At 46.4% G+C, this 247,776-nt stretch overlaps 1 protein-coding gene across 1 annotated transcript; it reads left to right on the top strand.

Moving 5' to 3' along the window:
* The first annotated feature begins 75,144 nt into the window (after positions 1–75,144).
* On the top strand, positions 75,145–223,789 carry SLCO3A1 (solute carrier organic anion transporter family member 3A1). Its single transcript, XM_063142660.1, has 12 exons — positions 75,145–75,167; positions 91,915–92,212; positions 92,576–92,764; positions 128,856–129,321; positions 194,065–194,163; positions 197,862–198,128; positions 205,405–205,569; positions 207,653–207,851; positions 208,791–208,929; positions 216,809–216,984; positions 221,868–221,932; positions 222,697–223,789. The coding sequence occupies exons 1-12, from the start codon at positions 75,145–75,147 to the stop codon at positions 223,074–223,076; spliced, it is 2,466 nt and encodes an 821-aa protein (XP_062998730.1). The 3' UTR covers positions 223,077–223,789.
* The last annotated feature ends 23,987 nt before the right edge of the window (positions 223,790–247,776 follow it).

The following is a 247,776-nucleotide window of genomic DNA, read 5'->3' as shown; positions in this document are numbered from 1 at the left end:
TCACATGTAGAACATCTCCATTTCAATCCCTGCCATCTCCAACTAAAGAATCTCTGGTAGCAAGACTGGGGAAGACTTTCATGGTATAGATCTCTGTGAGCTGCTACCAAGCAGGGGTGGGGGACCTGTGGCCCATCACATTCAGTTGAACTTTCACTCCCACCAGTCCCATCAGCATGGCCAATGTTCAGGGATTACTGGAGTTGTAGTTTAGCAACTTCTGGAAGGTCATAGGTTCCTCATGCTTGGCGTTGGCCATTGGTCTTCAACTGGTGCATTGGGACCTGCTGCGGAGTTGCAGCCTGATAGCAGCAGCACTAACACAACACAAATAATCTAGTTTTCAAAAAAATCACAAGTCGGTCCCCCAAATGCGTGGTTGGGTAAAAGGTGGGTCCCAGGACTGAAACAGTTGAAAAGATAAACAATATCAGACTAGAAGGACCAATAATCTGTGACAGTATAAGGCACCCTTCTCCAGCTGGATGACCTCTGCCAACCAGGATTTGACTTGTATGGAGGGAGCCTGTTTGGGTAAGTCTGGTATAAGACACCTTCATAAGTTCACAAGGCCTTCTGCTTGTCTGCCAGTGGCCCATTGCACATGTCTCTGTGTTGCTGTGTGCACTGATGTTGTGAAGCTTCATTCCATGGTGTCTTCCCAGCATGGAATAAAACCTTACAACATCTGTGCACGCACTGTGAAGATCAAGGTCAGCAGGGCCAGCCCCTACCATTAGGTAGAGTGAAGCAGTTGCCTCAGGTGGCAGGTGCTGAGAGATGGCAGCAACGTGTTGGAGGAGAGACCTGTGTACCATGTGATGTGCTGTGTGGATCTGAAGATAGCCAGGTGCCTTCAGGTGGAGTGGAGGATGCCGTCCCCTCACCGATATTGAAGGAAGATTCCTGGGCCGCCCTGAAGGTCAGCAATGAAGAGATATGCGTCGCTGTGCAGGCCTTTTCCTATACCGTGGAAGAAGATTACAAATGGGATTTACTTGGCTGCATAGAGAGAGCTCCTTGCCTTGCTTCAGTGTCCCTCTCACTTTCTGTGAAGCGTCTGTTGAAGCACCTGTATCCAATGCCACCTGGATCTAGTCTGTTCAGGCTGACCTAGATCAGAATGGTTTGTGCAGTGGGAGCTACTATCTGCAAATTCACCCAGTGAATAGCTTTCCCTCAAATAAAAAGACCGCGAGCAAATGTCAGTGCAATCCTATCCCCTTGCCCTTCTTTCTCTGTGTTTTATTTTAGGCATGTCTAAGCCTTTATGCATTGTATGTCTCGTAAATAATATCCACTGTGGTGGTTTTGATAGGAATGTCTGACTGAGATGTTCTTTTGAGCAGATTCTGTCTGCAAAATGGCCTGTTGTTCCACGCCAATACTTTGATTTCATTTCCTTGACTTTTAAAGGGGGGGGGTTCATGTTGCTTTTGCTTCAGCCTGGTCCAATTGTCACTGGATAATGGAACTCTGATGGACTTTGCTCAGAATTAAATGTTGGAGGGGGGGAAGCATCTGCTTGTGTACGCGGGTGTGAAACCTGCTGGAGGATTCATAGAATCATAGAATCATAGAATAGCAGAGTTGGAAGGGCCTACAAGGCCATCTAGTCCAACCCCCTGCTCAATGCAGGAATCCACCCTAAAGCATCCCCGACAGATGCTTGTCCAGCTGCCTCTTGAAGGCCTCTAGTGTGGGAGAGCCCACAGCCTCCCTAGCTAACTGATTCCATTGTCGTACTGCTCTAACAGTCAGGAAGTTTTTCCTGATGTCCAGCCGGAATCTGGCTTCCTTTAACTTGAGCCCGTTATTCCGTGTCCTGCACTCTGGGAGGATCGAGAAGAGATCCTGGCCCTCCTCTGTGGGACAACCTTTTAAGTAGTTGAAGAGTGCTCTCATGTCAAGAGGAACTGCCAATTCCTCTTGGCAGTTCTGTTTCCCAGAAAATCTGGCTGCCAATTCAAATTCGAGTAGCTTCTGGTTGCAGATCAGTTGATCCAATATCATCCGTTTCGCACGTTCAGTAAAGGTATTGAGTGCTTTTGCATTCATGGCTGTGTTACATCAGGGGTGCAGAATTTCAGGCCCTGGGGCCAGATCCATCACACCTAGGGTCTAGATCCGGCCCTCCTGGGTTGTCCACATACCCATCCTCACTTTCTTTCAACCATGGATCATGTGCTGGTTTTCTGGATGTTGTGCAGTCGTTGTGCCCAACCACATTCTAAAACACTGAAATGCCTCTCCAAAGGCTAATTACTGGCAGTAAGATCTTTAAGATGAAATTAGCTGGTGTTTTTGGCTCCATCCCCTGCCTTTGGCCCTGCCCATCATTTGAATGCAGCCCCTGCTATGCATACAGGAGGTCTCAGGTTCAGTCTCCGGCATCTCCAGGTAGTTCTGGAGCTACCCCGAAGAGCTGTTGACAGTCAGTGTAAATGCACCTTCCCCAACCTGGTGAGTTCCAGATGTTCTGGACTACAGCATCCAGCATTCCTCATCTTTGGTCATGCTGGCTAGGGCTGATGGGATTTGAACTCCAAAACACCCGGAGAACACGAGGTCAGGGAAGGCTGGTACAGATACTGCTGAGCTAGATGGACCAAGGGTCTGACCTGATGCAAAATAATATCTTATGAAAAGGGAAGACTGGCCATCTGTTCTGGGGAAGGGCCAGAGCTCAGTGGCAGAGCACCTGCTTTCCATGCAAGAAGTCCTGGGTTCAATCCCTGGCATCTCCAGGTAGGGCTGGGAAAGGATCCTGTCTTAGAGCCACTGCCATTCCATGCATACAATATTGAGCTTGACGGACTGACTGGCCTGACTCCATAGATGGCAGCTTCTAGGGAGGCCGTGGGCTCTCCCACACTAGAGGCCTTCAAGAGGCAGCTGGACAACCATCTGTCAGGGATGCTTTAGGGTGGATTCCTGCATTGAGCAGGGGGTTGGACTCGATGGCCCTGTAGGCCCCTTCCAACTCTGCTATTCTATGATTCTACGATGATCCCAACGTGAATGCAGCACAGTGCACCTGACTCTTCATGAAGCTGCCGAGTGTTCTCATTGCACCAACGCAGTGCGCCGAATTGACCTTGCCAACCACAAGGGGGCATCTGCTGCACATGGAATGATGTTGAAATGCTGGGTTGAATACAAGCCATGCACTGAGCACAAGCAACAGTCAAAAGATGATAATCTCTCCGTCTTGTTTGGCCCTAGCATGAGGGTGGAGAATCTGCGGCCCACCGAGTGTCCTTGGACTACCATCATCCATGACCGTTGGCTGGGGGTTGATGGAATTTGGAGTGCAACAATATTTGGAAGGGCCCAGATCCACCCCCACCCCTGCCTTTGCACCTGGCATTCAAAGGCGTACTGCTTCTAGCCATTCAGTAGGTCCAGAGGATGTTCCTCGGCTTTGAGAAAGGTACTGTAAGAAAGTGAGGCCGGGGGCTGGCTGCCAAAGGTCTCCCTGCCTCAAAAGCAGGAAGGGTCCTGCCATCCTTTCTAGCCCAAGACCTAGCCCAGCTTTCTCCAAACTGAGACCCACCAGATCTTTTGGACCACAAAGTCCAGCATTCTTGACCACTGGCCATGCTGGCAGGGGCTGATGGGAGCTGAAGTCCAAAACATCTGGAGCGCAGCAGGGTGGGAAGGCTGCTCCTGTCTTTGTTCTCCTCACTTCTGGTGGCCAGCTGGATGCCTCTGAGAAGGAAACTCCCAACCAAGGCAGAAAGAAAATAAGCAAGGGAAATTGCCAACAAATCAGTTGAGTTCTGGTCCACGTTCCTGCATACACCCATTCCACCTCAGTTCCGTGTGGGATTTCATTTCTTTTTAAAAAAGCACAAACATTGCATATGAATAGTATTTAAATATGTATTTTAGTGCATTTTCTCACAAAATGCAGACGTCTACATGTATTTTTTTCAAAATGCATGCGCTTGTAAAGATAATTCCAAAGCATGCATTAAAAACAAAACAAAAAACCAGAAGCCTATTTGGCTCGGATTTAGGAGCTGAGAACTTTGCATGGCAAAATTTGGAGAAGCGCAAAATCGAAAGGGTAATTAGATCCCGATCCACACATTAGTCAGGGGAGGGGGGCAGGGCCGGCGCTGCCATAGAGACCAGTCAGGTGGATGCCTAGAGCGCCAAGGTAAGGGGGGCACCGAACGCTGCGCCCGGAAGTCGCCCTCCCACTCCCAGAGCTGCTCTAGCCGAGCGAGGGCAGCTACCGGGCATGCCGTTCCGAAGACGCCCTTCCGCCCCCGCCCCCCCGCGTCCCTGGCTTGGCTTCAGCTGGGCACCCACGCAGGCGAAGCCAAGCCGGGATGCTGGGGGTGGTGGTGGACGGCTCCACGTTCTGACGTCCAGCACACACCGGACGTCAGAACGTGGAACCGTCCGTCCGCCCGCCACCCCCCCCACCCCCCAGCGTCCCGCCTAGCCGAAGTCAAGCCGGGACGCTGGGGTGGGGTGTGCGGGGCAGACAGCTCCACATTCTGATGTCCAGAACGCCTGGAGCCGCCCTTCCAGTCTAGCAGAGCGCCCGCCCCAGTCGACAGCCCCACCTGTCACCTCGGGTTGCACTTCTGGGTACATCATGCAAGGTGAGGGGGCGAGGGAAAGGTAACGCAGCCTCCATCCCCGCCTGTTTCCGCCTACCTGGGGTGGGGGTGGGGGAGTATGTGGGGGTACGCTGGGGGCGGGGTGGGGTGGGGTGAAAGTAGCTCACCTTGCCCAGGGCGCAAAATAGCCTGGCACCGGCCCGGGGGGGGGATGACTGAAGAAAGGGCAGCTGAAATGACCAAAGGGCAGGAGCTGCTCCCCTGTGAAGAAAGGTGACGGTGTCTGGGGCCTTCGAGTTTAGAAACAAAGGTGAGTTTTTCAGGGGTCGGGGTGGGCGGGTGTCCATGATAGAGGGATGCAAAATCAGGCAGGGTGTGGCAAAAGTGAGATCAAGAGGCATTTTCCTCCCTTGCTCACAATACTAGAAGAGGGTGGCAGAAGCAGGGCCTCAGACCCAGGGGCCACATCAGGACCAACAAGAGTTCCACTTTGGCACCTTGGGGTTCCCAAGAAAGCCACGCCCCCCACTCCTCCTGGCCCCTCCCCTTCCCACTAGCCAACCAATCGTTTTGTGGCTTCCTGCCTTTTGTACGGATTTCCCCCTATTCTTCCCACTGCAATGCCTTTCCTAAGGCTGAGCGACTGGCAATAAGAGCTCGAAGCTCAAAGTTGCTGGTATTTTGGGCTCTGCCCCTTTTGCCATGGCTACGCCCACCACCGGAATGCTTACCCTTGACAGCTTCTTTGAAATGGAATTCAGGCCTCGAGGTGAAAGAGGTTTAATATCCTTGTTGTAGAACCTGGGACCATCCAGTGAAGCTGAATGGTGGGAGATCCAGCACAGCTCTAATTATGTTATTGTGAGGTCAGTTAGTATCCCCGTATGCAAAGATCAGGTTCTTCAAGTATCCCTGCAGAAGCCCTTCCTGTTGTTGCTGCCAAGTAACTGGTACTCAACGGTAGGGCATCCATATGGAAAGGAGGACAGGGCTGCTGTATCTTTACCAGTTGTATGGAAAAGGGGATTTCAGCAGGTGTCATTTGTATGCATGCAGCACCTGCTGAAATTCCCTCTTCATCACAACAGTTAAAGCTGCAGGAGCTATACTAGATTGACCAGGTACAAAAGAGGGCAGGGCTCCTGCAAATGACACCTGCTGAAATTCCCTCTTCATCACAACAGTTAAAGGGTATTTGTTGTGAGGATAAAATGGAGAGGAGGAGTATTATGTATGCTGCCTTGAGTTCCTTGGAGGAAAAAAGGTGGGTTATAAATGTAATAAATAAATAAAGGGTGCATTAGGCAAATAGCAGACAAAAATGCAGAGGAATTTTCATGCAAATTCACAAAATAAATGAATTCCCAAACTGATGTAGAGATAGGACAGAGCAAACTTAAGATTAGAAAAATGAGGGGCTGAGAGAAACTGAAATTTATGGGCTTGTCCATCCTTCGTGGAATATGAGAAATTAGATGAGTTCTGGTGGTGATGTCACATGGATTACAGCTTAATCTAAAATCCAAAGAAGCTTTTTGTGTAGCAAAGCCAGGAGTGAGCAAGGGAGGATGAGGGCCGGACCAGAAAAAGGGAGGCCTGTCAGAGAAGTCACCATGACTGCAGGCTGCAAAGCCCAATTTCAGTCCAAGGGCATCACAATGAAATGTAGCAGGCACCTCTGAGTCAAGAAGTAAAGCGAGGGTATCATGATACACGGCTAATCACCCGCTATTGAGCTTTCATGCCTGGTTTATTATTGGGAATAATTCTTAGCACTGGGCATAACTCTCATCCTCCGGGAAATAGCAAAGCCCTCCAAATAAGAGAGCATCTTAAATCATAGCAAACTTTAATTTAAATTGCAAGCACCGAGTGAGATTCATAATAACCTGGCTCTGTTCATCACAAGACAAATCCTGATCACTGCGCTAAGTACTGAGTGATATCCGTTTCTGCAATCCCATTTTCCCTTTGTCTAGCTCTGTAACTGATAAGTGCACTGGAGGTAAAACAACAGCAACCAAAAATGACAACTTTGCTGTTGATAGCTTTACAGCTACTCCTTCCAAGTAGGGCTGTGCTCCGCTCCGTTTCGGGTTGTAGAAGCGAGAGCGGAAAGACCTGATTCGCCTCCGCCAAAGACGGATCCGAATCGGGTCGGGGGAGCTGCATCAGGAGCTCCGAACGCAGGTAAGTGGGGGAGAAGGGGGGCTCACTTGCCACCGCCACAGTTTGTGCGGCAATGGCAGCGGAGCCAGGTAAGGGGGCAGGGGAAGGGGGGCTGACTTGTGTCCGTCGCGGTCCAGCGCCAGCTTCAACTGAGGCCCAGGCCTGGGCCTCAGTTGAAGCTGGCGCTGGACTGCGACGGAGGCAGGTAAGTGGGGGGGAGGGAGGCTCACCTGGCTCTGCCGCCGCAGTCCATGTGGTGACGACGGCGGAGCCAGGGGAAGGGGAGGGGGCTTATTTGCCCCCCATTTTGTCCCCCCTTCCCCACTTACCTGCCTCTGCTGCCCGCCGTGGAGGCAAGTAAGTAGGGAACGGGGGGCAAAATCTCAATCTGCCCCTCTGGATCCCACTCCGTGGAGTGGAGCAGGGGAGGGTCGGATCAATACGAAGCAGTTCGGGAGGTCCGTGCACAGCAATACTTCCATGGAGCTTCTATAAGGCCCTGATACTCTTTGTCATGAACACACAGCACCAGCGAGTGTGTGAACAAGTGCTTAGGTGCACTGCTGGACAGGGCCGGGCAAAGCTGGTAGTAGGCCCGGGCCAGATGGGGAATGTAGGCCCCATTTCAAACTGCTCATTAAGTATTTTTAATCAGCTCTAAATCCATATGAGCTAGAATGATTTATAAAAAAGGTAATGGCAAGCACTGTTATTCAAGATGTATATAAGACATCACTTCTTCACATTCAGAAATGCTTTAAGTTTACATGCTTTTCTTTGGGCAAATTCATCATCAACAACAGAAAAATCTAGTCCCAGAGGGACTCGGAGTAGGTTCCCTCAAATTCGTAGGCCCATGCCAACTGGCCCCCCTGCCCCCCCCCCGCCCAGCCCTGCTGCTGGACGAAGGATGGATGGACGGAACCATAAATTTTGGTCCTGCTACCACCACCAGACTTCTTTCCATGATTGCGGGCAGTCGGGTCAGGGGCAGGGAGGCAGCAGCAACAGTGGCACTAAGTGGAATTCCCAGTATGGCTCCAAATCTGAATTCATTTTGGCTCTGTATCCAAATTCTGAGCCAAAGCGGGCCTATTCGGACCGTACCATTCTGTTCCCGAAGCAGGGTGGGATTGGGCCAAAGAAGATTGGGATTGAGCTGAAGCATTTTGGAGCACTTTGATCTGATCTGGACAGTCACCCCACCCAACTGTGTGAGCCCCCTGCCCCTTACCTGGGCGTATTGGAAGCCATTTACACCTGTATTCATGCCATTCACGCCTGTAACATTGCATTCATGATGGGCGTACATCATGGCTGGAGCCCCGGAGCTCTTGTGATATTTTGCCTTAGATATTTTGTGGTAGGACTTGTATAAGGCAGCTCCTTATGTTCCTTCCATCCTAGTGTGGTTAGTGTCCGGAGAGCCAGTGTAGGAAGAGAGGAATTAGGGAGGAAGAGAGGATTACATTCAAGTCAGGAAGGCAGACATGAAGTGGACTGCTTCACTATGGACCTTAATTATCTCCGTTTGATGGGAATGCATCTCTGGTTGTCTTGTTCTGCTCCGGATTTCATTAGTCCTTTGGAGATGTCAGATGATTTGGTAGAAAGACCAGTGTAATGACTGCTAGGTTGTTCATAGTCTATACACTATGGGAACTAGGTTCTCTCCAGATTTATACCCATTCCAGAACCAGGCCAGAAAAGGAAGCGGTGAGAAAAATATTTTACAGCTCAATTCCCAGACCAATGGCAATACCCTAAGAGATTGGGATGTTTCCTCACTTTCTTCCCAAAATGTGGGGATGGATTGTTTCAACCTAATGCTGTAAAAGAACATAAGGGCTGCCTTCTTGGATCTAAACAAGATCCATCTGGCCAGCCTTTGGAAACATGAAGATGATGCTCTTGCCAATTATTTGTCCCCAATATATGGACTTCAGAGTGAGATTGTCTTGGTGGATGGAGAGTCTTTCTAGTGATCGTGGCTTGGCATTAATTAATGAACCAGAATTTCATCGTGAGCATGCCAGAAGAACGAGGCCCTGCCGTGAGATTTGGTAGCATGCCCTACCAAGGAGATCTGAAAACCTTGGACACATATTCCCAATTCCTACAACCTATCCTAGAATATACATATGTACCTATATGTACACAATGTTATACCTACGTACTGGGGAGTAAGCCAAAATAAACTCAATGAGACTGAAGACAATAAGAAGAGCTCTACTGGATGTTTGGTCCAACTTCCTGTTTCCCATGGGGCCAATGACCAACCATATGTCTCTAGGACGCCCACAAGCCTCCTCCTGCTCATGTTCCCTAGCAACTGGTATCCAGAAGGATGCTGTCTCTGATATTGGAAGTAGAATATAGCCATTGCGACTAGTCTTAGTACTAGTAGTACTTAATACTTCTAAGTAGACATCTATAATAAGATTGCAATGTGAATCAAGAAACTTGAGTGTGAACCAGATGCAAATCCTTGTGTGTCTGAATGCATCCATATTACATTGCTTCCAATGGGATCGGCTATCCCTGCCTCCATATTTTGGCATGACTACAGTTGGGTTGCAGAGTAGCAAACCTGCAAATCTGGGTTGTCAAGGTAAACAGCATTTTGCCAGTCAAGTAAGGATAATTGGCAGTATTTGCATGAATTGCACGCATCTTGTCAGGAAATGGCCTAAATGGCACTTTCCAACTCTATGATCCTATGAAATAAGTACTACATCTTTTAAATACAATACAGACAGGGCCATTAGATCACATACTTCCTGAAGTTATGAACAGATTAATATTCTACATTTTTAAAAGTATGTGCAACAGTACCTCTAGAACATTTAGGCATCTAATCTATCTTTCTTTCTTTCTTTCTTTCTTTCTTTCTTTCTTTCTTTCTTTCTTTTCCTTCCTTCCTTCCTTCCTTCCCTTGATCTCCCCTTGTCTCCTTTCCAAAGGTAATTATATATTTCTATGATGATTCAGTACATATTGGCCATTCTTTATGCTTGTTGGGCTACAAAAAAAGAATCACTTAAGAAATTGGTTCGAAACTGGGGCTTTACAAAAGCAGTGCTCCAAGCCAAAGGACAATAAATGAGCAATGGATGTTTACTGTAATGGTTGCTGAAAGGCTAATATGTTTAAATCACTAATTTATTGCCACTGCGACTGGCCATGGGTTTGGGTGCCAGGGTTTTATTAGTTCTGCAGTCAGTGCATTTTCTTGAGTCTCCCAGTCCATTTTGTCAATGTCCCAGGCTCAATCCGTTAAAGTGGATGTGGTGTGCGTAGGCCAAAGCAGATGGACCGGCCAATGTATTGCTGCTTAGATAACTGGAGCTGGACAACCATCTGTCAGGGATGCTTTAGGGTGGATTCCTGCATTGAGCAGGGGGTTGGACTCGATGGCCTTGTAGGCTTCCAACTCTGCTGTTCTATGATTCCATGCCTCCCCTCAATCTTCTCTTCTCAAGGTTAAACATTCCCGGTTGTTTCAGTCTCTCCTCATAGGGCTTTGTTTCCAGCATTACCATGGTGGGAAGAGAATGATTTGATACGGGGTGTAGATCTGGCCCAGGTGACCCCATTCCTCCCCTGTCAGCTGTCCAGGTGCTAACAGTGAATGGGAAACTTCAAGGCCCCTCCTGCCTTATGTTTCTTTACGTTTCTGCTGGTGACTCTAGAGGAATCCAGACCTACAGTACTATAAACCTTGAAATCCTGAAGAAGCATAATTCGTAAGCTCCGAGCCAGCTTGGAGGACTGGAGTGGAAAATATGGGAGCTGTTTTTCTCCATCTGCATCTGAGACTAAATGAACTGGAAATGTGTCTGGTTGAATCTTGGGGCGGGGGGGGGGGGAAGCAACAGGGAGGGGGAGAGAAGCAGCAGCCAGAAAATCTTTGTCTCTTTGCGCATCAAGCTCATCAATGGGTCTTTGATCTTTCTGCTCTCTGCTCTGTGGCTGGATCACAAAAGGCCGGCATAAAGATTGGCAAAGACTTTTTTCCTCCGGGGAGGGGGGGGGCTGGATTGTGCAATCTGGTGAGCAAAGATGGGGCTTGAACTGGAAGAGCCCCCTGCATCGTTAAATAAATCCAGCAGGCGATTTGAATGAATTGACACCCCCCCAACCCGCATTGCCTTAACGCATTCAACTGGATCCTGAGCAGGTGGTATTTGTTTTCCCCTGTAGTAATGCATAAGAGGAGCAAAGGAAAGCCGTTTAATTTCCCCCGCCCCCCTACCCCTTGTCAGAAAGGTTTAGTCCTCTCTCATGCATGCTTAGCTTGCAGCTTCCAGACTGCAAAGAGTTTTGCTTGAGGCCAGCGCTTGACCTTTAAATTGATGTGGAAAGTGTTAAATGCTCACTTACATTATTCCTTCTGCTGCTGCATGGGTATTGCATCCGCTCTTGCTTGCTGTTTGACGGATGTCTCCAACGCAAACGTCTCACCTGTGTCAGTCTTAAAAACCCTTCCCCCGTTTTACTTCCTGCGATGCACCCAATATGATGAATACAGGCCAAACTTCACCCCTTTGAAGCTGGTACTACAGGATCAAGCTGTCAAGGTTTTCCCAGAGGCTGCCTCTACATGCCATAAAGCCCAGGCTGGCTGTGCTGTGGCGCTTCATTGATTATATGACACAGCAGCCACCTCAAAGCCATTGTGGGGCTTTTCTTCAAAACTCCCAAGAAAACAAGGCAGGGACTTGCCCCTACTTTTTTCCTGGAGCAAGGCGAGTACGGCATATCTGCTATGTAGCCTCACTCCGACATCAGTGGGGCAGTAAATCTGCTCCAGGTCAGAAGCACCATGGAGAGCTCCTTTAGAGTTTTGACTGCTTCTGACTGCAACCTGGAGCAGATTCAGTGCCCCACTGACATCAGAGCCACCAGCCTCACTGCTTGCCCTTGAGCCTCAGAGTTTAAGGGGGGAGGTGGTCTAATGGAAGCACTACCCAACTTTAATTTCCTTGGGAGCTGAGAGAGAGAGAGAGAGAGAGAAAGAATGCACACTGGAGACATATGACATTTTTGAAAGATTTGCTTTATTTGCAAACATGCAAGAAAAGTGTAAGCAGAGACAAATGCTGAAGGTACTCCTACAGTGCAGGGGATCCACCAATCCACATCAGATCCCGAGAGAGAGAGAGAGAGCTCCTGGATCCCCAAGGTGCCTTCAGCCAACTTTCGCTGTGCTTTCTTTCTCCCTGGGTGCTTGCAAAATGGACGCCTCCAAGTGCTACCCATCAAAAGATAACTATTGTCTTTTCTTCCTGGATGGATTATTTTTTGTGCAAAAGAAACAAGATGGAAGAAGAGGTGGGAAAACATGTGTGTGGGGGGGGGGGACATGTTTACAAGTGGATGATACTGGTGTCTGGATCCCCTGTAAAATTCTGTGTTTGAGGCCTGGGTATTGCAGGATAAAAGCCTTGGCTGGAAACACCCTTCTCTCTGCTTCTTCCAATCTGCTATTTTTCACATACCCAAACCTTTTATCTCCCCTTAGATGGACACGTGTGTCACTTTCTCCAAGCTCTGAAAGATTTCTCCCAATCACGAAACCATTTCCTAATCCACCGAAGAACCAGCATCTATTCACCAGGAATCTGCGATAACCATGTCCGGTTTTCATATGGCCACCGTTAAAAAGAACATTTTGCCAGGCTTTCGCACAGCTCCTCATCAGGGATAACTTTCTGGTGCATTGCACCTGTGGCCTTTAGATACAAAATGCCAAGGAGAACAATATTTTAAATGCTATTTTTGTTTTCCTCCGTACCTTGTTGTTTTCTTGCCTTCCAGGGACTCCATTTCTGGAGTTCAATCTCAGTTTTTCAGTTCGGTGCCACTTCTGTGAGCTTGGAGATTAAATTTCGTGTGATAAAAAAAAAAAAAGTCATCCATGTGCGATTAACCTATCTAGCTCACACCTTGCAGTCGGCTCCTGCCGCATTTTAACACCACCTGCTGAAAATGCTTGGCAGAGCTTTGAATTATACAAACGTAAGACTAAGTGTAGCTCTTCTGTTCACACTCCCCAGTTCTAGAGTGCTGCTTAAAACTGAACATGTATTTTAGTTGAGAGAAGCTTGTTTACAAGCAAGCATTCAGTTGGCAAAGATTAGTGCTGTGCCCCAAAAATTCTGCCACATTATTTTGCCATTCTCGTTAAATTTAATCGAAAAGGAGTTGTCTTTAAAAAGCAATTCAAAAGAGAAGAAAATTTCGGAGAAATTCTCATCGGTTTGGTCCTTGAGCTTACCTTTGGTGTCCTGTCGCCATGGGCACTCGTAGCTCTGCTCCTATCCCCTCTATCCCCTCACTCATGCATAGTGAATCCCCCTCTGAAATTTGCATGCACTCTCCCTCACACACCCCAATCGGATGGTTCTGTCTGCTTCCTGCGGACACCACACTGATTGGCTGAGCAGGGCTGTCCATCATCCGTCTGGCAGGGATTCAACCCTGCCTGTTTGGCACAGAGGGAATTAATTGCTATTAAAGCTTGAGCATTGAAGTTCGTAAAACTGTCAAAATTTTCCACATGTCTACACTGCTCAAGCTTCAGTTTAAAACAAAAATGATCAAAATTGGTCTGGTAGACCTGGAGTAATACGCCTTACACTACAACAGTGATTCTTAACCTTTTTTGAGTCACGGACCCCTTTGGAAGCCTGGTGAAAGCTATGGACCCCCTCCCTATAAAAATGCACAGAAGCACATAAACACAACTTTGCATGCAATGAATACATTTTATTTTATTGAAAATTGATTGCTTCATGCAGTGTACGACATACACAAAGTATGAATAAAGTGAACAAGCTCAACAAAAAAACATGTTTCTCACTCTTTTTCATGCAAAAATTAATGGCCACTCCATACAAAAATGAAATACCGTCATCATGTGCAAATTAAACAAAACAAAACTTTAATTCTGCTCAAAAGTTCATTTCAATGAGAAGGTGGTTGTTTGCCTTGAATAAGAAGATGAAACTATGGAGTGGTCTTTGACAAGGTAACACGCATGCCACCTTTGACATCCAATCAATTTCGACTTTTCATTTTGATAGAAACAAGTGCTGGACTGGGAACAGTGTTGCATTCCAGCTCATGTCCGGTCATTGTCCCTTCCTGGAACTGTATTTAAAGATACAGCATTTTAAATTTAAAAAATCAACTCCAGTGATTCCCTTAATATAGCGAATATAATTTTTTATTTGACTTTCACGGACCCCCTGAAGCCAGGTTAAGAACCCCTGCACTACGATATATAAAATTATTATTCTACTTTTTCTACCAGGAAGTGGGAGAAGCACTTATGGGAATTTCTACTCCTGGTAACAAAATAATTTGACTGGCCTTTGACTGCGGTACAGCATGACCTCCTGTTTTGCCTCTGGCTGTAAAATATCCCGTTCCAGCACTGTCAGGGAGAGGCCAAGTTCTTTGTATTTATAGCAAGTCACTCCAAAAGTTTCACAACTGCCTTCCAATGGAATGAACCAATGACCCTGTTCAGACGAAATACTAAGCCCTGGTGGTTAAGCATTTTGAGCTAAACATTATAGCTTAACATGTCGTGTGAACCATTCCTAACCATAGTAGCTACATAACCATGGTTTAAACACGCTCACTAACCATTTGCTCCAAAAGGCTTAGCAGCCTAAGCATGTTGTCTGAACAGGGTCAGCGTTGCTTGCATGTTGCTTGCATTTCCCTCTGTCACAAAGGCCTTCGTTAGATGGGGCTTTATCCCGGGGCGAACCCTGGGATCATCCCTGTGTGTCCACATGACGCACAGCGGATCCTGGGATCAGGTAGGGGTCATCCCTCCCTTGCCCCAGGATAGAGCCCTACACTTTGGGCCCAGTTTTTCTGCGGTCCCGGGCTGAGCCCATGACCACGGAACATGTGGCCCCAGCTCTGCGCAATTCCTCACGCGGAGCCAGGAGCGCTGTGCCCATCGGGGGTAGAGTGGGGGGAGCGGGGAAATTAAATTATTTTTTTAAAAAACTTACCTTTTGGCACTCGTGTGCTCCTGTTGCTTTAAAAGAATTGGTGAGCATGACGCCTCTCCTCCTGTGGTCGTCACACCTCACATGTTAACAGAGGAGGGATCTCACGGTAATCACATCGCGGGATGTGGAATTTTATTCCTCTGTCGTGGAATAAAAGGTAGGGGGGATTCCACACGTCGTACTGAGGGCGCTTCCATGCGCCCCCAGTGTGACGCCAAAGCGATCGTGTAACTTGCCTGTTCGAAGAGACGAGGAAGAGGCGTCCTTGCCGCCGCCACCCCACCTCCCTCCTCGCCGGCTGGGTCGGAGAGCTCGGCCGAAGAAGGCGGGGCTCTCCACCCCGCCTTCTTCCGCCGAGCTCTCCGACCCGGCCGGCGAGGAGGGAGGTGGGTGGTGGCGGCGGCGGCGGCGGCAAGGACGCCTCTTCCTCGTCTCTTTGCCAGGCAAGTACACGATCGCTTTGGGGGCGCACTGGGGGCGCATGGAAGCGCCCTCAGTACGACGTGTAGAATCCCCCTAGGTCTAACTAAGGCCAAAGACAGCTCCACGTCAGGCCTTAGTACATGTGGCCCCTGTTTGCTTCACAGGCCAAATGGAGTGGGTCCATCTGTTCCTTCAGACTTTCACTGTACCCTATTTTCTTGTTCTCTCTATCCAGGCCCAATTTGCACAACCACACAGGAGCAAGAGGGGGATACAGATCCACCTCCTCACTCTGGTCATGGACTGCATAATTAGAGAGGCAGGGTTTCCAAGGAGGAGGCTCACCAGGGCCAGGTGGCTCTGTGAGTCAGCCGTGGCCCCCCTGCACGGTTGTTTGCCTTGGCAAGTGCCCAGAGACACCACCCTCTGAACCCAGAACCAGAAACTGCTCTGAATTTGACAAGGCTTCATTTCACGTGCCCCCGCCCCAACACAACCAGCTCTGTCCAAGTTGATTTTTCATTCTATGATCAAACCAGTAATCTGTTGCATTTTAACAGCCAGAGAACAATTTGTTACAAAGCTTCATTTCCTGGGCACAAACGCCAAGCGATTTTGCGTGTGGCTTCAATTCAATGCTTAATTAAAACACACATACATACGCACACACACTTTTCAATTCCACATTTCCCAAACTTGCCTCCTTTGCTTTTGGGTTAAGGTTTTTGGGCTGAACCTCCACCCCGCAAATTAAAGCTGAATTTGTTTCCTCTGTTCTAGCTGGGACATGTAAATTCAGAGTGCTTTCCAGTGTTGAGACTGAACATGGGAAAATAGCCTTCGAATGTGCATGTATTGTTCCTCGTTGATTTGGAAGTTGTGTTTCTCTTCCTTGCAAGGAGAGGATTCAGCAGACTGTTCATAGGCAGGGCAGGGCTTTTTTAAAAGAGCATGCCATACCTAGGGTGGCCAGGTCTACTGCATTATAGAGGACAGTGGTCTATTGGAAGGTGTCTTCTGTTCCATTTGACTCCTCCAAGCACTGGTCTAGTCCCTTTTTTTTTCTTTCTGGAGCCTGGAGGAGCCACTTCTCCAAACGCCATCCAAGTGGGAATCTACACTGATGTTATTCTAATGTTTTGAATGGGTTACTGTGATGCATAGCGTCACGTGACCCTGGGTCTCCAACGTTGTAAATGAGTCGTACTTACAGGTTCTATTTCTTAGTTCCAGCGTGGCTACAGATTCACGTGCCTCGTCCTACCGGTAATTCTCCTCTCCCTTTCTCAGAGCTGCTGGGTTTGCTCCGCCCACTTCCTGTTCTCCTTCCTTAGCCCCGTTTGCTATCTTATCTGCTACAGCAGATAAATCACACCAGCGTTATACTGTGCAATCACTGACAATTGCATGCAAAGGACTCAGAAGTTTTCCACCTTAGAATCTGCTTTGATTGTGAAGTAGTCCCATGCATCCATCCTTAATTGTGCTCCTTTTGCAAAAGATTCGCCCGAGCCGCTGCTGTGGGTGCAGGAGCAGGATTTTAAACAAATGCTTACATCTGCGTAAGCTTTATAGATAAAGACACCAAAATTGGCAAAGTAATTTAAATACCAAATTTGAATCAAATTGGGTCAGCGGTTGATTTTTTATGATTTTTTTTTAACATTTCCCCCCTCTTTGCAAAGGAGCTGAGGAGCGCTCAAAGGATCGCTGTAGCTCCGTGCAGGAAAATTAACAAGGGGCTCTGCTCCCAGTCCAAAACGGGGCTGCACCCATCCAAACCCTGACCAGACCCAGCCCAGCTTAGCTTCAGCAAAGTGGCTGGCTCCTATGCATTCAGGCAATTCCCTGGGACTTGTGTTAAGATGTTTTGGGAGGGAGTGAGTTTGTGTGTGCTTATGACTATTGCCCTGCACTGCTGGCTAGGAATGAGGCAGGCAGTGGGCGGAGCAAACCCAGCAGCTCTCACAGAAGAGGGAGAACAACGGAAGGATTGAACCATGTGCCCTGAAGTTCCGTTGCAGCGAAACGTAAGTCACGCTAGTGTGTCCCGTGATACAGAGAACCGATACAGAGAACCATGTTAGAAAGGGACACTAGCAACCTTATAAGTCTAGTGTAGATCCGGCCCAAGACGGGTGTCTTATTTGCACGCTGTGATCCACCCCAACTGGGATGACATGCAGCTGGCAATGGGACTTGGCCAGCCCTTGGGGGAATAGCTCCTGCAAGCACTGGCTGAATTAGGCAGCAAGTGGCATGTGAAAAGGAAGAACTCAGCCAAGTTGGGTGCTTCCTTTGTGCACTGCTTGCCTCCCCAGTCTGGAGGATCTGCGGCGTGCAAAAGGGCTCTGCTGACATTTGGAGTAGTAGTGACTCATCCAGCGCCAGCAAAGTCGGGTGCCTCCTTTGCGTGCTGCATGCTGGCCCGCTTGGAGTGTTGAGCAGTCCACAGAAGGAAGAAACTCAGCCAAGGGAAGAGACTTGGAGGCAAGAGATGAAGGCAAGAGTCTTGGAGGAACTCCTCCAAGTGCCACCGGAGTCCTTTTCCCTGTGCAGAAAAGATAAAATGCAGAGAAAGATCAAATCTGTGGGGATGGTGTTAAGGGAGTGGGCAGAGTCCAGAAGAGGAGTAGGGTCTGCAGAGGTTCCTTTGTAGGCCAGATTGGGCACCTCTGAGATCTAAATTCAGCTCATGGGCCAGAGGTTCCCCTTGCTTTCCCATTATTTACTATTTATTTAAAGTATTTATAAATCACTTTGCTGCCAGCCAGGACCCCCAAATGGATGAATGTACAATTCCTCCCCTCTGCCTGTGATCTACCCAGCTCTTGTAGATGGTAAACTCCTCATCTTATCATTACGTTGGTTGGTATCGTGTACATACATTAGCTTGTGTCACTCATTGCATTGTTATTTTCATTGTATATATAACACACACATATTCATTAAGCAAAAACCTACGGTTTACAAAAGGATGTTAAAGCTCTAGAGCTTTCAACCAAGCACCAAAAAGGAGGGAAATTGGGAGTTAAAGGTTTGCAAGTCTTAACACTGCATTCTCCCTAAGGAGGCAGAAAGTGCCAGTGAAATTCTCATTCTCCAAAGCAGATAAATCATGGGGACAGGATAGAGAATATGATATGGAGAAGTGACTGTGGGGTTGTGGAAAACTGATGATGAACAACTTAGTGTTGGAGTCCTGAATTAGGACTGGTTTTTTGTGATTTCCATATCTTTGTACAAGCCTGTAAAACCTGGAAGAAACTGAAGACTCAGCATCAGTCAATCAGCTTAAAGGTCAAGTTTGCAGGTGGACTTTATTGAATTATTGGGATGATGCAAAAGTCTAATTGTCTTGCCATTGCCAATTAGTGGTTTTATCATTTGTTCAGGGAAGTGTATATAAAGAGAGTTTTGGAGCTTTGTAACCAGATTAAAATATTCCCTCTCTACTGCTGTGAGCCCTGCTGTAATCTGTATGACCAAGTGTGTGAGTATGTTGTTGTAAATTTGTATTGCCATAAACTGTGTTATTTTCTATCAGTAAAATACTTTATTTTTGTACCAAACAAAACAGACTCTGTCTTGAAGTTAATTTGGTCTTTGCTGACTTTCATAGTTAAGACCCGCTGCTATTCTGCTAGTTCACTGGTATAGTGAACAAAAGGGTTTATAAATACTATATAAACCTCAAGAGGTTATGGGCCCAGTAACAGTCTGGACATAATTCTAGTTCTTAACAGAGAAACAGTAGGACCTGATAAGACAGAGAAGCCATGCGTTGACTAATTGCCCTGGAGCGTTGCTTTTTCTAAAGAACGTTGGGATTTAGACAAAGGAAGAGGCTTTTTTGTAAAGCTTTTTGTCTTGCAAAGTCACACGCTGTCTGATAGAAGGCTATTTTTGAATTTGAAAAGGGATTCTGAGGTTGTTAAGCCGGTCAGTTCCCAAAAAGGAAATTCAAATAACAAAAGGGTTGAAAAAACAACCAATTAGCAGTTATGGCACTTCAAATAGGAATGAATACACAAATGGAACAACTCACAGACACAAATTATATTACTTGGTCATTTAAGATTGAAATGAGTTTAAGAAACCAAGGGCTGTGGGAAGTAGTTACAGACCCACCCGGTGAAGATTTAAGTGCAGCTGATTTGAGAGAGTGGAATCGAAATGCAGAGAAAGCTAAAACCCACATAATCCTCTGTATGAGGAATGATCAGCTATTCTATGTTAATAGAGAGGATGCTGTTCATGTGATCTGGACAAAATTGCGTGAAGTATATGTAAGAGATACAGCAGGTTCTCGAATAAATTTAACACGCAGAATGTATAGGACGATGCTAAAAGAATCTGGAGATATTGGCAAACATTTGCAGGAGCTGAGAGAAATATTCCAAAGTTTAGCATCGGCTGGCTTGACTCTTTCAGAGGAAATGAAGTCTTATATTATTTTGTCTAGCTTACCAACGTCTTGGGACGTGTTGGTGACTACCCTAGAGGGAGTGACTGTCCGTAATTTAACCCTGAATTATGTGTGCGGAAAATTATTAGAAGAACAACAGAAAAGACATTCCAAGAGAGAAGCCGTGAGCTCAAACGGCAAGGCAGACTCATTTCAACAATGGTCTGGTTCTGAAGGGGTTAAGACCGGGACTGTGAAAAAGGAGGAGACTGAATCTGCTTATTCAGTTTCTAAAAAGCACAAGCCACAAAAAACAATTGTTTGCTGGCAGTGTGGCAAAATTGGACATAAGAAGATTGACTGTAAAGTGAGATTACAACCTGAGAAAGTTTCTGAGCATCGCTGGAAAAATGCTTCTTGTTCAAAGAAGTCAGCACAGCTCGTTACAGCCGGAGTGAGCAAGATGTCGAAGGAGGAAGGAAACGGAAGCTCAGCTATCTGGCTGATAGACTCAGCTTGTAATTCCGTTATTTCTACTAGAATGGAAAGCTTCCTGGACTTCAGAGTCACGTCTAACAGATTTATTTTCCTTGCTGACGGCTCAAAGCAGGAAGTGAAGGGAGAAGGAATTTGCCATATTCCTGTCCTTAACGAAAGCTTTGCTAATGCTATTTTTGTTCCCAACTTAAGTCATTCTCTTTTAGGTGTGTCAAATCTAATGGAGAAAAAGTTCTCTGTCTCCTTTGAGGAGGGGAAATGTTTTATTTCCAGGCATGGAGAACTGAAGGGGACTGCCAGTTTAAAAAACGGTTTGTTTTTCCTGGACAAGAGCCAAGGTGGAGAGGAAGATATTTCTTCAAGTTCTATGACTTACAAAAACATTTCTCCCCATGACAATTGCCTACATTTATTCCATAGGAGATTTGGACATCCTTGTTTTAGATCTCTGGGCAAAACTCTCAAGATTGCTGAAGACGTGAGAGTAAAAAATTGCCAGAATTACCTTGACTGTTCCGTTTGTAAGTTGGCAAAATCACGTGTAGCCAATATTCCACGTGTAAGAGACTGGAGACATAAGGACATTCTTGGTCTAGTACATTTAGATCTGACTGGTCCTTTCCCAGAGAGTTATGGGAAAGCTAAATATGCCCTGGTCATTTTAGATGACAAAACACGTTATTCATGGGTATATTTGTTAAAGCAAAAGTCTCAGTGTCTAGCCAAAGTAAAGGAATGGGTTAAAAAGGTGGAGAGATCTTTGCAAAGGCAAATACAGAACTTCTGTTCGGATCGGGGGGGGGCGAGTTTAGAAGTCTAGAGTTTGCTGATTTTTGCAGAAAGCATGGGATTTCTCATAAGTTTACAGATCCCATGGCGTCTTGGCAAGCTGGGAATGTGGAGCAGCGGATTGGCGTGCTGAAAACGAAAATGGAATGCTTAATGAAGGATGCCAAAGCAGATCCCAAGCTTTGGGGTGAAGCTTTTATGGCTGCAAACTATCTGTGCAACAGAACGTGGTCTTCAGCCATTAACAATATTCCTTTTTTCTTAATTTTTGGCAAAAATCCTAGTTTAAAACACATCAGAATCTGGGGATCCTATGCAATTGTGAATATTCCTTTAGCTCAAAGGAGACAGCTAGGACCCAGGGGAGTCAAAATGATGTTTGTTGGTTATGAAAATGGTAGTTGGAGGTTTTTGCACAAAGGAGGAAGAATTGTTGTCTCAAAATCTGCTTCCTTTGCTGAGCAGAATTGGGAATCGGTACATGATAATCCGTCAGTTTTACTAGATTTAGATTCTTCTAGCAGGCAAACGCCTGTAGCAACTCAGACCGAGCCAGAAGACAGAGAGCAACAAGAGCAAGAGGAGGAGGAGGAGGAGGTGCAGATCCCCCGTAGGTCTCAAAGACAAAACAAAGGCGTGCCTCCCCATAGGCTTGGAATACATGCTTGAAATATGAGCTGTGAGCCTAATTCTTAGTCTTCGAGTCAACGAGGTTTTTGGAGAAGAAGTTTTTGCCTCCGGGACAGAAGTATTTAACTTGCCACTGAGGAGAAGTTTTTAACAGCAAGCCGCTTGTAAACAGAGTTTCTTAGAAACTAGTCGCCAAGGAATTTAGTCAGGATAGGGAGGGACTTTAACGTCATTTTCTCTACTGTGAAATCATATGCTTTACTCTTTGTGCTTATTCTATGTAGTAAAACAAATTCAGCCTGGAGTGTCTAAGGGAATCTTAAGGTATCTCGAACCTTGGAGCACTGGAGAAATTTTTCTGCAGAGGTCAGATGAGAATTTTTGTGCTATTTTGATTCAAATTGGCATTGGCTGTGCAAATGATAGAAAAGCAACGTTGGAATGTTGATGTTTGGAAGTAAGCCAAAATCATGGAAGTTCCAAGAAGCAAGAGTTGTGTGGCGATTTACAAAAAGGCTAAGTATGGTGCTGGTGAGTGGTAAAGTTACTTGACTGATCCAGCAATAAAGGACTTTAAGGTCCCAGTGGTGAAGCCAGTGACTGTTAAAGTTTAAAACACATAGTCTACTGTGAGTCCCAGAATAATTTGGCAGACGTCTTTACAAAACCGTTAGGAGCCATCAAACATTGGGAGATTTGTGAAACGTTAGGTTTCAGGGAGGGCTAAAAATGTGATTAACTGTACAAATGTTGTAACGTGGTGAAATAGTGGAAAACCCAAAAAAGAAGGGGTGTTGGAGTCCTGAATTAGGACTGGTTTTTTGTGATTTCCATATCTTTGTACAAGCCTGTAAAACCTGGAAGAAACTGAAGACTCAGCATCAGTCAATCAGCTTAAAGGTCAAGTTTGCAGGTGGACTTTATTGAATTATTGGGATGATGCAAAAGTCTAATTGTCTTGCCATTGCCAATTAGTGGTTTCATCATTTGTTCAGGGAAGTGTATATAAAGAGAGTTTTGGAGCTTTGTAACCAGATTAAAATATTCCCTCTCTACTGCTGTGAGCCCTGCTGTAATCTGTATGACCAAGTGTGTGAGTATGTTGTTGTAAATTTGTATTGCCATAAACTGTGTTATTTTCTATCAGTAAAATACTTTATTTTTGTACCAAACAAAACAGACTCTGTCTTGAAGTTAATTTGTTCTTTGCTGACTTTCATAGTTAAGACCCGCTGCTATTCTGCTAGTTCACTGGTATAGTGAACAAAAGGGTTTATAAATACTATATAAACCTCAAGACTTAGGACCACTTGTTTTAGAGCTCTTGTTTTAGAGCATCTCCTCATGTTGACAGTTGCAACCTAACACATCTGATGGGCACCAGTTATTATTATTATTATTATTATTATTATTATTATTATTATTTATTTATTTATATAGCACCATCAGTGTACATGGTGCTGTACAGAGTAAAACAGTAAATAGCAAGACCCTGCCGCATAGGCTTACAATCTAATAAAATCATAGTAAAACAATAAGGAGGGGAAGAGAATTTTGGGAAGGGGAAGTTTTGGGAAGGGTGTTCTAGAGCAAGGGCAGGCAGAATGTAGATCTCCAGATGTTTTGGAGTTCAACTCATAAAAGCCCCTACCAGCATGGGCAGTGATCACAAATGCTGCAAGTTGATGTTCAAAACATCAGGATAGATTTATTTCCTGCCCACATCTGTTCTAAAGTATGATGTTTTCCAGCATTAAGATATGCGATCCATCAGGGAACTCCAAAAGAGGTGCACCACTTTAAATAGACTGTCTTAAACCAAATGAAGTGACAATGAATGAAACTTGAATACCTAATCCAGGCAATTCTTCAGACATTAAAATTAGTTTTCAATTCATGGCATGGGTTGCCTGTTTATTGAATATCAGATATGTGGTGTTTGGGGGCTTACATAGAGGATTTTTCTTACATGTTCAGTAGTGTGAGATCAAAGGTAGAGCTAGCACCTAATACTTTCATGTGTAAAGATTTTTTTAAAATTAATGATGAAAATGATTTTTGTCTTCCCCATAACACATAATGTGGGAGTTGCAATGCAACACATCTGGAGAGCGCTAGGCTGGGGATGGTTGGTTTACACTTAAAACCTGTACATGTCTTCTCAGAAGTCAGTGCCACTGAGTTCACTAGGGTTTAGTCCCAAGTGTACAGGATTGCAAACTAATGTCATCTGGAAGGAATTCAAGACAGCCAAACTAAACCTTTTCTGCTCCTCTGTCACTTTGATGAGATGATGTATTGTGGAGAGATTGTGGAGAGTGAACAGTATATTTTGTATAAACACATTTTAAGAAGAAGAAGAAAACTTTGGCTCTTTGAAGGGCAGGATATTGACCAAAAATAGAAAGTGCCTGGCACATGCTTTGGTTCAAGATCTGTAATGAACAGTGCCATTTTGTCATCAATCGTGCTGCTACGTATATGGGAGATGTGTGAGAGAGAAAAGTATTGAGCAGACCCTGTATTTGGTAGGATTATAGAACAATGTTCCCCAACCTGCTGCTCTCCAAATGTTTGAGGTTACAAGGAACATACTGACTTGCAATGATGGATGTTGTAGTTCAACATCTTTGGAGGGCACCAGGTTGGGGAAGGGCTGCTCTAAAAAAAGAGAGAAGTAGGTGGTCCCAAGTTGTTTGTCATCAGTTTTTCATAACCCCACAGTCACCTCTGCATATCCTATTCTCCATCCTGTCCTCATGATTTATATCTGCTTTGGGAGAATGAGAATTTCACTGGCACTTTCTGCTTCCTTAGGGAGGCTGTGGCATTAAGGAAGATTTCAGGAAGATTGGTGAAACATTTGTTATTTTACTAATGTAAGAATGACCCCCTCCCCCAATTACCCCTTTATCCTGGTAGAATGCGTTTCTCTCTCTCAACCCTTCACTAAGGACACACACACGCACACTGGCTCAGACCAGGAAAATTGGAGGAAGCCAAGAAATAGCCATGACGTTGTAACAAGGTAAATCTCTGACTGGCTACTACATGGCTTTTGATTATCTTAATTTCATTTCTGGTTCTCAGAATCCACCCTGGCAGAACACAGATGGCATAATAAACAGGAAGCTCTTGGCAGCTCCAAATCAGTTAACCTTTATAACTTAGTTACTCCTTAATGTTCTTGGTTTAACCAAACTTGCCTAACACAAAATCACAGTCATTTAAGGGTAGTGGTTCCTCCTCCTTTAGTGAATGGTTATGGATGAAATAGGAGATTGCTAATTTACTGATTAGCTGAGATAAAAGTACGCCCCTTGTCCCAAAGCTGTGCAAAAGAGTAGCAAACTGTCTGATGTTCATTAAAATTAATTAACAAGATTCTCTTGGAGACTCGACGGAGTCTCGGAGGGAGGGGTTTACAGCTGTTTCAAGAATGGATTTGACGCGCAGACCAAAAGGAAGCATCCACAGGGATTCTTGAATATTTCCTTCTGCTGAAACTGAACCACAGTTTTGTTTGATGGTAACTGGTGGTAAATTATGAACTGGATGGAACAGTCTGGCTGTAATCAGCCCGAGATCTTGACGCTTGAGAAAAAGATACAGATAAAAGCCTCTGGTTCTTGTCATTTTATTTTTTGGTTTATTGTGAAAGCAGCATCAACTTGGTTTTACGTGCAGAACATTTGGCCTTCTCTGTCCCTGCTTTGGCAGGCCTTGGAAGTTTAGAAGGTCTGGGCAAAAAGGTCTCCAACTGGCGCAGACTAGGTGAAGGACTTAGTGCTAAGCAAGCCTACCAGGAGAGAGACTCATAGAGAAGTCCCACAGAGTTTCTATGAGTCTCATAGAGACTCATAGAGGTGTCACCAGGGGAAAGGCCCTTTCTCCAGTCACAACATATCTACCCATAGAATCATAGAATCATAGAATAGCAGAGTTGGAAGGGGCCTACAAGGCCATCGAGTCCAACCACCTGCTCAATGCAGGAATCCACCCTAAAGCATCCCTGACAGATGGTTGTCCAGCTGCCTCTTGAATGACTCTAGTGTGGGAGAGCCCACAACCTCCCTAGGGAACTGATTCCATTGTCGTACTGCTCTAACAGTCACAAAGTTTTTTCTGATGTCCAGCTGGAATCTGGCTTCCTTTAACTTGAGCCCGTTATTCCGTGTCCTGCACTCTGGGAGGATCGAGAAGAGCCCACAAAGGTTCCCTTGGCGTTTGGACAGGTGCATGTGGGAGTGGGTGGGCCTTCAGATACCCTGGTCCTAAGTTGTAAAAGGCTTTCGATGTTAAAACCAGCACTTCGAATTATAATTTGGAATTATATTTGGAATTTGGTTAAGAATTGGCTAGATTGTCCTTATTTATATATTTTATTTAAAACATTTATTGGCCACCTTTCAGGGCAGAAGCCCTCACAAGGTGGCTTACAACAATAAAATACATCAAAACAGTTGTTCTGTTTGACAAGTCCCAGCCATTAATAGTGATGCCACTAATTTTTGCAATTAGTTGGCTCATTGGTCAAAACTCATTCATTTGTAGTGCTCACCTTTGCAGCCAGCCGGGATCACAAATTTGCTATTAAATTTGGAATTGACTACCAAGTTTGGAACATATGGAGTAAAATGCAACACCGATTGCCCCTCCCCTCAGCTATGCCACTAACTGCTGTGCTCCAATAGTGTATCTCATTGTTGATGAGATACACAATAGTGTATCTCATTGGCACACTGTTTGAGAGCAGATCCTGGGCTACAACAAGTCAAGCCAGACCTCCTCCTTGTACACCACCCTTGCACACTTGTAGCTGTGATGCTCATTGAAGTCAGCCATAAAGCATTTCACCATGCCCTTCTCCATCCCTCCATCTCTGTGCTGGATGGTCTGTGTCACTGGCCACTCCCCCCATGGCCTGTGACCATATCACATGCCCTGAAGTTGTTCAGCGAGGCATGGCCCTGTAATAGAGGGGATGGTGGTCCTAGCAGTGGTGGTGGGATTGCTGCTAGGGTCATCCTTCCCTGCTTTTCTTCACCGTGGACGCTCAGTACTAGCTTGCCCTTGCAATGGAGGAGGGAACTGTAATCAAGTGCCACATTCCCAACGATCCTTGGGGGGGGGGGGCAGGATCACCACACGGTGATTAATAGTGTGTCTTCTATCTACTTGCCGAGATGCCAATGATGCTCCTCGATTTGATGCTGCAACCTTTTCATTAATTATTAGTGCTACCATCCCTGGTAGAAGCCAATCTACCAGGAAAATTTAATTTACTTTTTAAAAATAAATTAAATGATCCATTAAAAAAAAACGAATGTGTTTGTTTTTAATATCTAACCAACTTCCCCCAGTGTTTTTTCAGCGTTCATCTGTCCCATCTCAACCTGTAATATTGTTGTTAATTTAGATATTAACCTAAGAAACCAATTTTTCGTGCTCCAATCCATAATTGAGGGTCGGAGGGGATTTTCCAATTTTTTTTGTTTTCATGATGTTCTCAATTGTTCTCAAACTCATTTTATTCTTCTTTTACTTCTTATTACTAAATCAATTTAACAGTACCAACTGTGGCATTCTAGGAATATATTCATCCAGAATTTCTTGACATGTTCCCAATACTTCCGTCCAAAGATGCTGTTTTGCATGGAATGTTGTTTTGCACTGAATGTGCGAAATGTCTGCAATGAGAATGGTGGATCTCCGACAATGATTTGATCCAACAATGTGATCTTTCAGATCATATAGGGAATGTAATACCACTGATATAACTTTATATATATCTTTAAGTCTTATTTCCCAAGAATTTTTACATTTAGGTTTGGTTCAGGTTGGTCTGCGGATGGGATAGAAATTTGTTCATTTCCCAATTTAATGCAAATTTATCTAATTTCACAGTTTTGAACCAATATGTGAACCAAGTTACCCCTCAAAATTTACACTTTTCCAAATTTTGCAGTGGGGTTCTCCAGGCCAAAAGATGTGTGTAAAATTGCATGCATTAGAGAAAACAATGTTCAAATGTGCATTAGGAAAACAGCTGAGGAAAATGTGCATGTTTGGCAAAAATGCATGTATTAGAGAAATGTGCACAAAGATATTTATGAATTTTAATGCAAACTTAAACAAAATTTTACCCTTTGGGCTCTCCGTAGCTGTTCCGGGCACCATTTAATTATTTTAATTGGTTTTTAAAATATATTTGGTGCTACAGGGGAGGGGGAAGGTGCCACGACACAGGCTCTGAACACCAGACCCGGCTGAGGCTACTCCCTGCTCAAGCCAAGCACCACTGCTTGATATGCCTGAGGCGAGAGACAAAAACCACCTTCCTCCAAACTATGTGGAGAAAGGGGTTAAATGGAGAAGGATTTCAATATATAAAATAAAACACTGTGAGTTATATGTGCTGAGGTGAATTATTGTCAGAGCGGGTGCTAAATGTATAAACTTCAGATGATAAATGCCAAACAGACACGTGGGGTTTTTGTGGTAGTTAAAAACAAAATGATTAAAATTTATTTTAAAAGTTCACAAGCTTTGTTTCAAAATAAAACATTTAAAAACCTTTTTGAAACCTTTCATCCAATCCTTTCACCCATTCACATACATGCTTTCCTTTCTCACACAATCACTCTTGAACTTCCTTTATTATCAGTCTTGTTTAATATACATCAACTATCTGCACACCACACTCCAAAGACACCACTCTACTCTGAACCTCAAATTCTCCAGACCCAAATACTCTAAACACCAAGAGCTAACACACAGAGAGCACTAACTAACCGAGAGCACTGATGGCTAAAGTCTCTAAGGGCCTTGCTAGACCTGTGTAATAATTCAGAGGAGAGAAGGGGAGAACTCGCATTAGGGATAACATGAGATCTCGCCCTTATTCGGACAGGAGCTGCGACGAGCTCTGAAGGAGAGCCGTCGCGTCCGCCATTTTTAATTGTTTTTAAAGCAGCAGGAGCCACAAAGGGTAAGTAGGGTTTTTTGTTTTTTTAATTCTCTGTCCCCATCTGCCCCCACCTGTGAAATCCGATCCCCCGCCCGCCCCCCAGGCCCCGTTCTCCATCCCCGTCCATCCCCCGCAAAGTCCGATCCCCGCCCACCCCCCAGGCCCCGTTCTCCGTCCCTGTCTGCCCCCCCACCCACAAAGTCTGATCCCCCGCCCACCCCCCAGGCCCCGTCCCCATCCGCCCCACCCCACCCACAAAGTCCAATCCCCCCGATGTCCCCACCATAGCCCTGATGGCTGCAGCGCTCCTGTGGAGTGCTGCGGCCTGTCCGCCGCTTTTCCTGGCTACTCGAGTAAATCCGGTAGCCAGGAAAAGCAGCGGACCTGGCTACCTGAGGCTGGGGCCACGGGAAGAACCGCACTACCAGCGGTTCCTGTTAGCGTGGTGCCAGGGCGGCGTGACCCATGCCTGAGACTGGGACCCCCTGTGCGTCGTTTGGATGCACAGGGACGAGCACAGTCCTTGCACCGGGCTAACGCCTGGGCTAGCAAGGCCCTAAGAGTACCTAAACGTCTCCCACAATCCCCTCAGTCATTCCTCTATATATCACTCCTCCCCCCTCCTCAGACATTCTAACTCCACCCACTCAGGCCAACATTTAAAAAACCACAGACTTGCAAACTCCAGACATACATTTGGGAACTGACTTGTGGGGTGTAACGCCACAGAAGGTGCCTCCTGAACTTACACACCCCTCGTCTAAACGGTCCGGCCTTTACCACTGCCATGCCAATGTCACTGTGTAGGACCCCCCACTGAATCCGTCCTTCCTGAGCGTAAACCTTCCCTATGGTCTTTGCAAAGCATCATACGGTATGTCTTCCCATAGGAAGACAGTGCCTGCTGATGATCTTCCTTCCACTCGGTCTTCTAGGAGAAGGCATCTTTCGTGAGTCAGGCTTTGACGGCCTCCTAGCTCTTCAACATGCACGTACTGTATAATCCAGCCCTCACCAGAATAATAAGCTACGTTTGAGTCAGTCCTGATGCAGTTGTTATGATTTGTACTCCTGGTACAGTATGAATGCCAGGGTTAATCTTTTCAGAATTTTAATCAGTGGGGAGAGGAAGACTTAATTAAAGAATCCTTTGTGCTGTTTTACAGCAACTGCCATCTGCAAGCCTTTTAACTCCGGGCCTTATCTCCATCTCCCAGCTTTGCCTTCGTAGGCTATGGAAGAGTGGGGAGGCCGAAGGAGAGGCGCTCGCCCTCCACACCTTCCCTGTTCAAGCAGTGGAGGTGGGTGGCTCCGATGTCAGTGGGGCAGTGAATCTGCTCCGGGTTTCAGTCAGAACCAGTCAGAATTCTGAAGGAGCTTTCGAAGGTGCAAGCAAACCCTCCAGGGCCCTTGGTGCTCCATTGCTGTAGTGCATTTGCCCTAGGTCGTAGCTGCCTCCTTTCCCCAAAAATGCCACCTTGAGTGCAGGGGAGGCTGCACGCCCCTTGGAGAGCGCCTTTAGAGTTCTGACTGAGATCCGGAACGGTTTCACCGCCCCACTGACATCAGAGTGACTGACCTCCTCAGCTCTCAAGGTTGCATTTTGGGAGAGAGGAGACACCCATGACCACAGGCAAGCACACCAGGGCACAGGCTGAAGTTCAATGATAGAGCACACTGCAGAACGAGGGACCTGGAGGGTTTACCGCTATAGAGTTGTCAGGCAGAGCCCCCTCCCTCCTAGCCTCTTTCTGATTGGCTGAAATGTACATGGAGGGGCCACTTGACACTCTGGCCTAATCTACTCCGAGCAGGATATTGTACAATGAAAGCTGTATGGCAGCGGTGTATTTATTTATTTATTTATTTATTTATTTATTACATTTCTATATCGCCCAATAGCCGGAGCTCTCTGTAGATTCCTGTAGAGGAATCTCATTTGATCAGCAGGTATATTTTAGGAAGCAAACCAGTGTCACCCTGTTTACTAATGAGAATATGCTGGGATGATTGTTCTCATTTATCACTATCACTGTTTTATTGCTATTCTGTTGCTACTGTCTCCCATTGATGTCTTTTATGATATTTTTTATGGTGATTGTGCATTTTATTAAATGCTGTGATGTTGTATTTTATCATTTTATGATGGCTTGTGACACCACAGGCCTTAAAAGTACCTTAAATTTATAAAAATCAGTTGAGTTCCTTCTCAAATTATGATTCCTCAACCATCTCAGTACCATGATTCTATGCTGAATGTATTGGGGGGGGGGAAACCATGCCCCAACCTTGTATTTAATCCTCATATCCTCAGAGACTAGAGTAACACAACCTGATTATTCATGGACGTTTAAATATCTAAGTGGTTGTCAATTCAGGGACTTTGCACTCCTGAAATTTATTTATTTATTTCATTTCATTTCATTTCTACACTACCCAATAGCCAGAACTCTATGGGCGTTTCACAAAAATTAAAAACATTCAAAGTATAAAACAACAGTATAAAACCATAATATAAAATACAATATAAAAGCTCAACCAGATAAAAACAGCAGCAATGTAAAATTACAAATTTAAAATGCCAAGTTAAAATTTATTTATAGACTGTTAAAATGCTGGGAGAATAAAAAGGTCTTCACCTGGCGTCTAAAAGCATATAATGTAGGTGCCAAGCGAACCTCCTTAGGGAGCTCATTCCACAGCCAGGGTGCCACAGCAGAGAAGGCCCTGCTCCTGGTAGCCACCTGCCTCACTTCCTTTGGCAGGGGCTCGCAGAGAAGGACCCCTGAGGATGACCTTAGGGTCTGGGCAGGTACATATGGGAGGAGGCGTTCCTTCAGATAGCCTGGCCCCAAGCCGTTTAGGGCTTTAAATGTCAATACCAGCACTTTGAATCAGGCCAGACCTGGACTGGCAGCCAATGAAGCTGGAAAAGGACTGGCGTAATGTGGTCTCGTCAGCCACTCCCTGTTAGTAAATGGGCTGCCCTGTTTTGTACCAGCTGAAGCTTCCGGACCGTTTTCAAAGGCAGCCCCACATATAACGCGTTGCAGTAATCCAAACGAGAGGTTATCAGAGCAAGGATAACTGTAGCTAGGCTATCTCTGTCCAGATAAGGGCGCAGTTGGTATCTCAGCCTAAGCTGATAAAAGGTGCTCTTTGCCACTGAGTTCACCTGTGCCTCAAGTGACAGTTCTGGATCCATGAGCACCCCCAAACTACGGACCCAATCCTTTAGGGGGAGTGCAACCCCGTCCAGGACAGGGCAAACATCACCTCGCCGGACAGATGAACCACCCGCTAACAGTACCTTCGTACCAGGATCCACACCAAGCAGGATCTAGTGGTATGAAAGCAACATGGAAGTGATATATGGCATGTGTCAATGGGCCCCAACAGTTGTCAGTGCACTTCAATACTGCTATAAAGCAGTATGGCTCCTGCCTTTTATATACCCCTTTCATAGTACAATATCCTGTTTGGTGTAGGTTAGGCCTACATGGGGCACTGCCATGGCCAAAAAAGCAATGCGCCCCTTCTCCTCCTACTCTGCTACTACTCAGGCTGCTGTCCAGCGACTCACTGTGGACGGGCAACTTCAAGAGACCTGCAATCTCCCATGTTAGGGCTCTTTTTCTGTAAACCTGACTTGGACTGGACAGCCGTCAGCCTTTCCTCCAATTCAATTTCAGAGAAGCTCTTCAGGCCGCATTCCAGTGGTGGGCAGGCAAAAGCCATAGGGGCCAAAAATACCAAAAAAATTACCAGCTTAGTGTAGCTTAATGCTCTGTCTAGCAGTACAGGAGCCTTTTAGAATTGGGGTGGGTGGAACTGGACAAAAGTTGGGAAACCACCCAATGATTGGGTGATTGCTGATTAGGTTCCAGACCCCTGAAATAGAGGATGCTTTCAAACAATGGATTGCCCTCTCTGTAAAGTAGAACGTGGCTTCCTTAGGGTGTTGAACCTACAGGTGCAGTCTAGGAAATATTGTCAGTTATGGTGAAAGAGCAGCAGTAGCAGCAAACAGAAGGATCAACAATAATAGCAGAAGAAGCAGCGAGTGCAGGAGGAGGAGGAGGAGGAGGAGGAGGAAGGGCATTCTGTTATTGATTTTAATTGCAAAACCGGATCTTTGCCCATTTTTCTCTGCAAATTCTCTGCCCGGCTAAGGTGACACTGCTGCACCACACCTTCACTGTGGCACGAGATGGTCCACGAGATCAGGCCGGCTGCCCACAGTGAGGAGCTGTCATTCCCTGGAGCAGAAACAAACCCATTTGCCTTGTCCATGAGAAAGCATCCCGTGGGGAATGGCGGTCAGGTGTCAACGTCTGTTAAGGGCTGCAGTCTCAAAGGCAGGTAATTAGAGGAGGGTGCACCCAGGGCCAGGATGTATCCGAAAACCCAGGTGAGGAGATTGATTTATTCACAAATGTGACCTGAAACCTAGCTTGGATATCAGAAACAGGCTACCTGGCTCTGACTGTTTTTCCTGTTACAAGGTAACTTTTTTTTTATGGCTTGTTCATAAGAAGCAGAAGATTCTTTAACTTCTGTCGGCAACCCCCCCGCCCCCAATTCTATACACTTACAACCTGGTTTTATAGTATCGTTTAAATGTTTTTATTGTCTGTCGGCTTGGGAGGGCTTACGAAAGGCAGCTGATAAATAATAGGAGTCAATAAACTACTTTTTCACATCCACCGGAAACATTGCAGCACCAGGCCACAGCTAGACCTAAGGTTTATCCTGGGATCCTCCAGGGTTCGCCCCTGCCTGAGCACTGGATCCCCTGTGTGTCACCTAGATGAACAGGTTTGACCCTTGGACGATCCAGGGATAAACCTTAGGTCTAGCTATGGCCCCAGTCTCTCTCATACTGCGCAAAGAAAGATGAAAAAGGTATCGACAATACTGATTTCCAGGGCCGGGGCCGGACTATTTTGCGCCCTAGGCAAGGTGAGCTACTTTCACCACCACCACCCCCCCAAAAAAATGCCAACTTTGATTTTTAAGAACATATGTTTCCTGGAAAAAAGAAGAAGCACAAAACTTGAAACTGCTAAATTTATTTTAAAGTGCAAGAAATACGTCATGCCAATTATAGCGAACAAACTGGAAAGGAATGTCTATGGGTCTAAAATGCATTATTTAATAGGAATATCACCTCCAAATCACACACCCCCAACTCACACACGCGCGCGCACACACACTCAGCATCACTCACTCCAAACACATGCATTCACTCAAAGACCCCCTGCACCCCATTCACCCATACATTCTTTCTCTCTCTCTCTCTTCCGGGCGCGTTCTGGAAGTCCGAACGTGGAGCCACCCCACCCCCACCCCAGCGTCCCTGGCTTTGCTTCAGCTGGGTGGGCGTGGGGCACCATCTCGCCCGCCCTGGCCCAGCTGAATCCTCAGGCCGGGCCGGCTCACAGCCAACGCGCGTGAGTGCTGTGCCCGGCGCCCCTCTTAGCTTGGCGCTCTAGGCGGCCGCCTGAGTGGCCTCTATGGTAGCACCGGCCCTGCTGATTTCCCCAAGAAACTCTGGAAACTGCTAGCTCTGGGAGAACTGGGACAGGGATCTCTCTGGCAGATCATTCCCAATTTCCATCTCAAAACTACAGTTCCCAGAATTCTTTTGGCACTGAGCAGTGCAGTCACGTGTGATGGGGGGATTTTAAGACAAAGGTTACAAGAGCGTGGATTGTTGAGCTTGGGAAAACGGCAAGAAAGGATAGACATGGTAGAGGGGTGCAGAATGTGGAGAGGGAGACATCTTTCTTCCTCTCTTGAAATTCTAGAACCCCAGGTGATTCCATGAAACCAATTGGTGAGAGATAAAGGGAAGGACTTCTTCACACTGTGCATAGTTAAAGTATGGAGTTCACTTCCACAAGATATGGTGATGGCAACCAATTTGGATGGCTTTAAAAGGGAATTGGATAACTTCTTTGAGGAGAAGGCTATCAATGGCTACTAGTCCTGATGGCTGTGTGTTACTTCCAGTCTATATCAGTTTCTGGGGGACATGGACAGGAGGTTGCTGTTGCACTCATGTCCTGTATGTGAGTTTCCCAGGGGCAGCTGGTTGGCCACTGTTTGAAGAGAATGCTGGACTAGATAGACCCTTGGTCTGATCCACCATGGCTCTTCTTAGGTAGCAAAGTTATCACATAGGGCAGAGGGGTGGTCACCTTCGGTGGTGGATGTGCTATCCTTCCACCAGGCATCCTTCTCCACCACGTTAGACACAGGGCAACCTGAGCAGTCTTGTTGCAGGGACGACTTGCCTGAGGTCCCAAAGAATCCTTCCACTCCACCCCAAGCTCTGTCAGGGTTCCTGACCAGAGTACCGGTGGCAGGTGGGAGTTCATCAACGTCTGGAGGTCCATAGGTTTCTCATCTCTGCATATTGGGATTGTTACTGTTGAAATAATATGAAGTGGTATGAAAGCTTTATCCAAATCGTTATATTTTTAACCCCAAAATGATAAAAGTAAACCACTGCAGTTCAAATGATGCTGTTGTTTTACTTGGACAGTTGAGGGTGAAATCTGTCACTGGTCTGGAGTAGGCCTTCTTCTAGTAACTAAATGTTTTCCTGTAGTTAAAATGGTTCAAAGAGAGTGGAAATATTTCATTTTAAAGCTGTGCTGAGACCTTCTTTTCACTGTCAGGAGAGTGGAGTTGAACAAGACTTATGTTAAATTCAAGGGTGGAAGGGTGTGGCTACAGAAAGATGGGGAGGAGCCGAAGGGAAGGTGATCAAAGAAAGTAGCAGTGTTGTTAGAAAAGGAAGAAAGAGGAGGCCCAAAGATGGGAAATTCCCATAAAATCTTTGGTTTCATTTCTTTGTCCTCCTTAACTGAAATGAACACAATCTTATACAACACGTCTCACTGTGTTCAGTGGGATCTACTGCTTGGTAAGTATGTCTGGGATTGCGTTATACATCCGTGTAATTGCATTTGGTCCATTTCATCCTTTGCTTCCTTCCCATTTTCTCTCCTCTCCGCATTGCAACCCCTACTGTCAAAATCTGGACTGTGAGGTCCCAGGGGGCAGAAGCCTGTCTTCGTTGCTTATGAAACACTGCAGAGGCCCATATCTATTGATGGTGCTGTATAATAAGGGATATTTATAATAACAGCACATAATAACAGGCCTCCTGGGTCCATACCTGTTATGAGCTGTTCTCACCTTGCTCTCTGCTTGCGGAGGAAAGAGACCATTTGTTTTTACCTTGAAGCATGTCTAGGAGGATTAATAATCTGCCTGGCACGGGTAGATGGGGCTCGTTTTAAGTTTTATTTCTGCTGCAAATTTTGCTACCAAAAAGATCTGGGGACGCTTCAGAGCATTCCTTTTGTGTTCCTGCAGCAAATAAATCCTGTGTTTCATCCTGCCAGCAACGTGGAGCGGTTCTCTCTGCTCTCATTTACTTCTTTGCATTTGAAAAGCAGACAGCTGGAGATGAATCTTCTCTTCGACAGTCCATTTTGCTCTTGCCTCTTAACTCTGAGCGAGCTGTGTCTGCGGCAGCTCTCGCAACATTTGCCAGTGCGTGAAAACTTTAACTCTATTCTCTGACGCTAATCCAATACTACAAGACGCTGAAATGGATTCCATCTTGTTCCACCAAGAGGCTGTTCACCAGGGGCAAAGAGGTGCCTGGCTTAGAATCTGTATTTGGTTTTCCAAATTACAGCAGAGCTTCCTACTTTAGGAATGGGGGAGCAATAACCCCTGGGTAAATACACAGAATTGCAATTTTTATATTAGAACATTTAACAAGCATCTTTCAGATGGCCACCATTTCACATGAAATTCTATGGGCAATACAATTCTACTTATAGTAAGATTATAACTCATAGGCTCTATCTATCTATCCATCTATCTATCCTTCTGTACCCACACACAAATCATCTAATGTATTTTTTCTCTTGTAGTATCCCTTTCATTAACACCCTAGCATAACTTGGGAGAAGAAATAATATAGATCCCCTTTTATTTATTTATTTATTTATTTATTTATTTATTACATTTCTATACCGCCCAATAGCTGGAGCTCTCTGGGCGGTTCACAAAAATTAAAACCATTCAAAGTATAAAACAACAGTATAAAACCATAATATAAAATACAATATAAAAGCTCAACCAGATAAAAACAGCAGCAATGCAAAATTACATCCAGACTTCGGGCACACCGGCATGAAGGGTTTGCGCCGGGGTAGCTTCGCAGTAGCGGCATGTCATGTGCAGAGACTCTGCATCTGTGAGTGAGGGGAAGTGGAGGACATTCGACATTATCTGTTGCGATGCCCTATATATACATCCCCTAGACAAAAAATTCTCAATTACATTCTTCGGTATCTTTCTGATCAAACTTCCCTTGAGCAAATCTGTATATTGCTGGCTGGCAATAATGTATTTATTACTGATCTGGTTGCAAAATTCGCCTTAGCTGCAAATAAGTTGAGAGCGAGGCTCCAAGACTCCCAACACGTTTCGTAATGGGAAGCTGGAGATTTTGTTCTGGTATATGGACTGATCGAGTTCCCCACTCATGAATTCTTAATGTATGTTAATGTGATTTTTATCTCTATATTCCATTTGTGTTCATTATTTTCATTTTACTTTAAATTATCCATTTTTAATTTATTTATTTTAGCTTATCTTTTTACTTGTTTTTATTATGTCGAATTGTGATGGCTTATCGCTTTTAGCAATAAAGATTTCATTTTCATTTCATTGTACATGATGCAGCTGCCATTGTGAAGCCGTCCAAGGACAAACCCTGGAAACTCCGCTCCAAAAATGTTGGGATGTTTTTGGCAGCAGACTCCATGGCGCCCCCTGGTTGGTCGCCATGGGCGGCCCTGTGCCTCTGGAGAAGTAAAAAAAAATAAAGACAGGGGGAGTAGAAGAATGGGCTGTTCCTCCCCCCCTTTTTAAATTTAATTATCTATATCTGCGGAGCTCTGCAGATACAGATCATAAAAATAAAAATAAATGGAGGTGGGTGGGGAGGAATGGGCAGCGAGAGGGAGGAGACGTAGTTCTCCCAGTAACTCTTATGTCCTCCTCTGGCTGCCTCATTCCTTCCCACCCCCGTTTTTATTTTTATTATTTTTATCTATGGAGCTCTGCAGATACAGATTATAATTATGACTTACATACACACACACACACACACACACACACACACACGTTACCATTAACTGTGTGGTGACAGATTTAATTTCTGAGTCCATATGGGGGATTGTTAATTCAGTGCATCAAATAGCTAAGCATTTGTATCTCTGGATGGTACAGAATATCTCTGTGGCAGAAAGCTCTGCTTTAAGTCCTCCTCCTCCTCCTCCTCCTGCTCCTCGACTTTTTAGATGCAAAGAACAGAATAAAATGCTATTTCCCACAAATTAAGGGTCACCTTGGAACACAAGCTTAATCTTTGCATCATAAAAAGTAATGTAAAATAATTAAAGAAACAGTAAATAAGCAAAGTAAATTGCCCAGAAGTATTCTTTACATACAAATATACATTAGTTTTTATGTATTTTTATAGTTGTATGCCATACTGGGAAAGCTTTTGCCCTGCAAGGCAGGAAAGAATTTTTTTAAAATAAATAAATAACAGTATATTATTATTATTATTATTATTAATAATAATAATAATAAATGCATTGTTTCCCACTGTAAAAGCAAAAACAAAACACAGTCTTCTAGTGACTTACACATTCACACAAATACAAACATCCATAATTAATATAACAGAAACTCAAAATCAATATAAACCATAATCAGTGCAATAATACAATAAGAATAAGCAGCATAAAAACTTTATCTAAAAACAAGACTATGCCGAAATCTTTCTTCGTCCACCATGTGCACATCCCCCCCACACTGCCCCCGCCCCAGAATGAACTCCACAAAATCAGCCTGCAGCAGTCAGCCCATAATTCATGTCCAAATGCCTGCGGAAATAAGTACGGCTTTGAATAGATGATGGTGCTAAACAATTGATATTCTATAATATTCCTAATGATGAATATGGTTGTGCAGCGTTTTGAACGGTACTGTTCTAGTACATAATAAACTCCACTCCTTGATGAATTGATTATGTTGTCAGCTCTCTTCTCTTCCTCTGATTCTTTTTGTGCGTTTAATTATGTACACTGTACCCCGTACATTTAATAGCCATTCATCAATAGTAGGAGGATTGATTGTTTTCCATTTCCGGCTTATGGCTGTGCAGGCAGCAGTCAATGAATGAATGATCATTTCTTCTATCATCAAATAAAACTATATTTTTAATATAGCATAATAGTATAACAATCACATGAAACTGTAGCTCATATCCCATGATATTTTGATTTCATTTAGAATAGGTGTTGACCCTGTTCAGATGACGTGATAAGCCATGGTGGGTTAAGCATTTTGAGCTAAACATCATGGTTTAGCGTGTTGTGTGAACCATGCCTTAGCGTGTCGTGTGAACCATTCCTAACCATGGGGGCTACATAACCACGGTTTAAACACACTCAGGCGTGGTTCAGACAACACGCTAAACCATGCTGCTTAACCACAAAATGGTTAACCATTTTGTGGTTAAGCAGCATGGTTTAGCGTGTTGTCTGAACCAGGCCTCAGTACGCATTTGCTGCAAAAGGGTTAGCGGCGTAACCATGGATTAATAAGTCTGAACAGGCCCATCCAATAAAATCTTATCTTAGGACATAACCAAAATATATGAAATGGGTCTGCCTGAGACATGCTACATCTCCAAGAGATAGTACTCATTCTTGAATAAATTCTGTTTAGCAGGAATTAAATACCACTGAAATAGAATTGTATTGACATTTTTCTTAAAATTCATGCTAGCTGTTTAGGAAAGGAACCTCTCGTGCCAGCACTGAGTCATTACTGACTCTTGGAGGGACGCCAGCTTTCGCTGACGTTTTCTTGGCAGGCCTTATAGCGGGGTGGTTTGCCGTTGCCTTCCCCGGCCGTTATTACCTTTCCCCCAGCTATTTTCATATCCACTTCCGCACCTCTGATGGTACTTCCTCTGTTAAATTCAATTCTTATTTTTTGTTGATATACATTCCTGAATGTATTCAGGTCTGTCTCCTATAGAATTGTACATGTTTCTCGGCATCTTGTGTGAAGAAATGACCACTTCAAATTTTGGGCCTTCTCTAAGTGTCCTCAATAATTTATCTGGCTAAAATGTTAGTATAGAGTCACTTCGTAAAATAGCAGAAAATCGATGTATACAAGTTGTATCATCATAAATGTAGATGATAATTCTAGACTTAGTTTGCTACTCACGCTTCTCTTACCTCATATGAGACTGAATCAGTGCCAAACTTACCGTGATTCGTGAGTTATGGTTGAACTGAACACACAAAAGCTGGGAAATCGTTTTTCCAACCATAACACCAGCCCTATTTCAAACCACAAGGTATCTTGGGCGATGGGATCAGTGCATGTGTGGCAAGTGATGAAGGGCAGGAACCCACTGGGAAGCCCACGTGACTGCTGAACCACAGGGATCCGGACTTATCAGTCAGCACCTTGAATGCTTGGACCTCTGAGATATTATGCATGCCAACTCAGAGTTGCCCGCTCATGCCTGAGTGAAAACAGCTGAGGGAAAGCCAGCAGTACAGCTGTTGACATGGGCGGCTAATCCTTTCCTCCGTAACATCCCATAATAAGCTCTTTATGCACCACACCTAGTATCCCCTAGCAAATTACCATAACTACGTGCAAAATTTGGGGCAGATCAGACAAGGGGGAGCTCAGCTCTGCCGCCCCCCTATAATGGACTTTTTGCCCCTATGGGGAAAATGTACACTTCTTGTAATATTATGGAAACTAGGTTCCACAAGCAGTCATTTCTTCTCGCTCTCCAAAGTACAACCTCTCCCACTACTCTAAGTACGAATAACATTGGGTACAACCCTTAGTGGATGTATTTCATGTGGCCTTGAAGCTTCTTCTGGACAGGGATAGCTTGGCCATAGGCATTAGTAACTTCAAGGCTGGATTACTGCAATGCACTCTATGTGGGGCTGCCCTTAAGGCTGCTCTGGAAGCTGGAGCTTGTGCAGAATGCTGCAGCTTGGCTGTTGTCAGGAGTGCCTCTTTTCAGCATATAACTCTTTTGCTGAGGGAACTGCACAGGCTGCCTACTGGCTACCGGGCCAGGTTTAAGGTTTTGGTTCTAGCGTAAAAAGCCCTAAACAACTTGGGATCAAGATACCTGAGAGAGCGCCTTCTCCCTTACCAACCTGCCCAGTCACTGAGGTCATCAGTGAGCATGCTCCTGGTGGTTCCATGTGGACCTTTGGCCCGATTGGAGTCCACCAGGAGAAGAGCCTTTAGTGTGGTGGCTCCTTCTCTTTGAAACTCTATGTCCTTGGAGGTCAGACAGGCACCAACAGTAGGCTGCTTCTGGCACTTCCTGGAAAAAATTGTTTTCTAGGAAGACTTCCTCATCTGAGCACAAATAATGTGCCAAGGAGCTGCTCATTCTTATGGGAAGAGCATCCCTTCCTCGGACCATGGGCTGCCTATCCTGCAGAGACATAAATGGTGGCGGCTGCAACTAGGGATGTCAGGTTCAAATGAGTTTCAATTTCTATGAATCTGACCTCCGGATTCTGCGGTGGAGTCAAGTCACAGATGACAGGTCAAAGTCCACTGAACCATATTCCTGGCTTCAGCCCTGGACTCCTGACTGAGAGCATCCAGGTACAAAATCTTCTACAGATTAGCAGCTACACCATAGGTTTAAATTGGATCAATACCCATTCTCTTCTCTCCACAGAGTCCAGTGAAGTGTGTTGTTGTGAGAGGAGAAAGTAGGTATCTCTGCACCTTCACCAAATCCTTTGGAGAAGCCATGGTAGTCAAAATGGTATAGATAAAAGCCAATGTCTACTTTACAAACATCTACTTGGGCTGCGGGTAATCTGTTTCTTTGGTTTCTGAGCAGGAGCTGTCGAGAAAGAGGTCACTGTATGTCCTTCCACACCATTACCCAGAACATGCTTCCTGCGTTCATATGGACACGTCACTGTCTGCTAGCACATTTGAAAACAAGTGCAATGGAATAACCCAATTCCACATGAGCAAGCTAAGAGGCACAGGGAAATTTCCAATGAGAAAGAGGTTAGTTATGCTGAAACATTCATAACCAGTGCCGACACAGCTTTTATACTCAGTCAAGGACGGGCGGTGCCATCATCAGTTCTGTCAGCTCAGTGTTGGTCAGGTGGACACCCATGCTGATGTGTGTTGAGAATACATTTATTTATTCATTTCATTTCTATACCGTGCAATTGCCGAAGCTCTCTGGGTAGTTTAGGATAAGAACATAAGAAGAGTTCTGCTGGATCCAATGTTGGGTCTCCCTTGCCTAGAAATGTAACGTTTCCAGAATCTTTGAAGTCATGGGAGAAAAACATTTTATCATGAAATAAACACAATTTTGGAAGATAGGCAATTACATAATATTTCTTTTCTCATCCAAGCTCAATTTGTTCTACTGCTTCGACGACGTCAAATGCAGAATTGATAAATGGCTTTCAGAACCTCAGGCCTGAGGGTCCCAATCTGTTTATCCTGTGGTCCTGATCCAGCTGTCCAGGGTTCCTTGCCCTGGCCACATTCCTTTTCCCCATAACCACAGATGGTGGGGTGGCTTCCAAGCATTTAAGCAGTTCTTTCGCCATTTGACTCCACCCCATTGCCTTCAGCCATGGTCCATCACTGGGATATGGCCACCGAGAGCTTCACAGTAATTTCATTTTGCTCTTTGGCTGAAAAAGGATTCCCACCTATGATTTTTTATTTATTTATTTATTTATTTATTATTACATTTCTATACCGCCCAATAGCCAGCGCTCTCTGGGCGGTTCACAAAAATTAAAACCATTCATAATATAAAACAACAGTATAAAACCATAATATAAAATACAATAAAAAAGCTTAACCAGATAAAAACAGCAGCAATGCAAAATTACAAATTTAAAACACCAAGTTAAAATGTATTTATAGATTGTTAAAATGTTGGGAGAATAAAAAGGTCTTCACCCGGCGTCTAAAAGCATATAATGTAGGTGCCAAGCGAACCTCCTTAGGGAGCTCATTCCACAGCCGGGGTGCCACTGCAGAGAAGGCCCTCCTCCTGGTAGCCACCTGCCTCACTTCCTTTGGCAGGGGCTCACGGAGAAGGACCCCTGAGGATGACCTTAGGGTCTGGGCAGGTACATACGGGAGGAGGCGTTCCTTCAGATAACCTGGCCCCAAGCCGTTTAGGGCTTTAAATGTTAATACCAGCACTTTGAATCGGGCCCGGACCTGGACTGGCAGCCAATGAAGCTGGAAAAGGACTGGCGTAATGTGGTCTCGTCGGCCAGTCCCTGTTAATAAGCGTGCTGCCCTGTTTTGTACCAGTTGAAGTTTCCGGACCGTTTTCGAAGGCAGCCCCACGTATAACACATTGCAGTAATCCAAACGAGAGGTTATCAGAGCATGGATAACTGTAGCTAGGCTACAGCTTATAACTTAGTTAACATGTGCAAAATGATTCTATTATCTTTAAGCTCTGATTTACAGAGCTTAAAGATAATAGAATCATTGAATAGCAGAGTTGGAAGAGGCCTACAAGGCCATCGAGTCCAACCCCCTGCTCAATGCAGGAATCCACCCTAAAGCATCCCTGACAGATCGTTGTCCAGCTGCAACTTGAAGGCCTCTAGTGTGGGAGAGCCCACAACCTCCGTAAGTAACTGATCTTTCTTTCCTTCTTTCTTTTATTCTTTCTTCCTTTAAATTCCATACACTACACTCAACATCAAAGGTCCTCCTCCGGGTGCCTACTCCGAGGGAGGCTCGGAAGATGGCAACAAGGGAAAGGGCCTTCTTTGTGGTGGCCCCCCAATTCTGCAATGATCTCTCTGACAAGGCCACACCTCCACATTGATGATGGAGCGCGGTTAGACAGCCGAAGGGCCGTGTTCACCACCTCCATCCTGAAAAGTCAGGGTAAGTCCCTGACTTTTAAAAATTGGAGCTTCTCTGGAAAGCCCCGAGGTGGCTCCGCGGTGGCTGCTGTGCTGTAGAATCGACGCAATGCCGGTGCGAAGCCACCTCAGGGCTTCCAGAATACTTAGACAGCCCCTGTGTCTCTGCAAGTTACTCTGCCATGTATTCCTCGCTGTGTCCCATGGGCCACCCCCAAGTTAATGGCTCTTATAATATTTCCTCTTTGCTTGTGGTGGAGTCCTTACTCAGGCTCCCACGCCCCAATAAGTTCAGCTCACAGGTCATCACTCAACAGAGACAAGTCGGACAAGTCGAGTCCAACTTTGGGGGTTGGACTAGATGGCCTTATAGGCTCCTTCCAGCTCTACTATTCTATGATTCTATGAAAAATAGCTTCCCTGTATTACTAACAACACATCGAAACACACAGCTATTTTAGCAAGCCAGAACAGGACAGACAGCCTTACACTCATTCTACCGTGCACACACGGAGACGGAACCAACGAGAGCCAGGTCCAGTGGGACCGTACCACACCAGGCAGGTATCAGAGGGGCAACCAGACTGTTGCATAGCAGGGCCCTTAAAGATACTTCCATAGCAGTACTGACTGCAGATTCTGGAGGGCCCTCGTGCAGGATACCCTGAATAGATCTCCTCCTTCAGCAAGCCCACTTTCTCCCCACCGCTGCCACCAATTGCTATTGCTCCTCATCCATTTTCTCGACATTGCTACCACTTACTGAAAAAAAAAAAAACAGTGAGCAAGCAGACCGTGGCATCTCTTGCTCCTCCTTCTCACTGCCATTGTCTGGGCCAGAGCAAGAGTCAGGTGAACAAGCAGGTTGCAATAGTGAAGGCCAGGATTCCACACGTCGTACTGAGGGCGCTACAGTGCGCCCCCAAAGTGATTGTGTAGCTTGCCTGGGAAGAGACGAGGAAGAGGCGTCCTTGCTGCCACCGCCGCCGCCACCCACCTACCTCCTTGCCGGCCGGGTCGGAGAGCTCGGCGGAAGAAGGCGGGGTGACCCCGCCTTCTTCCGCCGAGCTCTCCGACCTGGCCGGCGAGGAGGTAGGTGAGCAGCAGCGGCAGCAGCGGCGGCAGCAAGGACGCCTCTTCCTCGTCTCTTCGAAAAGGCAAGCTACACGATCGCTTTGGGGGCGCACTGGGGGCGCATGGAAGCGCCCTCGGTACGACGTGTGGAATCCCCCCAAGTCCAGGGGGGTTCTGGTCACTGCAGTCCTGCCGGGGTGCGGACCCTTGACAAGTGCCCAATCAGACCTGCCTTTGGTCCAGGCCCTGCTTTGACTATATCGCTGCTTACACCCCCCTCACCAGCCAGTTTCTGAAAATGTTCCTCTCCCTGGCTTCCATCTCCAGCTTTCGTTTCCATAGCCTGTTTCTCCCACCCATCTGGCTACCCGCTTGCATGGCTTGTTTGCTTTTTCCTCTTTCTGCTATTTACACTCCTTTGCCCTCTCCGGTCCCAACCAGAGGGCACCTGAGCGTTCTGATGGCTGTCAAGCCAACTGCGGCATGTTTAAATTCACTCTTCATTATTCCGGATCATTAACGGCAAACTAATGATGGAACAGCTGCTGATTGGTTTGCCATCCGCTAGCAGCCCTTGCACCATTTCCCCTCTTTGCATCCCCTTTGCCTCTTTGTATATATACACACACACATTGTATGTAGAGAAGTCCTTAGTTAGAGATTACACCTGAAAGCACCAGCACTCTTAAAGCAAGTGCTTTGTCATACTAAATGCAATATTCCTTCAGACAATTATCTCTACTGCTTAAATATAATGTTTCATTCAAATGGATTTTCCAAGCAGCCTTGTAAATTTTATGTGCAGGAGTTGCTTAGTAGAGTGTGTGTGTGTGTGTGTGTGTGTGTGTGTGTGTGTGTGTGTGTGAGAGAGAGAGAGAGAGAGAGAGAGAGAGAGAGAGAGAGATCATAAGGGGGGTGTCCTGCTGAACAACTAAGGAATATTCATTACAGGATAGCTGCTTGCTGGTTTAATTTTCAACTTTGTGCTAAAAGAGGCAATCACGGACTTCGTGCTGGGCTTTGGCCATGGGTTCGAATCCCTATTCAGCCATGAAGCTGCTTGGACGATCCAAAAGTCAGTCTGAAGCCACAGTCTTAAACCAAAAAAAGCAGCATAAAAGCAAAAAAGCCGGCATAAAAATAGAGCAGTGTGAGTAAAACCATCAAAGGGGTGTGTGGGTGTGTGTGGGTGTGTGACCTCTTTTAGCCCATGGGCCGAACTTCATTTCAGAGAAGCCGCATTCCTGTGGTGGGCGGAGCCAAAGGCAAAAAAGGGGCGGGACCCAAAATACCAAAACTACTGGCATATTTCATCTTAAAGCTCTTTGTGCCGGTAACTCAGCCTTCAAAGAGGCATTTCAACTGCACCGTAGCTGGGAAACGAGAAAACAATCAGGGGGGCAGAACGTCGCTATCTGTGGAACCTCAGAGGTCTAGGTTTTTGTGAACCGACCAGAGAGCTTCGGCTATTGGGCGGTATAATAATAATAATAAGAAGAAGAAGAAGAAGAAGAAGAAGAAGAAGAAGAAGAAGAAGAAGAAGAAGGTTGGGACCCCAGATGGTCCAGATTTTGCCCCCGGGCATAACTTTCTGCATCACTGCACTAGTTCCTAGTGGGATTCCTAAATGACAATGTCGTCACCTGGCAACAGTGGAGGCTGGTGGCTCCGATGTCAGTGGGGCAATGAATCCGCTCCGGGTTTCATTCAGAACCAGTCAGAAGTCTCAAGGAGCGATGTAACTACCGCATTGACATAGGAGCCCCTGGTCACCGCTGACTGGCGCAAGAATGACATCAGCGTTGGTGCTAGGAATGTTTGGGTGTTATTTAATCCATGCCTTATGAGGTTGTACTAGTTTTCTGCTCTGTCATTTGCAAACCCTCACAAGCAGATTCCCACCCCCCACCCCCCGGTCTCAAAAATTATATAAATAGATTCGTACTGAAAAATGCAAATTTGAGGGCAAGTTCAAGAAGTACGGAATTTATGTAACATTTTACAGATTTTTCGTAATATTTTTCGTATTTTTCTTGGTGCCACTTTTTTGCACTCTCATGTTTTCTCTGACAGGGACTGTGCAAAGAACATACTTTTACTAAATTTTGGTTATTTCTCGAGTTTTTGGCCCTTTCCTTTATTGGTCTTCTAATTTCTGAGCTGTGTGAAACTGTGATTCACGTTACGTATTTTGTCTAACTTGTCTTTTGTCTATGAATTTATGTACATGAATTTTGTGGTTTTTTTTTAAAAAAAAAACATGTCCATGGATCCCACCTGACCCGCAGATAAACAGCTCAACATGGACTCCACAGACTGGATCACAAGAAATCCAAACTCATTTCAATCCATTTCGAATTTCTCTGAGATCCTTAGCGCCAGATGACATTCCATGGCAAGGGCATTCCATAATAGCCCCTCTCTTGTTTTATAGTTATTTCCTCTTCTGAGGGTACTTGAGGAACTGCAGCTATGCATGTGTGGGGGGGACGCACTCTCTCTTGCCCACATCTGCAAAGAGGTAGACTACTGCTTTCAGTAGTAGCTGAACCCTCCAAACCATTTCTACAGGTGGATGTGTGAATAATGGCTACAAGATCCCATTCGGAGAGCCAGGCTCCCAACTTGTTCACGATCCACCCCACACCCTGAGATTAAAATAGTAGAGATGAACCAATCTGTTGGTTTTGCTTTCTTACACGTTCTTAAAAAAAAATATCCCAGGTTCTTTCCATCCTGTTTATAATAAAATGCTGCTAACTTCTTACCAAGCAGTGAACGGAGCAAAATTCTCACCCACCTGCACTAGCCAAATTCCCAGCATGGAGAGGACCGTGTTGTACCTGCCTGCCATGTAGCTGAAAAAGGTGAGGAGCCCATCAGGGGGAAAAAATGGTGACCCAAATTCAGCACCACAAATATGGTTGACTACAGAGGGATTTAAAGCTAGATTTTTAAGAGCTAAGTACTGAAAGCCCTATGCTTGGGTGGATGAATCTGTCCATTTTGCTTTCTCCAAGGACAATCATCATCATCATCATCATCATCATCATCATCATCATCATCATCATATCAAATTCTTTCTATCCCATTTATAGAGAAATCTCTGGATTTTATTGATTTCTCATCAAAAAAGGAACCAATTTCTCATGCATTCATGTAAAGCAGCAAGGTTGGTTGAAGGTGTCCGCACTGTTTCTGGCTGACACTTATTTAGTTGTGTAATGGATACCTCTCATCCATTTATCTCTTCTCTTGGCTGAGATAAGTCTTCTCTAACACATTATATTTCCCTCCTCATTAAATTCTTAACTCACACTGTCATCCAATCTGATCTCTTGTTGGCTTCCCTGACCAGGATTCCACGGCTGAAAAATTGAGAGAAAGATTCTTTCTGAAAAGGAAATTTAGGGCAATCTTCCCTTAGATTACGGGCATCCAAACTCTCCTCTCCCTCCTCCAATACTATCTACTTGTACCGTCCCCATAGCTTCGGCTATGGGGCAGTATATAAATGCAATAAATAAATAAATAAATACTGCTCCAGGCGGCTTTGTTAAGTCACAAAAGAAAAAAGGTCAGAGTTACACACCCTTTATTTCTAAGAAGTGATAGATAGCAGATTAAAACAAAAAAACAACCCACCCACCCCCAGCAAATTTCATTCTGGAAATGAAAAATCACAAATGTCTTGCTCTAATGGAGCCCCAAATCCCACTGAAGGCGAGGAAAGTTGTTGGCCTGGAGGAAAACAGAGGAAGAAAAGGATTAACCACAGCTGCAATTGCTTCTGCAGGCTGTGTTCATTCATCCTTCACGCTGCAGTGTTTTTGTGCATCTTATTCAAAGCAGAACCAGAAAAGATGATTCCATGAGAAAATGAAGGTATTTCCAGTACAGGGTATGCAGATCAAAGCAGAGTGGTGGTGATGTTGGTGTTGATAGTGAAGCTCTTCAAATACTTAAAAGGTTGTCACACAGAGGAGGGCCAGGATCTCTTCTCGATCCTCCCAGAGTGCAGGACACGGAATAACGGGCTCAAGTTAAAGGAAGCCAGATTCCAGCCGAGCATCAGGAAAAACTTCCTGACTGTTAGAGCAGTACGACAATGGAATCAGTTGCCTGGGGAGGTTGTGGGCTCTCCCACACTAGAGGCCTTCAAGAGGCAGCTGGACAACCCTCTGTCAGGGATGCTTTAGGGTAGATTCCTGCATTGAGCAGGGGGTTGGACTCGATGGCCTTGTAGGCCCCTTCCAACTCTGCTATTCTATGATTCTATGAAGCAGTTTGTTTAGACAAGTTTTGCCTAAGCCTCCAAATTTCTGGGTGATTATCTGCACACAGCTAAATCCAAGCAGGAGGGAAGAATGCTCAAATTCCCACAGAGTAAATCTCTTCCTAATCTCCAGCTGAGCGACTGCAACTTCTGCCCTCAGCTGAAGCGCTTGCAGGAGAGGCATGCAGCTTCACTGTGAAATCTCAGTATCTAGGCAAAAAATAAATTCATTTTGTCCAGGGGAGGAGGGGAGGCATTATTTCCCATTTCTTCCCCTTGTTCAGTTATGTTCTGTGTTTGTCTTATCAGTTGCCTGGCCCTCAGAAAGTAGCTGCAAATTCCCAGCCTGCTATTTGCTGTAAGCTTTTAATCCCAAACACATGCAAGCAAAACTTTTCAATATAAGCAGAACAGTATCAGTGTGGTAGAGTGTTGGATTTGGGCCAGGGAGTCCCAAACTCAAATCCCAACTCAGCCATGAAGCTCTGCAGCCAGAAACTATTTCTCAGCCTGGCCTGCCTCACTGGGTTGTTGTGAGATTAAAAAGGTGGAAGGAAAACCATGTGCATCTGAGTTTCTTGTATAAAAGGCATAAAACTAGTGAATCAATTGGCAGCCATTTCACCAACGGATTTGCCTTTCAATGCATGAAGTCTCTTTGTGTTCATTTCAATTTTTAATATACTGCTTTTCAATGCATTGTATTTCCAGTGTAGGCTATGTAATTCCAGTGAAACAATAACCACCCTACCCACAAAATATAAAACATCAATCTACAGATGAGAAAAACGGCAGCATAAAACATTAATTTCAGAAGCACAAAACACAAAAGCTTTTGTCATAACATTTTGTGCTGCTGAAATTAATATTTTATTTGTTGATTGATTTCAGCAGAATCCACAAAAGATTATGTCATAATTAATTTGTTAGCCTTTAAGGTGCCACAAGACTCTTTATTGCTTTTGCTGCCCTGTCCTATATCTCCTCCTCACACACACACCCAAATACCCCTGCTGGTAACATCTAATAACAGTGCTTTATTATAGAGCTTTTCTACACTACACAATTTTGCAGAATTGAGATCTGAGCTCTACACAAAGAGAATTTCCTTTCCTGCTTTTCTGCTACATAACCTCTAGGTGGTGCTGTGTTATAGTGGAATAATGCAATTCCACAAGTAGGAGGGTACATTTTTTTCATTTTCATGAACAATACTCCATTTCCCCCACTCTAAAAAAAAAAAAAAAAAACCTAGGAAAATGTTCTTAAAAAACAGAAATGGAAGTGGAGGATCATGTCATCACCTAAGGAATCCATAAACAACCACAAGTAAGGAATGACAAGCGCACAATAAATGAGTTGTATGGAAAAGCTCACAGTGTGGCGAAAGAGGAAAGGGCTTATTTCAGGAGTGCAGAACTTCAGACCAGCTCATTCCTCTCGTGGACTCTGGATAGCCATGCCTTATTTCGGCCCATAGGCTAGGGTGACCAACTGTCAGGATTTCCCCGGATTTGTCCTGGTTTTTGTTCTTTCCATAGTGTCAGGGGGGATTTTCTATAATTTTCAATAATGTCCTGGAATGACACACCTTCCCCTTTAAGGCTGCCATTAGCATGGCAGGAGGGAGTGACATGCTTTCTTGAGGCACATCATTCCCCCACCCCGAGCTCCAATTGAGGTCTTAAAGGGGAAAGTGGGTCATTCGTGGACATTAGAGAAAAGGCCCCAATTGGAGTGGATGGTGGTGGTGCAAAATGAAATCCTTTCCCCTCCTCCACTCCAATCGGGTTCTTTAAGGTGGCGGGGGAATAACGTACTTTCTGCAGGACTCAGAAAGCTGCTTCCCCACACACACACTAGGTGTCCTCTTTTTTGGTTTCCCAAATATGGAATGCCCTCCGCCAGATAGGGGCACCCAGCACCTACCATGATGTCATTTTGGCACAGGGCAAAGACCTCTCTGTGTTGCTTTTAATTCTGCTGATTGCTTTTGTATTAGAAAACCACCCTAGGAAACTATTGAAGTATATCTAGTTACCTGAAGTAAATAGCATCTATTTAATTACTTATTTGAGGATAGTTATTAATCACTTCTATGAATGACGTTTCTAAGAGATGTACAAAGGACATCATTCCAGGTCTGCTGGAAAACATAGGTTACTAGCAATAATAAATAGGACTGTTATTGGTCATTTCTCTACTCCTGCTTCACTTTATTGGCTTCTGCTAACATAATTATATCAAATTACATGTCCACTGCCTTAAGCACTTCTTAAAAAATGGAAAGGCAGTTTGAAATCTTACAATAACGTTTGTATTACGAGACATTTTTGGGAGACGGGGAGAAGGCAATCACCAGTGAACCTTAGATTTGAGCTCTGGCTTTAGGGTAGATTCTGAATTCCAGATCTGAATCCAGCCTCAGACTTCTGAATCATTTGGATGTCCATTTTCCCAGGCACCTACCAAGTAGCTGCTCTGCAGGCACCCAGAAAGGCAGGTGCAAGGCTGACCATCCATTAGGGATGTTATGAGCACCCGACTAGGAGTCCATAGGACTCACCCCTCCCAAACCCAGTCTGGGACCTACTAGACACATCTGCTTGTTCCCTGCAACCACCCGACTTCCATGCAAGCCACCATTTTTAGAGAAGATGGGGTCTCTGCATTTTTGTAGATCTAATGTTGCACACAAAAGTGGCCATAAAGGGTCATTTCCGGACATGGCCCTTTACAGCTGCCATTCTGCGCAACATCAGATCTACAAAAATACAGAGCCCCCATCTTCCGTAATAATGGCAGCTCAAGTGGAGGAGCAGGAGTCCGTCCATCTCTGTTAGGGCTGCTGAATTGTCTGGAACCGTCCGAAGCAATCCAAAGCACTTCAGATCAATCCAACCCACTTTGGACCACTTCAGATCGATCCGGACGCAATCTGGATCCAGACGCAATTCAGATCCAGAACCAAAGTGGTGCGTAATATTTTAAAAATAAAACAAACTTTTAAAAATAAAGTTGCAGTATAAAGTTGTTACCTATTAGTTGCGGCCCCAGATTATTTTTTATACCTTGCATATCTAAGTCATTGATCACTTTTGCGACTTCCTGCTTAAGCCAACTTCCTTCTTTCTCATTCTTGAGAACGATCATGATTGGAGAAGGAGGGGTCCAGTGCCTGACCTTTAGGGACCAGTCGGCACAAGCGTTTAATGAAATGTCTTCTCACTGCAAAAAATATAACTTTTTTTTATTATGATTATCATTCTAAAAATGACACATTTCTCTTGTGCTAAAACTGACTGCTCCTCTCTCCTGAATCTCCATGATGGCGATTATACAGTGGCAATATGGTAGGCTGTGGTTACCATGGCAACCCTCTTCTTCTCTCTGGGAATTCAGAGGCTAAATTTATTTCAAGACGGAGATCTGAAAACAGCTGACAGTATTCCAGCTGAGGTGCATTTTTAAACATCTAAATTAACCTCAATTTACAGGGCTGAAACTGATATAATGGGCTGGAGCAGGGCGCGGATTGCTTCAGAGATTACAACTTTCCTACAAGGAGATAATCCATCTGTGAGGAAAAATGCTACAAATGTGCTGAAGATACTTACTCAGCTTTTATTTGTGGGTGCCGAAAAAGTGCTTCCTGTTCCTTTAGCATTTTTTTTAATGCTTCTTGTGAGCATAAAATTCTTGCTGGTTTAAGGCCAGAGTTAAGTCTTTTCATGTTGACTCAAGCTCCACAAAGCCAGGAAATCGGAAGTTCGTGCTGATGCGTTCACAGATGTGCCCTGTGATCGTAATAATGTTGTGAAATTGCGCTTGCTTACAACTTACCCTTCAAGCATCTATACTTTTCATTGGTCTTTCAGGCCCAAATCCACGTGGGGAGGATGGAGTGCCTGGAACTAGCAAAGATGCCACATATTGTCCTAGTGCAGCATCTGAGCCCATCTGTGCTACCTCCAGTATCCGGCAGTAAGCCTGTGTGCACCAGTAGCTGGGGAACATGGGTGGGAGGTAGGTTGACCGTATGAAAAGGAGGACAGGGCTCCTGTATCTTTAACAGTTGTATTGAAAAGGGAATTTCAGCAGGTATATATGGGGAACCTGGTGAAATTCCCTCTTCATCACAACAGCTAAAGCTGCAGATGCCCTTTCCTCTTTTAAATCTGGTCACTCTAGTATAGCTCCTGCAAGTTTAAATGTTGTGACGAAGAGGGAATTTCACCAGGTTCTCCATATATACAAATGACACCTGCTGAAATGGTATTATTATTATTATTATTATTATTATTATTTATATAGCACCATCAGTGTACATGGTGCTGTACAGAGTAAAACAGTAAATAGCAAGGCCCTGCCGCATAGGCTTACAATCTAATAAAATCATAGTAAAACAATAAGGAGGGGAAGAGAATGCAAACAGGCACAGGGTAGGGTAAGCAGGCACAGGGTAGGGTAAAACTAACAGTAGAAAGTAACAGTAGAAGTCTTATTATTATTATTATTTCTTGTGGCTGAAACTTTGCTTCACGTTTTGGACTGCCTAATAACTCTGCTTCTGGATTGTGTAACTGACAGATTTACTGTGTTTGACCTGTTGCTTGCAATCCTGACTATTCCTCCTGCTGCAGCTGTCTGTTCCTCTTGTCTGTCTGACTGTGTTGTACCTGCACTGAGACCACCTCTGCTATAACTTGAACCCCATCAGCTAAACACTTGTAGGCATGATGACTCTGCTACATGGAGCCTCACTAACATCTACAGCTTGCTACAGCCTAAGCAGGACACATAGTGGGTTTCCATGGCTGAGTGGGGACTAGAACCCGGCTCTCCCAGCCCAACACTTTACCCACTACACCCTACTGGCTCACCACACTTAGAGATCCAACCACTATAGTTTGAACCAGTTGAAGTTTCCAGACTGGAATAATCAAAACAGAGAAGATTGCCAGAGCACAAGTAACTATTACAAAGCTATCTCTGTCCAGGTAGGGCCAAAGGAAGTGAGGCAGGTGGCTACTAGGAGGAGGGCTTTCTCCGCTGTGGCACCCCGGTTGTGGAATGAGCTCCCCAGAGAGGTCCGCCTGGCTCCTACTCCTTTCGTCGCCAGCTGAAGACCTTTTTATTCACTCAGTATTTTAACACTTAATTTTAACTCAAATTTAAATTATACTGTTTTAACTCTGTATTTTAACCTTATATCAATTGTGCTGCGTGGTTTTATCCTGGTTGTGCTTTTTATATTGTATTTTGTATTTGTATTTTTAACTTGTTGGTTGTTTTATGATGGTTTTAATTTTTGTGAACCGCCCAGAGAGCTTCGGCTATTGGGCGGTATAAAAATGTAATAAATAAATAAATAAATAAAATAAAATAAATAAATATATCATCCTAAGATGATAATGGGTGCTCCAAGGCTTTTACTCAGAAGGAAAGAGGTAAGCTTTAGGAGCACTGGGGTTAATGTGTCTCATAACATCTTCTGCCTCCATATTTTAAGTACTGTTAGTGAGGGGTCCTCTCTTTCTTCAGCAGGAGTCTTCAGCCGCTGACTAATTCGGTTGCATAACGTCAGCCCTTCATCCCCTGCATTTCAAGGTGATTTATACACCTCTTCCTTCGCTTCTTCTCAGCCAGAATTAAAGCTCAGGTGTTGCCTCCAGCACCTCCGAGGCATAAGCTAATGACTTTGAAAGGAGCCGTTTATCACTTCTGCTTGCTTAAACTTTGGCTCCCAAAATAGCAAGAATGGATAAATATGTTTACAAGTCCTCTGACCAACTTACCTGTTCTATGAAAGCTAGACAAATTATGGCTGTAACTTTATATGTAAACCCCAATTTAACACATAAAGAGCAAATTAGTATGATTTATTGGAAGCCCATAGAGTTCCTGCTTTATCTCAGCCCTTTTCATTTGTCTTAATTCATGCAACTTTTATATATTTCACATCCAAATATTTTTGGTACCTTCATTTCCACTTGACTCTTCTTCCTTGCAATTTCGGCCCTGCCAAGTAATGTCGTGATCACCACTGGGGGATGCGGGTTCCTGGTTTCTAGTGTTTGCTTTCTTGTCTGTCTTCCCAGGGAAACCATTACAATAAGTTGGTTGGTAAGAAGTGGAACAGCCAGTTAGAAACACAAGCCATTGGTTGTTTCTACATGCTTCGCTGGCTTTCGCTGCCACACATAGCTCAACTCTAGGGTGACCATATGGAAAGGAGGACCGGGCTCCTGTATCTTTAACAGTCGCATAGAAAAGGGAATTTCAGTGGGTGTCATTTGTATATATGGAGAACCTGGTGAAATTTCCTCTTCATCGCCACAGTTAAAGTGCAGGAGCTATACTAGAGTGACCAGATTTAAAAGAGGGCAGGGCACCTGCAGCTTTAACTGTTGTGAAGAGGAAATTTCACCAGGTTCCCCATATATACAAATGACACCTGCTGAAATTTCCTTTTCAATACAACTGTTAAAGATACAGGAGCCCTGTCCTCTTTTTCATATGGTCACCCTTGTCCTGATGGTTATGTGCTGCCTCCGGTATCAGAGGCAGTAAGCCTGTGTGCACCAGTTGCTGGGGAACATGGGTGGGAGGGTGCTGTTGCACCATGTCCTGCTTGTAGTTGACCACTGTGTGAACAGACTGCTGGACTAGGGTGACCATATGAAAAGGAGGACAGGGCTCCTGTATCTTTAACAGTTGTATTGAAAAGGAAATTTCAGCAGGTGTCATTTGTATATATGGGAAACCTGGTGAAATTTCCTCTTCATCACCACAATTAAAGCTGCAGGTGCCCTGCCCTCTTTTAAATCTGGTCACTCTAGTATAGCTCCTGCACTTTAACTGTGGTGATGAAGAGGGAATTTCACCAGGTTCTCTATATATACAAATGACACCTGCTGAAATCCCCTTTTCTATGCAAGTATTAAAGATACAGGAGCCCTGTCCTCCTTTTCATATGGTCACCCTAGACTAGATGGACCCTTGGTCTGATCCAGCAGGGCTCTCCTTATGTTCTTCTGACCATGCAGCCTTCCCAGGGAAAGAATTCCAGAGATGTGAGACCACCTTTGAAGAGATCCTGTCTTCGGTATCCATCAATCTGATGGTTCTTGTTGGCAGGCTGGAGCAGAGCTATGGAGCCAATCTCAGGGCATAGGCAGCTTCATGTGGGAGCAGATGTTCCTTCAGATAATTGGATCCCAAACCATTAAGAGTTTTAAAGGTAAAAGCAGCACATTAAATTGAACTTAGGAACAAATAGGCAGCCAATTCAGATGGTACAGTGTTGGTATACTATAATCGGAACACCTGGTCCCTACAAGCATGTGCTGTACCAATTCAAGTTTCCAAACTGTCTTCAACAACAGCCCTACATGGAGTATGCGTGCACATTGTTTGTGCACGAGCCATAGCTCCGAGATAGAGCACATGCTTTTCCATACAAAAATCCCAGGTTCAATCCCAGGCATCCTCAGTTAAGACAGTATCTGAGATAGCATGGCTGACAAAGATCTCCGTTTGGAAGGCCCAGCCCCTGGAGTTAGGAATAGAGGAATCCCTCCGGTTTGGTTTCTCATCTTTCTCATCTTAAATTCGATTCATTCTGAACTTTGACATTTTTTCCTGTCTTAGAGCAGCTCTACATTAAGAGAAATCATGATGCTGACCTGGGGCTTTGTTTCCTCATTCTTTGGCATGATTGTTCTGGGCTGCATTACATGAGTGGAGAGGGGTGACCACGTGTTTTGAATTGAATACTTCCCCTCTCCCTTTCTGTTGAGACATCGCCATCTCATGGTGGAAGATCCCACTTTCCCCCAGCTATTACCACTTTAAAAGTAGTTCTTTTCATACCAGGATTTCCAGGGGATACTGTGGGTGACATCCTGGTTGTTTATGACATCATGTAATGGACCCAAAAACATCTGTGAGTGGCCAATCATGAGCATGTAATAAATTGCTCATTTAGAGGAGTCCATTGGATCAATTCGGCCCACACGCTGATAATGTTTTTGTTTGACGTTTTCATTAAAAATCCACATGCATTTTTGTGCCTCCTGTTAAAAAGGCAGAGGAAAACAAAAGGCAGAACAGGATTTGTTTTTACCAGTCCCACATGCACACAAAAGGCTAAAAAAGATGTCACACCTTTCTTTAGTGAAGTAAGAGTTTACTCTATCCTTGTACATACAAATGCAGGCGAAGCACAGAGTTTCAAAAGGGTTTGTTCAGTCCATTTCTTTGTTCGATCGCACCAGCAGGCGAGAGAAGGGGGAAGCCATGCACTCCCAGCAATGGAGGAAAGCAGAGAGCGGCAGGAAGGAAGGGGACGAGCAGGAAACCAGTCACAGGAAAATACGCACTGAAGGCTATAGAGATTCTAGGGCTAGTTTTGCCCAAATTCCCACAAAGTAACTGCAGCACTGCCCTCTTCCTGTAGCTCGCAGATGACGTTGCAGTATTCCCAACAAGCCTAACCTACCTTACAGGATTGTTGTGAGGATAAAATGGAGAGGAGGAGGAGGATCATGTATAAATGCAATAATAATAATAATAATAATAATAATAATAATAATAATAATGATGATATTTAAAAATGCTGCACAAATTGTAACCTCTGAGTTCTCCAGCTCAGATTTTTAGCTGAGCCAAGGGTGAATGCCTCCATCCCACCCACCTGGTGGGTTGTTTCTCCGGGAGTGGAAGGAAGAGAGAGAGAGAGATCTCTTCTGCTTTCTCTTTACCTCACTCTCAATGTCTAGAACTCTGCTATGGCAGCAGCCCAGGCATCAAGCAAACTGGGTAATGTAATGATCCTTGAATGCATCAGAGAGACTTCCTGCCTGCTGTCACTGAAGCCGCAAGACCCACCAGGCAAGGGAAATTGGGGAAGTGATTGGATCCTGTTGCACTCCCAGTGATGTCATTTGGAGCATGCTGGAATCCAATTTTCTTTTGTAATTGGTCTAAACTGAGCCCAATTATAAACTGAAGGGAGGAAGGATCAGAGGCAGTAAGCCTATATACACCAGTTGCTGGGGAACATGGGTGGGAGGGTGCTGTTGCACCATGTCCTGCTTTGTTGGTCCCTGGCCGACAGCTGGTTGGCCACTGTGTGAACAGAGTGCTGGGCTAGATGGACCCTTGGTCTGTATGTTTTTTTTTAATCACCTATTATGTATGTTTTTTTTTTAATCACCTATCACTATTTCATCATGGCTTCAATTGTCTGAAGTTCCCTTTTCCTAACCAGTGGTCCAGAAAATAGTGCCGTATTCAGCAGTTGGAGGCCCGTGACCCAAAGACGGTGCACCCAGTAGTGCTGTTGGGCCTTCTAGCTATCACCCTGGGTGCAGAAGTGTCATGTGTAGGGTGACCAACTGTCAGGATTTCCCCGGATTTGTCCTGGTTTTTGTTCTTTCCATGGTGTCAGGGGGGATTTTCTATAATTTTCAATAATGTCCTGGAATGACACACCTTCCCCTTTAAGGCTGCCATTAGCATGGCAGGAGGGAATGACATGCTTTCTTGAGGCACATCATTCCCCCACCCCGAGCTCCAATTGAGGTCTTAAAGGGGAAAGTGGGTCATTCGTGGACATTATGGAAAAGGCCCCAATTGAAGTGGATGGTGGTGGTGCAGAATGAAATCCTTTCCCCTCCTCCACTCCAATCGGGTTCTTTAAGGTGGCGGGGGAATAACGTACTTTCTGCAGGACTCAGAAAGCTGCTTCCACACACACACACACTAGGTGTCCTCTTTTTTGGTTTCCCAAATATGGTCACCCTAGTCATGTGAGGCAACAGAACTTGCTCGGAGGCCATGTTTGAAGGAGGAGAGCAGACGGGCTGGCCTTCCGCCACATGAATCCCATCTCAAATCAGCCCTCTAGTCACGAACTGGGGGAATATGGAACTAGGAGCCAACCCACTCAACCCACTGCTCAAGCCCACAGCAGACATATAATTGAGACCCAAAATCTTTTATATATTAAATAACCCTTTTATTTCTGGTCTATAAAATACACTCCCACCAATTCTTGGGGCTCATCTACACCAAGCAGGATGTTCCATTATGAAAACAGTATGAAAGTGGTATATAAAAGGCAGGAGCCACACTACTGCTCTATAGTGGTACTGAAGTGCACTGCAGGATCTACACTACTGCTCTATAGTGGTACTGAAGTGCACTGCAGGATCTACACTACTGCTCTATAGTGGTACTGAAGTGCACTGCAGGATCTACACTACTGCTCTATAGTGGTACTGAAGTGCACTGCAGGATCTACACTACTGCTCTATAGTGGTACTGAAGTGCATTGACAACTGTTGTGGCCCAGGACACATCTACACCAAGCAGGAGATAAAACTATGAAAGTGTTATGAAAGCGGCATATGGTATGTGTCAGTGGGCCCCAACAGTTGTCAGTGCGTTTATAATGGTTTATAATGCTTTATAATGGTACTGAAGTGCATTGACAACTGTTGAGGCCCAGGACACATCTACACCAAGCAGGAGATAAAACTATGAAAGTGGCATATGGTATGTGTCAGTGGGCCCCAAGAGTTGTCAGTGCATTTCAATACCGCTATAAAGCAGTTGTGTGGCTCCTGGCTTTTATATACCGCTTTCATACCACTTTCATAGTGGAATATCCTGCTTGGTGTAGATGGTTTCTTATTTCCGCTCTCTAAGTTCTGCTGAAAAGAAAGCTTTGTTCTCCTGATATGTTTTGCTTTATGGGGTTGTTGCTGTTGTTGTTTTGCTGCCTGATATGCTTAAGCTATTACGTCTGCTGAGTTACAGTGTCAAAAAGTTTTATGATTTCAGTGGAAAGAGCTTGTAGCATCAAGGCAGAAGAAACTGTATTTGAGACGACAAGCCAGCATTGAAGTCTTCAGCTGCTTGGTGTGCACTGAAGACATTTCTTATAACCTGCAGTATCTCAAGGGCATTTTTATTTTTTATTTTTTTAAATTTATTTTTCGAGATACCTTGGTAAGAAATACATGCAGGGGAAAATGTCCAAAGAGATATTTTCCATTGCAGTTGCTGGGTGCTTTCAATGAGGTTTTTTTTTCCCTTCTGGATGACAACTAAAACATCGAAGAGCACTCTGTGAATACGAAGGGCACCGTTATCATCTGCGGAATGTTGATTACTTCTTGACTTGCCTCTCACTCCAGGATGCTGTAGGAAATGATAATGGTGGGGGGGAAAACCCTCAACCCAGCCCTGCCTTCAAGGACAGATGTGACAGCTGCCACTTCCGCTTGGAGGCTGTAAAGACCCTCACAATTTCACCACTCTATGCACGGATGGCAAAAGAAGGAGGGGGCAATTTTGGTTATGGGGGGGAGAATTGGTAATAGGGTGACCATATGAAAAAGAGGACAGGGCTCCTGTATCTTTAACCATTGTATTGAAAAGGAAATTGCAGCAACGGTCATTTGTACATATGGGTAACCCGGTGAAATTTCCTCTTCATCACAACAGTTAAAGCTGCAGGAGCCCTGCCCTCTTTTAAATCTGGTCACTCTAGTATAGCTCCTGTAGCTTTAACTGTTGTGATGAAGAGGGAATTTCACCGGGTTCTCCATATATACAAATGACACCTGCTAAAATTCCCTTTTCTATGCAACTGTTAAAGATACAGGAGCCCTGTCCTCCTTTTCATATGGTCACCCTATTGTTAACAATCCCCAAAACCCACTCTTGCCAGGTTCACATTTATTTATTTATTTATTTATTTATTTATTTATTTATTACATTTCTATACCGCCCAATAGCCGGAGCTCTCTGGGCGGTTCACAAAAATTAAAAACATTCAAAGTATAAAACAACAGTACAAAACCATAATATAAAATACAATATAAAAGCTCAACCAGATAAAAACAGCAGCAATGCAAAATTACAAATTGAAAACACCAAGTTAACATTTATTTATAGACTGTTAAAATGCTGGGAGAATAAAAAGGCCTTCACCTGGCGTCTAAAAGCATATAATGTAGGTGCCAAGCGAACCTCCTTAGGGAGCTCGTTTCACAGCCGGGGTGCCACTGCAGAGAAGGCCCTCCTCCTGGTAGCCACCTGCCTCACTTCCTTTGGCAGGGGCTCACGGAGAAGGATCCCTGAGGATGACCTTAGGGTCTGGGCAGGTACATATGGGAGGAGGCGTTCCTTCAGATAGCCTGGCCCCAAGCCGTATCCACATGTAACAACCAGCAATGCCACGCTCCCGCCATGCCCCAGTATTCAGAATGGCAACTGCCAGCCATAGCGTGAAGCCCTGTGGGGAAATTCACCCACAGTGGCTTCTTGTTATGTGTGAACCAAGTCTCAGAGAGAGAGAGAGAGAGAGAGACTGTTAACACTTGCTGTCCACCATTCCCCCCCCCCCCTCCCCAGAAGGTTACATCGGCATGGCCAGCACCTTGGGGTAGTGGGAAGAAGTAGCAGCTGGCATCAGTCTCCCTCTCTCTCTGAATAAGAGAGCACATACACAGGCATACACCTCTTTGTTTTTTAAAGGAAAGTAAGCAGCGCAGCACCCTGTCCCCAGACTGACTCTGGCCCACTTGCATTGGTTGCCTATAACTTCAACTACCCCCTACCCCCATAGCGAAATTCACGCACAGTGGCTTCTTGTTACATGTGAACTGGGTTACTGAGTGAGAGAGGACTTGGATTAAAAGAAAAAAATGAGGGTATGTTGTGTAGTGCAGCCCAAAATGTGCTTCCCCCAAGGAACTGGGAGAACCAGCAGGCAGGTTGAGCTGCCTGACCTTGCCCACGTATGTGCAGCCCTGCCTGCCTAACAGCCCTGTGTTAGCTTTAGTCCTTCACGGTTGGAACCAAGGATATTACATAATGAAAGCGGCAAAGGGAAACTAGGGATGAGCTCCGTTTCCCCTGCAGAATGCAGTTCCTCGCAGGAGAGAGTTGGCCCCATTCCTGAGCTCCTCTTCTTCTCACTGTGCCAGAATACATTTAATTAAATCTTCATCTTGCTAGCTCAGCCGCCACTGACAAGGGCCTTGACGGAGCCGTCGCTTTTGCGAGTAGAATACTGCATGGGAGATGTGGAATTGAGCTCAGGCTGGCTTTCCCATCCGCTGGCTGAAAGATGGGGAACCATTTTTCGAAGGTTCCCAGAAAGCACGTTCCTTTGCAGGCACAGCTGTGCATCAAAAGCCCTGACCAGCTACTGGCTTTATCAGGGGGGCACTTTGAGGAGGGCAGGAGGGCTTCCTCCTCCTCCTTGAAAAGGGCCCTTGCTAGTTCCATGCCCAGCAATATATGCGTATACATACATACATACATTCATACATACTTCCCCCTGCCCCATCTCTGCAGGGAGGTGTGTGTAGGTTTAACCCCCTGCCCCCTGAGATGGGATCACTGGGGCTGGGGAGAGGTTAAAACCTCCCCTCCCACAGTGATCCTCTCTGAGGTCTCAGTTTTAACAGTGATCTCAGTAGCATGTGGCCCACAGTTGTAGATTCCACCTCCTTGGCGTGACTGGTATGCCCTTTCTGGGAATGTCACGCTTTCCTCTTTAAGGCAGTGGGGTGGGGAATGATGCACCTCTGGTAAGTGCATCATTTCCCCCCTGCCATGCTAATGGCAGCCTTAAAGAGGAAAGTGTGTCATTTCCAGACATTATAGAAAATTACAGAAAATCCCTCCTGACACCCAGGATAGAACAGAAACCCGGGGAAATCCTGACAGTTGGTCACCCTAAAAACGGAAGCCATGCAGGTACACGGAAGAAAGTAAAAGAAGGCACATTCAAGGGCATCTGTGGTGTAAGAAATGCCCTGGGCAGAGTGAGTGAAAAGCAAGCCTAGTTCTGTTCCAAGTGTATCTACAGCAGCCCTGGGTCTATAGAGGACAGTCCTGTATTAGAAGGTATTCTCTATTTGGAGGACTGTCTAGCCCAAATTCTGGTTAAATGATAAAGAACCCTAAGAGGACACAGATTGGAAGGGGGGCCATGAAGTTGCCCAGCAATATTTGGACAGCAATATTTAGCCTCTGGACTATGATGAAATGCATTGCATGTCTATTCCAATTATGGTAATTGGTCAAAAATGCACATCTTTAGCGTAAATTAGCATTTGCTTCTTCCTTCCCCTCCCCCATATCTGTGTCCACTTTTGGGGGGATTCGTTTCTTCTTTTTTATCCCCCAAAGTGTATAACAATTATATCCCTCCTTTTTTTCCTCCAAGGAGCATACATAATCCTCCTCCTCTCCATTTTATCCTCACAAAAACAACAACCCTGTAAGGTAGGTTGGTCTGAGAGTCTGCGGCTGGCCCAAAGTCACCCAGTGAACTTCCCTGGCTGAGTGGGGACTAGAACCCGGATCCCCCGACTTCCAGTGTGACACTCTAGCCACTACACCACACTGGCTCTTCCAGAGAACTCAATTGAAAAACCTCACTTGCCTAACCCTGCCCTGGTGTCTGTCGCTTCTAAATACTAGAGAGTGAAGGGACATTGGGAATTGGTTGTATACTCGCATGCCCGCACACACAGAGAGAGACTATTTACATATGGATTGTGAATGAAATTGAGTGTAATTTATGACAATAAAGATCCCTGGAGTTGTGGGTCTGCATGTGTTGTGTCTGTAAATTTGTAATAGGCCAGAGACTGAGTGGTTGGCCTAAAAAAAGAAGCCTCATTGAACCTTTGAAACCATTCAACAAACTTATAGCTTAATAAAAGCATGAGAGGGGGGGATATACTTGTTGGGAGGGTCCATTTCCCCCTTGCTTTAACCGTTGCATAGAAAAGGGAATTTTAGCAGGTGTCATTTGTATATATGGGGAACCTGGTGAAATTCCCTCTTCATCACAACAGTTAAAGCTGGAGGTGCCCTGCCCTCTTTTGAATCTGGTCACTCTAGTATAGCTCCTGCAGCTGTTGAAGATACAGGAGCCCTGTCCTCCTTTTCATATGGTCACCCTAAATAATACGAGGGCTCAGGCCACGAAGTCCAGAGTCTAAAACTGCCTCTCTGAGCCAGTATTAATATTGACCAAGTTTGCAGGGTTGTTGTAAGGATACCTGAACATTATTATAATGATTGCAGAAATACTTCCCCTGCCAAGAAAAGGGGGGACACTCTCTGGGGATCCTTTGCTTTCGACGAGGCCTCCCAAATCTTTCTCTTGAAATCAGCGGCATGACGAGAAGTTGGGGAGCACCTCGTTCACCTTGTAGGTTACTACTTTGCTTCTCCATGTATTTTTCCACAAGGAATCACCCACCGACCCTCTTCAGGATATTCCAGAACACCCTTGCCAAAACAGTTTGCAAGGAAAAGAAGGAATTGCAATGAATTTGGGGAAGATCAATCAAGGTGTCAACTAAATTTCATCCACTGTCCCTTTTAGCCTAGAAGATGCAAATAATGACAGAGTCAACTGCATTCTTAGTTATACAAGCTTGCTTTGCATTTCTCTCTCTCTCTCTCTGTCTCTCTGGCAAAGCCTCATCTGCCTACAGTGAGTGGAATAAGCTCTCACAGTTTCCTCTCTCCGTTTCCTGGCGCTTGGGAATGGAAGGAAGCCATGCAACCTATTCAATTTGATCCACCAGCCTGTTCTAGCTAGGGATGGAACAGAAGCCAAGCCAAAACGATTGGCTCAGATATTATTTTATTTCACAGTTATTTAAAACCTTCTCCAAAGGGCTGAGAACTGGTTACGGCTGAACATCAGCAGTTTTTCTTCAAATTACTGAGTTAATTTAAAACCTGGCTTTAAATGTTCAAAGGCATTTTTAAATTGTTTTTCAAGCAGGTTTTAAAATTTCATCGATTTGAAATGGCAAGCATACTGTTGGGTTTAGGAAAAAAAAAACAGTTTTCGAGGTGGCTCACATTGGTTAAAAACATCCCTAAAAATGAAATTCAGAAATAAAAAGCAGCAATAAAAATATACCAGGTAATAACAACCCACCAGTATAAATCCGTTAAACGTGGATTATTTAGACAATAATCTCAGGTATCTAAAGCTCAGTAAACTAGGTGCCAAGTGAGGCAAATATTCCAGAAACAGAAAAGAAAAACTCCAAAAGAACATAATAGCCAGTGGGGTGTAGTGGCTAGAGTATTGGACCAGGAGTCAAGAGATCCGGGTTCTAGTCCCCACTCAACCATGGAAGCTCACTGGGTGACTACCTCTCTGGGTGACTACCAACCTACCTCTCAGTAACATGGGGTTTAGGCTGCAGCCATGGGGTGAGTGACACTACTTGTGGCTTAACACAACAATATATATATATATATATATATATATATATATATATATATATATATAATACCAGTATATTAAAACAAGTGACTTATAAATATTTATTTAGTAGAGCTGAATGATACAAAGGCATTAAAAGAAAATAAAAGATGCAAAATGCAAGTTCTTTTACCCTAGCTGTGTTTATCTCTTTAGGCTGCTTCTTTCTGCTCTTTCATCATGCTCTGGGGCTCATCTACACCAAGCAGGATATTCCACTATGAAAGCAGTATGAAAGCGGTATATAAAAGGCAGGAGCCACACTATTGCTTTATAGTGAGATCGAAGTGCACTGCAGGATCTACACTACTGCTTTGTAGTGGTAATGAAGTGCACTGACAACTATTGGGGCCCATGACACATCCACACCAAGCAAGATATAACACCATGAAAGTGGTATGAAAGCAGTATATGGTATGTGCCAATGGGTCCGAACAGTTGTCAGTGCACTTCAATACCGCTATAAAGCAGTAGTGTGGCTCCTGCCTTTTATATACCGCTTTCATACCACTTTCATAGTGGAATATCTTGCCTGGTGTAGATGAGCCCGTGGTCTTTTCCTGCTCTCTCTGGCAGGCTGGCTCTCTCCCTCTTTTATACCCCTTTCCCCCCAAAACAGAAAGTACTGTTTCAACTTTGAAGAAATGAAACTTAACAGGGGAAATTAATTTTAACCATTGAAATGAAACTACTCCTCTCAGGGATACCCTCTCCCAACAGAAAACCCCAATCCTCTAAGGCCTTTCCTTTTAAATTTATCTCTGTAGGCCTCATCAAACCTTCATTGAAAGAACTGGGCATGTTTAGCCTGGAGAAGAGAAGATTGAGGGGAGACATGATAGCACTCTTCAAATACTTGAAAGGTTGTCACACAGAGGAGGGCCAGGATCTCTTCTCGATCCTCCCAGAGTGCAGGACACGGAATAACGGGCTCAAGTTAAAGGAAGCCAGATTCCGGCTGGACATCAGGAAAAACTTCCTGACTGTTAGAGCAGTACGACAATGGAACTGGTGACCTAGGGAGGTTGTGGGCTCTCCCACACTAGAGGCCTTCAAGAGGCGGCTGGACAACCATCTGTCTGGGATGCTTTAGGGTGGATTCCTGCATTGAGCAGGGGGTTGGACTCGATGGCCTTGTAGGCCCCTTCCTACTCTGCTATTCTATGATTCTATGATTCTATGACTAGCCCAAAGTAATCCAGTGAACTTCATGGCAAAATGGAGGCTAGGACCTGGGTCTCCCCTGTCCCAGTCCAGCTTTCTAACCATTATACTACACTGGCTCGCCAGCAATGCATAGAGAATAGGGTGACCATATTTGGGAAACCGAAAAAGAGGACACCTAGTGTGTGTGGGGGGAAGCAGCTTTCTGAGTCCTGCAGAAAGTACGTTATTCCCCCGCCACCTTAAAGAACCCGATTGGAGTGGAGGAGGGGAAAGGATTTCATTCTGTACCACCACCATCCACTCCAATTGGGGCCTTTTCTCTAATGTCCACGAATGACCCACTTTCCCCTTTAAGACCTCAATTGGAGCTCGGGGTGAGGGAATGATGTGCCTCAAGAAAGCATGTCATTCCCTCCTGCCATGCTAATGGCAGCCTTAAAGGGGAAGGTGTGTCATTCCAGGACATTATTGAAAATTATAGAAAATCCCCCCTGACACCATGGAAAGAACAAAAACCAGGACAAATCCGGGGAAACCCTGACAGTTGGTCACCCTAATAGAGAAGACCTGCTCAGACCTCTCACCAAAGGCGTAGAGGGTGGGAACAGGAATGGTGGACACAATCCCAACTAGCCCCTTTTACTCAAGCATCTGATATAAGGCTGCAGAACTGCTAACAGGGTGACCATGTTCCTACTTTACAGTCCTCTCTTTTGGAGTGTAAGATCCAATCTGGATCTTAACCCCCTGCCCCCCTCTGACAAGGGTCATGATCCAAATCGGGCTGCCTATGCCTACTCTAGAATAAAATGGAAGAAAGGACATAGCTGCTAGGCACAGATTTAAAGCAATGTCTGTTTCGGCCCACAGATGGGTTTTAGACATAAAACCAGCTGTGCTTTCACCACGCGCACCAGAGGACTCACCCTGGTGATCCAGGCACGGCAGCTTCTTCTCCGGAGTCTGGCTTTCTTGCTGATCCAGAACAAAGCTGCAGATACACAGTGCAATGTTAACGGCAGCAGAGTAATTATATAGTGTTTGGTCTGCAAACAATCCATGTTGATCAAGGGGCTTTGGTTTGTTTGCTCCGGCTTCAGGACTAACTAGCATTGCAAACTCTCAGCAAACACCCTGTCGCTTGTTTTGGAGAGTGAAGCATGTGATGGCTTGACTAATTTGGTGGCTGTAAAACTGTGCTCCAGAGAACCCTTGGGGTCCTTGGTGACATATCAGGGGTTCTTCAATTAGAAGAAGTGGCAATGGCAGACAAGCTTCCCTGAAAGACAGCTTGCCTATTAGAACCAAGTTTTCCTGGTGCACATCCCTGGTTGGAGGGAGCACATGCCCTTTGTTTGGGCTGAGAGCTAAGCTCTTGCACAGCCATGATGCACAGCCATAGTGGAGGGAACATGCTTTTTGTTTGGGCTGAGAGCTAAGCTCTTGCACTACCATAGTGGTGGGAGCACATGCCTTTTGTTTGGGCTGAGAGCTAAGCTCTTGCACAACCATAGTGGAGGGAGCGCATACCTTTTGTTTGGGCTGAGAGCTAAGCTCTTGCACAACCATAGTGGAGGGTGCACAGCCATGATGCACAGCCATAGTGGAGGGAGCGCATACCTTTTGTTTGGGCTGAGAGCTAAGCTCTTGCACAGCCATAATGGAGGGTGCACAGCCATGATGCACAGCCATAGTGGAGGAAGCGCATACCTTTTGTTTGGGCTGAGTGCTAAGCTCTTGCACAGCCATAGTGGAGGGTGCACAGCCATGATGCACAGCCGTAGTGGAGGGAGCGCATACCTTTTGTTTGGGCTGAGAGCTAAGCTCTTGCACAACCATAGTGGAGGGTGCACAGCCATGATGCACAGCCATAGTGGAGGGAGCGCATACCTTTTGTTTGGGCTGAGAGCTAAGCTCTTGCACAGCCATAATGGAGGGTGCACAGCCATGATGCACAGCCATAGTGGAGGAAGCGCATACCTTTTGTTTGGGCTGAGTGCTAAGCTCTTGCACAGCCATAGTGGAGGGTGCACAGCCATGATGCACAGCCGTAGTGGAGGGAGCGCATACCTTTTGTTTGGGCTGAGAGCTAAGCTCTTGCACTACCATAGTGGAGGGAGCGCATACCTTTTGTTTGGGCTGAGAGCTAAGCTCTTGCACAACCATAGTGGAGGGTGCACAGCCATGATGCACAGCCATAGTGGAGGGAGCACATACCTTTTGTTTGGGCTGAGAGCTAAGCTCTTGCACTACCATAGTGGAGGGAGCACATGCCTTTTGTTTGGGCTGAGAGCTAAGCTCTTGCACTACCATAGTGGAGGGAGCACATGCCTTTTGTTTGGGCTGAGAGCTAAGCTCTTGCACTACCATAGTGGAGGGTGCACAGCCATGATGCACAGCCACAGTGGAGGGAGCGCATGCCTTTTGTTTGGGCTGAGAGCTAAGCTCTTGCACAGCCATAGTGGAGGGAGCACATTCCCTTTGTCTGGGCTGAGAGCTAAGCTCTTGCACAACCATAGTGGAGGGAGCACATGCCTTTTGTTTGGGCTGAGAGCTAAGCTCTTGCACTACCATAGTGGAGGGAGCACATGCCTTTTGTTTGGGCTGAGAGCTAAGCTCTTGCACAGCCAAGGTGGTTGTGCACAGCCATGATGCACAACCACAGTGGAGGGAGCGCATGCCTTTTGTTTGGGCTGAGAGCTAAGCTCTTGCAAGTACCACACTTGAACTGAATGGGCATCCTTAGACACCCCTCTTCAAACTCCATTGGGCAAACACACAGGGTGTTTGTGCGTCAGAGTCACAGAGGTTTCTTGCAGGCCTTTTTTCAGATTCAGAGCCTCGAGGAGTGAATGTTCATTTTACGCCCCCTTCATTCTCACTCAGTGTCAATGTCCTTTTTCCTTGAGGGAAGAAACTAACAAACAAAAATCTGTGATGTGAACGCTGATGCCATTTCCAAAACATCAAACATTTCATTGGTGATGCAGCAGCCGCAGACCGCAATTTGCATTCTTTTCTAAAGTGTGTTTCATTTAGCAGATTGGTGGCAAAAAGCCACAGTGAAGTTGGTTTGGTGTCTTCTCCCCCATCCTTTCCTTAGTGGGATTCTAGGAGTGGGTGGGGGGGAGTTGCAGCAAAACTTATCCTTCACTTGCAGACCGCCCAAGACCGTGTTTTTCTTTCTTAAATTCAGAAAAAATAATTTCTTCCCTTCCCTTCCCTGTATTATATTTCCATTCCTCCCAACAATCAAAGCTCTCTGGGCTGTTTACAAAGATTAATCCTTTAAAATACAACATAGTTATGTACATATACTGTAGTAATATACATGCAAAACTTATAAGCAATGTTAACAATCCCAGGACTGTTAAAATCCTGAACATGTGCTATCAAATGCCTGGGAGCATTGTGAGCTCCAATGTCACGGGGCTTCAGACAGAACCAGACAGAATTTTAAACATACTTTTGCACCTTGAATAGGTCTTTTGGAGTTCTGACTGAAACTTGGAGCAGATTTGGGGCCACTAGGCTAGGGTGACCATATGAAAAGGAGGACAGGGCTCCTGTGTCTTTAACAGCTGTGTAGAAAAGGGAATTTCAGCAGGTGTCATTGGTATGCATGCAGCACCTGGTGAAATTCCCTCTTCATCACAACAATTAAAGGTGCAGGAGCTATACTAGAATGACCAGATTTAAAAGAGGGCAGGTCACCTGCAGCTTTAGCTGTTGTGATGAAGAGGGAATTTCACCAGGTTCTCCATCTATACAAATGACACCTGCTGAAATTCCCTTTTCAATACAACTGTTAAAGATACAGGAGCCCTGTCCTCCTTTCCATATGGTCACCCTACACTAGGCTCTACTGTGTCTTTGTTGTTAGACTGTGGAACAGATCGACTTGGGAGGTGGTGGGCTCGCCCTACCTGGAAGCATTTAAGCGGAGCCTGGACAACCATCTCTCAAGAATGCTGTAGTTGCATCCTCCATTGCAGATCCCGCATTGAGTGGTTGGACAAAAGAAAGCCCAAAGTTCCTTCCAACTTTACAATTGCGTGATTCCTTTCAGTTACCATCACAAAAACAAATACTAGTTCAAAACCCTCTTGATCAATCCATTTCAACATGCCTTCCTTTCACTTGGCTCCCAGAAATGGTGGGCTGGCCACCATTCCCAGGGGTCCTGCATCTGACCTGTTGATACAAGGCAACTAGGCATGACAACAGCCAGCCCGAGCCAGCAACATATGTTCATTTCGAAGGACGGTATTATGTCCTGAGCTACCAGTGCTAGAACTAGAAAGCTGCCACACTGTGCACACCTGCACACAGGTGTGTGAACAACCAGGCATACAGGTCAGAGTATTTCCCTGGACAGTGAAGGAGTCCCAGACACTGAAGTGACCCTGCTCACCCAGGCTAGACATTGCATCTCCTGAAGAGGCAGCCTGGTCGGGCTGGGCATTGCTTTCAGTGCATGAGGGACAACTTGCGGCCCTCCAAATATTTGGCCTACAAGAGTGGCTCAATGGTGGAGCACTTGATTTGCACGCCAAAGGTCCAAATTCAATCCCCAGCCAGGGCTGGGAAAATTTCTGCCTGAAGTTCTGGAGAATCACTGCTCCCCGTCTGTGTCAACACTAGATGAGCCCATAGCTGATTTTAAATGTGGCTATTCCTTCGTATTTTCATTTATTTTCATTCCCCCCCTTTATTGCTCACCACTTGGGAATCTTTTCTACAAATAGAGCAGCTTATACATGTTGTACAAATAGAGCAGTTTATACATTTTATGAGTAAATAAGTAAATTCAGGGCTAGGGCTGAGGCAAATGAGCCAGTGGTGACTGGGGCTGCAGTGTGATGAATGCAGTGTGACTTCTGCCATCTGATAAGAACTAGGGTGACCATATAGAAAGGAGGACTGGGCTCCTGTATCTTTACAGTTGTATTGAAAGGGGAATTTCAGCAGGTGTCGTTGTGGCGTTACACCCCACAAGTCAGTTCCCAAATGTATGTCTGGAGTTTGTAAGTCTGTGGTGAGTTTAGAATGTTGGCCTGAGTGGGGGGAGATTGAATATCTTAGGAGGGGGGAGGAGGAGGATATATAAGGGAATGACTGGGGCGATTGAGAAGAGACTTTTAGGTACTCTTAGAGTCTTTAGTGCTCTCTGTGTTTCGGGTACTTAAGTTCTGGGAAATTGGAGGTTCAGTGTAGAGAGTGGTGTCTTTGGAGTGTGGTGTGCACATAGTTGACGTATATTAATCAATACTGATAATAAAGAAAGCTCAAGATTGATTGTGCGAGAAAAAGGAAAGCGCATATGTGAATGAGTGAAAGGATTGGATGAAAGGTTTCAAAAAGGTTTTTAAATGTTGTTATTTGAAACAAAACTTGTGAACTTTTAAAAATAAATTTTAATTATTTTGTTTTTAACTACCATAAAAATCCCACATGTCTGTTTGGCATTTATCATCTAAGGTTTACACATTTAGCACCCACTCTGACAATAATTCACCTCAGCACGTATAACTCACAGTGTTTTATTTTATATATAGAAATCCTTTTCCATTTAACCCCTTTCTCCATGTAGTTTGGAGGAAGGTAGTTTTTGTCCCTTGCCTCAGGCGTATCAAGCGGTGGGGCTTGGCTTGAGCAGGGAGTAGCCGCGGCCAAGCTTGGTGTTCAGAGCCTGTGTCGTGGCAGTCCTTCGTATGCATTCAGCCCCTGGCGAAATTCCCGCTTCATCACAACAGGTAAAAGTGCAGGAGCCCTGCCTAGTGTGACCAGATACAAAAGAGGGCAGAGCTCCCACAGTTTTAACTGTTCTGCTGAAGAGGGGATTTCACTAGGGGCTGAATGCATACAAAGCACACCTGCTGAAATTCCCTTTCATTACAACTGTTAAAGATACAGGAGCCTGGTCCTCCTTTCCATACAGTCACCATATAAGAATCTCAGAAGAGCCCTGCTGGATCAGACCAAGGACCAATCTCATCCAGCATTCTGTTCATACAGCGGCCAACCAGCAATCAATGGGAGACCCGTAAGCAAGACATGAGTGCCACAGCATCCCCCACCCACCTTCCCCTACAATTTCTGTACATAGGCATACTGCCTCTGATACTGGAAGCTTCACAAAAGTCATAATACAAACACATGCACATATGCATGCACAAACGTGGATCAACACAGCTGCCTGCATCTGTGGACTCTTTTTGGGGGTGTGGCTATGGATGGTCATGAGGAGCCTCTGAAGATCAATATTGGCTAGGGTGATCATATGGAAAGGAGGACAGGGCTCCTGTATCTTTAACAGCTGTATAGAAAAGGGTGTCATTTGCATGCATGCAGTACCTGGTGAAATTCCCTCTTCATCATAACAGTTAAAGCTGCAGGAGCCCTGCCCTCTTGACCAGATACAAAAGAGGGCAGGGCTCCTGCAGCTTTAACAGTTGTGATGAAGAGGGAATTTCACCAGGTCCTCCATGCATGCAAATGACACCTGCTGAAATTCCCTTTTCTATGCAACTGTTAAAGATACAGGAGCCCAGTCCTCCTTTCCATATGGTCACCCTAATATTGACCCCTACGGCTATCCTGCTTTGGCCGTAGCAAGCTTTAAATGCAGCGGAGTCAGAAAATGGTCAAGCCAACAGAGGTTTGGCCGGCGGGTTCAGGTTACAGCAGAGGTAGTTTCAGTCCAGGCAGAAGTCAGAACATAGGCAGCCAGGCAGAGAAGAGGAACAGGCGGCGGCACAAGCAGGGGTGGTCAGGATAACAAGCACGAGGTCAAACAGGGTAAATCATTCAGGTACATTATACAGCCCAGAAGCAGAGCCGTTAGACAGTCCAAAAGATCAGGAGACAGGGCATCCATCACAGGTCACGATGCAAGATCAAAGGCAGGATTGGACGAAGTTGCTGCAAGGCTGGCTGGGTTTTCCGTGAAGGCTTTTAAGCCTAAAGCCTGCTGGGCCCCACCCAGAGCTCAGCTGCTGTAATCAAGCCTCCCTTCCCAGAGCCTTACTCCTGAGGAGTCACTTTCTCCTCACGAGACCTTTTCTGGAGGCCTGCGCACCTTCGCACAGCAGCCTTACAGCACTATCACTTGAGTTGACGACGCTCCCGGGAGTCAGGGGGTTGTTCAGCCTCTGCCTCTGAATCCCTTCCTCCTGTCACGGGTGGTCCTGCAAGCATCCTCCCCAAAGCCTCAGGCTCCTGTGGGTCTGTTGGCAGTCCCTGGTCTGGGGTGCCCTGGGTTTCTGGTGCCTCCAGCTGTTCCTCTGAGGAGGAGTCCTCCAGCAGGGCCACGACACCACCACTGGTGCCTGGTTCTGTCAAAGCTGTGTTGAGGCTCACCAGCATTTCTTCTCTCGTGCCATAAATAGACTCCCTCACGTGGGATCTCCCTGAGGAATACCCACCTGTAGTTGGCTCAGCTCACACAGTTCTGCTCCGAACAAAAGGCAGCTGACAAAGCATTTCGGGATGACCTTCGTAAGTAGTAATTTTGCGTGGGGGTGGGGTGCGGGGGAGGGCAGCCCAGCGTCCTGCAGCAGGTCATCAATCAAGACCAAGCGTCATGGTCCGATTTAATAGCCTTCTGGCAGCCCTTCCCAGATGTAAGTCAGCACTTTCATTAACAGAGCCTGGGTGAACAGCGTTGGCGGCATTCTGCATTTCGCAGTACCAGAAGGGTGATAAACTTGGGGAACAATAAATGATGCTCGAGGTTCTAACAAGTTCACATTTGCTTTGCAGTAATGACAGTTGGGCCTTCAGATGTTTATTTGTCGCTGGCAACACTTGACAACTTCTGCCGGGATCCAAGGAAACTTCTGTGGGTTCTTAAGCCTAGGCAGGGCCGGCGCTATCATAAAGGCCACTCAGGCGGCCGCCTAGAGCGCCAAGGTGAGGGGGGCGCCGAACACCACACCTGGAAGCCACTCTCCCACAGCAGCTCTGAGAGGGCGGCTTCTGGGTGCGCCGTTCCCGAGCCGCCCGCCTGCCCCAGCATCCTAGCTTTGCTTCGTCTGGGCGCCCACCCAGCTGAAGCGAAGCCATGCCCGCCCCCACACTCCAGCATCCTGGTTTCACTTCATAGAATCATAGAATCATAGAATAGCAGAGTTGGAAGGGGCCTACAAGGCCATCGAGTCCAACCCCCTGCTCAATGCAGGAATCCACCCTAAAGCATCCCTGACTTCGGATGGGTGGGCGCCGAAGCGAAGCCAGAACGCTGGGGTAAGGAAAAGCATCCTGGAACAACAACGTTTTCAGGAGGCGCTGAAAGGAATACAAATTTGGCATCTGCCTGACCTCCAGAGGCAGGGAATCCCACAGGAGGGGGGCTACCAAACTGAAGGCTCTTCTCCCTCGTGGACTCCATTGAGAGGATGGGTCTATGTGGAACCACCAGGAGCAGGCCCTCGGATGACCTCAGTGACCGGGCAGGTTGGTAGGAGAGAAGGCGCTCTCTCAGATATCCTGGTCCCAAGTTGTTTAGGGCTTTGTATGTTAGTACCAAAACCTTAAACCTGGCCTGGTAGTGAATAGGCAGCTAGTGCAGTTCCCTCAGCAGTGGTCTTACATGCTGGAAAGGGGCTAGCCTGGAAAACAGTAGGGCTGTACACGGACCCCCCGATCTGCTTCGTGGCCCAATCTGGAACTTCTGGATCGGGTCGATCCTCTTCGAGCCAATCCGCCCGTCCCCCGCTCCGCGGAGTGAGATCCGGCTCTGCCGCCACCGCATGGACAGCGGCACCATCGCCAGGTAAGCCAACCTCCCCAACCCCTTACCTGTGTCCATCATCGCGGGCTTCAATTGAGGCCCCGGCTTGAAGCCGGAAGAGGCCTCGGCCTTCACTTCCAGCTTCAACCGGGGCCTCAATTGAAGCCCGCGATGGATGCAGGTAAGCGTCCTGCCCCCTTACCTGGCTCCACCACCGCTGCATGGACGCCACTGCTGCCAGGTAGGCCAACCCCCCCGCCCCCTTACCTGTGTCTGTCGCAGTCCGTTGCCCCGGCTTCAAGTGGAAGAGAAGGCCGCAGCCTTTTCCGCTTGAAGCCGGGGCCTCGCTTGAAGCCCACGACGGACCGCAATGGACACAGGTAAGCCTCCCTCCTCCATGCCCCCTTCCCTGGCTCCATTGCCATCACCGCAGGGACTGCGGCGGCACTGGCAGTGCCAGATGAGTCCCCCTCCCCCCCACTTACCTGTGTTTGGAGCTCCGGATCGAAGCGATCCTCTTCGCTTCAATCCGCAGCACCCCAACTCGCTTCTCCTCCACCTTTTCTGGAGGCGAATCAGGCCACCTCGCTATCGCTTCTATGCCCCAAAGCGAAGCGGAGCACAGCCCTAGAAAACAGCCGAGCTGCAGCATTCTGCACTAGCTCCAGCTTCCGGAGCTACTTCAAGGGCAGCTCCACATAGATCACATTGCAGTAAGCCAGTCTTGAGGTTACTAATGCCTGTACCAGCATAGCCAAGCTGTCCCTGTCCAGGAGAGGCCATAGCTGGCGAACCAGCCAAAGCTGGCAAAAGGCACTCTGAGCTGTTGTGGCCACTTGAGCCTCCAGCGACAGAGATGGATCTAAGAGTACCCTATCTGAAAAGTCAGGGTACCCAATGCAGAAAAACCCATAACCGCTCTTCCTGACCCTGGCAGCAAACAATAATAATACATTAAATAACTAACAATGTGCTGCCCTTTTATAACACCCCAAATCAGCTGCTTGAGGTGGTCACCTCAGTCTGCTTAATGGTAGGGCTGGCCCCAATGAAAGTACCGTGCATCTCGGAGGTGGATGGCATAAAAAGACAATGGCACCCAAAAAGACAGATCGCTTTCAATGTTTCACAGGTGTGAATGTGGGCACGTGAATCCCTGTGATCTGTGTTCTGGATTTCTCCATTTATTTATTTAAAACATTTGTATCCCACCCTATATCATTAAGGTCTCAGGACAGCATACAGATAAAAGCATACAGTATAAAACAGTAAATATACACAGCTAAAAACAAATTAAACCATGAACCAAGTTAAAACAATATATAATTTAAAAGCAGTAAAACAATTAAAACAGTTAAAACGATGTGCCAGCTTAGTGAATTTCCTACAAACTTCGTGCGATTCCATTTACGCTTCGGATCCTGAGTGGTTTGTTTGAGTGATACGGGCCCCGGCCTGCTTCGCTGCATTTCCAGCGTTGGACAGCTTTACAGACTTCATTTTCTTAAAAATAAACTAAAATAAAAAGAAGTCCGGGGAACATTGCACTTTCCCTACTGGAGTTTCTCTTTCAGAAGCAAACACTGGGGAGGGGAGGGGAAAAGGTGAAGTTCCCCGGCTTTCTTCTTTCCATTGCTATTTTTTTTTTAAAGAAAATGGCAATTGTAAAGCAGTGTACAAATTGAACATGTCACGAAGTGCTTCCTCCTCTACCATCCAGCTTCTAGTAGCAGGAGAGCTCAACTGTATGTTGCATGCTATTTTTAGTAGCTGAAGATAGGGCCGTGGAATGATGGATTTGTTCCGGGGATGTGTCTCCGCGGCTTGGCTATGCAATGGCATGCCATGGATTATGCTCTGAATGAAATTATGGTTTGTTCGATGTTCAATACTCTCGAACTTAGAAGGCTGTAAAAACTCCCAAATAAAATGAACAGTCGGGATGAAAAGAACGGATGTGGGATAGAGATTGGGGAAGGTCTAGGGTTCCTAGCGCCTTTTGTTATATATAAGATGTTATCGCGTTTCCTCAATCACACACAGGTAATAAGAGAGGCAACATTCTGGACACAGGAACGCAATGGACGTGGGAATACGAGGGTCTTGGGCAGAGGCGTGGCATGCATGCGGTGGACTGTGTGAATAATCCATCGCAGACAATGCAGCAGGATGGGTGCCTGTATGTAGATGTTATTAGGCCTGTTCAGAAGTCAACTTAAACTATGGCTTTAGCCATAGTGGATAAGCCAGAAAGGCAGGCCATGTTCAGAAGACACCTTAAACTATGGCTTTAACCATGGTGAATAAGGCCTTTTGTTTTATTCACCATGGTTAAAGCTGTGGTTTAAGGTGTCTTCTGAACACAGCCCGGCTTTCTGGCTTAACCACCATGGTTAAATCCATGGTTTAAGGTAGATTGACCATATGAAAAGGAGAACAGGACTCCTGTATCTTTAACAGTTGTATTGAAAAGGGAATTTCTGCAGGTGTCATTTGTATATATGGAGAACCTGGTGAAATTCCCTCTTCATCGCAGCAGTTAAAGCTGCAGGTGCCCTGCCCTCTTTTAAATCTGGTCACTCTAGTATAGCTCCTGCAGCTTTAACTGTGGTGATGAAGAGGGAATTTCACTACGTTCTCCATATATACAAATGACACCTGCTGAAATTCCCTTTTCTATGCAACTGTTAAAGATACAGGAGCCCTGTCCTCCTTTTTATATGGTCACCCTATTTAAGGAGTCTTCTGAATGGGGCCGCTATGGATTATTCACAACTGTAACTGTGCTAGATGCAGTGGGGAACACCGGCATTACTATAGTTTAAAGGAGAGACATATTTTACCATGAATATTAATGGAAAGGAATAATGGATTAATATACCATTCCCTAGTGCTGAACTGGTAGCCTATTCCCAATAACTATGACAGAGTGAGAAATAGGGTTGGATGATCCGTCACTTTTGCTTCCTCATTTTTCGAAGCTTAAGTTTGGTGCATCCCAAACTTTGAGGGTTTTATAAATAAAGTTTGAATAAAAATTCATAAGCATTTTTGTGCACATTACTCCTAAAATGTGCATTTTGCATGTATTTTAGTCTAACACACACTTCTTTTTTTGCCAGCAATTTCATTCTTGCAGGCATTTTGGCCTTTCAGTTTAAAAACGTGTTGTTGGTGCTTTTGGGAACTTTCCACTGCTGCTGTCATCCACTGTTGGCTTTGCTTTGATTTCACTCTGTGGCAGTTTGTAATTTGCTTTTGGATTTTCCCTCGTTTTATTCTAGGTATGCGTTTTACGGTTTAAACCTTTGTTTTGTGAATCACCCAGAGAACCTCAGCTATTGGATAGTACAGATCAACAAGCAAGCAAACCAATAGAAATCTAGCCTCTCAGGGAAACTGGTTCATCTTCACCCATCCAAGAATCTGCCACCTGGTGGCATGACAAAAGTTGATTGCTGATGTAGGAACTATTACTTCGCAGAACCAATTCTTTGATGTTTGCCTCTTTGTGTAAGCTTTGAATGAATTTCCCACGTCTTCCCTTACCTGTGGTGTGCACTGTGGCTCTGGCAAATCAAAGGCGGTAGCAAGCAAACTCAACAAATAGAGGCCAAAGGCTCAGAGGTTCGGAAGCAACAGCCTAATTCATCCACTCCCTTCTTAGTTGTTAAAAGTGACCTCCTGCACCCTGCAATCACCCGCCCACCCTGGCAGCTCCCACCCCCTTGCTGGAACCTAATTACGCCAAAATTAGAGGCTTGAAAATATCCTGAAATACAATGCCTATCTGGGAAGCTGGCAAAAAAGAGTCAATTCTCTGTGTATTTTTCCATAATAGAATCCATTATCCAGAGGGGAAATCACTTCCCCACTTGTAGGGAATGTGCTGGGGCTTCTCCTCACTGTGGCTAAAGGCGTTTTCACACATTACATGGCAGCAGAACTGCATTGGAGACCAGATGTACCTTTACAGGGAGTGGTAGCATATCCTTGTTTTGTGATGATTACAGGGTGGTTCAGACGATACTCACATGATCTGAAAAACAATGCACAGTGTGAGTCAGCTCCACTACCCCCATCCACATGTGAAGGCACTCTATGCACATACATAAGGCTTATCCATATGAGGGGTGGTGGATGCATTAAGGTGGATTCCTGCAATGAGCAGGGGTTGGACTTGATGGCCTTGTAGGCCCCTTCCAACTCTACTATTCTATGATTCTATGGAGGAGCTCTGTTCCCATACATTGGCACACACGAAGGGCACCTTCTTCCAACATGTGTATAAGAAGTCACCTGAACCCTCTATAATCTCTGGATCATGTTGCCAAACCCATGTTTCTCATTCACACAATACATTTCTAGGTGTACATTCAAAAAATAATAATACATTGCTGACGTTTTCTTGGCAGACTTTGTAGTGGGGTGGTTTGCCATTGCCTTCCCCAGTCGTGATTTGGAAAAAAAATGAGAACCCTATGATGAAGAACATCCTAGAGATTTGGGCAAAGTATAAAGATAAACTGATGTCAACAATGTCCCCCCGTAACCCCAGTGGTAATGGTGGGAAACTTCCCAGCGAACTTAAAGAAGGAATTGGAAAAGGAATTGAGGAAAAGGAAAATAATTAAATTAAAGGAATGGATGGGGAGGATGGATAGTAAAGAACAAATAAAGCAGATATTATGAGGAGGAAAACTTCCTGGATTGAGATAATACAATTAGAACAAAGGACAAGGAAATGGACAAATGAGAATAAATGAGAATAAAGAGTGTAGAGAATACACAGAGTTTGAAAAGATAATTATACAAAGGGAGGGCAAGGATGGAAATATAGTTAGTAAGGGTATAACGAGTGGAATATATAAAATATTGTTGGAAATGGGAGAACAGCAAGAGCATTTTAAAATGATATGGGATCAGGATATAACAAGACAGATAAACATGTAGAGTTGGGAGAAGAAATGGAATCAGCGTATCTTGAAAAATATGTCGGTAAGAATAAAAGAAAATGTTTATAAATTCGTATGGAAGTGGTATTTGACACCAACAAAGTTAAATCCAATTGATGAGAAATATTCCGCGTTATGTTGGCGAGGATGCCAGGAAACTGGGACCTATTTTCATATGTGGTGGAATTGTGAACACATATGGAAGTTTTGGCAAATTGGAAAATTCAGGATACGTTTGAGAAGGAGGGAAGGCAGCTGTCACCTTCATGCCCCGCTGAGCTTCTGCAGGCACCTGGCAGGTGACAGAACAAGCTAGCTGATGCGATCCAGGAAGGCAATTGGTACATCATTTCCCTATACAAAGAAAGAGAGACTTTCCCCGGCATTGAGCCAGAACCAAGTCAAAGAAACAACTGCTATTCTAAAATCTATCTAATAAATATGTAAATCAGTCTATCTTTATTCATAAACTGGCAGAGTTCCGACGCACAGATAACCAGCCAAACCGCTTTATCGTGTATCATTTTAAGTGGTTGTTCCTTTTCAATAATATCTCCAACACCGGCAAATGAACAGGGACAATATAGAGGCATTTTCCCCCCAGTGGAAAACAATGAGGGGGAAGGTGGTTTCTTCAGTGATGAGATTAGTCCAATAGTAAAACAGGGGTGGGCAACACATGGTCTTAGGGTGACCATATGGGAAGGAGGACTGGGTTTCTGTATCTTTGTCAGTTGTACAGAAATGGGAATTTCAGCAAGTGTCCTTTGTATGCATGCAGCACCTGGTGAAATTCCCTCTTCATCACAACAGTGAAAGCTGCAGGAACCCTGCCCTCTTTTGTATCTTGCCAAGAGGGCAGGGCTCCTGCAGCCTTAACTGTTGTGATCAAGAGGGGATTTCACCAGGTGCTGCATGCATACAAATGACACCTGTTGAAATTCCCTTTTCAATGCAATGGTTAAAGATACAGGAGCCCTGTCCTCCTTTCCATATGGTCACCTTTCACGGACTGCAGGTGGTCTTCATCACCTCACCCCACCAAAATTCATAGCTCTTTCCCTGGGATCTCTGTAAACAGAACAGTACAGAACATAGCGGATTGGATCTGCTATTTCTCTTATATCACAAAAATAATAATAAAAAATGTTATTTGTGAGGATTTGATGCTATATTGCGCCTGTTCAGACTACATGCCAAGCTATAGTTAGGCCCCTAACCCTTTTGTAGCAAATGGTTAGCAAGCTTGTTAAACCGTGGTTATATAGCCACCATGGTTAGAAATGATTCACATGACATTTTAAGTCATAAGGTTTAGCTCAAAAATGCTTAACCACCATGACTTAGGCCATAGCTAGACCTAAGGTTTTTCCCTGGATCGTTCAGGGGTCAAACCTGTTCATCTAGGTCACACACAGGGGATCCAGTGCTCAGGCAGGGGTGAACCCTGGATGATCCCAGGATAAACCTTAGGTCTAGCTGTGGCCTTAGTGTGCTGTCTGAACAGGTTCATCAACCAAGCAGAAGGCGTAGACTAGAACAGCCTTCCTCAAGCTGATGTCCTTTGATGTGTTGGACTACAACTCCCATCACGGCTGACTGGGGATTCTGGGAGTTATAGTCCGACACATTTCAAGGGCATCAGGGTTGGGGAAGACTGGACTGGCATCTCAATACTGAAAGCCCTGCTGAAGCGGAGCGTATGTTAAATTCTGAAAATTCACAACCAGCCCACAGTTGCCCTTAAACAAGTTAAACCAGAAAGAGCTTCTAGCTTGTCTGTTTTTAAAAATCAAACTCTAAATGATTATCCTAGTTTTGATGCTTATTTAAGGGTGCATGAGACAGCTCATAACTCATAAGATAAGCTTTATCTTATTTGGTTATACTGTTTTTATTGTTGGTCTTATTGCTGTTTTTATTCTTGTTTTGTTTTTATAGTGTCTGTGGTTTTATCCCTTTTAATATCTTAATGCTTATGTGCCTTATTGTTGTATGCTGCCTTGGGAGGGCTTCTGCCATGAAAACTGACGAAGAAATACTAATACTAATAATGCATCCCCACCAACGTCCAGAAAACAGTCATACTTAAAACATGTTGAAATTCCTGAATCACTAAATGACAGCATGACCTGGCAAAGTCCATCATGTCCCTCTAGAAAAACTGCCACAAGTGAGAAAAGAGAGAAGACAACAAGAACAACAATTCTGTGTGTTCTTAAAGCAGCTTAAGCAATCACATTTTCATTTCATTTTTTTTTTCATTTATTGCATTTTTATACCACCCAATAGCCGAAGCTCTCTGGGCGGTTTACAAAAATTAAAAACTACAACAATATTTAACAATGTACAAATCAACAATATCACAATAATATTCAAAATATACTAAACACGCATGTACAGCAAAACAAACCAGGTAAAGGAAAAAAAGCCTTCAGCTCCAGCCTTGCTTTAATGTCTCCAGGTGGGGGGGGGGGGAGGGGAGCAGGTGGAATAGCTCACCCTTGATGGCCCAGCATTTCTCCCCCAGAAGCAGCACTCCCCAGCCTTCAGCTCCAGCCTTGCTTTAATGTCTCCAGGTGGGGGGGGAGGGGAGCAGGTGGAATAGCTCACCCTTGATGGCCCAGCTTTTCTCCCCCAGAAGCAGCACTCCCCAGCCTTCAGCACCAGCCTTGCTTTAATGTCTCCAGGTGGGGGGGAGGGGAGCAGGTGGAATAGCTCACCCTTGATGGCCCAGCACTTCTCCCCCAGAAGCAGCACTCCCCAGCCTTCAGCTCCAGCCTTGCTTTAAAGTCTCCAGGTGGGGGGGGGGAGCAGGTGGAATAGCTCACCCTTGATGGCCCAGCATTTCTCCCCCAGAAGCAGCACTCCCCAGCCTTCAGCTCCAGCCTTGCTTTAAAGTCTCCAGGTGTGGGGGGGAGGGGAGTAGGTGGAATAGCTCACCCTTGATGGCCCAGCATTTCTCCCCCAGAAGCAGCACTCCCCAGCCTTCAGCTCCAGCCTTGCTTTAAAGTCTCCAGGTGGGGGGGGGAGGGGAGTAGGTGGAATAGCTCACCCTTGATGGCCCAGCATTTCTCCCCCAGAAGCAGCACTCCCCAGCCTTCAGCTCCAGCCTTGCTTTAAAGTCTCCAGGTGGGGGGGGAGGGGAGTAGGTGGAATAGCTCACCCTTGATGGCCCAGCATTTCTCCCCCAGAAGCAGCACTCCCCAGCCTTCAGCTCCAGCCTTGCTTTAAAGTCTCCAGGTGGGGGGGGGAGGGGAGTAGGTGGAATAGCTCACCCTTGATGGCCCAGCATTTCTCCCCCAGAAGCAGCACTCCCCAGCCTTCAGCTCCAGCCTTGCTTTAAAGTCTCCAGGTGGGGGGGGAGGGGAGCAGGTGGAATAGCTCATCCTTGATGGCCCAGCATTTCTCCCCCAGAAGCAGCACTCCCCAGCCTTCAGCTCCAGCCTTGCTTTAAAGTCTCCAGGTGGGGGGGGAGGGGAGTAGGTGGAATAGCTCACCCTTGATGGCCCAGCATTTCTCCCCCAGAAGCAGCACTCCCCAGCCTTCAGCTCCAGCCTTGCTTTAAAGTCTCCAGGTGGGGGGGGAGGGGAGTAGGTGGAATAGCTCACCCTTGATGGCCCAGCATTTCTCCCCCAGAAGCAGCACTCCCCAGCCTTCAGCTCCAGCCTTGCTTTAAAGTCTCCAGGTGGGGGGGGGAGGGGAGTAGGTGGAATAGCTCACCCTTGATGGCCCAGCATTTCTCCCCCAGAAGCAGCACTCCCCAGCCTTCAGCTCCAGCCTTGCTTTAAAGTCTCCAGGTGGGGGGGGGAGGGGAGTAGGTGGAATAGCTCACCCTTGATGGCCCAGCATTTCTCCCCTAGAAGCAGCACTTCTCCCCCAGAATCACATGGGGTCAGAAGTGTGTATGCATGCACATGTATGTGTCTGGCAGGGACGGGGTGGTGGTCTGATGCCTTCAACACTCACATTCTGCAATGCCTGCATTTCTTCTTTGCATATCTTTGGACTGCAGCCAGCAATGCTACTTCCAGTGACATCCAGATGAACGTCTCTGCCAAAGTCCTTTTTTTATCGCCAAGTTGTTTCCACCCAGGCTAGTTTCTCAAAACAGAAGAAGGAACACTTGTTGAAACGGCACCTCTGATTGTTGGTATTGTTTGTAATGAAAACACATTCATCACCAATACCTTAAAAGGCGCAGGCGAGAAAATTAAATTTGGATATTCCTTCGGTCCCCAGGTAATGTCTCAGTTCTTTTCATCTATTTAATAATAATGACAAAGAAAACAGAAGGCGAGTGCAAATGCAAGGTAATTGCTAAAACGCGGTGGGGAAGGCAACAGCTTGAGAAGAAATAAGATGTCTCATTTATTACTGAATAAGTTGGTCCTCCCAGAGCTGCACAAAGAACAGTACGTGTTACCGGCTTTGCAAGGCCCTGTGATGGATATTGCTCCGGTGATTGTATCCATGCTGTAGCAGTGCCTTCTGTGTTGCAAACTCCAGATGTAATTAAAGAGCAACAGAACCTTGGGGAGTGCAGACCAGAATGATGCAGACAAGCTGGAGGGGGTTCAGAGGAGGGCAACCAGGATGATCAGGGGTCTGGAAACAAAGCAGAGACGGAGAGAACTGGGCATGTTTGGCCTGGAGAACAGAAGGCTGAGGGGAGACATGACAGCATTCTTCAAGTACTTGAAAGGTTGTCACACACAGGAGGGCCAGGATCTCTTCTCGAATATCCCAGAGTGCAGGACATGGAATAATGGTCTCAAGCTACAGGAAGCCAGTTTCCGGCTGGACATCAGGAAAAACTTCCTGGCTGTTGGAGCAGTGCGACAATGGAACCCATGACCTAGGGAGGTTGTGGGCTCTCCCACACTAGAGGCCTTCAAGAGACAGCTGGACAACCATCTGTCAGGGATGCTTTAAGGTGGATTTCTGCATTGAGCAGGGGGTTGGACTCAATGGCCTTAAGAGGCCCCTTCCAACTCTACTGTTCTATGGTTCTATGAGTGGGGAACCTGCCTGGAAGGTACTGCTGAGTCAAGGGGTGCCAAGGACAAAAGGCAGGCAGCAAAGAAATCACACACATCCAAATCATTGGAGCAGTCCACTTTTACAACCAGCTGATGGGTCCACAAAACTGGGTGTGGGGGATGATGATGATGATGATAATAATAATAATAATAATTTTATTTATTTATTTATTACATTTCTATACCGCCCAATATTCGAAGCTCTCTGGGCGGTTCACAAATATAATAATATCCCACCTTTTCCCCAGTACTGGGACTCAAGGCAGTTTACAACATTAAAATATGTACAATTAAAATAAATACATCTAGATTTACAAAAGTTAAAATTGAATTAAACCTGCAGTAAAATTAACATTTTTAAAAATTATAAAAACAGTAACAGATTAAAAATAAAAATAAATTCCAATACATTAATACAAATCCAGAGTAGTTTCCACAACTCTGCTGGAACAAAAAAAAAGTTTTTGCCTGCTCCTTTAGAGTTCTGACTGAAACCCAGAGTGGATTCACCACCCCACTGACTTCGGAGCCACCAGCCTCCACTGCTCTTGGATAAGGGTGCCACAACTGAAAAGGCCCTGTCCCCACCAGCCAAATCTCTGAGGCAGGGAAGGGCCTCTGCTGACATTTGCCTGGGTTGGCAGGATCACATGGGAGAAAGAGGTTGCTTTAAACACGTGAAGGAATTGTAAAGGTGAGCCAGCTTCAACTTTTCATTACAGAAACTGAATGCTCACGCTCTCTCACTCATCCTTATATCACTGACACATTCATCCCGAGCACTTAGAATGCTCCATCTGAGTAGCTCAGCCACTGCTGGAAGCAGCTTGTAAACTAACAGGCAACAGCGAGTTCTTGCCCATATCTCCAAATTCAAATATGAAAAAAAAACAAAAACCCTTCAGCTTAAAAAAAGAGTTAAGCCACTTTCAGATTCACTCATGCAACCCCCACCCCCACCCCCACACATAGCATGGAAATTGCCAGTTAAGGCATCCGGCCTTTCCTTCTGTGCTGTGGAAGAAGTCAACACCTCTCGTGTGTTGTGCTCACTAACAATTATGTCTCCATGAACCCACCCACACTTCCCTTTGGTCCTGCAGCTGCAATCGCCTTTCTCTGCCCTGTTCCTTCTCAACTTCCCTCCCTAATAGAACACACAGAACTTTTCCTAGGGTTGTCACTTGTACATTGCGGGAGAGAGAAAGAGAGAGAGAGAGAGAGAGAATATGTATGGGTGAATGCGGTGCGTGGGGTTTTTGAGTGAATGCATGTGTTCATGCGTGTGTTTGTTTGGAGTGAGTGATGCTGAGTGTGTGTGTCCACACGTGTGAGAGTTGGGGATGATTTGGAGGTGATATTCCTATTAAATAATGCGTTTTAGACCCATAGACGTTCCTTTCCCATTTGTTTGCTATAATTGGCATGACGTATTTCTTGCACTTTAAAATAAATTTAGCAGTTTCAAGTTTTGTGCTTATTTTTTCCAGGAAACATATGTTCTTAAAAATCAAAGTTGGCGTGTGTGTGTGTGTATGAAAGTAGCTCACCTTGCCTAGGGCGCAAAACAGTCTGGCACCAGCCCTGGGTGCAACAGCACCCTCCCACCCATGTTCCCCAGCAACTGGTGCACACTGGCGTCTGTCTCGATTACTGGAGATAGCACACAACCATCAGGGCTAGTAGCCGTTGATAGCCTTCTCCTCCAGGAATTGATCCAACCGCCTTTTAAAGCCATCCAAATTGGTGGCCATCTCGTGGCAGTGTGAAGAAGTCCTTCCTTTTATTTGTCCTGGATCTCCCACTAGTCAGCTTCATGGGATGACTCTGTTGGGTTCTAGTATTTTGAGAGAGGGAGAAAAATGTCTCCTTATCCACATTTTCCACCCCATGCCTAATTTTGTTCCCCTCTATCATGTCTCCCCTTAGCCTCCATTTTTCCAAGCTAAACAATCCCAGCATTGTAACCTTCCCTCATAGGGGAGATGCTCCAGCCCCTTGATCATTTGAGTTGCCCTTTTCTGCACTTTTCCCAGCTCTATGATATCCTTTTTTAGGTGAGGTGACCACAATTGCACACAGTAATTTAAATAGAAGGCACCCATCTCTCCAGAGCAGAGAAGTCGGTGACCAGATGAGCTGTCCAGGTGCTCACAGTTGATGATGGACAGCTTCAAAGTTCCTGCTGCTCACCTTTTAAACTGGATTTGGACTGAATAGTTCTTCAAACAGACGGCTGTTCTCTTGTAAATACGACACATACTTCCCCTAACTTTTCTACAATTGACTTCCCACTGTTGTAGCAACCATTTTTGTTTAGGGAAAAGGTCCCATCTAGGACCTCCGTAGACAGGACTGAGCACGTATGTTGATCCTTCCTTTATGAACTGAAGGTTTTGTTATTTGATTCCTGGGTTTATGTTAACTGCTGTTTTCCACGATTATTGTTTTGTGTAGTGTTTGATCTACACAGTTTATATATTGTTCGGCTGTATTATTGTTGGAAGCTGCCTCAAGTTCTTTTGGTTTTTTTTGGAAGTAATCTATAAGATTTGATGGCAGTAACTGAAAAGGCATTTAAACTTGCATTGAGGTATTAAATCATCCTAAAATTAATAAATATACAATGGCAGCTTTCTTTTAGGCAAAAATCAAAACAGCTCTACTATTTCCTTGAATTTCTGGACATAGTTAAAAAGGGATGGGGAAAACCAAACATGAATAGGCAAGGAATGCTTGGAAATGGAGAGGAAAAATGCTTTAAAAATGGGTTTGTTTGTTTTTTAAAAAAGAAATACTATATCTCGGCCACTTCTGAACAGATTTCTCTCCAATTGGGCCAGGGTATGTCACTTAATATGTAAATACGGTGTTTCAAATTTCAGGCAGTTTGGACGAAGCTTCTGGATTTTGTTTAAAGATTTGTAATATCCAGTCTGGCTAAACTATACCAGTGCTCTCAGGCTGTAGATACAGTATTCAGCTAATTAAAGCAAAACCTGGAGATCCTTGGGTGTAAAATATTGCCATTTTAGCACGTTGAGTTGCTTGCTGTTGCTTCACCTGTCATCTTCTCTCTTCTGGTCCCTTCAATCCAGTAACCTGCCCGGTTGCTCTTTAAAGCAGCATACTTGGTTTAATCACAAATGCATTCGGCGTTGGCATGTCATTAAAAATAATTCCTGATCGCTGACCTTCTGGCTCAAAACTGCACAACAGGCTTTGATACAAACTCCGTGTTCTGATGGAGTTCTGGTGGAGAAAGCTATAGCAGGGGAGGGGAGGCAGGTTTTTATTCCGTATTTGTGTTTTGCTACCTTTTTTTTCTCCCCAGGAAAGGGGAAAGGAGGGTATTGGGAAATGGGAGACTTTGGTTAGCTGTTATTGAACAGCTGTGATTTGTGCAATCTGCATTGCACCATGCAGTGGTGTTCAAACTATATTCCAGAGAATCCTGGGGGTACTTTGGAGCTTCAGGCTGCTTCTCTGAGAACATCCTTTCAAGCTTTCCTGAAAGCTAGCATGCCAACTTAAACTTTGATAGTCCCAGGAATTGCATGCAGGCAAGTGAGTGGGATGACACGCTCTGTTGTTCCTCTGTGTCCAGCATAAAAAAACCCCGTTCCTTCATGCCTAGCATAAACATGCAACTCTGGCCTTAGCTAGTCCTAAGGATTATCCCAGGCAAATGGAGGGATCATCCCTGCTTGCTTCCCGGCTCCCCTGTGTGTCATTTGGATGCACAGGGATGATCCTGGGACAATCCTGGGATATAGGCCTGGTCTAGCCATGGCCTCTCTGTCCCTCCTTTGACAGCCTCAAGCACAATTGTACTCTTTTCTTTCCTCCTCCTTCTTCTCGCAGGCTAGTAACTTTGGTAGGCTTATTTGCAAGGCTATGTCAATGGCTACTGTGTCAATGGCTACTGTAGCCAGAACTGAGTGTTGAGAGCATTGTAGGGTGCCCTTTCAATTCATGTAGAGAAACACTGAGATGAGAAACATGCAACAGAATTATCTCCTACGCACAGGGTTTGATGGGTGATGCCCTGTGAAGGCCACCCCACCCTTTCCGGCAGATTGATGTGGAAAACACAACAAATGACCGTAACAAAATATTGCTTTATTTATAAAGTCATCTTTTGACTCTCAAAGGGGTCCCTGTGGCGGTTCGCAATTATAAATGAATTTCTGTAAAGCAGAATCTAGAGCATTAAAACAAGCCAACAAAACAAATCCAAAACCAGTTAAGAAGTAAAATAAATCCAAAGTTTGACTGAATTTTTTAAAAAACCTTAAATCGCCTGCCCAAAAATCATTGACGAAAGGTTCAATGAATCTGACTTCAATTGGGAGGGAGTTCCACAAGCAAGATGCCACCATCAAAAAGGCCCTGTCATGCATCTCAGCCAATCAAATCTCTTTTGGTGGTGGAACACAGGGCAGAGGCTCCAGAACTGAATGTAACTAGCAGGCATCCAGGAGTCAGTCCTTTAAACATCCTGGTCCTGGCTGTTTAGAGCTTTATACATAACAACCAGCCCCTTGACCCATGCCTAGAAATGAACTGGAAGCCAGTGAAAATTAAGTAAGATCAGAATGACGCGCTAAAAAAAAAGGGAGCACCACAGATTACTTCGGCTGATGCAGTTTGTACCAGGTGTAGTTTATGAACACTTTTCAAGGGCAGCCAGTGCAGGGCAAACTACAGGCATTTAAATAGGGTGTTTGCATTTTGGTGAACGTTTGCGTAAGCTACAAAAGAGCCCCACTCTTTAGGGACATTGTTTTCCTTGGGTGCTAGGGAAAGAAGTGATGGCGGACGTGTTTGCACAATGTGTAGATCCAGCACCCACCCACAGGGGGTGGTACCTGAGTGCTCGCATCCCCAGTCCACAGTTAAGGAGTCAGAGAAGGTGCAGTAGGCAGGGAATATACCATCTGTTGCCTTGGCAACAGGCAGGCAATGAAATCCCCACAGCGTGGTTAAACAGGGGAGCATCCAACTGGGTTGCCTTGGTAACAGGGCACATTCCCCTCCCTTGAGTGGTGATCCAAGCAGTGCCCCCCTCCCACTTCCCCTGACCCCCTGCGGAGCTCAACTCTCTCATCTGCTCTTGGAAATCAAAATTCTGCGTCTCGCTTTTCCCTTCTGATTTCGTATTAGCTGGACCTGCATGGAGATTTTATCTTCGGTCTGCATGTTTCCCTTTGGAAGAAGAGAGACACGTTGAATTCTGGTTTGAGGGCCTGGGCTAAAATTCTGGGTCCAGCCAGAGTGGCTTTTTAGACAAACCATTTCACCATCTGTAAAATGGGTGCATTCGCGACTTCGCCTCCCATCATGGCACACTCCTCAGCTGAATGAGCAAACTCATCTCCCGCGCCCGAGTTGCCTCACTTGGAACTCAAAGGAGAAGTCTAAAACTGAAAGACAGTAAGCTGTCTCCTGCTGAGCACCCAGCAGTATTGTAGCTCAGCTTTTATTCAGTATTTGTGGATAAGGAGAAGATTTCATCCTGCTGGGTTTTACAGCTCAGTCCCTACCTTTCCTCGTCTTCCACTATGCAGGCGGAGTAGATCACTGCTGGGATCTATTTCTGGCTCCCGTTTGATCATTTTGCTTACCGAGGGCTCCCGAACGAACGGCAGGTGGGAAACCAGAGCGGCTGCGCGTTCGCTGCGTGCAAGTGGTGTGCCTAACCTTTGTGCCACGGAGGCTCATGCGCTCCTTGAGCTGGAATACATCCTTACGTCGGTACCAGGTTTCGTTTCAAGAGCTCTCCTTCCAAAAGCACCATCTGGAGGGTTGAAGAGTTTGAACACACAACATTCTGGAGGGCTAATTACGCTTTTGCTTGGGGAAAAAAAGATCTTTCTCATCACAGAGGGGCGGGGGGGGGGGAGAGGACTTGGGAGAGCCGGAGGAAATTGCAAGAGGAATGGAAGCATAAGCAAGAGTGCCCTTAAATGAAGCTCTGTTGGCATTGGACAGATGGCAACAGTGTAGCCCACAGGTCTCTTGAACACTGCCCAGGGTTGATGGAGTCTGCAAAGTGAGCCAGGGGCAGGGCTGGCATCAAGGGTAGGCACGGGGGCGGGGGCCCACTGACAAAAGCCCCCTGGACTTGCTCCTCTCTCCTCTCCACCATTGCAACCTGCTAAATTGCCTGCCTCTCATTCTGGCCCAGATAAGGGAGGTGGTGAGAAGGTGGAGCAAGAGATGCCACGGAGCTCCCTGGCTTTCTACCTGTCCTGCAAGCAGGCGGGGGGGGGGGGGCAATGGCGAGAAAGAGGAGGAGCAAGAACTGTTTGGGACAATGGCGGGGAGGGTGGGAGGGGGGCCCTGGAGGGGGCCTTGCCCAAGGACCCCCCAGAACCTGTAGCTGGCACTGCCTAGGGCCCTGGAAACAGGGACCTGGGCCTGGGGTGGGGGGCACTATGTGGAACAGGATGGAGATGGGACATCAAAGAATGAGGATGGCTTGAAGTTTGCCTGGATGCTCAGGTGACAAGACCTTCCAAATCCAATCCAGGTTCCTCCAGGGCTGCCTCAAGCCATCTTGGGGGGTGGGTGGACCCATCTCAACTCCCCCTCCCTGTTCCGGCGCTGGTTGGCTGGCTGGCTCTCTCTCGCTCACGCCCTCTTCCCCCTGTCCGTGGGCCGGCCAGCTCTCCTGGCCGCCGGCCGCCCCGTCCCCCCCGGTCTTCTCCAAGACCCCCCCGGCCTCCCTTTAGGCGCCTGCCCGAGAAGAGGGGCTCCCGCTTCGCCTCGCCTCCCTCCCTCCTCCAGGCGCAGCGGCCCGGCCTCGAGGGCCCAGCCCCGCGTCCCCCTCCCCACCTGCCTGCCCCTCACCTGCCTTTCCCCGCGGCGCCAGGGACCAGCCCGTCTGGCCCTGCGCGAGCGGCGGCGCCCCGCCAACACCCTCCTCCCCCCCCCGCTAAACGCCTCCTGCCCTCCCCTGGGGGAGCGCCGCTCGGCCCGCTTGGCTCCAGCCCAGCGGCGGCGGCGGCGGCGGCAGAGCGAGCGAGCGAGCGGCGGGGTGGGCCAAGCAGCAGCAGCACCCAGCCCTTCGGAGCCGCCGCTGCGAGCGAGCGAGCGAGCGCGCGCCAGAGAAGGAGGGAGCCAGCGGGCGGAGGGAGGAAGGAAGCAAGCAAGGAAGGAGGCAGGCAGGCGAGCGGGCGGCCAGCCATGGCAGCGCGGGCGGCGGCGGCGACAGGAGGAGCCCGCAGGAGGCGAGGCGGGCGCCGGCAAGAGGCGGCGCCGCGCGCCTGATCGACCCCGGCCGGGGAGCCGCCGCCGCCTCCTCCTCCTCCTCCTCCTCCGCGCCCAGGCAGCTCCCGGCGAGGCGGTCAGGGGCGAGCGGGGCCCGCCGAGGCGGAGGATGCAGGGCACGAAGCGCCGCGGCTCCCCGGGCGGCGGCGGCGGAGAAGGAGGAGGAGGCGGCGGCGGCGGCGGAGCGGCGGGCGGCAGCAGCAGCAGCGGCGGCGGCGAAGGCGACGGCAGCGGCGAGCTGCCAGGGGACGAGGCGCAGCGCGCCAAGAAGAGGAAAAAGAAGGGCTCGTGCTTCTCCAACATCCAGATCTTCCTGGTGTCCGAGTGCGCCCTCATGCTGGCCCAGGGCACGGTGGGCGCCTACCTGGTGAGCCGGCGGCGGGAAGCGGGGAAGGGGGGGGCTGCTCGGACGGCTGGGGGGCACGGCGGGGCAAGCGCGAGGGCTCGGTGCGGGCCCCGGAGGCTCGTGCACGGGGGGCAGGGGGGTCATTTTAACCCCCTCCCCCCCTGTTAGACTGCAGAGGGAAGAACGGGCGAGCGGCGGGTTCCGGGGCCGAGGGGGTGGGGGGGCTGCTGGCTGGCGTCTCCCGGCGCCCGGGCCCCGGATCATTTGCAGAAGTGAAAGTGATGCGAAGGGGCGTGTTTGGCGCAGGTGCCTTGATTGGCACCCAGCAAGCGGCAACGTCTTCCCTCCGGCAGGCAGGCAGGCGCGCCGCTTGCCCGCACCGCGGCTTCCGCGCCTTCTCCCCTCTCTCTCTCTCCCCCCCCCCCCCCCAGCTTGCTCGCCGGAGTTGCGGGTCCGTCCCCAGGCAGCTCGGTGACGTGCGTTGACGGGCAGCGGCCGGAGCTTTCAGCGCTGCGCTGCCCTGGCTCGCGTGGCCCATAGTTGCTCCGGATCCAGCCCGTGTGGGCGAAACGGGATGCGCCCTTTGCAGGGGTGGCGCGGGATGGCAGCAGCCGCGGCGGCGGCGTCCTGGCAGCTTTCAGTCTTCCTGGGGGGGGGAGGGCGGGGGGGTTCAGGGCTGGGTCTGGCGGTTTCTCAATCGCTAGGAATTGGAATCGGAGGAACGGAACCAGTTTCATGGGAAAGAGGGATCGGTCCTCCGAGCCCTTCCCTGACCTAAATAACTCTGCCCAGCCTTGGTCTGACACAGACCATGAACCAAAAAGCCCTGGAAAGCCTGCAGAGAGAGTTGGGTTGTCGGCATGTGCTATGAGCCAGACAGTGCCCGGGTCATCTTGCGCTTCAGCCACGCTCTGTTGCTTTAGGCCAGTGGCCTTCAACTGGTCCTGACCCAAAGCCCACCTCGGACTCCCGACCTGTATCATGGGACCAACTTTCAGAATTTTCTCCATGGCCAAAGTGGTGGCAACAGCTTTGCCACGACCCACTTTTGGTTTGTGACCCGCCAGTTGGAGACCACTGCTTTAGGCCATCTCTCCAATCTTAGCTTCCTGCCCGCGTCTCTAATGGGGCAAGAATGATTCTGGGCTGCCTGACAGGGCTGGTGGAGCAATATCCTAGATCATCATGTAACCGTGGTTCGGGCACTCAGAGCACCATATAATTAAGTCCTTGCCTCCCTGTACACCCAGAGAAGACTACATGTAACTGCATTTGGGTAATAGTCATCTCATACATGTGTCTCTCTCTCCTTCCCTTCTTAACCCCCTTCAATCTTTCTCTTTCCTCCATCGAAATGTAAATTGTAAGTGTGAGTTGCCAGCTGACTAGGAAGAATAACAATCCCCACCTGTGCCTTGCAAAAGCCGGTTGATCTGCAGGAATCAGTGGGGGAAGCTTTTCACGGCAGTATTGTCACCTGCTAATGTCTGCAGAGCCAAGCTGTTTAAAGGCACAGCAGCCAACGGTTGCTACAAAGAGAAAAGAGACGCTGGAAGCACTAATTGTGAGCGTTCAGGGGCAGGGAACTTTTTTATTTTGCTTAGGATCCACCATGTCCATGGATGGCGATGTAGTGACTGATGGATGGCCCTAACAACTGTGGGCACAATCCTATGCATGTTCAGGCAGGAAAAAAAAGTCCTACAACGCCCAGCATTCCTCACAGTGGCTGGGGAATGCTGGGATTTTTTTCAGTGTAAGCATGCATAAGATTGCACCCCTAAGTATTATTACGGCCCAGTTCAATGTAGGCGTTTATTTGATTTCTCTCTGCACTGAGAACCACCTTTTGCTGGCAGTGGAAAGCAGTACCCTATCAGATGAGCTGGTGCGGAGCTTCTGAGCGCTGATGTTTAAATGCGGGCTTCCCACAGGGATGATGCCGGGAGACTCTTTGCCCTGAAGGTTAAAGAGAAATGGAGACGGGCAACGTGAAAGACAAATGCGGGCCGGCGAGATTTCCTACAGCCGCCTGGCTTTTAAACCTCCTCTGTGGACCACTTCACAGCAGGGGGCTCTTAACATACTTGACGCTTCCATAAGTGACTCGGCATTTGCTCTGGGGTTACCTTCTGTCTTTTTGTCTTCGTGTGTGTGTGTTGGGGGGGGGGACGGCAGCAGCAGGGAAGATAGGAGGTTGCATTTGAAATCTGAGAGGGCATGAATGGGAATCAAGACTAGGCTTGGTAGGGTGACCAGCTGCCCTCCTCTAAGATCAGATGTCAGGATACCTGGTGCTCTGGTAGGCCAATTGGATGAAGGGGGGGGATACGATAGCCTCTCCTTCCCCTCTGTCTCTCTTATTTTTCCCTGCTGGAGCCAAATGACAGTGAAATGGGATCGTGTCTTGGTCCTTGGTTTTTCGGCATTCAGTAAAGGCAAACGGCTGTCAATAGCGCAAGCCTGCGTGTTTGTGGCTGGCTGATTCCAGTTGTTAGGGATGTTGGAAATGGGCAATGAGGCTTGTTGGTTGTTTGGAAAGAGTTAACCTGATTAACCTTCCTTTATTTGGCTTTTTTGGTTTAATTGGTTTTGCCTTTTCTTCCACTTCTATAGCTTGACTGCTTCCCTTCCAATCTTTTTTTCTTCCACCTTTTCTTCTCTCTCTGCAATGAGGTTTTGTCCCTTTTTTATCTCTAGTAGTCGAAGTGACTATTAGCGTTTTCTTTTCTTTTTACCTTGACCTTAAGTCTTAACAGACTGTTTATGGTCTTAACAGACAGTTTATGGCAACTCCTGTCTGTGAACTTATCAAGCTATCCACATATTACCTACCAGGGGGAGGCGGCAAATTCCTCTGGTCAGCTCTTGTGAACAGATGGAAGCCAAATGGTGGAATGATTGGGAGAAGGCATGCTTCAAAATACAGGGCCGGGTTGGGCGTTCAAACATTGACACATAGGAAGGTATGGGACAGATGCACAGAGACCTGTGGAGGAATAAGATTTCAATTTTCATCGAGAGAAGGAAGCCATTAATGAGGTGGTTTGACCGTTTTGCTTTGGAAGGAAAGAAAAGGTTCTAGTCCAGTTGAGGAATCTTGCTAGGATTGAATTAGCTTGGAGCCTTCCCACGCTGAAGTTTGTTCCCTTAATTGGGTTTCTGGTGTTCCCTGCAACCCACATTTTATAGTAACCCTGCTGTGTGGCGCAGAGCGGTAAAGCAGCAGTTTCTGCAGCCGAAACTCTCCCCATGGCCTGAGTTCGATCCCAGCAGAAGCTGGTTTCAGGCAGCCAGCTTGGGTCGACTCAGCCTTCCATCCTCCCGAGGTCGGTAAAATGAGTACCCAGTTAGCTGGCGGAAAGGTAATCACGGCCGGGGAAGGCAACGGCAAACCACCCCGCTATAAGGCCTGCCAAGAAAACGTCAGCGAAAGCTGGCGTCCCTCCAAGAGTCAGTAATGACTCAGTGCTTGCACGAGAGGTCCCTTTCCCTTTCCTTCTTGCTGTGAAAGGCCTTTGCAGACAGCAAAGCTTTTGATTGCTTTAAAATAGAGTGACTGTGCAGAGGGAAGGGCGTTTCTTATCGTATGGTAGTGATGGAAGTCTGCTGTTTAGTTGGAAGGTAATTGAGAATGTCCATAGGATAGCAGGTGCTGTACCTTTTCTTCGACGACACTGTCTCTTTAGTCCCCCACTCCAGCATTTCAGTCTCCCCTCCCCCAGCACAAAGCTTCATGGAAGCCATATTATTGCTTAACATTGTGTTGTGGTCACCTTTATGCTGAGTCGTTGGAATGCTTTGTGAGCATTCTGTGACATCACAGCAGCTCAGACAAGAGGCAACAGCTATGTTTCAGTCCAGGAGCGTCATGACATGAAGGGAAATCGCATTTGCTTACCTACCGTTGCTTCTCAGTCTAGGTGCGTTTGTCCCTCATTACTTCTTCTTTTGAAAGAGGAAGTAAACAAAGTGCACGTGGCCCATTCAGGGGGCCGTTTTGATCCCGCTGCTTCTCCTGCACACAGCAGGGGATAGAGGCAACTTCCATCTTTAAAAATAAGTCGGACTTACTGGGGTGTTTTCTTGTCATGCGAAGAAGGCTAGAAGGGGCGGGAGGTGCAAGGGAGACAGTCATGAGAGGGAACTGTGAAAATCCGTGAGTTCCCAGTAACGAGTGTGCAATAAACACTCGTCTGATGGACCTCTTGGTGTGGTTAAGAGCTGGCCGGGAAGTCCTAGCTGCTGCTGCACAATATAACCCTTTATCTGAAACTTTGGAGATTCTATTTTTCCACCATTTTATTGCTAAGGTGGTTTATTCCAGTTTACACAGCTTACAATTATCACATTAAAATCTGCCTTGCCCAGGGTGGCCAATTTACTGGTGACCCTTAGTTTACCCCTGACAAACTGTGTGAGGAAAGTAAAATGACTCTAAAGGCAAGTTGCCATGCAGACATGCTGGAGTAGGCTGACCCTATGAAAAGGAGGACAGGGCTCCTGTATCTTTAACAGTTGTATTGAAAAGGGAATTTCAGCAGGTGTCATTTGTATATATGGAGAACCTGGTGACATTTCCTCTTCATCACAACAGTTACAGCTGCAGGTGCCCTGCCCTCTTTTAAATTTGGTCACTCTCGTATAGCTCCTGCAGCTTTAATTGTTGTGATGAAGAGGGAATTTCACCAGGTGCTGCATGCATACCAATGACTCCTGCTGAAATTCCCTTTTCTATGCAACTGTTAAAGATACAGGAGCCCTGTCCTCCTTTTCATATGGTCAGCCTATACCGGAGTTGATATTTGAACCTGGGTTTCCAGACATCTGTACTTTTCTGCCACTGTTTAAACGTGTAACGAATTTAGCTATGGAAAGGCTATCGTTTAGTGGTGAAGCACCTGGTCTGTAAGCATAAATCCCAGGTCTCTGTTACCATTTATGTAAGGCCTGAAGCTAGGGTGACCATATGAAAAGGAGGACAGGGCTCCTGTATCTTTAACAGTAATGTAGAAAAGGGAATTTCAGCAGGTGTCAATTGAAGAGGGTGAAATTCTCTCTTCATCACAACAGTTAAAGCTACACTAGCTATACCAGAGTGACCAGATACAAAAGAGAGCAGGGCTCCTGCAGCTTTCACTGTTGTGATGAAGAGGGAATTTCACCAGGTGCTGGTTGCATACCAATGACACCTGCTAAAATTCCCTTTTCTACATTACTGTTAAAGATACAGGAGCCCTGTCCTCCTTTTCATATGGTCACCCTACTGAAACTCAGTGATAGTTTATGTCAGTGGAGGTGGGTGACTCCAATATCAGTGGGGGCAGTGAATCTACTCCGGGTTTCGGTCGCTCCTTGAGCTCTTCTAGAGTTCTGACTAAAACCTGGAACGGATTCTCCACCCCACTGACCTCAGAGCCACCAGCCTCCACTGGCGTATGTACTTTGCACGCAGAAGGCCCCAGGTACAATTTCTGGCATCTCCAGGAAGGGCTGTGAAAAAAATACTGCCTGAAATTCCGGAGAGCCATTACTGCCAGTCACTGTCGACAAGACAGGAGTGGCTGTAGCCTAAAATAGGTAGGAGACTATTTTAGACTGTTGTAGGAGTAATTGATCACCATGGAGGGAGAAGCAAGGCAAGGCTGCAGCAATTCGGGGAATGCGTGTAATTTGACAAAAGGACATGTTTTCTTTAACTGTGACGGGTTGTATGATGTCACTCAGTCCATAATGTCCGGTTAGGTATGCACAGCCCGGCTAGGTGGGATCTTGATGAAAATCCAGAGTATCGTAAGAGCTAAGCCAGATTTCTCATACTGGTGCTCCACGCTTCCTCTTCCCTCCTGTGTAACCTGATGTTATGATGATACTGCCCCAAATTACACTCATTCTCGAAAGAAATCCTCTGTGCAAGCAATGGGTGTGCAGGAGGAATTCCTCTGTGAGGCGGACTTGGGACAGAAACAATCTCTCTTGTTTGGTTTTGGTATGTGGTTGCTTTAAAGCCTCGCATTTCTGCTACCCACAAGGATATGGTCGTGTATTTAAAACAAGGTGGGTGAGCATCCAAGATGAACACGAAATGCGAGAACAGTCTCAGGAAGATTGAGGGGAGACATGATAGCACTCTTCAAATACTTAAAAGGTTGTCACACAGAGGAGGGCCAGGATCTCTTCTCGATCCTCCCAGAGTGCAGGACATGGAATAACGGGCTCAAGTTAAAGGAAGCCAGATTCCAGCTGGACATCAGGAAAAACTTCCTGACTGTTAGAGCAGTACAACAATGGAATCAGTTTCCTAGGGAGGTGGTGGGCTCTCCCACACTAGAGGCCTTCAAGAGGCAGCTGGACAACCATCTGTCAGGGATGCTTTAGGGTGGATTCCTGCATTGAGCAGGGGGTTGGACTCGATGGCCTTGTAGGCCCCTTCCAACTCTGCTTTTCTATGATTCTATGCTGTGAATGAATTTATTGATGAATAGCTTAATGAGTTTCGGCCTCGTGCTTTATTATTAGGCCTTCTTCAAAGGGTTGTAACCATGCATAAATAGAAGATTAATGGGACAACACAGAAATATATATCAATTAGAAGAACACATTGCAAGCAGGGTTTGTGCATACATGTCAATAAGGGAAAACTGTCATCTTGGCCCTGTGGGGAAGAAGAAAGAGCATGGGGACAGGAGCAGGCAGAAGAAACATCATGGTCTGCTCCTGTTGGACTCTCTCTCTCTCTCCTCCCTCCCTCCCTCCTGAACTCCTGTTCCTTGTGTGTCATGTCTTTATTAGACTGTAAGCCTGAGGGCAGGGACTGTCTTTTTTGCTAAGTGTAAGCCGCTCTGAGAGCCTTTTTTGGCTGAGGAGCGGGTATAAATATGATAAATAAATAAAATAAATAAGAGCCTTCAGCGTGGTGGCCCCCCTCCTGTGGAACTCCCTGCCTCTGGAGGTCAGGCAGGCGCTAACGTTGTATTCCTTTTGGCACCTCCTGAAAACGTCGTTGTTCCACGAAGCCTTTCCTTAATGGCCTTTCATTTTCACCTTTCATTTTGCTTCTTTTAAAAATCTGTTTTAAGGTGTTTTATTCTGTTTTTTATGGTATTTTATCTTGTACACCACTCCAAAATTTTGAAGGGGGAGCAGTATATAAATATTGGAAATAAATAAATAAAATGATTTCAGTGCTGCGCATAAATAGTTACTTGGGCATGTAGCAAACAAGGTCTATGCATATAAAACAGTTAAAATATTTCATATTCACTTGTAACAATGCAGAGATTATTTAGAACAGATTATCTTGTGCATTCAACACTGTCAACCGGATGGGGTGTATTATGTTTTTTATACTGTTGGACTTTCTTTTTTCTTAAAGTTTCTTCCAGGGGTTATCATGCCAGAGCAATTCACTCAAGGTCTTCTCATATCTGGTCTGAGCTACAGACACCAGGGAGTGTCTCAAAACTGCAAGACAGTTACAGGAGTGGTAGGCTGAAACCTGTTGGGCTTTTCATCAGTAAATTCAATTACAGCATCCTGAAACGAGTCTCCCTCTGTGTATTTAAAACGATAAGCTTATCTTTGATCTCGGATGCCAAACTCAACATTGTGTTGCATTAATATATTTTTATTGTGTAACATTTAGAGAGGACTTTAGCTGTGAAATAAGAAAAGGAAATGTTTTACATATTGCCTGTTTTTGTTTTTGTTTTATGCTTTTTATGGTTTTAAATTTTGTATATTTCTTTTTAATGTTCACTGTTTTTAACTTTTGTAAACCGCCCAGAGAGCTTAGGCTATGGGGGGGGGTATATAAATGTAAATAATAATAATAATAATAATTCCCAGTTCCATCCATCCTTAGAACGGTAGGTTATATTTTTCCACATAAGGATATTTTGGCCTCTGAAAAAGACTATTTCCTCTTGATGTGTTCTTCTAATGTTATTATTATTATTTATTTATTTATTTATATAGCACCATCAATGTACATGGTGCTGTACAGAGTAAAACAGTAAATAGCAAGACCCTGCCGCATAGGCTTACATTCTAATAAAATCATAATAAAACAATAAGGAGGGGAAGAGAATGCACCAAACAGGCACAGGGTAGGGTAAAACTAACAGTATAAAGTCAGAGCAAAATCAAGTTTTAAAAGCTTTAGGAAAAAGAAAGGTTTTTAGCTGAGCTTTAAAAGCTGTGATTGAACTTGTAGTTCTCAAATGTTCTGGAAGAGCGTTCCAGGCATAAGGGGCAGCAGAAGAAAATGGACAAAGCCAAGCAAGGGAAGTAGAGTGTTGGACTACAACACCTAGCATGCTGGGACATGCTGGGAGTTATAATCCAAAACATCTGGAGGGCACCAGATTGGACAAGGCTACTTTGCAGATTTAGCTTATATAGCTAAAAATTGACTATTGTATAAACTGTTGCCAGTGTCTTCCCCATAACTGCTGCGTTGTCATGGAAGAATCACAAACATTTTAACTTCTTCTTGGAGAAAGCGTCAGAAATGGAATGTCGATCACCAGAGCAGCTTCTCTGGGGAAAGTGAAAGGTCAATGGCTGGTGGAAATACATTATTAGCAAAGAGGAGGGACAGAGTCAGGAAATATCAGTGGCTGGGGGCCCAGCTGGTGTGGGAGCTGAAGAACAAGGAGCCTGGAAGCAGGATGAACTGAGAGGCACTTGAGGGAAGGACAGGGTTGACTTAACTGAATACCTCAGTAGAGGTGTCTGGAGACCGAGAAGTGGAAGCTTTGGGAAAATACTTAATTTGAGCCCACGTACAGTCCCAGATCCTTTTCCTTCAGAGTCAAGTGCCTTGAGCAGTGGCGGACTGGGTCTAAAAATATTCGTTGCCAGGAGACAAAAGGGCCCCACCCACAACTATAAGGCTATGATTTAGTTTTTATAAGAAATAAATAAAATTTTCAAAAAATACATAAGTGGAAAAAAGGTACAATTAATTTTTTTGCGAAATAAATGTATATTTTTTAGTAATTACAGTGTACATATATTGTACATATTACTGGCAGTATACAGTAGATACTAAATGTAAATAGTTTGCTTCTACTGAACTTTTTATACATTAAAATGCGTAAAAGCGTGTTTCATGCAGTCCACTATATTAAGAGCAATCGTTTGAATTCACTAGATGATTGTGCGAATCTGTCAATAACTGCCTGTCAACCCTAACCCTAATACCTAGTAGATTTATACTAATTTTATACAATGTAAGAAAATACATTATATTTAAATTAAAGGGCATAGGGCCACAGTATATAAAAATATTAATTAAATACATATCTTTTATAATACACATAAAGCTACTAAAAGGTCATTAACATTTTTAACAAATTGTCTAATGTTTAAGGTGGGGGGGACACTTGCCATCGAGCATCTTGCCAGTCCGCCACTGGCCTTGAGCATATGAAACAAGAGTTTTAGATGTGCCTTTCGCTATGTGCACAATGTTTTCTGTTTCTCTTGCCGCTGGTGGGGACGACACCTGGTTCTAGAGCAGAGAAGTGTTCTTCTGGCCAGCATTTCTGGTCAGGGTAGTGACCCACTCGGTTTCAGCCTCCACATGTGAGGTGGGCCATGGAGATGGTGGTTGTGATGGCCACCACTCTGTCCTGGTAATGTATCAATTGGGCCAAAGGGATAAGCTGCTTGCCAAAAGTCTGCAAGGTGCAATTTATTCCAGCGGCATTGTAGGAATGCGCATTAACTACGGTGTTGTAGTGGCAAGTTGCATTTGGAACAGTGATTCTCCAGTTGCGATCCAGAGAAGGCTGTGGTTGCTTTGTGGCTTTTTGGTGAGAAGTTTAGCAATGGTGGGCTAGCTTTCCTAAAAAGAGCCTGTCCCAGCATTCAACATCGTCCCTTGTAGTGCGCAGCCATAAAGCATGTATCTAACTGTCTGCTCGGGCATGCACACAATGTATGTAGAAGGTGACACCCAACAGGCCTAGAATCATAGAATAGTAGAGTTGGAAGGGGCCTCTAAGGCCATCGAGTCCAACTCCCTGCTCAGTGCTGGAATCTACCTTAAAGCATCCCTGATGGCCTGGCCTATGTGTTCTAGTTGTGCACTGTAGAATGTGTCCCAGAATCCTTTGCAAAATGCAAGGGTTTCATAGGAGGCCCTTTGGTAGGGAGTCCATAGGAAGCTGCCTGATACCAGGTCTGTTTTCCCAATATTGCCTGTTCTGACTGGCAGCTGCTCCTCAGGATTTCTCACGCTATCTACTACCTAATCCTTTCAAGGAGTGAATTTGGGACCTTCCGCAGGCAAAGCACGAGGTATTTATTTATTTATTTATTTATTACATTTTTATACCGCCCAATAGCCGAAGCTCTCTGGGCGGTTCACAAAAATTAAAACCATCATAAAACAACCATCAAGTTAAAAACACAAATACAAAATACAATATAAAAAGCACAACCAGGATAAAACCACGCAGCAAAATTGATATAAGGTTAAAATACAGAGTTAAAACAGTATAATTTAAATTTAAGTTAAAATTAAGTGTTAAAATACTGAGTGAATAAAAAGGTCTTCAGCTGGCGACGAAAGGAGTACAGTGTAGGCGCCAGGCAGACCTCTCTGGGTATGGCTTTCCTTGCCTCTTTTCCAGTGGAGGCTGGTGGCTCTGATGTTAGTGGGTAGGTGCTTGGATAGTCCCTTTAAAGTTCAGACTGGAACTTGGAGTGGATTCACTGTCCCACTGATATCAGAGCTCCTCAGATAGCTCCTTTACAGTTCTGACTGGAACCCGGAGCGGTTTCAGTGCCCCACCACCATCGGAGCCACCAGTCTGCACTGCTTTTTTCCTCAGCAGATCAAATAATTCGAGTATTTATCAGGAGAATTTGCACCCTGCCTTCCAAGTAAGCAGAACAGCTCTCAAGGTGAATTACAGCATCCCAAAAATACCATAGAAAACATCCTTAGCATTTAAACGCTGAAGGAAAAGACGCAGTAGGGCAGACAACTGGAACGATTGAAGTCCACGGGGCCGTTTTTAAAAAGGCAAAATGCAGGAAGTGCTCCTGTCGGTAAAAAGTTTGAAACCCACTGGGCTCGAAGAATCCTCCCTCTCCTTGCTCAGCAATGCACAGTGCCTATGCATCCGTGTGTGTGTGTGTTTTCCTCCTCCTTGTAATGTAGCCCTGGAAACGTCTCCTGGCTAGAACATCTGACAACTGGCAGAGGGAAGAACGCTTCTGCACAGCTTTGCAGTTCCTCTCTGCCGAAACGTTGCATCTCTTAAAGGGCTTGTCTTTGCCCTGCCGTGTCCACTGTACAGAGCTTATGCAAATGGCAGCCCACGCGCTGCTTGCTCCGTTTCCGAGGCGGCTGCATGCACCCTGCTATTTTCATGTCCTCTTAATGTTCTGTTTATACTCTTGTTTGGCTCCTGTCTAATTATCCCATAAAGCCTTTGAAAAATAGAAATTAGCACGGGCCGGAGGGACGCAGCTGGGGCTGTGTTCACACAATCAGGGTTAGCCCGAGCTTATTCCCGTCATGGGAATTAACTTCACGGCCAGCTGGTCAAGAGCCACTTTCCTGGCTACCTCTGGCTGAGGAATAGCATCCAGGCATCCGGCATATTATTTTGCACCAAGTTTATTCAGCTGCAGGTAATTTCATTTGGTGCAAAATGCAGCAGCGAGGCTGCTAAGCGGTGCAGGGCATTGAGACGCTATTACACCGACCTTGAAAGACCTGAGCTGGTTGCCAGTTGTTTTCTGGGCTCAATTCAAGGTTTGGGTTTTCAGCTTTCAAGGCCTAAACGGCTTAGGACCTCGCCATGGAAGGGTCTTGTGATGATCCTGCATGAATAAGGATTTGCAGGAGAGGTCCTCTTGAGGGCACCGTCACCTGCAGAGGCCCATTTGTCAGGACTTTCTCCTGCGTCGCTCCCAAGCTGTGGAAGATGCTCTCTCAAAGCTACGATTGCTCCACCTGCCTTCTGGCACTTAGAAAGAATGGGAAGACGCATTATTTTAATTTCGCCTTCTGAATTATTTCTTGGTTACATCAATATATCCTACCTTTGCTCCATGGAGTCCAATGCAGTATACATGATCTTCCCTCTCCTCTACATATATATCCCACCTTTTTTCCTCCAAGGAACCCAAGGCGGCGTACATAATCCTCCTACCCTCCATTTTATCCTCACAACAACAACCCTGTGAGGTAGGTTGGGCTGAGAGTCAGTGAGTGGCCCAAAGCCAGCCCTGTGAGCTTTATGGGTAGAGTGGGGCCTCGAAACCAGATCTCCTGAGTCCCGGTCCAACACTGTAACCACTACACCACACTGTCTCTCAAATTATCTAGCTGTTTTAATGTTTTTACTATCTTGAATGTTCTTGCTTTTTATTGTGTTCATGGTTTCTTGTTTTTAATTGGTTTACACCACTTCGATGACGTTTTAGCAAATAAGGCAGTATATAAATGTTCATAAATCAATAAATCAATAATAACTGAATTGGTTTGTTGAGGGCAGGCAGACCAGAAATGTTTTGTGGTCTTGTACTTCTCATGGCCCTTTAATTTTATTTAGTTTTAAGTAAGTAAGTAAGTAAGTAATAATAATAATAATAATAATAATAATAATAATTTCATAAGACAAACACAGCATAAAATACAGTAAAAAAAATCAAATATCCAAAATTTAAAACAATTTTGAACAGCTAAAAACAGTTTCAATAAAATATTAGATCTGTATGGACGATAGGCATAAATGCCCCATCATATGCCATTCAGTGCCTGGAAGTAGAGGGTGGTCCTAACCTGGCCCTGAAAGAATGATAGTGTGAGGAGCTCATTCCATAGTCAAGGGACCACCACTAATAAGGTCTTCTCCTTTGTCACCACCCTCTGAGCCTCCGAGACTGCTTCTCAGGTATATAGCCTCCTAGTGTTGTTGTTTTTTTAAAAAATGTTGAAATAATACAGTATCAATAAAGATGAATACAATAAGACTCCTAAGGCCTTGGGCAAATTTTTAAAGAAGTCTTCACCTGCTGTCAAAATGATAAAGAAGGCGTCAAGTGAATTTTGTGGAGGGAGTTTGAGGCAGGTCACCATTGCAGAAAAGGCCCCATTCCAGGTTCTCAGACCATCCACCCCTTCCTGGCCACCTCATCTCAGATGGTTCAGGGACTTTCAGAAGGGCCTGTGATGAGAATCTTAATACCAGGGGCAGTTTGGGTGAACATTGATGTTCCTTCAGGTATCCTGATGCTATATGGTAGTCTTCTTCAACCTAGAAGTGTTGTACTTCAACCCCCTCGCCATGTTGACTGGGGATGATGATGATTGTAGTCCAGCAGTGTGTGGCAAAGGATTTGCAATGTTGTCATCGTCCACAGGGCATTTTGGGCTTTGAAGGTCGTAAGTGAGAGCCTGGGTTGTTGTTGTAAGCACAGAAGATGTGTTCACACTTGCCAGCTGCGCTCTGGAAATACTTTTTTTTCTTTCAGCCTCAGTTTTCCATCTGCAAAATGGGAATCGTCACCAGCCTTAGTTGCCCTGTGAGCACATTGTAAGTATTTGGTGACTTTTAAAAAGTGGTAGAGGTCAATGTCGACTAGGATAAAAAGGAGTGTGCTGTCTGTGAGAGGGGAGAGGAGTGTTCATGCTTCTATAAACACATCAAGTGTCCTTTTTTTTTTAAATAAAAAAAAGGATTAACTGTGTGCACATGGGAAGGGTTATCTTCTTTCTGAACATGTTCTAAATTACCGTGGGGATGCATGGAGAGAAAACCGTCACTCTAAGAACATCAGACGAGCCCTGCTGGATCAGACCAAGGGTCCATCTAGTCCAGCACTCTGTTCACACAGTGGCCAAAAACAGCTGTCGACCAAGTAGCCCACAAGCAGGACACAGTGCAAAAGCACCCCCCACTCATGTACTGCTTTTTCTACTGGAAGTAGCACATAGCTTTCAGGACTAGTAACCATTGATAGCCTCCTCCTCCAGGAATTTGTCCAAGGCGGGATCTACACTATTCATTACACCGTTGTTTAAGTGCATTGTTGCGTCCTCCCTTGCCACGTTACAAAATGCAACTTGAGCCCAGTCAATCGAAATACCTTTTCTTCTATCGTTTTACCCGGGCACACTCTTCTTTAGAACGTTCTTCATTAGCTCTGAAGTAAACCTCCTTCTTCTGGTGACTCTGAGCTAGACCTGCCGGGATAAGCTGGCAGGGAGGCGGGGCGACACGTAGGGACGAGGGAAGCCCTGCAGCGTCTTAAAGGGGCCACGTGCGCCCCGAAAGATAAGCGTTTTTTTTAAAAAATTAAGCCTCTGTCCCCTCTTTCACCGCCCACCCTCCCCCTCGTCGCATTGTGCCAGCTCTCCCTCCCCTAGAAAAGCCCTCACTTGTCCTAATCAGGAAGCAAAGACCATGGTCACGAGACATGACTTTGAAAGACGGCATTGAATACAACGAAAGGTTGGGGCACATTGTTAGTTTTAAAATGATTTTAACAGAAAGTGGAACGGTTTTAAAAGTCAGAAGAAACGTAACAACAACAGCATCACGTGACTGCTGACGTCATCTCTGCCAACTTGTTACGTTTCATCTAGACAAGTGTAGACGGGCTCCAATACTCTTTTCGTCCATTGGAATTGGTGGCCCTCACTATACCTTGTAAGAGCGAATTCCATCGTTTAATTATGTGCTGTGCTCCCTTTGATCTGTCTTGAATCTCCCACCAATCTGCTTTATGGGATGACCCAATTGTGTTCTAGTATTTTGAAAGAGGGCGAAAAATGTCTCCCTATCCGCATCCTCCACACCATGCATAATTTTGTATGCCTCTATCATGTCTCCTCATAGCATCTGCTTTTCCAAGCGAAACAATCCCAGCTGATGTAACCTTCCCTCGTAGGGGTGATGCTCCAGCCCCTTGATCATTTGAGTTGCCCTTTTCTGTACTTTCCCCAACTCTTCAGTATCTTTTTTTTAGGTATGGTGACCCAAACTGTACACAGTAGTGTGGTCGCGCCATAGATTTGAATAAAGGCAGTATGATATTGGCAGTTTTATTCTCAGTTCCTCTTCTAATTACGCTTGACATGGAGTTTGCCCTTTTTACAGCAGCTGCACACTGGGTTGTCCGCAAACCTCACCCTTCCATCTGTAACAATGGGACAGTAATGCTGGGTCTACATTACGAGGTGGTTGTAAGATTGCGTCAATCACAAATGCGAAGTACTCTTCTTATTAGAACGATTGGCGAATTAAAGGTGTTTTGATTGATTAGTCGTCTGCCCTTTTCACTTTTTAATCTATTTATTTTATTTTATTTTATTACATTTATATACCGCCCCACAGCCGAAGTTCTCTGGGCGGTTTACAACATTAAAAATAGTAAACATTAAAAGTATACAATTTTTTTTTTAAAAAACATAAAAACAGTATAAAAACAGTATCCATTTAAAAACAACAATTCTGGGGTCCATTAAAAACAAACTTAACATTGTTAAATGCTGTTAAAATGCCTGGGAGAAGAGAAAAGTCTTGACCTGGTGCCGAAAAGATAACAACGTTGGCGCCAGGCGAGCCTCATTGGGGAGATCATTCCAGAATTGGGGGGCCACCCCTGAAAAGGCCCTCTCCCTTGTTGCCATCCTCCGAGCTTCCCTTGGAGTAGGCACTCGGAGGAGGACCTTAGATGTTGAGCGCAGTGTACGGGTAGGTTCATGTCGGGAGAGGCGTTCCATCAGGTATTGTGGTCCCAAGCCATGTATTTATTTATTCGATTTATTCCTCGATTTTAAATTTCGGTCACTTTGCATATTGCCAAACCCTGAATGCAGTTGCCATTGTGGGGGCGTTGACAGAACTGAGTAATGTAGGAAGCTTAAAAGATTCAGAGCAATCATTTTTCTACTTGTGCCAAGGAATTGAGGGAGGGGACAAAACCAGGGAGATGAAACCATTGACAGCAAGGGGGTTTCCTCTCCCCCACTTTATTAAAACCCTTGCTCTTTTGAAAGAAAAGATTGCTGTGTTTCCCTGCTAAACACACCAGGTATATGTTGTTGCTGGAGATTTTGTTGTTGCTATTTCTCACCCGGATGCTGAAATCTTGGCTTAACCCGAGGGAAAAATCAAACCTTTAGGTGTAAGAAGCAAAACCCTGTGTCTGACAGCTCCCTGGTTTTGGTTTTGATTTGTTTGGTTTTTGTGGAGCAAAGAGCCCGATTTAATTTTCTCTCGTTGGTCTTTAGCCTTCGAGAGCACAAGCGAGCTCCAGTTCAGTCTGACCTAGTTGCAAGGACCCAACATCTGCCGAAGTCAGGGGGGGCGCTTTAGATAAAGGCTCTCTCCATCTGGGCCATGCGTTGCAGAAGACAGCGGTTCCACGGTTGCTTTGGGGAGGTTGTTTTGATTGAGATTGTTGGAGATGTCGCTCGCCGTTCGCCACCGCTGGCTTTGAATGCAGCTATTCATGAGAGGCTGATTGAGGGGCGGGAAGGGGAAGAGACAGGGCGGCAGGGGAAAAGCAAAAATAATTGGGATGTCTTAGGGAAGCTAGGTTCAGTTTGAGATGTCGCCTCAGAACTGGGTTGTGGCACTAAGGCCAAGCCTTAGGGCGTCTGTCTCCAGTGGTGTGGTGGTGAATTTTGAAGGGCAGGTGCGCCTCATGACTGTCCCCATACCCCAAGGAGAATCCCAAAATTGAGAGAGGACTTCTCAACAAACCAGTTTTAGCAGTTTCCATCTCCACCAGGAGAAGGACTTTGTAAAGCTGATGGTTTTTTATTGGACCAAATGACCCCAAAATGCTTTGCATTGCTACAGAGAACATTATATGATTGCTGTGGAAAATTCATCCCACCCCCACCCCTCCTCGCCGTGAGGATTCCTCCTAAGCTCAGAGGGAACTGGGAAGCCTAAGGGGTGACTGTGTCAGGTGATGTCCACGTCCCGGGGCTGCATCCCCTGTGAGCTCCACACCGCCATTGGCTGTTTATCTGTTTATCATGACCAGTTCCCAACTTTTATATTTCTTCATCAGGTTTGTTATTCTCCAACTTGGTTCACCACATTGTCGGGCTCTAGGCTGTCAGGTTCCAGGACCCAGGAGGAGCAGGGCTGTGAACCCTACAGGGCCAGAAGCAGTGTGGAGAGTCACTTGGGCTGAGCAAGGAGCTCTGAGTCTTTATATTGTTGTTATTATTATTATTATTATTATTATTATTATTATTATTAATTTATTTATATAGCACCATCAATGTACATGGTGCTGTACAGAATAAAACAGTAAATAGCAAGGCCCTGCCGCATAGGCTTACATTCTAATAAAACCATAATAAAACAATAAGGAGGGGAAGAGAATGCAAACAGGCACAGGGTAGGGTAAACAGGCACTGGGTAGGGTAAAACTAACAGTATAAAGTCAGAACAAAATCAAGTTTTAAAAGCTTTAGGAAAAAGAAAAGTTTTTAGCTGAGCTTTAAAAGCTGCGGTTGAACTTGTAGTTCTCAAATGTTCTGGTAGAGCGTTCCAGGCATAAGGGGCAGCAGAAGAAAATGGACGAAGCCGAGCAAGGGAAGTAGAGACCCTTGGGCAGGCGAGAAACATGGCATCAGAGGAGCGAAGAGCACGAGCGGGACAATAGTGTGAGAGGAGAGAGGAGAGATAGGAAGGAGCTAGACCGTGAAAAGCTTTGTAGGTCAACAGGAGAAGTTTATATTGGATTCTGAAGTGAATTGGAAGCCAATGAAGAGATTTCAGAAGTGGAGTTACATGGTCAGAGCGGCGAGCCAAGAAGATGATCTTCGCAGCAGAGTGGTGAACAGAAACCAACGGACTGATGTGAGAAGAAGGAAGGCCAGTGAGAAGAAGGTTGCAGTAGTCCAACCGAGAAATAACCAATGCATGAACAAGAGTCTTGGCAGAAGAGACAGGGCCTGGTGGACTGGGATTGGTCTTTAGGGTCAGCTGAGCCCAGATGGCACCCTCGAATCACAGAGCTTTGAATGCCAAGCAGGGCCTGTCCTACCATTAGGCGGAGTGAGCCAATTGCCTCAGGCAGTAGACACTGGGGGGGTGGGGGGCAGCAGCCTCCTGGCTGTTCCTCCTGAGCCCCACATTGATTCCCATCTGTTGGAGGGCAGAGCTGCATATTCCACATAGCCTGTTCCGGTGACCCCAAAGTAACCTCCTGCTTTACGTGTGGTGGAGGATTCTATCCTGTTAACTGCCAGTCCAGTTAGCTTCTGTAAGAGGAATGCGGAGGGGGCACCATTTTGTCCTTCACTTCAGGCAGCAAAATATCTTAGTCCAGCGCCACTGCCGGGCTTGCAGAGTGTAGGAGGTAAGGGATACAAGCCTGATGTTGGATCCCTCTTCACAACGGTTAAAGCAGCAGGAGCCCTGTCCTCTTTTGTAACTGGTCCCTCTAGTATAGCTCCTGCAACTTTAACTGTTGTGATGAAGAGGGAATTTCACCAGGTGCTGCATGCATACAAATAACACCTTCTGAAATGTCCTTTTCTATGCAACTGGTAAAGATACAGGAGCCTTGTCCGGGAGGGCTCCTGTTCACCATAGTCTGGACAGGCTCAGTGTGTTCACCAGGCCTTTGAGTGTGTCAAAGAAACCAAAAAATACGGGTGGTTTGGGGGAGGCAATGAAAACTTCACAGACCTTTACTCCCCTGTATGAATGCAAACTCCTTTGAGTACATGAGGAGCGGCAGAATTTCTACATGAGAGGGCCTTCTGTTCCGGCAAGCCTGAGTCCTGACATTTAACATACTGAGGCTAAGTGGAGATTTGCACTTTGCAAATGCAGATTGCCGGAAGGCAGCTGTTCCAGTTCGTTGCAGAAAACACAAGAAAGAACCTTGTGATACCTTAACAGATGAATTGTGGCAAAATCATTTGTGGACTAGTGCTGACATCGTCAGCTGCACGAGGTGTTATCCTCAGTTGGCAGAGATTGCACGCCTTCGCTTGGCTTGAAATTTTTACCGAGGTGGCACTCCTGGCTCTCCAGAAAGGGTTTAACATATGCCACGCATCCTAGCTGGATCTGGCAATAGTCCACAATATGAATTTGCTTGCATCTAAAAAAGTAATGATACCAAAAGCTTAAGAATTAGGACTATTTATTTATTAATTATTACAGCCGAAGCTCTCTGGATGATTCACTAAAATGAAAGGTTTGTCTATGGCATGGAAACTAAGAAGAGATATACTCTTCTGTTGAAGGACAGCTCCTGTTGAACGACAGTACGTCCGAAACATTGAGCAGAGCATTTTTGGATTTAAATAATAAAACAATTTTTAACACGCTCATCAAGCACCAGGAGTCTATCTCTTCTTAGTTTCTTCACTAAAATGAAAACCATAAGGTTCAGCATATAATATATAAAACATGGACACTTAAAACCACAATATGGAATCATAGGATAGTAGAGTCCGAAGGGGCCTATAAGGCCATCAAGTCCAACCCTCTGCTCAATGCAGGAATCCACCTTAAAGCATCCCTGACAGAGGGCTGTCCAGCTGCTTCTTGAATATAAACACACAGTATAAAAGTACAACTAGAATAAAACTGAGCAGCCATGCAGAGATTTAAAATACAGATTTAAAACAGCAGCGTTAAAAGACTAGGATGGTAAAATATTAAAAGGTTTTCACCTGGCGCTGAAAGGGCACAACGTAGGTACCAGATGAACCTCTCTAGGGAGCTCATTCCACAGCTGGGGTGCCACAGCAGAGAAGGCCCTCTCTCTGGTGGCCACCTGTCTCACTTCCTTTGGCAGGGGCTCACGGAGAAGGATCCCTGAAGGTGATCTTAGGGTCTGGGCAGGTACATATGGGAGGAGGCGATCCTTCAGATAACCTGGCCCCAATCTGTTTAGGGCTTTGAATTTTAATACCAGCATTATATTTATTTATTACATTTATATCTTGTCTTTCTTCTAAGGCACCCAAGGTGGCATACATGATCTTCTTTCTCGTCGTCCTCCTCTCCATTTTATCCTCACAGCAACCTTGTGAGGTAGGTTAGGCTGAGAGTCAGCTTCAGTTGATTTTATTGCATGTAACCAAAGATTATTACAGTTTTGCCACAAGGACAGCAAAAGAGAGAGTCACAGAAAGAAAAACATTGAACAAAACAGTCAAATCATCATCTGTACCATCTACAGCAACTGTTTTTTGGACCCTTGCTTTAATCTTTTTAGCAGCCCCTTGCAAATAAGGCTATTTGATTAGTTACATAATGATCTGTATCTACAAGTAATTTACACATCTCCTCAGCTGAAGTTCTCTCAAGCATTCCTCCCAGCAAAAGTACAAGATCTTTTCCTGGGATTGGCATCCAGTCCATATATAATCATAGGATAGTTGAGCTGGAAGGGGACCATAAGGCCATCAAGTCCAACCCCCTGCTCAGTGCAGGAACCCACCTTAAAGCATCCCTGACAGATGGCTGTCCAGCTGCCTCTTGAAGGCCTCTATGGTGGGAGAACCCATGACCTCCCTAGGTCATTGGTTCTATTGTACTGCTCTAAGAGTGAGGATGTTTTTCCTGATGTTTTCAAGATCTTCTCAACTCTGGCTTTTGTGTGCATTCTTCATCCTCTCTCTTACACTGACCCAATTGCCTGCAAAGAAGCAGGGTTACAAAAGCCTTTTCTTCCCCCTCTTTGTTTCTCTCTCTCTCTCTCTCTCTCTCTCTCTCTTGTTAAAGCTGCAGGAGCCCCGCCTAGCATGACCAAATACAAAAGAGGGAAGGGTTCCTGCAGCTTTAACTGTTGTGATGAAGAAGGAATTTCACCAGGTGCTGCATGCATACACATGACACCTGCTGAAATTCCCTTTTCTATACAAGTGTTAAAGACGCAGGAGCCCCATCCTTCTTTTCATATGGTCAGCCTATGAATCTTAAGGGAAAGTTTTGTGGATGTATACAGAACAAAAGGGTACCACAAAAGGTGGTGCTTTAACCTGTTGGTCTATCTTGAGGTGAGAATGCTTCAGGATTAGACTATATTACTTGATCAGGGGCACAAAAAGTGCATTCCCGCTCCCGGGCTGTGTGGAGGCCCCTCAAGACCCTCCCTGTCCATAACCCCTTATTTCGTTCATTTTGGGTGTTGAATGACCTCTGGAGCTCTGAGAATGCTTGCTTCCTGTTTGCTTCCAGGAAAACCCTGGGAACAGAACTTTTGTGGCAGGAACCACAGAGTCCTCTGGGAGTATCTCCCACCCAGCCTGTCACCTGGGAGACTCTCTGCGAAGCAGCAGCGGTTGCTGCCGAGAGACTCCGCGAATTGCTGCATTGCACAGCCGAAGTGAGTTGATGCTTTGAAGCAGAGGAGTGCGGGCGGGTGGGATTAAGTGAAAAGAAATAGGAATAAAAATAGAGGTGGGGGAGAAGCGAAGTGTGATGGGGTGGGTGAGGAGTGTTCATTATACATAGGGATATGATGAATAAAATGTGGTAACAACAGAAAATGAATTCAAAGGGATGTAGGTGTGTGTTTTAGACTGGGGAATGTTCAGTGTTATAAGTAAAATAGATGGGATGGGGGTGTTAATATAATAAAATACAATATAATATGAACAAGAGAAAATACAAAATAGATGGGGGAGATTGGGGGAGCATACATTATAAAAACGAATGGGATGAGATAAAATGGGATAACAGGAAATAAAATAAATGGATTGGGTGAAGGCGAATTCATTAGAAAAGGGATGGTCTGAGATCCTAAAAGCAAGCTTCCCTGTTCTTCAGCAGTGTGTGTGTGTGTGTACACATATACACACCCTTGCTCTAGTTCGTCCAGTTGATTGAGTAGGGTAGCGGCTTGGTAGTCAGGAAGGCACTTGGTTATATCTGGAGTTTTCCAAGCCTTGAATAGCGCAGAAGAACACGCAGGCCAATGAACTTCCATTCCGTAAAAGGCAGGCATACTAACACCAGGGCCCTGCTGCTCCTGTGAAACTCTTGCTCATGCAGCCTCTTCCAGAACAACAATGCATATTAGACAAGGAGCTCCTTCAGACAGGGGGGAAATTGCGTTCCCTTACCGTGGCTCTGCTTCCTGCATCTCTTCCGCATCTGCAAAGAGGAAGAGAGCAGCAACAACAAAGCTTGTTCAGCCTCAATGCAGTTTAATGGGACAACACCTTCTAGTGGGGCTTTTATTGTGCCACTTCTGCATATGGCAGGAAATATCGATAATACTATTTTTTTTTCAGAAGAGTCGGGTTTTCTGAGCCTTTTTTTAAATTGTTAAAACTGGGAAATGGGGGAGAAGCGCAGAAGGATCACTGTGTCATTGAAATGACCCGCAGACATCAGTCATGAGCGTGCTATAAAACGCTTGTTTAAAGAAGCTCAAGGCGTGAAGTATCAAGTGCCGAAATACAGAGGATACAAAGCTATCATGCCGGAGCTTCTCAGTAAGAGATTACTCCCCACAACTGGGGAGTATATTAGCAGATCTGACAATTTAACTGCGGTGTATCTGCGTTGTTACCCCCCTTCACATGTTAGCTCACACGAAAGGAGGACCTTGGAATTGCTGTAGATCACAAGCTGAATATGAACCAACAGTGTGATGTGGCTGCAAAAAAAGCAAATGCTGTTTTGGGCTGCATAAATAGAAGTATAGCTTCCAAATCGTGTGAGGTACTGGTTCCTCTCTATTCGGCCCTGGTTAGGCCTCATCTTGAGTATTTCGTCCAGTTCTGGGCTCCACAATTCAAGAAGGATGCAGACAAGCTGGAGCATTTATTTATTTATTTATTTATTTATTTATTTATTACATTTTTATACCGCCCAATAGCCGAAGCTCTCTGGGCGGTTCACAAAAATTAAAACCACAGTAAAACACCCAACAGTTTAAAACACATGTTCAGTTTAAAGCATGTTCAGAGGAGGGCAACTAGGATGATCAGGGGTCTGGAAACAAAGCCCTATGAGGAGAGACTGAAAGAACTGGGCATGTTTAGCCTGGAGAAGAGAAGATTGAGGGGAGACATGACAGCACTCTTTAAGGACTTGAAAGGTTGTCACACAGAGGAAGGCCAGGACCTCTTCTCAATCATTCCAGAGTGCACAACACAGAATAATAGGCTCAAGTTACAGGAAGCCAGATTCCGGCTGGAAATCAGGAAAAACGTCCTGACTTGTCGAGCAGTACGACAATGGGACCCATCACCTAGGGAGGTTGTGGGCTCTCCCACACTAGAGGCCTTCAAGATGCAGCTGGTTAGCCATCTGTCAGGGATGCTTTAAGGTGGATTCCTGCATTGAGTAGGGGGTTGGTTTTGATGGCCTTATAGGCCTCTTCCAACTCTTCTATACTATGATTGTATGAAAGGGAAAAGCATATGAAAAAGGGTGCAGGCCCCCTCACACCCTCACTGTATGCTGTTGGCTGTATGCTTATACTGGCCTTCTCCAAGTCCTGGAACCCTGATCACTCATTGTACTAGTATACAGAAACTAGTATGAAATCGATATACGTTTATGTAGTCCACTCCTGCTTTTTGTAGCTAGAAAACTAGCTGTATTCCTTATTCAGTCTTTGAAAAAACGATATCAGTTTGGTTAATTCAGCTCCTTCCGAACACTGAAGAAACAGAGAGCTTTTATTCTTTTCACCTACATCCCCATGTGCCTGTGAGATGTGTAGGTGTTTTAACAGCCTGGCTGGTAGAGGCGTGTGTGTGAGAGAGAGAGGGAGGGGGAGCACTTATGTAACTCTCCTGAGCATATAAATTTGGCTCCCGGGTGTTTGGATTCCTAGCTGCGTCCCGAGCAGGAAATATGGAGCAAGTAAGAATAATCTTTTTGTTACATCTGGCAATTAAAATGTGTGGGGAGCACTCCAGATACAAATTAGAGCTGTTTATTAGCTCCACAAGTGGAAACTTGAATGTGCTGGGAGATTTAGTGTGCAAATTATTTGGAATGCAAATAATCGTGCTGCAGCGTTCTCCTTTCCCAATTGCTGTCTCATTGCTCACAGTGATAAAATAACCACCTCCTGGCCCACGTTGTTGTTGCTAAAGTTTATTCATTTTCCCATATCCGGCTACTTTCAAAACCCAAGACTATGGTAAATCTTGAACTGGAGACCTGAAGAATGACAGCTTCGTGCTGCCACCACTCCGCTCTGGCCAAAGGAGGGAACTGCAGCGTTGAGAGGAAGGCATCTTCACTCCAATAGGGCAGTGTGGGTCAGGTGATACACACTGACCTATATAAAAAAGTTGGTTGGTCTCAGCAAGGAGGAGTCCTCACTCTTTTTGTTCCTTGTTAGTTATCTGTTGCTTCCCCTCTGCTTTGCCTCACCATAAATTTTATGGGAACCAAATGTGGCCACTGCTGACTCTCTCTCTCTCTCTTTTTTAATTATTTTTTTCCTTTTTGTTTCTTTTATTCTTTCACACTATTTAGGTCTTGGAGCTTTTTAAACAAATATTTACAGTAAATACCTCTCCTTCTTCTTACTTCGTAGAAATGCATCTTTTCCTAAAATTAATTAGTAACATAATGCAGCGGTCCCCAACGCTTTTGGCACCAGGGACCGGTTTCGTGGAAGACAATTTTTCCATGGACCGGGTGTGTGTGTTGAGGGGATGGTTTTGGGAAGCCACGCCTGCCCCCCCCCCACTCCAGCGTCCTGGCTTTGCTTCGGCTGGGTGGGCGAGATGGTGCCCCACACCCAGGTACGCTGGGGTCGGAGTAGAGGTGGGTGGGTGAAAGCAGCTCACCTGTGCGGTCCGGTTCCTAACAGGCCACAGACCGCTACCGGTCCGTGGCCCGGGGGTTGGGGACCCCTGACATAATGAATGAACACAATGCAAGTCAACTGGGAATCTAGAATAGAGACGGTACCAGTCAAATCTGAAATCAAAGTTGAAATTTTTGAAACGATAGTTGCTAGGAATCACATATATTTATGCACATAGCTCATGCTAAAATTAGGGCCCAATCCTATGCATGTTCAGACAGGAAGTCCTACAATTCCCATTGTGCCCCAGTCAGCTATGCTGGAAGTTGTAGGACTTTTTTTTCTGTCTGAACATGCGTAGATTGTGCCCTTAGTCTATTAACAAGGGTCAGTGCCTTCATTCCCCTTCCCTCATCAAAATCTAAATAATGTATGCTGCTGTCGTGTTTTAAAATATTTACAAATATCCCCATAAAATAATTTCCAAGTGAGGCTTTGAATTTGCTCGAACATAACTTGTAGGTGGATCTGATTAGGGGTGAACACCGATTGGGAAAAACGCCAGTTATTTGTAGCGTGTGTAAAGTTAACATGACATATATTTTGAAAAGGATGTTTATGAAACGCCAGTGCGATGGAATGTGTGGGCTAAACCAGATCTTCATCCATTTAGGGCAATGGAAAACTTTCCAGAAAATTTTCCGAGTCAACGTTTCCCAGAAAACGGTGACTCATTCATGAGGTCTGTATGCACAGGTGCTGCTCCTGAGTACACAAAGCTTTAAGAGTCTCTCTGCACAGTTTGTGGAAAGTCTTTTATTTTATTTTATTTTAACCCTGAATACTTTTATCGAGGAAGCTAACCTATTTTCAGGAATCCCTCGTTCGTACATCAGTGCCCATTGTCAGGGCCGGCTCCACGTTTGAGGTGGGGTGGGGTGGGGTGGGGAATGGGGAAATGCCATCCAGTGGACCTCCCCCCTCCCCCTGTTTCTTTCCTCCCCCTCCCTCCAGTGCACATATTGGCAGCTGCGCTTTTGCACTTAGCAGCAGCAGCATTGCTACAATTTGCAGCAAGCAGCCTTGAGCCATCCACCATTTTGACCTTCTCAGAGTGCCCTGATGTAGAATTGCTCTGGGGTTATTGTGGGAAGGTCAAAATGGCAGCTTCCGAACCTACCCGCTGCTGCCAGTGGAGCCTGGTGGCTCTGATTTTGGTGGGGCCGTGATTCCATTCTGGATTTCAGTCAGAACTATCCAGAACTCTTAATGGGGCTATCCGAGGTGCAAAGCCCTCTTCCCAAGATGGGTTCAGCACCTCTAGGCCTTAGCTAGACCTAAGGTTTATCCCAGGATCATCCCGGGTTCGTCCCTGCCTGCTCCCGGGATATCCTGTGTGTCATTTACATGAACAGGGATGACCCCGGGACGATCCGGGGATAAACCTTAGGTCTAGCTAAGGCCAGAGTGTCAGCAAGAGGAAGCCGCCAGCACAGCTCCTCAGCGAGCCTGCTGCTTTAGCGCGCTGTCTGGTTCTGACTCAAACCCAGAATGGATTCGCAGCCCCACCAAAGTCAGAGCCACCAGCCCCCACTGGCTACTGCCCTGTGAATTTGAATCAAAGGGAGGGGGCAGATGGGAGGGGGCCCAAGCTCAAGTGTTGGGGGGTCCTTCTGTACTGCGGAGGCTTTGGCTTCTGCCCGCCATGCTGTACGCTGCCTCTGGCTGTGCCCGTTGTGTTTCCCTCTAATCCAGTGGTTCCCAAACTTTTTCTGGTAACCGCCCCCTTGGTTCCACAAACTCATGCCCAGTGCCCCCTGCACGCAGCCCCTTTAAATGGGAAGTACCCATTTCAGGCTTGCCGAGGGAGGGAAAAGAGAGCGAACGCCTCTGTTTTGCAGCCGGCGTGGCGGGGCACACCAAGCAGGGTATGTCTCTTCATTAGCGTTTTGGTGCTTTTGAAACATTTCAATTCACCATTAAAAGGACTCTTCTTAAACGGTATTAATACATGTGTGGATTCTTCCCCTATATGGCTTGGGACGAAACTACTTTCTCCCATAAAAATGTCCCTGGGTTTTAAGACCTTCTGGAGAGGCGCTTCTCGGAAAAGACCACCTCGAGTGCCCCCCTGCTGCCCCCTTGACTCTTAACGCCCCTCTATGCAATCCCACCGCCCCCAAGGGGGCAGTACCGCCCACTTTGGGAACCGTTGCTCTAATCGGACGGACGGAGGTACAGCTGTGCATCAGGTGGCACTTGGCAGCGTATTGTGGCATTCACCCTACTTCTTAGGGCATGGCTAGACGACAGGGGTGGAGGGGGATGATCTCGCGATATGGTGATTGCAAGATCGTCCCCCTCGTCTACACGCGGCGCGCGACGTCCCCGGAGGAAAAGAATGTCGTGGCCTCCTTTTTTTATTTTTATTTTTAAAGAAACAGGAGCTGGAGCGCACCAGTGCAAAGGTAAGTCTTTTTTTCAAAGCCCTGACCTCGCTGCTCCCCACCCCCATTGGGCACAGAGCGCTTGCAGAGCTCCATGCCCGGTTCCCGGCTCCTTGCGTTTACTCGCGAGGAGCCGGGACTATAGCGGGATGGCTGGCCACACGTCCCGCAGTCTCGGGATCATCCCGGGACCATGGGAACAAGCGTGAAAAATGTGTAGGGCGAGATCCTGGAGGAAAGGCAGGGATGATCCCTCCCTGCTCCCGGGATCCCTTGTGTGTCATGTGGACGCACAGGGATGATCCTGGGACGATCCCCGGGATATTGCCCCGTCTAGCCACGCCCCTCAAGCAATGAGACGCTCCAAGTGGGAGTGCGCACTCGTAGCGCTGCTGTGCGCCCCCTCCCTGCCCCCTGCTAATATGACCACTGTGAAGAACTTGGGTTTCGTTCTGTCTGATCTAATGTTGCCTTTTTGTGTTTGCCCAAATGTGTATCTTATTGTGCGTCGAGCTTTGCTGTCCCAGGCTCGGGTGGGAGGGAAAGAGCTGGGAGCGCCTGCCAAGGTCATCTCGGCTGGGCCCTTCTAACTCCCACTGTAGCACCTGGGGATTAATCAGAGGGACTGGGAAGTTAACTTGTTTCAGCTGTGGGAAAGAATGTGGGTCTCGCTCCTGTTGGGAGGCGTTGCCAGGGGCCCGGGAAGGGCAGTGCTTGGTTGGCATGGATCATGGGGCCAGGGGGCCGAAAAGAGATAAAAGGTCTAGTGCGAAAGAACCTCCATCTTCTTTGCTGGATGACACGCGTGTCAAGGGAAGATCAAGTCCAGGCAGTCAGGGGGGACTGCTTGGAGTTAGTTAGGTTTTTCTTATGTTTTAAGTGTTGGGGTATCTTGGACAAGGCAGCCACCGCTGCGGCTGGGTGGTGGAATGACTGATGGTTTTATTGGGGTAATGGCTAGCCTTTTCTCCCTCGATTTCCTTTCTCACTCCTTTCTCCCTCACCCCCTTCCCTCAACCTTCCCTTGTCCCCTCCGCTTAGCTGTTACCGACCAAGGCCTTACATGTTAGTCTTAGTGGTGTTAATAAACCTGCTTTGGTCCCTAATGTGTGCTTGTGCTTTATTCCTTGAACATCTTGCTCATCCCGGTTGTGGACAGGGCTAGGGAGGCGGGCTGCCTGGGAGTCTAGGATGTTTGGTCCAGGAGCCTACCTTGCAGGGATGTGAGGTGGACCCTGACTTCCGTTACAACCACGGCACACACACCCCCTCTGGAGAGCTGTGTCAACTGGAGGAAGCAGCGAGCAGAGCTCTTCAGAGGGCCAGCCAGGCCCAAATGCCTGCCTCTGAGGGGACCCTTCCTCAGAGCCAGGCATTGTGGGAGGGATGTCCCAGGAGACCGGCTGTGGCACGGCTTGGAGCAAGAAGCCGGGGTGACGGTGCTGAGATTTGCAGCCTGTCTTCTGTTTTGCTCTGAAGATCCCCTCAGAGCAAAGCAGAGAACGGGCAGCTGCTGTGCAGAGCCCTACTGGCTGTTCTCTTGCGGTGGTATTTGCCACAGAAGGATTGCCGTGGCTCCTGGAACTGGTGGCAGGCCTGCCTAGTGGGTGGGGGTCGTGGTTATGCACCCTTCACATGTTCTCCCATGACCATCACCTGAGACAGGGGATTCACCTTGCCTCATGGGAGGGCCGGCCCTGGTTCCAGGCTTGGTTTGCTTCGGAAGGAGTTCGCTAGAGGCTTATTGGTGTTTTGTAATACTTGCTTTTATTGGCCATAATAATCAACTCTGAAGTGGAAAAAGCAGGGTTACTGTCAGTCGCTCTGATTTTTGCAAATTCTTTGGCTGCAAATCTGATTCTTTGCATCCCCCCGCCCCCCGGGCCTGCCTTTCACTCAGTAAATCCTTTTTGTGACAGGGAGGACGTTTGGGGTGGATGCTGAGGTCAGCAGCTTTTCACCCGTCGGGCTGTTTCTGTGAAGGGGGTGAGCACGGTTGTTTTTTGACATTGGAGGTCAGAGTTTGTGACAAGGAATATCTGGGGGTGCTTCAGAGGGGTGCATTTGCTTACTGAATCAGTGTTCAGAAGTCATGGTTAGAAAAGTAAAATGATTTGTGGGGGGGGGGATGGGGGTGGAATTCTGAAATAGATTCTCCTAAAGACAAAATTGCTTTGGAGGAAAAGAAATGATTCCCTAATCCAGTTTTAAAATACATTAGCTGGGATGCAGTTTGGATTTAGAGGTTTCTTATTGGGGAGAGTCATTTGAGTCTCAAAGCACTGTCCAAGAGGCAAAATGATATAAAACTGCATTAAAATTACCAAGGGTACTTCCAGGTGGAGGGCTCTTAGCACTACCAATCAAAAGACATTGCGAAGTTATTCCTGAATGGATTTTTTTTGGGGGGGGGGTTTGCTTAGGGAATAGGCAAACAGGGTATCAAATGAACTTGGCTTGATTGCCTCAGTTTCTTTTATTGTTCAATCACCAAAAGGTTTTCCCTGGACTTTTGAAAGTCAAGTTGTGGCCTCTGAAATTTCCACAGCTATTGGCTGCCTATCACTGCAACCATGAGGGCTAGGAACTTGATCTTCTTGTTGTTTTTAAATGAAAGCTGAGATTTTCCCAGATGACATGTTCTGTGCTCAATACAAATTCCTGTACGTAAACATACAATTGTGGAACTATCAGAATTCTGTTTTGTGAGTCCTGAACAAACCGTCCAGTTGTTTTTTTAACTGATAAAATAAAAAACAAAACCAAATAAAAACCCTCAACCCCAAACAACGTTACAGTGGTGTGTTGTTGTTTTTAACGAAACACACAGAAACAGCATCTATACGTTTTTGGAGGCAAAACTGTTAAAGCTGTTGCAACGAAATATAATGATCCTGTTTGTACTTCACCATAGCCCACAATGGGTGCCATTTTTGCATGGTGTTCAGCTTGCCATGACTTGTCATGTCATGCGAACCGAGGTGGCCGGGGATATTTGAGGGTTAGACAACCCCCAAATAGTCTATGGCTTTTTTTTAGGGTCAATTGAGGGTCAGACAACCCTCAGATGACCCTAAAAGGCACCGTGGGTTATTTGAGGGTTGTCTAAACGCTAAAACAATGCCAACCACTTGGGTTTGCATGACATGGCAAGCCAGGTGCCTGCAGATGCCATGCAAAAATATGGGTGCCATGCTAATGTTGCATTGTGCGTGGGCATTGGGCATAACAGCCCCTGCTGCTGGTAAATTAAACCATGGCGGGCTGTTGTGTAATACGAACTAGGTCAGTATCTATTACTATAAAACCTACAATATTTCTCAAATTTCCTGAAAGTCCTCTAAACTTTTAGATGGCAGATACAAAAAAGTTCCACTCCCCAACAGATGCTGTCCCTGTAAAAATATTGAGGTTAAAACCGCATCACATGTGCTACTGTTCTGCAGATTTTATCAAGGGGCGAGGAATGATCTGGACAACCATCTGTCAGGGATGCTTTAGGGTGGATTCCTGCATTGAGCAGGGGGTTGGACTCGATGGCCTTATGGCCCCCTTCCAACTCTGCTATTCTATGATTCTTTGATTCGTTGATCTTCTGAACCCCGTTTTACACTCTTTTCCTGGTCACCCAACTGAATTCCTAATGTCCCTATTACTTCAGAGCTCAGACAAGTCAATCACTGAGCAAGTGGCCAAGTTTTTGAACTTGGCCATTTCTATCAGATCCTCTATGATTACTTGTCCTTTTAATTGTTAAATATATGCTCAGTCCTTTTGTATGTATCTTGCTGGAATGGTCTATTGACGGAAATAAAATTGTTGTTGTTGTGTTGTATTTGTTATTCCAGTAACTTGCAAACTTCTCTCATTGTTTTTTAAACTGTATTATTGCAACTGCCATTGTTTGGCCCAGAGGAAGAGGCAGATAAACAAGCAGGTTGCAGAGAAGAAGAGGAGGAGCAAATTCAGGGGTCTCTTTACCGTGGGCTACTGTTGGGGTGTGGACCTATTGCAGGTGCCCAACCGCACTTACCGATGACACTGATGCTGTTATCAGCAAAACCAGACCAAACCTACGTGTGGTTGACTTGCGTTAGGTCCAGTGGTCCCGTCAGTGGAACAACCTCTGCCCCTCTTGGCTACTGTTCGCCACAGACCATCCTTCTTTTGCCTACCCACACAGCACAAATCATCCAGACCCTTGTGTCTAAAAGCTCTGGAGATGTGTGTGATGTGTTCTTCGTGTTTTCTAGTGGCCAAGAAGCGCATTTGGGGAGACATGAGCCTGGGCAGACGGTAGGGTGGGCTGTATGCGTTCATCCCGAGAGTACTGCCGTATGAGGAAGGCACTGCGCAGTGATACGCTTGAGGGTGCAACGTCGACTCTGCGTTCCTCAGCTTCTCACGGAAGGAGGGCAGTTATTGCAATTCTGCGATTATACAGCATTTTGTAGTCTTGAGGCGAAACTGTATATTGGAGGGAAGTTGTGTTTTCATTCTGGATGTTTGGCAGCTGCTGTTGTCAGCAGGAGCAATTCTCTGTTCAGCAACCACATATTTGCCCAGCGTCTACTACACCCCCTCCCCCCCCCCCCGGTTGCCTTCTCGTGCCAAAAGTTAAGGGCAGGGAACTCTCTTTGCCCTTGTGTAGCCGTGCTGCGGCTACTGGTTGTTTCATCTTGCAAAGTGCTTCGATGGCTACTACTGATTTTCACCATGTGTTGGTTTGGCTCCAAGCTTCATCTATACATGGGTGTGGCTTTGTATTGTTGTGATCGAAAGCCATAATGTCAAGCTGTGTGGGGTGACCCTGTGGAAAGGAGGACAGGGCTCCTGTATCTTGAACAGTTGCATAGAAAAGGGAATTTCAGCAGGAAACATTTGTATGTATGCAGCACCTGGTGAAATTCCCTCTTCATCACAACAGTTAAAGCTGCAGGAGCCCTGCCCTCCTTTTCATATGGTCACCCTAAAGCTATGACCCGCTTAACTTTCATGCCATAGAAGCTCCAGTGGCACAAAGGATGTCATTTAGGAAAGCCATCCTCTTTCTTACCGATTTCATACTCTTTTATTTACCCCCTTACCAGGGTATTTGGAGAGCTGCCTTCTCTCATATGAAGCTGCCTAATTATTAAGAACTTTGTCAGAGGCCAGCTCTGGTAGGGCCTTCTTGGTGGTGATACCTCAGCTGTGGAATTATCATACTCTGTGTGTTTTTTTCCTAGCACCAAATTTGATTGGTGCTATGTAAATACTGTCTTTCCCCCCTGGGCTTTAAGAGGTTCGAACAGCTCTGAAAGCAGCTTTTAGTGGCTTTTGGGGCATGACTTGCCAGTATTAGAAATGGCTGCTATTTCATCCTGCTTGTTTTTTATTGATTTATTTATTCATTCAAATAAATGCACACTCCAACTTGCACATGCAAGGAAATGTTTCAAGGGCAGCTCTTAACTGAAGTTGGATTCTTTCAAAGGTGAGATAAGTGGCATTTTTGTAATATATGGATTTATTTACAAACATACAAGCAGAGCATGGATTGGAGGCAAACCTCAGCCTGGCAACATACCTGCTATTCCTACATCATATCAGGGCCAAAACTAACATCCCTTGAAATCCATATCAAACAGCTCTATCGTCCTTCCTTTTTCATTTTTTACTCTAGAGTAGGTGCAGTGGGCCCATTCTAGATCTTAAAAGGCCCTCTACCCACCATGCTAGGGTACTAATCCAGATCGGTTCCCCATGCCTACTAAAGAGTAAAGGTAAAAAATAGACGTCATTGCCAGTTAAGGATTTAAAACCACGTCTATTTTGGCCTCTCAGATAGGAGGCTAAGGGGAGGCATGATAGAGGTGTAGAGAATTATGCATCATGGATAGGGAGACTTTTTTCTCCCTCTCCCAGAACCCCGGGGTCATCCCATGAAGCTGATTAGTGGGAGATTCGGGACAGATAAAAAGAAGGATTTTTTTCACACAGCACATAAACTGTGGAATTCACTACCACAAGATGTAGTAATGGCTACCGGGTTGGATGGCTTTAAAAGGGGGTTGGATCAATTCCTGGAGGAGAAGGCTCTCCATGGCTACTAGCCCTGATGGTTGAGTGCTATCTCCACTATCCAAGGCAGAAAGCCTGTGTACACCAATTGCTGGGGAACATGGGTAGGAGGGTGCGGTTGCACTTGTGTCTTGCTTGTGGGTCCCTGGTCGACAGCTGGTGGGCCACTGTGGGAACAGAGTCCTGGACTACATGGACCCTTGGTCTGATCCAGCATGACACTTCTTACATTCTTATCATTACCAAAGAATTTGCCCGATAAAAAGTATGGTGGAGCCAAAATTCTTAACAGTATGTATTATAGGCCACTTTATTTATTTATTATTACATTTATATCCCGCCTTTTTTCCTTCGAGGAACCCAAGGCGGCGTACGTAATCCTCCCCCCTCCATTTTATCCTCACAACAACAACCCTGTGAGGTAGATTGGGCTGAGACTCAGTGACTGGCCCAAAGCCACCCTGTAACCTTCCATGGCCGAGGGCGGGACTAGAACCCTGATCTCCCGACTCCCAGTCCAACACTTTAGCCACTACACCGCACTGGTTCTTTGAAAATACATTACTGGAAGGGAAGGGAAGGATGCTTCCGCTCAGTCCTGGTCTGCTTTGCTGTGCCCTCCCCACCTTCACCCCCACCCCGCCCCCCCCGCCCATCCTTCCTCTGGAAAGAGGCCTGCATTTTCTGGCTCCGTCCTTGACGTGGCTGGCGGGCCTTAAACAGGGAATGTGTTGCTGTGGCACATCCCAGGTACCCAAATGCAAACTGACAAGCGTGCTGCACCAGCAAGTCTCGGACCGCTCTTTGGGTCACCGTGGGAGAGAGACATGCCACTGGAGGGAAAGATTTTGAGCTAAGAGTTGTGATGTGGGGCGAGGGGTGGGGGGAGGAGGAGGAATGCAGCATGTTCTCATGCGCATTGAGAGAGCTCACTCGCGTGCGCCTAATTCCGTCTTTCCTGCTGTTTGAAATGTGCACCGCGTGACAAATGGCTAGGCATTACGCTGCACCTCATCGTTTTCAGTTTTCCGGCGAACTGTGCATTAATGGCTGGGCTGTGTTGGGAAGCCTCCAGCAAGGCTGAAATTGGAGTGGGACCCGGGCTCGTGTTTATGGATGGGCTGTCCTCCTGGCAGGGTTTTCCACTTTGAGAGGAGGGCTTGTGGCTCAGTGGGGCAGGCGCATGCTCTGCATGCAGCAGGTCCCAGATCCGATTTCTGGCATCTCCAGTGAGAAGGCTTAAGGAGCCAGTGATGGGAAAGGAATCTCCCCACCTGAAACTAAAAGACCCGCTGCTGGTCAGCAGGGACAATACTAGACAGGATGGACAATGAGCCTGACCCAGTAGAAGGCAGCTACCTATGTTGCTAAGCCAGCATCCTCCCACCTGGCACACTCCAGGTGTGTTAAACCACTGCCCCCAGCATCCCCAACTAGCATGGTTATTAGGGGTGCTGTCTAGGGATTATGGGGACTGTAGTCTGACACCTTTGGAGGGCATCAGGTTGGGACAGGCTATTCTGGAGAATTCTTGGAACTCCTCCCCCCTTTTCATTAAATTTTCCATTTCCCAATAATCTGGTGAGTGTGTCCACTAAGACTTTCTACTTCTGTTGACCGGTGATCTTTTAAATGTCCTACTAGCATTGTGATGTACATTGAAAACAGCCCCCTGCTCGGAGGACAGAGGCTGTCAGAACCTCTTACACTTCACAGCTATAGAACATCTTCTGCTTTTAAGAACGTATATCGGCAAAGGTTGTGGTGGCCCTTGGTCCTAACTATTTTTTGCTTTTCTCCCGAGGTTGTCTTTTCGTTTTTAAGCTGTTCAGTATTTGATTTTTGATATTTATTTATTTATTTTAAAAAAAGCCTTTTAAAAAGAATTACTGGGCTTGCTGTAGAATATTAATCTTACTCCAGAGTGGTTTTGTTAAGATCTTTTCAGGAGAGCTGTTCAAAGAGCTTTTCTGTTATCAGGGGAGAAAGTTCTCCAGCAGAATTTATTTATGTATGTATGAATGATCATATCAAGAGAAGGCCACAGTAAAATAATATGTTTTCAAGGCCTGCAATGACAGAGCATGGCTGTCGTGTTTCCCCAAAACCTCCTGCCTTATTGGGAGACAATAAAGGGAGTCTGCCATGTAATCCACAAAGCTTAATTCAGGCAATAAACATCTCTTCCCACCCGAAAAGAGTCCAACCTCTAGGAACTTTCCTCTAGGCAAAACTATGCAAACCAAGCAAGATAATTGTCCTTTCAAGAAGAACAGGAAGCCGTTTCCCAGAATGCTTTGACTTCAGGGAGACTGGTTTGACTTCAGGAAGCCTTTGGCGAGAAGCTAGCCGGGCCTTGCCTTCCTTTAGCTCCGCCCATTTGAGTCTGCGGCGGACTCTAGGATCAGCTACCCTTTCAGGGCTTTCCCCCTTGGAAGAATACTGATTTCCCACAGACTGTGTTTTGGTTACACTTTCAGAGATAAGGTCTGGTGAAAGTTCATTCCCAGCTGGTGAAGAGCCCATGAGAGTCACTGCCTCCACTCCCGGTATAGGCTGGAATGTTTCTGACATGGTCTCTTCAGCTTCAGAATCTGATTCTGATTGATTGCCTGGAACTCCTTCCCCCCAGCCTAAGGAGAACAGGCCTAGTCATGACAATGGCGGACGTCCAATGGTGACTTGTTCCAAAAGTATGGGGCCACTACAGAGGAGGCCTTATCATGTGTGGTCACCCACCTGACTGCTCTCATGGGTGGGCAAATGAGAAGAGCCTCTCTTTCCTATCTTAAAGTGCGGGCAGGTATATGGACCAGATATTAAATAACCTGTGTCGAAATCTCTCTCTTCCCTCGCAGGTGAGTGTCTTGACTACCTTGGAGCGCCGCTTCAACCTGCAGAGCGCCGACGTGGGTGTCATCGCCAGTAGCTTTGAGATTGGGAACTTGGCCCTCATTCTTTTCGTGAGCTACTTCGGGGCCCGGGGTCACCGGCCACGCTTAATAGGATGCGGAGGGATCGTCATGGCCCTCGGGGCTCTGCTCTCGGCGCTGCCTGAATTCCTGACCCACCAGTATAAATACGAATCTGGGGAGATTCGATGGGGGGCCGAAGGGAGAGACGTGTGCGTGGTCAACGGATCCACCAGCGACGAGGGACCAGACCCGGATCTTATCTGCAGGAGCAGGACTGCCACAAACATGATGTATTTGCTTCTCATCGGGGCACAAGTCCTCCTAGGGATTGGGGCCACGCCTGTACAACCGCTGGGAGTTTCCTACATTGACGACCACGTGAGACGGAAAGATTCTTCCCTGTACATAGGTAAGCGATGGAGCTTCCTGGAGGAAAGCGTTCAACCCTTTTTTCCAGTGAAACTTGCCTTCCCTTCTTACTAATTGGCTGCTACTTAGATTCGGAATGTTGTCTTTGAGCTTCTGTAGTTATATAGAAGAGGATGTGATTCTGTGAGATGCTTCCCCCGCCCTCCGCCAATAATGTCACTCAGCCTTCCCTAACCTGGCGTCCGCCAGATGTGTCCCATCACTCCCAGGCAGCATTAGCCAATGGCTCCCTGCTTGGAGGGCCAATGGCTGTAAATAATGGTGCCCAACACATCGGGAGGGCAGCAGGCTGGGGGAGGCTGATGTAACTTGTTGGCTCAGTTCAGACAACACGTTAGTCAACGCAATGTGAAAACTCCACTCAACGGTTGAGTTTCTAGGGGGCGCTCTCCACACAACATGTTCTAACTCCGCCGTTGTGTGACTGTGGGCTCCCGTGGAGCTGAGTAAATTCCAGCGTGGCGTTTGCTTGACAGTTCCTCCGCCCTCTTGCCTCCCCCCGTCCTCCTGATGGTATCCCATCAGCCATTGCTGCAAGACCCCCAATCCCGGTGGCTCTTCTAGAGCGGCCCTCACTGCTTTCGCCACTCTTGCCAGGGAACTCTGTAGCCAATGAGAAAAGTCCACTCAACGCAAGGGGAAACTCCACGGAGCCCTCCACACAACACACAGCACAACGGTTGTGCAGGAACTCTCCTCTGCACAGCATGGATATTCAGCATGGAGTGTTTTCTAAAAAAACCCCTCCACCGTGGGGTGGAGTTTCCCCTCCACACAACACATTTCTCAACGGTGGTGTAAAAACTCCACCGTGGAGTTCTAAAACCACCATGGAGAAACGTGTTGTCTGAACTGAGCTGGGATGTTTACGTACATCTATTCTATGTCATAGTCCAGGCATTGGTGGCTCCAGGCATATTTTGCAGGGGTACAAAAAACAGGTACAAATTTGATTCCCCCACCCCCCTGCTGCCTGTGCTCACAGAAAAGGAGGCTGAAGACAAAAACAATATGATGGCCCCTTACGAATCTGCCTCCTGAACTGATTGATGCTTAATTCATGGTATGGATGGGCCCTGGGCATGATAGCCCCAATGCAGACTGCTTTTCTCCTGCATCCAGCCTTGTAGCATCATCCTGCCTGAACTATATTTACTTGGGCAAGAGAGAGAAATCTGCTATTTTAGAGCCTGGCTCTTTAGTGGGTGGACGCCGGGCTGTGGGGGGCTTGGCCAGGCCTTTCCAAGAGAACTTCTGAACTTTTGCCTTTTCAATTCCAGTCCTGGCCCTTGTGCAGGGCCGGTGCTACCATAGAGGCCACTCAGGCAACTGCCTAGAGCGCCAAGGTGAGGGGGGTGCCGAACACCACAGCGGCTCTGAGAGGGCAGCTTCTGGGTACGCCGTTCCCAAGCCGCCCGCCCCAGCATCCTGGCTTTGCTTCGGCTAGGCGCCCACCCAGCTGAAGCAAAGCCATGCCCCCCCCTCCAGTGTTCTGGCTTCACTTCGAATGTGTGGGCGCCGAAGCGAAGCCAGAATGCTGGGGTAAGGGGGCGGGCGGGCGGCTTCGGAATGGCGTTCCCGGAAGTCGCTCTCCCAGAGGGGCTTCCGGCCGGGCGCGCCGTTCCAAAGCTGCCCACCCCCACCCCAGCATCCTGGCTTTGCTTCGGCTGGTCAGGCGAGATGGCGCCCCGCCATCATGTCTGGGCGTTGCCAAATTCCATCACCAGATTCCATCATGTCTGGATGTTGCCAAATTCCATCGCCAGATTCCGGACATTACTCATCTTCGTCCTGAGATGATAGTGTTACAACACATGCTTCTGTGCTGCCTGACTGATTTAATGCTCCATTTTTGTTCCACTCCCCAGCAAATGCTTATTTGCTGCAGAGCAGAAATGTGCTTTGTTCAAAGACCAAACTGCTTATGACAGAAAGAGAATAACAGCTTGAAACTGGGTGCATTTTGTGGATGTCCATGATCTGGGAGGGAGTGGATGGCAGCCGGGAAAGAAATGATTATGGATAACCCGACGTGCCTTGTCTACTCACTTTTGTAATTGGAATGGCACAGTGGCGAGAACCATTCTATTTATTCACGGTTGCTGGCATTAGAGAAGGCTGATGATCTGTTAATAATCCTTTTGGTCTGACAACTGTAATGAGGCAGTGGTTAATTAGGAAGATATTCTCCTAATGTCTTCCGTGAGTGAAATGTCCAAAGCCCCCTAAACTTTAATCATATGGATAATTATTGATTGACTTGAACGTTATCTCTTATGACTTTCTGGATTGTAAAGTTTTTTCCCCTTATCCCTCTTCATTACCCCAAGGGCATAATGCTCTGAGTAGCTCCTTTAGAATTCTGCTGGTTCTGATGGAAACCCAGAATGGATTTAATGCCCCACTGACATCAGAGCCACCAGCCTCCACTGCAGTGATATAATGGACCCAGGGCTCACAGGGATGCAATGCAGGCACTGTTTGATTTATTTTATTTATTATTTTATTTGTTACATTTATATCCTGCCTTTTTTCCTCCAAGGAACCCAAGGCGGCGTACATAATCCTCCTTGTCCTCTCCATTTTATCCTCACAACAACAACCCTGTGAGGTAGGCTGGGCTGAGAGTCTGTGACTGGCCCAAAGTCACCCAGTGGGTTTCCATGGCTGAGTGGGGACAAGAACCTGGATCTCCCGACTTCCAGCCCAACGCTCTAACCACTACACCACACTAGCTCTCTATGAGCAGGAACCCTGACGTCAACGGCCACCAACCTCAGGCTTCCCCGTTTCCCTCTGAGCTGATCTGCAGTCTTTGCAGGAGCGGGAATGAATTTTCCCAGCAACAATATATTGTCCCCAGTTGTAATGCAAAGTATTTTGGTGGTGGGGACAGCTTGGTCTTGAATGGACAATTAAGACCCATGAGTTTTACAAAAGGCATGCTCCTGGTAGAGATATGGATCCACACAGCAGCCTGCATTTTTTGGGGTTCTCCTTGAGGGGGGAGTATGAGTCCTGTTATTAGCAGCCCCTGCACTTCAAAATATACTACTGCATCACTGCATGCGACTCCTGCCCTCCCACAGAAGGCTGAGTTGGAAAACAACGGAAGGAAACCCTCCTCTACAAGGGTACCACGTAGTCGGTTCTGGGCACCACACTTCAAGAAGGATGCAGACAAGCTAGAACATGTTCAGAGGAGGGCAACAAGGATGATCAGGGGTGTGGAAACAAAGCCCTTTGAGGAGGGACTGAAAGAACTGGGCATGTTTATATTGTATTTTACATTATGGTTTTATACTGTTGTTTTATACTTGAATTGTCTTAATTTTGTAAACCGCCCAGAGAGCTTCGGCTATTGGGCGGTATAGAAATGCAAATAAATGTTTAGCCTGGAGAAGAGAAGATTGAGGGGAGACATGCTAGCACTCTTCAAATACTTGAAAGGTTGTCACACAGAGGAGGGCCAGGATCTCTACTTGATCCTCCCAGAGTGCAGGACACGGAATAACGGGCTCAAGTTAAAGGAAGCCAGATTCCAGCTGGACATCAGGAAAAACTTCTTCACTGTTAGAGCAGTACGGCAATGGAATCAGTTGCCTGGTGAGGTTGTGGGCTCTCTCACACTAGAGGTATTGAAGAGGCAGCTGGACTACCATCTGTCAGGGATGCTTTAAGGTGGATTCCTGCATTGAGCAGGGGGTTGGATTGGATGGCCTTATAAGCCCCTTCCAGCTCTACTATTCTATGATTCTATAAACGCTCACCTGTGAGAAGAGCCATGCTTTCGTCCTCTGAATGGATTCAGGAGGAGGGCTGTCCCAGATCCATGCCCTTTTGGGGGGGGGGAAACACACACACACACGCACACACACACACACACACACACACACTGTCCTCTTGCTTTCTAAGCATGGGCTGTGATAAGGAGTGAACCAGGGGAACTGAAGAAGTTTTTGCCTGGAGTCCCTTGCTTAGAGACTTCATCGTCTTCTCTGCAGGCATGTATTTCTGCCCTTCCTTGCTTGATCCATTGTGACTGGCTGCCAGAAAGGAATGCCTGTATCAGCCCACCCCCGGGGTTGCTATGCTACCTCTTGTTCCAAAATACAATTGGCCCAATGGTGACTTGGCAATCCCAGATTATGGCCGTTGCTATTTCTGCCTTTAGATTTCTGCTCCGTGATCTCATGGTTGGGGAAAGGACAGGCAGCCTCAAATAGAACGCCTTTTTTTTCCAGTTGGCCTTTTTGGTCCTGCTGATGGAGTGTCCTCAAGCCGGCTTGCTGGCGGATGTTCTTGCTGCATGTAAAAGGGAGAGACATTCCAAGTCTGGAATTGGAGCATGTAGTGAGTTGGATGCCAGAAAACTTGGTGAGGAGTTAGGTCTGGTGTTGAACTTACACACTTGTCCTATCTGGTATTTATTAAATGTATAAAAGCTTGCCTAAAGGGCAGTTTTCTTGTTTCTTCGAGTCTGTTGGTCACTCTAGACGTCTTGAGGTCTTTGGGCAACTCTGTGGCTTCTCATCAAGCAAACAGGCTCCAATACACATGCTTAACAATTTGCTAGCTGTCTGATGCTGATGAGGGTGCAATTCTTAAGTTAAACGGCTGCCTACCTTCCTCTGTTGGCTTTACTGTTCTATCTTGCTGAGGAAATAAAGAGGACACCCCGCCCCTTGCTGCTGCCGGTTGGAACATTGGGATCTGTTAGTCATAGGACAGGAGATTCATTACCTTTCAGCAATGCTTTGGGGCACGAACTAGAATATCAGAAAGAGTATAAATGATGGAGCTGCAGGGTGAATGTGCACACCAACCTGGAGAACTTGGGTTTGAGGGACAATCTCTGCTGTTGATTTGGGGCCACAGCAAATGCCATCCCTTTGGGAGTTGCCAGCTCTGTGGGCTGAAGAGATGTGTGTGAGCTTTCTTTGCATTGCTATTCTGCATCCATTTTCTGTCAATAAACTGTCGTTCCTTTCATCCTGGCAATCCAAAGAATCATAGAATAGTGGAGTCAGAAGGGGCCTATGAGGCCATCAAGTCCAACCTCCTGCTCCATGCAGGAATCCACCTTAAAGCATCCCTGACAGATGGCTGTCCAGCTGCCTCTTGAAGGCCTTTAGCATGGGAAAGCCCACAAAAGACCTCAAGGTGTCTAGAGGGACCAACAGACAGCATGAGGTGCAGGCAGCTTCACACATTCAAAAATAAAGTCCGGGTCTCCATTCCACAAACCTTCCCAGTTCCCAGACTCCGACTAAGCCATGCCCTTGTCTCCTGACTCCACTTCGACCAAGTGTAATGAAAAGATGACTGAAACAAAATGAATCTACTTTGACTGGGTCTTGAATAGATCAGGCCTCCAGAATAACACAGAGCGGGGGATTCTGGGAGAATCCTCCTTCTTGATGACATTTGTAAATTGTCCATCCTCCAAGTTGCTCAGAGTGGTTTGCATGTCTCTCAGCCTTCCCTGTACACCCCAGCCCCACCCCACCCCATTTTATCCTCACCCCTGAGGTGGGTTTTGATGAGAGATTGTGACAGAACCAAAATCTCCTGGTGAGCATCGTGACTGAGTGGAGATTAGAAGCCCGCCATCTTCTCTTCTTGTCCAACACCGTATCCTGATGGGACAAGGCTGACCTGCAACATTTTGTTGCAGTGTATCCTCTCACCTCACATGCAAGTTCTTGTTCAGGGTTCCAGCTAGTTCTCTAAGCATGGCGTTCTGTTTTTCCTTTTCCAGCTGTCATTCTACTGAGCATGCTCAGTCATCATTCAGCTGTCGGGGGGTGGGGCGGGCGCTTAGGTTTTATTTTATTTTAAGAGTTCTGTACTTGTACCTCTGTAAAGCCTGGCATTGCCCAGAGCAGGCTGATTCCTCTCTCGTTTCTCAGTGGCTCCGTTTTGGCTGCTATCCTGTCGACACTCACCGTCTGAGCTTGCTGTTAGAGTGTTGCCTGTCAAAAGAGCTCAGGCGCATGCTGTAAACATTATTAGCTGGTCACAAATGGAGAGTATTGCTGTAGCAACTGTTTATGGGAACGCAAGGAGGGGGAGCTCTGGAGAGAAACAAACCCAACACGCCCCTGCCCCGGAAGCCCAAAGACGATGTTCGGATGCAAGCACAAATTGGTTTTCCGGGCACCAACCTTCTCAATTTAAAGAATGTTAAATTATGGAACTCACTACCACAAGATGTAGTGATGGCCATCAATTTGGATGGCTTTAAAAGGGGGTTGGAGAAATTCCTGGAGGCAAAGGCTATCCATGGCTACTAGCCCTGATGGTTGTGTGCTATCTCCAGTATCTGAGGCAGTAAGCCTGTGTGCTCCAGTTGCTGGGGAACATGGGTGGGAGAGTGCTGTTGCACCATGTCCTGCTTTGTTGGTCCCTGGCCAATGGCTGGTTGGCTACTGTGTGAACAGAGTGCTGGACTAGATGGACCCTTGGTCTGATCCAGCATCAGGGTTCTTCTGATGTTCTTAATGTTCCTTAGCAAGAGTTTCTGTCCGCTGAAGAGGTCATGAAGGACAAACTGAGGTCTGGGGCCAAAGATTTGGTGGCTTATTTCAAACCAACATGTCATTCCTCATCTCTTCCAGAGACAGGCTTCTCCTCGCGTGATGTTATTCTGTGTCTTAAGTTGGCTAGGCAGCCCAGTTGTTCATAGTAGCTAGACTCGGGAGATCCGGTTCTAGTCCTCACTCAAGCATGAAGCTCACTGGGTGGTTTTGGGCCACTCCCTGACTCTTAGCCAACCCACCTCACAGGGTTGTTGTAAGGATAAAAGGGAGAGGAAGAGGAGTTTCATGTATACCACCTTGGGTTCCTTTGAGGAAAAGGTGGGATCATAGAATCATAGAATAGCAGAGTTGGAAGGGGCCTACAAGGCCATCTAGTCCAACCCCCTGCTCAATGCAGGAATCTACCCTAAAGCATCCCTAACAGATGGTTGTCCAGCTGCCTCTTGAAGGCCTCTAGTGTGGGAGAGCCCACAACCTCCCTAGGTAACTGATTCCATTATCGTACTACTCTAACAGTCAGGAAGTTTTCCCTGATGTCCAGCCGGAATCTGGCTTCCTTTAACTTGAGCCCGTTATTCCGTGTCCTGCACTCTGGGAGGATCGAGAAGAGATCCTGGCCCTCCTCTGTGTGACAACCTTTGAAGTATTTGAAGAGTGCTATCATGTCTCCCCTCAATCTTCTCTTCTCCAGGCTAAACATGCCCAGTTCTTTCAGTCTCTCTTCATAGGGCTTCTGCATACTTGGGGTGGGTGGAGGGGCAAACAGAAGTATAGAGGTTTGTAAATTAAAAAAAAAAGAGTGAATATCCTGGAGGGAGGAATTAAACTTTCTGGGTCTGCCTGCCATGAGATTAACCCCCCTCCCCCAATGCACTGTTGACTGGTAGCGCAGTGTAAGAAATAAGCAATTGGCATAAGACAGCCATGGCAGAGATTTTTTTAAAAATCCAGTTTTACTTTTAACCACTGAGAGTCAAAAATCCATGCTTATATACTGTAAACCACCCAGAGATCTTCCAGGAGATCCCAATTTACCTTCTGCCTGCCCCTGTTTCAGATGATGTCTGCATGTGTCACAGCAAGTACATAGTTAAAGAGGCTTTCTTCCTGGTGAGAAGGAAAGCAGAATGCCTCTTCTGAATTAGTACTGTCCTCCTGCCATTTTAAGAGCCTCGCGTGGCGCAGAGCGGTAAAGCAGCAGTTTCTGCAGCCGAAACTCTCCTCACGGCCTGAGTTCGATCCCAGTGGAAGCTGGTTTCAGGCAGCTGGCTCGGGTCGACTCAGCCTTCCATCCTCCCGAGGTCGGTAAAATGAGTACTCACTTAGCTGGGGGAAAGGTAATCACGGCCGGGGAAGGCAACGGCAAACCACCCCGCTATAAGGCCTTCCAAGAAAACGTCAGCAAAAGCTGGCGTCCCTCCAAGAGTCAGTAATGACTCAGTGCTGGCACGAGAGGTTCCTTTCCTTTGAGCCTCGTGTGGCGCAGAGCGGTAAAGCAGCAGTTTCTGCAGCCGAAACTCTCCCCACAGCCTGAGTTCGATCCCAGTGGAAGCTGGTTTCAGGCAGCCGGCTCGGGTCGACTCAGTCTTCCATCCTCCCGAAGTTGGTAAAATGAGTACCCAGTTAGCTGGGGGAAAGGTAATCACGGCCGGGGAAGGCAACGGCAAACCACCCCGCTATAAGGCCTGCCAAGAAAACATCAGCGAAAGCTGGCGTCCCTCCAAGAGTCAGTAATGACTCAGTGCTTGCACGAGAGGAGAGGTTCCTTTCCTTTCCTCCTGCCATTTTAATAAGAACTTGTGTTTTCTAAAAAAAAGAAAAAAAAATTCAGTGATGGGCACCATTTAAGTCAGGGATGTGCAACACAGAGAAAAAATATCTTGTTTGTAAGCTAAATTTAACCCTTGTGCTCTGTAGCACTACCAAGTGGTTTGCTACCAATTTTGGTAGCAAGCCACAATTCACTGCAGCACCTGTACAATACCTGGCAGACTTTCCATATGGGCAAATGAGAAGTGACTCTGATGTGGACAGAGAGCAGATGTAGTTAATAATATATGGGACTTCTGGGAGCAGCTCCTCAAACATTGCAATTAATACCTCGTTCCCTTTTCAGTGCGCAGCTGGCAGACTGTAGCCTTTGGGCTGGCCAGATCCAGGAAACAAAAATACCCCCCTCCACCGGGAATGGGCGGCTTACTTCTTTCTTTGAAATGTTTTTATATCACTCTTCATCAAAATCGATTCCAGAGTAATTTACAATAACGTCAGAGCCAACCGTAAAATTTAAAATACAGCATTTTAAAACAGATCACAAATAAAAGTAGTAGATAGAAGCAAAGCAAATTAAACAAATGGATTGACTAAGTATGGCAGCCTTATTGAGAAGTACATAATTGGCTGCATTCAGGCAACACAATAGTCAGTGGTGGGTTAATAGTCAACTCCATGGTTGGTTATCGAGCCGGTACTCCCCACATGACATGATTATAATCAACCGGAGAGCATTGAGTTGACTGTTAGTCAACGGTGTGTTTGATTGACACATCAGCTAATACCCTGGAAGACAGAAACAAACTTCAAAGTGATCTTGATAGGCTGGAGTGCTGGGCTGAAAACAACAGAATGAAATTTAATAGGGATAAATGCCAAGTTCTGCATTTAGGAAATAGAAACTAAATGCACAGTTACAAGCTGGGGGATACTTGGCTCAGCAATATTACAAACGAGAAGGATCTTGGAATTGTTGTAGATCGCAAGCTGAATATGAGCCAACAGAGCGATATGGCTGCAAGAAAGGCAAATGCTATTTTGGGCTGCATTAATAGAAGTATAGCTTCCAAATCACGTGAGGTCCTGGTTCCTCTCTATTTGGCCCTGGTTAGGCCTCATCTAGAGTATTGCGTCCAGTTCTGGGCTCCACAATTCAAGAAGGACGCAGACAAGCTGGAGCGTGTTCAGAGGAGGGCAACCAGGATGATCAGGGGTCTGGAAACAAAGCCCTATGAAGAGAGACTGAAAGAACTGGGCATGTTTAGCCTGGAGAAGAGAAGATTGAGGGGAGAAATGATAGCACTCTTCAGATACTTGAAAGGTTGTCACACAGAGGAGGGCCAGGATCTCTTCTCGATCCTCCCAGAGTGCAGGACACAGAATAACGGGCTCAAGTTAAAGGAAGCCAGATTCCAGCTCGACATCAGGAAAAACTTCCTGACTGTTAGAGCAGTATGACAATGGAATCAGTTACCTAGGGAGGTTGTGGGCTCTCCCACACTAGAGGCCTTCAAGAGGCAGCTGGACAACCCTCTGTCGGGGATGCTTTAGGGTGGATTCCTGCATTGAGCAGGGGGTTGGACTCGATAGCCTTGTAGGCCCCTTCCAACTTCTGCCTTCTCTCCCCCCCTCAGTCCTCCCACTGGTATCCCATCAGCCATTGCGAGTTCTGCCAGCTGGACTAGAATGTCCGCCGCCGCTTTGGTCGCTCTTGCCAGGGGACTCTGTAGTCGTCGAAAATAACCAACTGTGTGTGATGAAATAGTCAATGGTGCCCGACACACGACACGATAACCAATCGTTGTTCAAATAATCAACTCTGCATAGCGTTGATTAGTTGTGTTGGTTATTCGGCCAAAATAACCAACACAACTAACCAACTCTGTGCAGAGTTGATTGTGAAAAAGTCCCAGCAGATGACCCAATAACCAACCGTTGACTATTTAACCCACCATTGGCTATTTAACCTACCATTGGTTATCATGGTATCCGAACCCAGTCTCATGGAGTGTACTTGACAACATTTTATTTCAATAATCCCAGATGGATTGTGCTTTTTTAATGCTCTTTTATGCTTCTGCCCCTGTTTATTGCATGCCACCCCTGCCAGGCACTCACTGAGAAGGGAACGAGGTATTAATTGCAATCTGTGAGGAGCTGTTCCAAGAAGTCCCATATACGATTAAGCAGCAACAACCGCTGTCTGTCCATACCAAACTCATTTTTCACTGGGCCGTGTGGACAGATTCCTGTAATATTAAATTGCAAAGCTGCACAAACATGTGGTGGTACTTGCTGCTCCAACTTAGGTCATTGATCTTCTGGCGACCTGAATCCTTTTAAATGAACAACCTTTCTTTGGAAAGATCCGTGTTGTTTTCTAATTACCTTTCCTTAGCAGGCCAGGATGGGTTGCCTTGGTCCCTGCTGGTGATGGCAATAAACCAGAAAATTAAATGGATACATAAATAAGGTTGTAGTTCATTTCAGGTCATAACTATAATCAATTAATGGAACGCACCTTTACACATTGCAGGGGGAAATTGTGGGGGCACTTAAGCGGATGTATTTATTAAATTAAAAAGGAGAAAAAACCATACACCGCCTCATCACCACTCTGGTTCTCCCAATATATTACAGCAAATGCTTTACTTCATGTCAATTTGGCTAATAGCTTTCTCAGGCCTGAACTGAATATGCAAGGTGGGAGGCAGGCAGAATAGCAATGCAGGCCTGCAAATGGCATCAGCCGCCTGGTTTGCAGGAGAATTATTTTGTTGGTTAAAGCCAGTGGGCATAGCAATTACCCGCTAGTTAAAAGTGCTGCATTGTGAGCTGCTACTGAGATGTTGTTAGAGCCAGAATTCCACAAGACCAAGGTGCTTGATTTGCATGTTATGCAAAATACGTTTTGCACACCGTTGGCAGGTTACACGGCTGCTTGTGTTCCCAAGACTGAAGGTCAAATTAGATGATACCTTAAAAACGTTGCATGATGCAGCCGACCCTCGCTTTGTTTTTTACTCACAAGTAAGCATGCACAGCTCCTATCTGGATCAGGACCACTTTGTGCAGGAAGAGAAGGTTCAACCCTTCCCAACCCATCCCGAAATCCTCCCCAGCTATAAAGAAAAAATCCATGGCAAAAGGATTTTACGTTTTTATTAATTTATTAAAACATTTGCATCCTGTCCTATATGACTAGGATCTCAGGGCGGTGTACAGATAAAATCAGAACAATGTAAACATAGAAATATACACAGCTAAAAAAGTGTTAAATCGTTGACAAATTAAAACCAGTAGATTTTTTTAAAGCAATAAAAACAATTAAAGCTATTTGTGACCCTCAAAGGCTTTGATAAAAGAGCCATGTTTAACTTGGTGCTGAAATGAAGTCCGTGCCAGTCAGGCCTCTAAGGGAAGGGTTTTCCACAACCAGGTTGTCACAACAAACACTTTTAAGGTCCATCGTACCAATTTTTATTATTATTTATTTATTTATTTATTACATTCCTATACCACCCAATAGCCGGAGCTCTCTGGGCGGTTCACAAAAATTAAAAACATTCAAAGTATAAAACAGCAGTATAAAACCATAATATCAAATACAATATAAAAGCTCAACCAGATAAAAACAGCAGCAATGCAAAATTACAAATTTAAAACACCAAGTTAACATTTATTTATAGACTGTTAAAATGCTGGGAGAATACATTTACTCAGAAGTAATGAATATGAAGTGCATTTTAAATTGCATGGGAGTGGAGAAGACATACATACAGTATAAAAAAGTGGACTTTTCATAGCTCCTATTGCAGCGGATCGTTCTATGCTATGTATATTTATTGTATATTTATTGTTCTATATTGTTTGTATAATTTTATCTATACTCCGCCTTGAGATCTGAGTGATATAGGGTGGGATACAAATGTTTTAATAAAATAAATGAATAAATAGGTAGGAATGTGAACTGTGCAGCTGATTTGACCCTGTTTTTGTAGTCTTTAATGTCATAAGAACATAAGAAGGGCCCTGCTGGATCAGACCCAGGGTCCACCCGTCCATGCTCAGGTGCTATGTATTTGATGCTTTGCAGTTAGCACAGGTGAAAAAGACAAGGGCTGTCCTGAAGGAACTTTCATCCTGGGAGTGAAGAAAGGACCCGAAGGGATGAATTTGGATAAATGCAGTCCGACTGCATTTGCATGTGTTTGGATTATTCAGCTACTCCTATTTGGATGCAGCGGAATGAACCCACCCTCAGAATGTCTTGCCCATTGCATCTCTGCGTGAGTTTCTGAAACTCCATTTAGAAGGCACCAGAAACAGGAAGCGGCAGTGGTGGGGGGATTTCTTTTATGGGCAGTTAATTGTCATTATTTTACTCTAAAAGGATTTTTTTGTCATGATACTAGAAACCAGGGTCACATAATGAAGCAGGATGATAAGGAAGGATGCAGACAAACTGGAGCGTGTTCAGAGGAGGGCATTGAGGATGATCAGGGGTCTGGAAACAGCCCTGTGAAGAGAGGATGAAAGAACTGGGCATGTTTAGCCTGGAGAAGAGAAGATTCAGGGGAGACGACAGCACTCTTCAAATACTTGAAAGGTTGTTACACAGAGGAGGGCCAGGATCTCTTCTCGATCATCTTAGAGTGCAGGACACGGAATAATGGGCTCAAGTTAGAGGAAGCCCAAATCTGGCTGGACATCAGGAAAAACTTCCTGACTGTTAGACAATGGAACCAGTTACCTAGGGCGGTTGTGGGCTCTCCCACACGAGAGGCCTTCAAGAGGCAGCTGGACAGCCACCTGTCAGGGATGCTTTAAGGTGGATTCCTGCATTGAGCAGGGGGGTGGGGTTGGATTGGATGACCCAACTCTACTATTCTATGATTCTATGAGATTCAGGGCTGACAAAAAGAAGACCTTTCTTGCACAACATATTGTTAAATTATGGAATTGGTGATCATAAGATGTGGTGATGGCCACCAACTTGGATGGCTTTAAAAGGGGGTTGGATAAATTCATGCAGGAGAAGTCTGTCCATGGCTGTCAGCATCAGAGGCAGCCTCTGAACCCAGTTTCTAGGGAACACAGATGGCAGGGATGCTGTTGCATTTATATCAAGCTTGTGGGCTTCCTGTGGGCATCTCGCTGGCCGCTAAGGGAACAGAACATTGGACCAGATGGACCCTTGGTCTGATCCAGCACGGCTCTTCTTCTGTTTATATGAGGGGTGGGGCACTGCAAGAGCGTAGTGTTCAGAAAGATGGAACTTCGGGAAACACCGTGTGTTGTTATTTTGAGAAAGTGGCCCAATCCTCTTCTGACCATTTTGCCCCCAGCATCAGAGCAAGACCGTCTCCAAAATGATCCCTCGCTGTGTTGCTCCACATCGGAATGGGTGACTCAGCTGTTCCCCCTTCTCACAGCCTTAGAAATCACTCTGCTCCCACCTCCGTCATCCGACGCCACTTTGCCCAGGCGATAACAACAGAGGAAGAACTTGGTGCTATAGATATTTTCAAGGCCTGTCGGGAAAGATTATTGCAGCTGCCCTCAGCCGAATGAACAGGATGGAGCTTTTGAGAATTCAGCTTTGCCCTTTTCACCTGAGAGCTGAGCAATATGCTAAGCGATGCAGGGCATAATGGCACAAAAAACCCACAGCCTTAAGCGCTAGAGATCTAGAGAGCCAGCAGGATGGGGTACCTAGCCCAGCCTCTACTGACCTGGTGTTCTCCAGATGTATTGGATTACAACTCCCATCATGCTCAGCCAGCACGGCTAAAGGCTGGGCTGGGGAAACCCTGGTTCAGATTCATAGAATAGTAGAGTTGGAAGGGGTCTATAAGGCCATCGAGTCCAACCCCCTGCTCAATGCAGGAATCCACCCTAAAGCATCCCTGACAGGTGGTTGTCCAGCTGCCTCTTGAAGGCCTCTAGTGTGGGAGAGCCCACCACCTTCCCAGGTAACTGGTTCCATTGTCGTGCTGCTCTAACAGTCAGGACGTTTTTCCTGATGTCCAGCCAGACTCTGGCTTCCTGTAACTTGAGCCCATTATTCCGTGTCCTGCACTCTGGGAGGATCGAGAAGAGATCCTGGCCCTCCTCTGTGTGACCACCTTTTAAGTATTTGAAGAGTACTCTCATATCTCCCCTCAATCTTCTCTTCTGCAGGCTAAATATGCTCAGTTCTTTCAGTCTCTCCTCATAGGGCTTTGTTTCCAGACCCCTGATCATCCTCATGGCCCTCCTCTGAACCCCCTCCAGCTTGTCTGCATCCTTCTTGAAGTGTGGTGCCAAGAACTGGACGCAATACTCAAGATGAGGCCTAACCAGAGCCGAATTCTCCCAGTGAACCATAAAGCACATGTAGAAACAAACAGGAAGGCCTAAAATGACTGGGACTGCTCTCTCCATGACTGGGTGAGCCTCTCTTGGGAAGGCATTCCAGTACAGGGTTGCCACCACAGAAATGGCCCTCTCCATAATCAGCATTCACCTCACTTCATTTGGCAAGGGCACCAGGAGGAGGGGCTCTGAAGGGTCCATCACTTAACACAACGCATAGTTACACTTTGGAATTCACTGCCACAAGATGTGATGGCCACCAATTTGGATGGCCTTAAAAGCGGGGTTGGATAAATTCTGGAGGAGAAGGCAATCAATGGCTACTCACCCTGATGGCGATGTGCTACTTCCAGTATCTGAGGCAGTATGCTGGGGAACATGGGTAAAAGGGTGCTGTTGCATCATGTCCTGCTTGTGGGTCCCTGGTCAGCAGCTGCTTGGCCGCTGTGTGAACAGAGTGCTGGACTAGATGGACCCTTGGTCTGATCCAACATGGCTCTTCTTATGTTCTTATGCTGTTAAGGTCCGGCAGGTGTATATGGGATGCATCATGACAGGTGCTGCACCTACGGGTGCCAGATGGCCTGGCTTCACTCAGATGGGGCAGGCCGGCTGCCTAAGTTCGCTTGAAGGCTTCACTGTATCAAATTAAGGACTATTCCAACCTGCATAAAGTCGGGTCCATTCCCTAATCCATAATAAAAGAGATTTGTAAGCAATTTTACAGAATTACAGGGCCAAAGCCATATATGAGCATGGCCATAAATCTTATCTAGGTTTCAGATAACATTAACAAGAAATCCGTTGGCTTTTAAGGTGTCATAAGGTGCCCTCCTGGCATCTGCCTTTTGAAAATTGTCAGTTGGATGTTTGTTGGGTCTGGGAGGCCTAGATTACAAATATTTTTATTGCATGTCATCAAGGAGCGCTTTGTAGAAACTTTGCGACTTGTTAATAAATAGCTTATTGTTGTGGTAGCTGGTTGCAGCCGTAGCAACCCCGTTCACTGTCCTTTGTTCCAGAACAATGGGCTTGTTATCCCTGCGCTCTCTCGCCCTCCCACCTGGGAGATCAGTGGCCCCGGCGGTTAAGAGGATCCTGCTAAGCCTCAACCAAACCTTCACGTCTCAGCTTGGCCTGCTTCCACAGGCTTCTTAACACCTCGAACTCATGTTACAGCCATCTCCCTGCTGCTTGGCATCCATGTCACTGATCTCTGAGCAAATAATTGCGGGGTGATGAATGGAACCGGTCCCATTGATGCCCCAGTTCTCCAAAGGCCTGCAGAAGGCTGGAAGTTGTAGGACCATTTTCTATCTAAGCACGCATAGGATCGTGGCCCTACTAGCTTTAGAAATGTTGTCTTTCTTTTCTACCAAGATTGGCCTTCAGGGGCGGCTTAGTGTTTATTTAAAATAATACAATCACACACTTTAAAATAACTTTCCCTGATCTGGGACCCGCCAGATGTTATGGCTTCCAACTTTCATAACCCCATGACCATTGGCCATTGGGGCTGATGGGAGCCATAGGCCAAAAGCGAACAGAGGGACCCAGGTTGGGGAAAGGCTGCTTTAAAAACAATGCAATTAAAAACATGAAGCATACAAAACAACAGTGACAAGCGGCAATTAAAATAAAAAGCAGGTGCATGTTTGCTATCTAAGGCGCAGGAGAACAAGACAGTTTTAGCCTGGCGCTAGGTTTTAGGCATTAGGCAAATGTGTCTTGAAAGGGGGTTCTACAATCCGGGTGCCACCACAGAAAAGGTGCCGTTTAAAGTTGCTACCTGCCACTGGTGAAGCTACCCAAAACAGAGCTTCAAGTGATTATCTAAGCAGACACAAACAAATCCATATGGTCTGTAGATCGGTCTTCTCCAGCTTCGAGTCAGGGGGCACTGGGAATTGTAATCCAACCCACATTGGGAAGGTTTCTGTGGATTTCCGCTTCTCAAGCACTACTTGAAGGCCAGGAAGTGAGAAAAATTAGCCAAGGGGAGTTTTTTCAGTGGCTTTTAGATGCAATAGCTAATGGAACCTGGAAGCTCAGAGGCTGCTGCTGGCAAAAAAATGAGGAAGGGTTTTTCTGCTTTGCTTGTGGATTTTCTGGAGGCATCTGACTGACTATTGTTAGCAACAAGGATGCTGGATTAGATGGACTGTGAGGCCCAGTTCGCATATCACAACAACGCAGGTGTTTTTTGTTTTGTTTTTTTAAAAAACCAATGATATCCTGGGTAGTGCTGGATTTAGGAACCAGCCAAGTAAGCCATGGCTTATTATGAGGGGCCTCTAACTACGTTGGGGATAACTAAGATGCATGATAATTCAAATCACTTTGGCTTAAGTACTTTGGAAAGTCTGGTGTGACTTATAGCAGAGTTGCCTTATATAGTGAGAAAGCGTGGCAACGCATCATTTAGTATTGGAGGCAATAAGCACAGACTAAAGCCAGTTTAAAAGAACTTGCTTTACTAGAGCTTTTATACACATCTTCAGAGAAGGCCTTCTAACACTGTTTAATTACAAGCACCCCCTAACCCTGGGTGGTACCCTTTCATTACCCTTCCTGTTATAATACAATACACTTTTTTTCTCTGAATCTTGACATGACTTTGGTCCTCAGCATGTCTTAGTCCAGCCCTGGCTCAGGGTTGTGAGCATGCAGGCCCAATTACTTCCCGATCACTCCCTCTGCCAGCAGGAGGCACTAAACAACCCAGGGACACCCCATTCCTGGGTTGTTCAGCACCATATATGAACTGGAACCTCTGGCTTGCTTCTTCCCCAACAAGCCAGAGAAACAACTGAAAAACAAACTCTGGGGTCTTTCTCTGGCTCATTGCTGGCAGATGCAAGCCAGAAGTCCAGCGTCATACTATAAATAAACTGTAAATAAACAAGGGACGAGCGATACCCCTGGTTGTTTAGCTCCTCCCATTTCAGTGGGAGCAATCAATGGGTTGGAACCAGCATGCTCGCTTGTGCTCACTCATTCAGGACAATCCAGGGTTTTAAAAAGCCCTGGGTTGTTGTGACCTGCGAACTGGGCCTTGGTCTGATCTCTTGGGGCTTTTCTTACATTCTTATGAGATCTGCATTTGACGTCCTACTCTAGTTGATCTCCGAATTAGCTATCCATTTGGCAGGTGATGTTTTTGCTGGTGTTTTGATTAGCCGAGGTTTGCTCCTTGTTGGGTTTCCTTTGCATCTCGATTTCTGAGCTGATGGCTTCTTATGTTCTCCATTTAAAAAACATTCCCAGGGCTGTGATAAGCGCTGCGTGGCCCCGCATTATTTGTATTAGTGGGGGATTTAAAACAAATTCGTTTACCATAGAAAGTAAATGCAAACAAGCCCGGTTTGCACTAGCAAATGTTATTCGTAATTAGTATAGGTTGCAATTACCCTGCAATCAAGACCACCTGGATCTTATTAGCAGTCCGCTAACTATACTCAGTCCTCGTAATTTAATCAGTCCCAAGCATCGAAAGGATAGAATAGGAGGCAGAGAACTCCAAAGAGCTTTATAGGTTCATGGCAGTGGGGCTGTAATGAGAGAGGCTGGGGCACTCTAGGGACCAGGATGGTGGCAGTTTCTATGGGAAGCAAAGCATCTTTTGTCAGTGGCAAAGGACTGAGAGGGTTAACCCCTTGTTGGTCAAACCCAAGGCCCAGTCTATACTCATATCATCAGCCAGTGGCTGCAATTTGCGTATTTTTATTTATTTATTTATTACATTTGTTTACCACCCCATAGCTGAAGCTCTCTGGGCAGTTTACATAAGATTAAAACACTTAAAAACAAGTATACCGAATTTAAAACTACAAAAACATACAGCATACACAGAAACATACATTTAAAGCAATATAAAAAGCTTCAAATCCAAATCTAGGATCAGTAAAGCTCATCACATATTGCTAAATGCTTGGGAAAAGAGGAAAGTTTTAACCTGGCGTCGAAAAGATATCAATGTTGGTGCTAGGTGGGCCTCGTTGGGGAGATCATTCTATAATTGGGTGGCCACCACAGAAAAGGCCCTCTCCCTTGTTGCCATCCTCCGAGCTTCCCTCGAAGTAGGCACCCGGAGAAGGACCTTATATGTTGACCGTAGTGTACAGGTAGGTTCATGTCAGGAAAGTCATTCTGTCAGGTATTGTGGTCTCAAGCTGTGTTGGAGGAGTGGTCGCGTGCCTCTCCCCTTCTTCTCTGGCTGGCTGGCGGGAAACAAGACCTGCACTTAAAAATTCTTTTCTTTTAATGGGCTCATAACTAGTGGTTAAGTACATGCTTTCCATGCGTAAGGTCCCAGGTTTGATTCTTTACATCTCAGCTAGGGTCTTCACTGGAGATCCTGGGACACCCCTATAAGTAAGAGGCAGGGCCGGCCTCAAGGGTAGGCGTGGTCCGGCATCTGCCGAGTACGTGCCCCCCAGCAGGGGTCCACTGACAAGGACCCCCTAGAATTGCTGTTCTGACCCATTGCAACCTGCTTGCTCACCTGCCTCTCGCTCTGGCCCAGACAATGGTGGTGATGAGAAGGAGAGAAGCAGATGCCATGGCCTATTTAGCAACCTGGCTCAGTACCTGTCAAGCAAACGCAAGGCAGCAATGCTGAGGCCTTGCCCAAGGGCTATCGGAAGCCTGGAGCTGGCCCTGGCCAGAGCAGCCAATTCTGGGCTAGATGCGTGCCACCAGTGGTCTCCGTGTGTGCCATGATGCTGCAGGAGCACAGAAAACAAACTGGACATGTGCAAGATGCAGACCTTTTGCATCGGGGCGGGGGCAAAAGGCCTCCACTGCAATGTTAGAGCTGCAATAGAGATCTCAGGGTTAGATCTCAGGGCCTGGTTTGTGCTCTGACTTTGTGATGAATCCTTTCTCCTTATAAAGCTTATTTGAGCCCATCTTTGTGCATTTCCCAATAAAGATTTTAATTTACATTCATTGGTTGTTGTTTTTTAAAATATGAATGTTAAGGGTGACATAGATGCAGTCCGCATCTCTCACACCTTTTCCCAGTTCTTCATTTTAAGCCATAATAATGATTTGTGCGGGGTTTAAAATTTCTTCTCGTTCCTGACTTACCTGGGAATAGGCCCCATTGAACTCAATGGGACTTCTGGCTAAACATGTGTAGGATCACACTAAGGGGAGGGACAAGGGTCTAACCAGTGGAGGCTGGTGGCTCCAATGTCAGTGGGGCTTGTGAATCCGTTCCTGGTTTCATAGAATAGTAGAGTTGGAAGGGGCCTAAAAGCCCATCGAGTCCAACCCCTGCTCAATGCAGGAACCTACCCTAAAACATCCCTGACAGAGGGCTGTCCAGCTGCCTCTTGAAGGCCTCTAGTGTGGGAAAGCCCACAACCTCCCTACGTAACTGGTTCCATTGTCGTATTGCTCTAACAGTCAGGAAGTTTTTCCTGATGTCCAGCTGGAATCTGACTTCCTGTAACTTGAGCCCGTTATTCTGTGTCCTGCACTCTGGGATGATCGAGAAGAGATCCTGGCCCTCCTCTGTGCTTTCCATCAGAACCAATCAGAATTCTAAAGGTGCTATCTGAGGTGCACCTTGGGGAGTTCCTTTAGAGTAATGACTGGTTCTGATGGAAACCCAGAGCGGATTCTCTGCCCCACTGACCTCGGAGCCACCAGCCTCCACCTGTCCTAGCAATCGCACACTTTAGCTTGGTTGCTGAGGCCAGCCAAAATGCCTGGGCCCCCAGCTGTAGCGCACCTGAGCTGAGCCTATGGATTTCTGAGTCACCTGAAGGGTTGGGATGGGGACGGCTGATGGTCCCAGAGCAATGCTCTAGTGAAACCCCGAGGAGATGGACCAATTATCCTCTTCAACAAGCTGCTCATAAAACCCTTCTTGGATTAAATTTGAAGCCATAAGACTTTTACAGAGCAATTATGGAAAACTTGAGTCATGCTTCTAAAATGGGGACGTATATTAAGAGCATCCGTGTTCTCATCGAGGAACAGAGAATGACGGCCGGTCTTCATTTCTGAAGTTCATGTCAGGAGGCCCAGGAACTTCCAGGAGACTTGCATTTTGTTCAGGGAAAGCCAAAACGAAAACACAAAGGCGGCAAAAGAGGTAAAACGCTTGAGCTTTGGGGGCCAGGATGAACCACACAGTACTTCTTCACACAGCAAATAAACTATGGAACTCACTACCACAAGATGTCATGATGGCCACCAATTTGGATGGCTTTAAAGGGGGTTGGATCAATTCCTGGAGGAGAAGGCTATCAATGGCTACTAGCCCTGATAGTTGTGTGCTACCTCCAGTATCAGAGGCAGTAAGCATGTGAACACCAGTTGCTGGGGAACATGGGTGGGAGGGTTCTGTTGCACCATGTCCTGCTTTGTTGGTCCCTGGTCGACAGCTGGTTGGCCACTGTGTGAACAGAGTGCTGGGCTAGGTGGACCCTTGGCCTGATCCAGCAGGGCTCTTCTGATGTTCATCTGCCTTGTTCCAGCTGGACATCAGGAAAAACTTCCTGACTGTTAGAGCAGTACAAGAATGGAATCAGTTACCTAGGGAGGTTGTGGGCTCTCCCACACTAGAGGCCTTCAAGAGGCAGCTGGACAACCATCTGTCAGGGATGCTTTAGGGTGGATTCCTGCATTGAGCAGGGGGTTGGACTCGATGGCCTTGTAGGCCCCTTCCAACTCTGCTATTCTATGATTCTATGATTCCAGCCCCACTGAGAGCCTACAGGCTGTTGAGCAAAGTCTGCCCAGCGTGGGAGGCGTTTACTGGCAGGCAGAGGCAGGGCTGGCAGAGAAGACAGCCAGTTCGGGTAGCGTATGGCAGTCCTCTGGGGTGGGTGGGTGAGATCCTGGCAACAGCAGGAGTTCATCCCGTGAAGTCAAATCTAGAGCTCACCTGAGGGATGGAGACCAAATAAAAAGCACTAGCAAGCACATGCGCACTGCCACGTGGAGTTGCTCATCCATGCGCAGGCGAGCACAGCTTGCCTATGAGTTTAGGGGTGGCCAATTTGCTTCATGCAGCACCAGGAATGGTGGTGGGGAACGTAGGACCTTGGGGAGCTGCTTTATACTGAATCAAACCACGAGTCCATGTAGCGTAGTATTGTCACAATGGTTGCTTGCGTTCAGACAACATGATAATCAACGGTGGGGTAAGAATCAACTCCCCACGCAACGCGACAATAATTAACCCTGTTGTAGAATAGGATCAGCGTTGAGTTGACTATTAGTAGGGTGACCATATGGCAAGGAGGACAGGGCTCCTGTATCTTTAACCGTTGCATAGTTTAGTTTCCGGGCGAAGTACAAAGTATTGGTCATCACCTTTAAAGCCCTAAATGGTTTGGGTCCAGGTTACCTGCGGGATCGCCTTCTCCCATATAGTCCGCTCTGCAAACTCAGGTCCTCTGGGGTGAACTTACTTCAGTTAGCTAAAACTAGGCTGACATCAGTTTCCCAAAGGACCTTTTCTTCTGTCGCCCCCGGATTGTGGAATGGCTTACCGGAGGAGATTCGTAAAATTAACACTATGTGTGATTTTAAGGCAGCTTTAAAGACTAGCCTTTTCCGGCAGGCCTATCCAGATCAATGTTAAATCATGATTTTTTTAAGATATATTGATTCCTGTTCTAATGTTGTTCCCCGCCTCGATCCAAAGGGAGAGGCAGGTAAGAAATAAATTTATTATTATTATTATTATTATTATTATTATTATTATTATTATTATTGAACACGGAATTTCAGCAGGTGTCATTTGTATATATGGAGAACCTAGTGACATTCTCTCTTCATCACCACAGTTAAAGTTGCAGGATCCCTGCCCTTTTGACCAGATACAAAAGAGGTCAGGGTTCCTGCAGCTTTAAATGCTGCGATGAGGAAGAAATTTCACCAGGTGCTGCATGCATACAAATGATTCCTGCTCAAATTCCCTTCTCTATGCAACTATTAAAGATACAGGAGCCCTGTCCTCCTTTTCATATGGTCACCCTAACTATTAGTCCACGCTGAGTTGACTCACTCGTGCCCCGCCCTCTCTCCCCCACTTCAGTCCTCCTACTAGTATCCCATCAGCCATTGCTGCCAAAAAACTATCCTGCCGGCTGGACTAGAGCTTCAGTCGCCGCTTTGACCATTCTTGCCCTGCGACTCCGTGGTCAAGGAAATAGCCAACAGTGCCCTCAACACAACTCAATAACCAATGGTGATTCCAATAGCCAACTCTGCACAGCGTTGGTTATTTTAGCCAAATAACCAACTGTTGGTTTGTAAAAAAAACCTCCTGCCACACACGACACAATAACTTGTGGTGGGTTAAATAACCAACCGTCGACTATTTAAACCACTGTTGGTTATTGTGTTGTCTGAACCCAGTCAATGTAACCACCAGCAGGGGCTCTCCAGGATTTCAGGCAGACTTTCTTGCCCTACCCGGAGCTATCAGGGAATCAAACCTGGGACCTCCTGCCTGTGAAACATGTGCTCTACCACTGAGCTACAGCCTAGAGGAAGACAGAAAGTCCAACTGGTGTAGCGTGACTTCTTGAAGCAGCCTTCCCCAACCTGCTGCCCTCCAGGTGTGTGAGACGACAATTCCTAACAGCCAGCCAGATTGGAGAAGCCTGATTTTAAGGGTTGGGCTTAGCGGCAACTGGGGGGTGGGGGCTGGTGTGTGTGGGGGAGAAACAGACCAATTGGCCTCCTTTTCAGAGAGCAAAACGTCTCCATTTCAGGCAGTTCCGAAAGCTTCAGCACAGTTGCGGGAGGCCGGGGTTGGAGGGGAAGCCTGACGTGCCAACGGAGTCCAAGTTGGGAGATGCGGCATCTCTCTTGAGCACTGGCGTGTGTTTTTTTTTAAAAAAATGAATCACTGGCCATCGGGGCCGTTAAAAGCTAGAGAAGAGGAGCTGTAGAATGCAGTGGTGATCTAACCTTATTTGCAAGACTGGATAGAGCGGATGTAGTTATTCATTTTTAAATCAATACACTGCAAAGACCGCAGTGTCTTAGCACTACACCTGTGATTCTCATAGTGGTTTTCTTTCTTTTTAAAAAATCAATACTAAGGACGCAGCCAAACAGCGTAAATCTCGTAGAATTATTGAGTGGAGAAGAACCATTGTCGTCTATCGATTCCTTCTCATTCACCAGGCAGCCCTCCGTCCTTCTTTCCTTCCTTCCTTCCTTCCTTCCTTCCTTCCTTCCTTCCTTCCTTCTTTCCTTCCTTCCTTCCTTCCTTCTTTCCTTCCTTCCTTCCTTCCTTCCTTCTTTCCTTCCTTCCTTCCTTCCTTCCTTCCTTCCTTCCTTCCTTCCTTCCTTCCTTCCTTCCTTCTTTCCTTCCTTCCTTCCTTCCTTCCTTCCTTCCTTCCTTCCTTCCTTCTTTCCTTCCTTCCTTCCTTCCTTCCTTCTTTCCTTCCTTCCTTCCTTCCTTCCTTCCTTCCTTCCTTCCTTCCGTCCGTCCTTCTTTCCTTCCTTCCTTCCTTCCTTCCTTCCTTCCTTCCTTCCTTCTTTCCTTCTTTCCTTCCTTCCTTCCTTCCTTCTTTCCTTCCTTCCTTCCTTCCTTCCTTCCTTCCTTCTTTCCTTCCTTCCTTCCTTCCTTCCTTCCTTCCTTCCTTCCTTCTTTCCTTCCTTCCTTCCTTCCTTCCTTCCTTCCTTCCTTCCTTTCTTCTTTCCTTCTTTCCTTCCTTCCTTCCTTCCTTCCTTCCTTCTTTCCTTCCTTCCTTCCTTCTTTCCTTCCTTCCTTCCTTCCTTCCTTCCTTCCTTCTTTCCTTCCTTCTTTCCTTCCTTCCTTCCTTCCTTCCTTCCTTCCTTCCTTCCTTCTTTCCTTCCTTCCTTCCTTCCTTCCTTCCTTCCTTCCTTCCTTCTTACCTTCTTTCCTTCCTTCCTTCCTTCCTTCCTTCCTTCCTTCCTTCCTTCCTTCTTTCCTTCCTTCCTTCCTTCCTTCTTTCCTTCCTTCCTTCCTTCCTTCCTTCCTTCCTTCCTTCCTTCCTTCCTTTCTTCTTACCTTCTTTCCTTCCTTCCTTCCTTCCTTCCTTCCTTCCTTCTTTCCTTCCTTCCTTCCTTCTTTCCTTCCTTCCTTCCTTCCTTCCTTCCTTCCTTCCTTCCTTCTTTCCTTCCTTCTTTCCTTCCTTCCTTCCTTCCTTCCTTCCTTCCTTCCTTCCTTCCTTCCTTCCTTCTTTCCTTCCTTCCTTCCTTCCTTCCTTCCTTCCTTCCTTCCTTCCTTCCTTCCTTCTTTCCTTCCTTCCTTCCTTCTTTCCTTCCTTCCTTCCTTCCTTCCTTCCTTCCTTCCTTCCTTCCTTCTTTCCTTCCTTCTTTCCTTCCTTCCTTCCTTCCTTCCTTCCTTCCTTCCTTCTTTCCTTCCTTCCTTCCTTCTTTCCTTCCTTCCTTCCTTCCTTCCTTCCTTCCTTCCTTCTTACCTTCTTTCCTTCCTTCCTTCCTTCCTTCCTTCCTTCCTTCCTTCCTTCCTTCTTTCCTTCCTTCCTTCCTTCCTTCTTTCCTTCCTTCCTTCCTTCCTTCCTTCCTTCCTTCCTTCCTTCCTTCCTTTCTTCTTACCTTCTTTCCTTCCTTCCTTCCTTCCTTCCTTCCTTCTTTCCTTCCTTCCTTCCTTCTTTCCTTCCTTCCTTCCTTCCTTCCTTCCTTCCTTCCTTCCTTCCTTCTTTCCTTCCTTCTTTCCTTCCTTCCTTCCTTCCTTCCTTCCTTCCTTCCTTCCTTCCTTCTTTCCTTCCTTCCTTCCTTCCTTCCTTCCTTCCTTCCTTCCTTCTTACCTTCTTTCCTTCCTTCCTTCCTTCCTTCCTTCCTTCCTTCTTTCCTTCCTTCCTTCCTTCCTTCTTTCCTTCCTTCTTTCCTTCCTTCCTTCCTTCCTTCCTTCATAAGCAACTGAGTCTGATTCACAGATTGTCGACCAGGACTGCCAACACCTCTTCAGCCCAAGGGAGGGATCCCATTTCCAACGGGCTGCCACGTTCCGGGGTGGGGTGGGGGGTGCAGACAAAGGGCGTGGAGCCCCCCAAAACAAAATAATGCACCAAATACCAGCATTTTGTAGTTTAGAGATCTTACTGCCTGTAAAATGAGGTATTTTGACTTTTTAGAATGGGGAAATATTGCACAAAATCTGGGGAAAACACCAAACGGTTGATGGCTGGGAGAAAAGGCCAGATTAAGGGGGCAAAACCCCCAAGAACCGTTGCTGCCTGTCCGCGTCGACAGTACTGGGCTGGACGGACCGAGCCTGTGACTTGGTCCAAGACTGCTTCCTATCTTTGCTGGGCTGCAGCCTCTCTCTTTCCCTGGTACTGGGCTAAGGAACCATAGAGGCGATTGATCCGTAAGGGGAGAAACAAAGATGAAACGTCCGTCTGATGGGTTGGGTTTCTGCTTGGCGCATTCTGGTGCATCTGAGCATTTCCCTGTGGTGCAGGAGGCAGGAGCTGCTTTTGAGAGGGGATTTGCTGAAAGCTGCATTCCGAACACAGGCATTGCTGTCAAATGTAAGCCTTTGGGGGTTTATTCCTCCCCCTTTTCCCTTTGAGTCTTATTTGGAGTAGCCGAAACAACCTGAAAAGAGCAGTGTTAATTGTTTTTAGAATCGCCGTTGATTCCTAGTGGGCTTCCTTTCCACATCTGAGAAAACTCGCTGCCCCTACAATCCAGCCTGCTTAAAGAAGGGTTCTTTCTCAGCTTCTGTTTACCTACACATCTCGGGGCTCTGTGAGCAGCCTGCGCTAGAAACCACAGCCAGGTCAAGGCTCACAAACAATCCTTTGCTAATCCCCACAGCCCATTTTAATTTCAGCTGAACTCCGCCTTCTGTCTGCTTTTTCACCTTAGCCCAGTCAGCTGCTTTTCTGTTGTTGACTCCAGTTTGCTCATGCATTCGTCATTTGGAAAGATGGCGGGAGTTGCCTTCAGGGCAAGGAAGCCCTTCTTGTCCCAGGGCGGGCAACTTTGAACGATCCAGGGGCAAATGCTTGCCTCCTATACCCTACTGCTGGCCGCACATCCCACCCCCTCCGCCTGCCAAAATGGTCCCTGCCATGACACCGAATTGCTGCACAGCAGCAAAAAATCGGCTGTTCTGAAAGAGTGCAATTTGCCATGGAATTCGGGAGGTGATGGTGGTGCATACTGGCCTTTTTTGAAAAGGGAAATGCATCATTTTATTTTTATTTATTTATTTACGGTATTTATATACTGCTCAACAGCCGTAAGATTTCGGAGCGGTGAACAACAGAGAGAATAAAAGAATCATAGAATCATAGAATAGCAGGGTTGGAAGGGGCCTACAAGGCCATCGAGTCCAACCCCCTGCTCAATGCAGGAATCCACCCTAAAGCATCCCCAACAGATGCTTGTCCAGCTGCCTCTTGAAGGCTTCTAGTGTGGGAGAGCCCACAACCTCCCTAGGTCACTGGTTCCATTGTCGTACTGCTCTAACAGTCAGGAAGTTTCTTCTGATGTCCAGCTGGAATCTGGCTTCCTTTAACTTGAGCCCGTTATTCTGTGTCCTGCACTCTGGGAGGATCGAGAAGAGATCCTGGCCCTCCTCTGTGTGACAACCTTTTAAGTATTTGAAGAGTGCTCTCATGTCTCCCCTCAGTCTTCTCTTCTCCAAGCTAAACATGCCCAGTTCTTTCAGTCTCTCTTCATAGGGCTTTGTTTCCAGACCCCTGATCATCCTGGTTGCCCTCCTCTGAACATGCTCCAGCTTGTCTGTGTCCTTCTTGAATTGTGGAGCCCAGAATTGGACGCAATACTCTAGATGAGGCCTAACCAGGGCCGAATAGAGAGGAACCAGTACCTCACGTGATTTGGAAGCTCTACTTCTATTAATGCAGCCCAAAATAGCATTTGCCTTTCTTGCAGCCATATCACACTGTTGGCTCATATTCAGCTTGCGATCTACAACAATTCCAAGATCCTTCTCGTTTGTATTATTGCTGAGCCAAGTATCCCCCATCTTGTAACTGTGCCTTTGGTTTCTATTTCCTAAATGTAGAACTTGGCATTTATCCCTATCAAATTTCATTCTGTTGTTTTCAGCCCAGCACTCCAGCCTATCAAGATCACTTTGAAGTTTGTTTCTGTCTTCCAGGGTATTAGTTATCCCACCCAATTTTGTGTCATCTGCAAATTTGATCAGCATTCCCTGCACTTCCTCATCCAAAACATTAATAAAAATGTTGAAGAGCCCTGGGCCCAGGACTGAGCCCTGCGGCACCCCACTTGTTGCCTCTCCCCAGTTTGAGAAGGTTCCATTGATAAGTACTCTTTGAGTCCGATTCTGTAGCCAACTGTGAATCCACCTAATAGTGGATAGTTCTCTATTTAAGATACATTAAAGATAGTTCTCTGTTTAAGATACATTATTGTCCAAAGGTTATTTATCATGAAATAAGGATTTGTTTTTAATGATGTAGCCTGAGGCTGTATATTCATGTAATGTTTATAAATTTTTTGGTAAATGAATTTCATTCATCCATTCACAATGTCATGCTCTTCCAGAGGTTTCTGTAAGATTGGGCAATTTTTCTTTCTCGAAGATATTATCACAGCTGCTTGGTTTTACAGTTCTCAAAACTGTGATTTTGTGTCTGCAGAGATCACAATCCCATTGTTCCTTTGCAAATCTATGTACACAGAATCAACCCCTTACCCTAAGTTTCAAAAAATTCAATGAATAGATTGTTGGAAGTGGAATAGATCTGCACAAGAAGCTAAGATTAAAACTAATATGAAAAGTTGTTATTCTAAAATGAAACCTTCCATCTGGTTGTAAATATTAAGATTATACCAGCAAGAACGAGTCTTTGGTAACTCTGAGTTGTGTAAAATATAGCGAGGAAGAGGGCACTTTTTTTGGGGGGGGGAAAGTCAGGTGATTAAATCGAGTCTTTCTGAGTAGTGATTTAAATCAAATCCACCCTGCTGCAAACTCAAATAGCTCTAGCAGAAAACTCTGCCGAATCTTTCCGCTGTACAAGCGGTTGCGGAATACGATTGTGAAATCCCTTATACAGCGGGTTGTGGACGAGTAACGCTCAGCAAGTTGCACAACTGCATAGTTCAGAACCTAGTTTCTGCCAACTCATTGTCATTTGCGCTAATGGAATGACGCAATGGGATGTGACCCTTTGTAAAGCAGGGCACGGTAGAAGTCGCCAGCATTAGGTAGTTACTGTCCAAGGGATGAGGTTCCACTCACAGCTGCAACGGGAAAGCATGTCCTTCCTAGTTCTCCTAAAGCCTGGGCTTGATCACTCTGCATCTTTTCACTGGATGATTCTCAGCTAAATGTGCGAACTTGTTTCCATGGAAAGTTCTGCTTTTGGGGGTGATGACATCAGGGAATGTAGATGCTGTGTCTTGTCTCCTGTGATTGATGGTGTGGTGGGTGATTCAGCCGTTCTGGTGTTGCATCTTTTGGTCACATAATAAATGAGACGGGTTGATTTCACCCATTTGAATTTGTAATTTTGCATTGCTGCTGTTTTGATCTGGTCGAGCTTTTATATTGTATTTGATATTATGGTTTTATACTGTTGTTTTATACTTTGAATGTTTTTAATTTTTGTGAACCGCCCAGAGAGCTCCGGCTATTGGGCGGTCTAGAAATGTAATAAATAAATAAATAAATAAATAAATAAATAAATAAATCCAAGCCACTGCTTGGATGACAAGGAATCATGACCTTGCACTCGTGAACTGGATGCAAAGGCACTCTGCCTGTGCTCAGAGGCACTTTTCTTCCTGCCAAACAGGCAGCTGCACAGTCCAGATTCATTTCTAGATATGTTTCTTGAGAAGAAAAGAGAAGCACAGCAGCTGCTACATTATATTTCTGACTCTTTTGCTTCTTGCATAAACAACGTTACTGCAGTTGCTAATATAATTTTTTCATTCAACTTCACGTAAATCAATGTTACCATTTTATTTATTTATTCCGTTTTCCGTCCACCTTTTCTTCAAGGCGGTGTACACAATTCTTCCCTTCCTTTCTATCCGCTGATCAGTCCTGTGAGGTCAGGTGAGGCTGAAAGACAATAACTTCCCCAAGGTCACGCAGATACCTACATGGCTGAATGGGTTTTTGAACCCAGGCATCTGTAGTCACAGGAAGCCCAACACTCTAGCTGAGCCATCCTCAACCGCAGGCCCTCCAGATGTGTTGGCCCATGCTGGCCAGGGATGATGGGCCTTGCAGTTTATTATCCATTTAATTAAAGTGTTTTTATCCTTGGGACTAACAAACAGTCAATAAAACCAAGGCAGTCCCTGCCTGAGGCTCACAATCTATAAAGACGCAACGCAGTAAGAAAACACACGGGGAGGGGGGAAAAGAAAGTGGTGATTCAGTGAAGATATCTCTTGTTCATCTGTATTTGTTTTAATCTTCTAATGCATTACTCTTTTAATTAGGGCTGTGCAAGGACCCCTCACCCATTTCGGAGGCCGATTCGGAACTTCTGAATTGGCCCTGATCCGCCTTGGCATGCTTCAGACCCAATCCAACCTACTTCGGATCCAGATTGAGCCTTGGACATCTGATACATTTGTCTGTCCATTTTTCTGGGGTCCTACTGAGCAGCTGCTCAGTGGGCACCCAGGAAAGCCAGGTGCGAGGCCAACTATCCAGAGTGGGTGGGATGTCACGAGTGACCGACTGGGGATTTATTTGACTCCCCCCCCCAAAAAAAATCTGGCACAGCAAGCTGCTGTCCCTGCTTGCCTAGCTGTACGAGTATCCGGGACTTACCGGTCTACATTCGCACCCAGCCTCCATACAAGCTGCCATTTTTACGGAGTCCCTATCAGGGCCTCTGAATCGTCCAGATTGGTCCAAAGTGATCCAAAACATTTTGGATCACACTCCACTTCAGACCAAACTGGACTTGATATGGATTCGGACCAATTCAGTTCGAATCACCCCGCTTCGGTTCAGGATTCGGATCTGGAAGTTACCATATTTTTTCGATTGTAAGACGCCATCGATTGTAAGATGCGCACTAATTTGAGTACCACCAACAGAAAAAAAACCTAAGACACACCCATGATTCTAAGATGCACCCCATTTTTAGAGATGTTTATATGGGGAAAAAAGTGTGTCTTAGAATCGAAGAAATCGGGTAAGTGGTGCACAGCCCTACTCTTAATGTTCTTCCTTTATAGTTTTAAGATGTTTTAAATTGCTGTACACCACCATGATGTGCATGGTTTTTTTTAGCAAACAAGGTGATTTATAACTGTTAATATTAAATCACTAATGAATATAATTGGCCCTGCTGCCAATTCCCATCTCATCAACATCTCTGGAGGGCACCTGGTTGGAGAAGGACCATACCATGGGGAGATAAAATTCAATCTTAGTCTTGGGGTGGGGGCAGGGAATAAGGATAAATTTATTCATTCATTTATTTGAAACATTTCTTGGCTGCCTTTCAGGGCAGAAGCCCTCACAAGGCGGCTTGCAAGAATAAAATACATAAAAACAGTTAAAAATATTAAAAGCAATAAAAACATGAACACAGAAAAATAGCAATTAAAATAATAGAAGCCAACAATCTTGTTTCTTGAACATTTTCTCAGCGTTTCAAGCGTCTGTCCATTCAAGAACACACTTTGTCAAACAACCCAGCCTGCCTCTCCCGCACTTTCTCTCTCGTAGCCCACTGAAGTAAAAATCACTTCAACCCAACTCCAGGTCTTTCAAAACACCATTCAACGTCGGTGCCGTGTGGTTCTAATTAAAGTGAACAAGAGAGGTACAACTAAAACTCTGCGTGAGCCGTCCTTAGAAAAGGCCATTAATAACAATGCCTCATTTAAAACTCTTTCAGAGAAAAGAATTAGCACACACACACACCCGAATATAGGGGACGTCATGTAGATACTTTGTGTGTGGAAGAATACGCTCTGTGTAAGGAAAAGGATTTGGTTTTCTGCCCTAGACCAAGATTCGTGGGTGACCTATCAATGGGATATTTATGCTGTGCAAGTATTTAGCATGAACTGCTCTTGCAAATGTATTGTGAATATTTGTGTAAAAAGAAATATGAAAGGTTTTACATCCTTTCTCTCCACCAAAAGGTCTTCAAGGTGACTTGCAATCCAGAAATAAAACACTAAGGGCCTTGCTAGACCTACCTGATAATCCGGAGGAGAGGAGGGGAGATCTCACGTTAGGAATAACGCGAGATCTCACCCTTATTCAGATGGGAGCCGCAACAAGCTCTGGAGGAGAGCTGTTGCAGCCGCCATTTTTTTTATTTTTAAAGAGGCAGCAGGAGCCAGGAAAGGTAAGTAGTTTTTTTGGTCTCCTTCTCTCCCCCCCCCCCGACCCCGTTATCCTTCTCCCACCCGCCCCCCACCCGCGATGTCTGATTCCCCCCCAATGGCCCCCAGCCCCATTCTCCTTCTCCCACCTGCCCCCCATCCCCGATGTCCGATCCCACACCCGATGTCTCCCACCCGCAATTCCCCCCCGATGTCCCCGGCCTCCGTTTCCCGCCCCCCCCCAATGTCCCCAGCCTGTGATGGCCTCCGCTGCCGAGTCCCCGGCCTGTGATGGCCTCCGCTGCCGAGTCCCCAGCCTGTGATGCCCGGCTGGGAGATATGGCAGCTCTGGGCATCACAGGCCGGGGACTTGGCGGCAGAGGCCAACACAGGTCAGGGACATGGGGGGGCGGGAAACAGAGGCCGGGGACTTGGTGGCGGCGGGAGCGCTGCAGCCCATCCGCTGCTTTTCCTGGCTACTCACGCGTAAGTGCGGTAGCCAGGAAAAGCGGCAGACCGGTCCACACGCACGTGGTCCCAGCCTCAGCCCGACCTGAGGCCGGGACCGCAGGAAGAACCGCACTACAAGTGGTTCTGGTTAGCGTGGTTCCAGGGCGGCTCTTTTGGACGCACAGGGGCGAGCACGGGCCTCGCACCACGCTAATCCCTGGTCTAGCAAGGCCCTCAGTCAGGGTGGTTAAGCATTTTCCATTCCTAACCATGGTGGCTCCGTAACCACAGTTTAAACATGCTCACTAACCATTTGCTGCAAAAGGGTTAGCAGTCTACCCATGGCTTAGCGTGTTGTCTGAACAGGCCCAATGTAAACAAACACGCACATACGGCAATAATAGACCCAGTTGCTATTATCTCTGATGTTTGGCTAGTTTCATAAGCCACTAGAACCTCTGAAGATGTTTTATTGTATGTGAATCTTGACTTCTTCTTTAGAAGAACACTCACTAGCTAAATGTTTTTTTAGGAGGTAAGGAATGTTCACTTAGGTCTGATTGTCTAGCAGTTCATGGAATTTTTGAGCATCTGGTCCAACCATGTGTTAGGATATGGAATATCCTCCACCTGTAGCAGGTTTCTCTAACCTGAGACCCTCCAGATGTGTCAGATTACAGTTCCCATAACCTCCAGTCAGCAGACCTGTGTTGACTGGGGATTGTAGTCTAACACCTGTGGATGGTGCCAGGTTGGAGAAGGCTGATTTACAGCATCATTCCAACTGCCATCTTGGATTTGCCCCACCGTGCCCTGGACGTTGAGTCACTTTGGAGCTGCAGGGGGGCAGAGATGGCCACCACCACCATCTCTCCCCAATGGCCAGTGAACAGCCATTGGGGAGCGAGACATTTCTGGCGCCAATGCGGATCGAGTGATACCCAAACTGTGCCTGTCAGCGGACAGGATTCTGCACCACCTGTCATTTCTGAATAGTCTTCAAGGGCAGCCCTGTGTAGAGTGCATTATCATGCCCTCTAATGGCAAACTCAAGTGGTTATGTGCCAATAAGGATAAGTCTTGATTCCTCAATGGGGCCAGGCGAAGGGGGATCAGTCTCAGGGGACCATAGTTCAGGGCTCTTGGCTTCTGTACTGGGGGTGCTGGTAAGAAAGACTCGAACAGGATTGCCCCCTCTTTGGCAGGCTCTTGGGAGTGCAATTGAAAAAGAGAAGAAGGCATATGGGGAGACTGATAGTGAACTCATTCTCCTGAAGGGTGGTCCTTCTGTAGCCCAATTCCCCCTTCCCCCACGCACAAGAGGAAGTTATCTGTAGGCTTGAGAGAACCCCACATTTTGCAGAAGTACAGTTAAAAAAATAGGGGTCATAAAGGTGGGACCCCACCCCCAAAAACAGGCCAATGAAAACTTGAGTGCTCAGTGGACAAGGACTGCTGACCGACTGCTGCTAGGGGGAGAATGGAAAACTAGGGGGATGGAGTGTAGTTCCTTGGGAAAGGTTATGGCTGGCTGGAACCCTGAACAAGAGCACCACAACAGCTTCTTACAGGTCCCACTTGTATATATCAATATTTATGCTGCCAAATGGCACCATCCATTCACAAGAGGTGGGTATGCGCAGATTTGGGGGAACCCCAAGATTTACAGAAGTGTGTGTCTGTGTGTGTGTGTCTGTGTGCCTGCTCAGTAGCCAGAGAATGCTGGCTGAATGGAATGGTATGTCCTGGAAAAGGTCATGGCTGGCTGGCTGGAATGATAAACAGGAGTTCTCAATGCTGCAACGTTTTGTCCATGCAGCAACATTTTGTTGCAGGCCCCACTCTTGGTTACTGACATCAGCCTCTTGCAAACCTATCAGCTCCCATACCTCTCTCTGTTCCGTAGCGGGGTGGAGCTCCGATATTTTGTTTTTCTTCCCATATCAGAAATTCACCTGTTCTGCAGCAGGCCGAGACCTTTGCAGTGACACCGATAGAGGAGAGGGAAGGGTTGCTCCGATCCTGAAGAGGGTTGAATCGGTGTCAACCAGCTTCAGCTTTTTCTCTTTTAAACCGCCAAGGCGCAAAGCCCTCCTTTGTCCACAAATGTAAACCGTTCTGCCATAGCTGCAGAGTTCAACATCGGCTCCTTGTTCACAACTGAGATATTTCGGTTGGACGCCTTCTGTTTCTCCATGTTCCACTGTGATCTGGTTAACTGTATTCAATCTATAGTGCAAGACAGTTGGCCTAGGTGGGAGTTACCAGCCGTTGCTCAACAAAATTCAGGATCTCGTGCTCGATCAGGGTGGCTGCACATTGCCCCCAAAGACGACATGCATCACCAAAAGAGTGGACAGTGGTTTGCATCAAATTTGCATGTGCTAATTGATATGGAAAGGAAAGGAACCTCTCGTGCAAGCACTTGAGTCATTGCTGACTCCTAGAAGGACGCCTGCTTTCACTGACCTTTTCTTGGCAGACTTTGTAGCGGGCTGGTTTGCCATTGCCTTCCCCAGTCGCAGTTACCTTCCCCTTAGAGATAATTATGTTAATTTAAATAGAAATACAGCACAATTCACTGCAGTGTGTGGAAGATGTTGACCAGGGGCCCACAGGAAGGACATGGTGCAACAGCACCCTCCCACCCATGTTCCCCACCGTGTCCTGCTTCTGGATCCCTGTGTGAACAGAGTGCTGGACTAGTTGGGCTCTTGTTCTGATCCAGCAGGGCTCTTCTGATGTTCTTATTTCATGCATGAAGTCAGCTTGACCTTTCAGGAACACCAACGTCCATCCAAAATATGGCAAACGAGGCAGCTGTTCCTTGCTTGTCAAGTGCGGGTCTGTAGCCGTTATAAATAGAAGCACGCAACATTCTTCTCAGGCATCTAAAGGTTGAAATCCCAGCAGTGCAGCACTCCTGGTCACTGGAGCGATGGAAGTCGACATGTCATTTTGGATCTTTCACAGAGTGGTTCTCGACCAGACATCTAAACGCACATCAGTAAACTGCAAATTGAATGACACCCTCTGACTTTCCCCTAGCAGGCGGCCTCATACGTTTGCTCCCTCCCAGCCTGGAAATTGATGCAGGAAATTTGAGAATCATAAATGGCTGGAGAACTGGGTGGTGTGTCATTCTGGGATACCTTTTACCTTTGTAAGTTTGACTCAACTTTCCTCTGGCCGGCCTCGCTACTATGGATGTTTCAGACCTCCCGGAGAATTTTTCTCATCTTCCTGAGCCAAATTGAAATGGAAGTTGGGGACAGGAAAAGGGAAAATACGTATTAGACATGGGGGAAAAAACAACAACAACCAGGAGAGATTTATTGCCTTTGGTGCAGATAAGCGTGGACTTCTGTGTCCTACTCAGATAACCAACTTTTCTAATTAGCCTATGCAGCCTTGCTATTTAGATTCCTATTAAAGAAATCAACACTGTGGGATGCCTTTGAACACCCCGTTCAAAAAATATCTGCCTCGGATCGATGTTGTGTTGTTTTTAACAACTCTCAGGGTCTGCGGTTTGGCTCTCGTCTTCAAAAGGGGTTTATTTTATCTGCTTTAGGGTGGATTCCTGCATTGAGCAGGGGGTTGGACTAGATGGCCTTGTAGGCCCCTTCCATCTCTGCTATTCTATGATTCTATGCTCACCTGTGAATTCTTAGATGCTTTTGGCAGTGAGAAGGAGCTGCTGTTACCGGGAAGATTTCTGTCGGATTTAAAGGAGTAAATAAATACATTCTGATGTTGTTAGGCTAAGTGCAGAAGGAGAGCCAAGTCATTGTCTAGGGGTATGCAAGTTTAAAATCCATCTACATAAGACACACAAACAGTATACCCAAAGACAATATCTCAAAACAGCATTGAGTAATCAGCCCTAACAATAAGACAGATCCAGGACTGATTAAAAACTCATCATAATTTATTTATTAATTAAATTTATATACCGCCCCATAGCCGAAGCTGTCTGGGCGGTTTACAAAAGTTTAAAACCGTGAACATTAAAAAGTATACAAAATTTAAAACCATCAAAATGCCAAATGCCTGAGAAAAGAGATCGGTCTTAACCTGGCGTCAAAAAGATAATAATGTTAGCACCAAGTGGGCCTCGTTGGGGAGAACATTCCACGGTTGGGGGGCCACCACGGAGGAGGCCCTCTCTTTTGTTGACATCTTCCGAGCCTGCCTCAGAGAGGCACCCAGAAGAGTATCATAGAATACGGGTAGGTTTATGTCATGCCCTATCTAAGATTGTAACTAGGGATGTATGAGAAATTTGTTTCAGTTTGGTTTGGATCAGTATTGCACCTTCCGGATCACACACGGACTTGGATGCTGTCTGCTGTTGAAGTCTGTACATCTCTGAGCTTGCAACGTAATTCGTGCCCCCCCCCCAATGTGATTGACAGCGTGTGTACGTTTGAAAGATGCACGTGAGAAAAGGCATACTTTGGGGAAATGCACCCAAATGCACAAATCAATGGGAGAAGAATGCATACATTGAAAGGAGGCGCAGAGTTGGGAGGGGGGGGATCTACACTACTGCTTTTAAAGCACTTTAAAGCACTTTGAAAACGTTTTGAAACCTGTATATGCAGTGTGTCCTGGGCCCCAACAGTTGTCAAAACTGTTATAAAGCGCTTTAAAGCAGTAGTGTAGATCCCCCCTACATGTGTACAGTTGGGAAGTTCCTCTACATGAAGGCGAGGGGGGCTATGCATATGTGGATGCCCCCCCTCATCTGTGCACATCCTTTCACACTTCTGTCAAACCATTGCCGGTCTTTCAGCATGTGAGGAGGTTCGCATGAACCCCCTAATGCGGAAAGGGTTCCTGATAATAGGACGTTTGAAATCCACACGGCTGTATTGCATGAAAAAGGAAAACCTTTGAGAGAGAAGGATGGGTGTTTTCCCCGCCCGCCCACCTCTCACTGCTCCCTTCCCATCCATGCGTATTCCAGGCCCTGTATCTCTAACCTGAAACCCTAAAAGACACCAGAAACATTTCACGGTGAGACACGTCTCTTGGGACTGAGAGGGGAAAGGCCAGTGGGACTCCTGTGCCTGCTTAAACTGTTGGGAAGGATTTTCCAGATCTACTCATGTGTAAAACGATGGGATGGCATATTGCAGACTGAGTCATCAAAAGAGGGAGGGAGGGAGGGAGAGAGAGAGATCACGGCGTATCGTTTCTAACACTGTTTGCTTTCCCCTGGCATTTTCACTGCATTTGACATTTCTCCAGGCCTTCTCGTTTTCGTATTCACTGACCCAGTGTAGCGCAACTGCGCAGATCAAAGGCTGTCACTCAACTTGGATTTTGCGGTCTGTTAAGTTATCAGTTGGGGTTGTTTATTTATTTATTTAGAACGTTTCTTGGCCGCCTTTCAGGGCGGAAGCCCTCACAAAGGCGGCTTTACAGCAATACAATGCATAAAAACGGTTTGAACCATTAAAAGCAGTAAAAACGGACCCAGTAAAACAGCAGTTGAAACAATAAAAACTAACATTAAAATCGTCAAGAACGACAGCGGCAAAAGAGGACTCTTTGAGGTGGAGTCATGTGTTGGTCCATTGCCAGGCACACAACTGGTGCTGGAGAAATAATAACTAATCCTTGGAGATCCAAGTCCTGCAGAATCTTGATAATTGGGGAAATGACCAGAGCTCGCAGTGGGGGAAATGTCATCTTTAAGGGCACCTAAAGTGGTTTAAAGGATAACTAATTCACATTAAGCAGTTCTTGACCCCTAAGAAGGGCCAGAACATGCAGACAAAATCTGGGATCCCAGGGATGGATCTGATGCGAAAGAGAGGACAAATCTTAGGATGTAGGAAAATAAAATGTTATTCCTCAAAGAAGCCCCAATGCATTTCGGCCCTGTGGCCTTCTTCAGGGGTTAAGATGAGTAAATATCCAGCAGCGATCTCTGAAAGGATGTCTCAAAGAATAAATCCTGGAAAACAAAGGCCCAGAAACAGATGTCTCAGGGCCGAAACACTTTGAAGAATAAAACATTATTTTTCTACAACCTGAGACTGTTCTCTTTTCTATCAGGTTATTTTTTTGGATGTTCTCCAGTTTTGTCTGACCCTGACCCCAGGGATGGCGCCTGGCAGAATCTAGAATTTACCATTCAGACTCCAATACTAGTTAAGGGCTACAGCTTCATGGTAGAGGACATGCTTTGTATGCAAAAGTTGGTCCCAGGTTGAAGGCCATCCCTGCCATTAGTCAAAGTGAGCCAGTTGCCTCAGGTGGCAAATTTTGAGGAGTGGCAGCCAGGTGTTTGGAGGAGAGATGTATGTGCCTTGTGGCCTTCCCGATTAACAGGGCCTTTAACGCCACCATTGGCAGGGTGGTGGTGTATTTTCCTCTGCTACGTTAATGGTGGCCAACTTTACCACAGCGGGGGAAAGGACAAAGGGTGTGTGCAGGTCAGGGTGAAATTAAGTTGCACCCAGCCCTGTGGTCCCTTTGTCCCGCAGATGTGGTGGGGTGAAAATCTGCCAGGTGTGTCTGTCAGGGCTTGGGAGAGCCGGACACGGTGGATTTTCCAGGTGGATTTTCTGTGGTGGGGCTCTGGCCAATTTTATTTATTCATTTATTTATTTACAATATTTATATACCGCTCCCCATTCAAATGTCGGAGTGGTGTACAAGATAAAATAAAAACAGAATAAAAAGACATTAAAATAGATTTTTTAAAAAGCAAAATGCAAAGTGAACCATGGCTGGTCATCAAGGGATATATACAGCAGCCAAGACCCCAAATGATACAATAGGTTTGCCCAAAAGCTTTCGGATGCCCTGTGGGAGGTTTGATTCCCCCACCAGCACCGCCGCCCTTTCTTCTGCGACCAGCACGTGATAACCCCATGTGAAATCCCCGACTGTTTTTGAAAGTACTCTCAGATGTCAAAGAGGTTTGCCAGGTGGCCCTGAGGTGCGTACGTGCGCACCCACGTGGGCTGCAATCTCCAAAGAGCACCTGTCTCTTCGTTCCATGGGAACAAAACGCAGCGCAGAATTTCCCGGGGATTCTCAAAGCAGCCCAGCCTGCAAGGCCACTCGGCCGACCGAAAGAAAAGCCGAGAGACAGATGGTGGAAAGTGAGTGTTTGTTAAGCCCCCGTAGGAGGTGGGGAGGAAGGTTGAGCAAATAAATGTTTCAAGAGCACTTCAGTCTTCCAAGAGAGCGTGTTGTACCCTTGCGTGGCGGTTGCCGCAGCAACTGTGGGGTGCCAAGAGCCGGAGAATTCGAGCAATCCCGGACTTTTCCAAGGGCGTTTGCAACGATTGTTCTGTGACTTTTTGAACTAAACATCCCACTGGCTGCTTTTGTCATTTTAAAAGCAAACAGACATTTCCGAAGGACAGAGTTGCTCAAACATTCTGCCTTCCAGGAATTCTTTCAACAGAACTCACTGGCCTGAGCTTTGAAGAAAAAACGACGACAGAGTTCTGTAACCTTGAAGACTAGCACCTTTGTTATTACGGCAAAACTGTAACCTTTTTGCACGACAGGGTCCAGTTGCATCTGATGCATGAAGTGTTATCGTTAGCAAAACGCACGCTCTCGACAATTCAATTCAAGTTTAAATTTTATTTATTTATTTATTACATTTTTATACCGCCCAATAGCCGAAGCTCTCTGGGCGTTTCACAAAAATTAAAACCATAATAAAACAACCAACAGGTTAAAAGCACAAATACAAAATACAGTATAAAAAGCACAACCAGGATAAATGGATACAAAATTAGCACAGTGACCATTCATTCGTATTTGGTGATGATACAATCAACGTAAGAACAGGAGGAGAACCATGCCAGATCAGACCAAGGTCCATCTAGGCCACCATTCTGTGGAAGCACCTTGGATAACTCCTTGAGAGTTCTGACTGAAACCCAGAGCCGTTTCATTGCCCCACGGATATTGGAGCCACCAGCCTCCACTGGGTTTAATACCTGCTATAAGCCCAATGAAAGAGGAATCAAGGTGGGGTCAGGTGGAGATAGGCTCCGCATTTCTCTTAAGACCGAATGGCCAACCCTTACTCCGGAATAGTTGTTAAAGAGCCTTCTCCATCTTGAACGCCTTCTATTGGCATCATTCGTACAAAATATGACAGCCAGGTTGGTACACCTAGGGGTGACCATATTACGCCAAGTTTAAAATCACTTCGCTGGCTGCCAATTAGTTTCCGGGCAAAGTATAAAGTGTTGGTTATCACCTTTAAAGCCCTACATGGTTTGGGTCTAGGTTACCTGTGGGATCGCCTTCTCCCGTACAATCTGCTCTGCACACTCAGGTCCTCTGGGGAGAACTTACTCCAGTCAGCCAAAACTAGGCTGGCAACCGTTACCAGCCTACGTTGTGCAGACTTTATACTGTTAGTTTTACCCTACCCTGTGCCTGTTTACCCTACCCTGTGCCTGTTTGCATTCTCTTCCCCTCCTTATTGTTTTACCATGATTTAATTAGAATGTAAGCCTAGGCGGCAGGGTCTTGCTATTTACTGTTTTACTCTGTACAGCACCATGTACATTGATGGTGCTATATAAATAAATAATAATAATAATAATAATACCCAGAGGACCTTTTCTTCTGCCGCTCCCAGACTGTGGAATGGCCTGCCGGAGGAGATTTGTCAGCTTAATGCTCTCTCTGAGCTTAAGACAGCCGTAAAGACTAGTCGCTTCCAGCAGGCCTAACCAGATGAATTTTAAACCTAAGAATTTTAAGATGCTGTGATAGTTATTTTAATATTGTATTGGTTTCATATGCTCTTTTAACTCATTTTATGTATTATATTGTGTTTGGTGCTGCTCCCTCTGGATTGAGGCGGGTAACATTTTTATTATTATTATTATTATTATTATTATTATTATTATTATTATTATTATTATTATTATTTCTGCAGCATGAGAAATCCTGCAGGCAACAGCGGACGTGAGCGGCATAAACTCTCTCCTTGGAAGGGGGGTAACAGGCAACCTCTCCAGAGAGGCTATTTTTGGAAGCCACTAATCCTGCTTCCGCCATACATTGTGCTATTTTTACCCATCCGTGTTGCAGAATCCCCGGGGGTTTGCACGAAAGTTGGGAAGTGGCTTCAGCACTCGGCGGATCATACGGCTTGTGTGCTGTTCTCGTGAAAGGCGCGTGCCTTTCTCGGGAGCAATAAGTCGCTAGTCCTGTGGACTTGAGACACCCGGGCCCTTGCCCTCTCCCCAGGCCTGTGCTGCTGCGGAGTCTGTAATATACAGAAACAGTCAGGGATGTATTCGCTCAGGCTAACAGAGGGGGGAATAAAGAAACACTGCATACTGTGGTAAAGAAAATACTGGAAGGCTGAATAAAGAGATGATGGTTGTTACAAAGACAAGACAGCGTCGGCCTGTTTGCGGGAGAGCAGAGATAGAACACTTGGGAGAGCTCGCGGTACCCGGGCATGAAGTCATCTGCGGAAATGCCAAATTACGAGCTTGAACCAGAAGGTGGGAGGAAGGGAGTGTTGGTGCAGCAGGAAGGTGTCAGGTGAGACCTGCCAGAGATAGGCAAGGAAAGAGAAAGAGAGCCTTGGTAGGCAAGGACAGGGGGCATAGGCGTGCGCAGCACATTTCATTAGGGGGTTCAGCCAGGGGTTGGTTTTTTTAAGGTAAACATTGATTAAATATATAGTAATAAAGGACTTTTTTCCATTCATCAAACAAACAAAATAAACGAAAACTGAAGTAAACTGTATTTTTTTTAATTAACAAGTAATCTGTACTTTAAAAATACACATTTTAAAATGGAGACTCTGAATACTGTTTTTTGCTGTAGTGATAACCAGGCATATATAAAGATATAGTCAATTTTCACCATCTTTAAATTTAATCAGATAATGACCTAATCCAAACTTACTAAAACAGATTCACATTTAAAACAGATTCTATCACATTAACAACAATGAGTGTCATCTTAAGTTCCAGCACCATACATAGAATACACCATACATCAAATGCCCTAATAATGATTTTAAAAGATTGCCCTGTGTGCTGCTGAGCAAAGAATTTGGAATGAGGTCCAGGAGAGAGACTTCTGGGGTGAATATAGTGAGGACGAGGGGTGGCTGCGAGCCTAGCATAAGAGAGGGCTGGCTGGAAAGATTTGGAAAACTTGGGGGAGTGTAGGAGATCTGGAACTAGGGGCATCTCTGGAAGGCCGCGAAGGGGCTATTGGCAGAAGACAGGAGATGAAGGAGAAAAGAGAGGATGGGAAACCGTCACAAGGGCACATCAGTCTTCTTTACTGATCAATTGTAAGCCGCTCCGGGAGACTTTTAGGCTGAGGTACGGGATAAAAATACTCTAAATAAAAATACTCTAAATAAAATAAGGGCAAAAGAAGAGGATTGGCGTAGGGGGAGCCCTGGGGAAAGAAGAGAGAGAAATGCCCCTATGTGTGGGGCTAGAAGAGGGAGAGAGGGTGCGGACAGGAGAGGTATGAGTGTCCCGGAGGGGAAAGGAAACAGAGGTAATGTTTAGCCTTGAGGAGAAGCCTGAGGGGAGACATGATAGCACTCTTCAAATACTTGAAAGATTGACACACACAGGAGGGCCAGGATCTCTTCTCGATCATCCCAGAGTGCAGGACACGGAATAATGGGCTCAAGTTACAGGAAGTCAGATTCCAGCTGGACATCAGGAAAAACCTCCTGACTGTTAGAGCAGTATGACAGTAGAACCAGTTACCTAGGAAGGTTGTGGGCTCTCCCACACTAGAGGCATTCAAGAAGCAGCTGGACAACCACCTGTCAGAGATGCTTTAAGGTGGATTCCTGCATTGAGCAGGACTTGATGGCCTTATAGACCTCTTCCAACTCTATTATTCTATGATTCTATGAAAACAGTAGTGTAGATCCTGCCTGAGACACCTGGGCCCTGTACACCTAGGAAACCCAATGCATATTGTTCAGTATCTAAATTATAGCCAGCTCTTGCCAGGGCTGGTCCAAGACATTTTGCTGCCCAAAGCGGAATAGCAAATGACATGACCCCCCACCCCACCCCTAAACTCACAGTGCCAAGCCAGTAAAGTCATTTTGGCACTTGAGGCCAGTGGACAACAGCTTATTATGCCATAATAAAGTTGTGAGTCTTCCAGATCTCACAGGATACTTTACAGCTTTTAAACACAAAAGAAGAAGAGGACTATACCACAACCTGGCCTTGTGGGTCATGTAACCATCAAGTCCAGTCCAGAAAGGAAATCCAGACACAAGCAATTCAAGCCAAACCACACCACATACCCACATACTGTATAAGAAGTCCTACAATTCTCAGCATACCCCAGCCAGCCATGCTGGCTAGGGGATTCTAGGAGTTGAAGGACTTTTTTCTGTCTAAACATGCATAAAATTGTGCCTTTAACTTATCATGTCACACTAACAGGAATACAGGAATCAAATAGGATTTCCTTCTTCAGTGGGACACACTTACTTAGGAGTAAGTACCATTTTGTTATAGGAAAGGATAATATATTTTTAATTAAAATTTAAAAATAACTATCACCTGGTACAGAGTTTTCCTATGGAAGACCTGGCTGGTTCACTGTTGTAATTATTTGATTGGGACTGAAGTAGAGGGGCACTAATTTTGCTGTACTTATTGTCTTTAACTATGGTTAAATATCCCAGTGTGGGATGTACTTACTGTCTTTAAATATGGTTAAATATCCCACAGTTACCTTGCTATTCTATTTCTACAATTCTTTTTTTCCTGTCCTTTCTTCATCCTCTCTTCATTTTCAGGCTGCATCCGGTGCACATTTACCTCAGAGTAAGTTTGATTGATCTCAGTGGGGCTTACTTCTGAGTAGACATACATAGGATTGTGCTGCAGCTCTGTTTTAAAGTGACACAAGAGACACACATACCATATTTACCAAAAGAATGGCTTGAAAAATAAATATTGTAGAGCTAGGAACAGTGTAGGCCCCTGACTGTAAGCCCCACCGCTGGCCGGCCTTCTCCCCCTCACCTCCTTCGCACGTGGTGCTCTTCTCTTCCTCCTTGTTGCTGCTGCCAGCTCTCCTCTGTGAGGAGAGCTGGCAGCAGGTCTCTTCCAGTGGTCTCTGTGAATTGGAAATAGGAGAGCAGCCCTTCTCCCCGAACATCTGTCTTTGCCCCTGAAGGAACGCGCCTGCCTGACGAGTGAATTGCGGGAAGCGCGGCAGCCCCTCGCCCGCCGGCCACTCTCCCTGCTCTGGCCCTTCGCAGGGAAAGAGAAAGGCGGAAGGAGGTAACTGGGGAAAGCAGCGGAGAAACGCACCCACAAAGGTCTCCGCTCCGCAGGGAAGCCCAAACGGCACTTACTGGCCCCGCCATACACCTAGCCAGGCCCCGCCCCCGCCCCCGCCAGGCCCAGCAGTAGGAACCGCAGCTGCGGCCACAACGAGGCGCGGAGCCGGAGGAGGAGCAGGAACCGGAGTGGGGTGGGCGCAGCCGCTGGAGGCTTCTGACGGGCGGCACTGCACATTTCCCTCTGACCCGTCTCCAGAGTGACGGCGCCTGGCTCGGCCCGCAGCGGCCTCAGAGGGGGTTCAGCAAGGACGGGGCAAACATGGCGGCGGCGGCACATTAGGGGGTTCAATGGAACCCTCTGCATCCCCTGTGCGCACGCCAATGACAGGGGGGTGCTGGTAAGTGTGATGGGAGTAGGAAATAAAGAGATGTAGAAATGGTCATATGTGGGGGGGGGACAGTTCTGAGTGACGCCAGCGGAGAACGGTTGCTAAGAAGTATCTGACTACTTTCAGTTCTGTACGTAGAATCATAGAATAGTAGAGTTGTAAGGGGCCTACAAGGCCATCGAGTCCAACCCCCTGCTTATTGCAGGAATCTACCTTAAAGCATCCCTAACAGATGGCTGACCAGCTGCCTCGTGAATGCCTCTAATATGGGAGAGCCCACAACCACCCTGGGTAATTGGTTCCATTGTCGTACTGCTCTAACAGTAAGGACGTTTTTCCTGATGTCCAGCTGGAATCTGGCTTCCTGTAACTTGAGTCCGTTATTCCGGGTCCTGCACTCTGGGAGGATCGAGAAGAGATCCTGGCCCTCCTCTGTGTGACCACCTTTTATGTACCTGAAGAGTGCTATCATGTCTCCCCTCAGCCTTCTCTTCTCCAGGCCAAACATGCCCAGTTCTTTTAAGTATCTGAAGAGGGAATTTCACCAGGTGCTGCATGCATACAAATGACACCTGCTGAAATTCCCTTTCCTATACAACTGTTAAAGGTACAGGAGCCCAGTCCTCCTTTTCATACGGTCACCCTATGCAAACTACCTGAATAAAAAGAGGACCTACTAGCCCAAACCGAAGCAAAAGGGATCTATTTCTTCACTGAGTATATGTGAGCCAGGAGAGATGGTTGTTCCGTTTCCCCAGCCCCGAAACTCAGGTACAAGTGTAACGGCGTTGCACAGCTTGAGACCTACCGAAACAAATGCAGCTCACCACAAGGTGCTCAATAAACATTCTTATTTCTCTTGACGTCAGTCAGGGCACAAAGCAGGCCCAAAAGACATGATGCATGTGTCTGAGTGTTCCGAGCTACAGCTCATTACTACAGTAGCCCTTACAACAGCCCTACAAAGTAGGCCAGTAATATTCTCCCCATATTGCCATGGGGGCTGGGACTGAAGCAGACACACACACACACACACACACACACACACACACAGAGAGAGAGAGAGAGAGAGAGAGAGAGAGAGAGAGAGAGAGAGAGAGAGATATTCAGCCTTCTTAAGGCTACCGAACGAATTCGTAGCAGCTGTTCTTCTTAGCCACTATGCTACGGCAGTATAAGCTTGCTTATTTCTCATGGGTTTCTGCAGACGGGTGCAGGGAAGGAGGGAGAGGAGCGTCAGCGCACTTCTTCCGTCCTTGATTACAGTCGTCTCAAACTGATGAAAGCGATGTCCTCCGCTAATTGGCCCTTTCCCTGTTTAATCCTGCCGCATGGCAGGCTCGTGAATGCAGATGATTTGCTTCGCTTCCTGTGCGCGTCTCAGGAGGAGCCGCTGTGTTTCGTAAAGCCCCAGTATTCCCTCTGGAGGGAAACGCGAAAGCATTTTCACAAAGGTCTCTGGAGTTACTTAACGGATTGTATGAAGCGCTATTAAGCCCCACAAAAGAAGCAAACGGAGGTTGCGTTGAAGCGAAGCAAAGCGCTGGTAGACCTCCTCAGGGATTTGGAAGCTTGGCCGGTGTCATCCTCCCATTCCTTTTCTGCCTGAGGAGGGAGCGTTGCCCATCTGCCCGTCATAGACATCCCGGTGAGCGCTAAAGGGTCTTTATGGACCACTGCTTATTTATGTATTTCATTTCTATACCACCCAAAAGACGAAGCTCTCTGGGCGGTTCACAACAATCAAAACCATAAGGTACAGCATAAGATATAACACGGAAGCGTAAAAGCGCAATATAAAACCACAGTATAAAAAGTACAACCAGAATAAAACTGATCAGTAATGCAGAGATGTAAAGTACAGATTTAAAACAGTGGAGTTAAAAGACCAGGATGGTAAAATGCTAAAATACTGAGAAAATAAAAAAGGTCTTCCCCTGGCGCCAGAAAGACTACAACGTAGGTGCTGGTGAACCTCTCTAGGTAGCCCATTCCACAGCCGGGGTGCCACAGCAGAAAAGGCCCTCCTTCTGCTATGCCCAGCTCATTTGAAGCATCATCAGACGAACATTTTATCGCATGTTCGTTGCTGGCCACTCACAGTTTTTCGCGGGTCCTTTTGACACCGCTGTCCACCTGCCGTTCGTCTCCAGTTTCTTGTCGTTTTTCCATCATAACATAAGACAGAAAAAAAAAATGCTATTTGGGGAGCTGTAGCAGCATGACCAAAATGCCCACTGAATGGGCCATGGTCATTTGCTTCCTTTTTCTTCCCTGTGTGAAGAAAGAGGCAGCTGTTTGTTGCTGTTGTGGGATAGAAGTGGGAGGCAAAGTGACGGTAGGGAAACGTGATTCCCCACCCCGCAATCTGATGACACTTTTGGTATCAGAAACATCAAACAGAGTTTACCAACCAGCGGTGTTTGCTATTCTCCTGGTTTGCTTCTTGGCTGGATGTTGACTGGTCAATGGGTTCTGGCTACAAGCAAAAACAGATGGTAGTCTCTCTCGCAGTGCTTTCCTTTAAGACAGATGTGGGTAATTTGTGGCCCCAACTGTTTCAACCTGCATTATGACACATAATGGGGTTCTTTTAGATCCATCATTGTCACTTGAGGCTCAGGTGACCTCGGTGGCACGGAGTGCCTTCTACAAACTCCGGTTGGTGGCCCAGCTATGCCCCTATCTGGACAGGGATAACCTGGCTTCAGTTGTCCATGCTCTGGTAACCTCCAAGTTAGATTACTGCAATGCACTCTACGTAGGGCTGCCTTTGAAGACGGTTCGGAAGCTGCAGCTCGTGCAAAATGCAGCGGCCAGATTGATTTTGGGAACCAGAAGGTTCGACCATATAACACCTGCTCTGGTCCGCTTGCACTGGCTGCCTGTATGTTTCCGAGCCCAATTCAAGGTGCTGGTTTTGACCTATAAAGCCTTACATGGCTTGGGACCACAATACGTGACGGAATGCCTCTCCCGACGTGAATATACCCGGTCACTACATTCAACGTCTAAGGTCCTCCTCCGGGTGTCTACTCTGAGAGAGGCTCGGAGTGTGGCAACGAGGGACAGGGCCTTTTCGGTGGTGGCCCCCAGACTGGAACGATCTCCTTGATGAGGCTCGCCTGGCGCCAACGCTGCTATCTTTCCAGCACCAGGTCAAGACTTTCCTCTTTGCCCAGGCACATGGCAGCACATCTTAATCACCCACATGTTTAGTTTTTTAAACGGTTTTTAATGCTTTATGTGTGTATGTTCTGTGTTTTAAAATTTAAAATTTTGTATATTTGTTTTTATCTTGATTTTAGAATTTCTGTAAACCGCCCAGAGAGCTCTGGCTATGGGGGCGGTATATAAGTGTAATAAATAAATAAATAAATAAATGATGGGAATTGTAGGCCAAAACATTTGGAGGGACACAAATTGCCCACCTCTGCTGTAAGCCATTTTTAAAACAATTCCTTGATCTTCTTGATGGGGCAATTTTCCTCTCACAAGCTACCGAGTGTGTGTGTGTGTGTGTGTGTGTGTTGTGTTGTGTTGTGTTGTGTGTGTGTGTGTGTGTGTGTGTGTTGTGTTGTGTGTGTGTGTGTGTGTGTGTGTGTGTGGTGGAATGCAGTCTGAGCCATTGCGGTTGTAGCTGGATCTTTGCAATATCTGAACCGGAGGGAAAAGATAATGCCCCACTTTGGGGTGCTGCAGAGTAAAATGCAATGTAGCGTTGGCACCATTTGTTACCATGGAATATATTATTATTATTATTATTATTATTATTATTATTATTATTATTATTATTATTACTGTTGTATCTGTATCCCGCCTTTTGCCCAATATTGGGCCTCAGTAAATTATTTCTTACCTGCCTCTCCATCCTGGACGTGGGAAACTCCCAGAAGGCCCTGCTATCATGTCCAGTGATCAGGAATGTTGGGAATTCAGGCCGAAAACATCTTGAAGATCTACTTTCTGCCCACCAACTCTTCACATTTTACAGAACAGTTTCCTAAAAGGTGTGATCACCTGAAAAGGCATTTCTGCCTCACCTGGAAAAGGAGGAAGATGGGGGAAATGTCTTAATGGGCATTCTTAGTTCAGAGTCATTGTGCTGTATTTGGATCTGCAGTTCTAGGTCAAAAGGCAAACCCGGGTGGGAATGGGAGCGACAAGAGAAACTCAAAATAAAAAGACGTCTCGGCAGTTTATTGATTGATTGATTGATTGATTGATTGATTTTGCAGCTAGCCTGGTGAGTCTGCTTGGAAAGACCTGCCTGTGCTCAACTTTTGGCTGCTGCAGGGGATGTGATGCATTTGTTCCGGGACTTGGCGTTCCGTGTGCCTCAAGTCAGAGATATTATGACAGTCGGAGAAAGTGGAGGAGCAAAGCTTGGATAAATCTCCACCGCTCTGACTTTACCGTCCATGCCCTTGCCAATTAGATTCTTTTCTCATTGAATTCATCACGAGCGAGGCCTGCATGCAGGGATGGAGCAGTCATACAGAGTGGTTGCATTTGGACAACACATTAGTTAATGGTGGGTGGAGTAGTCAACTCACAGTTGGGTTTTTTGCCGGTACGCCCCATACAACATGTTCTTACACAACTGTGGTTGGTTGGGGCTGGTGTTGAGCGGATTGTAGTGAACCCGACATTTGACTGACACAGCCCGTGCCCCTCTCTTTGTCCTCCTGGTGCTATCCCAGCAGCCTCTGCGGGTTGTGCCGGCTGTAGCAGAGTGGCCGGTTTTGCCAGGGAACTCTGTAACCAGGCGAAAAAGTCAACTCAACAGTTCAAAAAACTCCACTGGCTCAGTTTGGACAACATGATAACCACCGGTTGTGCAACTAGACAACTCTGCAGCCGGTTGTGTTTCTTTTTTTTCTTTTTTTTTGTTTTGTTTTGTTGAGGAGAAAGTCAACCATGGGGTGGTTTTTGCATGACAGATGACACAAATACCAACCGTTGACCGTTCAACTGACAGTTGACTACGAAACTGTCCCATAAGGGCTGCCGTGGGGGGCTGGCTACTCAAAAGGGCAGATGGGGGGGGGGAGAACTAGCAAGGATGGAGGCTAGGAGGGGAGAGAAGCAGCGAGGCAAAAGGGTGAGTGGGAGAGAAAGAGCAATGCCAGGGGCTAGGGAGAGGGAGAAAGAAGGCGAGGAAGGGGAGAAATAGCAAGGAAATGGGTTGGGTGGAGAGAAAGAGCGAGGCTAAACGCTGGGAGAAAAGAGAGAGAGAGAGAGAGAGAGAGAGAGAGAGAGAACAGCAGTCTGTGTGTACAGAAGAAGATTGTGGAGGGGAGGGCAGGAAGCCACCTCTTCCTCCTCTGTTTGCCCACCAAACAGCTGATCCATAGCATGGACAGGCAAAAGAGCCCACTGGCCTAACTTTTCCCCCAAGTTTTTAAAATTAAAAATAAATACCTGAAGGGGGGCAAGAATGGAGAGCCCTACTGGTGCAGCTGGAGACACGTGCGGGTGCTGCGTTGTGGCCCTGAATCTCGGACCTACGCTGTTCCCCGGGGGCCAGGGCAAGAGAGGAGGATGTCATCTGCAGTGGGATTTTTATCAACCGTTTGTATTCTGTTAAGGCTAGTACCTTTTCGTGCATGAGTTTTTGTCCTTTGCCCACTGCCCCCAGCCGCAGGAGACTCTGGACAGGGAAGGCCAGGGAAGACCCTGTCGTTCTCGTTCTCATGCTTACTTCGGTGTAAAGAAAAACAAGAACAGAAGCATCAAGCAGCATGCAACGTAATTAAAGGCAATGTCCAGCTTAGCTCGCCGTTTGAGGCTTTTCTTCCGGTGCCTTCATCATCTGGCAACCAGAGAGCGAGTTTGGGGGCTGGCAGCTCCAGGGAGGGCTGTGTGGTTCCCTTGCGATACACCCTTCGGTGCCAGGCACAAACATGCCACTCCCCCCTGGATTTTAAGAACTTCTAAAAACCAGTTTCTGTTGATTTGAATGAACAACTGCTCTTTTAGTTTGCTGTGGTGAGCTTGATCATTTAAGGCCCAATCCTACAGGGGGGGAAAAATCCTACAACTCTCAGCATTCCCCCAGCCAGAAATGAAAATGTGGATAAGGAGACATTTTATTCCCTATGCGATAAAACTAGAACCCAGTGGGGTCATCCCATGAAGCTATTTGGTGGGAGATTCAGGACAGATAAAAGGATTTCGCACAGTGCACAGTTAAACAATGGTACTCACTGCCACAAGATTTGGTGATGGCCACCCATTTGGATGGCTTTAAAAGGGGGTTGGATGAATTCCTGGAGGAGAAGGCTTTCAGTGGCCCCGTTCAAACAACACACTAATCCAGTGGTTCCCAAACTTTTTCAGGTCACTGCCCCCTTGGTTCCACAAACTCATGCCCAGTGCCCCCTACCCTACCCTATAAAAATCATTATTCAGAATAGCGGTTTTCAACGACCCACTAAGGAAGATAATAACAATAAAATTCAAACTAGTAACAATTAATTGAATATTTATTCACAATCCGATGCACCTGCCGCAGGCTTGCCGAGGGAGGGAAAAGAGAGCGAACGCCTGTTTTGCAGCCAGCGTGGCAGGGCACACCAAGCAGGGTATGTCTCTTCATTAGCATTTGAGTGCTTTTGAAACATTTCAATTCACTGTTAAAAGGACTCTTCTTAAACGGTATTAATACATGTGTGGATTCTTCCCCTATATAGCTTGGGACCAAACTACCTTCTCCCATAAAAATGTCCCTGGGTTTTAAGACCTTCTGGAGAGGTGCTTCTTGGAAAAGACCACCTTGAGTGCCCCCCTGCCACCCCCTTGCCTCTTAACGCCCCCCTATGCAATCCCACCGCCCCCAAGGGGGCAGTACCGCCCACTTTGGGAACCACTGCACTAAACCATGCTGCTTAACCACAAAATGGTTATGTGGTTAAGCAGCATGGTTTAGCATGTTGCCTGAATGCGGCCATCGGCTATTAAACCTGATGGCTATGAGCTACCTTCAGTAACAGAAGCAGTAAGCCTGTATGCACCAGTTGCTGGGGATCATGGGTGAGAGGGTGTCTTGCTTGTGGGTCCCTGGTTGACAGCTGCTTGGCCACTGTGTGAACAGAGTGCTGGACTAGATGGACCCTTGGCCTGATCCAGCAGGGCTCTAACGTTAGGCACAGCTTCAAGATGCGTGGGCTGTCTTTTCCTCGGGAGCGGGCCTGGCACTCTGCCCAAGTAATTAAATGGAAAGGAAGGCGCAACACGTTTCCTGCCACGCAGCTGCCTATTGTCTGTATGACAGTGGCGCATCTCTGGACCCGTGGGTTAATTATCATCTTTTCGGGGACCTAAATAATGGATAATGGTACACAAGGCTTTGGGGCGTTAGTCTGTAATCAGTTTATTAGGTGGCAGATAAAGACGACTCCACGGGATCGTATTGTTCCTAACGAAGGCCCGAAAATGAAATTGCATGGTGTTTGTGCATAATTTGCCAGTACAACAGTCTCTTACAATCCTGCTTTCATCCATTAGTTTTGTTTCTTTCTTTAATTTTGTTTCTTTAATTTTTTTATTTTAAAGCAGCTTACTAAGAGAAAAGATAATTGGAAGGCCTTGGCAAATATATTTAAGCTGCTAGGTTGCCTCAAAGCACTTAATGGTTGTCAAATCCTCCATCCCTTTATTTATTTGGGTGTGTGTGTTTACATTTCCATACCATTGTTTGGTTCCAGTTTGGACGACCCCCCTCCTCCACAAGGCAGCTAACAAAGAAAGGGAAACAATATTTTAAAAGTGATATCAAATGTACATGGAGACAACATCTTTAAAACACACCAGAAATACCGGATTTAAGAAACAACACCTATTAGTAATAAATAAAACGCCAAAGGGAAACTGAAATGAATTCAGCCCACTATAAAACTGTAGCAGAATAAGAAGACCTCGGGATGCTTCGTTTTGATAGAATTCACCTGGCTGTTCCTCTCGGGTGCTGGGAGGAGGGCATTCCGAAGAAATGGGACCACCACAAAGAAGGCCCCACCGTTAGTCTCCAGGGCAAATTTGCAGTTGTGTTTAAAGATGTTTGTTGTGTTCTGTTGTGCAAACAAGTCCATGCAATGTGCAGTTGGGAACAGACTAGCTTGATGGTTGTCTTGGAGTCTGAGCTGGCAGTGATAGATCAAGAAAGAGATCTTGGGGTTGTGGTGGACAGCTTGATGAAAATGTCAACACACTGTGCGGCCGCTGTAAAGTAGGCAAACTCCATGTTAGGCATTATTAGAAAAGGAATTGAGAATAAAATGGCCAGTATCATACTGCCCTTATACAAATCTGTGGTGCAACCACGCTTAGAGTGCTGTGTACAGTTCTGGTCACCACACCTAAAAAAAGGATATTATAGAGCTGGGAAAAGTGCAGAAAAGGGCAACTAAAATGATCAAGGGGCTGGAGCATCTCCCCTACGAGGGAAGGTTACATCAATGGTGATTGTTTAGCTTGGGAAAAGGGAGGCTAAGGGGAGACATGATAGAGGGGTACAAAATTAGGCATGGGGTGGAAAATGTGGATAGGGAGAACTTTTTCTCCCTCTCTTATAATACTAGAACCCAGTGGGGTCATCCCATGAAGCTGGTTGGTAGAAGATTCGAGACACATATTAGGAAGGACTTCTTCACATAGTGCATAGTGAAAATATGGAATTCGCTACCACAAAATGCAATGTTGGCCACCAGTTTGGACGGCTTTAAGGGGGTTGGATAAATTCCTGGGGGAGAAGGCTATCCATGGCTACTAGCCCTGACAGTTATGTTCTACCACCAGTATCAGAAGCAGGAAGCCTGTATACACCAGTTGCTGGGGAACATGGGTGGGAGGGTGCTGTTGTACCTGTGTTCTGCTTGTGGGTTCCTGGCCAACAGTTGGTTGGCCACTGTGCGAAGAGAGAGTGCTGGACTAGATGGACCCTTGCTATGATCCAACAGGCTTCTTCTGATGTTCTTATGACTCTGTGTAGCTTTGTACCATAGGCCTCAATGGGCATCATTGAAGACTGAGGGCACCTCTGTCTGCATCACCCAACCCCTTCATCTGGCTGTTTGTGATTTAGATTTGTATCATCCCACCCTTTTCAATAACAGCATTTAACAACATATGCTAAGTGGGTTGTTGTTTTTAATGGGCCCCAGAACTGTTGTTTAAAATGGATTCTGTTTCATACTGTTGTTGTTTTTTATATTTTTTGATGGTTTAAAATTTTGTATTCTTTTTTAATGTCCACTGTTTTTAACTTTTGTAAACCCCCTAGAGAGCTTCGGCTATGGGGCAGTATATAAATTTAATAAATAAATAAATACACAAATGGCACCCAAGACTATTGACGACAAGAAAGACAGGACCGAAATAGACGATCAAAATATATAACAACGTTAAAAACAACAACCGAGCAGGTGAAAAACAAGTCAGCAAAATAGTGCTTGTTTAAAAGCAATTTTGAAACCTACAGCAGCAAAGAAAACAAATCAATTGTGAGAAGCGAAAACCTTGTCTAAATAAAAAGGTCTTTACCGGTAAGCTGAAAGTTGCCAGAGATAGGATTAGATACAGACCTCCCTTGGAAGTGAATTAATGGTTGGGTTCACACAATACACAAATCCATACTCAGCGGTTGAGTGTGGGTTGTTGTTGAACTGGTTATTATTGTACCATGGGTGGGTTATTGTGTTGTCTAACGCAGCACGTTTTCCACAGTGTGGCTGTGTAACCATGCAGTGTGCCTTATACTTTTTAAACAAGCCACCTTGAGAATCCATACTTTGTTATTGGGTTGTTCAGCATGAGTGTGGGTTAGCACGTTGTGTGAACCCAGCCAGAGTGCCTAGGAGCAGCAACTGAGAAGGTCTTCTTTCCAGTCCCCAGGAGATTTTGGATGCCCAAAGGCCTAATATTAAAACCAGGGCAGGTTTATATAGAAGAATTCCCTCTTCATCACAACAGTTAAAGCTGCAGGAGCTATACTAGAGTGACCAGATTTAAAAGAGGGCAGGGCTCCTGCAGCTTTAACAGTTGTGATGAAGAGGGAATTCCACCAGGTGCTGCATGCATATAAATGACACCTGCTGAATTCCCTTTTCTATGCAACTGTTAAAGATACAGGAGCCCTGTCCTCCTTTTCATAGGGTCACCCTACCAACCATGCAAGTGCCTAATTAAACCTGCCACATCTTTTTTTCAGACAGGATCCTCATCTATAACAGATATATGGCAGGCAGGTACATCCTTCTAGTATAGCTCCTGCACTTTAACTCTTGTGATGAAGAGGGAATTCCACCAGGTGCTGCATGCCTATAAATGACACCTGCTGAATTCCCTTTTCTATGCAACTGTTAAAGATACAGGAGCCCTGTCCTCCTTTTCATAGGGTCACCCTACCAACCATGCAAGTGCCTAATTAAACCTGCCACATCTTTTTTTCAGACAGGATCCTCATCTATAACAGATATATGGCAGGCAGGTACATCCTTCTAGTATAGCTCCTGCACTTTAACTCTTGTGATGAAGAGGGAATTCCACCAGGTGCTGCATGCATATAAATGACACCTGCTGAATTCCCTTTTCTATGCAACTGTTAAAGATACAGGAGCCCTGTCCTCCTTTCCATATGGTCACCCTAGCTGGGACTATCAGAGTGAAACACTCTTAGTTCTTGAAGGGCGTTCGCAAGAAAAAATGAGAGTCAAACTCCCCAACCGTGACTGCTTTCTGATTTCAGAGAGATGGTGCTACCAAAGATCTTTACAAATAAAATAAAAAAATAAGCTGAGAATGGAACCTAGGAAGTTCTACATTCAAAGAGTGTGCTCAGCCACCGTGCAACAGCCCCAACATTGCCACCTCTGGTACCAGCAGGATAAATAACCCCCTTTAAAAAGAAACTGTAGTAATTATTACCCCCGAGTTAACAGGGAGTTAGGCAGGTAATGACCCATGGCAAAGCAAAGACGTTTTATTTCTCTCGTGCAAGCTGACTTTTAACTCTGGCGGTGACCAATTGGCCATCCATTAGCCAGGCTATAAAGCAAATCGTGCTTTTTAACACAAGATGGCCCCAGCAAGAACTTCAGCGTTTAGATATTAAAAGCCAGAAAGGTGTTTGATGTAACGTGGGGGAACTCTTCTTTGTTGGTTTTTGTTTCCAGTGGAGGCTAGGACCAGAAAATAGTTTCTTGCAAAATGCATCACGCCTCTTATTTCTGATATTCAGGTTGTGGGTGCCATTCCTTATGTACAGAGCAATACGTAACTTTATTGTATACAGCCAAAGGCCTTTACAATACATACAAATGTGAAAAGCTCGATGTGGCCATCCCTGCTAGTTGCCATGGCAACTGGCATCATTTTGGGACTCACCCCTAAAACGCCAGGACTCCCGGCTATTGCTGCCTCATCAGTTTCTCCTCTGGGGGCGGGGGCAAAGTGGGGTGGGGCGCAAGCTGAGAATCTGGCCATTCCACAAAAGTTCTTTTGCCCCCCCCAAACGGTGTTTGCTTGTTTATTTATTTATTTATTTATTACATTTTTATGCCACCCAATAGCCGAAGCTCTCTGGGCGGTTCACAAAAATTAAAACCATGATAAAACAACCAACAGGTTAAAAACACAATTACAAAATACAGCATAAAAAGCACAACCAGGATAAAACCACGCAGCAAAATTGATGTAAGATTAAAATACAGAGTTAGAACAGAAAAATTTAAATTTAAGTTAAAATTAAGTGTTAAAATACTGAGAGAATAAAAAGGTCTTCAGTTGGCGATGAAAAGAGTACAGTGTAGGCGCCAGGCGGACCTCTCTGGGAGCTTATTCCACAGCCGGGGTGCCACAGTGGAGAAGGCCCTCCTCCTAGTAGCCACCTGCCTCACTTCCTTTGGCAGGGGCTCACGGAGAAGGACCCCTGTGGATGATCTTAATGTCCGGGCAGGTACATATGGGAGGAGGTGTTCCTTCAAATAACCTGGCCCCAAACCGTTTAGGGCTTTAAATGTCAATACCAGCACTTTGAATCGGGCCCGGACCTGGACTGGCAGCCAATGAAGTTGTAAAAGGACTGGCGTGATGTGATCTCGCCGGCCAGTCCCTGTTAGTTAACGGGCTGCCCTGTTTTGTACCAGCTGAAGCTTCCGGACCGTTTTCAAAGGCAGCCCCACATATAACGCGTTGCAGTAATCCAAACGAGAGGTTATCAGAGCATGGATAACTATAGCTAGGCTATCTCTGTCCAGATAAGGGCGCAGTTGGTATATCAAGGTAAGCTGATAAGCTTAGGGTGTTTTACCCTCCGGCCTCCCACAGGCGAGAACACACATTCATTGCCTGGTCGCCTGGAGGCGGGTCTGATTACCGCAGGTAACCAGGCAAGTGGCTCTTGGCAAGCCTGCCTGAGATATCTAATATGGAGAGTACACAGAGCGCTTGCCTGTTAGCAGGCTGCCAAATTGGCTCCCATCTGCCACAAATCTTGCTCGCCAGGTGCAGTTCCGTTTCAATTATTCACGGGTGCACCGCAGTGGAGATTACAAATATATATATTAAAGGCGGGAAGCTCCCTCTTTCTCCCTTTTTGCCGTATTTCTTTATCTAGCCACTCACCCACCCTTACATCCCTGACTCCATAGCCAATTTGGTGCAAGCGTCGGGTTGGAACCACTTTGATCCCGGTCAGAATATAAGCAAAACATTAAAGCGAATCGCCCCAGCTTTGCCTCTCATTAATTAGCAGCTGCAGGCACTTTCAACATCTGCTGGGCTGCTTTAACGTTCCCTTTGCTCTAATGACTTCAGCGAGAGAGGAGAGTAAATCAAAATGAGCCCTTGCTTGAGCAATACCTGGGTTTTAGTTTCCTTTCTTGTTTTCTTTTAATTTTCTGTGTTTTAACATCACCGCAACAGAAAGCTAGAAATAACAGCAGGCCAGCCGATCAAGCTGATAATCAAATGTCAAGGTGAATGATAGATGCTTCTCTCATTTTGTTTAGTCAAGGAACAAGAAAATCAAGATTACATAGGGTATGTTTGGGGATTGCAGGAGAAAGATCCGTATAACGTAACCTCTGTGACTGAGGGTTGTATCCAATGTCAGTCTGAGGCCATAGCTAGACCTAAGGTTTATCCCTGGATCATCCAGGGGTCAAACCTGTTCATCTACGTGACACACAGGGGATCCGGTGCTCAGGCAGGGGCGAACCCTGGATGATCCCAGGATAAACCTTAGGTCTAGCTGTGGCCTGAGTTAAGTCCCATTCATCTCAATAGGTCTGCTCTAAGTAGCATCAACACGGGATACAACCCCCAAGTTCTGAATGTCACATTTCAATACTAAACATTTCTAATTGGCCATCACACTTTGCTGCACTGTGAAAGTCCCGAATTTGAGAATTTGGATTTTGTGAGTTGAACTGAACATTCAGACCATGGAAAAAGTGAAGGCCCCAATTCAGGACCAGTTTATATGTTCAGCCAATTCAAGTGGTAAAACTTTCCTTTGGTACTGCTTCGGGTTCTTATTGTTGGCAGGCAGGTAAAATCCTTCTCCCTGCACATAGAAAAATAGGATGTCAGGGGAAAGGTTAGCCAGAATCCGCTTTCCCTTGCATGCTACTTTTCCACATATTGGTACAGCTGAGCAGCATTTGCTGGAGACAAACAGAGAAGGGCTGTTGAGTTTGTGCCCTGCATGCAAAAAGTCCGAGGTTCAAATCCTGGTAACTCCCAGTATGGTTGGGAAAGCGCCCTGCCTAAAATCCTGGAGAGCTGTTGCCGGTCCGTGTCGATGGCACAGAACCAGATGCAGTGGAGGCTGGTGACTCCTATTTCGGTGGGGCAGTGGATCCATTCTGTGTTTCAATCAGAACTCTAATGGAGCTATCCAAAGTGTCAAACTCTATGCCCAAACAGGGGTTCAACACTCTGGATATCGCCATTGGAGTTCTGGCTGAAATCCAGAGTGGATTCACCACCCCACCGAAATAGGAGCCACCAGCCTTGATGGACCAGTGGTCTGATTTCGTATAAAGCAGCTTCCTGTTTTCCAGTAGCGGGCGCATAAGTCAGTGTCAGAGCACATGTTGCGCATACAAAAGAACCCCAGTTCAGTCTCCAACATCATTCGCTAGGGCTGGGAGAAAGACCACATGTCCAAAACCCCTGGAGAGCTGCTGTCTGTCAGTGTAGTTAATACTGGGCCAATGGGCTGACTTAGTACGGCAGCGTCATACTAGGGAAGAGCTACAGCTCAGCGGTAAAGCGCTGGTAGGCGGCTTAGGTTCAAGTCCCAACATTTCAGGGTAGGGCTTGTGAAATCCCCTGCATGAAACCCTGGAGTCAGTGCTAGGGATGGGCGAGAAATTGGTTCCGTTTGTTTTTTTATAAGAACTTTCCAAAATTCCCAAAGGTCTCCTTAAATGGGGCAGGACTTGACAACTTCTTCCTGATGGAGCATTTGTCCCCACAAGAACCGATCCCTGCACTGCGTTCATCATCGAAGGCTGTTCTCTAAGTGCCTCCTCCGAGGGAGGCTCGGAGGATGGCCACAAGGGAGAGGGCCTTCTCGGTGGTGCCCCCCTCCCACTATGGAATGATTTCCCCGATAAGGCCCACCCAGCACCAAGATTGATGACTTTCGGGCGCCAGGTGAAGACCTTCCTCTTCTCTCACTCATTTGGCAGTATATGATGGCTTTTTAATCAGGTCCTGGGTTGTCTTTGGTGAATTGTTAAAAAATTGTTTTTAGATGTATGTTCCCTGTGTGTGTGCTGTCTGTTTATATGTTTTTCTATAAATGGTTTTGCACTTTGCATAATATATAATAAATGTAATAAAAGAAAATTACGTCTGTCTGTCTATTTGATCGATCAATAGACTGTGGAATAGCCTGCCGGAGGAGACTCGTCAGCTTGACAGTCTTAGCATTCAAGAAAGCTATCAAGACTAATCTCTTCCGGCAGGCCTATCCAGTAGAATTTTAGGATACTTTTAGGATGCTTTTAGGATGTTTTTAAACAGTGTATACTATGTTTTTAATCAGTATTTTATGCTTGCTGTTCCCCGCCTTGATCCAATCAGAGAGGTGGGTAAGAAATTTATTATTATTATTATTATTATTATTATTATTATTATTATTATTATTATTAGATAATAGGGTGACCATATGAAAAGGAGGATAGGGCTCCTGTATCTTTAACAATTGCATAGAAAAGGGAATTTCAGCAGGTGTCATTTGTTTATATGGGGAACCTGGTGAAATTTCCTATACATCACAACAGTTAAAGTTGCAGGAGCTATACCACAGCTATACTGTGACCAGATTTAAAAGAGGGCAGGGCACCTGCAGCTTTAACTGTTGTGATGAAGAGGAAATTTCACCAGGTTCTCCATATATACAAATGACACCTGCTGAAATTCCCTTTTCGATACAACTGTTAAAGATACAGGAGCCCCGTCCTCCTTTTCAGATGGTCACCCTATAGATAGATAGATATAATCTCAAAAGCAAATTGATAGATTCATCCATTTATCCAGGCAGAGGGCTTGGAGTACTCCCGTCTTCAAAGTCTGCACTTGAATCCCTGTGTATTCAGCCATGTTGAATTTAGCCTGTGCCGATGGGTGTCCATCTTTGCTTGGTTCCTTTTTTGATAAGAACTTCCCAACGTTCCCAAACGTCTTCATTAACAGGGTGGAAAGAACTGGAGGTTGTCTTTTTTTAATGGCGTTGGGAGAAAATGAAATGAAGACGTTCGTCTATTCCTAGTCAATACTGTCTTAGATGAAACAGCCCTGACACAGTGGCTAAGTTCGGACGACACTTTAGGCAACGGTGTGTGTGTGTGTGTGTGAGAGAGAGAGAGAGATAGGCAACTATGTTGTTGGTACTCCCCACATGACAGGTTGTGACATCATCTTTGTCCCCCTGTCGCGCGGCTGAAAGTCCTGTTGTCCTTTTGGGCGGCTGGTGGTCCTCCCTCAGTTCTCCCAGCCCTATCCCATCATGCATTGCAAGTTCTGCCGGCTATACAGGAGTAGTCAGTGTGCTTTCAGCTGCTCCTGCTGGAGAACTCTATGGCCAATGGAAATAACGTATGACGGTACCTGCAAAGGAGCCTACCACACGACCTTTTAATCAATAATAATAATAAATTTATTTCTTATCCGCCTCTCCATTCTGATCGAGGCAGGGAACAACAGTAAATATAAAATACATTAAACTGAATTAAAACATAATACACATTGTTGAAACACCCTAAAATCATTTTAAAAACACCCTAAAATCATTTTAAAACATCCTAAAATTACACTGGATAGGCCTGCGGGAAGAGATTGGTCTTAATGGCTTTCTGAAATGCTGAAAGACTGTTAAATTGATGAGTCTCCTTCCGGCAGGCCATTCCACAGTCTGGGAGCAGCAGAAGAGAAGGTCCACTGGGTAACAGTTGTCAGTCTAGTTTTTGCTGACTGAAGTAGATTCTTCCCAGAGGACCTGAGTGTGTGGGGCGGATTGTACGGGACAAGATGACTCTGCAGGTAGCCTGGACCCAAACCATGTAGGGCTTCAACGGGTCTCCGGATAAGCAACGGCCCGTTGTTTTTTTCTGTGGGTTAAATGGAAAAAATAGTGTACTGTGAGTTGTATGCCCATTGTGTCCCCCCCCCCACAACACAATAAACAATACAACGGACTATTGATTCTTTTTCCTGCACCCCATCCATTAGAACCAGCCAGTATAAGGTAGCTTCTTATGGCCCCATCCTAGCAATGTGAAAGTTAATGGTAATTATGCAGTGGTGAGGGAACGGTCCTGATCCACATATGGAGAGTCAGTCGAAGACCCAACACTGACGCAGTAGTGTCGAAGCACTCCCAACACAGGGAGACGTGCCGAGCGTACGCCCAGCTCCAACATGATATGATCCTCCCAGAGTGCAGGACACAGAATAACGGGCTCAAGTTAAAGGAAGCCAGATTCCAGCTGGACATCAGGAGAAACTTCCTGACTGTTAGAGCAGTGCGACAATGGAATCAGTTACCTAGGGAGGTCATGGGCTCTCCCACACTAGAGGCCTTCAAGAGGCAGCTGGACAACCATCTGACAGGAATGCTTTAGGGTGGATTCCTGCATTGAGCAGGGGGTTGGACTCGATGGCCTTGTAGGCCTCTTCCAACTCTGCTATTCTATGATTCTATGTCCGGAAGCTGCAATTTGCTGAATGACCTCGAGGCATGAAAACTGCAGCTCCAAACGGGGTGGGGAGGTCTTGCTCTGTAAATCTTCTCTTCACCGTGAACTCATTTCTGTGATGCAGTGATAGGGCAATGGTCCTGCCAGTCACCAGGAAACAGCGTCCAGCCAGAAGAGACCACGGCCATGGGTCTCTTTTGAATCCCCTTGATTCCTGCTTTGAGCAGGGGGTTGGACTCGATGGCCTTATAGGCCCCTTCCAACACTACCCTTCTATGATTCTGTGATCCTCTGCAGCCCTCTCTAAAGGCACGTGCAGCTGCCTCGGTTAAATATATCCCAGTAATCGCTCCCGGAGGGGAGGCACGCCCCTTTATTATCCACCACGGCAGCCAGGAAATGTGGGACAAGCAGGGTTTTGAGACTAACTGGAGCTTTAAAGAGGCAGTGATTTCCTTTGGCCAAAGAGAGATGCTGAATGCCGTTTAGAGATGGTTGAGAAGCCGTTTGGGAGAGGGAGGTCTGCCTGCGGCGTGGACGGAAGCGGTGATGCTCAGGCTGGATCTTGTGGGCAACATCCCCACCCCCAAGTGACCAGCTGGAAAGTGGCAGTGGAGAGGGCCCTGGGGCAACTGAAGCAAACCCCATTACATTCCGGTAGCCATTATGGCGCTATTATTTAAGTGAGTCTAAATGCAAAATTGCACATGCTCATTTTAATAAATAAATAAATGAGGGTTGCAAACAATTTTGTTATTGCTGTTCTTCTACCGTGTAAGGAACGTAGAAGCAGTTTTAAAGCATGGAATGGTAGTTGAAGGGGGGGGGGAGAGAAATGTTAGTTGTATGCTTCAAAACTAAAGTAATACACATGGCCATCTAAAGATCTCTCTCACACACACACACCCATAAAACCATTGAGTGCAGGTTCTAACACCATTATGTGCAGGCTCCTTCCAGTTTTGGTTCTGGTAAACAGGTTTGTCAGGTTTGTGTATCGTTTGAAAACCTGCGTGACCTATTTCTTCAGAGGGATAAAAGAAATGGGGAGGGGGACAGGGCCCGTCCAAGAGAGTTTACGGCCTGAGGCAAAAAAGAAGGTGGTGCCCCCTCCCTATTCCAGGTAAAGAAAGCCTACTGCACTGGCAGGTGAATCTGTCTTCAGCCTTGATGATGGGGCAGCATTCTCCACTACAGTTGAAGCTGGAAGGGTAAATTGGGGTGGGTGGGTGGGTTTGCAGAACATGCCTCGTGGCACACGGGTCTCTCCTCCAACACATTGCTGCTGCCTCTCAACATCTGCTGCCTCAGATGACTACTTTGTGGTAGGCCTGGCCCTGAATGAGGATTTGGCTGGTTGGCCACTGTGTGAACAGAGTGCTGGACTAGATGGACCCTTGGTCTGATCCAGCAGGGCTCTTCTTATTTTCTTATGGTATAAATCTGATGGTATGCTATTACTCTTAAAAATAACTTAAATTACTCTTTGCACACTTTTCCAAGTACGAATTTGCGCAAATTCAGGAAATGGGAGGAAGATTTGATTCCGCCAACGAATGGATGACAGAACGAAAAGCACATGGCAAATCCGCAAAACACAGATGGGAGAGATTTTACAAGTTCCGTACATCCCTTGCTGTAGCCAGATTCTGCTGCCAGGTGACAGTTAATGGAGGGAACTTCCAGCGCCCAGCTCAGCTCAGCTTCTGTAATGCATAACAAACATGATATGTTGCTGGGGGGTTTTGTATGGCATGCTGGCTTTTTCCCCTGTTATGCAAGTGTTTTAGTTCATAGTACCCTCTAGCGGTGGAATCTCAGACTTGAAGGAGAAGAAGAAGGAGGAGGAGGAGAAGAATCACCTGTAATCCGTCCATAATGAGAAACAGTTTCTCAAACGTTTTGTCTTTTCATGTACCAATTTTGCTTTTGTTCAGTTTCTGGAGGAGAATTTTTGCACTTCTGGTATCAGATTTGTCAGAGGGGGAAATTATGCCGTGAAGTTCCTATGCACCTATTTAAAACAGCTCTTCATTTCTTTTAGAACTATGAGGACTGGAATCTTATATACTGGGAGGAAAATGGGACTTGGTGTCCCTGCTGCTGGAACCTTAACAAACCTAAAATTTGTAATCTGTTCTCAGTTACTCCAAAGTAGGGTTGTAGCCATCCACATAGAAAACTAAGACATCAGTCGGAACCTTTCTCCCTGATAGTTGTTTATGGGAAAGGAATATTTCTGTCTGGAATCACTTTATTCACATGATCCCTAACCCATCCTGGCCCTCCCCCACCCCCCAGCAGTCCAAACCCAAGTGGTACAGCCCAGACAAAAGTTGACCACCTCTGTGAGAACTTTGCCCCAGCCCCAGGACGTACGACTCATTAACCTCTGCTGTGTTGTTTTGTGTTTCCTTGCAGGGATCTTGTTTACAATGCTGGTATTTGGACCAGCCTGTGGATTTATCTTGGGCTCTTTCTGTACCAAAATCTACGTGGATGCTGTCTTCATTGACACACGTAAGGAGACTCTTCTTTTACTCGCCCCCCCCCCCTTCCCTGCGCGTGAATAAGAGGTGATGGATCTTTGGACTGCATGATTCGCAGTGCCAGGGGGCGGCAGAGAAACCATTGCATTTTGAAAGACTTCGAATGGGAAGACACCGTTTCTTTTTTACAGGTCACTTAATTGTCAAGTGAACTCACCAGCCTTTGAGTCACGTGGAACGAGGACTGTAGCTCAGTAGGAGAGCACATGTTTCACATACAGAATGTCCCAGGTTCAATCTCCAGGTGGGGTTGTGAAAGATCCCCAGCTGAAGGTCTAGATAGCTACTCCCAGTCAGATGGACCAGTGGTTGGTTAGTTATTAGGCAGCTTCCTGTGTTCATGATTAAACCCAGTAGAGGCCAGTGGTTTTGATTTTAGTGGGACTGTAAATCCATTCTGGGTTCCAGTCAGAGCTCTAAAGGAGCCGTCCAAGTCACTCAACCCTACCCCCAAAATAGCTTCTGTAGAATCCTGGCTGGTTCTGATGGAGACCCAGAAAGGATTCACAGCCCCACCGAAATTAGAGACATTGGCCTCCACTGCTTAAACCAGCTCTTCATTTAGGATCATGAGGACTGGAATCATTCTATTTTTAAAGGAAGATCTGTAGCTCAGTGCATGCAAAAAGGTTCCCGGTTCAGTCACCAGCATCTCTGGTTAGGGCTGGGAGGGAGTCCTGTTTCAACCCCGTAAGGCGCCACTAGCCATCAGTGTAGGCAGCACCGAACCCGATGGTGCAAAGGGCTGGGTTCGCTCAGAAGGCGTCTCCTGTGTCGGCACCTGCAGAACACAGGATGTGGATTGATCAGGCTTTAAAAAGCCCTGAAGATCAGCAAAACATAACAGCAATCTAATTGGCTTCTCCAGCCACCCATTCCTCCACTGTTCAAAGCCTCAGTCTTCTGTAGAGCCTGCAAATCTGAACGTGTATGAATGTCTGAACACCAAAGCGTAAGAAAAGAAAAGGTCAGTGTAACTTGAAAGCTCCTATTTGTGGCTTTGAAAACTAGCTTGTCCGACAAACTGTATTGGCTCGTTTCTCATTCTGGAACAAGCAATGCAGGCGCAAAGAACGTGCGATTTCAAGGAGCAGGCTCTTTGGATGTGCCACGACTAATTCCTTTGGCCAGCAGAGGTAGCTAGAAAGCAACAATTTCCCCTCTGTGGCTATCCGCGCGCTGTTCTCCTTCGCTGCAAAATCTAGAACTTCTGCAGAGCCTTTGCTTTGAAAGCTATCACCAAAGTCCCCATAGAGCAGAGATGCACAACCTTTTTGGTGTTGGTGGACACCTACTGGCAGTGGGGATGGAGGCCTGATCACACACACACGCACGCTTCGACACAGACACGTACGTACATGTTTCCCCTCCTGCTCACCAAGGTCTCGGTATTGTGGTACGGGGAGGTAAAAACCTCTCCCATCCCAAGTAGTCACCACTACGATGGCAATTTGTCCCCCGCTATTAGCAGCTGGAGCTCGTCAACAGTGTTGTATACCCTGCAGCCCAGCTGATGAGTGCAGCGATCACTGAAAAGTGGGTGGGGTCCCTCTGGCTTTGGGTGCCGCTCAGAGAGTGGCCAAGACCATCCCTGCCATAAGCCTTTAATCTCTCTACAACTAGATGTCTGCTTGTGGGACATCACTGCTGTCAGGGAATCTTAAAACGCCAGGCTCTGCGAAGGATGCCCATGACCAAACTTTGGGTTTCTTCAGCTGGGAAATTGACTGCTCAGGATCCCCCAAGTGGTGGCTTTAGAAAGTTATGCAAAACAGAAAGGACAAGGTCTTCAATAACGGTATCAACACAAACGCTACAGCACAGCACTAGGCCAGTTAAGATACAAAACTTAGGTTAATTAGAGGTACAATTGTGCCAATTGGTTTAGAATTATAATCAGTCAGTCAGGATTTCAAAACAACTATATCGGTGAGGCTGGTCAGGATTTCAAAACAACTGTGACCCCGTTCAGATGACACGCTAAGCCATGGTGGTTAAGCATTTTGAGCTAAACATTATGGCTCAGCGTGTCGTGTGAACCATTCCTAACTATGGTGGCTACATAACTACGGTTTAAACCCGCTCATTAACCATTTGCTGCAAAAGAGTTAGCTGCCTAACCGTGGCTTAGCGTGCCATCTGAACAGGCCCTATATCAGTTATGTCTACAGAACCCTGGTATATTTCCCTTTCAGAGCCAACAAACAACCAGGGGAAAATCAAGTTGGCTAGTTTTCTAGTCCGGTTGTGAAACTGACTAGATCAGGTTGTGAAACTTACTAAATTAGTTTGATTATATCTGGTTGTGATTCTTAGCAGACCGGGGTGCTTCCAGACGAGGCTTTTATCCAACCATCGTCCTGCCTCATTCACAGAATTTTACGGGGGTTTGGACAGCATCATCTTCCGTTTGTAACCCTCCCATCTTTCTCCACCGATTTTCCCATCTTTTTTCGTACGACAAAAAAAAAAAGGAGCAGATAGAATAGCCGCAGCAAAACCTTTTTAATTTTTTTGCAACTGCGCTGGTTCAAATATTGTAAAAACGCACACCACACCGATGCTAAAATGGTGGCGAGATAAGTGCGCTGGGCGGTGAATGAGGGTGAAGGGAAAGGAGAAGGATTTCACTGCCCACAGGGCTATGAGCATCATCACTTAGAGGGAAATCGCGTTTGCTTACCGTTGCTTCTCCGTCCGTGCGTTTGTCCCTCATTACTTCTTCTTTTGAGAGAGGAAGTAAACAAGGTGACCCAGAATGGATTCACAGCCCCACCGAAATTAGAGACACTGGCCTCCACTGCTTAAACCAGCTCTTCATTTAGGATCATGAGGACTGGAATCATTCTATTTTTAAAGGAAGATCTGTAGCTCAGTGCATGCAAAACCCTTCTCCCGACTGATGTTTTGGATGACAACTCCCAACATTCCTGACAAGTGGCCATGGTGGCTTGACTGATGGGAATTGCAGTCCAAAACATCTGGAGGGCGCCAGATTAGGGAAGACTTTGGTGAAGTGCAATTTCTTTCTCATGTTGCGATGTCCTGTTCTGAAGTTCTAAGACCACTGGGTGGTATTTGCTGCGATCCTGAATAGAAATGGTACAGGCGAGTAGAACTCAATCTTGGGAGAGGTTCTCCAAATTCCACCTCGACACTCGTTCTGACTCGTGTCCATGCTGGATCACGATCTTTGTTTTCTAGGACGTGTGCTGTCAAGCTTTTGTGAACCGCCCAGAGAGCTTCGGCTGTGGGGCGGTATATAAATGTAATAAATAAATAAATAAATAAATAAATAAATAAATAAATAAGCAAGCGCATTTTGGGGGCCCACAAATCACACTGCAATCTTGGAAAGGTTCAGACCTCGACGGCAGATTGCGTTCGATTCCGGGTTCAGTCCAAGAGGTGCAAATTGGGTAAATCCCAATCAAGAATGAACTGAAACGAATTTCTCCCTACATTTATTTATTTATATACATTCATATACCGCCCCATAACTGAAGCTCTCTGGGCGGTTTACAAAAGTTTGCATCCCTACTCCTGAGTCCCATCATGGGGGTGGTTGTTCCGTGACCCATCCCGAACTGCTCGCGGACTTCCTTGTGTTCTCCAACCCTCCCCCCTCCAACCTGATTAATAAATAGCCTGTCTCTTTGTTCTTTACAGGTAAGCTGGACATCACCCCGGATGACCCAAGGTGGATTGGCGCGTGGTGGGCGGGCTTCTTGCTCTGTGGTGCCTTACTTTTCTTCTCGTCTCTCCCGATGTTTGGATTCCCGCAATCCCTGAGCCTCCGGCCGGAGCAGCTGACCGAGGCCGAGCAAGCCATGCTGCCGGAACGGGACGACGAGCGGCCGAAGCCGAGCAATGGGGTGCTCCCGCGGCTCTCCGTGGGAACTGAAGACACCCCCTCCTGCTTCCAGCAGCTGAGAGGTGACACACTTCCCTTGTAGCCCGTGTGGCTCTTCCGCGGGAGCCGACAGGTTAATGGCTGGTCAGATTCGTCACCTGATACGGAATCACGCTCGCCTCGCCAGCCGCCGGCAGATCCGCCATACCCTGGCCTCCAACTATTTCCCCGTGCAATTGTTGCTGTGGTTTTAATAGGGCGGCTTCCTTGCCAGGGCCCCAATCCCTGAAAAATTGCTTCCGTTGCACAGCATGCAAGGCTAATTTATTTAGTTAGTTAGTTAGTTAGTTAGTTAGGGATTTTTATGCCGCCATTCAGCCAAAAAAGGCTCTCACGGCGGCTTACAAAAGTATTTCTTAACAGTCCCTGCCCACAGGCTTACAATCTAAAAGACATGACACAAAAGGAAAGGGGATTGGGAGGGAGGAGGAGGAGGGGGAAAAGGAAAGCAAATTCAGGCACTACAATCTTAGTTGCAAAGTTCAGCAGTGACAGTTGACAGCAGGAGGGAGGGGGCTCTCAGCTGGAGCTGGACCCAGGCACGGTGGAGAGGTGCCTGGCTGCTGCTTCCTCCCTCACTGGTGGCTTCTGGGACCATGGGTTAAGGGACCGATGCTGTGCTGGCTGGGGAATGCTGGGCTCTGTAGGACTTTTCTCTGTCTAAACATGCATAGGATTGCGCCCTAAATGGACCCTTGGTCTGATTAGCTGGACTCTTCCTTATGGATCTTGGCTTGACCCACCAAGGTAGCTTTTCAGGTTTTCCAGACTCTGGCTATTAAGAGCCTAAGAAGTGCCTTGCTGGATCAGACTAAGGGTCCATCTAGTCCAGCACTCTGTTCACACAGTGGCCAACCAGCCATCGGCCAGGGACCAACAAGCAGGACATGGTGCAACAGCACCCTCCCACCCATGTTCCCCAGTAACTGGTGCACACAGGCTCATTGCCTCAGATACCAGAGATAGCACAACACAGACATCAGGGCTAGTAGCCACTGATATTTGCAGCCAATACCGAATGCTGCATCATGACCTGCTCTTGCATAGTGACTGTGACACTGCAGATTTCAAAGGGAGGGTTCTGCATGAACCCACCTACACAGACAATTGCAGGTGAGCTTTGCTGGAAGAGACATGAGATGGAGAATGAGAGAGAGGCCCTTTCTACACCTAAGGGTTCTCCCAGGAAAATGGAGGGGTCGTCCCTGCCTGCTCCCAGGATCCCCTGTGTGGCATTTGGATGCACAGGGACGGTCCTGGGATATAGGGCTGGTGTAGACATGCCCAGCGCGAGAGAGAGAGGGAGGGAGAGAGGGAGGGAGAGAGAGGGAGGCTGGAGGTAGCTTGAACCCACCAACGGGTTTGAGTTCCAGAACTACCTCCGGGTACAAGGAGCCCTGAAGAAATAACAACAGCATCAGGCATAAGAACTTAAGAGGAGCCCTGCTGGATCAGACCAAGGGTCCATCTAGTCCAGCACTCTGTTCACACAGTGGCCAACCAGGCATCATTTTGATGTCTCGTGGTGCAGCCTTGCTTTGGAGTGTTGTGGGACATCAGTGTGGGGCCTAGGCTCAGCCAACCGGCAATGCTCAGTGCATCAGTCCAGTAAAAAACACTTATTTAAAGGGGATGTTCAAAGTCCGCATCCGTGGGTGGGGTGGGGTGTAGAGCTGCTCGATCACTGGCAGATATCCAACGAGAAGAGGCGGCTTGGGGCTTCCAAAGTGAAGCTTGGCTTTCCCAACGTGAGGGCGGGACCGTCCATCCAGCTGGGGCAATGACACAACATCTCTCCCCCCGGGGGATGTTTCTGGGCCTGGATGAGGAGATGGGTTTTTAAATCTGCAATGAAAAAAGAAGAAAAAGGGCTACCTTTGATCAACAAAGGCAGATGGAGAAATCAAAGGGACCAGCGTCTCCTTGATGTTGAGTTTATCTTGATAACAGAAGAGGCAGCGTCTCCCATCCTGGAGCTGCCTTGTGCGTTCGCTCGCTCGCTCGCTCGCTCACTCTTACCCCCCACCCCTGTCTCTGCATTGGCTGGCTAGAACTAGAGACACAACACACACACACACACACACACACGCCCTCCAGTTTATGTCTTGCCGTTTGCAAGTGAAATATTTGCGTATTTTGCTACATTAAGATGTACTCCCTATCCTTGGGTGGCGAATGTGTGACTCCAACTCCCATAATCCTTCTCCATTGCCTGTGCTGGCTTGCCTGTTGGGAGTTGCAGTTCAACAGCTGGATGGCCATACATTCCTCATTGCTGTTATACATCCGAAAGCAGCATGTCAGGGGAAAGGTGAGCCTAAATCCACCTTCCTGGTGGCCAATGCGTGTGTGACTGGGTTCGCACAACACACTAGCCCACATTTAGTGGATGAATGTGGGTTGTCGTTTTTGAACCACAAGTTGTCGTAGTACAGTGGGTTATCATGTTGTCTGAACGCAGCACGACAGTAGGCAAACACACCCAGTGACTGTTCACACCACACGCTAACCCACACTCAGTGGTTGAGTATGGGTTGTCGTTGAACCATGGGTTGTTTATTGAACCATGGGCTGTTGCCTGAACCCAGGACATCAACCCAGGCTTGATAACCATTCAGCTTGGCTTTTTTCCCTCAAACAAGCCACCTTGAGAATCAGTGGTTTATTGTTGGCTTGTTCCAGATGATTAACAAGCCACACTCCATGGTGGTAATAATAATAATAATAATAATAATAATAATAATAATAATAATAATAATTCCTTACCAGCCTCTCCCTTTAGATCGAGGCGGGGAACAATATTAGAACAGGAATTTACATCTTAAAAATTCTTGTTTTTACATTGATCTGGATAGGCCTGCCGGAAAAGGCTAGTCTTTAAAGCTGCCTTAAAATCACACAGAGAGTTAATTTTACGAATCTCCTCCAGCAGGCCATTCCATAATCTGGGGGCGACAGAAGAAAAGGTCCTCTGGGAAACTGATGTCAGCCTAATTTTAGCTGACTGAAGTAAGTTCACCCCAGAACTTAACTTTGTTATCAAGCCACCCTGTGGGAAATGTCCTGGGTTCAGGCAACACCCACAGTTCAATAAACAAACAAACTTCCTGACTGTTAGAGCAGTACAACAATGGAATCAGTTTCCTAGGGAGGTTGTGGGCTCTCCCACACTAGAGGCCTTCGAGAGGCAGCTGGACAACCATCTGCCAGGGATGCTTTAGGGTGGATTCCTGCATTGAGCAGGGGGTTGGACTCGATGGCCTTGTGGGCCCCTTCCAACTCTGCTATTCTATGATTCTATGAACAACCCACAGTTCAACAACAACCCACCCTCAACCACTGAGTGTGGGTTAGCGTGTGGTGTGAACAGTCACTGCGTGTGTTCGCCTCCTGTCACTTCTTGCTCCTAGCTATGGCAGCCACCAAGTTTAACATTTGAGCATCCAAAGGAAGAATCAGCAGTTGATACAGGAGAAAAGGGCCGTTCTTCAGACCTCAAAAATGCAAAGCGAGGGAGGAAGGAAGCGAGGGGGGAAGAGGAGGCAGAATATGTAAAAAGTGAACAAGCCCCTCCGCGGCTTCGGCAGCACTTGAGAGAGATAATTTTCAAATGTAATGATTTTCACATTGAATTCACGGAGGAGTTGGTCGCCAGGTATCAAGGCGAGACGAGGTTCTTCTTGCTCACATTAGCAGTCCATCTCGCTCAAGCTGTGTTATCTCCGGAATAATTAAAATGCTCACCGAAGTAGAAAATGCTCTGTCTGATTCATTAGCTTAAGAGACACTTTGTAAGGCAATCTCTCTCTCTCTCTCTCTCTTTCTCTGCTCTCACGTTCCCTTCTCGAAAACAAAGAGAGCATCTTGCATGAGTTTCGTGGCTAAAGGGCCATGCCTTGAGGACTCTATAGGGTTAATTGGAAATGAACATGGGGATTTCATACATGCGCACGCTAGTGGATGGTATGGTATTGGGTGCAGTTATGTGCAAGATAGAGATGATCCGGCGTTGGTCTGGGCGAATTCAACGTTGCTGGTGTTCTGGGCAGCAAACAGACCCATGGAGGGTAATTTGCATCTTTCAAAGGGTTTCAAGGGTTGGGGGCAGCTGATCGTCAAATCCCCCCTTCCTAAACACAAACTGCAAGTTGCAGAGTGGGGAGTGGAGAGGAAAGGTAGACTCTTGGTCAGAACTTCTCTGCGCTGGGGAGGTGAGGATTTTTAAAGACCTCAACAAAGAGCAAATGTAGAGCCAGCCAGGTTAACCTGTTGGGTAGGAATTTGCTGAGGTTACCCACAAAGAGTTGCCCATTTGCCTCTGGTGGGTTATCTCTTTAATGGAAGGTGGGTCCCTCCCTAGCCCAACATTTGGGGCACATGAACCTCCCCGTATGCTACGATCAACATCTAAGGTCCTCCTCTAGGTGCCTACTCCGAGGGAAGCTTGGAGGATGGCAACAAGGGAAAGGGCCTTTTCAGTGGTGGCCCCCCAATTATAATAACAACAACAACAACAACAACAATAATACATCATAATATATTTATTTCTTACCTGCCTCTCCCTTTGGATCGAGGCAGGGAACAACATTAGTACATGAATCAACACATCTTAAAAATTCTTGTTTTTACATTGATCTGGGTAGGCCTGCCGGAAAAGGCTAGTTATGAATCTCTTCCGGCAGGCCGTTCAACAATTATGGAACAATCTCCCCAATGAGGCTTGCCTGGAGCCAACATTGTTATCTTTTTGGTACCAGGTCAAGACTTTCCTCTTTTCTCAGGCATTTAACAGCATATGTTGAGTTTTAACTGACCCAGAATAGTTATTTTAAATGGATATCGTATCTAATCTGCTTTTATGCTTTTTATGGATTTAAATTTTGTAGATCAGTTTTTAATGTTCAATGTTTTAATCTTTGTAAACCCCCCCCCCCCCGAGAGCTTTGGCTATGGGGCGGTATATAAATGTAAATAATAATACCGTATTTCTTTGATTCTAAGACACACTTTTTCCCCCATATAAACATCTCTAAAAACGGGGTGCGTCTTAGAATCGCGGGTGCGTTTGTTATTTCTTAGAATCAAAGCTTTTTTTCTGTTGGTGGTACTGAAATTAGTGGGCGTCTTACAATTGATGGTGTCTTAGAATCGGAAGGAATACAGTAATAATAATAATAACAACCAAAGAACCAAATCAGTTCACAGAAAGCCCCGAAATGTTGTGCTCCTGACCCAGTAACTCAAAGTGAACTGCATGTTCTCATGATATGCTGTGTAGCCTGTCGATGGCCCTGTGCTATCCTCATAGCAATCCGGGGCGGGATCTACACTTTTCATTACACCGTTGTTTAAGTGCATTGTTGCGTCCTCCCTTGCTACGTTACAAAATGCAACTTGAGCCTAGTCAATCGAAATACCTTTTCTTCTATCGTTTTACCCGGGCACACTCTTCTTTAGAACGTTCTTCATTATGCTCATACCAGCTCTGAAGTAAACCTCCTTCTTCCGGTGACTCTGAGCTAGACCTGCCGGGATAAGCCGGCAGGGAGGCGGGGCGACGCGTAGGGACGAGGGAAGCCCTGCAGCGTCTTAAAGGGGCCACGTGCGCCCCGAAAGATAAGCGGTTTTTTAAAAAAATTAAGCCTCTGTCCCCTCTTTCACCGCCCTCCCTCCTCCTCGTCGCGTTGTGCCAGCTCTCGCTCCCCTAGAAAAGCCCTCACTTGTCCTAATCAGGAAGCAAAGACCATGGTCACGAGACATGACTTTGAAAGACAGCATTGAATACAACGAAAGGTTGGGGCACATTGTTAGTTTTAAAACGATTTTAACAGAAAGTGGAACGGTTTTAAAAGTCAGAAGAAACGTAACAACAACAGCATCACGTGACTGCTGACATCATCTCTGCCAACTTGTTACGTTTCATCTAGACAAGTGTAGATGGGCTCCAGGCCAGGCAGGGTGGTGGTGGTGGTGTCATTAGGGAGGGTTCGGATTTCTGACATTTATGCCGCACCGTTCCAAACGTGACTCACAAAATCAGCACTGGGTGAAATTGATACGAAGATAAGAATCTTATGATGACAGCTTTGAATAATCACTTGGGAAATGGAGGGGGTGGCCCTTCCATGATTAACACCGATTCCCTCAACAGCCTTTTATCCTTCTCTGAAATCCACCAGTTCAAAGTCAACGCTAAGATTGTAAGGACTTGGACATTCCTCAGCTTTAGAATGCAACCCTGTGCCAACTTACTTGGGGGTGGATCACGTTGACTCAATGGATTTCTTCCTGAGTAGATATATATAAGATTGCACTGTAAGAAAATATTCATTCATATGAATATTTGGATTCTCCGTTCTGAGGTCAGAGACAGTGTTCCAACCTCGGAAGGGGGAGTTGGAACCTAAGCACCTTCTCTGCCTCTGCCCCCTTGCAGCCGGCATGGGAAGAACTGCCCTCCGAGGTTGGAAAAGTGACCTTGGAGGAGGAGGAAAGGGTGAATTCTGGTGGGCTGGGAGGGTAGCAGACAGGAGAGGCCAGTATATCAGTTCCCTCCTCCTTCCTTGCCCCTCCATAGCGCCCTCACTAGATGGGCTAAAAAGACCATCTAACAAAGTCTGCCTCCACCGGTCCTCCTGGCCTGCATTGGCTGATTTGACGCGTCTGAGCTCGATAGAATAGCACCCTTAGAGACGCAAAGTCTCATTCAGGAAACCTCGGATCTTCCAACCCTGGAATCTGGCACCCCCAGTGCCACGGCCTAAGCAAGAACCACTTCGTAGAACCATAGAATTGGAAGGGACCTTGCAGGTCATCTAGTCCACCCCCTGCTCAGTACAGGATCTGCAATGGAGGATGCAGCTACACCATCCCTAGCCGATAGCCATCTGCCTCCTCCCACTCTTAAATTCCTCCAAGGAAAGAGAGCCCACCACCTCCCCAGGCAGTGTGTTTGACTGCCAAGCATTTGATGCCTTTAGGACGTTTCTCCTAACGCTTAGCCAGAATCTCCTTTCCTGAAAAGTCCAACCGTTTGTTCTCCTCCTGCCCTCCTGCATAGTCAAGTTTCTGAAGATGGGCATGGCTTGGAAAAGTTTAAATGGGCCAATGCTGCGTATCTTTCCCACAGAACCAGCAAGCACAAGACCCACATGATGGAACCCCTCACCCATGTGGCAGACTGAAGTCTTCTTCCACAGGCTGCTGGCTCCCAGGAGAACATCTCAAGGCAGGGTGCCTAGGAAAGCTCAAACAGAACACCTTTACGACATCACCCTTCCTCTTCTTCCTCCCTTCCAGTGATCCCCAAAGTCACCAAGCACCTGCTCTCCAACCCAGTGTTCACCTGCATCGTCCTTGCTGCGTGCATGGAGATCGCGGTGGTGGCCGGCTTTGCCGCCTTCCTCGGCAAATACCTGGAGCAGCAGTTCAATCTCACGACGTCGTCAGCCAACCAGCTGTTGGGTGAGTCTCCCCCATCCAGATGCTTGGCCATTCCCTTGGCCATCCCAAGCAGCGGGTGCAGGACAGGGCCGGCGTCACGGGTAGGCGTGGTCGGGTCCCTGCCAAGGTTCCCTACACCAGCAGGGGCCCACTGGCAAGAGCTCCAACAGTTGCTCCTCCTCTTCGCCGTTGCAGCCTGCTTGCTCACCTGCTCTCGCTCTGGCCCAGACGGCCAAAGGTGATGGAGAAACGGAGCAGGAGCAGATGCCACCTTGCTCCCCAGCTCTCTGCCTGTCGAGCAAGCCAGTGGTAGTAGCTGTAAAGGAAACCACACTCAGCCAAACTGGCTGTCCACTGGATTTTGCACAGATCTTGGAATAAAGCACACAGCTCTCAAATTGAAAGGGTTAGGCCCAATCCTTTATTGAAATTGGAAGGGTAAGAGGCAAGCAACACATCAGATTAGCTACTAAAATTAATACAGAAATAACACCCTGAACCCAAATACCAGCAATATTAATACATTGTTACAGAATATACTTCCCCAGCCAGGTGTCCTTCAGCTCAGGCGCCAGGCCCCACGTTTGGTAGACTTTTATGGCCACTCAGCTATTCTACTCCCCCCTCCCTCCGGATGGGCCATTTTTTCCCTTCACAGATGCAAATTGCCCCAAGGCCACTTCTCTCGCCTTGACGGAGCCAGGAGATGGCCTCACGCCCACGGCCAGGTGGAGAGATAAGCGGTACTTCTGCAATTCTATCACAGACAATAGACAATGAGTAAAATTCTTAAAAACAGCAATTCTTTGTACACTTAACCCCTTCCTTACAGTAGCAATGGCGAGAAAAAGAATAAGGAGCAATACCAGTTGGTGGCAGTGGTAGCTATACTCACTGAGGGAGGGGCCCATTGGGGGGTGACCTACCCCAAAGCCCTCCGAAACCTGGAGCAGCTTGATGTCAACCGCGCTAGTTTCCTCTTCATTTCCAGGCCCAATTTAAGGTGCTGATGCTTACCTATAAAGCCCTAAACAACTTTAGGCCGGGATACCTGAGAGATCACCTCCTTCCATATGAAGCCGCCTGTAGGATGAGGTCATCTTCAGAGGCCCTCTTATATGTCCCACTCCCAAAACAGTTTCAGTTGATGGGAACGGGAGATGGGGGGCACGTCTACACCAGCCCTATATCCCGGGATCATCCCAGGATCGTTCCTGTGCATCCAAATGCCACACAGGGGATCCTGAGAGCAGGCAGGGAGGATCCCTCCATTTTCCTGGGAGAACCTTTAGGTGTAGAAAGGGCCAGGGTCTTTTCGGTCCTAGCACCCCACTTATGGAATTCCCACCCAAAGAAGGTGACTCTCTCCACCCCTGACAGCATTTAGGTGGGCTTTGAAAACATTCTCATTCCATCCAGCTTTTAATGGTTTTTAATTTATGACTGGAGGTTTTATCTCTGCTCCTTTGGCTTTATGCGCTTTGTTTTCATGTTTGCTATTTGATGGCATTTTCTTTTGTTACGGAAACCACTTTGGGCAGAGTTCATGTTTGTTGGATCAACTTCGGGGGGGTTTAAAAATTCGAACTCAGAAGTCCACCAGCCAGAACCAGGTGCCAAATATAGTGGGGAGGGGAGGGGGGTATATATACTTCCAAGTGAGGAACAGGGTGTCTCTGAGGGGTGTGTGTGCTTCACCTAGGGATTTCTTTCTAGGGATTTCACCTAGGGATTTCCTAGAGCTTGGCGGAAGAAGCCGCCGCCGTCTTCCGCCCGGGTCATAGAGCTCAGCGGCTTCTTCCGCCAAGCTCTCCGACCCGGGTGGGCCTGGGTGGCTCTTTCACCGGCAAAAGGAGGCCGGCGGGTAGGTGAGCGGCAGCTGATTCCCCAGCAAAGGCGCCGGGCGCGGCAACTCTTCATCCCGTCCCCGCGAGGGGCCGCCTCCTCCTCCTCCTCCGCCTCTTTTTGGAACGCTTAAGGTAGGGTACACATCATCGATTTCGGGATGCCCCAAAGCGCCTTCAGGGCGTCCCAAAGCCTATGTGTGGATCTGCTCTGGGTCTCCTCAGCCCGAGTCCTTTGCAACCTTCTGTTCTTTTTGCAGGAATGACGGCTATTCCCTGCGCATGTCTGGGCATCTTCCTGGGTGGCCTCTTAGTCAAGAAGCTGAGCCTCTCTGCGCTAGGAGCCATTCGGATGGCCATGATGGTCAACCTGGTGTCCACGGCTTGCTATGTCTCTTTCCTCTTCCTGGGCTGTGACACGGGACCCGTGGCCGGGGTTACTGTTCCCTATGGAAACATGTGAGTAGAAGAGATAGAATTAATTCATGGGCTTTCTGGCACATTTTGAATGTGAAACTTTGGGGGATTCCCCCCACCCCAGACACTGAATAGATTGGGATTCCATTTAGCCAGTGTGAATTATAAGTGCTCCCAAAGTATCTGAACTGTGGGGGGGATACTGAGGTGTGTGTGTGTGGGGGAATCAGTAAAGTAGGGTGACCATATGGAAAGGAGGATAGAGCTACTGGATCTTTAACAGGTGTATAGAAAAGGGAATTTCAGCAGGTGTCCTTTGTTTGCATGCAGCCCCTGGTGAAATCCCCTCTTCATCACAACCATTAAAGCTGCAGAAGGCCTGCCCTCTTTTGTATCTGGTCGCTCTAGTATAGCTCCTGCAGCTTTCACTGTGGTGATGAAGAGGATATTTCACCAGGTGCTGCATGCATACAAAGGACACCGGCTGAAATTCCCTTTTCTATGCAACTGTTAAAAGGTACAGGAGCCCTGTCCTCCTTTCCATACGGTCACTCTATTCATGCAGCCCCTGGTGAAATTCCCGCTCCATCACAACAGTTAAAGCTGCAGGAGCCCTGCCCTAGAGAGCCGTGTTCCTGCAGCTTTAACTGTTGTGATGGAGGGACATTCACCAGGTGCTGCATGCATACAAATAACGCCTGCTGAAACTCCCTTTTCTATACAACAGTTAAAGAACCAGCAGCCCTGCCCTCTTTTGTATCTGGTCACGCTAGGCAGGGCTCCTGCAGCTTTAACTGTTGTGATGAAGAGGGAATTCCATTCCTTCTGCATCCTCTGTGCGATCAGTACCTATAAGGAGTTTGGAGATTTTTGAAAGCAAAGGTTTTCTGGGCGGGGAGAAAGGTTGCTGGGTCTTCTTCCTTGCTTACTGACTGCGGATTCCCCTACCCCAAACCTCTCCCCTTTCTCTCTCCCTTTCAGATCAGGATTATCCTCCAGCTTGGCCCCATATTCTGCCTGCAATAACAACTGTAAATGCCAGACGGATTCCTTCACTCCTGTCTGTGGGGCAGATGGAATCACCTACTTATCTGCCTGCTTTGCTGGATGCACTAGCACGGTAGGCCACCTTCATTTACGGAGACCCCCTTTATCAGTTGACACAGTTCCAATGGAGGCTGATGGCTCCGAGGTCAGTGGGGCAGAGAATCCACTCCGGGTTTCAGCCAGAACCAGGCAAAACTCTAAAGGGACTCCTTTAGGGTTCTTTCTGGTTCTGACTGAAACCCGGAGCAGATTCACCACCCCACTGACCTTGCAGCCACTAGCCTCCAGTGCAAGGTGTATGTCCAGGTGGTGGGAAGGTGTCCTTGTAATCGTTTGCTAGCGATTGCTGGTGAAAGGAGCTTGCTGTTCCTCCAGAGGCTAATTTCTCTCCAAAATAACGCCTCCCCCAGCTCCATTTCCATCATCCTTGCTTCCCGTGTTTCACCTCCCCCAATATGTCTTTCATCTCTCTCGAGTTCTCTCAGGAGGGAGACGGTGACAGGTCATGAATTCAGAAAATCTCTAAAGCTCGACAAAGAGAATAATTTCTCTTTGTTCTCAAAAAAAAACCCCCAAAAAACACACCCACCCGATATTTGGATAGAAAGACGACTAATTTGTGTGGACAAGCCAAAGCTGGTACCTGAGATGTATGTGTGTGTGTCTGTGGGTAGTTTCTTCAATCCCTGGGGCCTCTTAATGCAGCTGAGAAGAGGGCTCCTACACGAACCAAGTTAAAACAATAGTTGAATACAACTAATTCAAACGTTTAAAACCAGTGCAGGTTAGAGCAGGGACCCAGCAGAAGTTTATGGCAAGGAACTTTGTTTTTGCAAAGCCACTTGTACAGCTCAGTGCTCTGCATGTTTACTTGGAAGTAAGCCTCCCATGGGGTATGCTTCCACGTAGCACCCACCTTCATGGCAGCAAGCCCCGTTGAACTCGGGTCATGAATCAGAGCAAACGTGCATCCGGCAAAGCCGTTTGTTACCGGGGGTGGGGTGGGCTGAGGAATGGAAACACCAACACACACACACACGCGATCAAATGGAAACGGAGAGGGTCCCCAGGACCGTCCATAATGAACAGGAATTCTGGAACCCTGAGAAGGTCGTCCTCGGGGCTCATTTTGGGAAGCAAGATCCTGGCGAGAGAAAGAGAGTCATTGGCATTTTCCACCCAGCTGCTTGATATCAGTGGCTTCTCCTCCCGGATGCCTTGACCACGGTTTTCATGTCCACGGCTGTGAAAATTGCACTGCCGTCCTGTCCCTTAGCAAAAACTTCCGATTTTCCGTGATCTCAGAAGAGATGGGCGAACCAAAGGGGAAATAGGATCGAACGGCCCATAAAACACGGGTGAATAAAGGGAAGCTGTTCCCCAGTAAGTGTCTAGTGTGGAAACACCTTATGTTTGTGTGTGTGTGTCTGTCTGTTTTCAATTATTGAAGTTGGAAGGCAAGTTGGTTAAAATAAGTCTCCTCCAACCCTCTGGCAAGAAATAAAGGGATGCTTCCTGCTCCGGCATCCTTAGAGAGCAATAGTCTTGATTGCAACACGTCCCGAAAATGAACTCTACGTTCCTCAGTTCTTCTAGGGATGTGCGGGTCTTGCTGAACACAAGAAGGAGCACAGCGGGGCCTTTCATCCTGCCCAGCTTGCAAGCTCACCAGATCCAATTATCCCAATCACTTGAGCTCCTACTTTATCTCACCAGACTGTATCCCTTTGCCGTTCCTTACTCCAGCGATATCTTCAAAAGCCTTTGGCGAACGTGTGTCGTGGCGTCTACGAAAGGCTAAGGTTCCTCTGAAGACACACACACACACACACACCCGGTGGGAAGTGCAAAATTGCCGCTTTTTGGAACATTTGAACAGAAACTCCCTTTTTCTTTTTCTTTTTTGCTATTGTGGCACAAAAGAAGGCCGGGGGGTGGGGTGGGGGGGAGAAAACTCACCCTTGCAGGCTCCCCCTGTAGCCATTTTGCTGCCATTAGGCCCAGAAAAAGACTTGTTACTGCAGGGAGGGAAGAAAATGTGGGAACTTTCTTGAAAGACAGAACATTATTAGCCTTCAGATGCAATCAGAAGAAAGCACACCTTGTAACCAGCCACTTTCCCAGAAGGACTAAAAAGACGTTTAAAAGCCAGAAAGCGAATCGCGGGCCTTTCTCTTTGGGGGTGGAAGGTAGTTATTGGTTACTACCTTTTCATGAGAAGAGATGAGAGCCTTTTACTCCAGACCCGCTGTGGCCCATGTTTCTTTTCTCCCCTGCTTGTAATGCAATGTGCAGTTCTTAAAATAGCTTCCTTCTGTAACCAAACGCCATGGCAAAAGCCTTTGGAGTCCCAACGTATCCGTTCTCTTAGGGTGGCCAAACAGCTGGCGGGGTTTTTTTTACCGCTCTGGCTAATAAAACTGGGTCCGGGTTCCAAAACGTAAGTAAACTCCATGTTCTGCCAGGTTTTTCCCAGAGCCAACCTGGTTTTGTCGGAGCTCCACCCTTATTTTCAAATGTCCATCCTGCCACGTCTGCTTCCAAAGATGCCCAAGGCAGCCTGCAACACAAGAAAAATGAGAATACATAGATAACCCTAGATCGAAGCATTCAAGAGACCAAGTAGTAGAAGAAGAGACCAAGACAAGGAGGAAAGTGGGCTGGAGTAAAGCCGGGAGGCTGCCTATTCAAAGTGGCCATGTGCTTTCCATGTGTTCCTGAGTGCTGAGTCAAGGGGCATGTCCTGAGAGTTGCTGCAGGGCCTGAAGGGGTGTGGCCTGATTGCTCTCAGCAGCTGAGTGAGCTGGGAGTCTCATTCTGATTCCTGACTCCAAGCTGAGCAGAAGCAGAGAAGAGGAGCTGCCCCAGTTGGACTAGAAGCTGTAAAAGGAAGCCAGCCCCCAGAGAGTGAGCGATCAGAGTGAGTGAACAGGAAGGGCAAACAGGAGTTTGTCAGGGGGAGTTTGGCAGAGGATGTCAAGGGGGAGGCCCCTAATCAAAAAAATCTTCTCATAAGACACACTCATATAGTAGGGGACTTTGTTGTGCACCTTCACAGTGGACGGGACAAAGCACATGCAATTCCAATACAATCAGAAAGGAAGGAACAGAACAGAAACAGAGAATATGGATGGAAAAGAGTCTCTATCAAGCACCTTGAAAGCAATGCAGTGGTTGCTAGAAGCTAGCATGGATTTGTCAAGAACAAATCCTGTCAGACTAATCTGATCTCATTTTTTGATCGGGTAACCTCCCTTGTGGACTGTGGGAATGCTGTGGACATAATGTTTATAGACTTCAGCAAAGCTTTCGACAAAATGCCCGATGATATTGTGATGAACAAACTAGCTAAAAGTGGGCTAGACGAAACAACTGTTAGGTGGAACTACAGTTGGCTACAGAATCGGACTCAAAGAGTGCTTATCGATGGTACCTTCTCAAATGGGAGAGGTAACAAGTGGGGTACCGCAGGGCTCAGTCCTGGGCCCAGTGCTCTTCAACATTTTTATCAATGATTTGGACGAGGAGGTGCAGGGAATGCTGATCAAATTTGCAGATGACACAAAATTGGGTGGGATAGCTAATACCCCGGAAGACTACCCCTGCTAATTTTGTGCTGCTGGTGGTGGTGTTTTAACTGTCTTTTTCATTTATTTGTTTTTTATGCTGCGTTTTAATTAAGATTTCATTTTAATTCCGTGTTAATGGTTAGCTGCGTTGAGTGCCATTCTTTGGATATTAGACAAACTTGTGCATTCAGAGCAGGCCCCTCCCCCACCTAACTACGGCCCTTTTCCCAAGAATTTCGTTCACCACCGAAAGCTTTTTCTTGATAGAACGCTTTCAAATTGCAGTCTGGCTTCCCTGAGTGACTGGTTGCCCATCCTTTGTCGGACTCCTCCTGTGACTTAACGGCTCCCGGGGAGAGCCGGCTGTGTTCTAAACTCCGTTCACACGGGGCAACGATGATGGCCAACAGCCCTGGCCGTGCTCCAACGTGAACGGAGTGTGCACCCTAGACTAGAACCTGTCTCCGGATCCTCCGAGAGATTCCTCAGCAAGCAAGCCAATGTGGAAAGGATTCCCTGAATGGAAAACCTCTCAAAACCCGCCACTCTCTAAGAATGCCTCCCGCAACGCCAGCAAATGGATGGTTTGATTTGTGCAAAACCTCTCGCTTAACTCTGCCGATGTTTTCCTGCCAACCTTCAGAAATTCCAGAAAGGCAAACCCAAAGGAGGCAGTGGGGGTGGGGGGGTGGGGGGTCAGACTCTGCGAATGGCGCACAAAAGCCCTTTTTGACATTCAGCACTGGCTGGAAGATCAAAGGGAATAGGGTCACTCTCTTTCCTTTCCGATTGCATGTCGATTAAAGCTTATCTTGCGCGGCTCCACCATCCCGCCCCTGCCTAAATCCCCTTCCCAACCGACGCCATCTGTTGCCCTTCCAGGGCTGGGAGTTCTGTTATCACTCTGCCATTCTGACTATTCTACAAGAGGAGGAGTTGACTTGCCTCCTCATTGTTCGGAGGCTGCGAAGGGCCGTGCAGATTAACTTCTTAAAGCACTCCAGCATAATTAGAAGAGGTGGGTGGAAAGTGGAGGGGAGGGTAAATCAGAAAGTAATTAGAAGCTTTAATTTGGAGACGTCTTGGCTTCATGCAGGGACACAGAGCCTTCCTTTTATCCTTGTATTCACAGGGGGGGCTGAGCCAACAGTAATTTTCTTGCACCCGCGCTTATTTCAAAGACGTGGAAGAGCCAAGAGAGAAAGCACAAAGTGGAAGGGAAAGCCATGCTGCTTATTTATTTATTTATTACATTTATATACCACCCCATAGCCGAAGCTCTCTGGGTGGTTTACAAAGGTTAAAAACTGAGCATTAAAAACAAATATACAAAATATTTAAAACCGTCAAAAGCATAAAAACGACAATATCCATTTAAAACAAGGGGTCAGTTAAAAACTCAGCGTATGTTGTTAACTGCCTGGGAGAGAAGAGAAAAGTCTTGACCTGGCGCTGAAAAGATAACAATGTTGGCGCCAGGGCAGCATCGTCAGGGAGATCATTCCATAATTGGGGGGGCCACCACTGAAAAGGCCCTCTCCTTTGTTGCCATCCTCCGAGATTCCCTTGGAGTAGACACCCGGAGGAAGACCTGGGATGTTGAGCGCAGTGTACGGGTAGGTTCATGTCAGGAGAGGCGTTCCGTCGGGTATTGTGGTCTCAAGCCATGTAAGGCTATATAGGTTAAAACCAGCACCTTGAATTAGGCTCGGAAATGTATAGGCAGCCAATGCAAGCGGGCCAGAATCGGTCTTATACAGTATGTTCAAACCTTCTGGTTCCGGTTATCAATCTGGCCGCTGCGTTTTGCACAAGCTCCAGCTTCCGAACCGTCGTCAAAGGCAGCCCCTTGTAGAGCGCATTGCAGTAATCTAATTTGGAGGTTACCAGAGCTTAGACAACTGAAGCTGTCATATCCCTGTCATATGGGGATGGCTGCATCCTGACCACTCCGCTCCTTCCAGATGGCGGAGGAGGAGGAGGAAGCCCTCGCCCTCTTCCTGCCTCTTGACTGACTTTTTTGGCTTCTGGTGCAAAAGGCAGATGTTGCAGTGGCGGAGTTGATGCACAGCCTAAGTTCTGCAACACAATCTCCCCACCAGGGGGTGTTATCCAACTGCGTCATTTTGTTCGCGCAAATGACGTTGCACTAGCAGAAACTAGGTTCTAAACTATGCACAAGAGAAGAATCCAACTAAAGTTACATTTGCACAAGCATGGTTGTGCAAGGGTTGCTCGTTATACTTGTGCTGCCTTTTGCAACCTGTCGTGCAATGGGTGGCACGAGGGTTGCGCACAATAGTTGTGCAATGGGTTGAAGAATGGGTTGCACAATAGGATAATAATAATAATAATAATAATAATAATAATAATAATAATAATAATAATAATAATATATTTATTTATCACCTGCCTCTCCCTCTGGATCGAGGCAGGGAACAACACAGAATACAAAATATTATAAAATACATAAAACTGACTAAAATATATAAAAACTAATACATTATTAAAATAGCAGCCAGCAAGACATCTTAGAAATTCGACAGGGTAGGCCTGCCGGAAGAGATCAGTCTTTATTGCTTTTTTATATTCAGAAAGGCCATTGAGTTGATGGATCTCTCCTAGCAGGCCATTCCACAGTCTGGGAGCGGCAGCAGAGAAGGACCTCTGGGTAACAGTTGTTAATCTAGTTTTTGCTGACTGGAGTAAACCCTTCTCAGAGGACCTGAGTGTGCGGGGCAGATTGTACGGGAGAAGGCGATCCCGCAGGTCACCTGGACCCAAGCCATGTAGGGCTTTAAAGGTAATGACCAACACATTATACTTCGCTCGGAAACTAATTGGCAGCCAGTGTAATGATTTTAAAGCTTGCACAAGCATAAAGTACAACCGCATGCACGACCGTGCTTGCACAAACATAACTTTAGTTAGATTCTACCTGCACAACCAGTTGGGCAAGTGTAATGGGCAACCAGTGGGAAGGTTCCACAGAGCTCTGCTAGTAGAGTTTGTGGAGTGACACTGTTGGATACGGCCCAAGTGTCCTATTTTACAGAGGACAGTCCCCTGCTTTGGAGAGTTGGCAGGGATAGTCGTCTTGAAGGTGTCCTCTATTTGATGAGCTGCCAAGTCCAACTTGGAGTCAAAGAACCAGAAGGAGGGAGAGTCAGCAGGGGCCTTGAAGTTCCCCATCCACAGTTAGCACCTGGACAGCAGGTGGATCAAGGCACACCACTCACCTGGTCACTGTCTGTCCCACCATGGTGCGATGTGTTGTATTTCTGTTTAAATCATAGTCCTGATTTCTAAAAGTGTGTTCATATATATGAATTAACACAGTGGTTCCTAATTGGGGGTCCGCGTAACCCACCAAGGCGGTCCGTGGCACCATTCACATATTCACTATTCGTTTCTGGAGTCCACTGACGACAAATTCCTACCAGAAGTAAAATATAACATCACTGAGCACCTGCGTGATTTAGCGACTAGCTTCAGAGATTACTTCCCTGCGCCTAATCCTGAAAACTCATGGAGAAGGAATCCTTTTTAATGTGGTGATGTACAGCTAACAACTCTATCTGCAGAAGAGCAAGATGCACTTGTTGACGTGACTTGTGATGGTTCATTGAAATCATTTTTCAAAGAATATAGACTGGACCAATTCTGGGTGAAGGTTTTTCCTGATTATAAGAAGTTAGGTGAAAAAGCTTTGAAATATCTAGTTCCCTTTTGTTGCACATATCTTTGTGAACAACATTTTTGACATTTTGTTATATGAATTACAAGCATAGAAATCGGCTCGATGTTGATCCAGATCTGGGATTAAAAATAGGAAATATATAAAGGAAATAAAATAAAATAATAAATAAATAAATAAATAAATATTGAACCAGATGTGGAAGGGTTTGTTCGGGACAAAAAGAGGCACGATTTCTCCTATCACATTTAGGTTTATTAGCTGCTAGACAAGTCATAATTTGTTCAATTGTAAACTAGACATTAGTCAAATTAAATTCATCTTTATATTCCTAACTAAATCATTGTCTTTTTTGCGTGGTAATATCACAAATTTTATGGTCTGTTTTTTAGTATACCTAAAATTCTTTGCTTATTAGGGGCTACCCCTTATTTTCTCCAAAAAATTGCTTCGCACAGGTAACTACCATAGAGATAACATTTTTTTCAAAAGTGGGGGGGTCCATGGCTTGGCATTTGAAAAACAAGGGTCCGCAGTACTTAGCTAATTGGGAACCACTGAATTAACGTGTGCAAATGTCATGCAAATCGGACGCCATTTTTTATTTTTTGGCGATGCGAAATTAGGCCCTCCTAATTTGGGGTGTGTGAGCGTCCTCAACCAGCCCGCAATGCCTTCTCTTCCAGAATCTCACTGGCTGCGCATGCCTGAGTTTGGTCCCAGCCGAGAATGCCACGGTCGTTCCTGGGAAATGCCCCAGCCCAGGATGCCAAGAAGCCTTCCTGACATTCCTCTGCGTGATGTGTGTCTGCAGCATGATCGGAGCCATGGCTCAGACGCCGTCCGTCATCATTCTGATCAGGTGAGGCGGCTCTCCTGGCGTTGGCGGGGGAGGGTGGGGACCAGTTTTGGTGGCGGGGGAAGAACGTGGGGGGGGGGGGAAGCAGTAAGGGGAGATGTGATGGAGGCGTATCAGATCATGCAGGGCGAGGAGCATGTGGACGGGGAGACTTTTCCCTCCCTCTCTCATGATACTAGAACCCAATGTGCAGAGAAAGTGGGAGCCCTTCTCCCTGTGTGCAGAGAAAGTGGGAGCCCTTCTCCCTGTGTGCAGAGAAAGTGGGAGCCCTTCTCCCTGTGGGCAGAGAAAGTGGGAGCCCTTCTCCCTGTGTGCAGAGAAAGTGGGAGCCCTTCTCCCTGTGTGCAGAGAAAGTGGGAGCCCTTCTCCCTGTGTGCAGAGAAAGTGGGAGCCCTTCTCCCTGTGTGCAGAGAAAGTGGGAGCCCTTCTCCCTGTGCAGCCAAAAAAGCAAACCGTTTGCATGTACGAAATAGCGATAGAGAGAATTTGGTGTGGATGTGACACTTGTGCTTATTTTCCCGGGCAGTTGGACATTATTTCTGGCCCACTTGTTGTGCGCTGCTTTTGCGGTGTTCATTCTAGGCTGATGGGGTGGCGGCTGTGTGTTGTGGATAAACACTTTTCGCATTGTATTGTTTTCAGATTATGTTTTTACAGTGTTCATTTTTATTTGTGCTGATGGTAGTTTATATTAATTTTGGATTCCCCCCTTCCTGTTATATTAATCATTGAATACCATATTGTGTGTGTTAAGTTGCTTTCAGGCTGCTTTTTGCAGTGCATAGGAATAATAATAATAATAATAATAATAATAATATAATGATGATGATGATGATGATGATGATGATGTTGTGTGTGTGAATTAGTGGTGTGTATGTGTGTGTGTGTGTGTTTGTTTTATGTGGTTCTGTTCGTTTGTTTTGGGCCTGCCAACACCAGATCTACACCAAGCAAGATAAAACACTTTGAAAACTGCATATGGAATGTGTCATGGGCCCAAACAGTTGTCAAAACTGTTATAAACTGTTTGAAAGCAGTAGTGTAGATCCTACCCCCATAGGGTGACCCTATGAAAAGGCGGACAGGGCTCCTGTATCTTTAACAGTTGTATTGAAAAGGGAATTTCAGCAGGTGTCATTCGTATATATGGAGAACCTGGTGAAATTTCCTCTTCATCACAATTAAAGCCCTGTCCTCTTTTAAATCTGGTCACTCTAGTATAGCTCCTGAATCTTTAACCGTGGTGATGAAGAGGGAATTTCACCAGGTTCCCCATATATACAAATGACACCTGCAGAAATTCCCTTTACTATGCAACTGTTAAAGATACAGGAGCCCTGTCCTCCTTTTCATATGGTCACCTTAGTGCTGGCTGATGAATTTAGGTGTATGTGTGTTTTTTTAAAAAAAATCCCAAATAGGCTAATTTCTGCTGCTACTTTCAGTTTAATTATGAGCACAGAGTGCCATACGATTCTCACCCCTGCTCTCATGCCAGCTGTGCCTCGAGAAGGAACGCGCCGCTTCCCGTGGCACGGAAGATGCCCGCGAGTCGCTAATTAGTGCTTGCTCTGAAGGTGCTCCTAGCCCAGCTTCAGAGCCGGGTGCTGTGAGGATGCCTAGCTTGCATCTCCCCCAATTTGAAGCCGGTTCAAACACAAACTTCCCTTTTATGAGCAACACACCTGTGTACCAAAAGCTCTTTATCCAAGCCTGGCCGCCAAGTCCTAGAGCACTTCCGAACTAAGGCCTTTGAAGTGGACGCTAGTTCATGAAAATTTATGCTGGAATAAATGGGTTAGTCTTTAAGGTGCTACAGCTACCCCTCTGGGAATCCTCTCCCTGTGAATTCACTCTCTCTGCCTTCCTTGTGATGTCCTAATAAATTAAAGTTTAGCTTTTCTTTCTTTCTTTTTTTTTAAACCCCACCTCCCCAACTGGTGCTAACATTGTCACCTTTTGGGCATCAAGTTAAGACTTTCCTCTACTTACTCCCCAGGTATTTGATGGCATACGATGAGGCTTTATAAAGTTAGTTTTTTATTGGGTCCTGGTAGTTTTGGCGTTAATTATTATTATTATTATTATTATTATTATTATTTATTTATATAGCACCATCAGTGTACATGGTGCTGTACAGAGTAAAACAGTAAATAGCAAGACCCTGCCGCATAGGCTTACAATCTAATGGTTTTGAATGTTCAAACTGCTTTACATTTTTAATGGTTTGTCAATCAATCCTTTATTTACAGTCAATAGACCCGAAAAAGAAAGGTACAGTTATTCCAAGCAAAAGGTCAATAAGATAACATAAGCATATAAAACATATCATTAGTAATACATTTTAATACATGCAAATCAAGGGTAAAAGGGAGTAAGATCAGAGCAAGGATGGGACATGTGTTAACATTAGATCTTGAACAGAACATAGGAGGAAAATTCAAGCAATCATATGTGGTCTGATGAGAATGGCCAGATTCAGAAACTTGGCAACCTGTATAGTGATTGGTTTATTTTGGCCCTGGAGGATGCTCATCAGGGTCTCTGGGGAGCGGCCAGGCAAAGCCTGTATAAGAGGGCGTATCAGCTCTTTTATGATATCATCATAGAAGCTACAAAAAAAAACAGGACGTGGGTAATGGTTTCTACTTCACTTTCGTTACAAGGGCAGCATCTTTTGCATAAAGGGATTTTTTTATATCTGCCTTCCATCAACCTGGAAGGAAGGGCATTAAATCTAGCCAAGGTGAATGCCCTCCTATACTTGGGAATAGTCAACCAGCATAAATATGGAGGACCATCTTTATCAGTGTGTCTACTTAGGCCTAATGAGTATGAGGAGCATGGGCCACAGGCAGCCCCCTGTAGTTCCTGCCGGTCAATATCCGCTAATCGCTGTTTAACAATCGATTTAGCCTTTGCTAGGTCCATTAGTAGCAGATGAGGAGGCGAGAGCCCGATAGTGCAGATTTTTTCTTCAATCATTTTTGCCCAGTGGGATTTACCAGTGTCCGGCGGGATCAGTGAGAGTAGAGAGTTGGAAGTAGTGGCTAAGTGGCAACGAAGGCAAAAGTATATAGTGTAGGTCCACACTAGACAATTAAGCGAATTGTCCTGCTTCCAAATTTAAATTAGCACCAGAAATACATCTTGGGCCCCCAAATATTCACCTTAGAAAGAGGTGTTGGATACTTTCAAAAGATCCTTTGTAATAAGGTAGCGAGATTGGTGACCCAAACAGAGTCTGGGACACCGTTTTTGCTCGAAAAACCCGGATGGTTGCTGGTAGAAATTTTCCACCCTTTGTGTAGTGAAACCGAGCAAGCCACCAGCTGCCTGCTCGGCCTTGGTCTTTACATGCTTATATGGGTACCCAGCTTAGGGTTTCCTGGAACCAAATCCCCAGGTATTTATAGGTTTATGTTTATAAATGGTTTATGTTAGGTCCCATCGTGTTGTAAACTGCCCTGAGAGCCTTGGCTATTAGGAGATAAAAATGTAATGAAGGAAGGAACAATATTTAGAGAGCAAACCTATGTAGATATGGAGACATTTTTCTTCCTCTCCCATAATACTAGAACTCAATGGGCTCATCACAGGAAGCTGATTGGTGAGAGATTCAGGAGAGATACAAAAGAGGGCAGGGCTCCTGCAGCTTTAACTGGGGAACTTTGGAGGGCCAGATGGGGACCCCAGAAGCTCCCCGCCCCATTCCTTAAGTTTGTTGTTTATTCGTTCAGTCGTTTCCGACTCTTCGTGACTTCATGGACCAGCCCACGCCAGAGCTTTCTGTCGGCCGTTGCCACCCCTAGCTCCCCCAAGGTCAAGTCTGTCCCCTCCAGAATATCATCCATCCATCTTGCCCTTGGTCGGACCCTCTTCCTTTTGCCTTCCACTTTCCCTAGCATCAGCCTCTTCTCCAGGGTATCCTGTCTTCTCATTAGGTGGCCAAAGTACTTCAGTTTTGCCTTTAATGCCATTCCCTCAAGTGAGCAGTCTGGCTTTATTTCCTGGAGTATGGACTGGTTTGATCTTCTTGCAGTCCAAGGCACTCTCAGAATTTTCCTCCAACACCACAGTTCAAAAGCATCTCTCTTCCTTCGCTCAGCTTTCCTTATGGTCCAGCTCTTGCAGCCATAGGTTGTGCAAATCAGCCAAACCTTGAGTTCACCAAAGTTCTCCAAATTCCATCCAGAAGTTCATTCCGACGCAAGTCTGTATCGGATTGCATGCTTGGTTTGGTTTGGTTTTTCTTATTTCTTTTTGCACAGAAATCCATGCATGTATTTTTTTTCCAAATGTACACATCAATTGTGCACATCTTTGCAATGTACACCTTCTTCTATTGATTAAAAGATATTTGTGCGCCTTTTTCAAACGCATGCATGCAGTGAAAAGCAGTTGTTTTGGTCCGCAAATCGCATTGCAGGCTTGAAAATGTACGGACATTGACCGCGGATTGCATCCAAATCCATGTTCGGTCCCAGAAGTGCGAACTGGAGAAATCCTGATCAGAAATGATCTGAAACGTATTCCTCATCCATCCCTAGCCTTAATTTGTGGCGTACGATTTGTGGTCATGTTTCGCAGGGGGTGTTGCGATGTTCTTTTTACAAAATTCACCATTAACGATTCCTTAACTTATCAGGCAGCTGCAGCTGTGACGCTTCTCCAGATTCGAGGTGGAACGGGAGTGGGAGGGAACAGAGCCCATGGATTATCTTGATTTTTGAAGCTACGACCGTGTCATCCCGGCTGACAGCAAAGCTCAGCTCTCAGGGCTAGAAGGGGGCCTGTTAATTAAAGCAGTGCGGAGATAGGAATCGCTTCTTTTCATTTAATTTTTTTTATTAATATTATTTTGCTTGAATATCTCTTCTGAACAGAACAGTGAGCCCTGAGCTGAAATCGTACGCTTTGGGGGTCCTCTTCCTTCTCCTTCGATTGTTAGGTAAGTGAATCCAAAGTGGCTCTTTTCATTCTAACCTATTAAAACGGCTTAGGCCATTTTCACTTAAGTATATGTGGCATGATCAGTTACTACCGCCCAGAGAGCTTCGGCTATTGGGCGGTATAGAAATGAAATTAATTAATTAATAAACCACCATGTCAGCAATGTGACAGCATCAAATGTGGTGAGAGCCATTGTGGTGTAGTGGCTAAAGTGTTGGACTGGGAGTCGGAAGATCTGGGTTCTAGTCCCCATTCGGCCATGGAAACTCACTGGGTGACTTTGGGCCAGTCACAGATTCTCAGCCCAACCTACCTCACAGGGTTGTTGTTGTGCAGATAAAAATGGAGAGGAGGAGGATTATGGACGCTGCCTTGGGTTCCTTCAGGAAGAAAAAAGGTGGGATATAAATGCAACAAATAAATAAATGTTGTAAGACTTCATCAGCAGATACAGGTCATGATGGCTGTGTGCCACCTCCAATATCAGAGGCAGTATGGGGTGTTTTAAATTTGTAATTTTGCATTGCTGCTGTTTTTATCTGGTTGAGCTTTTATATTGTATTTTATATTATGGTTTTATACTGTTGTTTTATACTTTGAATTATTTTAATTTTTGTGAACCGCCCAGAGAGCTCCGGCTATTGGGCAGTATAGAAATGTAATAAATAAATAAAATAAATCAATAAATCAGGCTTCATTAAGTCCTTAAAGGGCTCACAAGATGTCCAAGTTGGTCTAAAAAATTTTTTTCTACCTGCACAGGTTTTATCCCACCTCCCCTGATCTTTGGAGCAGGAATCGATTCCACATGCCTGTTCTGGAGCACATTCTGTGGCGAACAAGGAGCGTGTGTGCTGTACGACAATGTCGTCTACAGGTATCTTTACGTGAGCATCGCTATTACCCTGAAATCACTCGCATTCATCCTGTACACCACCACTTGGCAGTGCTTGAGGAAGAACTATAAGAAATACATCAAGAACCATGAAGGTGGACTCAGCACTAGTGAGTTCTTTGCCTCCACGTTGACCCTGGACAATCTGGGACGGGACCCCATTGGCCAGAACCCATCTCATAGGACAAAATTTATCTACAACCTTGAAGACCATGAGTGGTGCGAAAACATGGAGTCTGTTTTATAGTGACTATAAGGGTGGATTGTTAACCCAAAGGTCCTTTTTAAAGTCAACGAGAGAAAGAGAGAGATGAAAAGAAAAATGTAATATAATATACAAAGACATTTTGGGAAATATAAGCAAAATGGCGGCCATCTCAAAAACTATACGAATGTTCCAAAATGCTCTCATATATAGTTAGGGACAGAGGTGGACCTATATCCTTTTCTCAAAAGCAGACGCAGGCAAGATTCAGGACAACAGGATCGTTTTTAAAATCTGGCATGAGACGTGGAGATGCAAAACGTCAATGTACCAGGCACGTCAGCCGGTGGTGAAATGGATGGGCAAAGCTGCCGACACTTTGGGATCCGGTATTTCACTGAGAGCTGAGAAGATGTCTGTCTTTGAAACAAACAAACAAACCCCGAAGCAGAGAGAAGAAGCAAGCCACAGCTATTTCCAAAATATGCGCTATTTGAAACTCACATACCACTGGGGTAATCTTTGCAATACGAGCTATAAAAGGATGTAAACTTGGGTGCTATTCAGTCCCAGCATTCTCTCTGTCTCCCTCTCCCTCCGACATCAAAGAGGGAGCCATGTTGGAAATTCTCAGCTGATTCAACGTCATCATCACCAGCAGCTGAAATGGCCCAGGACTACGTGTGTCATGTCACCGCTCTTAAAGCACCAGCATCATTTAGTTAACATATTTCAGAGTCTGATTCTATTTTGGCATGGGGATAGGGTGGGATAGGGTGGCCTGGCTATGCTAGAAAAGGTTTTTGGGGGGATGGAGGGGGGCATTTTGGATGACCCTTGCCAAATACTCCGCAAGCTTTTAAAATTACATAGGGATGAAGATGGTCTAAAGGTGAAGACGGATGTCACAGTTCCAAGAGGTGGACGTGTGATTGAGCCATCACTGCCTTCCTAACAAATGTACTTTTTTCTCCTATCCTGGTGTGAGCTGTGAAAAAAGCAGGTTTCTAGTATCATAGAGTTTAAACCAGGGAAAAGTTGGCCATGGCGGCAGGAATGCAGTTGCACACCGTTGACCAGAGCAATTTTTCAATCATTTTTCTCTCTTTTTTCCCAGGTTGGGTGAAGGGGGTACAGGGCAAAACGAACCAATACATGAATATATGTGCCACTTATATATGTACCCTATTGAAGGGTAGGGAAATGGAGGTACCATTTTGGCCATTTTTCGGGGCAGGAAATTAAATCTAAACGTTTTGCAGGGTGCTTACCTTTACTAGCTGCATGCTGGCTGTCCCTTTCTTAAGCTTTTTAAAAGCTCTCTCCCTCTGCAGCAATGAGAGAAAGAAAGAGAATTCCCTAGGGTTGTGCGCTGCCCTTCATCATTATTATCCCCCTCAAATGCCTCCTCTAGCGTCATTTGGGTGTGGAGTAATGGTGGCCAGCTGATCTCTGCCTCAGGAAGCACTTTCTTTGAGCTTCTCTTCATGAAAGATTTATTGCACGCTCACGATTAGCCTCTCACGGATGTTTGTGGGTCCTTTACAAGATGCAGTCAACCTCCAGGACATCTCCCGTGATTTCCCCTGGTAATCTTGCTTTTAAAAAGAGCGGAGATAATGCACTATTTAAAATTAAAATGGGATATTGCGGGATATCCCACTGTGTAAAGTTGGCATTGAGCTATAATGCAGCCACTAGATGCCGCTGTTTCATTGAACTTCAACCATAGAGCATTGTCCAAAGGGGAAGTTTTCAATTACAAATCATGTGATCGCCATTGGTTACCACCTAAAGGAGCCCATAGTGAATGCGGAAAGACATGAGGGAAGAAAAGCCTGGTAAGGACGTGGGTTTTTCCCTTAATGTAGAGACACCCTTTCTCTCTCTCTCATTGCCAGAGAGAGATATATCTTTTTAAACATTTCATAAAGATACAGCTGGCATACACCTAGTAAAGGTAAGTATGCACAGGTCCCAAAACGTTTTGATTTAATTCCTCCCCGCCCCGCCCCACCCCATGAAATAACCCTCCACATCTCAAGAGTTTTTTTCAGCACCAGCATCACCTTTGGTTCAGGCCACCCCTAGGTGGCATATGTTGCCGTATCAGTTGCCCCGATAAAAATCACACTGCAGGCAAGAGAATTGTTGCTCTGACTTTTCCGAGAATGTGATGTGTGTCTTCACCCTATGTAGTTACCTTGACCGACATCAGATGTGCAACGCACACTCGTGTGCATTCCAGCCTATGTCAGCCCTTAAATTGCTGGCGGGGTCCCATACGCACTACGCAGAGTTGTTAAAATGCAACCCACCTACTTCATTCTGCCTTCCCACCCCCCTCCTCCCTGCAAATTCTTTCCAATACAGTTGATGCTTCCTCGTATTGGGATACCTCGTCAACTTTACCTGCAATAGAGGAGTGTCCAGTGCGGAGGAGGCTAAAACAGGAATGGGCAGAAGGTAGAGCAGGAACTTCTGGTGGATCTCTGGGTGATCTGCAGTAGATCAGCAAAGGCACCATTGTTTAATAATAGCAGTAATAAAATGACTCCCCAGTCCTCCCAAAGTTACACAGACACATTAAATTCTCCTGCTGAAACAAAGAAAGCTTGGGATAACCAGAAGGGGGTTTTTGTGCAGAAGGACAGGACTAGAAGGTCCATTCAGTTCTGTTACTCCAAATTCCTGGACTCGGACCTATTTCATTGTAAGTGTATGTCTTTTGTACCAGCCTTGGGGCATCTCAGGGTTCTAGAAAGCAAACAAAACGAAGTAGATCCTGCAAACCTGAAGTCTGTCCGTCCCTGGGCTGAAAGGTTCATCAAGCCTTCCTGAACACGCCGCAGCCCAGATGTGTTTGACTATGAACCCCATCATCCACAGCCAGCATGGCCACTAGTCAGGTATGATGGGAGTTGTAGTCCCACACTTGGACAGCACCAAGTTGGGGGAAGACTAGTGTAGAAGAGCTAGAGAGGGGCAAGCCGGCAGGTCTTTGCTGTAAACCAAATACATATAATTGAATGGAACGGGACGGTTCTGTGCCGTTTTCCTAATTGCTCTTGATGATTACTAATTCTCCACACCCCCTCCTTCAAGTGTTGTAAATTGAAAGTAATTAAAACTGATGTGTTAAAAAGATGTTATAAAGGGAGTGAATGTGATGAGGCTATCTAAAGAGAACGAGGTGGGTTAAAACAGGGCTGTTGCTGGAGTCATTTCTTTCAGACCCAGTCAGCACGGCCATTTGGCAGGAATGTTGGAAGTTGTAATCCAACAACATCTGGAAGGCAACAGTTTCCTCACCCTTGGGTTAAACGGATGTCTGGGTTGTGTAATATTTCACAGATCGTATATATATATATGTTACCTGGAAATCCATGACTTTGTTTCACAGTGTGGTAGGAACCCAGGTTGTATGTTGATTTCAAATGATGGGCGTAATCCTGGGGATTTAGGTCTGCTCTGTGAGCCTTGTGGTGGTCTTCCTTGAATGGCAACTCCTCCATTCCTACCATCACTGGTTTGGAAAAGCCCTCGAGTTCCAAAGTAGTTTGCATGTGACAGACGGGGAGTGAGATTGCATGGAGGGGAAGGATGTGGTTTGGGGAATCCATGTCCCAAATGACACTGGGCCTGTTCAGACTTCAGGGACTGTGGTTAGCAAAACTGGGTTCTCCAGGGTTAGCACTAACCACAAGACGTGCTGTCGCACACAACACTTTAAGCCACGGTTGGAGCCGCTCACCCTGCTGCAGACAGTCCGACTGGGGTTAGTGAGCGAACAAGGATAAGAAAAATGCATCGCACAAGACACCTTAAACCCTGCTGCTTAACCAAAAGCCTTAACCAGCAGGGTTTAAGGTGTCTTCTGAACAGGCTCATGGTTTTGTGGTCGCTCTGGATGGTGTGTGGAGCTCTGAGCCACACACTGTCATGCTGTCATGTCATCTCGTAAATGCAAATCTACACACATTGTGCAGAGTGACATGCCAAGACTGGACTGTATCACTCCACATGGATTGTGTGCAGAATTATATTGCAAAAGATACACACACACACACACACACACACACACACACACACACACACATTCTCCATATATTGTGACCTAGCAAGGAGAAGATTATGTCAACCCTTTATCTCTGGTGTTCCAGCTGTGCTGCACACAGGGAGTTGGGGTTTCTCGATCCTCCCAGAGTGCAGGACACGGAATAACGGACTCAAGTTAAAGGAAGCCAGATTCCAGCTGGACATCAGGAAAAACTTCCTGACTGTTAGAGCAGTACGACAATGGAATCAGTTACCTAGAGAGGTGGTGGGCTCTCCCACAGTGGAGGCCTTCAAAAGGCAGCTGGACAACCCTCTGTCAGGGATGCTTTAGGGTGGATTCCTGCATTGAGCAGGGGGTTGGACTCAATGGCCTTGTAGGCCCCTTCCAACTCTGCCATTCTATGATTCTATGATTCTTTTCCCCATAGGGGAGCATTCAAAAGTCCAGCGCACAACGCAAATGTTGAACTGTGCCTCGTTCTGTATAAGGTGTAGATGGGCTTTCTAGATGTGTAATCTTGATTAAACTCAGTTCAGGGATCAGATTGAGGGCAGGGTGTGTGTGTAAAAAGATTGCTGTTTGCGCATGACGTAGCGGGTCATGTAAAACCTCCACAGCTAGTGAGTGGATGCTCTAGTGTTCAACCCAGGTTTCGGAGGGCCACTGGGAAAGACCCCCATCAGTGCTCCCCCTCTCCCTCAGCTAGTCTACCTTATCCCCAGCTCTGTCATCTGCGGCTGCTTCCCCATCACTGGTACCAGTGCTTGCTTGCCAGGCAGAGAGTCAGTGAGCAAGCGGGTCAGGGTATCTCCCTCTTGACTTTCACAGCACCACTATTGTCCAGGCCAGGGGAAGAGGCGGGAGAAAAAAGTCTGTTGCAAAAAGGAGGAGGAGGAACAGGTCCAGGGAAAGCCCTCTGAAGAGAGACTGAACAACTGGGCATGTTTAGCCTGGAGAAGAGAAGATTGAGGGGAGACATGAGAGCACTCTTCAAATACTTAAAAGGTTGTCACACAGAGGAGGGCCAGGATCTCTTCTCGATCCTCCCAGAGTGCAGAAGACGGAATAACAGGCCCAAGTTACAGGAAGCCAGATTCTGGCTGGACATCAGGAAAAACGTCCTGACTGTTAGAGCAGTACGACAATGGAATCAGTTCCCTAGGGAGGTTGTGGGCTCTCCCACACTAGAGGCCTTCAAGAGGCAGCTGGACAGCCATCTGTCAGGGATGCTTTAAGGTGGATTTCTGCACTGAGCAGGGGGTTGGACTCGATGGCCTTTTAGGCCCCTTCCAACTCTACTATTCTATGATCCTCAGTGGCCCCTCTGCTGAGGTGTGGGCCTTCAGCAGCTGCCAACCATGCTGACGGTTGACGTCAGTCCTGGCTCAACCCTTTTTGGACGGCTTCTGGTGGAATCACCAGCAGCCATCTGGCCCTACACTGCACCATTCACATCAGCAAAGCCAACTATTAAAAGCAGGCATCCTCCAGGTTCATCGGTTCGGGAAATCAGTCCCCCTGATTTCCCAATTACAGTGAAAATACCGAGTCAGCTAAATTCCTTCTAACTAGGGATGGGAGCCCAAGAACTGTGCTGCGCACCCAAGGGGTTTTCTGGATTCGATTTCTCGAAGATCAGCACACACCTGTTGCTTTTGAACTGGAAGCCACTTTCAAACGCAACTTGCTGGATCATGAGGGGTGGGTACTTCGTTGTCATCATGGTGGGTTTTTTATTATTATTATTTTAAGCCCAACCACCACTGGACGTGCCAAGTTCTTTGGATCTCTTAGCCGAGACCTTTCAGAAGCCGGCCTAAGGTGTATTTTCTCTCCCTACTATCTAGAATGCGGCATCAGCCACAGATCTGGTGGAAAATGCTGGATTTTGATGAGATTATGTTGTTGCAAAGTCCAACCCTTTCCTGTTTATGTGTTTAAATTCACAAATGCCTAGAACAGCTTTCCGGGTGCCCTCCCGATGTGTGGGACTACTACTCCCAGCTATGCTGGCTGGGGATGATGGGCATTGTAGTCTAATACATCAGGAAGTCACTAGGTTGGAAGAGGCTGACCTGGAGAGAGACTACCAGGCATGGTGTGATGTATTAAAGCCCAGGGCGAAGCCGCAGCAAGTCGCCAGGGGTTGGTCCCCCGTCTCCTCGGTTGCTAACAACGGAAGCCCCGAAATATCTTGGGATGTGGCTGGTCCAACATTGCTACTTGAAACAACCATGTTCATTCCATTTTCATATATAAATATATATTTAATGTAAGGGGAAATGGTGCACGTTGGATGGGCCCTCAAATGTGGTTGGAAGATTGAAGGTGAGCGTCAACAAAGGGGGAAGAACTCAAGATGTTGAATTCTCCCCTTTGAGAAGGACCAAAGCACACCAGAAGAGCGCATGCTTTGTAATGGAGGCTGGTGGCTCCAATGTCAGTGGGGCAGTGAATCCACCCCTGGGTTTCAGTCTGAACCTGAGGCAGATTCACCGCCCTACTGACATCAGAGCCACTGGCGTCCACTGATGCTCTGCTTCAATCCCCGTCCTCTCCAGCCTGAAAACTCGATGAACGGCTGCTGGTCAGTGTAGGAAATACAGATATTGATGGGACCGATCACCTGTCCCACTTTACGGCAGCTTCCTGTGTTCCTAGGAATATATTTCCCTGTGCCAAATGCTTAGCAAATACTTTGGCCAGAATCCAAAGAGCTATTTCAGCGTTGCTCTCAGCTTTGCATTGGCTGCTGTGCCTGAATTGTGCTCTCTAATGTGTGTTTTCCAAGACAGGACGGTAGCTGGAACTTGTGTTGGTGCTAAGGGGACAGCAGCAACAAGGCCCTGCTGTCTAGACCAGAGACCCAGTATCGGTACAGGATTAGCCAATCCAGAGGGTTCATGCTGCCTTCCAGTCGTATCATCTGATGTTGTACCTCGCTCTTCACTTCCATGCCTGAGGAAGGCTGTGAGGCCTGGGCCATTTTTGTTTATTTCAATGTATATCCTGCTTTTCTATGTATACTACCCAAGGCAGCTAACAACAACAATAGTAACATATATAACGCCATGTTTTTCAAATATATATTATAACAATAAGTTTCTTTTTTTCAGAGGAGATAAAACCAACCAGTGATAAAACGCCCAACAGTGGCTGTGTTAAGACGGACCCACAGGGTTGGTTTTTTTTAAATGGCCTCAGGTCATGAAATGCCTGCTCCAGGTTGTTCGGTCCCTGACATAGCAGGTGGTCTTCCTACTCTTCCATATTCCAAGCCTCTCCCCTCCATTTAAAAAAACACACACCACCCAAGCCCCCCCCCTTTGTGCACATGGAACTCATAGTCTGGCTACTGGCTTGTCAATTTCAACATGTGGGTCTTGGCTTTGGGAACAGAAATCAAGGGTCATTACACAGTGCCAATTTTAGTGCCCATTGAACAGTCAGCTCTGCTTTTCACACTGCAATGTGGACATCACTTTAGTATATTGCAGATGCTAAAACAGCTGTAACTGTCTCCGAAAGCCAATTAATTAAGCGAAAGCATCAGGCTGTATCTGTCTTACATCCTATCGTGCCTGTATAATTGACAAGTGCAACCCTCTGAAATTTGGCTTGTAGAGTCTTCCTTTTTATTTATTTTTAAATAGTTCTTACAGATTTTTACCTGTTTTCTTACAGATTTTTACTGTGTGTGTGTGTGTGTGTGTAGTGCTGTGCTGAAAATTCCTTCCACATTTTCTTTCAACCATTGTCATTCAATTTGATAGAAAACAAAATTGCTTTAGAAAAGAAATTCAAAGGAGAAGAATGTTTTGGAGAAATTCCCATAGGTTGGATTTGGTGCTCTTGTTTATGAAGTGGCCAAGAAGTGTATGTGAGTGTCCTAACTTTCGTTATGCCATGATCTCTCTAGTGGCCTCCTCAGCTTCCCCAAAGGCCAGGTGGTAAATCCTCCCATAAGATTTTTGTCCCCCCAAATTAGGAAGTGCAGGCAGCATAGAAAGGGGGAAAACCCACGTAGCACCCTCAGCCCATGGTGATACCTACCTGTGAAAAACCACTGAGAATAATGGGCTCAGGTGACAATGGGACCACTGACCTAGCCTTCAAGAGGCAGTTGGACAACCATCTGTCGGGGATGCTTTCAGACAGATTCCTGCACTGAGCAAGGTGTTGGACTTGATGGCCTTATAGGCCCCTCCCAACTCTACAATACTATGAATTTCTCCTCTCCCTGGAAAAATTCAGTGAAAATATCCCCCCCCCAATTTCTCTGCCCACAAATAGTGTGAAGAATTCCAAGAGACAATTTACACATAGCTCTTTGTGTGCATATGTGTTTCATACTAGATCATATTTACACAACACCCAAAATTTAGGGCCCATGCAGAAGTGCATATCTGAGGAGGTAAAGATCTTGTGAGGTTGACTCGATGGCCTCAGTTTTCCATGGGGAGGTCTCATCAGAAATCATCACCCTCACCTGCAGCTCACGGTATACACTGAGTGTGCCAATTTTCTTTCCTCAAAAAACAGCCACGTGAGGCCTTGATCCAGACTGGGAACTTGGTGCATTGATTGGAAAGGGTTAACTCATTTGTTTCCTGCTGGAATCCTCCCACATGGCTGTTGGACCCCAAAAGGAAATGAAAATTGGACCTTCTGCTGGGAGGTGAATTACATGTGCTTCCAGTCCAGGTCAGGGCCCCACATGGCAGATTTCGGAGGGGAAATACACTGGCCAGGATTAATTTAATGTGTGGTCACTGGAGATTGATGGCTCCAATGTCGGTGGGATGGTGAATCCGCTCCAGGTTTCAGTGGAGAGCTCCATTAGAGTTCTAACTGAAACCTAGAGTGGATTCACTATCCCACCGACATTGGAGCCACCAGACTCTACTCTGTGTGTGTGTGAGTGTGTTAACCCTAAAACTCAAAAATGTTGACAGTATCAGAAGTGGGCAACATGGACACAGCCTTAGGCCCACTGGAATGCACCTTCTGGAAGCTTCTCTAAAACTGAATTCAGCCCCTGGGGTTCATTTCAGGATAGGGGGCTCAAAACTTATTAATCTTTATGTGATGTCTAGGATCATTTCACACATTACATGAAATCAGACCTGTGTTTGCCATGAGCTCTAGGTTCAACAAAGACCTCCAACTAATCCTTGCTCTCTCCCATCCCCAGACTACATTTTTTAGGTCTACATTTAACCATCCTATACATTTGTAGTAATAATGAAATATAAGCATTTAACTTCTCTCTCTAGCCATTGCCATTTCATGCTCCATGTATGCTCTTACAATAAGAGGACAAATCATTCACTCAGCCCCTACCGTGGTGTTTAATTTGAGGGTTTCCCTAAAAGAGCATCCTAATCAATGTAACTAGGAAAAATTGAAACATTGTACAACCGGAATATCAGGGTCTAAAAAACACCCAACAACCTCTTTTGAAAACGCAGTTGCTAACCTTGATGCAGCAAGGACCAGGTGAGTGTTAGCCACTCAAGGGATGTTGTGTTGAAGGGGAAAGTGCATGTATCAAGGGAGCTTAGATATCCGTAGGAATGGATATGAGGATCATTGCAGACCTCAGATAATGGCTTTGATCCAGGACTTGCCTTTTGTTGGAGGAAAGGCTCCACTCACAGAAGGTGTCTACGCCTGGTTTTTGGAGATCCATGGTTCCCCACCACAAACCATGGCTCTCTCCATTCAGTGGGGTTCCCCTGACTCGCTGTATAGCATTTGCAGTGGGGGGCTACCATGCAAAGGAAGGGACAAAGAAGTCTGCTTCTGCCAACCTGGTTGCATGCACCGAAATCTGTATGCAACCCATCTTTGGGATCCATAGGGATTAATACGAGAATCCCCAGAACAGCCCAACACTTCAGATAACCTTTCATACAATTTCAGAGTGTTTTCATTAACTTAGAGTTGTCATCAAATATATCCCTTTTTAAAAAAGTAAGAAGGTTACTTCTCTAGTCCTTGTAAACCATTCACTCTTTTGTAAACTGCCCAGAGAGCTTCGGCTATGGGACGATATAGAAATGCAATAAAATCATCATCATCTCAATCTCAAAATTACATTACTAAGGGCACCATCCTATCCATGTTTAGACAGAAAAAGTCGTCGAGAAAAAAAAGCGAATCTATACCTTTTCAAATCAAACAGATCCTTATAATGAAAAGAAGCGCAGACTGCCCTCCAAGAAATGCAGCCGGTCTTAATCGAAATTCCTCTGATGTTTTCACCTAAAATTTGCTTTGAAATTCACTTCACATGAAATAATAATACATTTCTTACCCGGCTCTCCACTTGGATCGAGGCGGGGAACAACAGTGAATATAAAACACATTTAAAACTGATTAAAAACATCGCATACATGATCAGAATATCCTTAAAACATCCTAAAATCCTGGTAGACGTCATGGGCAACTGCGAAATACTTTTTAGCTTCCCTTGAAATTCTTCAAGTCGGACATAAGCCTGCAGCAGAACGAAGTGGTAGAGTCCTGGGGTGGTAGACTATAGGTTAGGAGTATCATTTGAAAATGCTCTCTCAAACAAACAACAACATCTCCCCTAAAAAAAAAAAAACCTTCCCTGAAAGTAAAATCTTAGCTCTGCGAGCAGAAAGATCCTAGCCCAGCCTTATCCCTACTATGCTAGTTGTCTACTTACAGAAAACGCTTTATGTCTTCTTCTTTTTTACCTTCGAGTAGGGGTTAAAATACAGGTGTTAAAAGCCTTGCTAACCCCAAGTTGGGGGGTCCCCATCTGGACTATTTTGGCTTCTCTAGGTGGCAGAGCGAGAGACAGAGATACAGATTTAATGTCACGCCTGTTTGGGCCCTTAATCATATCGGTAGCTTAGGCAAATAGAAAAGGCTGACCTGGTGGCTCCCATGTCAGTGGGGCGGTGAGTCCTCTCCAGCTATTGCACTTTAAAGGAGCTATGCTTCGCACCTTGGGGAGCTCCTTTGGCATTCTGACTTGTTCTGCCTGAAACCCAAAGTGGATGTGCCATGCTGCTGACATCGGAGCCACCAGCCTCCAGTGCTGCTGTGGGCCGACAGAGAGGCTAGGTCAATAGGTTCTCCACCACATGCAATTCTAATCCCATTGGAAGTGGGCGTTGACTTCTGTATATGGCTCCTATTTCCTTAGGATTGCAGCCTAATTGGGATGTTCTCGTTTTAACCCTGGGCACGGTGGCAGCTCTTCAGTTGTATTTGTGGAAGATCAAAGGTCATCGCAGAGCTCATTTCAGGCCACGAGTGTGACATGCAGAGGTAAAGCAGCGTCAATTGAGCAGGGTGCAGGAGCAGACATAAAAAAGTACATTTTCTAAGCAAGGCTGGAATAATATGGTAGTGTAAGGCTTATTACTCAAGATTAACCAGACTGATTTTGCTCATTTTTTGTTTTAAACTGACGCTTGGGGACTTTAGACATGCAGAAAACGTTAAAAGTTCGCAAAAGTGCAAAGCTCGAGCTTTATTCGCCACTAATTTCCTCTGCGCCAAATAGACCGCCCTGCTCGGCCAATCAGTGTGGCACAAAGGCAGGCCCTGGGGGCAGCTGCACAGTTAGGCTGCCTCTGTCAGGTGGGGGAGGGGACGGAGGTGGCCAGTCATGGTGCAGGAGGGGAGGGGCCTGCGCCGCATGCACATTTCGGAGGGGGGGTTCACTATGCATGAGCTGTATTTGCATTATTCATGAGCCCCTCGCCGCAGAAGGGATCAAAGGGCAAAGAATCGGGGAAGGAGCAGGACTACCAGCACCCTTGGCGACAGGGAGTTTAGAATACAGGATCTCCGTAACAGCAAAAACAAAAAGCTGTTCATAAGTTGTTCCAATTGTGACATGCTGCCAAAAGAAGCAGGAATACCCAGCGAGCCACGGCTGGAGGCCCGGGAGCCAACTCCATCCCTCTGGGGTCTCCAGAAGACCATGCCCTCCATCCCTGCCCTCCAGCCATGGATCACTGGTTGGTTTTCCAGCTTTTGTACAGTTTATTCCCCATTCCAGGCACTGAAACGCCTCTCTTAAGGCTTTATTACTGGCAGTAACGGCTTTAAGCTTATTATTATTATTATTATTGTTATTATTTCTTACCCACCTCTCCATTTTGATCGAGGTGGGGAACAACAGTAAATATAAAATACATAAAAATGAGTTAAGAACATAATATACATTATTAAAACATCCTAAAAACATCCTAAAACCATTCTAAAATTCCCCTGGATAGGCCTGCCAGAAGAGATCAGTCTTTAGCTTTCTTGAATGCTACTAGACTGTCAAGTTGACGAGTCTCCTTCGGCAGGCCGTTCCACAATCTGGGAGAAGCTACAATAGGCTGGTACTGGGTATGTTGGCCCTGCCCTTTTCTCCCCTAGGCTCCACCCCCTTTGCCTTCAGCCCCACCCACCACTGCAGTCTGGCCCCCGAGAGCTTCTCCCTCGTGAAATTTGGTCCTCGGACCAGAAGACGTTGTGCATCCTTGGTGTAAGTAGTATGTCTGTTGGGGTCTCGCAGCAATAGGAAGGCTCTTACCTGCATTGTTCATTCCAACTGAGCCATCCGAAACCTCTTCCAAACATCTGAATCTAGGGGAAAGTGTACGGTGCGTTACGGACTCCGATTGTCCACCATGCCATGCAACGTGTCCCCGTTCGTCGTGGTTGCTGCCGTGTTGTTTTTAACGGAAAGATCAAAGACGTATAATCCCGTTTTTGTTCCAGTCGTGTCTTGTGCAGGAAAAATCCATGTGTCTTGAGCGCCATTCTGAGATGGCCGTAAGCAATAAGAAATATATCAGGTACAGCTTGTAACTTAGAGCAATTCCCCCCCCTTCCCGGAACCAGATACAAAAGAGGGCAGGGCTCCTGCAGCTTTAACTGTTGTCATAGGTGTGCGCAGCACATTTCATTAGGGTGTGCACCCAGGGGATTTTTTAAGAAATGTTTTTTAAAGGCGAACATTTATTGAATACTCTTATCGTAAAGACATTATTTTTATTCATTTATGTTTTAAACATAGTAGACACTGATGCCTGACTCTGTGTTGCAGGTGTGGGGTGGGAATGAGGAGACGCTCCTCAAGCCCCAGCATTGGTGGGGCTTTGTGGTGACACTGGCTGGAGGAGGGGCTTACGAGGTGATACTAGCCTTTAGGCCCCCTCCTCCTGGCCTCTTTGAAGCGTGGCTCCCAGCAGAGCGATTCCTTTTTGGTCCTGCTGCTGGAGCAATGATGCTCTGTCAAGCTGGAGGACCCTTCTTGCTGTGTCTGGATCCCCCTCTCTATCCCTACTCAATGGCCCCCTCAATTTGGCACTTATTGCTTGAGATATTAGGGTGTGCCTGGGCACACCCTGCATTCCCCTTGTGCATGCCTACGGCTGTTGTGATGAAGAGGGAATTTCACCAGGAGCTGCATGCGTACCGATGATACCTGCTGGAATTCCCCTTTCAATACAACTGTTAAAAGTTACAGGAGCCCTGTCCTCCTTTCCATATGGTCACCCTATCTGAACTGAAGTGATAGAGCAGGGGTTTCGAACCTCAGGCCCGTGGGCCAAATCTGACCTTCCATGTTTCTCCAGATGGCGCGACCCCCTTTCCCTTTCCCTTTCCCTCCGATCATTTGTGGGTTCCCAGCTTTTGCAGTTACAGGCAGTAAGCACTTTCAACTACAAGAGACTGCACTTTTTTTGTATTTTGGACACACCCTCTTATGCATTTGGCCTCGCTGGGATGCAAAAGGGGTGGAGATGTAGAGCTTCTCTGGAATTGAGGTTCAACAGCCCTGTGATAGATCTATTCTAAATCACTAGAGGCCTTCAAGAGGCAGCTGGACAAGCATCTGTGGGGATGCTTTAGGGTGGATTCCTGCATTGAGCAGGGGGTTGGACTCGATGGCCTTGTAGGCCCCTTCCAACTCTGCTATTCTATGATTCTATGAAAACAACAACAACACAGGAGCATATAGCTTAACCATAACATGCTGCATGAACGAGGCAATAGATAAACCGAGTTGTGCACCGTTATTCATTGGCAACAGCGTGGTTTATATTGTATGTCATTGTCCATCCTTATCCATAATCCAAATCCAGAGGTTCTATCCCTCCCCACCACCACCGGGGTTAGTCAAGCATCAAAAGAGCCGCTCTGACTTTTGCTTCTAAGGACCTAAACCTCATTCAGTTTGGTGCTTAATTGCTCCATCCCATCAATTCCTCATTTTTGTTGATGCTTTTGAATGAATCGTGCCCCAAACAGAGGGTTTGTTCCAAAGAATACAAATGGTGATCTTTCGAGTGTTTCTGCCTTGGCTGGTTTATCATTTGAGTGGGGTTCTGCCAACATTTTCCAAACTTTAATTTGGGGGAGGGTTGGGAGAGAGATTTATTTAAAAAAAATGAGAAAAAGAACTAACTCTACGTTTGAATGAAAGGGAGACAAATTGAAAAGACAAAGAAAGGCCGTGCTCAGTATATTTTGAGTGCTGCATTCTGTATTTTTGCAAGCTTATATTTTCCAGATGAGTTTAGAAATATGTGATGACGTGAAATAATGTACTGTAAGTTTGCTGTAAATGATATTAAAAGCACTATTTTCGTTCATCACCTGTGTCCTCGGATGAGGTTTCTGGTACAGATATTCTACATGAACATGGCATGGGGATGGTAGGGCTCATTCCCATGTGTGTGCGCATCACTTGATGACTGCGGCATCAAGTGACAACTGGCATGTGTAAACAGTAGGGGCATGCTTCAGATTCAACTGAAAACCTAATCAGGATGCTTTGGACAAATTTGGGAGTCCTCCAAAATGGACTGAATCCAGAACTGAACACTCCTGAATATTTGGGATTCAGAGGGACACAGAGACAATGAGCTTCTTTAGATTAGGGGGGAAATCACATTTTCTTACTTGGGTTTGCTTCCGGCTTCTCTTGTGTAATTGTAATGCTGCTGCTGCATTACATGGTTGGAGAGGGGTGACCATGTGGGCTATAATGGAAAACCTCCCCTGCTCTCGGTACTCATAGCTCTGGATGGGACAGCACCCCCTAGTGGGTGATTTGTAGCGCAACTTCCCCTGTACATGGTAAGAAATCCCGAGATATTTAATCAGAATCAGGATATTACAGGGTTTGGGGTTTTTATTTTTGTTTTTAATGGAATTACTGGGGAAAGACATGGGAGGTTGTCAGTGTCATCAAAAGGACCCTTGAACTTCCATGCATGCTCAGTCACGAGCCTGCTTTATTTCGCTCGTGTGAAGAAGCCTAAAGACAGTGTGTTTGCAAAAACCGATACATTCCTACCCAAGGAGGAGGTGTCCTTTTTGTGACTGGCAGCTCTAACGCGGAATGGTTTACCAGGCCTCTCCAATCCCAGTGCTTTGGCAGAGGGATGGTAAAGGGAAATACGGCAAGGCTGGTCCAGCGTTCAGCGCTTTTTGCTCGCTCGCTGTCAGCATCGGGAGCATTAAAAGAAGTTTGGTGGAGTCTGTGGGGCCTGGGAGGGTGCAGCAGTGGGGGGTTGCTTGGAAAATGCTGCTTGCTCAAGTCCTTCTGCCTCTGCCATGGCACACTCTGCATCCACCATCCGCTCCTGTCCTGTTGCACTTTCTGTGACTCTGGTGCCAAATAAATAGAAATGAATGAATGAATGAATGAAAGAAAGAAAGCCCCATAACTCCCTTGTCTCTGCACCTTTCTGAGATTCAGCAGGCTTCTTACCTACAGGCACCACTATGACATATGCTAGTTTCTTATATATTGCTCAAAAGCTCGTGGAGGGTGGGGGGATAAAGGGAAGTAAATTAGGGTGACCATATGGAAAGGAGGACAGGGCTCCTGTATCTTTAACAGTTGTGTTGAAAGGGAAATTTCAGCAGGTGTCATTTGTAGGCATGCAGCACCTGGTGAAGTTCCCGCTTCATCACAACAGTTTAAGCTGCAGGAGCCCTGCCCTCTTGACCAGATACAAAAGAGGACAGGACTCCTGCAACTTGGTGGTGATGAAGAGGGAGTTTCAGCAGGTGCTGCATGCATACAAATGACACCTGCTGAAATTCCTTTTTCTATACAACCATTAAAGATACAGGAGCCCAGTCCTCCTTTCCATATGGTCACTCTAGTTTGGTCCTAATGCAGAGAAATTCCTGGCATTGATCAGTGACCATGTTTCAGATGCTTCACGCTGTGGAACATTCCCACTAAAGTCGGATGTATCAACCAACCTGCCCACACTTTTCCTAGCACCTCTGGTTTGGATGCATTTGGTCAGCGATATTGGAGGATATAACGTTTTGTTTAGGGTGACCATATGAAAAGGAGGACAGGGCTCCTGTATCTTTAACAGTTGTATTGAAAAGGGAATTTCTGCAGGTGTCATTTGTATATATGGAGAACCTGGTGAAATTTCCTCTTCATCACCACAGTTAAAGCTGCAGGTGCCCTGCCCTCTTTTAAATCTGGACACTCTAGTATAGCTCCTGCAGCTTTAACTGTTGTAATGAAGGGTGAATTGCTCTAGGTTCTCCATATATACGAATGACACCTGCTGAAATTCCCTTTTCTATGCAACTGTTAAAGATACAGGAGCCCTGTCCTCCTTTCCATATGGTCACCCTAGTTCTGTTCCTTGTACCTTTTGTTTTGTGAACATTCCACTCTGTTCCCCACCTCTCTTGAATTCACCGGAGAGCAAGCAAAGATGGAAAATGGCAGAATAGCATATTCTGTCATCTCTGGAGGAAACAACCAATTCTCTCCCCCCTCTGTACTAAATGATGACAAAAAAAAAACAACCACAAAAAAACCCAGCCCCAAACCAGAAAGCGATTGCAAGCTTCACTGAGCTATTTCTCTTTTGAAAGGAACAATCTCCCCAAAGAATTTAAAGAACTATCAGTTTCTATAAAACATTTCCAAAAAACCAGCATGGTTGTATCCTTTATGTCTCCTGGAGGAAAGGGAAATGAATTGAGGGGAATTGAGGGGAGACATGATAGCACTCTTCAAATACTTAAAAGTTTGTCACACAGAGGAGGGGCAGGATCTTTTCCCGATCCTCCCAGAGTGCAGGACATGGAATAATGGGCTCAAGTTACAGGAAGCCAGATTCCGGCTAGACATCAGGAAAAACTTCCTGACTGTTAGAGCAGTACGACAATGGACTCAGTTGCCTGGGGAGGTTGTGGGCTCTCCCATACTAGAGGCCTTAAAGAGGCAGCTGGACAACCATCTGTCAGGGATGCTTTAGGGTGGATTCCTGCATTGAGCAGGGGGTTGGACTCGATGGCCTTGTGGACCCCTTCCAACTCTGCTAGTCTATGATTCTATGAATGTTTCTCTTCCACAGCCTATCAGCAGCTTATTCTTTTCCCCCATTGCAGTCTGCTCCCCACACCTGCTCCTCCACCATTCACAGTTCACTAAAAAAAACAATAGATTCTCCTCTACCTATGCTGGGTCCCAGGAAACAGAGTAATGACATGATGACACCGTTCGCATGTTACAACCAACCATGGATTAATTCCACCTTGAATCTGGTTTAGCAAACAACCCTGGAATGCTGTGCTCCTCTGGCGTTCAGTGTGATGTCTGATCTTGGTTCTCTGGAGTGATGAGAGAAACAACCCATCACACGGGCTTTTTATCACACTCTCGTCATGCCTGGTTTTGCGGTTTTGCAGCACGGCACTCAGATGACGTTGTGCCCGTCCTGCAGACAACCCGCCTCTTCCCCTCCCTTTTTCATATTTTCCTAAAGCGGGGAAAGTCTGGATTGTTCCCCCCAAATGGAATTAAAGCCCCCTTCAGCCCTCTGTGTAGAGCCGTCCTCTCGCTATTTCCTTAGTTGGGGATGTGTGCTTTGAATGAGAGCTTGCTGAGGAAAGGCGGGGCTGTTCTCTTTCTCCAGCACACTGTGTTGAACCAACAGACTTGTGCTGAGTTGGTTGAACGGACTTTTACTGCTCCAACCCCACTCTCATTGCCTGCAGAAACAGAGCCCTGACGATGAAATGTTAAATTGGTAAATTGCTAGACAACGAAGCCAGAGTGAAGCAGAGGTAATGAACCCACACCCATCACAATGTTACCACCAATGAACTGGAGGTTGAAGGAGAAGGGGCAAACATCCTAAAATCATCCTAAAACTCCACCGGATAGGCCTGCTGGAATAGATCAGTATTTATTTATTTATTTATTTATTTATTTATTTATTTATTTATTGCACTTATATGCCGCTCCCATAGCCAGGGCTCTCTGGGCGGTTTACAGAAATTCTAAAATTAAGATTAAAACAAGTAAAACACAGAACATACACACATAAAGTATTAAAAACCGTTAAAAAACTAAACATGTGGGTGATTAAGATGTGCTGCCATGTGCCTGGGCAAAGAGGAAAATCTTGACCTGGTGCTGGAAAGATAGCAGCGTTGGCGCCAGGTGAGCCTCGTCAGGGAGATCGTTCCATAGTCTGGGGGCCACCACTGAAAAGGCCCTGTCCCTCGTTGCCACACTCCAAGCCTCTCTCAGAGTAGACACCCGGAGGAGGACCTTAGATGTTGAACGTAGTGACTGGGTATATTCACGTCGGGAGAGGCGTCGTCAGGTATTGTGGACCCAAGCCGTGTAAGGCTTTATAGGTCAAAACCAGCACCCTGAATTGGGCTCGGAAACATACAGGCAGCCAGTGCGAGCGGACCAGAGCAGGTGTTATATGGTCGAACCTTCTGGTTCCCGAAATCAATCTGGCCGCTGCATTTTGCACGAGCTGCAGCTTCCGAACCGTCTTCAAAGGCAGCCCTACGTAGAGTGCATTGCAGTAATCTAACTTGGAGGTTACCAGAGCATGGACAACTGAAGCCTGGTTATCCCTGTCCAGATAGGCACGTAGCTGGGCCACCAACCGGAGTTTGTAGAAGGCACTCCATGCCACTGAGGTCACCTGAGCCTCAAGTGACAATGATGGATCTAAAAGAACCCCCAAGCTACGAACCTGCTGCTTCAGGGTGAGTTCAATCGCATCCAGAACCAGTAGAACACCCCCCATCCTGTCAGAGGAATCACCTCCTAACAGCATCTCAGTCTTGTCTGGATTGAGTCTCAGTTTATTAGTCCTCATCCAGTCCATTGGTGCAGCCAGGCACCGGTTCGACACATCCACAGCCGCACCTGCTGAAGATGATAATTGCTTTCTTAAGTGCTAAAAGACTGTTAAGTTGAATCATGGAATGTGCCCCATAGGATGCGATGGTGGGACAACAACATGGCATGAAAGGGGAATTAGACCAATTCACAGAGGACCAGGTTATCAATGGCTATTAGTCATCATGGCTATGTATTATCTCCAGTATCAGTACCCAGTTATCTCTCAATACCAGTTCCTGGGGAAGATGAGCAGAAGGGTGCTGTTGCACCCATGTCCTATTGGTTGGCTTCCTAGAGAGGCACGTTGTTGGACATTGTGGGAACTAGATTAGCCTTTGGTCTGATCCAGCAGGGCTCTTCTTACATTCCTACTCGTCCTTGGATATAGATGTAGAATCCTGAAGAAAATAGGGGAAACTGTTGTTGTCATTGTTACAGCTCTTATTACAGAGCATATGGTATCACCTCCGGAGACGATTGCTAGCAGCCAACGAAGATCGTTCTGAGTCTGACACCCTACAGAGCCTTTGCAGGGGCTGCCGTCATGAATCGTTGCTGCTTAATGAGCGATTGGTTGGAGGCTATGTGTTGATGGAGGCCCCATGCCGATCAGGCCTCCACCCAAGCAGGGGTTGGCTGCCTTGCTGCGAGGCAAATGGAGCGGGTTCATGAGCAGCAAAATGGCCGGCATCAACGGTGATTGGGGTGAGCCTTTGCTGGGCGGGAGGGCTGTCGTAGAGCCCAGCACCATCCATCGCCACAGCTAGATTCTTCGCTAGGGCACAGGCGCATGTGGGACGTGTGCGGTGCAGGCTGGTGGCTCCGATGTGAGTGGGGCGATGAATCCGTTCCGGGTTTCAGTCACAGCCAGGCCTAACTCTAAAGCAGTTTAGAGTAGGGGTGTGCACGGACCCCCCCGATCCTCTTCGAGCCCGATCCGCCCCGCCTCAATCTGCCTGGGGGCCACTCCGCTCCGCTGCAGAGCTCCGGCTCCGAATTGGAGCTCCACAGTGGCGGGGAGTGGCGTCAGGTAAGGCCCCCTCCCTCCTCCCCCTTACCTGTGTCCGTTGTGGCCCATCCCAGCTTCACTAGAGCCCGCAGCTCAGCCTACACTTCCTGGTTGAGCCGTGGGCTCTAGTGAAGCTCGGATGGGCCGCAACGGACACAGGTAAGAACCCCCCCTTGCCCCCTTACCTGGCTCTGCCGCCGTCACCACATGGGCGGCGGCGGCGGCAGGGCCAGGTAACCCCCCCTCCCTCCTCTCCCTTACCTGTGTCTGTCCGCGGTCCTGTGGCTGCTTCAACTGAGCCCGAGGCCTAGTCTTCCTGGTTGAGTCCTCAGGCTCTATTGAAGCAGCCGTGGGACCGCGGACGGACACAGGTAAGGGAGAGGAGTGAGGGGGGTTTACCTGGCTTTGTCGCCGTCACTGCATGGGCGGCAGTGACAGCGGCAGGGCCAAGTAAACCCCACTTACCTTTTTTGCGGAGCTCTGGATCGAGGCGAAGGATCCGCCTTCACCTCGATCCGCTCCGCAATGCTCCGCGGCTCCCCAGATCCTCTTTGCCTCTGCCTTAAGGGCAGGCGAAGCCCCCCAATCCGCTCCTGCTTCTCCGGTCCGAGGAGAAGCGGAGCACATCCCTAGTTTAGTGTTCCTTTGGAGTTCTGACTAGTTGCAGCTGAAACCTGGAGCGGATTTAGCGCCCCACTGATGTCGGAGCCACCAGCCTCCACTGGACATATGAGGCCTCATCCACACGCAGCATCAGGAAACTTTGATGTCATCTGCAAGTATACATTGTAAATCTTAAACTAGCGGTGTTATCTGAAAAGAATGGCCTTTTTGCCTCAGATGCCCTTTCCCTGGAGCCTGCTGTGCTTATGGAGTCAGAAGGGAAATCACTCCATACGTTCTCTGGGGCTTTGTTTTCTCTTCACATATCTAGGACCAAGATGAAACTACGGCACCTTTCTGAGAGCCTTATTTATTTATTTATTTATTTATTTATTTATTTACAATATTTATATACCGCTCCCCAATTTAAAAATTTCGGAGCGGTGTACAAAATAAAATAAAATAAAAATAGAATAAAACACCTTGAAATAAATAAAAATAGAATAAAACACCTTTTAAAAGAAGGGAAATGAATGTACCCAAAGACCCCCAAAACCACTGATCTGACTCTGACAGAGTGAGATGAAATCCCAGGAAAGAAGGAAGGGAGGAAGGAAGGAAATTAGCTCTTGTATTCCATTTGGACATAGTACACACTCTCTGTGCTCATAGATGTCTCCATCAAGCCAGATGTTCACTGCCCTGGTGACCACAATGCACTGCCCACCATCCCTACTCCCTCACCACTTCATGGAGAAACAGCACTTCATGACACCCTAGCAACCCAAGAGAGTATGTCATCTGGTTGCTAAGCAACTACAAAATGAAGCTTTTTCTCCTTCCGACTCTAGCAGGAACATGGGCACCTAGGCAAGCAAGTAAGGTCAATGTGGGCCTGTTCAGATGACACGCTAAGCCATGGTTAGGCCGCTCATCCTTTTGCAGCAAATGGTTAGTGAGCACGTTTTAACCATGGTTACGTAGCCACCATGGTTAGGAATGGTTCACACGACACGCTAAGTCATAGTGTATAGCTGAAAATGCTTAACCATTGTGGCTTAGCATGTCATCTGGACAGGGTCAGTGTCAGCAGAAGGAGGGGAAGGATTTGGAAGGAGACAACAAAAGTGAGGAGCAAGGTGAAAGGTGGGCCCAATGTAAAAACCAATACCCTCCCGCCTCTGTGCCAAATGTGACATTTTCCTTCCTCCAAATGTCTTCTCTAATTGAGTCATCCCAAGCGTTCCAAGGCCTTGGCAGCTCCACTTGGCCCAATTTGGAGCGCGACGTTCCAAATCTTCAACAACAGCTTTGTTTCATCTTGCCTAGTTTCACATGAGAGGAACAGACAGAAAAGAGGTGTCTCTGCTCCCTCCCTCTTCTGCGGGCGCACAAAGGTTTCTGTCTGTGACTGGGGCCTCTTTCGATGAGGCACAGCACAGAGGTGACCTCAGGAGAAGATGCCGTTGATGATGATGCGGACACCCCTCTGCCTTAAAACAAGAAGACAAAGCCAACAAGAGCAGAAGATAAAAAAGGAACAGTCCGCTCTCCGCTGATGGTCCGCCCTCTTTTGCGGGACAGTGTAATGAAATGGGACAGGAATGCATGAACACAATCGTCCTTAAGCTTCACTAAACAGAAGGAAAACAGGGAACGCTCTTTATGTTTAAGATTGCCAAATATCCCCAGCAATTGCATTAAGTGCAAATCTAAACATGTTTTTTAAGAAATCTTGATTAATAAATATCTTGAAATAAAGACATCAGTTAAAAAAAAATACATGGATGAAAGAAAAAACAGAAAAGGAGGAGAGGAATCATAAGAAGTTGCATTCCTATGCCTCTTTAGACAGGAAAAAAAGTCATACAACTCCCAGCATGCCCTGTTAGGGTGACCGTATGGAAAGGAGGACAGGGCTCCTGTATCTTTAACAGCTATATAGAAAGGGAAATTTCAGCAGGGGTCATTTATATCCCTGCAGCCCGTGGGATTTGTCTTGATGAAGGGTTTGCCCTGGGGTGGATTCGGAGAGAGGGCAGGTCATCTACATGATGCAGCCGCCATCCCGAAGCCACCCAGGGGCAAACCCCCGAAACTCCGCTTTTAAAAGTCGGGCACTTAGCCTGACTTTTTTTGCTATGGAGCCATGTCACAGCCGATGGCGACCCCTGATTGGTCGCCATCACCTGGACAGGGAAGGGGGTGGGACTCCGGGAGTTCTGAACCACGAGAGCCAGGTCCGGGCGCCGCACGTCCTTCTCTTTCTCCCCCTCTGGCTGCCTCATTCCTTCCCCGGCACCCCCATTTTTTATTTTTGTATCTGTAAACGCCAAGCTTCATGTTTTCAAATAAAAAAAACAAATAAAATATTGGTGGGGGTGGGGGGAGAGAGGAACGGGGCAGCCAGAGGGAGGTCAGAGGAAGAACAACCGGTTCAGGCACTGCACGTCCCTCTCTTCCTTTCCTTCTGGCTGCCTTGTTCCTCCCCCCCCCCCGGTGCTCGGTGCAGCAGTGGTGGCAGTGGTAACTCTGCACTCGCGCGCCTTCCCATGCAGATGCTGAGAAGGAGCGCAAATGCAGGAGCCCAACGCCTCGCAGTGCCAATGCTCCACCATCAAGACGGGACCCTGGTGAAATCCCCTCTTCATCACAACAGTGAAAGCTGCAGGAGCTATACTAGACTGACCAGTTACAAAAGAGGGATACGAGGAGTTGTAGGACTCTCTCCTTTCTAAACATGCATAGGGTCGCACCCTTAAGTAACTAATGAAATGCCACATTTTTACACAGCTCTTCAGCCACAAAAGGTTGACACAAGCAGCTTAGAACGATCAATAATAAAACAGTCCATGCCCTCGTGATACAGTGTAGAAGACAGGAGAGGAAAGGGGAAAGGAATTGGGAGGAATAAAAAAGCATAATCTGGCATCTTGAAGTTAGGAAGTTCTTAGAATTGAAGTAGAAACAGTTTAGAGAATGGGGAGCCAAAAGGAGTTAGTGTCTCAGCAAAGATGTGGGCAGCATGGCTCCCTTTCACTCCCTCTGCTGCAGCCTGACAGTTGATAGAAGGAAGAGCCTGATTGGGATGGCCGAGTGGCCCTACTTCTCTTCACTCCCTCTGCTGCAGCCTGATGGAATGGCTGTGGCTGGACAGATGAAAACTGTGATGGAACTTAACTGAATCAATAAGAACTGCAAACTTCCCATCAAACTTCTAATCAGTCTAAGTATAAATGTTTGTGGCTTTGGTTTCCCATACATTCTAACTGTTCCCCATTTACCAGGAGTTTCTGGTAAGATTGAGGGGAGACATGATAGCACTCTTCAAATACTTAAAAGGTTGTCACACAGAGGAGGGCCAGGATCTCTTCTCGATCCTCCCAGAGTGCAGGACATGGAATAACGGGCTCAAGTTAAAGGAAGCCAGATTCCGGCTGGACATCAGGAAAAACTTCCTAACTGTTAGAGCAGTGCGACGGTGGAATCAGTTACCTAGGGAGGTTGTGGGCTCTTCCACACTAGAGGCATTCAAGAGGCAGCTGGACAAGCATCTGTCAGGGATGCTTTAGGGTGGATTCCTGCATTGAGCAGGGGGTTGGACTCGATGGCCTTGTAGGCCCCTTCCAACTCTGCTATTCTGTGATTCTATGATTCTATATACTGCCCCACAGCCGAAGCTCTCTGGGCGGTTTACAACAATTAAAAATGGTAAACATTAAAAGTATACAAAATTTAAAAACCATCAAAAACACAGTATAAAAACAACAGTATCCATTTAAAAACAACAATTCTGGGGTCCATTAAAAACAAACTTAATGTTGTTAAATGCTGTTAAAATGCCTGGGAGAAGAGAAAAGTCTTGACCTGGCGCCGAAAAGAT

This window comes from Elgaria multicarinata, chromosome 16, assembly GCF_023053635.1.
Source record: "Elgaria multicarinata webbii isolate HBS135686 ecotype San Diego chromosome 16, rElgMul1.1.pri, whole genome shotgun sequence".
NCBI lineage: Eukaryota > Metazoa > Chordata > Lepidosauria > Squamata > Anguidae > Elgaria > Elgaria multicarinata.
This window is presented reverse-complemented; position numbering and strand designations above follow the sequence as displayed.

Bases quoted from the DNA above. Each gene is read 5' to 3' on its own strand.
- SLCO3A1 (XM_063142660.1), top strand. From the start codon at position 75,145: ATGGACAGCGGCACCATCGCCAG. The intron at 92,765-128,855 runs GTGAGCCGGCGG...CTTCCCTCGCAG, and splicing joins GCACGGTGGGCGCCTACCTG to GTGAGTGTCTTGACTACCTT. The intron at 198,129-205,404 runs GTGACACACTTC...CCTCCCTTCCAG, and splicing joins CTGCTTCCAGCAGCTGAGAG to TGATCCCCAAAGTCACCAAG.